A 288,358-nucleotide genomic window follows, 5' to 3' on the forward strand; every position below is an offset into this window, starting at 1 on the left:
ACACCTGTAATTTGACTTGTTCTCTTGCAGATGAGGTGCTGGGCAGAAGTGAGTGTAGAGTGGTGAAAAAAATATCTTTGTAAATGAAAAAGCAGTGCGAAGGCTCTTCTGTTGATAGGAAGGGTCACCAGATGAGAGAGGCAGAATGTGGTCCTGATCATTTTAGGCCCTGATGATTTACCACAGTATCTGCTCACCTCTCTGGGGCTTTGGACCAACTCCATTTTCAGTGAGAATAGTGTGGGCCTCCTATGCTCATAGTGTGCCTACTCATTATAGTTTCTGTGTAGGTTAGTGCCCTGTCCCAGCTGTAGTTTTCAAAATGTGGATCCCATGTAGGCAAAAATGGTCTGATTCTTACAACTGAATTCCTTCCCGCTCTTTTTTTTCCTGCTGAAGGATCTTGGGAATGTCTCTAGTTAGAACTCTTTGGAGGGTAAGAAATGAAAGCAGGGTAACCTGAATCAATTTTTTGGTAAAGAGCAAAATGGAGGTCCCTTATTCCGATAACTCAGTAGGATAGCTTTTGTTTTTTGTTTCTTTTCTTCCTCTCTCTCTCTTTGGACTACACAATAGAAACAAAATAAGAATAGTTATCCTTAAGTTCAAAGGTAACTCTTAGATAAGAAGGAAAGTCATTATGCCTGACCAGAAGAAGAGTGGAAACAGGAAATTTAGAGGATAGAAACAAATTTAAGCACCTTATAAATTTTGAGTGGACTGTAAACACAGAAGAGATGAATAAAAAGGCCTGCCAGGAGGCTGTGAAATGGTCTAGTTGGGAAATGACTAATGCATGAACACAAATCTTGGTGACAGGTGGGGCAGCTATCTGTGGACTCTCTAAAGGTTAAATGAACAATAATAGGATTTTGTTAATGCCCCAAAGTGAACTTGAACCATTAACTGCATGATGCAAATAGTCAAGTACTTTTAATTGAGCATGACTAAAAATAATGGGGTAGGTTTAAAATAATGACATTTAGAACAAGAGAACAATTAGGGAAAATTTGTCTAAAAAGCCAAAAAAAGTGATAGTTGCTTGGTGGTTTCATTGTTATCAGTAGAGATAATTATCCTAATATAAAAAACTGGGCACTTTGGCAAGTAAAACAGGTGCTAGGCCAACTCTTGGTCACTTGAAATTCCCTGGCAGCTATAAACCTTGGTATTCCCAAAAGACAGCTTTTGTGACAATGAGAGATGCTCATGAGTCTGTAAGTCAAGCCTAGGAATGATTGTACCAGGTCAATTGAATGTTTTATATATTCAATTCTCTGTCATCTGGGGGCTGATTATAGCACTTCTGGTAGGCATAGGAGAGTAAAGATTAAGCTAGCTAGATTCTCCTTGACTACTGTCGACATAGGTGACCTCCCTGAATTGTATCAGGTACATAAAGAGCTTCACCTCCAAGTAAGTGAGAGAAGCAAAGAACTTACTTTTGCTTGAGTGAATCTGTGGAACCTCAGAAGATTAACCATTCCTCTTAGACTTTGTGTATGTATATACATATTTTGAAGGGGTTTCTTAATAGCTTTTCAAAAATTTTATGGAATTTTTCATACATAGATGGAAGAGAAAGAATAGTGTTGATCAACTATGTATCCATCTCCCCCATTTTCAATACTGATCAGTACATGGCTCATCTTGTATCACGTACACCCATATCCACTTCCTTCCCTCCCCTCTCTGCTTGGAGCAACTAACACCCTGGGATTTCACCACAATTTTATGAGTATCTGATTTGTGAGAACAAAATTTCCCAAGACATGATCTATAAAAATCCTGTCCTGCATACATTAACACAGTAATTGTTCTAAGAAGTTTGCATGTTAGAACTCATTTAAGCCAGTATCTTCCAAACTTGTTTGAGTCTAGAACTCTTATTTCCAGCAGATCCTATTTACATCATATGGAAGAAATGTTAAGAGATAATATTTACATTTCCTAGACACTTGCTATGTGCCAAGTTTTCTGTAAAATATTTTTATATGCATTCCTCTATTTAATCTTTATAATAATTCTTTGAAATAAGATTTGTAGCTGAATATATTACCCCATTTTCAGTCAAAGAAATTAAAGCTCAGAAATATGAAATAACTTGACAGTGGTCACACAGTAAGGAAGAGACAGGGCTGAATTTACTCCTAATCCTGTGTGACCCCTGGAACCTAAGCTCTCAACCCCTGTGTTACATATACACTTGAAGAAGAAGTGACAGTTACGACTGATGATGGGAACATCCTCTAGCAGCATTGATATGTTCCTGTTCTTCTCTTGTAGTGACAAGGGAAACAAAGTATGGGAAAAATGTATTTGGTCAGAATCACTAGGCTGTTTAATATTTTCTATTTCCATTGTGCTTTGTACTTTTAGATTATTCACACATCTGTTGTCCTATAAAAACTTCCCAATACCTTGCAAATAGGGTAGTATTAGTGTTATTCCTCTTCAGCCAATGATGAACAGAGAAGGTCCATGTATTGGCCAATGTTGCAGATTCATTACAGAGTTGGAATTAGATCCTAGATATTATGTCCAGGAAATTTTATTTTGACTGCACCACAAATATTGCATTGACACTTGGAGTATGTATGACCCTGGCTCTTGGCTTGTTCTAGTTGGTTTAAACTGTGGAGGCAAAGGAATGGGGTATCTGGGGAGACTGCCTCAATCCAGAATTACTTGAGGGAGAAGAGTGAACTAGTGATAATGCTATTTTCAAAATACTCTACAGGCAAGGTCTGGTGCTTCCCTCAGTATCTAGATCATAGTTTTCTTGTTTTAGAGTAGGGAAGGAGGAATCTAAAGATTTAGTTTTCTTAGGAAAACCTATGACTATCAAAACCCTTTGTTCCTTTAGAGCGAGGAGAACTCCGCCAGTGCTCCTTGTGCTACCCTCACTCCTCTGACCCCAGCCTGTATTGGAAACTCTGGCCAATGTCTTGTCAGTGATGGGAGAGACTCTTTGGAACCATAGCGTTTCCTTCACAGAGGTGTCCACAGTATAGCTGGGAGAGCAGCTACTTTTCATCGATCTCACTTTCCTCATCAAGATCAAAGTATTGTCTTCTAGAGTATATGTTTTGTATATTCTTCCCTGAGTACAAAATTATGCAGAGAAATTTAAAAATTATGTGATTGTTTTCAAAAATATCATGGGAAATAGGACAGTTGTGTAATGGTTACACAAAATTAAGCACCAACATTATTTGAACTTTACTGAGATAAACTAAAACACCTCTGATTATCTGGACATTTATTCTGGCTAAGACATACCTACATGGAGATAGGGAATTTGGATGTGTGGCTGCTAATATTGAACATTATCACCTCGTTAAAGTAGGTCGAGCAAATGTTGGTCGAGAGGTTTTTCTCCCATGCTATAATTACCAAGGATGATTCAGTACATTTTAGTCCTGTATCTATCTAGACTATAAAATAACAAACAATTATTCACTGCAGGTAAGTAAAATATATGTCTCTGGACAGATTAAAAGGGGAGAGATACAGAGTAAAGAACCATGATCTCATTGTCCATTATATTCCCCTCTCATGATTAAGGAAGGTATAAATTTAAAATTTATTAAAATATGGAGACATCGTGATTTAACAACAACAAAAAAGCTTTGGTCCCTGGATTAGACAACCCACTTTAAAGAATCAATTCTTTGACAATATGGCCTTAGGAAAATCATTTCATTTGTTTGAGTCTTGGTTGCTTATTTGAAAATGAATATAATAATAAACTCTTAACTTGTTTTTCCTGGGATCAAATACTATGATATATAGACCTACAAATTCTGAAACTAATTACTAATAATAATAATGGTTAAAAAATGGAGAAATAAAGCCAGAAGAGAAAGGCAGCAGAAAATGACAACAGAGCCCCCTGTAAAAGGTGTATTATCTGGGGGTATGCAAGCAGGAGACCCATTCTTCTGAAACAGGAGCCCATTAGGCTGCCTCCAATTTCATCAGTGAGAGGAAGGTCAGCCAGTCCTAGAGCAATAAGCCAGAGACTAACAGAAGAGCCAATCACATAGTACCAACCTACAAGAAGTAGTAAGCATTGACTTTGGGACCTGTGATACAAAGATGATAAAAAGCTGCTTTTTTTTTTTTTTTTTTTCCTGTCCTGGCTGTCTTGTTCCTAATTCCAAGAATGCATAACAGTAGTCAGTGGTTAATGTGACGTGAGAGTATAAATCTTATTTATTTTCTGGTTGGTTTAATTAGGTTGCAATAATCCGAATGAAAACTCTCCATCCTGTGCTCTTAGGGAGTTCCCTGCTAACACCAAACTTTCAAATCAGTGCATGTTTAAAGCACCCAGTTGCCCTCAAAGTCAGCCAGCCATCCATGCTTCACTCCTCGAGCCGTTGAGACTCAGAGAGCCCCAGAGATTACTTTGAAGGCACAGGAAGCTAGTGATAGAGCTAGAAAAGCCTTCGTGAGTCAGGGTTTTTCCACCTGCTTTACCTATTGGAAGTTAAATGTGTGTTTTGTACAATATCCTGAGCATGGTGGTTACTTAGCAAAAATAATATTGTTAAAGAAAAGAGACCTTAAAACATTGCAAGCATGTGTACATGCTGGGGTATGCTGAGAGTAACTTTTCAAGGGATTTGTGGAGCTTTGGTAAAAGAAATGATAAAATCTTCAGGAACTGAATCCTAGATAAAAAGGTCGCGTATATCATCTTTCCAAATTAAAAAGGAGTGGAGTATCATTGGAAGTCCCAGGGAACACATGAGGTGTGCATCTTATCATCTGAGCCTGGAGAGGAATGGCTGCCTCAATTCCAGACATGTAGCTACCTCTGCCTAGTGATTTGACACAGGGAAGTGCTGGAATGAAAACTAATTTCTCATGCAGAGATAAATTTTAATCTGAATCCAATGGAGTATAATTCCATTACGCCTGAGTTATTTGGGGCTTTTGACTTTCAATGTGCTATCCAAATTGTGAGATGAGAAATACCATTAAAGCTACAAAATGTATCTGTCTACTCCATGGTAGAATTTGAGGAAACAACCTTTCTCTTCCTCCCTCCCTTTTTTCTTTCTTCCTTTCTTCTCTCTTTCCTTCCTTCCTTCCTTCCTTCCTTCCTTCCTTCCTTCCTTCCTTCCTTCCTTCCTCCTTTTCATTCATCTATTTGTATAACCCTGTGTATGTATATACATCTTTATATACAAATATGTACACCTGCATCCAATAAGCCTTTATCTCATACAAATTTTTTTGTAAGGACATTGTGGTGAGTAATAATTGCATTATTTCTGGATTTCTTTGAAATGGAAAAGTTGCATATTTCTTAAAATTGTGACAGTTGGTTTTATTTACAGAAAATTTAACAGTCATTTCTATTTTAAATGTGGCCCACACATTTGTTAGTGGGACACAATACAATAGGCTATTCTGGCTATAAATTCAATGGGGTTCAGAAATTACCCTTGGAGATTTATTTCTCTCTCCTGTTGGGGTTTCATCCTCAGGACCTACCTAAATTTACCTAGGCAGGCATTAAATGAGCTTGTTTGTAAAATATCAAACAACACACCATCTTTACCCCAGTATTCATTACTGAGATATATGTAAATAAATAGATAAACAAGATTCTGGCCTCAGAAAGTATGGCTCACGGACTATGGTGTCCATATTGTTCTGTTCTCTGTGAATAGACATGGAAATCTTTTGAATAGATGATAAAATCAATGGATTCATTGCATCTCAAAAATGTTGTCATCCTCTAAACAGAGCAGGTACAAATTTACTAGTACTTGTGATCTTGAGGGAAGGAGTCCTGGTAATAATAATGGCTGTAACAAGAAACAGGAAGCTATGTTCTGAGACCAAAGTAGCCTACACCTGTTCACCAGAGTTTCAGGAAGAGTATCAAGTTCTAATATATATTTTTTTGAAATTCTAAAAAGTATTTAGTGTGTTATTTGCATTTATTTTTAAGCTTGAGATAATACATGGCAAATGCCAACTGAAGTGTTGTTACTGAAGTTGAATCATCAGTATGTATCATATATTGTTACGTGCTCATTCTTCAATATCCAGAGATGACGAAAAAATAATGACCCAAGGGGGAAAGGACATTCTAAGGAATGGGAAGGCAATGGGTAACTTAAGCTTTTCATTCATTGTGACAGCAGTTGAGCTTCTTGATGCATTTATTATTGTAAAGATGTCCTTGAAACCACCAATTATTTCTTCCTTTAGATGGTTAGAAATCTAAATATTATCTGGAATATTCTAGAAGCATAATCTGTCAAGTCAACTTGTACAAAGCATTTGTAAGTGCTCCCTGTGAGAATATTCAGAAGATGTTTTAGTTTCTGTTTCATTATCTCTAACCCAGTTGTGTGTTGAATTGAAGAGCACTTTTGGCTCCTGCACTTAAAAAAAAAAATGGGTTACTTCTTCTCATCTCTGTCATTTTATCTTTATCCACACATTTAAAATAATTTCTCTCTTTTCTTTTTAAGCCACAGCTGTGTTAGTCAAGTGTATTTTTTTCAATAAAGAAAATATACTGCACTGACACTCTGAATCATTTTGGTTTTATTGGTATTGTTTATTTTAAATCTAAAGATTCAGTAGCACAGTAGCTAATAATTGAGAGGCTTTGACAGAACTGAAATAAAGTTACCTCACCTTAAAGGGACCAGCTGAATTGGACAGTTCAGTAACTTTCTATGTGCCCATTATGGTGATTTGTGTGAATTTTTCTAAAACTACAAAATTGAAGTAAAAATGCTCACTGGTTAGGAATTTTTCTAAACATTTGGTAGCACTGGCAGTTATTTAAGCAACTTAGATTATCTCCAAGAGTTGTATCAGTGATTTCCTCACCCAGAAGTTATCTAAGGAACTTAGATTTTTTCTGGGAATTATATCAGTGATTTCCTCTTCTAGCAGTTATCTAAGCAACTTAGACGATCTCTGGGGATTATATCAGTGATTTCCTCACCTAAACAAAAGTAAATCCCCCAAGATCATCCTCTTAAAATTGGAACAATGAATAAATATTCTGTTGTAACTTTTCTGCCTTCGTCTTGGGAAGCAGCATTGTCTAGTTTAGAAAAGCTGGTTCTCCCACTGACAAGAAGTAGAGAGGTGATTGCATATTGCAAGAGGGGTCCCTGAAGTTTGGAAAGACATACTATCCAATAAACTCAATACTATAGCAAACATCTCAGTCCTATGTTATGGCTATTTAAGAAAGAAACAAAAAACATGGGAAAGAATATTGAAGAAAAGGAAAAAAGAGCAGGTGCATGAGAGAGAGAGAGAGAAAGGGTATAGAGTCTAGGGGACAGAAAGAGATGTGTACACAAATAAGAGGGATTAACACAGACAGACATTAATCAGCTCTTATGTAGTGACAGCCCCATTTTAAAATCTTCGAAAGTATTGCTGCTAAGTTTTATTAAAACAAAACCTATGCTATGTCCTAGTAATGACACACCTGAACAAACCCAAACAAAGCAAAAAAACCCCAAACACCCCCCATCCCCTCAGTAGTTTAACATAATGCACATTTCTTTCATGGCACAACTCAGGGCCAATGGGCAGAGGGACCCTGCTCCACACAGTCCTTCAGAGTCAGGCTCCTTCCATTTGGTGGCATCTCCATCTTCAAGGGCTGTCTCCAACATCCCTACAAAAGGAGGAAGTGAGAGTGGAAACTCAAGTGGTGAGATGTTATATGGGTCATGCCAGGAAGTGTTATATATCACTTCCCTCCACTTTCCATTGACCAAAATGGAGTTGTGTGGACTCAGTGGTTTCTGAGAGACCTAACCTATTCAGTACCAACAGCCAGTGAAGTGAATTAGCAGTTGCCATTTCTAGGAATGTTTGAATTCTCATCAATGTTTATGTCTTTTTAAAAAAATATCTTGGGACGCCTGGGTGGCTCAGTTGGTTAAGCGGCTGCCTTCAGCTCAGGTCATGATCCCAGGGTCCTCGGATTGAGTCCCACAACGGGTTCCTTGCTCGGCGGGGAGCCTGCTTCTCCCTCTGCTTCTGCCTGCCTCTCTGCCTGCCTCTCTGTCTGCCTGTGCTCGCTCGCTCTCTCTCCTTCTGTCTCTGACAAATAAATAAATAAAATTTAAAAAAAAAATCTCTTGTTAGACCGTAAGAAACTCTTAATCTCAGGAAACAAACTGAGGGTTGCTGGAGGGGAGGGGAGTGGGAAGGATGGGGAGGCTGGGTGATGGACATTGGGAAGGGTATGTGCAATGGTGACTGCTGTGTATTGTGTAAGACTGATGAATCACAGACCCGTACCCCTGAAGCAAATATTACATTATATGTTAATTTAAAAAAATCTCTTGTTCGTTAAAGTAGAAAAGTACATAATCTCTTGCATTTATACTGTGTTCCAAAGTAGTTCGTGTCATTTAAGCCTACCCCTACTCTTCACTACAAGCCCTGCCCCCTGACCCCACAATCTAGGAGACAGGGCATTTTCCTCTCCCAACCTGACTTTGAGCTTCATTCCTAAAAGTCCTTATCAGATAGGGAACTATAGTGCACTCCCTTCTCTGAAAGGAGGAAATGGTCTCAATCCCAGGACAAGATGGTCATTAGTCACAGACCCTGAAGCAAAGGTCCCCTGTTGTGTATAAACACGTGTGTGTGTGGCGGTGGAGGGAGGGGAGTTTTGTGGGGGCATTTGCGTAGTTTGGAAAATATCACCAACACAGTTTCTGACACACTGTTCTAACACTGCCTGGTTTAAACATGATGGATTTTGAAAGAGCTTCCAGGGTGTATCTGATGTATATTCTTCAACTCCAAGGTGTCAATCCAACACACACACACACAGACACTACATATAAAACAGTCTGAAGCCTTGCCACAGACTAAGGAGGTGGCTAAACATTTCCACATAATGGAAAGTCAAGCCAAGATGAAAATTTGTTAGGAGACTGAATTAGGTTCCTATTGCTGATGTAATTAGTTACCACAAACCTAGTGCCTTAAAACAGCACAAAGTTATTATTTCATAATTCCAGAGGTTGACAGTCTGAAATCGGTCTCATCAGGCTAAAATCAGGATGTCACCTAGGCTGCATTACTTTCTAGAAGCTGTAAGGGAAAATCTGTTTTCTTGCCTTTTCCAACTTCCAGTGCTGACCACAGTCCTTGGCTCTTGGACCTTGTCTTCCATCTTCAAAGCTAGCAATAGATGGTTGAATATTTCTCAGGATGCCCTCTCTCCAGTTCTGACCTTCTTGTCTCCCTCTTCCCTATTTAATCTCCATGTTATTATATTGGGGTCATAGGGATCATTTGGGATAATTACCTTAAGGTCCGCTGATTCACAAGCTTAATTCCATCTGTAATATTAATTCTCCCTTGCTATATAATGTGTCATATGCACAGGTTCCAAGACATGGACATCTTTAGGGGCCATGATTCTGCCTATCACAGATACCAGGAGATGGGGAGAGAGAACTGGCAGGGGATAGCATTTTTAAGTTAAGTATTAGATAATGAAGTTATTTAGTTCATTCACACATTTATTTATTTAGGAAATACATATTGTGAGCCTGTTGTATATTTGAGGTTGAGTCAGGCTCCAAGGATAAATGTCTGGAAAATAAAACAAACAAACAACCCGGTTTCTTTTTCTTATGGACCTTAGACTCTACTGGGGGAACAGTGAGCAAGTCTGCAGCAACACAGTCCAGAATCTCTGGCTTCAGGGGCACAAACGAGCAGCCTCAAACCCAGGAGTGTGGAGAGTGCACAGTGAGAGCAGCTGGGCGGGGGATGGGAGTCTGGGGTGGAAGACTTGAGATGTATCAGGGAGAGAAAAGATTAGTGATTTGCTGCTCCATATATGTGAATAATTAAAAATAACATTCAGAATTGTGTAAGATAAGGATAGAATCTGGGGGATGGGAGAATTAGGAGCTGGAGCTGGAACATGAGGAGGCCAGACTAGGGGCTTTGTAAGTGATTTTGAGGCATTGGCCCTTATATTGTTTGTGTTGGGATACTAGAGGCTCAGAGGGGCAGAGTTGTCTTGTATAAAAGTGTAGAGCCACATGAGGAGACGGGTGATGGTACTGGAAAAGGAAGAGAGGGGTATGTGTGGAACATATTTAAAAACATAGGAGAGAGGGTGGCTCAGTGGGTTGGGCCTCTGCCTCTGCCTCAGGGTCCTGGGATCCAGTTCCTTGTCGGGATCTCTGCTCAGCGGGGAGCCTGCTTCCTTTTCCTCCTCTCTCTCTCTCTCTGCCTCTCTGCCTACTTGTGATCTCTGTCTGTCAAATAAATAAAATCTTAAAAACAAAACAAACAAAAAAAAACATAGGAGAGGACCAGGGACTGGCTGGAAATGCTGACTAAAGATGGCTTTAAACTCAATGACACTGAGATGTTGTCCTTGGTGACAAAGCAAAAAGAAGGCGAATTTGAAGTGGGGTTGATATGAGTGAAATGTGGGGGATTCTGAAAGATAATCAGAAACATATAGCTCTCCACAGAGGGAGTTTTGATAGAGTTTGGCAAATATCAAATGAAAATATTAGTTTAAAAATTTAGAACTGTCTGTAGTCAATAAAATTGCCACCTTCTTATTTTTTTATTATAAAATGTCGGTAATATGGATTTCACATAATTTGAAGATCAAGTGGAAGGTGAAATCGAATAACAAGCTTCCCTTATAAAAAAGATCCGAGCATTTTCTCTTTTTCTTTCTTTGTCCAATCTAGAGATTCAGTGATGGGGAAATTACTTCATCTCACTAGGAGAAGTGACAGGGGATGGCTTATGAAAATCTATTTACAGTAGTACATCTTCAGCCCCATAACAGTGAAGCAGCAGCACACCTCTGGAGGATTGTACACTTTAGTAATCCATTATGTCACAGGTTCCTCTTGGTGTGAAATTCTTCTGATTAAGAAGAGCTGACAGAGGCAGGAGAATGAAGTGATTCTTTTCTCCTCCCCTCTAAACAAGTCATCCTCAATATTTCTTCAAGGTCAAGTTCAACTGAAAATAGGACACGGTGATAGCTCCTTAGATTTATACTAATAACTGGGTGTTCTCAGCAGAAGCCTTTTGGCAGGAGAGCAAAGTTAACTTATCAAAATGCTTAAGAAAGCAAAATTGCCTGCCAGGTAGGAGATCCAAAAGTTTCAGGGCCCGTCATGGCTAGATTTCTCTTTCTTTCCCACTAACAAGAATGAGACTGATGCACGAAGAGTAATGCTTTGGAAAGTATGATCTCAGAGGCAGAGCACAATTGTTCTTCCTAGGATTCTCTAATTTTATTTTAGGTGTTACTTTCCAAATGGCTTTAGAATATATTAGCAAAATTATGAGAGAGGTCAGTGCTCTTCAGCTGGTGACAGTTGCTGAGCGACACCTTACGGCATATATTCAAAAGCCCAAGGGGCTTCTCCATCAACTTCCCTTCAATCATCCCAGTCCCCTGTTCTGATCTGTTAGTCAAAGCCTGGAAGATCTGGAAAATTTATCTGGATTGCCTTAGTTTCCCAAGCATGTTCATGCATTCACCTTCACTCATAAGTGTCAGGCAGGGATTCACATTTTCACAACTGGTACTGATTCTCAAACCATAGAGTGTGGTTGGTTAAAAGGATAGGTTTGGTCATCAGCTCTGGGTTCAAGACTCAGCTCCAAACGTTCCCAGCTGTGTGATCTTGGGAAAAGTTACTTAACTTCTGTGAACCTCAATTTCTTGACCAGGAAAATGAGAGTAAGAGTAGTATTTACTTGGTGACTTGTTTCTGGAGATTAAATGAGATGGGACGTGGAAAGCATTTTACCCAGTGCCTGGCACAGGGTGAGATTGAAAGAGAGAGACAGTTACTTTAATTTAATCATGAGCTCCAAAGAGAGCAAGATGAAAAGAGATTCTCAAGTTTTAGAAAGAAATATTTGCAGATTTTGGGGGACTTTTATAGCCTCTGATTGTTTTAGAGTTTGAAACCAAGTGTCTGTCTGTAATAAGTATAGCACCAAACCCTATTAATACATGACTAGAAAATGTATATCTAAAAAGAAATAAATGAAAAGAGGGGCTATGGATAAAAAGAATGATGTGTGAGAAAGAACTTTTTTGGTAGATGTTCGGATGTTCAAAGACAGCACAGAGAAAAGCCTTTTTGGTTTTGAAGTGCTGAACTAATTAGATCTGAAGATTAGATGTAGAGAAAAGGTGGAAATCATAAAAGAGAGCATCATTCCAAGGCACTCAGATGAAAGAACCACATGTAAGAGGGCTCAAAAGTTCATCATTAGTCCTCAAAAAGTGAGTAGCAAAGAGAATAAAGAAATTTGCAGATTAGTTTACAGGGAATGTTCTTTCTTCTCTCTCGCTATATTAATCTCTCCCTGTTTTCTGGCCCTGGGTCAGGTTTTACCTCATGTGAAAACCATCACACAGAAGACACCAAAGCTCTTCTTGCCTTCTCTTTTCTCTGAAGGTCCTTGGCCCTTGGACATTGTTGTTGAATTTGAAACTCGATTCTATCTTAACATTTGTCTCAAATTTTTTTGATTTGGGTGATTAGGGTGCCCATATCTGCTTCTATGCTACCCCTCATGTAAGTTTCATTTAATTTTCACATCTCCATGTGTAATGGAGTGCATATATACATTCCACTTTCCACAGATGTAATTCAGGCTCAGGGAGTTTAAGTGGTCTGGGAAGGTCATGCCCTTATGCCTTCTCTGTCATCAGTTATCGACTGGATGCTCATCTCCTGCTACTCTCTTCAGCCCCAAAACTGATCCTACCTTTAGCCTCCTCTCTTCACTGGTCTGTGACTTGCTGATTTCTCTTATATTCAGATTGTTCTCTGAATGCTCCTTCCACATCCCTGCTTTTTCTCTAACGTAGCTTTTCTGTGATCACAGAGTTCCTCCTGTGGCACTCTCAATAAATACTCCAGTTCTCTCTCACATCCTACCTCAAGGCCAGAAAATGGTGTAGATGTATCCCTGACTGCTGCTTCCAAGCCATATCTCTTCTTTCTTTCCTCAGAAGAAACTAACAATGCCCCCACCCCAAACCAAAAACCCAGTTCCTTTGAAATTAAGGGCATTCAATATTCTATCTCTTTTCTTATCCTTGCTGCTGACCACTGGTCTCCCTGTCTCTCATCTTTTCCCATGGAACCTTCAATTCCTCATTTTTATCTTATCCCGTCAACAATTATAATAACATGAGATCCATATAAATGAACCAGTCACACCCTGAGCTATCAGTTCTTTAGTGTCCACACACCCAGTGATCATTTCTTCCATCCCACCTCCCAATCTTTGGCATCAACACTCTTAAAATCCTCACTTTCAGCTGCAGAATAATTCTTTGCTTCATGTTGGGAGAAAGTTAGTTAATGATGATCCAGCCATGAAAAAGCTTTGTAGCTAGAGGTCTGGGACAATGTTATAGTGATTTGTGTGAACTCAACACTTAAAAACAGAAATAGAAACATCTTGGTGGATGCCAGAATGGTTTCCATTACTATTCACACCCTTCATGCCCCCTCACTATTTAAATCCCGGCCCATCTGAGAAATCAAATGTAAGCATCAGGAAAAGATTAAGAACCAGAACTGATAGTGAGGTCCTTTCACCTAGTGGAGTGGGGTCCTAGGTCAGAGATTAAATTCCACTGTAGAAGATTATAGGAAGTTGCATTTCCTCTACAACAATGCTGTGAGATGAGATTTGTACCCACATTATTCACTTTTCTACTCTTTAAAATGACAGCTTCATATTTTCTTCCCCTCGAACTTTCCATTTCTCATCTCTTTCTGTACGTTCTTCACAGAGGAAATGTAAACCAAAAGAGAAACTTCCTTATATTTTAAGCCAGGTCTACACTTACATATTTCTGTGCACATATTCTTAGTTGTTCCTTCAATTTTACAATGTGTGAAATGCCTCTGTGTCTATTTTCTTCTCAATGATACGTCATTGGAGTTGTACTCACTCTTCTTGAGCATCATCACCTTCTCCCTCTCTACTGGAAATTCCCCACCAGCAAGAAATTTGGTACTTATATGTCCTTCTTCCCAGAATCCATCCCTCTTGGAGCTACTGCCTCGTTTCTCTGCTTTTTGTTACAGTCAAAGATTTTGAAAGGCTTGTCTCCCTTGATTGCTGTCACTTCCTTACTTCCCAGTCACTGGTCAACTCCAGTGCCATCTGGTTTCTTCCCCCCAATCCACTCAAGGAGTTGTTTTCATATCTTCCAGTGACTTTGCTTTTGCCAAATCTTGCAATAAACATGTTTATGTCTTCATTCCATTCAAGATTTTTAACTGCATTACACCCAAAAATAAATTCTCTTTCTTCCCTTGGCTTTGTCTTTGGTCACCTTGCTCTTTTCACTTTCCACACATCTCCTGGACCATCCCTTTACATTTTCCTTTTCTGGCAATTCCTCCTTTGCCCAGTTATTTAATATTTTTTAAAAAGGAGTATGTTAATCATCAACATAAAACTTGTTGGTGGATTTCTACCGTATTTAGAAGAATAATATCCACATTCCTTATGGTATCTGCTTCCTCAACATTCCTGAATTTCTGATACCACTTTTCTTCTGCTCACTGTACTCCAGCAATGCTGGTGTCTTTTCTGGCATTTTCCTCCCCCACAGCCTTTGCCTCTGCTGTACTCTTTCCTTGCAACTCTCTTCCCTAATATTTTGTGAGACTGGTTCCCTCAGGGGCCAGGTCAATTGCCATCTTTATAAAGAGGACTTTCCCAGTTCCTAAATTCCTCTCTCACACCACTCAATTTCCATTATGATGATGATGATGATCCTCACTTATTACATGTCCTCACTTATTGTGTCTCTCTCTCTTTCTCTCTTTGAGTCTAAGCTTGATGAAGGGAGGGACCTTGTTTACCTTTTCACTGCTACATCCCAAGTGTCTGGCACAGTATCTGACACATAGTAAGTACTCATTAAATGTTTACTGAGCAAATGAATGAAGAAGTAGGTGGTATCAGAGTTGACATTAAAACTAGTTTTAAGGATTTCAACCTCCATGCTTGCTTTGAAATACAAAACTATAATAATTTTAATAATGTAATTCTTGGATCAGAGACTCTTTCTGATCTGCAGGAGAAGTTGTTAGCGTTTTTTGGAGTAGGGATAGTAAAAAATAATTAGATTAGAGGTCTCAAACTTGGTGTTTTTGCTTTCCAGTCCTACCGCTTTCCTATTAATTTGTGGTGGATGCATCAGTGTCTGTGTGAGAGCTACAGAGTTGGGGATTAATGAGCAGCTCTTATCTGTGCAAATGGATGCAGTAGAAGTTTGAGAAATCATTTTACCAAATGATTCAAGCTAGTATCTTGAAACACTACAAAATCAAAAGCCTAGGGATGTCTTGTACATTTAACTTATTTGTTTTTTTTTTTTTTTTCCATACCACAGAACAGTGTCAGTGTCTTGGGAGGGTGTCCCACAAGGATACTCCATCCTTCCCTCTCTCTGTGTACTTCCCAGTCCTCATGGCTTCCTTACAGTTCTTTCTTTTATCTCTGTTCCCACCTTCCCATTTCTTCTTACCTCCCATAGCCTTCCTTCCCACAAGACCAAATACCCTTTCAATCTGGTCTGGGGTCTGCAGACTCAGGTCTTACTGGTTTTCAGCTCCAGCTGGCCCCATGCTGGGGAAAGGAAGCACTAGGCTACTGGAGAATGACTGGGTATGGATGACTAGCTCAACTTTCATTTTTGACCCACTCACAACACCAGCTTGGATTATCTACTCCTTCAATCCTTAAACTGTCTGGAGTTCCATGGCAAAAATCAGTGTGCCTCTTCTTAGTGGTCTTCCTTACAGTCTTGGTTTCCCATCTTACTGTGTCTCCTAAATCAGCTATCAAATTTCCATCTGTTTTTAAGCTTCCAAAATTTTGTTGACATTCTTATCTGTTATTGTTATCTGTCTGGTCCTACTTGCCCTTATGGATATATGCCTTCTTTTTATCTTAAATGTCTTCTTAATTTGATTTTAGGCTTTTAGGTTTCATGAAGAATAATTTATATGTCAGTATAAACCAGTATAAACCACATGTTTTGCTTATTCTGAAGTATGATCTTTCATTGTATCTGATTCTTTCTTTCTTTCTTTCTTTCTTTCTTTCTTTCTTTTCTTTTGGAGAGAGTGCATGTGTGTGCCTCATGTACAAGGATCATGACCTGTGCTGAAATCAAGAGTTGGATGCTTAACTAACTGAGTCACCCAGGCCATCCCTGATCTTTTTTGAGTTCATGTTTCACTATAAAGCAGAATACATTGACTCAATAAGTCAGCCTTTTATGATTGATGTAGCCTATTGGGGTCAAATGTCTAGTAATTTAAATATAACTCCTTATCAGTGAGATTTGAAAAATCTCTTTGGGATCATTTGGTTTCTTTTGGTTAAATGCTCAGTGTTGAGTGTTTCTTTCTCCTTCCTGGCAATGTGGCCTCAGAATATATGATGAGAGAGGGGACTATGGACTCATACAGCATCCTTGGATCTTCTTGAATCCTTGCTAGTTGCAGCTGGTCTGGTTTGGCTCTTGGACTAGTGACTGGTGTGGTGCAAGTTGTCCCATCTGATACCAATTGCTGAAGGCTGTGGTCCTGGCCATTTGCTATAAATAGTGAATTCTCTAGTTATTTGGACCTAGTTGGTTCCATCAGAACATCAGTTTCCATCAGACTACTACTCGTTCTTTCAATGGCTCCTTCCTCCATTCTCAAGATAATCAAGAGCTTCACTGTCTCCACGTGCCCTGTGCAGGCTGTGGGGAACAAGGAATATATTTCTCTAGTCATTTCCCTGAGGTGCTCTGTTGTGCTATAGTGCCTTATTCTGGCTTTGAGTCAATCATCCCTGCAAACTCTTCCCAAGGTTTCAAAGTAGAGCAGAAAAAACTCCTTTGCTTTCAGTTTTCCCTGAGCCTATATAAAATGCTTTCCCCAATTGGGATACTGGTACAAAGAAGGGAAATTGAGATACATATTTCTATAACCTTCTTCAACTTTTGCTTCTCTTCACACTTCAATTAGCCTAGAAAGAGCAGGATTTCCCTGCTTCTCACTTTCTGACAGGGTGTTTTCCCTTTGTCATAATTCTTTCTTGGGAACACTAAGCTTCATGGCTTTGCCTTAAGGATGAAAAAGTATTGACTTGAAATCATGTGAAAATAACTTCTGCCAGATTTGGCTTTATTATAGGTGGTACAGAACAGGTTGTAGCTGTGGATCACTGAGGTTAAAAAAAGAAAACCCAAATACGTGTATAACAAATGTTCTCCCTTTTATAAATGTTTAACTAGAATCAAAACATACCTTGAATTATTTTAAGAAGGAGATATTAAATAAGTGAAAACCATTACAGAATACTAGAGAGGAAAAGAATGGAGACAGCCAAAGAAAAGGTCCTAAATCATGGAAAGGAAATAAAAATTGTATGTTCTATTTGAGTAATTTCTATTGTCTTAACAATAGGCAAGTCACTCAATTTCTTTGGGCCTGATAATTCTATTTCTTTTTTTTTTTTTTTTTTTTTTTTGAGAGATGTCATGGAAAATTTAATTTTTTATTTTTTATAAACATATATTTTTATCCCCAGGGGTACAGGTCTGTGAATCACCAGGTTTACACACTTCACAGCACTCACCAAATCACATACCCTCCCCAATGTCCATAATCCCTCCCCCTTCTCCCAAACCCCCTCCCCCCGGCAACCCTCAGTTTGTTTTGTGAGATTAAGAGTCACTTATGGTTTGTCTCCCTCCCAATCCCATCTTGTTTCATTTATTCTTCTTCTACCCACTTAAGCCTCCATGTTGCATCACCACTTCCTCATATCAGGGAGATCATATGATAGTTGTCTTTCTCTGCTTGACTTATTTCGCTAAGCATGACATGCTCTAGTTCCATCCATGTTGTTGCAAATGGCAAGATTTCATTTCTTTTGATGGCTGCATAGTATTCCATTGTGTATATATACCACATCTTCTTGATCCATTCATCTGTTGATGGACATCTAGGTTCTTTCCATAGTTTGGCTATTGTGGACATTGCTGCTATAAACATTTGGGTGCATGTGTCCCTTTGGATCACTACATTTGTATCTTTAGAGTAAATAACCAATAGTGCAATTGCTGGGTCATAGGGCAGTTCTATTTTCAACATTTTGAGGAACCTCCATGCTGTTTTCCAGAGTGGCTGCACCAGCTTGCATTCCCACCAACAGTGTAGGAGGGTTCCCCTTTCTCCACATCCTCGCCAGCATCTGTCATTTCCTGACTTGTTGATTTTAGCCATTCTGACTGGTGTGAGGTGATATCTCATTGTGGTTTTGATTTGTATTTCCCTGATGCCGAGTGATATGGAGCACTTTTTCATGTGTCTGTTGGCCATCTGGATGTCTTCTTTGCAGAAATGTCTGTTCATGTCCTCTGCCCATTTCTTGATTGGATTATTTGTTCTTTGGATGTTGAGTTTGCTAAGTTCTTTATAGATTCGGGACACTAGTCCTTTATCTGATATGTCGTTTGCAAATATCTTCTCCCATTCTGTCAGTTGTCTTTTGATTTTGTTAACTGTTTCCTTTGCTGTGCAAAAGCTTTTGATCTTGATGAAATCCCAGTAGTTCATTTTTTCCCTTGCTTCCCTTGCCTTTTGCGTTGTTCCTAGGAAGATGTTGCTGCGGCAGAGGTCGAAGAGGTTGCTGCCCGTGTTCTCCTCAAGGATTTTGATGGATTCCTTTCGTACATTGAGGTCCTTCATCCATTTTGAGTCTATTTTTGTGTGTGGTGTAAGGAAATGGTCCAATTTCATTTTTCTGCATGTGGCTGTCCAATTTTCCCAGCACCATTTATTGAAAAGGCTGTCTTTTTTCCATTGGACATTCTTTCCTGCTTTGTCGAAGATTAGATGACCATAGATTTGAGGGTCTATTTCTGGGCTCTCTATTCTGTTCCATTGATCTATGTGTCTGTTTTTGTGCCAGTACCATGCTGTCTTGATGATGACAGCTTTGTAATAGAGCTTGAAGTCCGGAATTGTGATGCCACCAACGTTGGCTTTCTTTTTCAATATCCCTTTGGCTATTCGAGGTCTTTTCTGGTTCCATATAAATTTTAGAATTATTTGTTCCATTTCTTTGAAAAAGATGGATGGTACTTTGATAGGAATTGCATTAAATGTGTAGATTGCTTTAGGTAGCATAGACATTTTCACAATATTTATTCTTCCAATCCAGGAGCATGGAACATTTTTCCATTTCTTTGTGTCTTCCTCAATTTCTTTCATGAGTACTTTATAGTTTTCTGAGTATAGATTCTGTGTCTCTTTGGTTAGGTTTATTCCTAGGTATCTTATGGTTTTGGATGCAATTGTAAATGGGATTGACTCCTTAATATCTCTTTCTTCTGTCTTGCTGTTGGTGTAGAGAAATGCAACTGATTTCTGTGCATTGATTTTATATCCTGACACTTTACTGAATTCCTGTATAAGTTCTAGCAGTTTTGGAGTGGAGTCTTTTGGGTTTTCCACATATAGTATCATATCATCTGCGAAGAGTGATAATTTGACTTCTTCTTTGCCGATTTGGATGCCTTTAATTTCCTTTTGTTGTCTGATTGCTGAGGCTAGGACCTCTAGTACGATGTTGAATAGCAGTGGTGATAATGGACATCCCTGCCGTGTTCCTGACCTTAGCGGAAAAGCTTTCAGTTTTTCTCCATTGAGAATGATATTTGCGGTGGGTTTTTCATATATGGCTTTGATGATATTGAGGTATGTGCCCTCTATCCCTACACTTTGAAGAGTTTTGATCAGGAAGGGATGCTGTACTTTGTCAAATGCTTTTTCAGCATCTATTGAGAGTATCATATGGTTCTTGTTCTTTCTTTTATTGATGTGTTGTATCACATTGACTGATTTGCGGATGTTGAACCAACCTTGCAGCCCTGGAATAAATCCCACTTGGTCGTGGTGAATAATCTTTTTAATGTACTGTTGGATCCTATTGGCTAGAAACACATCAACAATAATACAATAATAGTAGGGGACTTTAACACTCCCCTCACTGAAATGGACAGGTCATCCAAGCAAAAGATCAGCAAGGAAATAAAGGCCTTAAACGACACACTGGACCAGATGGACATCACAGATATATTCAGAATATTTCATCCCAAAGCAACAGAATACACATTCTTCTCTAGTGCACATGGAACATTCTCCAGAATAGATCACATCCTCGGTCCTAAATCAGGACTCAACCGGTATCAAAAGATTGGGATCATTCCCTGCATATTTTCAGACCACAATGCTCTAAAGCTAGAACTCAACCACAAAAGGAAGTTTGGAAAGAACCCAAATACATGGAGACTAAACAGTATCCTACTAAAGAATGAATGGGTCAACCGGGAAATTAAAGAAGAATTGAAAAAAATCATGGAAACAAATGATAATGAAAATACAACGGTTCAAAATCTGTGGGACACAACAAAGGTAGTCCTGAGAGGAAAATATATAGCGGTACAAGCCTTTCTCAAGAAACAAGAAAGGTCTCAGGTACACAACCTAACCCTACACCTAAAGGAGCTGGAGAAAGAACAAGAAAGAAACCCTAAGCCCAGCAGGAGAAGAGAAATCATAAAGATCAGAGCAGAAATCAATGAAATAGAAACCAAAAAACCAATAGAACAAATCAACGAAACTAGGAGCTGGTTCTTTGAAAGAATTAATAAAATTGATAAACCCCTGTCCCGACTTATCAAAAAGAAAAGAGAAAGGACCCAAATAAATAAAATCATGAATGAAAGAGGAGAGATCACAACTAACACCAAAGAAATACAAACTATTATAAGAACATACTATGAGCAACTCTACGGCAATAAATTTGATAATCTGGAAGAAATGGATGCATTCCTAGAAACATATAAACTACCACAACTGAACCAGGAAGAAATAGAAAGCCTGAACAGACCCATAACCAGTAAGGAGATTGAAACAGTCATTAAAAATCTCCAAACAAACAAAAGCCCAGGGCCAGACGGCTTCCCGGGGGAATTCTACCAAACATTTAAAGAAGAACTAATTCCTATTCTCCTGAAACTGTTCCAAAAAATAGAAATGGAAGGAAAACTTCCAAACTCATTTTATGAGGCCAGCATCACCTTGATCCCAAAACCAGACAAGGATCCCACCAAAAAAGAGAGCTATAGACCGATATCCTTGATGAACACAGATGCGAAACTACTCAACAAAATACTAGCCGATAATTCTATTTCTAAAAAGCAAAAGTCTACCCAGATAGCCTCCAGAGTGTTTTTCAATACTGGTGCTCTGCCTTATATGATTTTAGATATTACAGTTTAATGGTATGCTGGTTATTTATTACTGCATAGCAACCAGTCCAAAACTTAGTGGTTTAAAAAAACAATAATTTTTTTTCCCCCTCAGGAATCTGCCATCTGGGCTTGCATCCATGGAGAAAGTTAATTTTTGGCTCCAGCTGCATTATCTGGGCTGGCTCAATAGGTGTAATGAAAAGATGAAGTTGAAAGAAAGGAAAATTCTGAGTGACCTTTTGGGATTATTACTTAAATCATTACCCATCACATGAGTTGCTAAAATATTTTATTTCCTGATAATTAATGGACAATAAAATCAGTCAGTCTGTAGTATAATCAATGAGATACTTCAACTCCCATATCTCCACAACACAGTGATATTTGGATTTTGGCTTATGACTTCAACGTACTGAAGAAAAATTACTCTATAATTAGTGGAGCATTGATATTAAATGAAGGTCATTATCTCCTAACTCTGAAAATATGAGTTAACAAATACAAGGAGTCATAAAGTTCGATATACCTGGTTTTTTCAAGGTTGATCCTGTGATGAACAGAAGAGGAAAAACAGAAGGCAAATTGATTGAGTGAATACAAGTTCAAAGATCAACAAGAATGAATTTTCAAAGTAATGGAAATTTTTATAAACCCTATAGTAATAACAGCAATGGCTTATTCAACAGTTATATGATAAACTCTGTATTAAAACTTTTGCATTAATTATGCCAAATAAACTTATGAATATCAGTAAGAATATAGGGAATACATTGTTGATGAATAAGTAAAAAAACAAATAGTAGATATTAATCTCTTAATATATATTTGTTGAAATAATGCATTTGCATTTTAAGAGACTAGGAAACCAAAGCAGGGGAGGTTAAATATCTCTCCCAAGGTTACACTCAAGTAGGTGAACGGCTGATGCAAGATTTGAAATGAATCCAGATAGAGGTATGTCCACTTTGTGAGTGTTTGTGTTATCCAAAAAAAAAGCCACTTGCTTTTTTTTTTTTTTTCCCTTTATGCCACTTTGCTTTTATGAAAGACCTAAAATAATACCTGTTTTCACTATCTGAAAGAAATCTTTAACAGGACTTTTGTTTCTTCAAAAAAGTGCAGAAAGTGAAAATGGTATTCAGCATTGGTTTTGCATTAAAAGCCTTTGTAGAGGCAGTGTGTACCCCAAGTGGTGGGAATGGCACCACAAAGCTCCTTTCCCAGGAACCACACTCAGCATCTCAGCATCAAGGCACCATAGCTTTGGACTGTGTCTGGGAACGTCTTTGCGTTATCTCCATTTATTTTGTGCAGCCTTTAGCAAGGTGTGTCCTAAAGCATCAAAGAAACCCAAGAGATGTTATTTTTGGGGTCTGAGAATGCTAAAAGAATTTTCCATACATATTAATGGTGATCGCTTCTTTATTTTACACCATTTTGGCTTCAGAAAGCTTTCAAAGGAATGTTCTACTTCCAGATAGCAGGGGAAACCTGTATTTCAAATTCTTAACTTCATATACCTAATCATATGCCTCAGAAGGACATAATGCAGTGGTGTAAGAAGGGTAAATATTGGAAATATGGAAATGAGAAATGCTGAAAAAAGAAACTTCCATCAGACAAATTTTCAGTGTTATTCAGCAGCATACAATAAAGGAAACACAATTTCTTGCGAATGTTATTTATAAACCTCCTTTGTACCCCTGGGGATAAAAATATATGTTTATAAAAAATAAAAAATTAAAAAAAAAAAACAAAAAAACCCAAACCTCCTTCTGACGTAGGTAGGCCCAGGTAGCCAAGAGGTTCCTTATGGGTCCATGCTTGAGTAAGAGCAGGTGAATCTGGAGGACATGGCATAGAGATAAATCATTGCTCTCTGAAAAAAGAAGCAAAGTGTTGAAAAGGCCTGAGAGAAGACCACAATTTGGGAGGGGGCTCCTTGGGGAATGGCTGAGGAAAAAACTCCAGGTGAACAGCACAAATATTGCTCAGAGCATCACAGAGTCCTGTGCTATGGTGGTTTGAGTGTAAAAAAAATCTTCATACCCTTTTCTAAATCTCCCCTTGATCCTACTACTCAATAATGTTTTAGATGTGAGCAGATTTTGTTTCTTCTGAGGAATGGAAAGATGTGCCGATCCTACTTGGGGCTTGGTCTGAGAGAGAACAAAGGACACATGCAGGGGCGGCTGACACCCAGGTAGTACTCGGTTCTACGTTGAGTGGCAGATGATGGCCAACTAGATTTTATCATAACCTGAGGGAAATATCCCTCAGGCCACATAATTTCCTTACCTCTGTATCCAAACTTACCAAAGAAAACTTGTTTTCTGGAGGTATCCCTTGCCAAGGGGCAAGGTGGTGAGGGTTGAGAGTAGGATTGGTGTCAGTAGCTACAGAAGGGTTATTCTAACTAGAGCCTGACTGTAGAAAATTTCCCAGATTCTCCTTATGAAAAGATTTGCAAACTCTGTGTCTTCTGGTAAGCCTCTGTTTCTCTTTCCTTATAACTTTGCCTGGAACTGTAGAAAAAAATCTATGTCTCAATCTTCTTTGGTACCTGAAAGTTCTGTTAGGTTCCAGGGAGAAAAGAGCAAATGAGACAAATAGGATCTCTCTCCACAGAATATATGGTCTAGTCTAGAATCATTGTCTATGAAGTCCTTGTCATACCCCACTTCCAATCGGGTAGAACTGAACATTTTTTCCTTAGTACTCTTCCATAGTTTTGTGCAGACTTCAACCAAATAATATATTATTCCTTTTAGCACATTAGATTCCTCCTGTTAACATGTATGCTACTTAGGGCAGAGTCTTCATATCTTTGGTGCTTCATCATCTTCACCTATGATGAAGTAGGTTCTCAATTAATGACTGGTGGGTGTAATGGCTGGATAAAAGATTAAACAAACATTTTGGTATGGTAGCTCCATGGACCAAGGGAAGAAGGAGCAGTTCTGGAAGTTGGCCTACTGATGGTTGTAGGGTTTCTACACACCCTACAGCCCGCCATGTCCAGGAGAAGCTGCAGCACGGTTGTGATGGGAATGTTTGAAAGTGAGATATTGTGTCTTTAGGTTTTGAAGCCCATAATGAGGTAGGTACATCACCTGGTTAAACTTCACTGAGAAAGAAAATTCCAGGGAGCAGAAAGGAGAAAGAAATCAAAGAATACTAAGTTCTAGGTATATAATTATTAAAAACCCATTTTTATGTGTGAAGTAAAAGAAATTCAGAGAGATTAGGCAACTAGCCATCTATCCCATGACTTGCAAAGTATAGAGTTAGGATATGCCCCAAGGTCTGGGAGAATCAGAAGGCCAATACCTTCTAGAAAGCTGACACCATTATGGACTAAGTCTGTAATGAGAAGCTTTTCACATATGGGATAGGAGATGACTTCTTTCAGTATCTCATAACAAATACTTCAGAACCTACATTTTATGTTTTAGATGCAGCAGGCATGATATGTAATGACTATTCCCATTAACAAGATAGCAAGGGGGAACATATAGTACTGCTTTAAAGAGAACTGGTTGGATGTACTGTGATATTGTAAACATATAATAGAAACAGAAGGGGGGACTTTTCTAGTGCTCATTTTCTTCTATATAGAAATTATGAAAGTATTTGTTCAAATCAGGAATTAACACTCCAAATGTGGAATGTGGGTGGGGATGTCCAATAAATGTTGGCTGCCTCAATAAATGAATGACTCACTCCTGATAGAGCTGTGGGCACTGCAACTGCTCTGAGCTGAATCTCTGAAGGACGTTACATAGGCTCTGAGTCAGGGAAGCTGGCAGGGAATAGTTTCTCTCCTGTGGCTGGAGTTGGCTTCTCCAGAAATTAGGACCTCACCACAGCATGGCCACCTGGGGCTTTCCCTGTCCCATTTCCTAACAGTAAATCACAGAGGAGTGGGTTCCCAGAATCTAATTATTGTAAGAGGGTCACTGAAGAGCCTTGAGAATAGTGCTCTGCTCATATGATAAGGTGCCATGCCTGTGCCAATAGTGTGGTGTGGCTACTGAGGCAGCTAATGTAACCTTAGGCTGCATGCATGAGGTAATAATATATGGTCCCTTTTACCATATATTAATAAATGGTCTCTCACACTGCAGCTGAATTCTGTGTCCAGTTACAGATGAACAAGGACATGTTCAAATAGGGAAGCCACCATGTGGCAAATCATGTCATAAGAGCAGTACTTGAAGGGCTGGGTATTTCATCTTATTTTTCTGGAAGGTGAGAGTCCGTAGGGGAACAAAGAAGATCTCTCCAAATATTTGAGGATCTGTTATATGAAAGATTGGCTGGATTTATTCTGATTGGGCCAAAAGGTGGACACAGATAACTGATCAGTATAAAGAGAAGCTTTCTAATAATTATCAAAAGATAGAAGGTATTGGCTTACAAGGGAGCCATTTTAAGAAGTGTGTGAACAAAGGCTAGATGTTTGTAGAAAGGATTGTTAAGTTTGGGTAGGAAGTCAAACAATAGAGAGTGTAGAGAGGCTAGTGCAGAGTGCAGGTTGAAGAAAAATGTCTCTGTTTTTGGCATAGTTCAGTCAGTAAGAGTTAAGGTAGAATAGGATGATGTCCATTTGCCAAATGTGCAAAGGCCATACCCATAGGGACCTAAAATGGAAGGTGCCCTAGATAAAATTAATGTAATGCACTCCTTTTGTAGATGAGGCTAGACCTCATGATCACATGTTGTCTTGACCACATGAGGCAGAGCTAAAGGAAGGTCTCTGTGTTTTCATCTAGCCATGGCCTTCAAAGTTTTACCAGTAGACCTGAGGGCTTAGAAGCAGAGTGGAATGTGTGACAGGCTCCTGGCTTCAGAGCTGCTCTACTCATCTGCTCTAGGAATGTGTGTTTGCACTGATCTTGGAAGAGAGGATTCCACAACTAAAAATTCAGAAACCTTGGTTGTTGCCAAATAGTGTCTTCTTTCTCCCCCAGTTCTCATAGTAGAGATAATAAAATCACTCTCTGCCTTTAGAAACACCATCAGTTGCTTTTTTAAGCAACTGTCACCATGAGAACTGCCCGAGAGTGAACAAGTGGGACATATTTTGGGCTTACTGGCTCAGATCTATTATTTTCCTCCCAATTTCCATCACCACTGTGTGTCACTGCTGTATTTTTCCTGAGCCACAGCTTATTTCAGTAAGTGTTCCTCTAATTGCTTCCAATCTTTCCTCTCACTACTGATCCTTCCAATTGGTCCTAATCTTTTTTGGGGATTGAAAATGGCCAATCCTCCCATTTCAGTGGTATGTAAAAACTATTTTCATCTCTCAATTTCATACTGCATGTCATTTCAAATAGCACTGGCCTATTTATTTTATTTTATTTTTTATAAATACTACACATGTAGTCTCATTTTGCTTTCTCATACCTGTGTTGATTTATCTCTCTCTCTCTCTCTCTCTTTAATGTTTCTCCAAACCCACCTCCAAACCCAAGTTTCTGGTGAATTTCCCTGTGTGTTTCTCCACTAAAGTCATCTGAGCTCTTTAATGCTTGTATCTTTAACATCTTTATGTCTCTATTTCTTGACTTTCTTCCCTCATGAGATTCAGGAACACTGACTACTTTATTATCAGTTGCAGATTCGGTTTATCAGTTGTTCTGAATCAATAATGAAGATGTAAAACAATGCTTGACTCTAGGGGCTGCAGATGATACCTCCCTTCAGCAAGATTCATTTCTGTTCATTTGTTGATGCTGTCAGGCTTCCAACCATGGGAATGTGCTGAGCCCAAGCAATTTGCAAGTAAGATTTGGGGAATGTTATCTAAAATGTTTTCTGCAAGTCTGACTATAGGGGCACATTGCTTATACATTCATTTTCTCTTTCATCCTGATTTTAATCATTTTTATCAATGCGTGGTCCCCACAGCTTACCATTTTATTATTAATTAGTTAATATTGAAGTGTAGTTACCACACAGTGTTACATTACCTTCAGTTGCACAGCATAATGGTTTGACAAGTCTATGTGTACGCTATGCTCACAAGTGTAGCTCCAATCAGTCACCATACATGCTATTACAATACCATTGACTGTATTCCCCATGCTGTGTCTTTTATCCTCATGACTTATGCAATCCATAACTGGAAGCCTGTGCCGCTCACTCTCCCTTATCCCTTTAGACCATCCCCCTGACCCCTCACGGCTCTTTTTTGAGGTAGCTTAGATATTTATTAATTTTCTCTTTACTACTAGATTTATATTTCACCAAGCTTTAATAGCTACTTTACCAAATAGCAATTACCAAGATCTTTTTTGACAATAAGTCAATTTTCCCCTGGGCTACCAGCTCTCCAAGGAGGAATTCCACTGGTCCTGAATAGAGATTACAGTGAGCCCAGTTTAGCCTAACTAAGCACTCACTGTGGGTGATGTATGGGCTGTTTAGTGTATAAGGAATGATGTATGGACCTAGAGGTTATACACTGAGAATAGAAGCCTGGAAGAACAACTAACTCAGTTTTTATGTAAGGTAGGTAGGTAGTAGTCGGCTAATAGCTTGAGTAGTGTTTTCTGTATTCAGATAATTACCTTGTGGTCCACTGTGGCATATAATCAAGCAGACCTGGTTATTTGAGACAGATAACTTGTGTTGAAAATATAATTGACTTAAAAAAAAAGGAATTCCAGACTTTGGTAAACAAAGGAGGGGAGTGAACTGTGACTCTCCGTAAGTTTTCTTTTTCTTCCAGTTAGAACTGTAACACATCATCCCTCAAATATTAAAAAAAAAAAAGGAACTCCCACTTTTGCTGACCCCTGCTAAGGTGCTAATGAGTAAAGGGATAACCAAGCTGTTATTGTATGTTATTGTAGATCACTACTGAGCTACAATATCACTTTCTCCAGAGACTTTTGCATGGGGAACTCCTAAAGTGGTAAGTTTTCAAGATCAAAGGTCAAAGGTGTGACATTACAATGGTACCTGGTCCTGAAATTGATAATTTTGGAGATGGTTTTCTTGGTTGCCTGCCCTATGACTTATCTCATACAATTTGCTTCCAACAACTCAGTAAGGCAGACTCCTTGGAGGAGAAAGTTTTCACCTGAAAGCTCTATCTGATAATATTTTCCTTTTTAGTGATCTGTTTCATGGGAAGTTTGACAATGACAATGCTGATGTGTGTGATGTCATGCTTGTCTTTTCTTACAGTTTAGTTGCTCTTCTTATTTCTTGGACTAACAGGGATTTGAGATGCAGTAATTGTATTTCTAATTACAGTGGATTTCTTCATTTGGGGTTGGGAATGGAATAATTAAAGCTTAAAAATGTAGAAATTTGCCCATTTTATTTGAGGGAAGGGTGATAATGTTTAAGACAACGTGTTAGCTCTTTCTCCAAGCTGGAAGTAGATAGGAAAAAGTGACTTGTAAGTTAATGTGGTCAGGCCTTGGATAGGATTGCCTTTGAATTGCATGGACTTTCCGGCTTTAGCTTTTTCTGATGGTATTCGGATATGCATGAGAGTATTTTGGTTTGTTTTTCCCTGTAATGGGAATTTAAAATAGTCCTAAGTTGGGTGTGTTGGCTGCATACAGTTTCATTTGCATACCACACCGTGGAGGAGAGAAACCTGGACAATATTTTTGGCATTTTAATAATATGCCTCCAAAGAAGGAAAGAGCCATATAATTCATTTTCTTTGACAAAACTTTAATTAGAAAACCAGACTCCTCTGATTATAAAAATTACACAAGCTGATAAATCTTGGTAAGTTATATAGAGAATAATTTTATGAACATTTTTATACCTAATAAAAAAGTTAAAATAATTAACAGCATTCATCTGATTAATTTTGTTTTCACATGGTTTTCTAATATAAAAAAGCATATAGTCATCAACCTTTATATAAATCCATACATGTTTATAATAGTTTTTCATAATGAGAAGGGACAATATTCATATTTCAATAATGATCTTAGTAATCAGTGATGAATCAAAACTGCCAAAAGCTGAAGCATGACAAAATTTATGATCAAAGTTGCTTAGGGAACTTTTTAGTCTTCTGGACTCAAATTCTAGACACAAGAATTTGCATGATTGTAGTATTGCCCCACCTGAAAAAAAATCCCATATGATCGGTGTTATTTCATCTGTTTCCAGAACAATGACTTTTTCTCTTCTTTCAATAGTTTTGTACCAGAGTAGTGCTAACCAGGTGCTGGTGTATTGTGCTGCCTACAGGAAATGGGATGTGATCAACAGGAAACTGTAAATCCTTTTTTCTCCCCCAGACTCGTAAGAACAGAAACACACTGACAATACAGTTTTACCTGAATGTGAAGTTCCTGTGAGGGCTAACCTGTGTCCTGCAATACTACATCATTTAAAAATACCTTACTTCTTAAAACTTCTGTCCTGGAGCAAGACAGCATCACACTGACTTCTGATTGCCTTTTGGCAAGATAAAAGAGTAGTTCTCATGTCCAAACAATAACGAGGAGTCTGGGTAGCGTGAAGTAGTCGCATGTGATATCTACATTTCTTTATTGCCTTCTAATTTTTTCAATATTGCATGGCAATGTTGATCCAATTTCACACCATCATCAAACCATGCATCAGTGAAATGTGCTTCTGGGTCTCTTCAATAGTGTCCAAATATAAGACCTGTAAACTGTTAACAAATGACTTAGTTTCATTTGGAGAATGGCAAAGAAAACGTTGTGAAATAAATCTTCTAGGAAAGATGGCACTGTGTTGAGCACACAGATATTAAACACACTAATAGTTGTCATTAAGTATTCTTTTACAAGCTGGTACTTTAACACATCCCAAAGTTAATTTAATTACACTAGTTTTGCAGCAAACTGTAATTAGAAACAATTTGGTATCGATCCCTTGAGGACAGAAGATGATACCTTTAAGAATGTCATTTGTTGTACCACATCTTGTACTCAAATCCAAGCATGGAGATTTTTGAAACATTTTAGGTCATCTAGCTCGTGAGCTAACGAGAGGCAGAACAGACTGTCTATGGACATTTAAACTTGAGTGTTGTCCATGCACTCTCTCTTTGCTTCCCTAGAAAGTGTTTTGCTGGAAGTTATCCTAAGTGAGAGCCCTGAATGAATGCCCCAGAAATTATAGGAAAGGAAAGATCCTCAGATAGAAATAGACTCAATTTTGTAGTAGGCAAATTTTAGATTGAGAGGCAGACATAAGAAGAAAACCTGATTTTAGTTTCTAATATTCATAACCTTCTTTTGTAAATAATTTCATCCTAGAGGACAAAGTGATGTGTCTGAAATCAAATTGGGTATATTCAGCTTACCTCAACTTCAAGTTCAAGTAGATAAGAATATAAGTAGCAAGTTCAGCTGAGAACAAGGCAGAGATGAAAGCAGTAATGAAAATAAAAGAGCTATCACTTCTCACATGCAACGAGCATTTACAAAACTCAAAGAAAACTTTGCAGATGCTGAAACCTATGTGGTATAATTAATAAAGGATTTTCTGGCCCAAATACTGAAATAGTGCTTCACCAACATAAATTACATTATTTTGGGAAACCCTAATAAGGATAAACTAAGTCACAAACAAAAAGCAATAAGAAATGTGGACAAGTAACAAGCCATCTGAGTCAGAATTTCTGTGGTTGGGATGGCACAATAAATCTGCTTATGTTAAAGAAACTAAAACAAGTTCTATACTAACAAAAATTCAAAAGGTGAGAGATTTCTACCAGAAAGGAAAGCAAAACAGCAAATATCACAATTGTACAGAAAATGCTTCCTGTAATCCTTCCTGAACTGATCAGTGTAAACTACAAAATTTCTTCTGAATTCTTTCAGCTATTAGAGGACTAGTTAATGTTCTTACAGAAATTGTGACTTAATGATGAGCATCTGTTTTCAAGACTAATCAATGAATCATTAATATGAGCTTGGAAACAGCAGGTAGAATACCAACAAATTATTCATTTTGGGAGAAGAATGAAATGTTCTTTTCCAGGCATCAGATGCTATATTTTACTTGTGTTCATGTCAGGCTGGCTTTGGGTGCTTGTGTAATCCTAAAGTTCCTACTGAAAATAGCTTGGGGCAATGTCTTTGAGTTTCTCTTTTTTTTCTTTCTTTCTTTTCTTTTTTTTTTTTTTTTAAATAAATCACCTTTTTTCTTTTTAAGATTTTATTTATTTATTTGACAGAGAGATCACAAGTAGGCAGAGAGGCAGGCAGAGAGAGAGAGAGGAGGAAGCAGGCTCCCTGCTGAGCAGAGAGCCCGATGCGGGACTTGATCCCAGGACCCTGAGATCATGACCTGAGCCGAAGGCAGTGGCTTAACCCACTGAGCCACCCAGGCGCCCCAATGTCTTTAAGTTTCTTAATCAGGAAGAAATAGCACAGCAATTGTCCGCACTCAACTTTGTGGTTGCCAGGATGGTCTTTCATGTTTTCAGCTGTATCCTTCCTGCCTTCCTTCTTTCTTCCCTCCCTTCCTTCTGCTGTACCCCTCTTCCTTCCCTTCCTTCTCTTCTTTTCCTTCTCCTTTCTCCCTCCTTCCCTCCCTCCCTCCTCTCTCTCTTTCTTTCTATTGACAAGTAAGGACAAGCTATGGCAGTCTTTGCTGAGTCAAAGGAAATCATGGTTTTCAAACTATTTAAACTACAGGTAAATAATTTAAAAAAAAAATCAAAAGCTAGATGTTAATATTACCTGGTAAGACATTCACAGGCAAGGAACTTTCAAATTTGTAAGTTTACCCTGAATTACTCACTGGACATGAGATACATCCAATGGCTTCAACTTTACAATTGAAATCCATGAAGCTTTCAAGATTCTCCTGGAACTGGCCCACCCTTTGATCTTATTTCTTCCATTGCTTCCCCAGCATTTACTGAATGCCTAATATGTGCCAGGCACTATTCTAGACTATGGGGTTTTAGTAGTTTATAGATCAACCATAAAAAAATCTCTGTCTTACAGAGTTTTCAATCTACCGAGGGCAGACAGACAATAAATACCATTGTAAGGAAGGGCGGAGGGTATGGGGCTTTCTGTACGGTTATAGAAGTATTCCTAATGATCTAACAATTGAGAAGAAATATCATGAAAAGAAGTGAAGAAGACTAATGGCTATTGGTGGGGGGGGACAGGAAGAAGAACTTTCAGGGTGATAAGAGTAGCAAGTGCCAGAGGACAAAGGGGACTGTGGCAGGAGAGGAGATAATAGAGAAGGAGACAGGGGGACAGATTTGCTAGGGTTTCCCTTTATCACATGTCTTCCACCAGAGGTAATGACTGTAGAGAGCTGGATCCTTCACTTGAACAGATCCAATGCATTCTTCAAGGACTATATGAAGTTGCATTTCCTTCCTACAGCGTTCCCCCGATACCCAGATTTTCTGAACTCTTAAGTATGAACCATGAAAATTATCATCAACAATTTTCTGTATTTTATCACCTATGATTTTTTCCTCTGTTAGCTTCTTCAAATAGATCCCAAGGAACTAAATGGTAGAAACCACATATTACATTTTCTCCACCCCACACAGTGCATAACACTGAGTTCTTGGTAATTAAATTAAATAAATAGATAAAATTATGTTACTTAAGAAAAAACAAAGAAATCCACTACTCAAAAATAAATTCAAGGACTTTTGAGAATGTTGCCATGAACACAAAAACAAAAACAATACGTTAGAACACAGTGTATAATACACGTTATCATCTGATTTGTCTGTTGATTTATGTCATTGTTCATCCTAATTTAGAGATTATCTCTGTATATTTGTAGACTCCTTCTTCCTGTCCTGCAAAAAATGGGGACTCTATCTATGTAGGCTTCTTTTTTATTTTCTTACGATAGTACTACTACCCACACCCTTCATGTCTGCCTTCATTCATGAGATTTCTCTCTGAATTTATGTCTCCATTTTCCCAGCATATTATTACCTAGTAGGGTCAGGACTATCAGTGAAGTGACAGATTATAAATATATCAGAGACATAAACTGTAGGGTAAACCACGAGGCCACTCATTTATTGGAACCATTTGTTTGAGGTTACCTAGCGAAGAAGTGGTCATGGATGGACCATAGTGATAAAACACTTTCATAAAAATGATTTCTCCTGGGGTAAGATATTTATAATGTTTAGACTAGAAATAATCTTTACACATTGTTTATTGGCTCTCTGCAGAAGACAGTACAGTCCAACTAAAGAATAAATGTTGATGGGCTCCATGCTAAATGGAACAAACAAGATGCCACTTAATGCCTCTCCAATTGTTATTTTAATGAAAGATGTCCATGTCAGGCCATTGGGTGAGATCTCACAATTCCTACAGTGCTATACTTCACACTGGACAAACCCTTGGGACCCTAATGTGAAGAAGGAGCAAGTTTGTATTCTTCCATCCATAGATGACTCTTTTTCTTTTCCAAATTAGTCATGATTTTTCCTTCCTTTAAGCCAACCTTTTGAATATGCCTTAGTCACTACCATGCTAAATAAAAGTGAGTGGAGGAGGCAACTGGCAGGAAATGACGGCTTATTAGCATTCTTTACTGACGTTCTTTCATAAAACGATTTTTCCTCCCTCCCACCCCATGATTGGTCTCAATCCTAGCCTGAATGGCTTATTTATCAGTATTTCTTCCCTTGGGTCAAATGATGAGTTTTGGCACTTGTTTATACTTGTAGTCACTAACTTGTTTTAGAGTATTAGTATCAAGCAAAATGATTTCCGCCCTTAACGTTTTATCTTCTGCATTATTAATAACACTAATCAATTGATCACCTGCCCTTCCTTCCTACCTTACCATTTTGTTCAAAACACACCTAGTACTCATTAGGACCCATTTCTAGCAAACAAAAAAATTAATACAGTAGCTGTTATTTATTAGAACAAAAAATATTAATTAAAAACTTAGAACAGTTTTTAGATTAGGTTAAAAGCTGGCAAATAATAACGCTAGTCTTGCCAGTGTTTCATAACATAATTGTTTCAGTTAAAGCACATAATTACTTCTGTCTTTTTATACAGCTCCTCTGAATTATTTGAACATTGCTGTGTTTCAAATATAATACTTGGCCCATTACTTGGCACATTTTAAGTGCTTAATAAATGTTGGAATGATGGATTAGGGAAGGAATGATATGGCTGGTTTCTTATGCCATTTTGCCTTCCCAGTTCCTAGGTAAGTGCTCCTATTTTTAGTTGAAAAATTTCTCCCAATCGAAATTATTCTCTACATTGTCAACCTTTAGTTGGGGCTTCTTATTTGAAAAAAACTGGGTGCTCTAAGTATTTAGATATAACACATAAAGAAAAACAATTGGAATATTTGGTAAGAGATCTGTGACCCCTAGAGGCATTTTGTGTGTGACTCTAATATAAGTTTTAGTAGTCCCGTATTCTTTATAGAAGACCAAGGTGGCCTTTTGGGGGATCTGGTGGTGTGGTGAATTATATTTTATCAAATTATGGGTTCATCAACCATTGCTTTTGCCAGACTCTGCTTTGCTTTTGTTCTTGTTTTGTTTTGTTTTGTTGTAAACAGTGTCTTCAGTCTGACTGACATACATCACAGTGTGATAGCTGGAATACGGAGAACAGAGATGGCTGACAACTATTTTCAACACATACTACTTTTTTTTTTTTTTGGTTGATAACTTTCCCTTTTCTTTATGCAGTTTTTAAGAAATAAAAATTTGCCAGTTATACTAGAATGCTATATTGCAACTTTCAAAAGGCTAAAAAAAATAAAATAACCCATCCTTCTAAGCCATGTTGGTAAAGTTTTTCCCTTTATATTTCCCTCTTTTCAGTCTTTTTCAACTTAGTTTCCATATATTTACTTTGACTTCTCTGAATTTCTACTAAAACCGAAGGGTATTGTTTTAACTAAAACCTAGGCTCTGAATACATTGCCCATGTAGATGAGTTATTTTTCCTGAACTATTCTACTCTTCTGTGAGGACATAAATCACTTGATTATCTAGAAAACAGTAATATTATTTAGGAAATAAGAACTTGTTTCTATACAGGCCTATGAATTCTGCTTCTTTTAGAATTTTAATGACTATTCATCAGCATACTGCTAACACATATGAACTTCTCTAACAGGCTATTTTCCAAAGTTTGCTCCATGGAACACAATCTTTTTTTTTTTTTTTTTTTTTTTTTTTAAGATTCCATTTATTTATTTGACTGAGGGAGAGAGATCACAAGTAGGCAGAGAGGCAGGCAGAGAGAGAGAGAGGAGGAAGCAGGCTCCCCACTGAGCAGAGAGCCCGATGTGGCGCTCGATACTAGGACCCTAGGATCACGACCTGAGCCGAAGGCAGAGGATTAACCCACTGAGCCACCCAGGTGCCCTGGAGCACAAGTTTTTAACGGTGTTCCATGAGCATAAAGTCACATGGTCAAATATGTTTGGGAAATCTCCTGTTGTCTCTACCCCACCGGGAAATTGGTTGCACACATCTAGGGTAGTTGAAAAGTAGGCTTCACGTTTGCCAGCATTGAAGTCATTTGGGCTTTGGCTAACCCGTTTTGAAAAGATGGAACAAAAACCTCCGAACAGTCTGGACTTTGACTGTACTTGGTATTTTCTCCTTAGAGTTAATATTTGCCACCATCCTTCTGTTTTATTTGATATTGTGATAGTCCCACATGCAGGGGCAGATCCATATTTTGCAAGGCCTGAAGTGTATACAATTTTGGAGTCCTTTGTAAGAAAAAGAATAGAAAATTATCCTACTTTCCCAAACTTTTTATAAACCTGTGACTATGTGAATTCACTGCTGGGAACTGTCCCAGGGCCTTGGAAAGACTTGTGCAAGCAAAGGGCCCTGAAATGTAAGCTTCATTAGTTATGTGCAAAATCTGCATCATCCCACATGGAAAACAATATTATATTTCATAATACTGTTTCAGCCTTATTCCACCCAGTCCTTCTGACAACCTGACACACATCCTACATTTTCAGATTTGACAGTTTTAACAAATAAAAATATGGGATGACCACTTATATTTGAATTTCAGATAAATCATAAATTTTTAAGTATAAATATAGCTCAAATGTTGCATGGGACATACTTATTATACTAAAAAATTGTTCATTGTTTATCTGAAATTCAAACTTAAATGATATCCTGTATTATTCCTGGCAACCTACACCTTCTAATCCAAACACTCTATATTAGGACTTTCTGAAAATGATACAGTCTTTCATACTCTATGACTTAGTTCAATGTTTCTTAAAGTTTCTTCATGAGAAGGCCCTCATGGAGCAACTGTTACAAACATAGATTCCTAAACCCGATTCCTAAAGAGTTTAAAGATCTTCCCAGGTGAGTCTCATCAACAGTCAAACTTGGCAAACATGGCCTTAATTCAGGCACTTTAATTTCCTCAGCCTGGGATGTTCTTGCCCACTCTAATCATCCAGACTTCCAGCCCTGCTGATAAAATGCTGTCCCTCATCGTTACCCTCTTCCCTGGGCAGACTTAATCCAGCTACTCTCAGAATGCCTACTGTTGTTTATAGACTTCTACTGTGGCACTTTTCAAAGTGAAACCATAGTTTCCCACACCAGTAGCATCAGCATTACCTGGGAACTTGTAAGAAACAAAAATTCAGGCCTCATTCCAAACCTACCACATCAGAAAACACAATTGGTGTGTGTGTGTGTGTGTGTGTGTGTGTGTGTGTGTGTGTGTGTGTGTGTGTGATTAAAAAAAAAATAACATATAATTTATAATTTGCCCCAGGGGTACAGGTCTATCAATCATGAGGCTTACACATTTCACTGCACTCACCATAGCACATACCCTCTCCAATGTCCATAAGCCAGAAATGTGGAGAACCAAATCAACCATTCTGTAGACTGATTTCCTGGGGCACCTGGGTGGCTCAGTGGGTTAAGCCTCTGCCTTTGGCTCAGGTCATGATTTTAGGGTCCTGGGATTGAGCCCCACATTGGGTTCTCTGCTCAGTGGGGAGCCTGCATCCCCCTCTCTCTGCCTGCCTCTCTGCCTACTTGTGATCTCTGTCTGTCAAATGAATAAATAAAATCTTAAAAAAAAAGAATGCTTAAAAGACTGATTTCCTGATATTTTGTGGTAACAACAGCTAATTCTGTATATAAAAACCACAAGGTTATGATTATTAAAATAGGAATTAGAGTGTTAGAATGAATAGATCATGCAAAGAATGGATGACTGGCTACTGCAATATTTTCTCAAACCCACTAAATATAGGATACCATTTGTTGGTGCTTGGGAAACTCGAATGTTTCTTGGGTGTCCAGATTTGTGTGCTACAGAATTAATTGCATTCATTTAAAAAAAATTAAAAACTGAATTCGTTTTTTCCTTTTTTGTCTTCAGTGCTACAATCCTATTTTATGTCATTATTACCTTTATCCGTGGTGACTATATCATCCTCTTAATACTTCCTTTGGTCCAGGTTTCTCATCTCCAATCTATCCTATACTTACATCATTGCAGACTAATATTTCTAAATCCTGACTATAATAATAAGAATAATCCAAAAGTCTATCAAATCAAATATGAATTCTCCAGGATGACATTTGTGGATTCCTCTACTAAACTTTCTGCGTGTACAAATTAAGATCCTGTACTGGAAATGTGCACTCAAGTTAAATTGAGCTCATTGATCCAGGAACACAGTCTGTGCTTTTGTTTTTTAATGGCTTTGTTTAGGCTGTTCACACCACATGGATGCTCAGGCCAAAATCTAACCCCACCTTAAGTGCCATTTTTTTTTTTTTAAGATGTTATTTATTTATTTGACAGGGAGAGAGACAGCGAGAGAGGGAACACAAGCAGGGGGAGTGAGAGAGGGAGAAGCAGGCCCTCTGCCAAGCAGGGAGCCCAATGTGGGACTCAATCCCAGGATCTGGGATCATGACCTGAGCTGAAGGCAGATGCTTAATGACTGAGCCACCCAGGTGCCCTGGTGCTGTCTTAAAAAGAATGTATTTCCACCAGGTTCGGCTCTACTAAAAATCATCTAAGTATTTTCTGTGGGACTCTGTAAAAGTTCTTGCTTTTATCCTAGTTATGACTGTCATACATGCCATTGTCTTGGGACTTTTTTATCTTCACTCAATTTAAGAGCTCTATCAGCATTTATTTTATTAAATTTGTTGACTTGGTGGTCTAAGCCACTGCCTTTTAAATTTAGCTATACACTGAAATCACTTGTATAGAAATACTGAAACCTGAGTCCCACTTGAAGAGATACTGCTTCAATTTAGCAAGTGGTCTAGGCATTGAAATTTAAAAAACAAAACAAAAAACAAAAAAACAAAAAAACTCTGGGTCACTCTGATATGCAGCAAATTTGAGGACCAATGACTCTGCTAATCCTGGAATTACCCAAAATGTCTTTTGGAATGTGTGTGTGCCAGTCTCCAATGGCTACTCGGTTGGTAGATTTATGTCCATCTCAATTCTGTGAGCAAATGAGTTGTTCAGTCAGCTCCAAAATGTGGCTTCCCCAGAACAACACCAACCTTATCTTGTCATACCTTTTCTTGCCTTTGTCTTGGGACTTTTTAACTCTAAGCAATATTATTAGGAAATGCTTATTTCAGGTTTAAAAGTTAAAATATATTCCTCTAAACTTTCTTATAATCTCACTTGCTAATTTGGGGGGGAGTATCAATCATTATTATAATTAAGACAATTAATTTTAATTATTTAAATTAAGATAATTTTTATAATTATCAAAAAGAAAAGGCTAGTATATAAATTGATCAGTTTAAAATATGTACACATATTTCACTTTACTTTTTCCGCCTGATTTAGGATGAAAATATGATATTTTGGACATAGTACTTCTTTATCAATTATTTTTCTTAAATATCTTAAATATCTTAAAATTTCTTAAAATAATCTATAAAATCTTAAAATAATCTATAAAACAACCTTAAAATAATCTATAAAAATCTATAATCTACAAACAGGGATAACAATACCCATCTTATTAAGCAATTTGAATTATGAGTAAAACTAATAATTCTGACAGAGATGGTTAGTTTGAGTGTGTTAGTTTGAGTTGTTTTTCTGGAAGGTTTGGATTCCAACTGATCCATGTCCCTCTCACTCTTGCACATTGAAGGACTCCTGATGTTTCTGAGGTGACCGGGTGGCCAGGGCATCTATGACAGAGTATGGATAGTGTTCTACCATCAGGAGAATCAAACTCATGCCCTATACTGGCTCTTGCAAGCTCTATATTCTGAGCAACAAAGATGAGAAATGTGCATATTCATGCTGAATTTTTGGATCCTTGACTTCAATAGGTAAAATATAGAAAAGGGGACTGTGGTATTCATCCTGTGTAAACCTTTCATTGTTTTCAAACCCGAGAATATATCTCGGGACAAGTTTCTCTTCATAAGCCCACTTCCAAATGCAATTCTGGTTTCTTGCTTTCTAATAGCCAGCCACTAGATAGAGTAACCACTCTCCTCTGGGTTTCAGTGATCTCATCTACAGTAGTCTTCACCCAGACAACCTGCTTTGTGGTCTGTGTGTCCTTGTGTATTCCATATTTGCCCAGATAGACTCTCTGTCTCTATCTATTAGAATCTTGTCCAAGATTCAGTGTGGATTTTTGCATGATGCCTTCCTTGAACATCCCAGGCAGAAATTTCTTCAACAGATTATAGATGCCTCAAAGGCAAGGGTATGGACACTGGTATTTTCCTCTGAGCCTAGCACAGAGACTGAGATAGGTGCTCCTAAGTAGTTGCTGAATATGTCAATACAATCCCAGGCAACCTAGAGCCTACTGTGGATAGGCTCCAGAAACCTATGCACAGTAAAGCTTGATCCTGAAACACAAACCACCTTCTGGTTCTATTTCTTAAAGGGTTAGCAGCCAACAAACTTTTGGACACTTACCTACGTTAACATTTTTCTGGCCTCTTTCAATGTGTTTATTATTAAAAAAAAAAAAAAAAAGCAAAATAACTAAGCAAACTAACAAAAACCAATAAAACCAAGAACTTTGAGTTCAGTTGTTTATTCTCCTTTGCAAAAGTTTTGTATTTGGAGGTGCCTGGGTGGCTTAGTCAGTTAAGTGTCCAACTCTTCATTTCAGGTCAGGTCATTATCTCAGGACTGTGAGATTGAACCTCATGTCAAGCTCAGCTATCAGTGGAGAGTCTCCTTGAAGGTTCTCTCTCCCTCTGCCCTTCCCCCCATTCATGCATGCACTGTCTTGCTCTCTCTAAAAAATAAAATCCTTAAAAAAAAGTTTTGCATTTTTTGTTTTGTTTTTCTTACTGACTTTTTTTTCTTTTTAAAGTCATCCCTGCCCTTTGGTATTTTTTCCATGTCAAATCACATTCCTTTTTAATTCACTGTCAAGATGTACATAGTTCTAGGTTCTAGCATTTCAGCTTATTGGAAGGGATATTAGCCTCAATAGAACTTATTATTATTATTATTTGTATATGGGACCTTCTTCCTGTGTAACTGGTTATAAAAAAGAACTCCAGAAAATAAGATAAAACAAAACAACAAAAACATCCAAATATAGGTCTCACTGATTGAGATTATGAAATAACTAATTTTTCATTAGGTCACAAGCAGACGAGTCAGAGGCAGGAGGATTCTTTCATTTATTTCATTGAATAGCTATTTATGAGTGTCTGCTCAGCACAAGGACCTATACTATATACTGCTTGCCATGTGAGTTGCCACTATTAAAAGCAGTAGGGAATTACAGCTTGCTGTTCATGTAAATGAGTAATACTTTCCTCAAATTTAAGTGCTGTAAAGATCTTCACCCTTTTAGCTTAATTTTGCCAGGCATTATTTCACCGCTTCCTAGCCATGCTCATTCTTACCTGAAGGAAAAATATGTGTTAGTTACTCTAAAAAATTATTTTAAAAGTGAGGAAGAGTGAACATATTTGAGCAAAGGAATAAAACAAAATAAATTAATGACTCTAAACAAATTTAGATAGGACAATGGCTATCGAGTAAACGCAAACATTTCTATACGAAATTCTGGACACTTTTCTTTTAAAAAACATAATAAACTATAATAAAATATATTAGAGTTCTTTATTTAGTCATGCAAATAATGTCAATAAAGAAGTCTTAAATGACAGGTTTCTAAAGTAGATTGTGGATTATTAAATTGTTTCAGTATAATTTTGGTATCAGGTGTACTTAAATCTTGTGACTTCTGGTCATCTATGTATTTCCTGTAATCATGCCACATTATTTATCAGAATAGATAGTGAACTTGGGTATTCAATGATTTGACATTCTTGGTTTTAATGGCTTAGAGTGGTGCTGACAGCTCATGAATAATTTTGCTTGGACTTGAAACTGTATCACGTGCATATGGGGTGAGGGATGTGCTTTGTGAGTGAGCCTATGGGCTGCTCGAGAGTCACCAACCTATTCTTTATTGTCTTCATCCCTGTAGTTCTCATAGGATGAAAAAAAATTTGTTGGTTCAAGCACCTTTACAATTTATGTTCTTACAGTTATACAATGTAATGCAGTGAGAAGTTAAGCAGAAATTTTTTTGAACTGATTATAAATTGCCTTATCCCTAAAGGGATACCTACATATTTCAGTTACACAATAATTTGTATGTTATAAATATTTGTGAACTTAGAGTTTAAAAACACTATGCCTCAGAAATGCCAAGGTATTTTGTTTGCTTCAGAATGTCTTATCTGAAATAGTTGATATATATTATCATGGTATTTCTAAAATGCATGTATTCATGGATTTTAAAGGATAAAATTAATAATTTTTAGAACTTGTTATTCAATGAAGGACTGAGGAAATATAGGTTGTTATGTTACATTGTGATATCATAAGATATTAGGATTAAGAAGCTTAATTGTAGTTTAGAAGAATCTTTCCCTAAGGAATAGAAAGCCCAAAGATCCCACTGACATTAGGTCAAGAAGTCATGTATTATGATATTCCATGGGGCATTTAATATTAATAGGAAACTACAGGGCATCTATGAATAACTTAGCCTACAGCATTTGGGATTGCAATCTAGAAAGAACCAGCAGTCAACTGACCTTAGGAACTAAAGAGTAACCACCAGTGTCACCTATCACTATTTTAATACGCTGTTCCTTATTATGACTAATGGACATAGATTTTTGTTGTGGTTATTAAAATAAAAGGTCAACGTAGCCAGAAATACTGTAAGTTATAGTAAATATAACTGAAATGACATTTTTGCAAACAGCTAAGATTTTATTGTTAGTTTTCTTAAGGTTTTTACCTTTAGGCTTTAGATCATAAATTTCTTTAACAATGTAATCCTGAGGAATTTAACTAAAATTATTATATCTTAATGTATCCAAAGTATGAAAAGAATAATGAAATTAATAAGGAAGTATCTGCAATGTAATTTTCCTTGAATAGGTTATGAGATTAATTATAAAATGTATGTTTACATGGGAAAATCTATGGGAAATAATTTGTTAGGTCTTTATTTTTATTATAGTTAGAAAAGCCTAGTTTATAATTTCTTTTTACTTACAGAGAAGAGAGACAGATTTTGATAATGCGCCAAATTCAGGTAATTTGGAAATTTCTGAAGGACTCATATAAGAACATTTGCTTCTTAGTAAGATCTGAAAGAGCACTCAGGCAGTTCTCTCCTTTGAAGGTATCTGGGGATGAAAATATTACTTAGGTAAATTTTTTTCTTGATATTGACATTTTTGTTCAAAATTCTTTTTCAAGTGTTCCTCAATAAGTAGCTTTAATGTTAGAGCACAAGGTACCAAATCACAGAGCAGAGATTTACATGGTGTATTAGTGTATTTGCACTATTTTATGAGTAAGAAATGAGGCTCTTTTCATGAACGAGTTGAGGTAAGAAACTATATGTCATAGAATATTAGAAGAAATAATCTTTTTATGGAGAAAGACAGCTGAAAGTGGTGGTTTGCTATGAGATTTGTATTGATAAGACTCTGGGTCTCATAATATCATACTTTTCATCATTCCTCTTTGTTATAGAAATTAATATTCAGCTTAGCCAGGAGAATAAGTGGGCTTTTGTTTTAGGAAAGAAAAGGAAATAAAGTGCTCAGCTTCTACTTTCATTTCCAACTTGTCTATGCATGGGTGAAGATTCTTTCCTCCCAGCAGTTTTCTTCTCACTGATTCTAACGTTTCCAAAAGGTGACCTGTATTTTAGGATCCTAATTTAGGCAAAAGTAATAGTAATGGTATCCAGTGGAAAAGAAGACCTACATAAAACTCCAAATACCAGTAACTTTGTCTCTTTCTCTTTCTATTTGCTTAGGGTAAATGAACAAACAAACAAATTGAATTTTCCTTCCATGGATAAGAAGTGCACTTGAATTTTTACTGAGTTACTCACAGATTATTGGACTGCATACCTCCCTAGGTAGACCACTGCCTCAAAGTCAGTGTCAGGGTATTCTCTTTCTGAACCAAGTTCCATGTTTTGGAATGTCTGTAAAGAAACAACCAAACAATAGCCCTGAGAGATTTCACATTAGGAACATTGTAATAACCAAAATGCACAAGTAGGATTGCACATGGGGATATTCCCTTTGCATTTAGATGGACTAAACTTGGAAAGTAAAAGAGCATCAGGGAGAAGTGATAAGTAATACTGCTTTGTGGCTTTAATATATTGCTATTTAATTAAAGGCTGCATACCAGTTTGTCTTTAAATACCCTTATGAGGTAGCTTGGAGAGATCTCTGCCCTTTTCAAACTGTGAGATTTCCTATTTAAGAGCAAGAAAGTCTGTTGCTGGAAAAAACCACATAGTCAACATGAAAGTATAATAAAAGTTATTGATTAAACTCTGCTAAAACTCTGGGATAATTGAATTGATGAGGTTAAGGTCTAATTTATCAGTACCTAGCTCTTGTATGCTTGAGGAGAAAAGATACGAGAATTTCCTGATTCCGCCTCAAAATAGATGTTGCACACTGTGTCAGGGCATGAGGGAATAGGGCAGTTTGGTCTTTTTCTAGCTCTCTCACTGTGGTTACCAAGTGACCAGTTAATCAACCAAATAGAATGATAGAAGGTATTTCAGTTTCTAGGTGGAGATCCTACTGACTATCTTAGGTTAGATCACTTAAATGCTCCCCACAACATAGCGTATGCTGTCTCTGCCCAAATCTAAGTGAATAGATCTATATAAGACTGGAAAGCTACACACTCATAGTAAACACCACTTGTCTTTATCCATGGCAGTCTCTCCTTCTTACTCCTAGAGTTCTTATTTCTCCTCTGGTTTGACAAATCCCTGTGGGTAATGTGGTGGTCTAATAACTATGGAAGCAAAAGGAAAGGAAACCATACCATTCTTCCGTCTGGCCATGCCATTAGCCATGGGCAAAACCAGAACACAATTACAAATAATTTCTAAAAACCCCAGATTGGATAAGTACAAACATATGACATGGAGCAGGAACCCACATACCTGGTAGATGTTTTCACTCCTCTGTTTCTAAAGTTTCTTTCTGATTTTTAAGACTTCCTAATTAGCACGACCTATGAACGTTTTCTTAAGGAAAATTTCAACTGGGAAAAATAGTAGGGACTGACTTACTATAATTTATAAAAGTGCAAAATTATGATGATTTTTTAATAAATATTTTATTATATTAAAAAATATCTACCTTATAGAGGTTCTTGGTTTACGATATAAGCCCGTTTAATTTTCATAACATCTTTAGAGGTGCAGAAGAGATATGCTTATCCACAGACTAGTCATCCATTCTATTCTAGTATATGATTTTTGACTGTATATATTTCTTTCTTTGAATAGTTTTCTATTTTATAAGAAAAGCAAGTGACTTTTCTGTCAGTAACAGAGATGTCCTCATTAAATACAGAGAAAACACCAAAAAATTACCTGTGATGTCTCAAAGATGCACACAACAAAAGAATGCTAGCAGCCATCTCTGGGAATGAATAATGCTTTTCTGGGTGCTTATTTGAAGCTTCTTCTGAAGGAGTCTCCCTAGTATCCTACTTTCACCCACAAAATTATCTATGGCTCTGGTTTATGCATGGAAATTCAGGGGCACTTTCCTTGCAAAGATCAGGTTATGAATTTGACATCTGAGAAGACAATATTCAATGAAATATATTTGCATATGATCAATTTTCCTAGCAGTTTAAATATCTGTAGTTTGAGGCACCATGCAATTCTCTGTCCTGTATCCTAAACTCTAAATATGTGGAATTATCCCACCTAGTCTATCACACCTACTTAGAGACAGCTTTATTTCTCAGCATGTGGGCTCGTCTCTCAGGATTCTTTCAAACTTATTTCAAATGTCATCTGAGCTAACTACACAAAGCTTTAAACACAGAATACCACCACTTCCCCTTCTAACTAAAACATGAGGGTGGGTCAACCCTTGGCCATTTACTTTAGAAATCAAAGAAATTTACTGCTATTAAACCTACAGATAGTTCTTCCCATGGTTGACCTGATGCACAGAGGCTTTGTTGTTTCATTGGTGATTTTGCAGCTTTCACTTGGATAAATATATTTGCAGTCATGATTTTGGAGACAACACAGTAAGAAAAAAATTAGCTCATTTCCGCTATACAATGTATTGGCAGATCATTGCTTCAAAGTGTTGGTGTAAATGCCTGCACCGCAGTGATGATGCTGAATTTTATTTTCAGTTCGAGATGGGGAGATTCCAAGGGCATACCAATTCAGCTATAGACAGGTTTTGAGTCAATGTCATAAAAGTAGTCATGAAATTATTTTGTAACACACAAAAAGCAAGACATATTTTTTGTTCGTTTTGCTTTTAACGGGAATAAGAGTGCTTCTAACTCTCTTTTGGGAAAGAATGACAATTTTCAGGTTCACATTTGAAAGGATTATCAGTACCATTGGCAAACACCAACAGAACAGGGAGATCTCTCTAGGAAAAGGTTGAGCAAATCATTAAGTTCTCTAATTCACAGGAGACAAGATCCAAATTCCAGTCTCAAGGTATTATATTCTATTGTTCACTGTGAGACCGCAAACACAAGACATTAAACTATGGGTGATTAACACAGAATCTGCTGTCATTTACCTGGAAGCCAGATTTAGCTTCTAGGATTTTCCAGAGGACATTCTAGAAGAGGTTGCTGCCATTGACACTCAGGGAAGGCAATTTTTAAATTGTTCCCCTTGGGATGGAACTTTCTGTGGACATTAGGCCTTTGGGACCAAAACCTACAAGGCATTTATGAATAGCTGATATGAGAATTTTAATAAAAGTTGCAATAACCATGAAAATAGTGTTTTTAAAAAAATCTATGTACTATTAATAACAGTGCATGCAGAGTGCCAGGCATTCATAACTATTTGGTTATAAAAATATGTGACTGTAATTATGGTATTTACAGTCAACTTATAAAAATATGTGTAAATCTGAATGGCAATAGTTAATCCGTAGCTCTAACCACAAGCCTGAAAGGATTAGAGGATTATTATGGGAAAGTGCATGGATAATTACAAAATGGACAAAGCTCTCACCGTCTCAAATTCAACATTCAAGAATGGCTATTCTAGCATCATAGGAGCTTCATTTGTCAAAATTCTTCTAACCTCACAAGGTAAAACCAAAATTCTGTGGAAATAAGTAGGGATCAAATAGGAAAGGAACATTTACATGACACAACCTTTGTGAAGAATAATTCTTTCATAGAATAGTCATGCACAACTGTCAGAGAGGTTCACTATCCCTGGAAGAATTGATGGGATGACATTTAAGCACAACTTTCATTAAAAAAAAAAAAGAGGCATGGTCTGGATTAACCAAATCTTTCCATAATTTAGGTGAATACCTTTTGGGAGCTTATTAACCATCATGGAGAGTGGAGTTCTTATGACACTTTCTACTTCAAATTTGTATTCCGAAGGAAGGAAACAAATCCACATTGCACTTTAAATTCAGAAAAGGTGTTTTTTTTTTTTTTTTTTTTTTTTTTAACAAACTTCTAAAATCTCTCTCTTTAAGGGAAAAACACATTTAAGCAAAATACAATATTCTACATAGATGAGATACTTCCCACAGGTTCTTTTCTTCTAGGAGATGATCAGTCATCTTCCAGCAGTAGGTAGGTTCTCAGTTTGAATACCATCAGTATTTCACAAAAGGACAAAATGGTGGCAGTGAACTTGAAAAAGTAGGGTGAGTTGCCCATAAGCTACCCAAAAAGGCAGAGGTTGGACATTACCTGTAAAACATGATCTCATACGTCAAGATGTATCTTGGCATTTAGTAATTGGAGTTTTGGAGATATCTGCTGCACAGTGAGGTTGGGAGGTTAGATGATGCTTAGTTAGATTCCTTTCAGGCTTAAATTACTTCCTAGGACTGAGCCGGGGCATTTTGGATGGTAAATTAACTCTTTCAGAACAAGAAATTCCATTTCAATGAATTATTGCTACAATTTACTAAAGAGTACCATGGTGTCCTGGAAAAGATAACATCCCTTCCAAAATTCCATCCCTCTAGTCACTCATATAATGGGAAATTCACATTTATTTTTACTCACTTTGATCCTTGAAGTCAGAACCTAACAAAGAACCATTTTCCCTCATCTAAAAAGAGACGGTCTAGATGGAGGTACGGTATTGGAACTGCCATGGTGGTTTGGCAATCTATGCCACCATCTTCGCATGTATTTGACAGCTGGCATTCTTGATTCTTTCCTTATATCAGCCTGCCACTCTTCTTTGCATGTGGAATTGTCTAAAGTAATAACGAAAAAAATGACCCAAATAGGCAAGCTTTTTAAAACTTGATAAATGAATGGAGAATGGCATACCTCAGAAAGAAATGGAGCAATAGTTAGTGGAATTTCTCAGCTGATTACTGCCATCTTTTGAAAGCGATATAAAACAAATCTTCACCAATGGTAAGTAAACTATGAGAGAAGAATCCTCCTCCCTCCCCGCAAAACCCAACTCTTCAGAAATTTCTACGTCAGATATGAGATCATGGTCTGCAGGTCTACCAGTGTCAAATACCATTTCATTCTAGCAGAGCACTTCAGGAGGCAAAAGGCTAGGGTTATCTAATATATGAACAATATGTTAATATTATATTAACAAATAATGAATAAACAATAACTATATCTTTATCACAATTGTATTCCATGCTTGATCAACTGATACTCAGTCTACATGAATACAACTAAGAAGACAAGAATCATTTCTAATGGAAACTCAGTAACCTCAAGGTAGGACAAAACAAACTTTATTTGATAAAATAAAATTTGGTTAAATGGTTTTCATTTTAGAGACTGTTCTTTCCCTTAATATCCTGGTGAGCTCCTTATTTGGAAAAGTATACTTGTCTTGTTGTTTTGTCACTTCATTAATCTATCAACGTCATTTTCAAAAACCTCAATCAGAATGGAATGGTTTGTATCTCTTTTCTGAACTTAACTGAGTCCAGGAGTTTTTGTTTGCTTGTTTGTTTTGTTTTTGTTTGTTTTGTTTTCTTTTTTTTTCTTTTCCCCAGATTTTAATATTTCAAATTCAATTAAAGTATACAACCAAAGTTGGCGGGTAACAGTAGCTCTCTTCCAGGTAAAAGAGCTTACTAAAAGACTTTAGAATCACTGGACATTTGTTCAGTCCTACCTAAAAATTAACTTATTTTACTGCTTGATGTGGGAAAAGGCATTTTCTAATAATTTTCTGTGACAGGAAACACAGCATTAATCCCAGTAAGCACCCAACAGACAAGTATATCTGCTGGGGAATGGTTTTAAATGTTAATTCAATGAAAACATTTACCTCAGTACTTTTTCTGAGAGAGAACTCAGCAGCAGTTACAATTCATATGCCACCTGTGGAGAGCCATGAACACCCTAGGCGGAAGGCCAACTGGGGAGCACTTTCCAGGTAACAAGAACAGCGATATTGCAAGAAGCTACAAAACAATATTGCAGTCGTTATAGTGACCACTACTACAGTGATCATGGCCTGGGTCAATGTGCCAAATATTAATGCAAGGAGCACACTAGACTTTACAGGGTTAGAATATTTTCCTTATGCTAAGAACCAGTGGATGGCACATGATGAGTGGTTATGATCCTTTTATTCCATTTCGTACTACAAACGTTTCCTAGTTAGAGCTCCTTTATCCTATGTTAATGATCTATATTCCATGGCAGTATATTTTCATCATCTAAAATGAGAGCACTATAAGTATGGTATATCCCAACTCTCTCTCTCTCTCTCACACACACACACACACACACACACTCAGACACACACGTGCACCCTTATACACAGATGTATGGACAATATGTATAAAATGCTCATTTGCAGTGGGTAAGCTCTCTGAAAGCAGCCAAATCAGCCTTTGCAAGTATAGAGAACCATTCAATGCCGATGAAAAGCCTTATCAATTGTTTAGCTCCAACAAGAAATTTTAACCCTTGTGCATATAGTAATTGGTTTAAATGACTTTCATATTTTTTGCTAAGTTATCCAAAGCAAGAATCTCAAAGACTGATGTGATATGTAGAATCTAATGGACTCACATCTTTATTTTGCCTCTCACACAGTTGGGTTATACTCTTGCTGCTGAAACACGAGTTGATTTTGAATTGCTACTGATGCATCTGTATTTGGCTAAGGCTAATTTGGCTTTCTAGAGAAAGCCCAGCCCATCAGCAAATGGACACCTTCTTCCACACAAACATCAATGTACACTAAAGACAAATCTAAATATATGTATATATGGCATATATACATATATATGTACACATAAAATGGATTGGGAAGTCCTTTGGTTTAGACGGGATTAAATATGTACTTCCCAAGTGCATAGGTTTCCTTTGACCAACCTGTTCAAAACAGAAATAAGAAAAGTGCCATGGCAATTTTGACATTTCCTGTCATTTTTCCTATGAAGAGGTTCCCTTTCCTTTTCTCTCTCTCTTTCTTAAGCATTTTATTTTTGAAAGCGTTTAGACCTTTTGGTCGTCTAATACTCCATTGATTCGTCCATTCCTTGGAAGAGCTCTAAGATCACATCCACAAACTTATCTTTAGTGGAGAACAAGGTTGCAAAGAACATTTCCCTCTTCTTTGATTCTCTCTTCCCCCCAAGAAGCGGACACCTTGATGTGTCATGACAATTCACTCTTGATCTGACTTTCCTTGTTACCCCTGGCCAGCCCAAGCAGCTGAGATCTGAGCTTTACTCTCCCTGCATCGTGGTGCAATACTGGAAAAGAAAAATAATCCATTTGTCTACCCCCTTCAGACTGTGGTGACATGATCAGGGTTCTCTTGAATCTCTATGCATTCAATTTCCTCTCTCTCCTTTCGTTTGGCGCGTTTCTTTTTCTTGTGGTGCTTTTTGGAAGGGGGGAAAAAGGTTAGGAACACAGGTAAGATAACAAAACAGTGCAGAAGTGTGCAACCCCCAGTGAGCAGCAAGCATTTGAACAGTGTGAAGGTCAGGTTCGAAGGCACAAACAGGAGGGGGACCAACCCAATAAGAAAAGAAGTAACATTTTGCAAAATGGCTGTCCCATGCTCTTGTAGGGAGCTTTTTATACATTGTGTTCGGGTGTGCTCAGTTGCTAATACAAATGTGTAAAGCAGTGGTGCACAGTGGTCAATGGCAAAATTTAAAGTGTAGATAAGGCACAAGATAGAAATGCAATCCATGTCGACGTTCCATAATGTCATTAAGCCCAGAACGCCCAGCTCAATTGAGGTGACACTGAGAATCAGCCAGAAGTTTCCCAGAGGGTGGATCACTAGGAAAAAAGTCAGGATTAACACCAGGAGAACACCAACGCCTGCAATCAGAACAGGCACCGTGACAGACAAGCCGTAATGATCCATGAACACGAAGGAGGGGTTGAACACAATGAATCGGATGCTCTTTGATAGGGACAGGGGCCTCAACTTTTCCAACACTTCTATGACTTCCTTCTGCTTATCTCTGCTAGTCCTGGCCACCAGATACAAGCGGGAAGCAATAATGTTGTTTTCATCCCCTGCCTTGGAGAAGATGATATCGTTCCGAAAATGCTGGAATTCTGGCTTTTTTAAAAATGAGCTTTGTAGGACACTGATAAAGTCACTCTTGTTATTGGCACTGATGTTACTAACTTTCAGGAACTGGTAATACTGCTCCACCCAGGACACGGCCGTGAACCCGCTACAGAGTCTCCGTATATCCTCTTGGACGCTGCTGTTCCAGTACTCCAGGGGCTCGTAGATGTAGAACCCTATCACTGGGCTGTAGTTGCTGAAGTATTTTTGCTGAACCATGGCGTAGGAAACACTTGGGGAGTCACTGGCTAGCAGATGGATGATGTTGGCTCTGTCACTGATCTGCAAGCACCCCATGAAGGAGAAGGAGGCATAGATGAGATAGAGGATGACGACGAATGGCTTCACGTAGATATTGGTAATCCATTCATTGTAATGCTCACGGAGGAAGTGTTGAATGAAATGGTGCTGGTAGGGGTTCGTCTCATGATGGGATGTCTGTTGATGCCCATCACTCATCACTGTCTGGAACCACACAGGTTTGCGGTCCAGGTATTCTGCAGAGGGGATCTTACAGCAAAAGATGCTGTGGTAGCGGTTTTGCTCGAGTTGGCCCGCGAAGACCAGACAGGAGCCAAAGAATGAGAAAATGTAGAAGTAGTTCAACAGAATGGAGACACACATGTTCTGACAGAAGACCTTCACAGCCTCTATGTTTGTGAATGGGCTGGCACCCATGCCAAAGGTAATGAAGTACAAGGAGCTGGTCATGGTGTAGGTGACCATCACATCGGAATAGGCATCTGCCACCCTGTCTTTGAAGGGCAAAGTCTCTCTTGTTCTCCGCCATCCAGACAGAAGCTCAAATACTCCTTTAGTTCCATGACCTAGTTTTTTTTAAAAAAGAAAGAGAATAATTGTTTTATTATCTATTATCTATGCTAAGCAGTGCTTTATACTCCAAGCTGCAAAATGCTACGATTCTCCTATCGGGGTCTCAAAATTTGAGTTACACCATGAGATATATTTTGTCCATGTGTCCACTTTAACAAGGTCCAAATTAATTGGTATTCTGGGTAAAACCAAACCCGTGTTGTCTGTCTTATTAATTCGACAAGTCATAAATACAATTGACATTATGTGATTTTTTTTTTCTTCCCCTGCACACATATTGTCTCCCTTAATGGGTCATACGTTGTGAATGGCAGGGGTTATTATTCACGCAGCCTCAAATGCCCTTCCACACCAACCGACTGCTTGATCAACTGAAGCATTGACCGATAGTCCCGAACCTCCATTTCAAGCTGACTTACATGCTGATGTAGGAAATCATAAGATGATTTTAAACACTTAAAAATCACTTTACATTGACTTTACGATGTTAATAATCCACTTGATGGCCAAATGGCCTAGAATCCTGTTCCTGTAGATTTGATTAATTAACATTAGATGCGAGTTGAAAAACTTTGCCAGGTCACGTAAAAGACAGGGCAAAACCTTCAGGGTGAGAGATCACAGCAAGCATTTCCTTTGGGCTCCTCACAGAGCTTTTATTCACACAGTATGGATGCTGACTAACATTTACTTCATTAAAGTGGATGGGGAATGGTTCTTTTTAATCAACTTCTGTGTACTCTTTAGTAAGGGTAAATAAGCAAAAGCTTCATTCAACAAATATTACTTGAGCACCTGCTATGTACCAGAAACAGTTAGATACTGAATGTTTCCCCCACCACAGGAACTTAACAGCTCTTAAGATACTACTGCTTGCTTCCTTATCAACAAAAGCAGAAAGCAGCTAGGAAAATAAAGGTATTAGGCCATACCTTTAATTTCCCTTTTTCACTTCTCTGATGTAGCTCTGTCAATTACTGTTTACAATGTATCAATTGGTAACTTTCTGACTGAGTGAAGATCTTCATACATCACTCTTGCCCTTGTAGGCAAAGCAATACTACACACAAACATTTTCTATGAATGGATGCAAGCTGTGTTTGGGCTCTTCTCCAAGAGATCCATTAGACACAATGTAGCTTAAAGGCACAAAATGACCTAGTTCAAGAAAACTTGGAAAATGGACTTTGTGCAGTACCTAGATATTGGAGGAATTCACTTAGCAATGCTTTAACAAACATATGATAATGGCTGGGGTCCTACTATAATCACTGATTTTGTGTTGATAGAGTTGCTAATTGGTCTCTATAATTTCCCCTCTTCTCTGTTACTTTTTTTTGGGGGGGGGGGCGGACTGCATCGGGCACAATTAAAAACTATTTCCCATCCTACCTTTTAAGTAGAGGTGGCTCATGTGACATATTTCTGGGAAGTGTAACTGATAGTCACTTAAAGATGCTTATTAGAAAACCAGAAGGAACTTTGCCCTAAATGGCATCACGGAGTCACCAATAAGAGCCTCAGTCTGCCATCTTCTCTAAGTCTCTTTAAAGAGAGCCAAATCTCCATTTGTCTAAGTCACTGTAAGTAAGGTTATTATATACAGCTGAACCTATTCCTAACCAACAAAGTTTTGTAGGTCAGTTATTATTACAGAAAACTTTTTTTAATGAGGATCTAAGAATTCTTGCTTTATAGTTAACTTGACTATAGTATTTACAGGCTTAAATATATTTAATGCTAATATTTTATTTCAAAGTTACATGGGTTCACCTATCTTGGGAATTCTTATTAATTATTAATTGTTACTGCATTGGAGTTCTTCTTATCCTAAATATAAAGCCTATTGAACTTCCAAAGTTCTCTTTTCTGAGTCCCCAGTCAGAAAAGATAAGTTTATCCTAACAAGTAGAAAAGGTTAGTCAAATTGCATTTATGTATATGGTAAGCGTTTGGGGTTTTGTGTGTGTGTGTGTGTGGTTTTTTGGAGGCAATGATCTATTATTCCTTGCATTTAATTACTAGCTCAGCATGTATCGGCACTGAGTTAAGTCTAACACTTTTTTTAAGTCTGATGATTCTTACACATCATTAATTCTTCATTTTTATCTTCTGCAGGACTCCTTGACCAAACAGAATACTTGTTCTTTCACACCCTTGGCAAAAACATACTATTAGGATATTAGCTGAAGTAATTAAAATAATTCTTTAATTAGAGCTCTTCTCTTCTGAAATGAGGACTCTTGCTATCTTTGTAGTCATAAGGAGCGAAAATGCTACATGGGGCTGCGGCTAAATTTGGCTTTCCTTTGCTAATGGTCACTCTTTTATGGAATAGTAGGTGCACTATGTAGGCCAGATTGTTGCTTTATATAGTATAAAGGTCTGTATGTGTGGGAAGATGATGCTAAACCGTATTAGGTTAAATAACCACTCTAAGTGTGATGAAGACTGAACACATAATTTCCAAACTTTGGAGAAGGCATATTTTATCCCATTTATAGATTTAGATATTTTACAGGCCATTCCTGCTGATACTCACTCATTTGATTCTCCCCATAATCTAGCTGTTTCCTAGCAGTTCAGATCTATCATCTGCACCCTGAATCCAGGGTGGTCTTTCCTCTTTCCGTGAACCTGCTCATGATCAGTCTTATCTTCTTAGTTTTATTCATGCTATTTTTCTCTGCCTTACAATACCTTCTCATTGCTGGTCACAAGGAAATTCTGTCCATCCGTCTGGTAAGATATCAGTTCAATTCTCTAATTTGCCGGAAAACCATCTCTGACAATTCCAGACATATTGATTTTTTTCTGTTCCTTAAGGTCTTACTGCACTAATTAGTTACTCATTTTGGCATGCAACCATGTGCTGTTTTGCTCTGGAACAAATGGTTTTCTTAGGATATGTTCTATTTCTTTGGTTAGAGTGCAAATTCTTCAAGGTCAGGGAATACATTTTATGTTACTCTTATACTCTGCAGAACATCTGGCAAAGGCTAGATGTCCAGAAGATGCCCACTAACTTCTTGAATTCATTTAATTCTTGATTCTAGATGGGTTGAAAAAAATGTATCTTTTAACTACTCTTCCTAAAATGTATTGTGCATCTTTATGTTTCCAGTAGAGCTATATACTTTTAATTCAATTCAATCCAATATGTATTTTGATTTGTTACAAAGACCTATACTAGTGAACATATAAAACATAAAGATAAGAAAGAAACACAATATTTTCCAACATCTGTCAGGCCAGAAGGCCATTTTTACTTGGGTAATTCTGGGACAGAGATTAAAGCTTCTAATACATATGAATTTTAGAAGCAGTCCCATAGGGTGTTCATAAGGGTTCCTTTCTTCTACTAACTAGATGCTAGTAGCACACTTCACAGTTGTGACTACGAAATATGTCTCCAGACATTGCCTAATGCTGACTGGGGGTAAATTGCCCCCAGTTGAGAATTACTGGTAGTCAAAAGAAAAAAGCGTGCACACACACACATACACACACACATACAAATTTTAATTACCTTTTTCAGATTATAAAAACAGGACACATTTCCATTAAAAATTTGGGAAAGATGGAAAAAATAATGGTGAAAAATTGTTTCATAGTCCTACAACACAGATAATTGCTGTTAATAATTTCATGTATTTCTTCCCGTTTTGTATGTATGTATTAAACTTATCCATCCATCCATCCATCCATTCATCCAGATTTGTAACTATTTAACTATTTCATGAAACAGAGCAGGAGAAATTAGAATTTGGAATTTCTCTTGCTGCTGTTCAGTTGGCTCCTAACCACCATGGAGAACCTACTTTCAAACCTCTGTGGTATTTTCTTTCTTGGTTTCTTCCTTTTTACTTTGGCTTCCACTCTGAAGCTGATACCATTTTTTAAAAATATCTGCCCACTTGAAAAAAGCCCTAATGTTCTACCATACCTTTTTGGAAGAGTATATGCACTCTTTTTCCACCATTACCGAGAGTCCTATTCCAATTCAGAAAAGGTACCTGAAATCAAGACATTGGTATTCACCCAAAAGAAAGTGATCCACCATCTCAGATGATGATGATAGAACACGTATGAGTGTGATTTGCCCTACTGAACAACGACCTGAACCAATTCCAATATATTTTCTCCTGATACCTTAGTCCTGATTGTTCTTTGCTTCTGTCTCATTCCTACCAAAATTCTTAATCCTTACCTAAGGCATCAGTTTGTCTTATGAACCACTCTGTTTAAGCTGCTGACTGGTGAGAGACATATATGTCAGTAGTTAGCTGACATTAAAGAATCATAGTGTTCTTTCCAAGTAAGAGATGAATGGTACAAACTGTGAAAAGACACCTGTTTCTTTCCTAAGGATTAGGGAAAGCACTACAAGTTTCTGATAGGCAGGAAATGATGCAGTCTAGACTGATGGGATAACCTGAATTAAGACACCAATTTAGCTATAAATTAAGAGGAGGTAGTTGTGGCTTTCATATTTATCATTGATTTCTTTTTCTCTGAGTAGAGATTAGCTTGTTTGGTTTAGTAGGTTAAGGCATTGTTGGAAATATGCATTTAATTTTCTAGAAGATGGCTGCCAAACTTTGATCATGGTTTCCTTCCATTGTATTAATATATATTTGCAAACTATATTAGAATGCCACAGTAAGTGGCTCAACTGGGACATTACTGGATAAACTTTCTCTTGGCAAATTTCACGAAGGAATAGGGAGAGCACTCTTAGGAGTAAAAATGTTTTGGACATAGTTGGAACTGGGAGAGAAATCCAAGGTGGGAAATGAATTGAATTAGAAGATTAGTGTGTGTATGTGTGTGTACTGAATGTTCCAAAAGGCTTCAGGGATATTGTTGCAGACCTCTTTCCAAATGAAAGCAAATGGAAGCATTGTTTAATAACAAACAAAACTTATGTGACATCTGGCTAATATACTCTATTTAACAATAATTTAACAAGTTCTGCTATTTACAATGGATAAATATGAAAAAAATGAAGATTATATGGATTCTTCTTTTGGTCATGGCATTGCAGTTCAGCCCGAGGGAAAATCATGAATAGTTAAAATTTAAAAACATGTACTTTTGTTATCAAACAAAACTGACTTCAGTCCTAAATGAGCCAAATAATATTCAGAGTTGGTTACAATTCCATTTGAGCCTGAAACAATCCCTTTACAACAACTAAAGAGGACTTCTAAAGTAAGATAGATCTCTGACAACAGATTCCCTCCCACACTTAACAACATTTCTTTAAAGTTGTGCATCCCAGTGTGAACTTCACACTCTGGTTGCAACTATGGAGCTGTAGGAAAATTCTGGCGACATGGCTAGACCTGGAGTGACTTCCTTCAAAGCAATGCTGTTCATCTTGAATTGAATATAAATTTTACAGTTGCCATTTTAAGCCCAGAATCAATCTCTCCCAAACCCAGAATTCCAAAGAAAATAGTTATAACAAGGATTAAATCCAATCAAACCTAATTGCAACTGATTCAATTAGTACTCCCTACTGGGCTTCTCTTGATATATTGCTCTAATAAGCACCATCTGTGGGCTTCTAATTCTTTCTAATCAGCTGAATTAGAATTCTCTTCATTTGCTTTGAGAAGATGTACTAATGGTCCTCCCTTTATACTTGAATATGTCAAGCTTTCTGCAGGTCATGAGAGCTTGACATCTCCCCTTTCAGTGGCGTAAAAAAAAAAGGTAAAAAATAATGTTCCTTCTTGTGACCTGCTCCAGAGAAATCTTTTTCCTTTCTCTGAGCATTTATTTTTGCTTTGATTAGCTATGCTTTCAGTAATTGTGTTTTTGGAAATCGTCCTTGAGCTCAGGTGGAAGAAAGTATTTTTTCTATTGAGTTCTTAGGTTACATGGTTTTTCCATACCAATCAAATGAATGAAGAATGAAAAAAAAATAATAAAATCCAACCAACTGAACCAGTAAATCAGCTAATACCACCACCACTACCAGAAACAACAAAATCCAGATATTGAATCAACATTTTGAGTTACCATTCACGTGTTCAGCATTATATGGGATCCTTATCCATTGTTCCTTCTGTTTAGTTGGCTATTCCTACTTCTATTTTAAAAGATACTACTCAAATATGATCTCATCTCTAATACCTTCCACTTGCTCTCTTCATCCCTAACTCAGCTGTTTAGAAGCTTCTCTGCGTTCCAGCACATATGGTAGCACTTGCTACTACACCCACCTAAAATTACCCATTGGTGTGCCTGTTTTTTATGTAAGTCTGAAAGGTCCTCAATGTCTAGGGTAGGCACTGTCATTTCCATTTTTGTATTTCAATTATTTGACACATATCGGTGCTCAGTAAATGTTTGTGCAATTGAATTGGTCATGATCTGTGTCTAGTCTTAAAGGTATTTTTAAATGTTCTTGTAATGATTATTACTAACAGCTTTATGGGATCTTCTATCCTATAAAGAGTAAAATTAGTGAAAAATTAGGATTTTTGCAACACTGAAATCTGGACAATGCTTTAAAAATGTCTGGTTCAATCACTGGGAAAAATGTTTGAAATGGAAGTAATCTTACTTAGCAAACTTAAATTATGCATAGTTTTAGTTTCCTAATAAATATTGTTCAAAAGAAATCTTCAAAGTTGTAGCATGAATGCCTCAAAGGCAAAGTTTTATGGGAGCATCCTTGAGTGTTTTGCTAACCACCCCCCCTTTTTTTTTTTTTACCAGTGAAGATGAAATAAAAACATCATATGGGCTGGAATTTTTCTCTGAGAATAATGGCCTAAAGCCAGTGGAAACTCAATTAACCAGAAAGCTCAGGAATTGGATCATTTGAATAGTCATTAAATTAATCAACCAGAACTTCCTTTTTGATTCAACTTTTATTGGTTGATTAACTTTACTGGAGATCTTTCTAAAATTGCATTAGACTTGTATTTCCTTTCTGTGTCCTGTCCGGAAGGAAGAAAGGAAGAAAGAAAGGGAGAAAGAAAAGGCAAAATGTGTAACAATTAAAAGGATGTACTCCAGAGTAACACATTTTGGTTTCAGTTCTGGCTCTATAACTTTGTGATGTGTGATTTGGCAAGAATTAATTATTTGAACCACTATATGCCTCACTTTCTTAGTCCAGAAAACAGGAATAAAAATGGGACCTATTTTAAGGGGTATAGTGTAGGTTAAATGAGATAATAATTACAATGAGCCTACAGCAGTGCCTGGCATACAGGGCACACTCAGTGAATGAGCTATTACTATTTATTGAATGATATTCTTCAGAGTCATTATTACATTATGCACAGATAATCAGGAGTCAATATGCCATACTGGTTAGGTGTTGCATTCTGAGGGTTTATACTTCCTCGTCACCATCAATTAAGTGTATGACCTTGAGCAAAGGAACTCTATGGCTGGATTTAGCAAACTGTAAAACAGAGAATAACAGTATTTGCTTCAAGGGATTGCTATGTTAAAGGAAAAACAGATACATGGATCCCTTAATACAAATATCTGGCACACAATGAGTGCTCCCACAAATGTTAGCTATTCTCGAATAGTATTACATAGTTGTAGAAGTGTGGGAGTTTGGATGAATGTTTACCAGGCCCAGGGAAAAGTGTTCTCTCTGATTATTATTTTGAAATTTGTCTTTTTTTTTTTTTTTGGTCCTTGGAAGTTAATTATGGAAAAATGCTGATTAATAAAGATTTTAGTTAACTGGATTCAGCTAATTGTGACTTTCCTTATGTGAGTGTGCTTGTTCAGAATAAGCTAATAGAGTTGCTCTCTTTTAGCAGGAAGGAAGTTGAAAGGAAGCTTTCCAGGCACTGTTTGTTTCTGTGACTCACAGAAGAAACCATAGTCCCTTCCAGGAGAACAAGGGAACTGCTAGGCAGACGACTAAGTTTCATCAGTCCAGAGGGACAAGGAGACCATTTCCAGAAGGTCCTTGAAGTACAGAACTGGTGTTATTTGAATGTATCCCTGATGAATACAGCCTTCAGTTGAGAAGACCTGCTTCTCACCATATTTTCCAGGACTTTATTCACATTTAGTGGTCCACAGCTTAGCTCGGCTTTATCATAGCATACATTTATAAACAAGAGCTATATATTTTCTGATACCTATCATAACATTTTCTTGTTCGGTGTTAATTCACAAAGGCATGGGAGAGAGGATAGTCGGTAGTAGGGGTAGTAACCTGGCACAGTGGGCCCTGAGTATAGGCTCCTGTGTTCATGCCCAGGCTCAACATCAACTGTATTCCTCCCTAACTGGATCCCTTCATGGATACTGCCCATGTTGTTTTCCTCACATGCAGAACAGCGAATGCAAGCACCTTCCTGGCAGTATTGCTGAGAATAATAAATGAGATAGACCACATAAAATGTTTGCCATCGTCCCTGGCACATATTAAACACTTGGTAAATGTTAGCCATTACTTTTTATGTATGAGTGCACATTCATTTGGGGCTTAGGCTATGTGTTTGTAGTATACTACAGTACCTGGCTCTGTTTCATTCTTGAGATTATCAATAGAAATGACAATGAATCATGACATGCCAGGCCACTAAACTCAGCGTCAGTGATAGGAAATTGTAGGAAACTCTTACTGACTTCTTGTGATAAATCGTATTCCTTTCCATCATCATAATCCCTACGGACTTTGTCCTGCCCATTTTCATTAGGCAAAGATTCATCAAGAAACAAAAAAACCAAATGAAATCCCTCCCTGTTTGCTATGATATGAAACAGCTAACTGGACTCTAGGGAAGAATGATTTTTGGTCCTGTGACCAATAGAAAGTTCAGGGAAGTTTCTGGCATTTGGAGATACATGAAAACTTAAGAGCTATTTTAGCAATTATAAAAATTAAGAAAAACAGGTCCACATTATTTTTTTTTTTCCCAGAATACTTTCACTTCTAATTAACTGACAACAATTCAGGGCCCAGAGATATTAAATAAAGAGTAACCTGGCACAGTGGGCCCTGAGTATAGGCTCCTGTGTTCATGCCCAGGCTCAACATCAACTGTATTCCTCCCTAACTGGATCCCTTCATGGATACTGCCCATGTTGTTTTCCTCACATGCAGAACAGCGAATGCAAGCAGGTTGTAAAATTTATTCTCTCTTTTACACATTCTGAAATTCCTCAAGCGGTAGTTCTATTAACACTGGTATGGGAATCTTTAATAAAAGAACACATGTCTCAAAGAAATTGACCAACTAGTCAGGAGATATTAATGAAGGACCTACCTATCACATGCTACATGAGATCACACTCAGCTTTCCCCCTGATGTGTATACTCTTTCTACAAGCCCAACAAGTGAATGTCCTGCCCAGATACTTTCTGACATTTGGAAAGTTCTTCCATGTTTAGAGTTGAAATTAGTCACCCTGAAATTTCCAAAATCTGCTCCTAATTGTCTTCTTTGGAATATGTGCCAGTTATTCTGCCACATATCCGTACTTCAAATATTGAAAACAATAGCATGATACCTTCAGTCTTCTCCAGGCCAATCTCCTCATTACTTTGACTGTTTCTCTGATGACATCTGCACAGGATTCAATCTGAGGTACTCTACAGCAGTAAAAGCTCCTTGACATCAATGATCATGACTTCATTGTTGTTTGTTTGTCCCTTGGTACCTAGCAGTGTCATAGATGCAGTGAGTACCAAGAGAATATTTTTTGAGTTTTATGTTGTTAAAAATTTTTCTAGCTAAACTTGCAAAGCTCAAAGGCAGGTTGAGGCATTATAGGGACTGACAGATGAAAAGTCCAGTGATTATTTCTTAATTACAGTTGGGGAACACAGCAGATGGGTGGAATTTACATGTTGTTAATTGTGACACTCATTCCATCTTCTGCACTGCAGTGGTTGAGGACATTCTAGTAAGTTGATGGTGGGGGTGATTTTTGTGACAGATGTGGTCAAGTCAGGACTGCACAAAGCCTGTTTTCACCAACTATGAAGGTACTCAAAAGTAAGATCTATTTTTGTCTTATGAGGCAGCATATCCTCAGAATGCTTCTTGGGAAGGTTTACAAAGACTGTGAATAAACTAATGCATGTAAAAACAAAAGAGAAACAAAAAAGACATAGATCCCATACTGGCTTTCCATGCAACATGGCAGGCCTGATTTGTCAGTGGAGTTGCCTGACACTTTAGATTTATACTAGGAGAAGAAAGCTAAACTATATGAAAATCTACAACTGGAAATTATTTCAGTATTTAACTTGAGGAGTTAGTCTTCCATGCAAACAGAAATACTTCTGGGAAGATTCATCTTGCAAACTTAGTGGTTCTTCATTCTTTTGCTGAATGAGTTTGTCATGTTGTTTCCTAAAACAGATGTGTGTTGACAAAGTAGGCAGGGTACAGAGGAAAGGTCACTAATGAACAGATGTGCACAAAGGGGATCCTGAAGAATATCACTGTATATGGATCTCATGCGCTGCTCTAGAGGCATGCATATTAATTTTTCACTCTCATTTAATAATGAAGAAATGGAGTCTCAGAAGAATCCATGACACATAGATTTATAGAATTCTTTTGGTGGTCAGGACCAGAATCCAAAATCTTTAGTCTCTCATCTTAATGTGAGTAGACTGTGATCTTGAGAGTAGTGAGTGTATCCTGCTTTGATTATTATATAATCATTTCCTAAGGCAATACCTGGCACTTAGTAAATAGTTATTATAAAACTGAGAGTGAATGGGTACCTCTGAGCTTCCAAGATTTGTGGTGTTCTAGTATGTTGTGGAGGGAATTACTTACTTCTCATTTTTCCAAGAAGAGTTGGCTTCCATCCATTCTCATGTGGATAGTACTAGAGAGTCTACTTGTATTAATGAGTGAGTAAGAGTCAGGATATGCCCTCAGCTTTCTCATTTCCTACTTCTCATTTTCCATGAATAGGCGGCTTTCATCTACTGTCATTCAGATAGTGGTGATGAATATACTTCCATTTCTTTTTCTTCCTCTTTAAACACTCTTCCAAGTACTAGGAATAGCTGATTTGGTGGTTGGAGCCTGAGAGCAATGTATCATAAGTTGGCTGCTATTCCTCTAAAACAAGAAATAAGCTGAACCCCCTTTATCCTGCACTATTTATATTAATGACGAGTAAGGAGGGTCAGCGCTTGCCCTCAGATTTCTCATTCCATGCAGAAACATTTTTGGCTCTTTTGTTCTAAAAGGGAAACATGTTATTCATCTCTTATTGTTGGTCTCCAGAGTGATCTCTTCTGACGGCAACTGGATTTGTGAGGAAAATCAGTCTTCCATGCAATTGGCTGCTAAGGAAATCTTAAGCCTGATGCCTTGAAGACCTAACTCTTCCTATAGTTAAGGAGAGGGAAAACCTGGATTTAGGATTTTTTAGGTAGAGCTCCCCACATTAGTCTCTGGTACCATATAAGGTCTCCATTCCAGCTTTACGAGGAACTTTGGGAAATACTGTCCCTCCATGAATAAGGATGCAAATATATATGGCTTTTATTTAGCTCCTTGGGTATATATTCTCCACTGCACAGAACCCAGCAAGGAGGAGGACTGATTGATTGAGATGACTGATTTCCACACATTACCTATGAAATGATCAGTGAAAGAATATATAGTTATAGAGTAGGCATATCATAAATACTCATATCAAAGCTACAGTTTTTGTTCTTTCTTTTTTTTTTCTTTGAAGATTTTAATTTATTTATTTGTCAGAGAGAGAGAGCACAAGCAGGGGGAGGGGCAGACAGAGAGAGAAGTAGACTCCCGGTGAGCAAGGAGCCCAATGTGGGACTCGATGCCAGGACCCAGGGATCATGACTCAAGCCAAAGGCAGCTGCTTAACCAATTGAGCTGCCTAGGCATTCCTACAGTTTTCTTTTTTATTTGTTATTATTTGAAACTTCCAAAACAGCTTTTGGTGTTTCTAAATTGCATTTTAAACCATCATAACCCTGTATCTAAAATTTTAGGTAATTTACAGAATCTTTTTTGGCTAATATTAATTTTAAAAATAATTCTTAAATTAAAATTAATTTTTAAATATCTGTAAAGAGTGCCATTCCCATAATTTGACCTGCCCCTGTGCTTTCCAATTATTTCCCCTATGCAGTAATTAGGCAAAACTGTGAAATATATAATGTTGTCTAAGGAATTTTCCTCATTGAATAAAAATGGAAGCATGGGATTAGCAAAAGAACTTCTAACAGTAGTACTGGAGATTCAAGGTCAGTTTAATGTGCACATGCTACCACTCACATTTCTTTTCAAGGATTATTTTAAAAAGGAGAAACACAAAGACCAGAGGGAAGCAGCAACAAATTCATCAGCTCACTTATATAAAACTGAATGAGAGTATACCAGAGGCTTCTACCTTTCAACCCAAAGTAGATGTCCTTCCAGTTAAAAGCAAAATCACTTCAGGAAGACATCCATCCTTTCAAGAAGAGGGAGGGCATGTTACTGCAGGAAAATAAAGAGGGGATAAGAACAAGGGAAGGAGGGAAGGAAAGAAGAGAAGGAGGGAAAAGAGAAACAAGTTTGCTTTTTAGGTTAGGTCCCTACTGCTCTTGGGGCCATTGAATGTCAGATTTTCCCATTTCTCCAAAGAGGTCACTCTTCTTCCTGGAGAAAAATCCAATAAAATGTTTGCATGAATAAATAGAAGGATTTACTCTTAGACGTTTTATTTTTCAGGGAGAAGAATAGAAGTATCCATAAGTGGAAGAGTATTTGCTTCTACAAGAGATAAGAGAATAAATATTAAAGCAAAATGTTAGCTACGGTCTAGGAGGGCCTCTCCCCTTTATAGCCGATTATATGATACTATATATGATACAAATCCTGGGATTCTCAGAAGAATTTCTACCATGTAATGCATATAGTTAAATACTTTTTGTTGTTCTTCCATTGTTCTTATGAATTTACATATTTTGCCAACTTCTGAAGCAATATCAGACATCACTTGGCTTCTAAGCACTGAGCTCTCACTGTACTTTACGTGTACCATTATAGATGCTTAGGAAATATTTTCGACAAATATAATGAATTATTTTTCCTGACTGCCATCAAATGGGTTGGTATTTATGAAATGGTTGTGGAAACAGCAATAATTCATCATGCTCCTAAAATGTAACATAGGCATAATAGTGTACAGCTACTAAAGATTTCTTTTTTTTTTTTAAGATTTTATTTATTTATTTGACAGATAGAGATCACAGGTAGGCAGAGAGAGAGAGAGGAGGAAGCAGGTTCCCTGCTGAGCAGAGAGCCCGAAGTGGGGCTTGATCCTAGGACCCTGGGACCATGACCTGAGCTGAAGGCAGAGGCTTTAACCCACTGAGCCACCCAGGAGCCCCACTACTAAAGATTTCTGACTTCAAATTCATTTTACTGGGTTTAGAGAATGAGTCTGGGGATCTGGGGTGGTCTGAGGGGAGAGGAAGAGGAGAGGGAGAATCTCATGAAGACTCCATACTCAGCACAGAGCCTGATGCAGAGCTCAATATTCAAGACCTGAGATCATGACCTGAGCTGAAATCAAGAGTCAGATGCTTAACTGACTGAATCACCCAGGTGCCCCTACAATCCTTTTTATATATTATTGGATCTGACTTGTTAATATCTTGTTGAGAATTTTTGTGTTTCTATTTATAGGAGATACTGCTCTGTAGTTTCTGTTCCTTGTGACGTATTTATCTGGTTTTGGAGTCAGGCTAATACAGGCCTCATTGAATGATTTGGGAAATGTGCCCTTCTCTTCCCTTTCAATTTCTTAAATGCAAAAGTTGTTCCTACCTCTTGTATCTTGCCAGGTTAACTTCCTTCATTTTGTTTATAAATTATAGCATATCTAAATTTCCTCATCAGTCAGTATGTAGGAAAGTACCTATGTGATTTGAGCCAATTTATTCTAATCACCAAACAGTATTTATAATGTTCCCACATGATTTTAAACCAATTTAGTTTTCCCATGAGAGAAATCAGGTGGGAGAGAGAGATGGTGTGCATTGCAGATGCGTAGCATCAAGCACAGGGAGGGAAGAGAAGCATAGAGGATACTTACCGTGTGAGAGCAGAGAGCTAGGTTCCTAGATGAGAATAAAATGTCAGTATTATTATTAACATTATATTGTTTCCTACCTTTTAGACTCTATGGAAGGAATCTTCATGTTTCATCTTTGAAATTTGTGCTTTTATTCCTCCTTTCCAACAGAGGTGCTCCCCCTTCCTTTCCTTGTTTTTTTTTTTTTTTTTCCTTCCTTTCTTCCTATCTTCCTGTCTTTTTTTAGAACTAAATTTCTAAACTCATGTAAACTCAGTGGAGATAACTCACTGCTGCCTTACAAATAATACAAGCAGGTCAGTACACTTAGAATAAGTGTTATTTTCTTAGCTCAGCTCATATTTCTGACTTAACTATTGTGAAAACACTGAGGAATTAGAGATTTTTAACAACAAAAATAAGAACAACAAAACCAGTAACAACACAACAACAAGTCTGATTCTTGAGGAATTAACATCTTCTGACTCTCATGATGGCAGGCTTTATGGAAATGCTTATTTTTAAATGCTGGAAAATTATTATCCTTTAATTCCTGAATATCTGCTGTGCATCAAGGTTTTCTTTTTTTAAAAGATTTTATTTATTTGAGAGAGAGAGAGAGAGCACAAGTAGGGGGAGGGGCAGAGGGAAAGGGAGAACCAGACTCCCCACTGAGCCGGGAGCCTGACACAGGACTTGATCCCAGGACCCCTAGATCATGGCCTGAGTTGAACGCGGACACTTAACTGACTGAGCCATCCAGGCATCCTTCAATGTTTCTTTTTAACAAATCAAGTTTAACAAGTATTTAGTGATAGGAAATGCTGGGGTCCAGGAATGAACAGAAAGTGTGGTTTTATTAAAACACGGGGACAGGACCTGTGGGCAGAAAGAGCTGCACTGGGGTCATGAGGAGTGGTCCATTACGTAGTTCAAGTTGGGAAGGAGGTGAGGGATAATGTAAGTCTCTAAGGAATTTGGAAACAAGTTTTCCAGGACCTTGAGGGGTTAGCTGTTGTTAGGAAAATGTCATTTACTACTGTCTGGTAAAACCTTAATCATGAGACCCTTCAGATATATATCAGTGGACCATATGCTTGGAGGATGATTGCTAACATATATCTTAGTGGGTAGAGATAAAGGAAGTTTCCAAAGGGATTTTTTACAGGATCCAGGAGGTTGGGCTAATGTCACGTTAAGGTTGCCTTTTGCCTCTAGCAAAGTAATAATGTGGAGACAGCTAAACTCCTTGAGGAAGGTCACTCTGCCTGTCTCAGGTACTTGTCAATGGGCTGTAAGTTATAAGGAAGTTTAATTTTTCTTCTATATTTCTTTTGCCTTTGTTCTTCACATAATTTAGTAACTAGTATGTTCTGGATTTTGGGTGATTAGAAAAGAAAGTAGGTTCAGATACATTTTTATTTTAAGGGTTTGCAGTCTCATTGAGAGAAGGCATATATTTAAGAAATACTTGCACAAGAATTCAAGTTGCTAAGGAAACAGGCGTTTGTTATTTACCTGTTGTGTTCAAGGTACTGCATACCATTTGGAAGTGAAACTACAGGAGCTCAGGGAAACAAATACATGGGAAAACTGAAATTAAATAAATGATTTTAGAACTCAGAAAATTATGAGAATATTGACTGACAAAGAAATGGGAGACATTCTTGATTTCAGCCTGAATATTAATTAGCAATCGTTTTCCCTTCCATTTTAAACAAAGCAGCCAATTTAAAAAAATGTCAACTACTTTGATTTCCTTTCAATCACATATAAATAAATCCAAATTCTAATCTTACTTTGTCTCTTTTGATGGGGTAACTGTCAAATATGTCTTAACTTAGGCCAATTTCATATGCTCATAAGTAACGCACACTTTTGAAATCTTAAAAAACTGGATATTTTCCTTTGTTCCAAGTACAAAAGAAACATATATTCACATAGTGCTTTCTGTTTAAAATTACAAAAATGAATTGCTTTTCTTGGAGCTCTGTAAGAAGAGTTTTTCTGACATTTTAATGACCCATGAGAAGGGTTGGTCATATCTTCAATTCACAAATACCCACAGAACTGAAGCAAAACATCTCAATAACCCAAAACCAATTTCTATGCATTGAGAAAAACAAACAAACAAACAAACAAACAAAAAACCCAAACAAACATACATCTGCTTTTTGAGTTTTGCATCTTAATCTCCCTCCCTCTATTTCCATACCATTGGTGGAGGGATACAGTTCAGAAGAGAAGAAGTAGATAAAATGAGACTATTGAGTATTCTTAACTTGAGCACAGATGATCACAATACATACAAAGTTTTTCAGCTGGAAATTTAACAGGTTTTCTTAAAAACATTCAAAAGGGAAAAATAAAATTACTCATGATGTGTCTTGGTTTGGCCCAGAAGCACCTATAAGGAAAGAGGGCTTTCTTATTCATTCATTCTTTCAATCAATACATGTTTATGGAGTGTGTCCTATGTACTAAGCACTATTATAGGCATTAAGGATACAGCGGTGATCAAGGCAGAGGAAATCCCTGGCCTTGTGGAACTTATATTCTGGGGAAGAGGACAAATAGTAAATAAGATAAATAACATGACATATAATATATTATGTATTGGTGAATTAGGAAAAGCTTATGCAGAAAAGAGGGATTACAGGTATCTGGGGTGGGAGATTTTAGATAGGGTGGCTAAGAACGACCTTCCCATAAAGATGACTTTTGGAAGATGTCCAGAAAGAAGTGAAGAAGCTGGATGTGTTGTCTTCAGGAGAAGAGTAGTCTTGGTAGAGGAAACCTTGAGTGCAAAGGCACAGAGGCAGGAACCTGCCCGAATTGTTCAAGGAGCAGCCCGAGGCCAGTGTAGCTGCAGTGGACTGAGAGAAGGGAGGGCTGAAGATCCTTAAGCTCAGAGATATCATGATGAGGGACAGACAGAGCCTTGTAGATCGCAGTGTGAGTGTTGGCTTTTTATGTGGAGCAAGCTGTGGGAGGGTGGAGGGCATTGATAAGATCACCTTGGTTGCTGTGATGAGAATAGAAGGCGAAGGTGCAAGTGAGAAAGGGTCAGTACCAGCTGGGAGGGTTTTGCAATGATCCAGGTGATAAAGATGTATCATCTAAAGCTGTGACTCTGATCACTTAGCACAGGGGTTGGCAAGCTACAGCCTGTGGGCCCAAATCAGTTTGCTGCCTGTTTTGGAAATATATGTTATTGGAACACAGTCACATTCATTTATTTACATCTTGCCTATGGAGTGTTGTGCAGTGGAGTGGCTGCAACAGAGACCAAATGGCCAGCAAAGTCAAAAATAGTTAGTATTTGGCCTTTTACAGAAAGCTGGCCTACCTCTGACTTAAAATCTCCTGGGAAGAGGATTATGGCAATGGAGCTGCCTTTTGGATATGCAAAAGAGCATTGGTGAGAACCATTGTTTCTCTTCATTACAATTTTTTTAAAGATTTTTAAAAATTTATTTATTAAAGAGAGAGAGAATGCACAAGCAGGGGGAAGGGGCAGAGGGAGAGGGCAAAGCGACTCCCCACTAAATAGGAAGCCCAATGCGAGGTTGGGGTCTCGATCTTATGACCCGTGAGATCATGACCTGAGCTGAATGCAGACGGTTAACTGACTGAGCCACCCAGGTGGCCTTTGGCTGCACCTTTGACAGCAATGAAGAAGGAGTCATGGAGTCTGTTTGGAGATAAAGAATGGGTTGGAAAATCCAAGGCTTTGTAGATCATGTGAAGGAGTTCTGATTTTATTGTAAGTTCACTGATGGATGTTGGGGCAAAAGAAGTCATGTTAGTTTTACGTTTTACACAGAATTCTGGCCCCATGAGGAATATGAATTGAAGGGGCCAAGAATTCAAGTCTAGCAACCACATAGGAGCTGGCTTGCAAGTGACTCAGGAGAGAGATAATCATATGGATCACATGAAGTGGGTGTCTATAGTTAAATTCAACAGATATTTATTATATTTTTACTATGAAAAATACTATTTTTGGTTCTATGCTGAGGGAGCAAAGATCAATGGTAGACTGTCTCTGCCTTCAATCAACCTATAGCTCTGAAGAGTAGGAAGTGTATACAAATATTTGTTATATGTATTTGACTATGGTAAATTCTTAAGTTCTGTGTGGTGACACCAAAGAGTATTACTGGAGCCTGAGGGAAGGCAAATTTCTACTAGCTTGAATCTGAGATATGGAGGCATATCCCCAGTGCTAAGCACAATATCTCAGTACCTCACACACGACAGAGACTTGGGGCATATTGAAAGAATGACCTAAATCTCGTCTCTAGAATCTTGTCGTGTTCATTTTCTCCAAACACACTAATTTCAGTGACTGGATGTGCCAGTCTCAGCTCCTTCTGCATTGCTCTGCTGCTACCTGTCAGCCTCCTCCTTGCCACAGACCTTCCTTATGCCACGATCAGACAGTCTGCCAAACAACGGTGTTTCTCCCTGTGCTAGCAGCTTGCTTGCTTTTATTCGGACCATTGCCAGTTGTTGTGTTTGGCCTCACAGTGTGAAAGGAAGCCAAGAATAAGAGGCAAATATACTAAATTAAGTTAAAATGCTTTATAGAAGTCTAGGACCTGACAAGCTTATCCTACATTATGACCAAGACCTATTTGATTCAGCTGGGAGCCATGGGAGCATTGTGGGGTCCTACCCTTCCAAGAGGGCCTTGCACATCCTAGGTGTTTAATGAAGGTTAATAAAAAATAAAAAGGAATAAAAAATACAAAGGAAGCTGCGATGAAGTTTCAGTTAAGCTAGTTCACAGCAGTCATTCCACAGAATGAGGAATATTCCAGGGTCTATTTCTGCTGCTAGGTCTGCCAAGGCCCATGCTTTCCCTCGCCCTCCAAGCTGGAATCATTTCCACTGGTGGGATCAGTCTCACCCAGGATGAGCCAACTCAGAGAATATATTATAAACTTTAATCTCACCAAAACATGCGTCCTGAATTAGGGCTGGGCTGATGGTTCTCTGAGGGAGAGGATCAAGTACTGATTAAAGCCATGTACTTGGAGACCAGATTCTCTCTCTTTACACTGCCATATTTGGGATGTTTGACTTTGGGCACATTTTTTAACTTCTGGGACGTCTGAATGGCTCAGTGGGTTAAGCCTCTGCCTTTGGCTCAGGTCATGCTCTCAGGGTCTTGGGATTGAGCTCCTCATTTGGCTCTCTGCTCAGCAGGGAGCCTGCTTCCCCCTCTCTCTCTGCCTGCCTCTCTGCCTACTTGTGATTTCTCTCTCTGTCACATAGATAAATAAATAAAATCTTAAAAATTTTTTTTTTAATTTTTATTTTCAGCATAACAGTATTCCTTGTTTTTGCACCACAGCCAGTGCCCCATGCAATATGTGCCCTCTCTAATACCCACCACCTGGATCCCCCAACCTCCCACTCCCCGCTGCTTAAAAAAAAAAAAAAAAAAAAAAGAATGCAATAATATTCTATTGGCTTTCTTACCACAAATGTAGTTAGGCTTTCATTTGACTTTGGCTCCCTAATACACTCATAAGTAATACTTAATACTGCCTTTGATATTTTTTTCCTAAGGCTAATTGGCCTACTGGTCAATAAGCTCATGCCTAGGCACATCTACCTGTCTTTATGCAATGCTTTCCTAGTGGAAAGTTAAGAAAAGCTGTTAGAGGCAGGTAGTTCAATAACTGCTGAGCTCCTGGCCAGTGCTAACTACAAACTCTGTCAAGTGAGTTTCCTTACAGAAGAGAGTAAAGTTTAATATACAATCTCTCCTCCTGGTTCCACTAATTCCTATGTTTTATATTAGAGAATAAATAATTAGACTTTACTAATGTCTAGATGCATGACTATCAAATTATTTTACACATTTATATCTCAGTTTTCTCAATTTTAGTATGAAAATTATGATTTTTGAAGTGTTCTTTTTAAAAAAGTATTCTTGCATAAATCAAATACTATATAAATATTAGGTACTTTTATTACTACCATTATAATAAAAACTTACTCATCAAAAAAAAGAAATTTTTTTTTTTACTTCCCTGAAACCTAATTTCTTCATTTATAGAAGGAAAATAATGAAATATTCCATTGAGTATAAAGCCCTTTCTGTAAATCTTAGTATGAGATCAGCACTAGGTAAGTGACAGCTGTGGTGAAATCCCTGGGCTGATGTGTCTCATTTTGCAAATTTTGAAGACAGGGAGATTGGCGGTTTCTCATAGTAGGCTCACCCTAGTCATTTCATTACCTTTGTAATAGTATGACCTTTACTTTTGTGGGTTTCACTTAAGGAATTATGGTGAGTTTCACTGTATTATTATCTATTAAGCTATAATATCATTCATGCAGAAACCTGATACTAATCATACATCAGTCTCAGAGACAGAAACTTCCCATTCTGAAGTGTTTTCTCCCATCTTTGTTTTCCAAAGCAGGACCGTGTTGCACAGCACACATCATTGTAATGCCCACATTTTGTTCTTTCCATGTAGAACACCCTTTGGAACAAGCATGCCTCCAAATCTTGGATGCAATTACAGGTCTTAAGCGGCCAAATGGAACCGGTGGGAAGGAATTTTGGAGATGACTGTACTTTGGAATTGAGAAAACTTTTCACAGAAGACTGTTTGCTTCCCCATGGAGACGCTAACATCCCTAAGATCCTGCCAGCCAAATGGCCTTGGTCTTAATTTACATTACTTCATGTTCCCAGGAGTACAGCCACAGGCAAGAATCCGTTTTGTTAATGATTGTTAACAACTGATGTTGTTATTGAACTGAGACTACTGGTTTTGGCAAGGTGGAAAAGACTCATTTTTTACTATTTCTCCTGATAAGTCTTAGTATAATAACCTTGGGCGTAATAAAACAAACATAAAAAGACTTTGAAAGGTGGAATGAAAAGGGCATACTAACTAGGGACCTTAGACTCAACAACATGGGATGAGTTCCCTACACTTTCTCTTTTTACCTCCCATACATCCCAGGCCAGGTGCTGGGGAAGCCATTGATTTGGAGTTCCCAAAGGACATAGACAAAGTTTAAAAAAAAAAAAAAAATCCCCCCCAACAGTCTGTTCTCTCTAGCTAAAGGGCCAGAAAATTTGTGGTGGTCCTGCAGGATGGCAATATTTTTGATAATACCCACTCTGTCACAGCCAAACATCATGGAAAAAGACATATCCCTTGTGGTGCTATTAGAGACTGAGTGGAGAGCCTGCATTTCCAAATCCCCCTGGGAAGAGCATTTTGAAGCCAGGGTGGTGGCAGCAGAGACTTGCGGGGAAACCTGACCTCCTTGACTCCTACCCCGCACTGCTCTCCTCCTGCCAATTTGCAGAGAGTGGGGTGGATTTTGGAGAAGAAGGAGCTGGAGAAAGGATTTCTTTACCTATATATGGGCAGATCCCTAGTAACCCAACAGGAAACTGATTAGATTTAACAGAGCAAAAGTTCTGAGATAGAAATACGGTATAGAATACAGGTCTCTGAGCAGTTCACAGAAAAAGCAGACTGGATTAGCACTGCCCTGGTTGTGAAAAGTTGTCATTGGAACTACACCCCACAAAAATAGGCCAGGACCATCACGATGAGCCTAAAAAGGAACTCCACTAAAAAAAAAAAAAAAAAAAAAAATGATTAGGATCCAGAGCATTATCACATGGTGCCTCCAATGTCCACTTAATGTTATTGGAGTGAGCTCTGGCCACTCTGATGGTCATCAATCAATTCTCAACATTGTCCCCACTCTTCAGCTTATGCTCATTTGATATGATCCATGAGTTGCAATTTTGTCTTCCTTTCCCTGCCTAGAGCTCAGCCTGATTTTAACTTTTAACCTTAGCTTCTGGGACATTGACATTTCCAGGAGAGGTAGCTGATTTTGTTGCTCATGTTCCCAGCAATAAATAGACTCTTGTGAATGAATCAATTGAATAAAATACAATATTGCCCTGTTTTTTGGAGAGGAGTAGCTTTTAGACATAATACCCCAAATTACCGTTGAGCTCGATCAGCTTCCCTGATGCCACTCTTTGCCATAGTTTTGGCCAATATTCTCCTAAAGAAATGCCATGTTTTCTATCATAAATGAGAATTTAAATCAGCAAATATTTTATTCATATCTAATTATGCCATGATTCTATAAATTCAGCCACTTAGGACTGACAACTTTCCTACTAACTTCAGTTTATAAAATATCCATTTTAATAAACTTTTTTCCTGAGAACAAATGTAAAACTGTAGGTGGCTAATGATCCATTTGAGGAGATTACAATATGTGCATGATAAAATAATAACAATCATGTAAATAGAAAAGGCATAATGGTTCCTTTATTTTAAAAGCCTCCCTCTTTGAGGAAAGCTACATGAACTGAATGCCAAACTACCTAACAGGGTACCTGGAATACAGAGGGTATTGATATATATTTACTGAAACTAACACCATAAGTTATGTTTTGAGGAATTTGTTCACACTAATGGACAGTCCAAATGCTGCTTTAGTCATGCTGCTCAAAGAAAATCTAGAAGTGAGCTATAATCCTGAGATAGAAATCATCATTATAGTTTAAGGCAGTGATCTTGTGAAGAAGCAATTTAAATATCAGAGAGAATACATATCAGGCAGCTTCAGACCACAGATTTTGCAAAGCTCTCCCAGGTCTGTAATCTGGGGGAAATGTTTACTTAAATATTGTGTTCATATCTTCTGAAGCGGATTAGTAAAAAGTACTGCTTACCTAATGGGGAGATTGAAAGGGTATGTTCACATGACACTATTATAAATCACTAAGAATTCATTATGAATTTCCTTAGTGTACGTACATTAAAGACAAACATATGCTCAAAATATGAATATGAAATAAAATTTTAAAGACCTTAAGATTTTCTAGTGCTAAAATGCAGTATTCTTTAGTTTGGAGGTCAGGGCTTTAAAACTAAGAAAACAGTTATGACAAGCCAAATGACAAATATTTTTGTTATCCTCGATTGTCTAATAATGATTTATTAGCTTATAGTTCAAACTCAATTACTATGCCATTCTTGCTTTTCATTATTTCATCTCTAGGACTCTTCGAAGCGAGTCGGTGATATCATTCCTCCTTTTTACAGATGAATAAACAAGTACTAACAATTGACTGATTGGGCCAAGAGGTTAACAATGGAGATGTAGATGTGTAATTGGACTCTATAACTCTTATCCCTGCTGGGTTCTCAAGTCTGCTGCCTTGTAGCACTGCAAGCCTAGCCTGGGTCACACCAGAACACAAAACAGAAACTGTTCTTTGGAATATTAGGGATGCACTGTCTCTCCACATGGGAGACAAGGCTACTGCAGTGGGACGATCTGGTTCAGCATCCTCCTCAACTGGGAGGAATGGCCCTACCTTTTTCCAGTCACATGGGATGGAAGTATTCATTTTACTTTTTTGACCTTCGATTTTCACATCTCGAGTTGTGCATTATATGGTTTGTAAGATATCGTCTCGTATTAAATTCTCTAAAATTGCACCAGAAGGCAATGGCTCCCTTTGTTGTGAGGGTCTCTTCCTTTCAATGGGGATACCTATTGAGAACTTGACAGTATAGCTAGCAGAGTAGCTGAGATGTCACAGTGAGGTTTTGTGCACTGCACAGGCCAGGATGTACACACACAGGCATGCATACACAGACACACACATACACACACACACACACACACACACACACACACATTCTAAATTTGGCTAGGTAGTTGGAATTTGGCTGGGAGACAGAGATAAGCGTTCTGTTTATTCAAAGAAGTTTGTTTTGCCTTTTATGTTAATCAGGTTTTTATTCATTTGTCAACCATCTCTTTATCTTTCCATGTCTTTAGTTTCATATTAGGTCCTGGAAGCTGAATAAAACAAAAGAAACTGAACAATACCTGGTTTTCTGATCCCAAACATTTGTGACATCTTCCTATTCAGGGTGGGCTGTTCCATGATCATCTCAGAAAACACCACCACCACCACCATCACCAAATAAACAAACAAAAGCAGAGGCTGGGGACTCATTCCTGGCATTTGGATTAGGAACAACTGGAGCTATCAGTTCTAAGCTCATTCTGCCATGTAGGATCACCTACAGTCACCGTGTTGGTTTGCAAACTGGCCCTCATACGTGGAAGTCAAGTAGACATCAAAGAAAGAGGCAGCCTAGATTGGCAGGTGGCAGCTTTAATAAGCTAGGGAACTTAGTACATATGAAGCTTATCTTGGATGGCCACAAGACTAACAGATCTCTTCACTTGCCCCGGCAGAATCTTAAAAAGTTTATATAGAGGGTTTAGCTGAGTTCAGTCACATATACAGTTTAGATGATCTCAACTATACTTTGTTTTCTCAGGGTTATGTCTTTGAAATGATACATATAGAAACATACATTCCAAGGACACAGCAGGGGGTTTTGCTTTCAGCTCAAGTAGCCATCATGTTTCTTAAACGAGTTCCTCCAGAAGGTCTCTCTGCTCGAGGTTAGACAGTCAACTTTTCCCAACCTAGGACAGATCTTCAGACTCAGACTAGCATTTGCACCATCAGCCCTGTAATTCTCAGGTCCTTGGATTTGGACTGAGGTATACCACAAGGACTTTCCTGGTCCTCCAACCATCAGATAGGAGAATGTGAACATAGACTCTGTATCATGGGGGTCATTTCTGTAATAAATCTCATGTATATCCTTTTGATTCTGTATCTGTGGAGAACTCTACTACACATAGCATAATCTCTGGCTCTGATCTGGCCAGGGAAAGGCCAGATTCACATTTTAAACTTTTGTCTCCACTGTTTTGGGGGCACTCTGAAATAAGTTGCTATTACGATGTAAGTAAATACTTTTGTAATTAGCTGCTTTTAGGAGTGAGTTAATAACTAATTGAAATTCATGAAATCTGACCAGAAGCAGTGAGCCCTGAGTGGAGGATAATTAAGATATTGGCACTCCTGCCATTGTTCTTAACTGATTGTGTAAACACTTCCGTTTTCTCTCGACATTCATGGCTGCCGACTTCGACAGTATGTCATCTTGTTTATTAACTAGTATTTTGGTGTTTAGCTTTTGTCATTTGTTCACTTTATGATATCGTGGACCAGCAGAAGAGATACTGTTCACCACCTGTCTTACCTGTCCTAGATGTCTGCTGCCATCTGGAGTTACTCAGAGCCCCCTCCACAAGATGATGAATTGAGCAATTCAGACCTGTATTTGCCAGTCCTCTGTAATGTGGACAGCCACAGCGTAGGGGCAGGACATACTGCTTGTGAACATTTATATTCCTAAAAGCAGAGCTTTATTTCTTATTTGTCAGACAGTTTATTTTCTTTCCTAGTTCCCCCTAAATAATCTAAATCAAGCCTCTTTACTTGATAAAACCCTTTAGAAAAAGCTTTCCAGTCTAAGTCAATTTTCTCTTCTTCCATGTTTCATGTAAATAATAGAGAATGTGTTTGAAAAATACATTCTTTCAGTTGTATTAGAAATTCTTCCAGTTCACTAAGACAAGATATCTCTTGTGAGCTGCCAACTCACGTGACTCTATACCATTCCTTTTTTCTGGTATGGGTTATTCATAGTCTTCTCTCCCAACCCTTAGTGTCTTTCCCCTAAATACCCCTTATCCTAAGAGACATGTAGCTCTCTCTTGGTCAGAGATAATCATAGGCTTCATGATGTTAAGAGGGCTTGAAGAAAAATAAGACCTTTATAGAGATTTTGGATGGAAGGTCATGTCCTAAATGTTTTGATTTAAAAATATCCACTTCCCACTTATGCATAAGTGTGCATTCACAGTGCAGTATGCCAGAGACCAAAACTGACAAATTACATCTTTTTATGAAGCTTCTGTTCTAATGGGAAAGATAGATCTTTAACAGAAATAAGGAGCTGAATACACAAATAAAATCAACTAGTGATTTGTATTTGTGCTGGTTGGTCACTTGCTCACTGTTCACTGTTCTTGGGTCCATTCCCAGACCTTTCCCTAGAAAATACATTTCTGAGGGTCCCTTGTCCTCTGGCCTTCAGCTGGTTTTGGCCAAATGTAGGGTCTCACAAGAAAGTAGAGGGCAAGAGGCAAGGAAAATCCAGGGCATATATCCTCACTTTCCTCTGTTTCAGGCAGTTCATCATATGATGGCTGTGTGTGTTCTATATAAGCCTCTTGAGCTCTCTATGTGAGCCACTTTATGAATTTACCCTTTGCCCGTTTTCCTCCTTTCAGGGGCAGCTCTTGGGCTCTGTGATACCATTTGTTATTTTCTTCTTCTAGCTCTGAGGGTCTAGCAGCCTCTTCTTCCTAATCTTTGTGCTGCCTCTTTCAACAACTTTGTTCCTACTTCCTTATATTATAATTCTTCTTTTGGACCACTTAGCGTGGGCTCCGTTTCCCATGTTGGACCTTGCCTGACCCAGTGTTATGAAATGTAACTGATAAGAGAACTGAGAGGGAAGGGGATACTGTTTTTGGTAAAGTGGCCAGAAAAGGCCTTTTAGGGAAGGTGGGTTTGGGGCAGGAACTTGGATGAGATGAGAATATAAGCCATTAGGGGAGAATGTTCTGGGCTGAGGGTACAGCAGTTGTATGAGACTCCAGAAAGGAGCATGCTTGGTTGTTGGAGTAACAGCAAAAAGATCAATGTTATTAGAGCATAGTATGGGACAGAGAGAACTATAGGAAAATAAGTCAGAGAATTATCAGGGAACCAGATCATATAGGGCTGAGGAAGTTCTGATAGAGGTGATCAGAATAACTGGAGAGAATAGCTTGAGCTGATGACTCTGGGAAGAATGTATGTAGGGAGATCAATAAGAAGGCTACAGCAGTAGTGTGTCCAGTAGAATATAGTGGTACTTCAGACTGAGATGAGAAAGGCAGAGATGGTGAGACGTGGCAGATACAGAGTATATTTGAGGGTAAAGCCAACAAAATTTGAGGATAGCTTGGATGTGAAGTTGTGAAAGCAGCGTCAAGGTTTTGAGCCTTATTGACCACATGCATGGTGAGGACAGAGAGTTGGGAAAGATTTACTAAGTCTGGAGGGGGTCATCTGGGTGGACAGGAATTGAGAGTTTGATTTTGGATATGTTAAATATGAGATGTCTAATAGACATCTAAGTCCAGTGACAGGTAGGCATTTGGATTTGTGCATTGAGTTTAGGAGAAAAGACTGGGATAGAAATTAATTAGAGGAATAATTAATATATAAATGGTCAAAGCGTTGGATGAGATCTGGGGAATAAATATAGAGAAATATCAAAGAGATCCTAGGACTGAACCTTGAGGCAGTTCAGTATTTAGAAATCTGGCAAGAAATAATTCAATTTCTGAACAACTCATGCAAACAACCTAAGTGTCCATTGATGGATGAAAGGATAAAGTAAATGTGGTATGTACATAGATATGGATATGGATATAGATATATATAATGGAATATTATAAAAGAAGAAAAAAGAAGAAAATCCTCCATTTGTTTTTTTTTTTTAAGAACATAAAATTATTTAATTCACTCACCAAAGGACATGCTATTTGGTTACTTAAATCCATGATGAATTTAGAGTTGTAAAAAAAGCACTAAAATACCCACAAGCTTAAACTATAATATGAGCAAACATTATTAGTAAATTCTCGGAATACAAAAGGAGATCATTAAGTTATGATGGCAGATATAAATTAATTATAAAGACATAGTAAGAAAAAAGGTTTGCATGCATTTAATAACTCACAAACAAAAAATACATACAGACAAAAAAAAATCGTTACAAAGAAGAGAATTAACAAAAACCACATTGTACTTAGAGGAAAATCCTCCTTTTTTAACAACATGGTGGACCTTGAGGCCATTATGCTAAGTCAGAGACAGAAGAATAGTATTTGATCTCACCTTTATGTAAAACAAACAAACAAACAAAACTATCCTTATAGAAACAGAGGCACTAGTGAAAGAATAGAAAATAGGAGGAAGGGGAGAAGTGGTTTTCTCCTTCCTTGTGGTTTCGCTTGGCTGTTTTCCCAGTAGTAGAGGTGATAATACAATAATGGCTCCAGAAATGACAGATATCAGATGGGTTTCATGGCTTCAGCCCTGATCAAGGTAACAATTCTGGTAGATCCAGAATCGACCATGATAGCACCTCCAAAGTGTAAGCTTGTGGCTACAACCCAGAAATAATAGCAGCCTCTAGTCTCTGGATATCACGCCTTCCTATTTTTTGCCCTTCCAAGCCCTTCCTTTTGTTTTTGATCTTCTAATTTTTCCAGGATCTTTGTACCTAATTCCCTGTATTAAATTCCCCATTGGAGATATTTAGGTAGATTGTATTGGAGGTGATAGGATTGGGAAACATCTCTAATGCAATTTCATTTATTTTCTATTTAGAAATTGTTACTGTTTAGAAATTGTTACATATATTTAGTGACTAACCGAGAATTTCCAGGCATGGCCTTTGGTCATTTTTAAACTCTGATATTTTATCATCAGTTGCTATAATTTGGGATGTCTCTGTTCAGTGAATTTTCCAAAGAGAGGCAAATAGTTTTGCCTAGCAGTGAACTAAACCTCAGACTCAGCAAGCAAAACAATGGCTTCTCCAGTAAGTGATAATTAACTCAGCTCTTGTCTGTTTCAAGGAGTTTCCTTTCTTCCAGTTGGCACAAGCAGACTTTTATTATTAGTGGAGGGTCCTGGTGGTATATGTTCCATGAACTTCATTTGGTGATGCTCCCCACTGGGACACTGTTTCTTATGACTTTCCCCACCAAAAAATATCTTACTCCTTCTTCTAATGAGGACAAGTATTGCACACTATTTAGCTTCTTTTCAATCTGGGTGACCTGTAGTCCCAGTTCTCATTTCCAAAACCTGAAGTGATACGCTGTTCTTTTTTTTATCCCCCCCATTCTAGTAAAACAGAAGAATTGAGAGAAAAGATTTTGCACTTTCATGGTGAACTGGTGCTTGATAAGATGAAATCATGACTCATTGTGGGGAAAATGTCTTAAATTCTGGACAAGACAGTGAGGATAAAAATAGAGGATATTCTTCTGGAAATCACTTTTACCATCAGTAGTGGGCCCAGAGTTCAAAACCAAAGAGAGCCCAAATTCCTTCCTTCTATACTACTTCCCAGTTTTACACTCCAATTACTTCAGATCACTTCAGAGAAAGAGTATGTAGGCAGAGATTCAACCTTGAGCATGCTTGAGGAGGCTGATGCTACAGAGGTTGTTAACATGTACCTTCTAATGCCCCTTCCCCAGACATTTTTCTGCAGAATGATTTTTCTATAGATTGAGCTCAGAAACTTGCATTTTAAACAATATCAGGTAATTCTATTGGAGGCTATCACCAGATTTCAAACTATTCTGTATCTAGAGTACTCATCTGTGATTATTTCAGAATATCCTATATTTACAAGTGTTAACACGATACTTCTCTCTTGTGCTTGTCCATTGTCCCAGCTATGCTGTATCAAAAATATGGGTAACAATGGAGAAATTTTGTTAAGTTTTTAAATATATTTTAATGTCTGAATATTTAGTATTATTCATTAGTAGATAGAAAATATATGTGTGGGTGAAAGATGTTTTTATTTTTCTCCACCAGTATGTTCTGTGTTTATTTCAGAGGGCATTTAAGTATTATTTTAGTGGCATTGTTTCAGTTAATATTATGTGTATTTTACTAGGGCCAGGGATGTGAAGATACTTGGTTAAACATTATTCTGATTCTGTCTGTGAGAGTGTTTCTGGATGAGATTAACATTTTTGTAAGTAAAGTGAGGAAGGCAGATTGCCTCCCCAATGTGGCCAGACTTCATCCAATCCACTGGAAATCTGAATAGAACAAAACACAGGTAAGGGATAATTCACTCTTTCTGCCTGAATGTTTGCAAGCGGGAACATCAGTCTTTTGTACTTGGACAAGAACTTACACCATTAGCTCTCCTAGTTTTCAGGTGTTTGGATTTGAACTGGGACTCTACCACGAGCTCTGCTGGGTTTCCAGCTTATATATATGGTGAGACCTCTCAGCATCCATTATGATATGAAACAATTCCATAATGTTTCCTTACAGCTGACTCTTGAACAGAATGAATTTGAACTACATGGGTTCACTTATATGTGGATTTTTTTTTTCAATAAATACAGTACTATAAATGTATTTTCTCTTCCTTATGGCTTTCTTAATTTTTTCCCCTCTAGCTTACTTAATTATAAGAGAAGAGCTTATAATAAAATAACATACAAAATATATGTTAATAGACTTTATTTTATTGGTAAGGCTTCCAGTCAACAATAGGCTAGCAGTAAAGTTTTGGGGGAGTCTTAAGTTAAACATGGGTTTTTGACTGCATGGGGGTCAGCACCTAAACTCTGCAATGTTCAGGGGTCTATGGTATCTAAATACTGGTTCTGTTTCCTTGGTGAACCCTGACTAATACAGTCATGTAAATCAATAAAGGAAAGGAAGAAGATAAAAAAGGAATGAATACAGCACAAACCAGTCTAAAGAGAAGGAAAACCATATATTTTTTATTATAAGGTTCTTTATTCTTTCCTTTCTCATCAAATTTGTCAAAATTCCCCAAAGCTACTTCTTGAATCTTTATTAAAATTCATTTCAGATTTGGGGCAATAAAATATGTCTACCTAAGGTAGTGATTAAGCGTCCATATTAAAAGGTCTATAATGGTAATTCCATGGAAAAGGAACTTAATTAAATGTCACAGACTTTTTACTACTTCTCTGCTTAAAAAGTAAAACCATGAAGAGGGTTGCCTCAGGCTCTTCAAAATGCCTGTCAATATATTTTAAAAGCTGATGTTAAATCTTTAACCTCTTATTTATTTAAGAAAATGACATATTTAGTCCCTTATCATCATTTTAAAAATTACTAGGTGTGTTGATTTGTGTATTAGGCATATACTGTAGTATTTATCATTCCTGAAGTATAGTCAGAATTCAAGTATATGCCAAAATAGAGAAAAATTCCTTATGGAGATCACTTAGAGATGATGACAATGCCCATTCATGATCTGTTCTCATTGAGAGACTTAAACAGCTTTCATAGTGACATAATAGTTACAGCATTCCTAAACTAAATTTGTGGAAACTTTCCAGAAGGTTCTGAGTTGGTAGAATAGACTCATAGAAGATACTGGGGAGATTCTTTTTGCATACATGAAAACAAAAGTAAAAAAAAAAAATACTGAAAGCTAAAAAGTATACATAGGAAGTTGGGCTACTTATAATGCATTCTATCTGTAATGAATCTGATAATAAAATTATAGTGCTTGGCCTTTATAATTATGGTTGACCCTTGAACAAAATGGACTTGAAGTGTGTGGGTCCACTCACATGTGGACTTTTTGGGATAAAAACAATATAGTACTCTAAATGTGTTTTCTCTTCCTTATGGTTTTCTTACTAACATTTTCTTTCCTCTAATTTAATTTTTATGTATACAGTGGTTGATATATATAACATACAAAATATACATTAATTGACTATGTTATTGGTAAGGCTTCTAGTCAAGAGTAAGTTATCAATAGTTAAGTTTTAGGGGAGTCAAAAGTTATACGTGCATTTTCAACTATGTAGGGGGTCAGCACCTCTAACCTCCATGTTGTTCAAGGGTCAGAAGTACTATATTTGAAACAAAGATTGGGACTTTTCCCATTGTCTCAGAATTGCCCCCTATTGGGACCAAGCAGCACAAAATACCCTGAAAGCCCCCTTAACTTGCACAATACTAGCAACACAGTCTGAAAGATAACCATTAAGTTTCTAAGTTCAAGAAAGAAAACTGGGGAATTTTCAGGGGCTGGGTGTTGGCTGGTGATTATCTAAAGGATTCCTTTACACAGAGCTTCTGGAAGGTTTCTAGCTGCAAATCCTGAAGCCCATTCTAGTGCTGTCATCTAGTGCATGGTGAGAGGTTTCTTGGAGAGTGTGATGTGTGTGACTGTCCTGCAGTTGTAAGTGCAAACAAAGAGCCTACCAATTCCAAACAAAGTCTACCAATTCCAGAAAATGTTAGAAAGCTGCTGGAGTAGCTGACACCAGCAAATGACAAGGGGCTGAGTGTAGTGTGGCTTCAGAGGAAAAGGTAGCAGCAACTTTCTGTGGGCCCTTGTAGCTCTCTGCGTGGTTGGAGACCTTAGCAATTCCTCTAATTCCACTGACGACACAGGATGGGGCGAGATACAGGCAATCCACGTTTAAACTGGCCAAGGGAGGCTAGAGTCCCCCTAGTAACCTACATGCTATGGGACTGAGGGTCAACCTCTTTGAGGTGATGCTCAGCAAGCCACCTCCTTCATCTATGTGGAGACTCACGCAATGGTGCGTGTCTTCAGTAGCTAGTGGGACCATTTTGAGCCAGAGTAAGAAGTCTTCCTTCCTTCCTTCCTACATGTAATCAGTTGGTTAAGAAGATCTGCCCCTCTTAATTCTTCTCTGTTCTTAATTTTGGAAAAGCTAAACTAGAAGAGGGAGCAGAAGCAGGTATTTCTGCACCAAATCTTCCCATCCACCCCCCATAAGTACCACCACTACCACACACACACACACATACACACACACACACCCCTTAAGGACCTTCCCACAATTGTTGATGACAGCTAATCAGAAAGGAAATTAGAGACTTACAGTCAAACAAGCTGAGTTTTAATACTTAAAATTGACCCCAAATCATGAATTTGGCCCAAAATGCTATCTCAAGTTGAAGGCAGTAATTGGTGAAAAATATAATCATTTTGTATTTACATTCTCTAGGGTTGGCATTCCTCAACATATCATTTGAAAGCATTAACTGATTTTAAAAAATTGAGTTTAAATAAAATCCAGTTGTTTGTCTTACAAAGACTCCTTTGAACTGGTACTACAGTATAAAGTAACATGTGGTGAACATCTTTGCATTTAAAACATTAAATATATTTTTCAGAATTTAGTTTTTTCTATTTTTTTTTTCTGCAATACTACTTTTGGGTAAAACAGATACTATGTTTTCAAAGAATTAGAATAAAAGAATTTGTCATTCCTTCCAAAATGTCTCTTCCACAAAGAAGTTAACTCGATTGTTCAAGGTCATGGTTTAAGTCTGGTTTAGATTTGAATATATCACCAGTTGTCCTACATAGTACAAATAAGAAATGCCAGGCTGATGAAAACGCCTGTTCATCAGTGAAACAGACAAAGATTCTAATGAACACAGCTGATGCATGTGATCAAGTAGGCAGATGTGTAGAAACACATATTTCTATAAATTGCAGTGTGCTGGACTTGGAATGTTTTCTTGTTAGATTTCCTTCTTTAAGGCTACCATACCCTTTCAGATCATCAATCAGTACTGAAGAAAACACGTGATTTTCTACCTGTACTCTTTTGTAAATTTCTCAAATTTAAATAAATTGAGACATTTGCTGGAAAAAAGAGTTTCAGAGGCTTGCAAGTGTCAAATGAATATATAGTATATATGCTTTATTTATTTATTTATTTATTTATTTATAACTAGGCTCCATGCCCAACTTAAAGCTTGAACTCATAACCCCGAAATCAAGAGTTGGATGCTTTACCAACTTAGCCAGCAGGGCCCCCATTATGTATGTGTGTATATAGTATATATTATATATACTATATAATGTAGTTATTGGAAGTTTGAAAGATTTATCTCCATGAATCTCATCCTACTTTTTTTTTTAAGATTTTATTTATTTATTTAAGAGAGAGCGCAAGGGAGAGCATGAATGAAGGGACAGAGGAAGAGGAAGAAGCAGAGTTCCTGTGGAGGAGGGAGCTTGATGCAGGACCCTTAAGACTGTGACCTGAGCTAAAGGCAGGTGTTAAACCGGTTGAGTTACCCAAGCATCCTTCATCCTACTTTCTTTGCAGGCAGACATGTCTAAAAATTTATTTCTGATAGTGCTGAAGCCACTCCCATTGTGGGGGAGGGAAAAAAGTACATCTAAGTAACAAGACATAATGGAGTTGGAACCATTAATTGTGTACACAAAATAGAAAAATTAAAATGCTCCTTGAGCAGAATTTTATCTCGAGGAGTAGGTTTTAACTTGAGGCACTGCTGAGGTAACAACAAATGGTGAGTGGGGATGGATGGGGCGGTGGAGAGGATCTGGACCAGAGGGAGACAGGGAAAACTGTGTGGAGGCAAAAACGTCACAGTTCATTTTTGGGGCCTAGTCTCAAGCTAGAGTTAGCTTTTCTAACACAAAGTCTAAGAACTCCTTTTGATAATAGTTGTAGATGGCATCCACAGACATTTGATCTAAGAAAGTTCACATTTGTAACAGAAAGCCACTCTTTCAAAATATCAGTTTGCACAAATCAATGAATCACTAAGAAGGAAAAAAAAAGTAGCTAACAGTAGAAAGACCGTTGAAAAACATCAACATAGTAATAAAGACACAATGCTTTTGAATTTTAAAGATTCAACCAGAAATTGAGAGTTCTTTACAACTGTGTATTAGTTCTAAACCAGAAAGAATCCAGATCAGCCTGGGGAAATAACACTGTGTGGGATGTAGGAGTGAGTAAGACACAAGAACCAGGGCAACTAAATGTCAGAGAAGTTAAATCAGAACTGGGACAGAGATTGACCTACACTAATTTTGCTAAGATATTACAGATAATTAAATGAAAAGGGATTTTTATTTAATGTTGGAATATTTATACCACTTTGGCACTTGGCTAGTTATAAATATATTGCAAATACTGTGTAGGTCATTCCCTCCTAAAAGGTTTAATTCTTTTCAGTGGAAATATTTCTTTTATGCAATTTTACATGGAAAAAAATTAGTTCAACTATTATAGAAGAGATTTTTAGTTTTCTTCCAGTGCATCTCTCCTTTTTCTATAATAACAGAACCCCAGTTTGTCATCCTGGCACATAGTTACGCAGATTAAGTAGGAGTTTTTCATCCACTCTTACAACGGGGTGTGATTATAGCTCTATGTTCTGGACAATGGGATGTAAAAGGAAATGGTGTGTTTAACTTCTGAGTCTGGATATAAGAAGTTGGACCCTTTTATTTATTTATTTCCACCTGCTGGCTAGAAGACAGATGAGGTGTGTGCCACTTAGTTTAGGGCAAACCCCTAGTACTGGCAAAGCACCAAGGAAGAAGGGGTCTGGGACTTTGAATGTGAAGCTGGTATATTAAATAATTAAATCTGTGTTGCTTACAACACAACTATTTACTTGTGAGAGAAATTAGTTTTAATCATATTTAAGCCTCATTATTTTCGGTCTCTTTTAATAAGAGCTGCACCCAAACTCATATCTTAGTGAAGTACGTATCTGTTCATTTGTTCATTCAACAGATTGATATTTTACGTATAAAATATGTATATCCTAAATCATTCACTGTTCTGATGATGGATTTGACAGTGAACAAAATATGCCAGGCCCTTGCTTGAAACAGAGTGAAGAGCTTCAGGTAATAAATAAATAAAATAAGATATAGATATAAGGTAATATCTCATAATTATAAATGCCTTAAACAAAATGACACATAGAAATCTAGTAGGGAGATATTACGTACCCAGAGGAGGGGCTACTTTTAATGATTTGATTATGGACAACCTCGGTGAGGTGACAATTACCCTAAAATCAGAATGGTAAGAAATAGTTAAATATCTAAATATATAGAAGAGGAGTGTTCCAACGGAGGTAGTCAACATGTGTCAAAGACCTAAACTAAGAGGGAGCTTAGAGTTGAAAAGGGCTTCAGCAAACAGTAAACAAAAGGAAGTGTTGAAGCATCCAAGGTCAGAGAGACACACAGATGTCTGATCAAATGTGATTTTTGTAACCAAGGTCAAAAGTTTGCATTTTGGGGCACCTGGGTGGCTCAGTGGGTTAAGCCACTGCCTTCGGCTCAGGTCATGATCTCAGGGTCCTGGGATCGAGTCCCGCATCGGGCTCTCTGCTCAGCAGGGAGCCTGCTTCCTCCTCTCTCTCTCTCTGCCTGCCTCTCTGCCTACTTGTGATCTCTCTCTGTCAAATAAATAAATAAAAAATCTTAAAAAAAAAAAAGTTTGCATTTTGATGTCATCACGGCATGTAGCAATCGAAGGCTTTAAACAGGGCCATGATATGCTGATTTTCAATCCACTTGAAAAGATGCTGTAACTATTATAGAAGCGGGGAATAGGTGTGACAAAAACATGGTTTATTTTCCTCTTGGCCAGACAGTTAGGTGGGGCCATATGACTGACTTCTAGCCATGGGATATGAGTAGAAATGATGCAGGCCACTTTAAGGCCTGAACCCTGACACTTCTGAGAATTTCCATGAGATTCTGTGGATCTCTCATGCTTCAACTAATGGTTGGATGCCACACCATGAGGATTTATGGTGCAGCCACTACTTGAGAGAAGCTGGTCCTTGAATGACCGTATGGAGCAGAGTCTCACTAGTCAAAGTAATCTTTTATTTATGGTAAGCCACTGACACTTGGGTCTTGTTTGCTGAAGCATTTAACCTACCTTGACTGATAAAGACAGCTAGTGTGTGGTCTGAACAACAAACAGCAGTGGCTTGGACCAAAGGTACCACTGGGGGTTGTGTGAAGCCATCAGTTTTGGGATGTAATTAGAAAGTGGAGTGAACAGGAGTGAACATGGAGGAGATGGAAATAACAAGGATGTAAACAATATAAGAAATGGCTCTTTAAGATTTTTATCTGGGTCATTGTGTGGCTTGCAATTTCATTAACTGTGAGGGTTGGGGGGGGATAGGGAAGGGGAAGGTGTATGCAGGGTGGGGGAAATCAAGGAATCTATTCTGGCTAAGATACTTTTTTAGATGCCTAACTATACATTGAAATGGCAAATGTTAGATGGGTGAATCTATATCCCAGAGGAGAGGGAAGGGCTGAAGATCAATTTTGGAATCGTCCAATGGATGATGTAGACTCAGCCAACATTTGCATTCACAATACTTGTCCGCACAATAGGTTGTTTCTCATAACCATGCCCATTCCTTACCGATGTCTTCTGTTGGGGTTCACAACACTCATAAAGACCTTCTCTCCCACAATCATGATAGAGAGGAAGGTTAAGAAGATGTGAGCCTGAACAGGCAAGTTAACACAGGGTGAGGAATTAGACCTGGGTAGACACATAGATTTTACTAAAGTTCTGTTCCTAAGAGAATGATAGTTCCCACCCAAATGTCAAAGAAAAGAACAGGATTGGGACTGGGAACCTCTGAAGCACAGTTATATAGATTCTGCTGATTGTTGTTGAGATTACATTAAGAGGAAAGAAAAAAAGATGAGCACCGAGGTATAATTCCATTTACCACACTGTCGCTTAAGGTCACTGATGAGGACTAAAATAGTCTTTGCAAAAGTTCAATGAAGAAGAATAGTTTTAAAGAAAAGGCTGGCTAAGATTGAAAAGAAAAGATTATCATTGTTGCTACTTTAAATTTTAAACAAGCTCGTCTGAAAAGCAAATTATTTGTAGTTCCACTGTTCCAAGATAACTATTGTTAACTATTATGCTTTTCTATAAGTTAGTTAGTGAATTTTATTTCTTTTTGGAATTTTATTTCTTTTTGGAATTTTATTTCTTTTTAATTTGATAAGAGAAAGTTATTCCTCTGTTTTAATTTATATTCCTTTAAATTCTAGTACATTATACTTTTTACCCGGTTATATTTCTCTTATGTCAATTTGTCACATCCTTGGGCTTTGTTTTCAAGTGTCAGTCTTAGTCTGTGTTAGAGGCTACTGTTTTCCTACCTGAATATCAATTTTCTCTTTCTTCAAACCCCTAGCTTTTATCTGTGCAAAACGCTACTTGAAATAAGACATTGCCTGGCCTCTCTTGTAGCTAGGTGGGAGCACTTGACTAAATCTAAACAATAGTATGATGGTGGAAATATAGCATAATAGCTTCTGGGAAATTTCCTTCAAAGGCACTGATATGGACCCCTTACTCACTTCTTCCATCTTGATGCTTAAAACGTGGATATGATGGCTGAATCTCTATCTTGGACCATGAGAAGAAGGGCAACTTCTGTACCTGGCTCTCTGGAAGAAAAATGGGTTCCAGATGACAGGACAGTAACCATGCCAGCCCTGTTCTGTCCACATCAAGACTTTTACCTGAGAGAATAGATTTCTATTTTTAAGTTGCTATTTGACAGACTTCTTTAACTCAGATCTAAGCTTAATCTCAATACAGATAGTGGATCCAACCTTCATTTTCAAAAGACTGCTAGTTTGAGAAACTCCTTCAATGCAAGATAGTTGCAAGACAGAAATGCAAACTAGAAACTCTTTCAAAGCAAGAAATTATGAAATAAACTTATTTAAACATAAATTCTAGATTTAATATCTTGACTTAATTCCTCTCTTCTGACCCCTTTTTTCCCCAATTCTTTTCCATGCTACTCCTGCCCATTCTTCCCTTCTTCACCACCATTTTCCCATTCTGGGTATGTGTACCTACTTTCCTTCTCCAGTGCCTTTTCCAGCCTAACTGGTTCTTCTGCAAGAATTAGGAAGAGGCAATCCTCAAGGTGGCTAAAATTCGACTGGTTCGTGACTGTGGGAGCTAGAAAAAGGTATCCCTCTCTCTGGCTGGATCCAGCCCCACACAGAGCATATGGTTTGGCAGGCATAACCCTGGGCTGGATTTCAATCCTTCCTTACTCCCTTGGCTGGGTGCCCTCGTGCAATGAACTATATGCCCATGTTTGCAAGTCAGCCAGTGCTTTGCTAGCAGGCTCAGCTTATCTACAGCAGGATTCTGATGCAAAGAAATATTCAAGCATCCCCTAAATTGAGGGCACATTGGACGTATTGTCAAATGTCATTCATGTTACTGGTTTTCCAGCCTAAAAAGGGATTCTTCTGGCTTTTATTCTTGATTATGGTCAAGAGTCGTATGGAGATTCATTTTTCACCTGCATATGTTTTCACTGGTGCTGACATCATTTCTGGTAGCTCCTATTATTTCTGATTTCCTGTCTAGTTATTTGTTTGGTTTCCTGAACCCTCAGTACATATTTAGTTCTTATTATCTCGATTATCTCAAGCTTCCTCTTGTGTTGAGGTCTTAGTGACTGGGGTTGGTCAGAGATATAGAGGGGAACAGATACCAATAAAATTAATCAAATTGATTAATTACTGGCTAGTTCATCAGCTGTTAATGAATATTTTCATCATAGAAATGACATTTCAAAACATTCTCTAAATTAGCATTTTAGAAGGGAAATTGAAGTATTTGATAAAGAGATTTCTCTAGATACTTTAGGCTGTATTCAGTCTTATTTTCTTTACAGGCCTTCTTTTCCCTAATTTCTGTGACTTAGTTCAGTATACACAATATTTTATTAGAAGTTCTAGTTGTTTTACTACTCTTTCTACCAACATAACCTAAGATCTCTTGTCCTTTCCCACATTATAGCATTTATTTATTTATTTATTTTGAGTATATATTTATTTATTTATTTGAGAGAGAGAGAGACAGTGCATGCGTGTGAGTGGGGGTGGGGGGCAGTTGGGGGGAAGGGGCAGAGGGAGAGGGAGAGAATCTCAAACAGATTCTCTGCTGACTATGGAGCCTCTTGCAGGACTTAATCCCAAGACATTGAGATCATGACCTAAGCCAAAATCAAGAGTTGGGCACTTAATTAACTGAGCCACCCAAGTGTCCCAAATTATTGTGATTATATAACAGTTATTATGTCTTGTTTTCTCTGGCTCATCACATATAAATTTAAGCTGGACGATAAACAGTGTAAAACAAAACTGAACTGGTTAGACCTCTTTGTCATTTCCAATCAGATGCAAATGTAGTAAAGAATGAAACTCATGCAATTATTATTTTCCCCACATTTCACAACCATAACGATGTGGTTTCTGTGCCCTTCATGTGACTATTTTTCTTGCCCAAATGCAAAGAGCATAGGCGATGTCAAGTTTAAGATTTATGTGTCATGATAAAAATAATGGTGACTCTAAAACCACTGTAAAACGTGCAAAATCCTTGTTAAGTTTTCCTTGTCTTAACTTTTATTCTGTAGATGGAAAAATGAGTGTGAGAATGTAAAAATGCTTGATTGGAAAAATAAAGAGGTTCCCTGGAATCAGCTCAGGGGATCAAGCTTACCACGGAACTCTTGGCATGTGTTCCTGTAACTGGTATTTTGAGAGAACAGGTTCAAGAACCCTGGTCATGCGCTTGTAAGGAATTTTCGCTAAGGCTTTATTCAAAGACAGCTGAGAGCAGATTGTAATACATTTTCAAGTAAAAACCACAAACACAATGCTTTGCCTCTAACTTTTTCTTTCTGTTACTCACTTAATCCAAACCTTTGCTCAAATGTTGCCTCCTGAGAGAAAACCCCTCTGCCCATTCCATGCAAAATCGTACTTGTCATCCATTTCTTTTCTCTCATGTTGACTTGTCTTTTTGTATAACACTTATAACCAGACCTTATATTAAGTATATGACTTTTTGTGACTAGTAGTGGTGGTCTCCTTCCCCAGTGTATAAGCTTCATGAGGGGAAAGAAAAAACAAAACAAAACAAAACAAAAAAAACTTTGGTTTATTCCTGTATCCCTAGCACCCAGAAAAATCTCAGAGACAAAGATGGAATTTAATGAGTACTTGTTAAATGAACTATGATATATTGTTTTTTTTTTCTTGCTTCGTATTTATTGATATCTTGTTTTTATGCTGAATATCAGCAGCCACATTTAGACAGAGTTATAAGTATGATTGACAGGGTATTTTTGTAGTATTCTTAGTTTTCTTAGCCTTAAGTTTCTTCTTTACTACAGGGCACCAAATCATGTGAACGAAGCCATCCCAGAGGACTTCAAGTCCCCTTTAGACCTGCCACAGTTCTAAAAGAAAGCCAGAAGCATGACATCCTTCACTTTTTACCAGTCTCATCTCTCTCAGCCCTTGGCCTGTGTCACGATCTGCAAAGTTGGGAATTCACTGGAATGTGTGACTTTCCTTGCTGGCTTGCTTTTAGTCATTCTTTCCTTTCCAATAAATTTGCACAGCTTTTCCTTCCTGTCAGATGCAGTACTGTGCTTGTTCAGCTCTCAGTCTCAGAGGCAATCAATCAAGGCTGGGTTCCCAACTTGCTCCCCATTTCCCATGCCTTCTTAAGTTCACTGTTCTTCCACTGAGCAAAGAGCAGGTCCTGGGGACTGATTATCAGAACTTCTCACACTAATGAGCAATTTGTTGTGCCGAGGCTCTGGCTATATATATGGGGGGCTAGTGGGAAGGTCATCCAGGAGTTGTACATGTGACTTCTGTTCATTTTCCTCCTTTGGTAAGCCCAACCGCTACAAAATATCACATTGCGTTCAAAGGAGCTGGGGCTCACTTCATTTAGGCCATGAAAGGACATGTGAAGGACATCTCCCCCACTAACATTGCCAACTGCAACTGTGTGAAATTCTTGATGGGCATTGGGCTGAAGATCACTACTGGAGTTGGGGAGGAAAGGTGAGTGCTCTAGGCTGACAGTGACCAATAAGCAGATGTCTCTCTTGATGCTTGGAAACTTCAGTTTTTAGAATGAAGCCTATCAGTTTGTCAAATACAAATATATAAAAGATATATGTATATACATACATATACATACAGATATTAAGAAATCTATATACATAGATATGAAATATATAAAGTATTTTCCTCAAAGAGCTTAATGGTATACAAATATATTGTTCTAAAGGGATATGCCTGCTTCCACATTATTTATTTGATGAAAATGAGATATAACCATTCTTTATTTCTTATCAATCGTATCTCTAATTTTCTAGAACTTAAATCTCATAGAATGAGAGAGTTAGACTAGGTCATCCACATGACACTTGATACATTTCTGTTCCAAATGTGATCCTTGGAGACACAGCATGAGCTTGACCTGGGATCTTGTGAGAAATGCAGAGACTCAGGTCCCACCCAAGATCCACTGAATTAGAACTTTCATTTGCACTTGCTCCTAGAAGATCCATATGCATGTTACAGGTCACAAGGCACTAATCTTCAGCTCTAATATTTTGAAGTTGTATGATTACATTTCAGTAATCTACTATAATGATCCAAATGCAAACAATAGCATGAAGTGAAAGAACATAGATGTGAATTTGTATTTCAATTCCATCACTAATAATCTTTAGGAGGATAACTTCAGTTTTCTAGTTTTTAACGTGGAGAAAATGGCATCTGCCTTCAGGATTGATGAGGGTTAAATGTTACACATGTAAAGTACGGCCCATACAATGTCTGGTACCAAAGTGTGATAACTGTTCTTGTTAGTTCATTAAAATCTATGCAATTAAGGGATTTTTTAAAAGTAGGTTCCATGTCTAGTACAGAGCCTGATGTAGGGTTTGAACTCATGACTCTGAGATTAAGACCTGAGCCGAGATAACGACTCGTGTTGTTTAACGGGCCTAAGCCACCCAGGAACCCCAAAATTCTTAAGGCTTTTAATCATTTGAAGTTTTTTTGTTTGTTTGTTTGGTTTTGTGTGTGTATGTGTGTGACAGCCAGTAGTACTGTCTAATGAATTCCCTCCAGATTGTCTGTTGATGAACACCCTAGGACTAGAGGGACCTTTACGTTCCAGAGGGGAGGCTACACCCAATTTAACTTTTTATGGGATCAGGCTTCCCAAGTTCTCCAGGTGTTGGAAGCCATCATTTCCTAAGACTACCTTGGCACCTACACTCAGCCCTTGCATCCTCAGCCCAACATGTTTATGTGCTCTCTATACTCCCCCTATACTTGCCCTATTAAAAATTTTAAACTATGAGGGCTAGGGGCTTTCCATGAAGCCGAGTAGTCTCTTTGTGGCGTTTCAGCAAGATGCTTACCAGCAGGGCACTCATTCACTGCTGGTCCCTTAGTCTCGAGTTCCAGCCTATCCCAAGTAATGCCATTCACATTTACCTGAGCCCTTTGCCTTATGTTATTTGGGTAAAGATTGCCCTATATACTTTTAACCTAAATGGTGTAAGATGTTATAATGTAGGGACTAGAACTAGATCTCATAGAAAAAGCAAGAGAAAGAACATTCTACTGGGAGCTAAGACTTGGGTCTAATTCCATGTATACGATTAGCTGGCTCATCTCTCCAGTACATTTTATGAACGTAGGTCTTGGATTTTCCATTAAAAAATGGAAATACTGGATTAAATTATGACTCCCCCTTAAAAGTCAATGATTTCTTTTGTCTTTTTTTATCTTGTATGCATTGAGATGAAAAAACCAAAGGTTTTTGTGAAAATTTATGGATTTATCATCATTTTTCATTTAATAAAATCTTAAACCATTTAGGTTAAAACATCTTTAATCTCTTGTCTTGTATCATCTGCCATTCTTCACATAAACAATTTGTGACTCATGTGAGGTTCAGGGGAATTCCTTTATTCAGTGGCTCTGTTCTTCTAGGATATTGCCTTTCCCAAGCACATAGATACTTGAAGATTTCTAGGTAACTTATTTTGAAGAATCGTTCCTAAGGCAGTAAAAAGTCTATCCAAATAATTTTGAAGAAGCATTCCTTATCCAAGATGAACAAAAGATTCATTCCAAGATGAACAAGGAATTGTTTCTGCAACTGGCACAGACAGTTATTTCCATAATAAGAAATTGAGTGAGAGAAAAAAAAAAAAAAACAAATAAATCTAAAAAAATTCTTTAATCAGTGGATCTGAAGGCAGAGGCCTATACCTGGGGAAAAATTTCCAAAAAAAGGTCTTTCTAAACTGAGGGGAAAAGTCCAAAGTAACAAGATTTTCTTTAGTCTTCATTGATTTGGATTAAATTACAGCAATGGATAACAGACCCACCATTTAATGCATACCTCCCTTTTAAGAATTCATCCTAAACAATGTCCCTGTGGAGACCAAGAAAAGCAAGGCTGTACCCACCTCGAGTCTAGCCCTGACGTAGGTACAGCCATCTTGACAAAGTAAAAGCTGGCACCTTGCACCCCCTCTCCACCTGTTCCCCTCCCCTCGGTAGTATGTGTGACATTCCTCAGCCACCCCTGGCAGCCCTAAAAGAAAAACAAATAGTTAACTGGCAGAGATCACAATCCTGCAAGACAGGAGTCTCCTCTGGTTTACAAATGTCCTAGAGATTTACAACAAAGAAGCTATCTTAAAAATAATGTCGCCCTCCCCACCATAAAACTAAAGGAGGCTGAGACAGAAAGAAATGTTAATAAAGTTAAATTTCTTCTAAACCTAAATCTCACTAACAAGGATACTTGATAGGAGAAATGTGAAACTTTATCTCTAAACCTCCAAGATAGTGTCAGCAGTCATTCCCAAGTACATGACCCACTGATATACTTCTAAAGGGTCTCACGAGATTTTTATTACTGGTAATAAATAACCTTTCTCCCAACAATAGCTAGCCCCTCAAGGTCCTGGAGACCTTGCTTCCAAAATTTCTTAAGAGACTTACATCATCCATAACCCCCTTTGTCCTCACCCACCACCAAGTCCACTTCTACTCTGCCTTTAAAAACTCTGACGGTTTGGGGTCCAAGTCCCTACTCCGCCGTGTCCGGTATACTTCGGCCCAAGGTTAAGCTTGTCAAATAAACCCTCGTCTGATTACATCATTGTTGGCTCCTTGGTGGTCTCTCAGACGTGAAAACTTGGGCATAACATTGGTGTTGGCTCCTTGGTGGTTTCCCAGACATGAAAACTTGGGCATAACAGTCCCCTCACTGTATACTCCTAAGCATGAAGAATCTGTCCCTTCTGTCTTTGATAATACACTCCGCTTTGTATATTACTATAGGCTGTTGTACTTATAAAGTTATATATCACATTATAATATCTCTCCTATCGCCTAACAATCCCTATTTACAGTTCTGCCTACTCTACTTCATTGTGTGTTTCTTGAGGATGGGGACCTCATCCTAATCATTTTTGTCCTCCTGGGGCTAAGGCAATTCTTGGTGTAGTTGATACTCATAAATGTGTTTTAATGTTGAATGACTGAATTAATATGCATTAATTAATATGAGAAACCCATTACAACGGTATTTGAGAGAAGTACTATAAATAATTACGTGCTTTTTACTTTAGAGTGGATTTTCTAAACAAAAATAAGATGTGATCTGAATTTAGCCACATCTGGGGTAGAAAATCTGTTTTAAAATAATAAGGCTCTAAATGGAGCTCCACATTATGAATTGGTACCTAACACCTTATTTTAATATATAGATATTTTAATGTAGATTCCTATTGAATGCTTTGTAAGCACCTTGATATCCAACATCTTTATAAGCAATATTAAATGAAAAAAATTGGCAAAGCAAGTAAAGTAATCCATATATAAAAGACAATTTACATATAAAAATGAAAATGCTCATTTGAACTAAGGATTTGAACTCAGGAAGAAGATTTAGCAGAATTAAAAAAAAAAAAAATCCTTTTAAAAAAAGACATTCAAATAGGTCTCCGAATACCAAGAACCTACCTGCACCCAGGTGGCAAGTTATTATTTTTAATCCTTACATTTGTGTTTAATAAAACCATAATAGGGGAGAGTATCTGATAAGCCCAAAGGGACGTTACTGTAAGAATTCTTTGTAATTCTCGCTCCCTGAACCTTGCAAGCATGTTGAATTTCTGTCTATTTTGAAGAAAATGTAACTTTTGCTCTTTTTGTCTTGCAGTAGGTAAAGAGTTTGTAAACTCTGACAAATCACCACTGTGCTTTAGTTTATGACACCCTGGTGCTCTCTATGTCCATAGATGTGAAATTGTGAATTTCCAGAGAGGAACTTCAAGCTGCTTTGAGGTTTGAATCATTGCCTGGGAAGTGGGGTCTTCCACCTCGGTGCTGTTTCTTATGTGATTTATGGCCTTTCAGAGTGTACAACTGGATGTAAGTCACCGGGATAATCCTGCTCACTTCCAGATATTTGTTTGCAGTTGACTGTGGTCCCTTTCTGGTTTCTTTCCTGTTTCATTTCACACTGATAGGAGCACCCCAGCCTGGTGAGTTGGGGGTCACGCCCAAGGAAAGAAATGCCTCCTGCTTTTTGTTTCATAGCATTTCTACAGCTCCTTAGATTCCTATGACAAAAATGCATAGTTTCAGGTAAGAAACTTGTTTTGACTAGTCCCTCAACCTCCATGCCCTGTAGTTGAAACTGAGTCAGCATCCTTACATCAGCTGTCAGAAAATAGTGTGTCTTTTTTTTTAGTTGAAGTATGGTTGACAGATAATGTTATACTAGTTTCAAGTGCCCTGCATAATGATTCAGTAATTCTATACATTATGAAATGCTCATCTCGATGAGTGTAGTCAACATCTGTCACCATACAAAGTTATTACAATATTATTGACTATATTCCCTATGCTATACATTCCATCCTGTTATTTATTTATTTAATTATTTAATTCATTTATTTATTTATTTTTATTTGACAGAGAGAGAGATCACAAGTTGGCGGAGAGGCGGGCGGGGGCGGGGGGTTGGGGGAAGCAGACTCCCTGTTGAGCAGAGAGCCTAATGCATGGCTCCATCCCAGGACCCTGAGATCATGATTTCAGCCAATGGCAGAGGCTTTAACCCACGGAGCCACCCAGACGCCCCGATTTATTTTATAACTGGAAGTTTATACCTCTCAATTTCCTTCATTGATTTTGTCTATTTCCCCATTTACCTCCGCTGGCAACCACCGATTTGTTCTCTGCATTTATGCATCTGTTTCTGTTTTTTCTTTTTTTATGATTTTTCTAAAGCGGACGGGAATGCAGGAAAGGAGGAAAACGGAGTGAGTGGGAGGAGAAGCGGTACATTGGAGTCAGCACAAAAACCCACTCTTTTAAAGGGTAAAAGAAGGGTAGATGTTTTATAGACATATAACAATGTTTTACACCTTCACATTCAACTATATTAAACAAATCCAAAGATCCCTTCCAAGCATATCCAGCTAACTGGATGAAAGTCTTGCTTTGTACTGAGATGTCTTAAATCTGAGAAAAGCTATCATAAGGATATAGATCCTTATTTTTTTATTGTCCCTTTCTTTATTTATTTTTACAAGATTTTATTTATTTATTTGACAGAGAGAGAGATCACAGGTAGGCAGAGACAGGCGGAGTGGGGGAGGGGCAGACTCCCTGCCGAGCAGAGAGTCCGATGGGGGGCTTGATCCCAGGATCCTGAGATCATGACCTGAACCAAAAGCAGAGGCTTAATCCACTGAGCCACCCAGACACCCCAGGATGTAGATTTTTAAAAAAAGAATTTCCGCATAGTACGTTCTTTTAGTCTCCACAACATCAATCTTTATAGCAGAACCTTGGCTATTAATGTCTACCCAATAATCATATTTCTATGTATTCCCAGGCACATATTCCCAGGGATCCATGGCACACAGTAAAGAAAATATTTTTAGGAAATTTCTTCACAGAAAACCCAAAGTGAAACATTCATGAGAGCTATGTATGTTTAGAAGGTACATAGAGTCCAATCAAAATTTATACTTCAAGTGATAAGTCTGCACCATATCCAAATTAGTGTGAGTTAGCAACTTCATATTGCACAGACAAGACCCTGGAACTACTTCTGCTTCCATATATAGGCATACCCCAGAGATACTATGAGTTTGGTTCCAGACCACTGCAATAAAACAAATATCCAAATAAAGTAAATATCACAATAAAGTGAGTCAAATTAATTTTTCAGTTTCCCAGTATACATAAAAGTTACATTTACACTATATTATTAAGTGTGCAGCAGTATTATATCTAAAAAATTATGTGCCTTAATTTAAAACTGCTGCTAAAAAATGCTAACCATCATCTGAGATTTCAGAGTCATAATCGTTTGTTGGTGGAGAGTCTTGCCTCAGTGTGTGACCCTGATGTCTGCTGACTGACCAAGTTGGTGGTTGCTGAAGGTGACAATTTCCCAAAGTAGCATAACATGAAATTTGTCACATCAGTTGACTCTTTCTTTCATGAATGATTTCTCTGTAGCATGTGATGCTGTTTGATAACATTTTGACCCACAGTGGAACTTCTTTCAAAATTGAAGTCTGTCCTTCAAAACTTGCTGCTGCTTTCTCAACTAATTTTATATAATATTCTAAATATTTTGTTGTCATTCCAACTATCTTCATAACATCCTCACCAGGAGTAGTTTCCATTTCAAGAAATCACTTTCTGTGCTCATCCATAAGAAGCAACTCCTCGTCTGTTTGAATTTGATCATGAGATTATCGCAATGCAGTCCCCTCTTCAGGCTCTACTTCTAATTCTAGTTTTCTTGCTGTTTCCACCCCATCTGCTGTTACTTCTTTCACTGGCTTCTTGAACCTCTCAAAGTAATCTATGAGGGTTAGAACGAATTTTTTCCAAACTCCTATGAATATTGATATTTTGACCTCTTCCCAGGAATCATGAAACTTTTATAATGTCATCAAGAATGGTGAATCCTTTCCAGAAGGTTTTCAATTTTCTTTGCCCATATGCATCAGAGAAATTCCCATTGGTGTCAACTGAGCCTTATGAAATGTATTTTTTAAAAGATTTATTATTTGAGAGAGAGAGAGAGAGAAAAAGGTGTGTGTGCAAGCAGGGGGAAGGGCAGAGGGAGAGAGCATCTCAAGCAGACTCTCCCCACTGATCCTGCTGAACACAGAGCCCAATGCAGGGCTTGATCTCACGACTCTGAGATCATGACCTGAACCAAAATCAAGAGTCAGACACTTAACTGACTGAGGCACCCAGGCTCCCTGAAATGTATTTCTTAAATAATAGGACTTGAAAGTTAAGACGATTCCTGGATTCATGGGTCATAGAATGGATGTTGTGTTAGCAGGCATGAAAACAACATGAATCTTGTCGTACATCTTCATCAGAGCTCTTGTGTACTGCATTGTCAATGAGCAGTAGTATTGGAAAAATTCTTTTTTTTTTTTCTGAGCAGTAGTTCTCAACAGGCTTAAAATATTCGGTAAACCATGTTGTAAAAAGACATGCTGTCTGACAGACTTTGTTGTTCTCTTTAGAGAACAAAGGCAGAGTAGATTGAGCATAATTCTCTAAGACCCTAAGGTTTTTGGAATGGTAAATAAGCACTGGCTTCAACCTCACAGAAGTGAAGAGACTTAGGGTCTTGTTCTTGATTAGGCTTTGGTTTAAGGGAATGTCGTTGGTGGTTTGATCTTCTATCCAGATGGCCGAAACTTCCTCCATATCAGCAATAAGGCTGGTCCAGTTTCTTATTATTCGTGTGTTCACTGGAGTAACTTCTAATTTCCTTTCAAGACTTCTCTTTGTGTTCATAACTTGGCTAACTGGCATATGAGGCTTAACGTTCGGCCTGTCTTGGCTTTTGACATGACTTCCTCACTAAGTTTAATCATTTCTAGCTTTTGCTTTAAAGTGAGAGGCGTGCAACTTTTCCTTTCACTTGAATACTTAGAGGCCACAGTAGGGTTGATATCTGACCTAATTTCAATATTGTTGTGTCTCAGAGAATAGTAAAGCCTGAACAGTCAGAACACATAGAAAACACTTGATGATTAATTTTACCATCTTGTGTGGGCATAGTTCATGGCTCCCCAAAATAATTATAATAGTAACATGAAAGATCACTGATTACAGTTGACTATACCAAATATCAAATAATGAAGAAATTCCAAAGATTGTGAGAAATAACAGAATGTGACACACAGACACAAGATGAACAAATAGCCAATAGACTTGCTCAACACGGAGTTGCCATAAACCTTCCATTTGTAAAAAAAATATAATATCTACAAAGTGCAACAAAATGAGGTATGCCTGTATAAACACTGGTATTATAAAGAAGTTAGTGTACTCATGAAATGTAAAATGTTCTGACTTTTCTTTTAGCTACTTGTGGGGGAGTGTGGGGTGTGGAGGCTCCAATTCCATTTTTTGCCATAAAACATCCCCCACAGAATTGTATCTGAATATGAATTTCTCTATTACTTTTTATCCCAGTTATTTAAAAATGGTTAAACATTCAGAGACCGAGAGCAGCAATTACTTGTTTAACTCAGGACATGCTGCTCTGGTTTTGCATCATTCAGAGAATTCAGGCAAAAGCAGACGTAATTTGACTTTTTTCCCCCCACTTCCAAATACTTCCCCCACTTTTTTCCCCCACTTCCAAATACTTCCCCCACTTCCAAATGACACCAGGCTCTTCTTTTTTCTCTTTAATGGAGCATGTCACTGAAGATAACTAGCTAATATTATTTATTAAATGTGTATCATGTGTGAGCAGTCCTCTTAAAACTCTGAATTCCAGAAGGAGAGGAACCCTGCCTTTTATCTATTTTTGAGCCCATCACAGAGCTGGACACAACTGCTCAATAATGTAATAACAAGGGTGTTATTACGCTACTCCTATTCAGCAAGAAAAGACTGTTTAGAGAACATTTTTTCTTACCATGAACTACCTTAAAACGGGTATATATGAAATATGTATAGCATTAGGATGCCTTTCGTAGTTTGGAAGTTAATCCTCAGTTGGAGGAGGCTGGGTGGGATTCCTGGGAGGGCTCCATGTCCTTCTCTATATCTAGGCAGATTATAGACTGTAACCTCCAAGCCACCACCTTTGTCATCCACAACCTGTCAGGTCCCTTGGTGGGAACCCTTCAAGTGGGTCTCCTTTGACTTCAGATGTATCTACACCTCAATTTCCCAAGACCTCCATCTCTTTGCCGAAATCTAGAAAAATACCTTTAAGAAGATGTGTGAGTTACATAGAGATTCCATAATGGGGTGTAGATTAAAGCTGAGATAACACTGTGGTGTGAATTGATTTTAGTAAAAATTTAATTGGGTCTGTCAATCTGTAAATACCAGGTTACCAGGTTCTTCACAGTGTGGCTATCCAGAAGGGACTTGGATCTAGTAATTCCTATTACAGAGGAATGTGCACGGGGCCCAGAAACAAGATGCAGGGGGTAGGGGAGGAGAAGAGAGACAGTTTAGAATATCTGATGATTTTCCCCTGGAGAGCCCTCGTTTCTGTTAGATTGAACAGGGCAGACAGCTGGTGTGCATTACAGGATTTTTGTCAGGCTACTGGAAATGGCAGCATCCTTACTTCCCATGATTTATGAATAGTATTTTGGTTTATTTGACATTTACTTTATTTAAGACAGCATCTCTCCCAGAAGGGTCATCAATCAACTCCTGAGGTCCCTGAGTGTGAAATCTGATAGTGTCCTGCTTACCACTCCCAGTCCACCACCACCAAGGGGCTGGAACCACATGTAAGAGGGCTGCCAGCCACTCACTCCAGTCAGCTCCCCCTGTTCCCAGACAGTCAGCAGCTTTTCGGTCTTAGCTTACTGTGCCTACAGATTTCACCAGAGTCCGGCAAAAGTTATATATACGCACTTGGTGCTTTCTCTTTGATGAGCTTTTCCATTTTGGAAAGAGAAATATTTCTAGATGGACCAAACATGGCAATGAAGATGTGCAGGTAAAGCCAAGTGTTTCAAATGGTTGCTGAAAGGCCCAGAATTAAATGTGTGAATGAAGGAACACACCGTAGTGGTAATTTTAGATGGAGGAGAAAATGTAATTGTAGAATCATTACTGTTTGACTGAAAAGCAATGAAATGCCTCCTTTACTTGCTATTAAAATGTTATTTGCTTTTAAACATATTCTCCAAATAGGATATGAAGAAACAGTAAGTTCTTATTTTCACTTACCCTGTATACTCTTTGAATAAATTCCTCTCTTGGCCTGAAGCTAATAAAAGGGACCCAGAGCATAGTAATGACATAACAGTAGCAGGGCCAACAATAATTGTCATCCGCAGGCCCAGGGAATTTTCCTAGGTAGTGCATCACGAGTGCTCCCAAGTTTCCTGTGGGGGTGATAAAAAACGGCCAGTATCATAGTGATTTTTATGGGTGGGGAAATGGAGGTCCAAAGGTCGAGTGACCCAGGGAATAGGGGGCTTCCCAGGTACACACTGGACACTCCAGATGTCCATGAAATGCCACAAAATCCAAGGTAGGCCTCAATTTCCATGCAGCAAAGGAACCGTTCCCATCTAGCTCTCGACACAGAATCCCTTCAAGAATTCTCTTTTCACCTATCATCCACAGAAGCTGGCAGGCGTGGTAATTAAGAATGTTGACTCTGGAGCCAGGCTGACTGGGTGCGAAGGTCTGTTCTGCTCCTTGCTAACATCTAGCAATGAGGTCTCCCACAAGTGACCTAACCTTTTCTTAAACTCCATTTCCTTATCTGAAGAGGGATTAGAATCCAAGCTACTTCAGGGATTGCTGAAAGCACTCGGTGTTGATCTGTATAAGGCATTTAGAACACTCTTGGGCCCGTGCCAAGCCTTATGTAAGTGTTTGTTAAGAGAATCAAATCACTCATCACTTTCTGCTTTCCCTCGCATTTTATTCTCCAACAAAAGCAAATTGTTTTGTTCTTGTTTACCTGCATGCCTTTGTTCCTGATGTTGCCTTTCCGGAAGGCGTCTCCCTCTTAGATAAGACCGCCTCCTTCCGTGGCTCCCATAGCTGACTGCTCCCCGCGCCCTACAGGTTTTCCTATTAGTCCATCACTTGTATTGTGTCCCAGTTCAGGTAGAATGAAGCCAGGTGGCCGCTGGCACACATTGGTCCTTGAATTCCATTACACCTCTCACCCAGTTCCTTCCTTTCTTTCTGGCCAATTATCTTAGCTACCTTTTTGGATGCCTCTTTCTCCCTACCCTAAGGGCTCTGCTCTAAATTCCTTTCTTTTCTCTCTAAATGTACTTTGCTTTTAGATGCTCTCTTCACTGCCCTGACTGCAAAGCCATTTTAACGACCAATTCTAAATCTATTTACAGATCTTTCTTTCTTTCTTTTTTGAAAGATTTTATTTATTTATTAGTTAGAGAGAAAGAGCGCAAGCAGGGGAGGAGCCTGCAGAGGGAGAAGCTGCTTCCCGGCTGAGCAGGAAGCCTGATGTGGGACTTGATTAGGATCAGGACCTGAGCCAAAGGCAGACGCTGAACTGACTGGGCCACCCAGGCATCCCCAGATCATTCTTTGGAGTTTCTGACCCCTATGATCAAATGGTTACCACATTCTCTTTCCTCACAAGTTCCAAAGGCACCAAAACCTCAACATACTCAGAATTGCACTCCATTTTTCTCCCCCTAAAAATGTCACTTATGCAGGTATTTCTCTGAAGTGCACCATGCTCATAATTACCCTCATTCCTCGTATTCTGTCACTTGCCATCCAAAGTCTGGTCCTCTCAGCCAATCTCAGCAAGGTCCTAGGAAATCTATTATATAGGTTGATAGAATCATGTAATAAGGGCCCCTCTCACTTCTCTGAAGGAGTGTTTTCTTTTTAGCACAAATGAATTTCAATATTGGGGTTTTGAGGGCCGGGAGAGGCATTTCTCTTAAAGTATATAGTTCAGTTGACTCCAGTAAGGCCCAGGCTAGAAGGTTTGTTTCAGGATTCCTTTGTTTATTATTAATTATAAGTCAGAGACCAGAATTTGATCCTTTTCTTTCATCTCTCTGCTTTTGAGAATTCCTTGCTACCTCTGTGGTCTTAGGGGCTCTGTTCTATTCCATTCCTTTCCATTTGAGCTTGACCCTCAAATCTCCCCATTTCCCTTCAGCTCTCTTCAGCTCCTAAATGTCTCTTGGACACCTCCACTGAAGAAGGGGTACCCTGGATGGCTGCGAATGCAGAGATGAAATGTGTAGTGAGCCGTTACCTACAGCTCACTAATCCTAAAATGCTTGTTGACCGAATACAGGTATTGATAACATTACACACTCACTGAAATAGTGCATATCTTTATAGAGAACCACCAACTCATGCCCTCTCAAATAAATGAACATTTCTACCCATACTAGATTCATTTGATTATTATCCTAAACAACTAGAATGTTGTCTTTAAGAATTCTTTGTAGACTAGCATAGTCATCTGTCCACAACTTAAAACATTCATACGTACATTATGTACATGGGCATCCATGCCACCCAATTCCTTGGAAAACCATTACACTGAACTACTATTACATAGACAAACCTTCTGGATAGTAAGTCAATAATAAAGAAAAATTAATATGGTGCTTGATTTCCAGAGCATTTTACAGATCTAAATCTAGTAACTTGATTTAGTATGCATGACTTCATTTGCTAAAGCACATACAAACAGTTGAACTTGACCATGTGACTTTCTGTCCACTTTTAAATGTCCTTTCTTCTAAAATATCGTCCTTCAACTCCTTCTAAGGCTGCCTCTTCTTCATAAAGCATTTGGGACTGAATTGAAATGAAGTGGCAGCTTTTCACTCTATCACCCCCTCCACAGCCCAGATTTATGTACTGACTTGCTTCCTCCCTTACCCACGGTGATTTTGTTATCTTTGTCTTTTGGTTGTGGGTATAATTTGTATTCCAATGTAAAACCTATGTCCATCTTAAATTAAAATCCTCATACTTCTGATTCTTTTAAAAGATTCAAATTTTGGAATTGCACGGTGTTATTTAACTCAGGCTTTAACTACTTCACTCCACTTACGACTAAAACTAAATATGGTTGTGTTCATGTGGCAGAGTAGATTCTTGAGAAGGATCTCATCTAACTGCTTATTTGATATTATCTGCAGTGAGTATTTCACTTCTAGTAAACGGTTTTGTGTGACAGAGTCACAGAGGTAGAAATCACATCTTTTTAAGGAGGCTCTTGTCAGTGAATTAAAGCCATTTTCCTTTATGTCTTTCTCACAACCTTACTGCATGAGACTGTTCTTAGGCTAAATACACAAATTAAACTATGAAATTAACTGTGAAGTATATCATCGAGTATATCATCCTTCTGTTTTGCACTTATATTAAATTGCATTTAGTGATGTGTTCTTATAGCAAGTCTGCATTAGGAAAAGAATTAATATGTCGGATTCTTTTTAAAGGAGAATATGCTGTGGGGCACTTCTTATTGTTCAGATGTCCGCATGAACTCAAGTGGAGTAATACCAGCTGGCACACTCTGTGCTTTCTGCCACCTCTCATTTGCGTCACCCCCGAGGCTGTCTTAATATTCTCTTCCTTAAGTACAAAACCACATCAAGGGAGGCCCCAAACACTGTGAAAACATTTTGAGAAAAATTCATCAGAACCAATGCACTCTCATGTCTTAGCTTGGCTGTTACTGCTTTAAATAAGTTGACTCATATCTGATTTGCATTTAACCGTACCTTTGACCATTCATTCAACAAATATATAGATTGCTGATTAGGTGTCAGACACTGTTTTAGGTGTAAGGATATAGTGACAGAAAAAGAAGTGTTCTCACTCTTATTGATACTACATTCCAGGGAGGGAGATAGACAATAAGTAAATTTTTTCAAAGTATATAATGTTAGGTCATGATAAATCTGATAGAGTAAAACAAAGCTAATGAAGCAGATAAGGAGGGTAGAAAGTGCCAGTGGCAGTGTGGTTCAGAGGAAAGATTTATCAGCTTATATATTTGGGTGACAAAGTGATATTTAAGGAGAGAAGTGGGGGACATTGAGATATGTGAATATGCAGGGGAAGGAAATTTCAGGGAGAGAAAAAAGTACATGAAAAGACCCTGAGGTAAAAGCATACTTGGCACATTAGAGGAAACCCAGTTTTTTTGTTTTTGAAGATTTATTATGAGAGAGAGAGAGAGAGAGAATGCAAGTGGGAGGAGTGGTAGAGGGAGAGAATCTCCAGCAGACTCCAAGCTAAGCATGGAGCCCATGCAAGTCTTGATCTCACAACGCTGAGACCATGATTTGAGTGGAAACCAAAAGTTGGTGCTTAACAGATTGAGCCACCCAGCCTCCCAATAGCCAGGCGTTTTGATGGAGCTCGTATAGGGTGGGAGTCATAGGAGAAAAGGTCAGAGATAAAATGGATCATGTAGACCATACTGAGTATTTGAGGTATCCTTGTAGTGAGAGGCAAGGCCCTGGGACATTTGATGGTGAGAGGTGACTTGACCTGATTTACATTTAGCAGCAGGAGGCTACTACAGTGATCAGGTGAAAGAAGATGATGCCTTAGACTAAGATAATGGTGGTGATGGTGGTGAGAATAAAGATTGCAGATGAATATTTGTATATGCCCAAAGGAAAGGGAGGGAAAGCAAGGGAAGGTGATGAAAGAGAGTTGTCAAGGGTTTGTGGGGGGAAGATCAGGGACTACCTGCTGAGGTTGCTGGGAGGGTAGGAATTAGGTCAGAATTGAACATGGAGCTCACGAAACTCAACACAACTGTGCCTGTGATTTCTTCATTTCTGCATGGTCTTTGTTTGAATGAGATCTCCTGAAATCCCCAGTCTTGCTCTGAAACTGATCTTCTACCCCTGGTTTGATACAACATTCTGTGTTTTCTTTTCTTTCCTTCTTTCCTTCTTTCTTTCTTTCTTTCTTTCTTTCTTTCTTTCTTTCTTTCTTTCTTTCTTTCTTTTGTAAGGTTTTATTTATTTATTTGACAGACAGAGAGACAGCGTGAGCAGGGGAACAGCAGGCAGAGGGTGTTGGGGAGGAGAAGATAACTCTCTGCTGAGCAGGGAGCCTGATTCAGGACTCGATCCCATGACCCTGGAATCATGACCTGAGCTGAAGGCAGATGCTTAATGACTGAGCCACCCAGGCATCCAAGCATTCTATGTTTTTCTTATTATTATTTGGAATTTTAAAATCTGCCTCCCTGTAACAGACCCAATTTGAGGTGAGTTAAACATTTGTTCCTGGGAGCTAGGAATGCTGTGAAGGACACTGACATAACAACAAGCTCTGTCATTATGCATATCTAAACTATAATTATATCATAATCGTTTCATTTTCTATAAAAGGTCTCTCACTCAGTATAGAAATGTGTTTTTTTTTAAGATTTTTAAAAATTTATTTATTTGACAGACAGATCACAGAGAGAGATCTCTGCTGAGCAGAGAGCCTGATGCGGGGCTCGATCCCAGGACCCTGGGATCCTGACCTGAGCAGAAGGCAGAGGCTTAACCCACTGAGCCACCCAGGTGCCCCTAGAAATGGTTTTGACCATCACTCTTTTGTGATCTTTTTGTGATCTTTTTGTCCTGGATCTCATAAAGAAAATCATGAGCCGAACTATACAGAAATATATAGAAACATTTCAATTGGATCTTTAAGGTCATTATATAATCTTACTGAACAGTGTGACAACTTTGGTATGTATATGGACTTTAAATTGTCCATATCATGTTTCTTATAATCTGCTCCTTACAGTGGATCAAGAAAGAAGTGTTAGGTGGCTGTTCACCAATGCTTGGGTGTGTGTTGTCTATGCATTTTTCCCCTAGTGGATGGCTTTCAAAATAAAATCTGAGAAAGAGAGAGAAGAACGGTGTGGGTGGGAGGAGGGAGAGACAGAGAGAGAGAGAAGAAAGGTAGAGACAGAGACAGAGAGAAGCAATTTAACGAATGGCTTTTTTCATCTCCAAAGGGAGTTACCCAGTCACTCAGCTGAATATTTTTCAAACCTTATACCATAAAGCATTAGCCTTTCTAGGTCACTGTACTGCATCTGAGCCTAAAATTAAAACCATAAATACTTAAAGCCTTAACTCTTACACTCTTTGAAAGCTGGTAAAAACAGGCATTCCCTTTGCCACTTTAGTGTGCTTATTTATGTGAGAAGCAGCATTTTGGAAAATAAGGCTTAAAAGCAGAATCACACAGAGAATAAGGGAAGAAAAAAACCAATGTGCATTTTCTATTTTCTTTTCCTTCTGTTTATTCCCTCCTGCTTAGTATCAGGATTCATATCATTTTCTACCCAGTTTCAAGAGGGAGAAACTGTCCATCCCAAGCTAATAGCCAAATCAATATTAAAGTATGGAAGGTGGTTTTAAGTCTAATATCTCCCAGAGCACCTGTTCCATTGTTGATGAACAACACATAACCAGGAACTATGGATTCTCTGATGCTGCATCTGACTTACACACCTTTCGTGATCTGGTCTGCCTCCTGAGCCATAATATCAATTGTTTGGGAACAAACTTTCCCTGACTTCCCATGTGCCTGGCTGCTGGCAACCTAACGCCATACTCCCCCTTCTAACCTCTCCCATGTCAGGCGGGAGGCATATCCTTAGGAACTACATTTTCTAGACTCGTGTGTACTTTCGAGACACCTGGAAGGTGAAAGAAAAGCAGAAGGCATTCTTATATTCTTCCAGTGAAAGTCAAACCACCTGTGCTCTGGCAAATGCGAGATGTGCAGGGTGGAAGCCACCATGGCAAGTCCTGACTTCCTCAAAGCTTCCTGTGTGCTGTTTCTTCTGAAGCTCCTGATTCCTTAAAGTAAGTCTCTTCTAACTTGAAAGGCCCATTTTCCCTGCTCCTGTTTGATCTCTGCAGATTGGGGGAGGAGATGGACTGGGAGAGAGAGGTCACTATAGGAACCCATGCAGCCTAGGTTCCTCTATGGAGAAGCATAGCCATAAAGTAGCAAGACAGATGCCACTTAGAAGCATACCACATACTCCAGAGCTGGGAGCTGAACTGAGTGGGAGATAACTCAAACCTATCCCCAGCTATTTGACTTTGAATAAATTACTTGACCTCAGTTTGTTCACTGTGAAATATAGTTAAAACCAGTACCTATCTCAGAGGGTTTTTATATGGATTAGTGAGGTAATATTTGTAAGATTTGCAGGAAAAAGAGTGGCACATGGTTAGTGCTATATGATTATTACAGAAGAAAATGTTAATTTAAAAAATACATACATCGAGGAGTGTCTGGATGGCTCAATTAGTTAAGCATCTAACTCTTTTTTTTTTTTTTTTTTTTTTTTTTGTTTTTGGTTTTTTTTAGCATCTAACTCTTGATTTCAGCTCAGGTTATGATCTCAGAGTGGTGAGACAGTGCTCTGCCTTGGGCTCCAGGCTGGGCGAGGAGCCTGCCTAAGATTCTCTCTCTCCCCCTCACCGTTTGCTCCTCCCTCTCCCTTGTGAGCTCTCTCTCTACAAATAAAAAAATAAAGAATATATACATTGAGATTTCCTTAAAAGTGGTCTCCTTGGGAAGATAGACTTTAACCCCAATGCTCAAAACATTCCTCGAATATGGACATTTTGAAACTTGTATCGACAAGCTATCCAGCAGTCACATAAAAAAACTGTGATTTTTGACGGTGGTTTGTTCTTCTGCCTGGGGCGGGAGGCTCCCAAGTTCCTGTATTTCTCCCTAACCATCCATCCCAGCTTTGGGTGAAAAATTGTATTATGCAACTTGGCCACTTGCCTTGTTCATGTGCTTTATCTCTGAATGATTTAGGGCTGTTTATACAACCAAACACACTCTCAAAAGATGAAGCATGGCTTCCCTCAAAAATGTTCAAAACAGCAGAGCATCCAAAGGGATTCCAACTGAGCAGTTGCAAATATGTCCTGGACAATGGCTCTGTGACTGGCATAAGCTTAGAGCCTCTCAGAATAACTCTTGAAAAGGAGAGAGCTCTTGGGTTGATAGATTTAAAGAAAAAATAATTTTCCTACCTGTGAATATGTGGCAGTTGTCCTTCATAAATTCTCAAGGATTGCAGTGAGAATGGAGAATAACATACAACACAACTAAAAAAAAATTACCAAACAGCTTCAAGGACAGAAAATGTAAGCAGAAAGGTCAAAATGATCTTTCTCTGTTTCTCTTGTCACAGCTGGCGGAGGGGGCCAACGTTACTCTAGCCATCAGGCAGAGGGCTACATCTGAAAGTTCCAGTTGGGGAAAATAGGGTTTCAAAGAGCAAGCAGGGATCCTTATTTTCCAGCAAACCAGTGTTTGCCCTTCAATGCTTTTTCCCGCCTACATTACTCAGTTTTGCAAAGTGAGACATACTTTTTGTTACTGGCAGATGCCACCCAGGGGAGAAAAAGGAAAAAAAAAAAAATCTGTCTTGTTTTTTCTCTCAGGTGTAAAAAATTTCCCTCTGGTTTGTTAGTGTCTCAGTAATCAGTTGAAAAATTCAGCAAGAATATGTCAGATAACCTAAAAAATGTTTTTCCAGGGACTTATTTTAACATAGAATGAAAGTATTCTGTGACAATCCTGAAGCCTGGAACAGCAGTTTGCAACTTGCTTATGAATTAATCTTTTTTATGCACTTTCATGAGGGAACTGATCCACCTAATTAATCCATTTCCATCCAGCTGAATTTAGATATCAGTAATTTATCAAGATGAGTCCTTAGGGCATGCCTGATTTCCTAATCCTATCCATTTAGGGCAAAATCTCAGATTAAGGATTGTAAAGACTTCATATATTTTAGTATTTAAAAATACTTAGAGATGCAAACCTGAGATTTACAGATACAAACACATACAATGCTCTGCATGCTTAATGCAAAATTTATAAAGTCCTACAGTTTTTTTGTTTTGTTTTGTTTTGTTTTGTTTTTTAATTCTTTGATGATTGTTCACAAATGTCTTTCTCTTTGGGATTTTTCTGGAATTTTCTTGAGTATACCCTCATTCATTCCTTCACTCAACCAACACTGTGTGAATGCCTACTGTGATTTTACCTTGTGTCAGGCCCTGGGAAATATGCAGTTCTTTTTTTTTTTTTTTTTTTTTTTAAGATTTTATTTATTTGACAGACAGAGATCACAAGTAGGCAGAGAGGCAAGCAGAGAGAGGAGGAAGCAGGCTCCCCGCTGAGCAGGGAGCCCAATGTGGGCTCGATCCCAGGATCCTGGGATCATGACCTGAACCGAAGGCAGAGGCTTTAACCCACTGAGCCACCCAGGAGCCCCAAATATGCAGTTCTTGATCTGGAGGAAATAGCAATCCAGAGGTGAAAGGTAGGTGGGGCTGTTAAGTGTATGAATTATCAAATAGCTGTCAATTATAATGTGTAAATTTACGTAAGTTTCTCAAGCTCATGCAACGTGGAAAATGGCAGTTCATCAGGGGTCTGAAGACTATAGGCTTTTAGCTCCAGTCTGCTGCTGGGTTTTGTAAATGAAGTTTCGCTAGGACATTGCTAAGCTCATTCGTTTATCTAGATCTATAGGTTACTTTCAGTTAGAAAGACATAGCTAAGTACTTGCTAAAGAGAGGATGGCAAAACCTAACATTTGTACAATCTGACTCTTTGGAAATGAGGTTTGGTTTCTCCTGGTTTAGATTATTAGAGCTGCAGATCAGGTGTTTGAGAACAGCTCCCGCTGGCTACAAAGCCCCTTCCACCTTATTTCGTCAAACTTTTAGAATCATAAATATCTTAAAGATTTCTCTAGTAAGTTTCTTTTTTTTTTTTAATAAATAGCAAATATTTTCTGTGCATCTCTTTAAAAAGGTTTGTAAAAAATTTTTTTGAGAAGGGAGTATAAATCTCCACTTCTAGAAAAAAGAATCAGTCTTCAGAAACAGTTTCTACTTTTGCACATATCCGTTCAGAGAGCGAATGGCAGAGCTGGGGAGCAAGAGATAAAATAAGAGAGTAGGACTACATTGTCTCAAAAGAGCTTTCCAGCTCCAACATCCCATAGCTCTATGTTTCTATAATAATAACTGCACAGGCCAAAATTAAACATAGCGCTGCAGCTGGAAAAAACACACAGCACAGTGGTTTGTGGAAATCAGTTAAGAACAGAGACGAGCCTAACGGTAACTGCACCATCACAAATCCAAATCTTCCACATCTTATTTTGCAAAAATAAGGCTAACCCTTAATCAATAACACATGATTCAGAGAACATTCAGAAAACATCAATGAAAATAAGTTGGCAGCATTCTCAATTCATCTTTGACATACATTAGATTCTAGTAGGAGGCTATGATGTGAAAAAGTGCCCTTGAAGAATAAAAAGACAACAAAAATTAACGAAAATCAGCCTCATGGCAATAATTATTTCTTCAAATTACTGAGTCTGAATGCTCCATGAAGACACATAGGTAAAGCTGTAATGTGAGCCTTTTGACCTGAGAATTGGCTGAACAAATCTGTATTTATAAGTTTTCTGGAACACCTACATTTAACTAACAGGTACAATTCCAAGAGGAAACAAGAGGGAGAGGGAAGTAAAGGGAACCAGCCCTCAAGTTCTTTTGGTTGCTATAATTACATTTGTGCTTGCTAATGAAACTTGGGAACATCTCTTTTGTCCATCATCCATTCAACAAACATTCATTGGAGACCCACTGTTTGCCAAACACTGAACTAGGTGCAGACAGTAAGGGAAACTTGCCCCTTGCTTCATGGTGTCTATGGTTTTGTGGGCCAAGAGAGGCATTGAACAATTATAATGCAATACGATGTACTAATGGGTGTAGAGGAATATGAACAAGAATGTGTCCGGTCCATATTACGTGGCCTAAGCTAAGATATTAGAGTCCATCTGGCGGGTCACCTCAGACCTCAGCTCTTCTCTGGTCCTTCCCCTCCCAATATTCCTTATTTATAGCTGCTCAAAATCCAAAGAAGGAAATTGACCTAGCAGCCATCTCAGAATGTGGATGAATGCAGGGTCATGTATCTAGCAGGAATCATCGGTACAGGTAAATGCTAAACAGATAATAAAAACAAAATGACAAAACTAAAAGTGACACAATCCATTTACTTTTGCAAGGCAATGATATAAAATGGGCAAAAGACAAAGCAGAATGTGTCTTTCATGGAAGGTAAGCAGCAAGATTTTGCTATAATTGTTAGGTACAAGACTGCTTAGCTGGAGTGTGCTAAACCATTGTAAACGTCTCTAAGTAAAATGAGTGCTCTAAGAGTTCACCTTGTTTATTCTGAGAATCCATCCGTCCCAAGACATGATAGGGTTCAGCCATCCAATTTGAGAAGTATAATTTTCTTTGAAAATGTTACTGGCATGTATAACATATTTTTTTTTAAAGAAAAAAAAATAAAACTAACCCTTGTGTACACCTCACCCACCCTAAAAAATACATTACAAATGAGTTTTCCTAATTTTTCCTTTATTCTATCTCTCTACTTTAATGTATGTAATAAAAAGTCTGAAATTTATTAATATATTTAACTTTCCACCAAACAATTTAAGAACATTTTATATTGATAACACCATTGCACATATATACTAATTTTGTCCTGTTCCTTAGCTCTATCTTGATACCTTTATACACCTTCCCCTCTCCTGGTCTCTTCCCAAAGAAAGTAGTAATTTTCTTTAAAATATTACTAACATACGATACATTTACTATTGGCGTTACTGTTTTATATAAAATTGACCCAAAATTTTATATTTTCTTTTTTCACATTTCTTTGTGCATCTTGCATCTTCTTTTTGGGATCATTTACTTTTTTCTTGAATTGCAAAATTAGCTATTCCTTTACTGTTAACTCACTTTTTAACTAAATTCAGTTGTTTTTTTTCCTTTTGTTTTCATTTGTTTGTTTTTGGTCTGAGAAGTCAGCATTTTACAGTTATTCTTAAAAGATACTTTCTGTTGGACATAGAATTCCATGTGAACAGTTACATTTTCTTAGTTATTAAAGATAATTATGTCCCACTTTTCATAGTTGTTGAATTGTCAGTTTAAATTTTGTTCCATTGTGTGTTCTTTTCTCTCTGCTTTTTTTGCTTTTGAAATCTTCTTTGAAAACAAAATAAAACAAACAAACAAACCAAAATCTTCTCTTTGTCTTTAATATAATTTTTAAAAACATTTTATTTATATGAAAGAGAGAGAGCACGAGCAGGGGGAGTGGCAGAGGGAGACAGAGAAGAAGACTACCTGCTGAGCAGGGAGCCTGATGGAGGACTTGATCCCAGGACCCTAAGATCATGACCCAGTCACTCAGGAGCACTGTCTTCAAAGTTTTATAATTTTAATATGTATTTTGGTTTGGATATCTTTTTATTTGTACTGTTTATGTTCTTTAAGTTCTTTCTTTTTATAAATTCCAGAATGTTCTTATTTCTTTGGCTATGAATTTTCTGCTATTCTTTCTATTCTTTTGTGGGGGGACTATGATTAGATGTCTGTTAAATCTTTTCATTCTATTCTGTACGCTCCTTAACCTTTCCTTTATAATTTTTGTCTCTTTGTCTAAGTGCAGTATTCTATAGTTTCTTCAAATCTTTTTTCTAGTTTATCTTCTTTCTAGGTCTCACCCATGGAGTTTTTAATTACTACATATATTTTTAATTTCTAGAAACTTTATTTGGTTCTTTTGCAAATCTTTTGCAAATCTGCCTTATCAATTTTTAAAAATTTCAGGTGTGAGGGCACCTGGGTGGCTCAGTTGGTTAAGCCTCCAACTCTTGATTTCAGCTCAGGTCATGATGTCAGTGTCTTGGGATCAAGCCCTGCATTGAGTTCCACACTCAGCTTGGAGTCTGCTTCTCGTCCTCCCTCTGCTCCTAACCTTGCTTACACTTTCTCTCTCTGTCTGTCTATATCTCTAAAATAAATAAATAAATAAAATCTTAGGGAAAAAGAAATAAAACCCTTTTTCATTCTTTAATTCTCTCTTTTATTTGTTTAAAACATGTGGACCATACTTGGCTTATGTACTGCCCTGGGTTCAAAGATCTGTAATCACGAAGGTCTGATTCTGTAGTTTGTTCTTTCTGTTAACTCTGGCTTATCATTGTTTGAGAGCAGATACTCTATTTGAAGCTTTATTTTCTGGAATTATTTAAAGATGGCAGTTAAAGCATATTTTTCAAAAGAGTAGCCATGTTTGCTTTTAAGTATGGAATTCCAGATAGGAATTCTCAATTTCTTTTTCATTTGACCCAGGACCAAAAACAAAAGAGACATGTTCTCCCCACTCTTTCCCTCTACAAAATCAGTTTTTCTCAGTTCAACCAAAAAAGGTGTCACCCTTCAGGGGTTCTGCATATGTGTGAGATCCCAGTTCTGTTTCTCACTTCACTCAGGTGCCAGGGTTTTCCTCTTGTCTTGTCAGACATGACCCAATGAAACCCAAGCCTGAAGCTATAGGGTCACTGGCTCCCCTCAGGGCAAACACTGGCTTTAGGGCACAGTTAACATTTCTGGATTTGTGCTTCCTTGCCATTGAAACCTCTGATTCTTTTCATTACTTTACTGTCAGGTCAGCTTCACTATAAAAAATATTCTTACAAAATGTTTTATTTAATATTTTTAAGTGTTGGTGCTAGACAAATTTTTTCCTGAGCATCTAAACTGCCATATTTCTGGGTAAAAAAGAAAAAAAAAGTTGATTCTGCAGATCTGATGCCAGTTTTTCTAGAGCTTGGATGGAAAAATCTGTTTTAGGGGCCCTAAGAGTGACTTGACATCCTCAGAAGGCAAATCACAAGTCTGTCACCAGAGCAAGGAATGTGAGAATGATTAATACAGCACTGCTTAGAGGTTTGGTTTTTTTTGTTTGTTTTTTTGTTTTGTTTTGTTTTGTTTTTTGTTTTCCAACATTATAAAGACAGAAGACAATACTCATTGGAGAAAATACATATTGGGTTGGAAGACCGGTGGGAAGAGGTTAACAAAGTGTCCTGAAATCAGAAAGGGGTTAAGCCTGGAAAAGAGCAAAGGAGAAAAGAAAGATCTCAGCATATCATCTTTCAATTGCAAGCTGTCTGGAACTCAACAGGATCAGCCTGGGCTTCCGAAGCCTGCAGCTTCTCTCTAAAAAATGACCATGCATGTGTCTATTAGAGATAGATTCTCAGGGTTCTCTGCCCTGTGTCTCTGAAATACAGATTTGGACCAGAGACCTTATGCCCAAGGAACTTGCTGTTGTTCATTCTTCTACTCATCCATAAATATTTTAAAAGGATGTATTTTTGAGTAACTCCTCTCTGTCAGGGTGTGCTAAGCTTGGGGATAAAGTGTGGAACAGGTGTGTTCCCACTGTCCCTGGTATTTGGAAACTCAAGGTCTATTTGGGAGAGAGAAGTTTCAAACAAATGTGTTTTATTACAATTCTGATAAGTACTAGAAAAGAAATAAACCTCCAAACCCAAGGGTGCAGATACCAGACTCTTGCTAGCCATTTTCAATTACCATGAATAACAGTCTCCTCTACTTACAAGCTTGGGGTAATTGTCTGTTAGCTGTGATTTCCCCACATTCTGCTCATACTTTTGAAAATGGGTTCTTTACCAAAACTCCCTCAAAAAACACCAATTTGGAAAATTGTCACTTTCCTCTTTCCTGTCTTTTTCTTTTCATGAATATGGAATGAACTGTTCTTCTTGGCAACTCCTGGAGGGTTTAAAGCAAGGAGGATGCATGATCCAAATGATATCTTAAATATCACCCTGCCTCTCGTGTGAAGAACAGAAGAAGCTGGGAGAGAACTAAAGGCAGAGCAGCAGTCAGAGGACATTGCTAGGATCCAAGTGAGCAGCAATTACAGTCCCACTAGTATGAAGCTGTGGGGAGATAGGGAGAAGTGTCAGTTTCAGATACATCGTGAAGGTAGGAATGTCAGGGCTTATAGAGAGACTGGATGAGGACAGTGAAGATAGTGGATTCAAAACTTACTCCTAAATTTTTGGCTAAGGCCGAAGGGTGAGTGGTGTAGCTATGACATGAGAAGAGAGGCAGGTTTGCAAGGAAGGAAAAAAAAAAGATTTTCATATTAGGGAAGTAAGTGTTGTGATGTTTAGTAGGCATCTAAATGGAATGTCCATTATGAAGTGATAGCTTGAGGGTTGATGAAGGAATGGGTGGTTGAGGAACAGAGCTGTGAATGTGGGAATGTCAGTGTTTAGGTGATATTGAAAGCTGTACGTATAGATGAGGCCACCTAGGAAGTGAGCAGATAGAAAAAGTTTGGATTTTTGAAGTCAGAAAAATGAAGAAAAACCATAAAAAGAGAATGAGAAGTAGTATCTTGGTTAGGAAAACATCCTAAGAGACTGAACCCTAAAAGCCAAACAAAGAAGGGAATAGTCAAGGTGTCAACTGTGTGGATTTGAAAAGATGGAGGTCATTGGTGACCTTGTCAATGTTTGTGGAGTGATGGAAACAGAGGTCTATCTGGAATGAGTTCAAAAGAGAAATCTGCAAGGAGTTTTGCTATGAATGGAAGTAGAAAAATTAGAAGTGAGTACTGCAGGGGAAGAGGGGTCCAGGCGAGTTTATTTTTTAAATGGGAGATACTGTAGCATGATTCCCTTTGCCCACATTTGTATTTAACTCCTCTTGTCCTTTGAAACTAAAGGACCTTTTCTGAAACTAAGTGGAGGCAGGCTACAGAGAAACCACAAAGTCTAGTAATAACAGCTCATTATTGCAAGGCTCCTATGTGAGAAGTCTTTATCATCTCTAGACCCAAAGAGGCATCAGGAGGAATGCTTTCTGGATTCTAGGAAGGGTTTGATATCACACTAGATGACTATGACTTTGCATGTTTATCATTCCTAGAGCCAGAGCCCACAGGATTAGAGGCTGTATGAATAGCGCTGGGTATGATCTAGGGGATTTAGCCAATATTCGTGAATATGTCATCATAGGATCATAGACAAAAATGTATCATTGCAGCTGTGTGTGTACCAGACTTCTATCTTCTAAGGAGCTTCCTGTGTTATCCTAACCCTCTTCTGGAACTTTTTTTTACATGAGCTGCTTTTGGAGTAAGGAGATAGAGGGCAGAATTAACTGGGGAAGTCAGTGAAAGCTAGACGGATATTCATTTGTAGGGCCAAGAGCTAGCCCCTTTTCAGGGGGAAAAAAAAAAAAAAAAAAAGACAAGATCCAAAAAGTTATAAAGAGAGCAGAGAAAAAGAAAGAGAAGAAGATCAGTGTGGATGGGTTTGAGGTACCATCTTGCAGAGTTCCGAGATTTGGGGAGATTAAGATGGAAGGTTTATGCCAGTGTCTTATTCTGGTCAGAATGCTGTCACAAAGTACCACTGACAGCGGAGAGTTATTTCCCTCAGTTCTGGAGGCTGGAGGTTCGAGATCAGGGTGGCAGCATGGCTGGGGTCTGTTGGGCACCCTCCTCTGGGCTGTAGGAGCTGACCTCTACTTGTGTCCTCACATAGCAGAGAGCAGCCAGCCATCTTGTGACTCTTACAAGGACACTAATGCCTTTCTTGAGGGCTCTGTCCTCTTGACCTCCTCTACTCCTAAGTACCTCCCCAAAACCCTACCTCCTAATACCATCATCTTGGATGGAAGGGTTTCAACATATGAATTGTGGAGAAACACACATTCAGTCAGAGTTCTCCAGTGTGGAACACTGAAAGGAAAGTAGAACAAATAAAATTCTTAACTTTTTCTATGTAATTTCTTTTTGGCACTTCAGTGAGAAACTTCAGTAGATATTTAATTTGTTCTTCAGGACTTTTTAGATGCCAGAATAATGGTTCTATTAACTATGAAGCTGTACAGATTTCTTTGTTCTAAATTTTTGTTAATGCAATTGTCTGTTTCCTCTGTAAGGCCCTGATCTCTCCCTAATTTTTTTAGCCTGGACACTTCACTGTGACTTACATGTGACATATATTAAGACAAAGCTGTCTTCTGGGGCCTGTGGCTTTCATGATCAAACTGTGCCCTACGTGGAGAGGAGCCCCACTTGGTTTCATGTTCTGCTGCTGTCATCTTAAAATTCTTAATTTTTTAATAAGGGGGCCCAGATTTTTATTTGGCACTGAGCTCTGCCAATAATGTAGCCGACACTTCACTCGGTAACTACCAAGGAGTAACTGAGGATAACCCTTTCTCCAAACAAGCAAGCTAGATATGGATTTTTTTTTTTTCATCTCTTTTAGTTCTAAAATGATCCTTCCATTTTTCTAAGTAGCTCTTTCTTCACATCCTAGAAGAATTGTTAACCAGTTATCAATCTGCTGGGAATAAAAGGAGAATTGAAAGGAATTAAGGAGAGAAAGCTGGACAATGATCTGGACAAAATGATAACTGACTAATTTGTGTGTGGATATATTACAATAATCTTTAAAAAGTTGCCCAAGCCAGAAAAGAAAAAAAAAGTCAGGGCAGAGATGTTATATACGAAGATAATATACCAATGATTAAAGTTACCGAAACGTTCTAGGTGAGAAGATACACAGCCTGCCTAAGAAAACTGCTTCGAATAGGGACAAGGCAACATTCATTCCCTGATTATGCTTTAACAGAAGATTTTTAATCTTGTTTGCCAAGTATTGCAGGGGATCTGTCTGGGAGGTGGGATGTGTGGGTTAGAACAAAAATTGGAAAGAAATGGACAGATACACATCTTCCAGAGTAAGGGACAATGGAATGGGTGGTGCTAGTGGTAGAAGCAATTGAGTTTATTGACAAAGTATTGACATTCCATGCCAACTGGAACGTAAGCTTTGGTGATGGAGTTCCCCCAAGAAGGAATAAGTTGTCTTCTGGGCTGTGCTCCTGAATCATTTACTTCTTCATCTTTGCCACAGCTCTCATGGCTTTGTACTCCAATTACTGTATAATTATTTGTTGTCAGTCTGTCAACACCAAAAAATATGAGCTCCTCCAGGGCAGATTTTAATTTTTATTCTTATATTCTAAAAGACAGCCTGGCATGAAGTAGATAGTGAACATTTGCTAAATACACACACACACACACACACACACACACACGTGCATGCACACATGCACCAAATTAGTCTTGAAAATCAAACAGGGTAGATTCAAGTACACTGAAAATCCTAAACTACTTTAGAGACACACTGTAATGATTGTGGTGGTGAGGACGAGCAGGATCATGATGGGAGAGATGATGAGGATGAGGACCATGACAAAGTCAATGACAGCATGCACCCTCCAGAACAAAAGAGTGGCCCCTTAATTTCTGGATAATGAATGCCATGCTAGGAGTCTGTGACAGGTTTGGCAATTGTACGCAGAAAAATTATGACTATATGACTATGTGCATGTGTTTGTTAGTTTTTCTTCTGATGATGACAGCCTCATCTTTCATCAGTATTCCCAATGGTTTGGATTTTTAAAAAAGTTCAGAATTCTGCTTTGTGGGAGAAAGCATGAACTACCTGCATGCTAGTGTAGTGACTGATCTCTGAGTTTGGATGAGATTTGAATCAAGAAGTGACCCTGTGCCCTTCAGTATCTTATTTAGCATGTAAGTAAAACCACCCCTACACTACACGTTGCCAAAAAAAAAAAAAAAAAAAAAAAAAATCATTAGGTTAAATGATCTGAGGTATCCTTACAGGAAAGATTCTAGTATGAACACAGAATGGTATTATATTAAATGATATTAGAAAAATTGGAATCAGAGCATAAAGCATAAAACACATTAAATGTATTAATGGAGAAGCAGAATGAGGTCAAGTATATCTTGTCCAAAGTGCTTTGCATGTAAAAATATTCCATTAAGAAAAAAGAATATTTAGATGATGTATTGATGTAACTAAAGACTACGAAATAATTTCCCAGGAAAACACCAACTGCCTAAAGGATAACATTACAAAAAACACTTTCTGATCTAAACTGGAACCTTCCTTCAGTTTTGAGTGCTGTCTGCCAAAGTGGACACCAGGAACAGGAGCTAAACAACATGGTAACTTCTAAATGTCTAATTTTCTCCCTAACATTTCCTGTAGAAAATTTTACATCCTAGTTCAGTATTTAAAAATAGTTCTACTTTTGGGGCACCTGAGTGGCTCAGCGGGTTAAAGCCTCTGCCTTCGGCTCAGGTCATGATTCCAGGGCCCTGGGATTGAACCCCACATCGGGCTCTCTGCTCAGCAGGATCCTGCTTCCCCCCCTCTCTTGCTGCCTGCCTCTCTGCCTCCTTGTGATCTTTGTCTGTCAAATAAGGAAATAAAATATTAAAAAAAAATAGTTCTACTTTTTTAGACCCCTACATGTTTCCTATTATGACACAATCCTTTCCACTTTGCTACCGAAGGATAGCTGGTCTTTAGAAGTTTCCTAATGAGGGATGCGTGTGTGGCTCAGTTGGCTAAGCATCTGACCTCAGCTCAGGTTATGATCCTGGGATTCTGGAATCAAGCCCCATGTCAGGATCCCTGTTCAGCAGGGAGGTTCCTCTTCTCTCTTCCCCTTAACCCTGCTCATGTTTTCCCTCACTTGCTCACTCACTCTCTCTCAAATAAATAAACAAAATCTTAAACAACAACAGCCAAGAAGGTTACTAATGAATTACAATTGCCCTCAGCTCAAAATAATCCACATGCCAAAGTGGCACATTTTAGGGTGACATAGTCTGCTCCCTTTCAATATCTTTCATTATCCTGGTTCTTTTAGTGGTAATGATTCACACTTTTCACTCATATGACAAACATGCATTAAATGCCTATCTTTGTGCTTGGTTTTGAAATAAAAGATGACTAAGATACAAATCCTATTCTCTGGGGACCTCTGTCCAGTGAAAGGGATGACCATGAAAAGCAGGAGGTACACTCAAGTGAGGCAGTCACCGCCAGAAGTATGTATTAAGTATTGTAGTAGTAGTATTGGTGGTGTAGTAATGTACTCAATACATTACTAGTATTTTGTAGTGAGGCAGACATCCAAATATGGCAAAAGCAGTATTTCTGGTCCTATTTGACTTTCCAGAACCTTGTCATTCCTATAGGGTTAGAACCATCTCCCTCCCTCATACAAATTTTATCTAAATTAAGTCTGTTATTTATGAATAATTTATTTAAGAATTATACTTTTTTAAAGGGTGGTCTTTAATTACAATATAATGGATTTTTATAACATATTTGTTTCATTATATATCGATTCTTGACATTTGAGAATACATCTAGCTCTTCTCTTTTTTTACTTCCACTTCCATTTATGTTATTTCTAGATGGATAGTGCAGCATTGGGATATGTTCCCTTTATCAAGAAAGATATTATTATATATGAGCAGAGAAAAAGCTTGTCAATCTGTGTTATAACATTCAAGAACAAGATTTTGAAGTGATCTGCAACCTATTGTCTGCTTTAGGTTGATCATTAAAGAAAATGTCAATTATTTCTTTAAAAGAATCAACAATCCAAGAAACCAGTTATATTTTGGTACAACCCTTTTGGAAAAAAAATAATATATAGATCCTTTTATACAATAACCCCACTCTGATACATAATTTACCAGAATCAGAGATATGTATATGAAGATTTCTTTGTAGCATTATCTATAATGACATTCTTTAGAAGTAACTTGAATAAACATTAGGAATTAATTCAGTAAATCACAAGCATTTAAGATCATAATATGTGGCCATAAAATCAGTATGAAGAGTTTATAGAAACATGTAAATATCTATGTAACAATAGCTAATATTAAGTGACCATTTATTCTGTGTCAGCTCCTATTTTAAGTACTTTATAAACATGATTCCATTAGATCCTCAAACATCCTCATGAGGTAGGTAATATTCTCTACATTACACAGATGAGGCACAAAGATATAAATATCATATCCAGGATCAAAGAGCTAGGCAGTGACTGGGCAAGGATTTGAAGCCAGAGAATGTGGTTCATAAATATTATGCCATATACTTTTTGGTTTCAGTTGCACACACACAGATAAGGACTAGAAGATAATAAAAATATTTGTAAATGATTGTCTTTGGGTAGTGAGACTATTAAGGTTTTTTACTGTTTTTCTAGATTGCCTATAATATATTAAATGATTTTAAACAGAAAAAAAATAAAGTGAAATTCAAAAAATTTGATGGTTAAGAGTAAAAAATAAGCACAGTGTCACTCAAAAAACAAACAAACAAACAAACAAAAAAAAAACCCAAAAACCCTGACATTGACTGCATAAGATATAAATTCTTAAATCCCATTTTGAGACTTATTACTTAAGCTACATCTGTTATTGCAGGTAAAACTTCCATTATTTGTAAGACCATGCAGAAATACTATTGCTAAATTTGTCTGTTCTATTCCTGTTATGAATTTTCAGACCAAGTAACATATGGTGCATCTGTTACGAAGTTTAACCTGAATTAGTTACTCTGCGCTTCTACCCCCCCCTCCAACCCAAGAAATACCGTAAATGTCTTTCTACCTTTCAAATTTAAGACTAGATTCATATATTTTAATGCTAGGCAAAGCAAGGAGTCTGTGGTGAGCCAAATCCATGTTATTTTTCAAAAGTGTATTACGTAGAAATCTTATTATTTAGGACAGTCCTCTCTCAAACTACTAGTAGAATATCTGATGTCTTTCTATAACAAGAAATTTGAAATTGTTTCTAATCACTGTTATTTAAAAGTTGAAGATGTTCACAGGGTGCCTGGGTAGCTTTGTCGATTAAGTGTCTGACTAATGATTTTAGCTCAGGTCATGATCTGAGGGTTGGGAGATGGAGCTCCTCACTGGGCTCTAAGCTGGGTATGGAGACTGCTTCAGATTTTCTCTCTCTCTCTCTCTCTCACCTTCTGTCCCTCCCTAATCCCCAGCATGTGTGTGTGTGTGTGTGTGTGTGTGTGTGTGTTCTCTCTAAAAAAAAGGAAGTTGAAGATATCTTCTATCACCATGGATTTTATTTTAATTTAAATCAACAGCTATTTTGCTAATGGTCTAATTTAGGGAGACTACATGTGTATTAGTTGGATAGACTGGATTATTTTATGGTAAGAAATTAATTTCAAAATCCTATAGATTTAGATTTCCACTTCTTGCCAAGATAGAGTCACAAAGACAAGACTTACAATCCCCTACCTCACCAGAAGCTATCAAAACAACTGGATAGATGACAAGAAACAACGGTTTTCAAGTCACTGGACATCAGGCATGTAAAGACAATAATCCCTGAGAGATGGGAAACATATGAGATGAGTCCCATTCTTGCTTCTAGCTTACTGCCTTGAGAGACTCTCCCGGCCATGGTTCAGAGAGGGGGAAGGTGGGCAGAGTCCAGTGGATACCCTGAATTGAGATGGAGCTGAGAGTAAAAGAACTCCAAGGTTTGTGGAACAGAACACTAGAGAGGATACAGCTGCATGACAAGGAATGCTGCTGATCTCCTAAAGGCCCCCTTCTAGAATTCAGTGCCGGACTGATCAACACATGTGTATAAAGAAGCTCCTCTACATTAAGGAAAGAATCAAAGGACAGCACGTGGTGCTCACAGAAAGACTAGATTAGTGCCTGTTACAATCAACCAGACTGGAAAACCTCTTCTTCAGGAGGCATTGGGTAGAGGACACAGAAAGAGTCTTGCCTCAGTAGGGGGAGGTGATTCTAGATGAACACTGCTCCAGTTTTACCTAACAAAACGTTCATGCAAGGATCAGAGTTTCCAGGGAAGTATTCCATTTCCATGCTGGAGAGTGTTGTGAAGCTTCAAAAATAGCAAATGAGAGGGGCTCTTTTTTGGAATTGAACTACCTTCTGGAGTGTGATAGTATAATATCGGTAACTGTCACTATATAACTGTCTGTTTCTAAAAGAGTCCCTGTCTGTCATTTGTTGAAAAATACCTAGCCTTCATTACGGTTCCTCTACTCATTATCCCTCTCACAGTTTTGTGAATTTTGATGGGAATCTAATGAGAAAACATTCTTATTTTTATTTATTTATTTTTAAAAGATTTTATTTATTTATTTGATGGAGAGAGACACAGCAAGACAGGGAACACAAGCAGGGGGTGTGGGAGAGGGAGAGGGAGAAGCAGGCTCCCCCCCCACCCAAACAGGGAGCCCGATGTGGAGCTTGATCCCAGGACCCTGGGATCATGACTAGAGTCAAAGCAGACACTCAAGGACTGAGCCACCCAGGCACACCAAGGAAATATTTTTAAATAAAAAATGTCCCTTGGTGTAATTTCCCTTCAGTCTGAGTGCTTCAATAAGCAACTCTGAATGCCCTGAACATGTGATGAATTAAGTTGCTTTTTAATTGAAACACACTCAAATATATGTGAAGATAGATAATTAGTCACGAAAACCACTTACTAAGGTTAGATATCACTTGTAGGTGTGTAGGCTTAGAACTGCAAGTTAAAGCTCTGTTGTTCTTGAAGACTTAAAAACAGCTTTGTACCTTTAGAGGTAACTACTGGAGAAAGAAGTATTTCCATATTACTTCCTTAAAAAGATCTTAGACTCTACATATTTCATATTTATTATGTAATTACATAATCTGCATGCTTCTCTCCCTATTCTGTTCCTATAACAGAAATTCTGTCTTAAAAACAGTGAAAATATGAAATATTTTAGTTCTGTCTGTGGTTGCTTGGTATTATCAACGCTGTTAACTCTTGCTTGCTATTTACCTAACATATGACCCTAAGGAGTACAAATTGTTATTTATTGCCAGCTACAGGTTCTGGTGTGATGACCCCCATCTACCTCCTCTCACTTTCCCGTTCTCTGCCATGCTACACAACCATTTTTCCCACCGGTGCACTATTTTTGACACACTGGCCTTGCTTTTCTTTAAGCAAATCACATTTCTTCCGGTTCCAAAGACTTTGCAACTGCTCTTCTCTTAGAATGCTTTTCTCCTAGGCCTGCATGGCTTGCTACCTCCCTTAATTGTTCGATACTCCCTTTGGTTTATTGACTTTCACCAAGGTTCTTAAAAGATACTGACAATGAAATCTCCTCCATCTTCTTACTACTCCCCCTTTTAAAGTCACTTTAAGCCTCTCTACTCCCTTTTCCCTCTCCAATCTGGTTAAATTTCCTAGGCTTTCATAAAAAGCTAGGAAGAGATAATCACCAAAAGCTTTGTTTCTCTTAGAATTGAGCTAGCTTGAGTCAATTTCTATGCCTGTAATCAAAAGAAACCGAATATAGCGAGTTCAGTTCTTTCAGGAGCTTTCTCTGTTTTTAGATTGATACCTCTCTATTTTTTTAAGGCAATGTCACTTTGTTCTGTTTACAAATATACTGAATATCTGCCAGAATTATTATTTTGTTATTGCTCTTGGTGAATTTCCATGTCTATTTTGCTTGCTTGTTCTTTCAGATAAAATTTGTATTTTGCTAATGTTGCCAAAAATTGTAAGTAAAATAGCAATTGTAGTAATAAATGTTTTTTGAAAAAAATACATAATTTATTATGTAGTTACATAATTACAACTCAAAATATTACAGACAGTGAATCCCTTGCTTTAACAGAAGTTTAATAATTTTACTTAAGTACTAAAGAAACTCAAAGGAAAGGAACTAACATTTACTAGGAGCCTGCTATCTGTAAACCACTGTGTGGCTGCCAGGAATAACACTTATTTAAAAAGTGAAATCTATTATTTCATGAAGTTTTGGTGTACGGGAACTCAATATTGTGATAAGAAATTCCATCCTGAAGTAAGTGCATTTTGGAGAATTAAAAATGAAGGAAATGTAAAAATGTGAATGTATATCATGTAACTCAGAAAAAATGATATGTTGCTTCTTGCTTTTTTAAGAATTGGATTTAATTTAATTTTTTTTCTAGTGATCCAAAATTCCTTGTTTATGCACCACACCCAGTACTCCATGCAATATGTGCCCTCCTTAATATACACCACCAGGCTCACCAACCCCCTTCAAACCCTCAGTTTGTCTCTCAGAGTCCATAGTCTCTCAGCACCTTGAACTTAGTAAAGAGAAATGTCTGGCTTTGTGTGCACAGTGAAAGCCAAAAGATTCATCTGATCATATTTATAACTACACTGTCCACCACCCTGTTGCCTAGTGAACCAGAAGTTTCCCTGAATCTTCCACTTTTCATACAGCTGCTTTAGTGCTATCTGGAAATGGTCTCAAACAGGATATTATTGATATGTGGGAGAAGGCAGGAATGTGAACAGAAAAAGAGGTCTTGTAAACCTGAAGGAAGAAAAGACTCTTCTCTAAATACAAGCTAGACTCTAAGAACTAATCTGGGAAGATATTATAAAGAAAATCCCTGAGAGAGAGAAGAAAGAGAAAGTGACTGATGACACAGGTCATATGAAAGGACCTAACAGATTCATTCCTAATGAAGGGCTGCACATACTTGACTGATCTCACTAGATCTTGTTCTTAATCTCCTGCGGTTTGATTTGTTTGTTAGATTCCCTCCACTGATTATCTTGCACAGTTCCTCTTAGTAAAAAGACAAATACAAAGTCTGGTGTGTGGTATAAACTTTCTAATACTCCATAGCTATTTATCTCTCACGGTGTGAATTCCACTCGATACTGCTAAGACTCCTTGTTTTATGAAACTTAACTGGATCTTGAGGAAAACAAAACCAAGACAGGACTACCCATTAAATTTAGACAAAACAAAAGACACTAGCCTTCTGATCACCTATTTAGCCCCAAACTTCAGACTCTCAGGAGTACAGAGGCAACCTGTTTCGTTTTCCCGTACTTGCGTTTTCCTTTTGAATACCCCTATTAGTGACCTGCTTATGGTGACAGAAACAAAAGCAGCACATGAAATCTGACAAGTATGAATGTACTTGATGGGATCCATTTTGCAGTCACTGGTGCAGATAATGTCTCTGAGCATGTAATACTATCAGGCATTACTCCAGAAAATCTGAAAAATGTATCTTTTATATTATCATTGGTTCCACCTTAAAAAGATTAGAAAAAATTTACACAATTTACTACCTATCAGAGATATCTTTCTATGTAAAGTGGGCAAATTCTATTTAAACTCAATAATTTATAAACCTAAATGTTAAATTTACACATTAAACAGTTTGGATTAAATTTTGCTAGGATCCAACTTTTAAAAAGTAAGGTAAGAAAAGAAATAAAATTGCATAGCTATTGGAAAAAAAAAAAAAAGGTTTTTTTTTCCCCTGGAGCTTGAAGAATCATCCGGTGGGTATTTTTCATTTTACTTCAAGCTAGGATACATTAAAATTCAGGGAATTTAAAATTCTCAGAAATGGGACAGCCACCTAAGTCACCAGGACGGCTGCCAATCTTAAGACTCCCGTGTGAGGTTTCCTCCTGATTGATCTAATGTGATCCCCTCCACATCCCTGGCCTAGTCACTCTGGCCAAGAGACCTCCACTGGGAGCCGGCCAAAACCAGTACCTGATTGAATTAAAACGCAACCGGGGACCGTTTCCTAGGGAAGTTGGCTGCGAGGACCACATGTGTTGGAATGTCGCATAGACCATGATGGATTTCAGTCTTTGCTGTTTCTTGTCAGTGTCTTCTACAGACTACTTAAAGCTATGAAATTGGGTAATTTCCCCTTGCCAAACTTTTCTAGTATTTCTATGGGTTTTTCTAGTATTTCCATGGGTTAATATGGCAAAACAGTATGCAGTTTTCAGGACAGACAATGGCATGGCATGGCACAGTTTCCTAGTCCATTCACCAGGCACCCATCTGTAGCCTAGGATGCGATGGGGAAGTGGAGGGATGCTGGCACCCCTCCAGGGCCTTTTATGGCAGAGATGCCTTCCCAGGGAAGGCAGGATGGTGATCAATAGCGATTTTTGTTGAGGGACGCCTCCAGTCGCTTTTTAACACACCTAAAACCTCTGACATACCCTGTGTGGGACGCCACCCAGGAGTGAGGGGATTTGGTAATGGACCTTCATTAATTTTCTGGAAGCATGGCCTCAGTAGGCTTCTTCAGTTTCCAAGGACTCTACCTTGGGGTGACTTTTAACCCACTGGAAATAATTTGGATTGCAAAACTTAGGAAAGGACTGAACTCCTGTAACACTGCATGGCCTCAGTGGGATCTATCAGTTAGATCTCCTCTGCAGGAAATAGGGCAATTGAACCTAGGGTGCCTGCATTGCTCACACCTAGGCCTTCCTTGCTCTGCACCAGGACCCCAAATAAGGGGTTTTTTGTGGTATGTGTTTGCCCAAACATACTGGATGATAATTACGATAGTAGGACTTCAGATAAGCCCAGGTTGCTGGGCCATCCCTAGCAAAGGGGACTCTGGTTTAATTTCTCTCTGTTTCTCCTAATAGATGTGGGGGCTTCTCCCTCACTCACTTCCCATGTTAATGGCTATAACTGGAGCCAACTGGGGTTAGTCTAACTCGAGACAGAGACCATAAGGAATATTCCCAAGCAGCTGCCGAAACTCTCTTTGTTTCGGGGAAGTTTCCCTGTGTTCTCTGGCCCGACTTGGACTGCTTAACCCCTTCCCCCTTGCTGATGGGAATGCATGGCATCTGCTCCTCTGTTGGGGCTGATGAGCTCTAAAACCGGGAATCCTTTCTCTGCCTCCTGGTAGCACTTTGTTTCCTCTGTTTCTCCCTTATTGTGTTTCTGCACCAAAGTGCGTGCAGCCTGCATGACTAGCCTCTAGATCATGCACCATGGCTCCTTTCTTCACAGTCAAGGAGCAAGAAGAGCACCCCCTGGACCTAACACCTCCCCACTCCAGATCTTCCCACCCGTGTCTCAGGTAAACATTCAACGTGGAGTGGACCCAGGTGGAACATAAATCAGTATTGGAATGAAGATAAGTTTGTTGGTTTAATTAAGATAAGACCTGTCTTTTAAGTTAACAGTAGTAAATGTGAAAATTCGAAGTTTACTGAAGGCCAAATAAGCTTGTGTTATTTACTAAAATTTGTTAGCAAAGAAATGACTAAACTGATGGTTAATTGTCTGTCTCAAAGTTCTAATGGGTAATTGCTGAAGTAGCTTTCAAAGTCTTTGGTAACCTGAAGGTTTAAAGTTTTGGTTGGATGACAAATGGAATTAAATTGTGGATATTTAAGTCTTAACCAAACAGGGTAAAATGCTAAGTCGTTAATTACTGGATGTAGGTTTGTTCTTTTGACTTCTAACTGCAAAGAAACTAAGAGTATTTAAATCTGTTGGTAAACATGTTTTATGCTTAACTGATTCATAAATTGCCACTTGAAGAATTATGTTGTAACAGTTCACAATTGGTTAATAACTAAAGGTGTTTCTAAGAATACAAAGTTCTGCTTAGTGTAACTAAGACTGATGGAAATAAGGGGAACTCTGTATGTAGGAAAGTAGGAGATATGTAAGAAAGATTTAAGGAATGGGAATACATTTTCTTGAGGGTAAGGGAAGGTAATTTTGTCCTAAATGAGATGGTTGTTTAGAAGGAAATGTCTTGGGACAAAACCTGAATGTAAAGGAAAGTTGTAGAAGGTTTGTGAAGGGAAAACTTCAGAAAAGGAATTTTAGCTATGGTCAAGATGGACTAAATGAATGGGTTTTTAAGGTACATTGGTATAAGACTGAAATTGTCTCTGTTCAAAAGGACAAGGTTTTTCTTAGATTAATTGATCTACTGTTAAGAAAATGTAAATGGTTTTCTCTTTGCCAGCCCAGAAAACCCAGTTTCTATGTTCTGTTTTATCAGGTGTTTAACATCCCTAATCATATTTAGGCATGTGTTTTAAAACTTTATAAGATTTTAGCAAATGTTGACAAGATTTAAGTTGTAAATCTCTTTAACTCAGGCTTTTCCTTGGTGTGCGAAGTTGCTCATGAAGTACTACTGAACCAATGATAAATCTTGGGTTACATTTGGGAAAATGCTGTAACTATTCTAGAGATTCTACACATTTCCTAAAGTTTTAATGTTTTGAGAGATCATCGCTTGATATTGTAATAATGGAAATGTTATGTGTCACAGAAGTAACCTGATTTCCTTGCAGCTAAATTATAAACTCCCGTGTCTCTTCAGCTCTAACCATATCCATTCTGAGTTCTGTCATTTATAATTGTTTTAATCCTCTCGTAAAATGAGTTTTATCTTTAAGGAGATTCTTATAAAGGACTTTCAGGACAAATACAGATATTTGATATACTTGAAAATCCTAAAATTGAAATGGGTAAGAATTTCCAAAACTAACTAAAGGTGCATTCACCAGAATTAGTAACATGGGAGTAAATGAACTAAAAGATTATAATGTTGTGTCTCTTAATGTTTTGTCTTACTTTAAACATTGCTGGTTCCCTCTAATGTTTGCTCTTCCAGACTAGGGATACTCGCTCCTAGTTATCTGTAACTTACAGAGATGTAAAAGTATTGATTTGTAAACAAATCAAAGCATTCAACTTTTCTATCTGAACCCTCTGAAACCAAAAGGTCTTAGTTAAGTATCCTTTCTTCCATGGCAATCAGTCATTTGCCTAAGTTCAATAAGAATCTGTTCTCCTTGTAACAGGACACCATTGGAAACTTGTTATTTTACCAAGGCTTTTCAAATATGTTATATTTGAAAAGACTCAGATATGACCAGACAGCTTTAAGGAACTAAGGTTGACTTTATGAAACCTGGAGCCATAAAGCCCCTTGGGACTGTTGGCCCGATACCTTGCTTACAGAGTTCCCAGCAGCCTCGCCAGGTGAGTAAAGAATGTCACTCCTTGGTAGGTGCAGTCTCGGGAAGAGGAATTCGCCCAGATCGACAGGTATTGCAGGCATGCCTCATGGCAAGTACATGGCTTGGCTTCTGGCCTGGAGAGGCTACTAAAAGTTCAACCTAGAGATTCCTTATAAAAAGTTCCAGCAAAGCAGATTCTAAAAGATCTATTGATCACACTCACTGTTCTTGCTGAGCTTATGTAAATAATTAGGCCAAGTTTGTTAAAACTGGACTTGTTTCTCAAGTGAATTAGTCCTGATTTGGCTATCTCTGGAAATGAGGGTTATTTTAGAGAGAAAAATTATGTTTTAGTAACATACCTTTATGTATATTAAATTCTAGATTTTCTTGTCTTTAAATGTTTGTTTACCTAAGCTAAACAATTTGAAGTAAACTTCAGAGAAGTTGCACAATAGCTTCTTTAGTAGATCTTATTATTTTGTGGGGATATTAGCAGAACCCCATGGCACATGATTAAACAACTGGAAAAATAGGATTGATTCCCCAACAATTGTATAACTTAAATAACACCTTGTGTGTGGCTGGAATAATGAAATTGCCTAAAAGCCAGCCTATCGCACTCCATAGGATTAACTATGGACTTGTGGAGATAATGGATGACCCCACTTTCATTATGAGTGGATTGGATGATGCATGGGGAACTCCCCTTATCTCTTGACAAGTTTTCTCACTTGCCAGTGATCCTCTGTGTTCAGGATATTGTTAAGGCTGGACCACTCAAAGGGCTTCTTATTGGTTTCATCCTTTAGTCATATTTATCCTAGAGGCCACCTCTGTTGAGGTGCAATTGCAAACAGATGTTTTAGCTAAGCATAGAACAGCCCTCATAAAAGAGCCTCAAAGCTCACTATGGGACAGTCCCTGACTATAATGACTTCACATCAGGTCCAGATTTGTCTTAGAAGCCAAAGGCCACCAATGGATGATGGAGGCCGACTTATTAAATATTGGGCCATACTTACAGATACGCCAGAAATAATACTTAAAACTTGTCAAACTTTAAACCTAGTTACCCATATGCCTGAACCTGACCACTGTACTTCTTTCTCTGTAGAGCAAAAATGTTCAGAAGGTTATTGATCTTGCTTACTCTATCTGGCCATATTTAAGATGCCCCTGTTAAAAATACAAATGACAGTTGGTTTACTAATGACAGTAGTTTTCATAGAAAGAATAAGAAAAGCTAGGTATGCCATAGTGCTCACTAGCACTTTGCAATTGCCAAAGCCTAAAAGTAAACATTAACACTGACTCCAAATATGCCTTCCTGGTACTACATGCCCATGGAGCTATTTGGAAGGAAAGGGGATTGCTGTCAAGCCATAACTCCCCAATCAAATATGGGCCTAAGTTACAAAACTCTTTTTATCGCTATACTAAGGATGGTGTATATCAAATCTGGAATACATATTCGTGGTTCATACCCACACTGATTGGAAGGTTCAGTCAAAAGGCAGTTTTATGCTGGGAACAAAAGAGTCATACGAGTGATACTTGGGCAAATAACACACGATATCTAGGATGGCTATCACTAGAAATGTGTTCCCAAGTAATAGTACTGCAGGCTACTGACTGGTTTGCTATTGACTGGGCAAGGCGACCTGGTATCAGATGGCCAGCTCCAAACGGAACCCACTGGATATGTGGAACCAACCTGTGGCCCTGGCTTCCTCCAGGATGGATAGGTTGCTATACTTCAGGATTTGCCTGGATTCATGGGCTCATTACTAAAACCATCACCACTCCAGCTAATCTCCCCACTTTAAAACAAAGATGGACACGATCTGTTTTTAAATGGTATGATACTTAGCATCCATTTTTATTCCATCTGCGGGACTAGAGGATGTCATGTGGCATGTAGAAGCCCTTAATAAATATACTACAAAGGCACTCAATGATTCACTAAATAGCATCTCCCTACTTCATACTGAAGTCTCACAGATATGCAAGGCAGTCAGAAAATAAGATGGCCTTAAATGTCCTGACAGCAGCCCAGGGTGGCACATGAACAATTATCAAACAGAATGTTGTGTGTACATCCCAGACTATCACAAAAATGTCACAGGATCGGGGCGCCTGGGTGGCTCAGTGGGTTAAGCCGCTGCCTTCGGCTCGGGTCATGGTCTCAGGGTCTTGGGATCGAGTCCCGCATCAGGCTCTCTGCTCAGCAGGGTGCCTGCTTCCCTCTCTCTCTCTCTGCCTGCCTCTCCCATCTACTTGTGATTTCTCTCTGTCAAATAAATAAATAAAACCTTTAAAAAAAATGTCACAGGATTAATAAAGGAAATGAATGCCCAGATTAAGGCTCTACAAGATCCTTCTCTCTCTCTCAGTGATTGGTTAAGTTCCTGGCTTGGAGGAGGGCTATGGCCAAATCTCCTTTTCGGGCTTCTCATTCTTATCTCCTTATTAACCTTAATATGTTGCTTTGTTCAATGTTTCTCTACTTGGTGCCAAGACTCTATTGCTTCAATGATTTCACTACAACAGATGATCCTTGTCACGCGCAAGGACGCCTCTTCACTGTCAGTGCTGGATTCAGCTGCCTCCACCTTTCGTAACTCCCTTATATGTTCCTACCCTGATCAATATTGACCCAAGCAGGTAGGGACAGCTCTACGCCCCTATTCAGCAGGAAGAAGTTACAGAAGATGAGACCTTCCACCTTCAACCACCTTAAAGATTTAAGGGTCAAAATTGTTTGGGGGGAATGATGAGGGAGCAGGAGGCTGGCTGACGACAGAGCAAAAGCTGGCGCATTGCACCCCCTCTCCACCTGCTCCCCTCCATAATATGTGTAGCATTCCTCAGGCACCCCTGACTGCCATAAAACAATAAATAGTTAACTTGCAGAGATCACAATCCTGCAGAACAGGAATCTCCCTTGCTCTACAGATGTCCTAGAGATCTACAAACAGGGAGGTTACCTTATCAATAGCACAAATTTCCAGAGGCAAATAACTCTCAGTTCCTAAAGCCCTAATGTCTCCCTCCCCACCATAAACTGGAGGAGGCTGAGGTAGAAGGGAATGTAAATGATAGCAGGATCATAATACCCCACCAAGAATCTCCCAACTATCTTGATGTTAATGCCTGACCTAAAGACGACATTGATCAAGCCATAAGGGCAAGGCCTTCCCCTGGCACCTTGTAGGCCCTCCTTAACATGTGAAAACTCTGTTGAAACCTCCCATCCCTTCCCCTCACCTTACCCCAACCGCAAGGTATATAACATGCCTACCCTCACAACCCGGGGCAGCAGCAGCTCTTCCTGCCCACAGGTCCTGTCCCCGTGCTTTAATAAACCACCATTCTGCACCAAAGACGTCTCAAGAATTCTTTCTTGGTCATTGGCTCCAGACCTCAGCCCACCGAACCTCACCTAGGTTCTAGAACTTCATCAATAAGGTATGAGAGAATTGTTCCCATAACAAAGAAACCATATGCCTATGGCTATGTCCATTGAGGATGACTTAGTTTTATTCTAGCTTCAGTAAGCCTCTGGGTAAGGGAGGTGGGGAGGTAAAGAAGGAGGTGGATATTTCTAATGAAACATAGTAGATTGGATGCATGCATTTATATTTGCTCCCTCCTGGAGCCCCATTAAATGACATAGGTTTTTTAAAAAAGGTATATATACTATAAAAATTGGAACAGACTCAATAATGAATAAAATGTTAACAAATGGGGAAAAGGAAAGCAGGTGGCAGAATGGTAATTAACTAAGCATGGGGAGGATAAAACCTGTGTGCCTGAACAGAAGGATGCCAATAAAGATTTAAATTGCGGAAACCTTAGAAAGATTCAGGAATTGCAGGCAAGTTAGTACCTCAGAAGGTAGGAATGGGTTGCACTAAAAAGAGGAGGTCTGGTTGAAACCTTTATAAAGAACAGTGAGACCTTTAGGTAGGATGAGGTTTCTTTCTGATGAAATTATTAGAGGACTGTAACTTGCAAGACACTAGGTACTCTCATTCTAAAACAGAAAGTTTTAGAGAAAGCTCAGTATGGAAGAGATTCCCAATATTGCTTTTTTGCTATGCTTGTGCTAACAGATACATTCCCAGTAGGCAGGAAACTAGATTGAGTTTTCTCTAAACCAGTGGTTCTTAAACTGTAGCCTGAGGATCAGCAAAACCAGTTATCACCTGGAAACTTTACAAAAGCAAATTCTCAAGCTCCAGCTACAGAGTTAAAAAAAACAAAACAAAACAACAACTGAGGGCGGGGCCTCACAATTTGTGTTTTAACAAGCCTTCCTGATGATTCTGAGGCACTCAGTTTGAATCTCAAGCTCAGATTTGGGAACCGCTGCTCTGGAGTTTGCTGGTGCCAACCGGGATCAATCCACCAGGAAGCCTGTCAGTTAGCTACACCCAAGCATGCAGAGCACACAGAGCTTTCAACATGCTTTTTAAGTACCTGACATAGAAGGTCACAAGATACCTGAGGAGGGCCATGGAGAGGGAATGCAGAAAATTAAACAGGGAAACAACAACAACAAATCAACCCAGAGATGTGTGATATTAAAAAGAGCAGAAGAAACTTCAAAAATTATAAATGATGTCTTTCGAAAATTAAGAAGAAAGAAGACTGAAATCATAAAACCAGATGGGATGATAAAGAAAAAGGAACAAGAGGAAAATAAGCTCTTTGGAATTGAAAGCATGATTGCTGAAATTGATGAAGTTCTTGAACCTAAGTGAGATTCTATGGGCTGAGGTCCGGAGCCGATGACCAAGAAAGAATTCTTGAGACATCTTTGGTGCAAAATGGTGGTTTATTAAAGCATGGGGACAGGACCCGTGGGCAGAAAGAGCTGCTGCCCCGGGTTATGAGGGATGGCAGGTTCTGTACCCTGCGGTTGGGGAAAAGTGGGGGGAAGGGAGGTTTTAATGGTGCTTTCATATGCTAAAGAGGGCCTACGAGATGCCGGGATTCCAGAGGCCTTGCAGCTTGATCAGTGTTGTCTTTTGGCCAGCCATTAACATTTCTGCTATCAAGCGCCTTTGTTAGTGAGATTCGGGTTTAGAAGAAATTGAACCTTATTTAGGGCTGAGGAACTGAGTTATTTGCCTCTGGAAATTTGTGCTATTGGTAAAGTAACTTCTTTGTTTGTAGATCTCTAGGACTCTTGTAAACCCAGGGAGACTTGGTCTTGCAGGATTGTGATCTCTGCAAGTTCACTATTTGTTTATGGTTTATGGCAGTCAGGGCTGCCTGAGGAATGTCACACACATTATTACCAAGGGGAAGGGAACGGGTGGAGACGGGGTGCAAGGTGCCAGCTTTTGCTTTGTCCTCAGCCAGCCTCCTGTTCCCTCATCAAAATTACCCCTCCCGCAAAAAAAAAAAAAAATTCTTTGGAGGAGTTACATGTGGATTTCATCCAGATTGAAATAATCCACTTGTACCCAGCACAATTAAAAAAAAGCTGCACCAATCTCTACTTGAAATTTCAAAACAGTAGGGCTTGTTGCCAGAAGTGGAAAAAGTTACATATAAAGCCCAAGAGATCAGAATGGCATTTGGTAACAGCAGTGGCCACATTGGAACCGAGCAGACAATGGGGAAATGCCTCCAAATCTCAGAAAGAACTTCCTAATGCTCCGCCAAACCATTAACGTTAAAGTTTGGAATAAAGATATTTTCAGATATATAAGATCTCAAAAATTTACCTCCTAAGCTCTCTTACTCAGAATATACTCCACATGAAGAAGACACAAGATTTGGGAAATGGGGCTATCATCACAGGGCATGAAGCAATTTGATCCTGAGGATCAAATCTATGGGAAACGCCATCAGTACAGCAAACTCCGAGGGTAATCAGTTGCCTGGTTCAGGAGAATAGGCGTCTCCAGAAGCAACATCTCTAAGAGGGGAAAAAGGGACCCAACCAATTACTTAAAGTATTTTGACATGTGGGAATTAATAGTAAATTTGGAAAGAATTAGCAATATTAACAAAGCAAACCAAAGCAATTACTAATTTGAGGGAAAGATGAATAGAAAAGAAATGTAATCGTTGCTCAGTTCTGAAAAATATTTATAGTCATTGTAATATAAGCACTGACCTTTCATTACTTTACTAAAAATGACTATATAGCCATAATGACAGGATGTAGATAGGGAAGCATTTATGGCTGAGGTGATGTAACTAGGCTACATTCTCACATTCTATAATAAGAAGTCAATAGATAAAGTACAATTGTTAAATCAATCATGAAACAGCAGAATAGTCCTGAAGAGGCCTGCACTCCATTTAAATGTAGAACTGAAACTAACCAAATGGGAACATAAGGGTAATATTATGAAAAAAGTTATGCAATAACAAAGGTCATATAACAAAGGTCCTGAGCTGGGAGAGAGAGAGCTATAAAAGAAACAAAATATGCTAATTTGAAAGTGTTCCATTACAGGAAAGAAACAAGGGTGGCCTGAAAAAGGGAAACAAATATTTAACAAACTTCAGTTTCTACTGTTTTGCATAATCTTTTTCTCTGATCCACAGAAATTCTAGAAATGCATGTCTCTTTTAGCTTGTTGAACTTCAAATAAAGTTGAGCAAATTTTCAGGTCCACAAATTCTTTTGCTTTTTAAAAAACATAAAGTAAATAAAATGTAATCACTAGTAATAAAATACAGTATAGTCTCATTTTATTTTTTAATATATCACCTATGTATAAACACCCATCCATCCATCCATCCATCCTTAAGTCTGCAAAAGTTTATAAGCACTCTCTAGATCAAGATTTACCAATTTTAATGATGACTGTTCTGAGTGGTGGGACTTGGATTTTTTCTTTTTTTTACTCTTTTCTTTGTGCTTTTTGCATTGACTGAATTTTTGAAGAAATAATGATATCAGTATTAAGACATCTTAAATTTTGAAACTGAAGGGATCTCTTTTAATGAATTTTAGTGCTTAAAAGGAGAATGAGGTCATTCATTTTTATTATGCTTCTGTATTATAATCTCTCATGTTTTTAGCACCCTTATAATTAAACCATTTGTTTCATGTTGCTCCTTTCCTCATTTGCTATTTTTTTCTCCGGGTAAAACATCATTATATTATGCTTTTTATCCTTCTGAGTCATACAACTATGCTTAACTTAAACCATTATTTATAATCCTCCGTATCTTTCACATTTGAAATAGACATAAACAAGACGGTCACATTTTTCTCACGGATTTTTTTTGGTGGGGGAGCTTGAAGAAAAATGCTGTGAAAGATGAAATTGTAGCTTATATCTGAGGTTTTCTGTTTGCTTTGAAACATTCAAAGACGTATCCAAATATCAAGGAAAGGATGCTCTTTGCCTACCTTTACTTGTTGGCATCTAAGATAAGCACTGCCTCCACCAAGAATAACATTGACAACAACATAACAAAAGTTGTGGTTGGTGATGTAATCAAAGCACTATTCAAACTATATAACAATGGAAGGTGGGGTGGGGGGGTGGGGGAGGGTAGGGTGAGGGGAGGGACAGCTGGTCAGAGCAGAAGCTGCCAGAGTTGGAAGGTGTCTATGGCAGCATGTTTTAACCCTGCAATTGCTGGATTGTGGGGAGATCGAAGAGGGTCCACAGTGGCACTGGCAACTGGAGATGATGGTGGGCATTCAGGAGGCTGTGGGCATCCAGGAGGCTTAGGGCAGCAGCTATATATCTGTCAGTGTGCAAATGTTTTAATTTAGTAGTTCAACCACTATTAGTGGTTAGCTACAGGTAGTACCCTAGCCAAGAATGAAGACTAACCTTGATTCAATTCTTATGATTATACAGTGTTTACACCTAAACTCACTCCTCAAGAACAAAAGCAAAAGTTAAAGCCTGGCTTTAAAGATCTCTAGTACATCACCGCTTGAAATCTCGCCATTATTGATCAGTAACTTTGGGTTAAACAGTGCTATCATTCTTTTTAAATGATAATATAATTTACTAGTAACCTCAACACTATTGTGAGCTATTAACACTGAGGTGGAGTTCTCTCAAATGGTTAAGAACAGGACGTCAAGAGAAGGGCAGTTTTGGAAGACACAGGGAACAATATAAGTAATGGGATTTTTTAATGGGTGAGGTGGTAACACAAAAAGAAAAGACAAAAAGAAGTAGAGGAGAATGCCAATCATAAGAAACAAATTAGGAGAAATGCCAGAGACAACCATTTTCTACTTGTTAATTTTTCCCAGTCTCCATTCTGGAGAGAAAACAAGAAAAAAATTGACTCCTATATTTCATCTCATTTTAGCAGCAGGCAAATGGCTAACCTTTCAATACATACTCTGTTCTGGAGCCGGACTCCACTTTCTCCTCCATGTTTCATACCATATTTTGTTCTACTGTGGAGCCAAATACATTCATTGTAATAAAAACGTAGATTTTGAGAACCAAAAGAGTTCTAGGGGTTAAAAGATAAAACTATGTTTTGGTGATTAGTACCAAAGAAGCAGAGATCCTGATTCCAAAAATCCAGGATTTCTTAACCTTATCACTATTCACATTTTGGTTGGACATTTCTTTGTTGTAAGGGCCATCGTGTGCAATGTAGTGTTTATTAGCATCATGGTTTCTACCCATCAGATATCAGTAGCCTTCCTCCTGACCTAATAAAAAATACCTCAAAACATAGCTGAATTCCCTTGGAGGGGCAAAATTGCTCCTAGTTGGGAACAGTGCAATAATCAAAGAATCACTTGACTTTAGATGACATAGTGTTTTTATTTCTAGAATATTTTCCTAATTGTGTTTAATGTAGGCTAATATTGCCATTGACTATTATTTGCTGACCACAAATTATTGGAGAGCAGGGAAGCTGGCCAATAAATGTAAAACTATCATCCAGAAATTAGTCTGGGATTTAGAACATTTCATACTAAACCTCATTTTTATAATCAAGCTGTGACAACACCATTCACTCGTTTCTTTTCCTTCAACAAGGATTTGTTTTGCTCAGCACCATTCTAGATACTGGGGATAAAAAAGAAAGTTGTTCCCCAATGGAACTCACATTTCTATGCCTGGGTATAACTATGACAGCAAAATTCTAAAATGCTAAATATGTACTAGCTGATATATGACTCTTAAGTCCCACTGTACCCACAACAGTTCTAAAATAACTTTTAAGCATGTAGGTATTTTAGGGCATGCTACAAAGGACACGAATGGTGGTTGAAATCTAAAAATCCAATATTCACATTGAAATACATGAGGTTTCCAGAGTGCTTCTAAGCTCTCTCTCTCACTCCATTATTTTGGTGCCTTCCACTGCTCCTTTCAAGAATTTAATCCCCAGCTCTTCTCCCTCAGCTCAACTGGTACATTCTGAATTGTCCTTCAACACAATTGTCCCTCATTGTCTCATTTATTCTGGGAAGCCTTCATCACTTCCAAGGCTGGGTTAGTCTTCCCCACTGAAGTTCCTTTAAAATTCTCTCTTTATTCCATTACAGCCTTTATACTCTGTTGCAGTTATTTGCTTCTTGAAGTTATAGGATGTACCTTCCTATATGGAGTGTCATAGTCTGTCACATATTGGGTTATTGATGGATAGCCCAATTGGGTTATTGATGGATAATTATTGAGTAAACAAATTCATGACTAATGCACTTGCAAAATGCCTCGTTATACATTCTAATGTTTATGACCCATCCTGGCTGAGGTAGGTATTGATCCTAGAAGATATCCCTTTTTAGTTTTAAATTATTTGTATTCCCAACCTTCTTGGTTTCCATTGATTCTTCAATTTCTGACTGTCTAGTTACTAATCTTGCCTTGTCTTTGGTATATCCTTTTTACTTTGTGAGGTTGACCTTAAAAACTCTACCCCACCACTAGTCATTACTCTCCATATATCCCTTCCTCCAAGCAACCATGCATCACTGTTTTACCTATCTACACCTTTTCCTAACTGTGCTTTTACATTCATTCATCAGTTAAACTAGTAATATTTCTTAAGTACCTATTGTGAATTTGGCACTGTGCTCCTGCTCTTAGAAAGTACATAGTGGGCCATATGCTTCCTCAACTTTACACAGACATCCTGGGTCTTTTGTACACAAAGTGGATGCCAGAGGGGATGGGTCATATTTTTGAGATTGATCCTCAAACAATCCCTCTACTCTCCTATTCTCTGATCTCATGCCTGCCTCCTTCCCCCTTCAGCCATCAAATCAGTTCTCAGATGCCTTGTCTGTTCTGTCCTTGCAGGTTGGTAATATCATTTGGGGGCTTTTATAGGCCACGTCATTCCCCAATTTCTTATGTTCTTTACTTGAATAAAGTATTTCTTGAGACTACTAACCCATTTGATACACCTCACTCAGCTTGTTGCTGCAGCCCCCAAAGTCTTGAAAAGCCCTTATTAGGTATGGTTCATTAGGGAATGAATGCTTTCCTTGCTATCTATCAAGAGTGGGGTTAAAAACACCATTCTACCTTCCCCGTGAAAAAGGGTGACTTCCTCAGGGACTTCTCAGCTCCCTGCTCCCAGATAGGAGGTGAATTCTATCTGGCTGAAAGTTTGCTACAATCTCACTGCATCAATACCTCCAGAGATATTTACATTATAAAATGTAGATGGTTATCTATCTTTTAATAGTTCAAGTAATACATCCCACTTAAAAATGTGAAAAGTATGAATTGTCATTCATAAAAGAAGAAATTTGTATTGCCAGTAAGGAGATTTAAGAAAGTTCAGCCTCTGACCTAGCAATTCTCCTTCTGGGTATTTATTCAAAAAAAATAAGAACATGGGGGCGCCTGGGTGGCTCCGTGGGTTAAAGCCTCTGCCTTCGGCTCAGGTCATGATCCCAGGGTTCTGGGATCGAGCACCGTATCGGGCTCTCTGCTTCACAGGGAACCTGCTTCCTCCTCTCTCTCTGCTTGCCTCTCTGCCTACTTGTGATCTATGTCTGTCAAATAAATAAATAAAATCTTAAAAAAAAAAGAAAAGAAAAGAAGAACTCAAACTTGAAAAAGACATATGCACCTCCATGTTCACTGCAACATTACTACAATAGTCAAAATATGGAAATAACCTATATGTCCATCAACAAATGAACAGATGAACAGATCAAGAAATATGGCATATATACACAATGGAATATTATTCAGCCATAAAAAAGAATGAAATGTTGTCATTTGCAACAACATTAATGAATCTTGAAGGCATTATGCTAAGTAAATAAGTCAAATGGAGAAAGATAAATACTGTATGATCTGTTATATGTGGGTTCTAAAAACAAAACAAAACCTCCAAGTTCACAGATACAAAGAACAGATTGTAGGTTTCCAGAGGAACAGAGTTGGGGGTGGAATTGGATAAAATAGATGAAGGTGGTCAAAAGGTACAAACTTCCATTTACAAAATAAGGAAGTCATGGGATGTAATGTACAGCATGGTGACTACAGTTAATAATACCATAATGAATATTTGAAAATTGCTAAGAGAGTAAATCTTAAAAATTCACATCACAGATAACAAAAATTCTAGAAGCTTGTGTGGTGATTGATGCTAATTAGACTCACTGCAGTAGATCATTATACAATATGTACAAATATCAAATCATTATGTTGTACACCTGACATATAACGTATGTCAATTATACATTAATCTAAAAAAGAAGAAAAGCCTCAGCCTCAGTGATGAAGATATACAAATTAAAATAAAAATGTAATAGCATTTCTTGCTTATCAAGTTATCATCATAAAGATGAAATTATCTAGAATTGATAAAGGTTTGAGGAAATAGACACTGTCATGCCCTGATGTGAAGATAAATTAGCATAATCTTGTTGAAAAGTAATTTGACAATGTTATTAAAAGTGCATACATAGGGGCACCTGGGTGGCTCAGTGGGTAAAAGCCTCTGCCTTCAGCTCGGGTCATGGTCTCAGGGTCCTGGGATCGAGCCTAATGTCATGTCGGGCTCGCTGCTCAGTGGGGAGCCTGTTTCCCACACCCCCGCCTCTCTGCCTATTTGCGATCTGTCAAATAAATAAATAAAATCTTTAAAAAAAAAAAAAAGTGCACATATATCTTTTGGCCTGGCAATTTTACACTTAGGAATTTATCATAAGGAAATAACTATAGAAGTGAATAAAATTTCATGTCCAATGATGGTCACAGCAGCATTTTAATAATTGAAGTCATAGTGATAATGATGATAATTACAGTAATAGCATTCATTGAGTGCCTACTATGTGCTGGACACTGTTCTCAACTCTATGAAGAAGGTATTATTATTAGTTCCATTTTACAAATGAAGATACTAAATTATAAAGAAGTTAAGTAGCTGTCCAAGGCCCCACAGTAACTAAATAGTGGAATCCAGATCCCACTCAGGCAACCCATCTCTAGACTCGAGGTTCGTAATCACTAAGACTATGGATGTAGTGATGTAGATTAGGATATATTACCATACACCCATATAATGGAATGTTATACAGTCTTTTAAATAATTTAAAATATTTGGTTACATTGAAAAATATTCCCAGTATATTGATGAGTGAGTAAAACAAGCTAGAAAAACAAATTTTACAGTCTGATATCAGTTTTGTTAAGATATATGTATATCTACTGTAGTAGGTAGACTTCTAAGATGACTTCCAAAAATTCCCACCTTCTGCTATTCACACTCTTTTGTACTAGGTTGCCTTTGAGAGTAAGCTAGATTTAGTGACTTGCTTTTAATAAACAGAATAGAACAAAAGTGATGGACTTCCACTTCTTTAATTAGGTTACAAAAGGCTATGACTTCCATTTTGCTTGTAGACTCTTTTGTGGGCTTCCATGACGCACTCTCTTACTCTGAAGAATTCTGTGAGACAAGGAATTGAGAACTGTCTTTGTCCAGCAGCTACTGAGGAACTGAGACTCTCAATCCAACAGTCTTAAAGAACTGAATCTATTGATAATGACTGAGTGAGTTTAGAAGGAAAGTTCATTGCAACCTTATAAAAGAACCTAAAACAGAGGGTTCAGCTAAGCCAAATCCTGGTGTCTGACTTCATAATCTATAGATAATAATTGTTGTTCTTTTAAGCTGGTAAGTCTTGGGGTGATTTATTAGGAAGCAGATAGTCTTGGGGTGATTTATTATGCAACAGATAACTAAAACACACAGACACACAGACTTTTATAGCATATCTTTGAACAATATGATTATGATAATGAGAATGACATCTTCTCAATTTTGCTTCATTTCATACTTTGAAGTTTTTTCTATAAATAGCATATGTATGTAATCAGGGGAAAAAACCCTTATACTGAAGGAGAAGAAAAGCTAAAGATAATTCAACAAAATATGTATCTTTTGTCTGACAATTTTAGAACTCCCATGCTCCTTCAAGTAACATGATGGAACCTATAAGGATAAAATTGCTTTCGTGCTATACATCCAGAACAACTATATCATGTGAACTGGGGAACTTCCAAAACAGCCCTTTCTTTTAAATAATTAATTAATCAATGGAACTAGAAATAGGGGTGCCTGGGTGGCTCAGTCACCTTTGGCTCAGATCATGATCTTGGAGTCCTGGGATAGAGCCCCATGTTGGGCTCCCTGCTCAGCAGGGAGCCTGTTTCTTCCTCTCCCTCTGCCTCCTGCCCCCTCTGCTTGTGCTCTCTTTCTCTGTCAAATAAATACATATGTACATACATACATACATACATAAAATACCTAGAAAAAGAACTAGAAATAGGAAAATTAGGAAATGATTAAATTTGGCCTCATTGCTTCTCCCCACCCCCTTCCTCTTCTTCTTCTTCCTTCTCTTCCTCTCCTCTTCACTTTCTGCTTCCCCTACTCCCCCCTCCTTCTGTGTGTGTGTGTGTGTGTTTTGTAGCTTCTTTACTAATTCACTCAGATTTAGTATTTTTTTTTAAAGATTTTATTTATTATTTGACAGAGATCACAAGTAGGCAGAGAGGCAGGCAGAGAGAGAGGAGGAAGCAGGCTCCCTGCTGAACAAAGAGCCTGAGGCAGGGCTTGATCCCAGGACCCTGGGATCATGACCTGAGTTGAAAGCAGAGTCTTTAGCCCACTGAGCCACCCAGGTGCCCCGAGATTTAGTATTTTTATGCTTCTTTTCATTTCTGCTAATATCAGCCTACCATTACTAGTATTACTGCTAATCACAGTTCTTCCTCTACTATACTTCCCTTTCTCTACAGAGCACCACTAAACGGCCAAGAGGCAGTAGGACTTGATGGTCAAGAGAATTCTGCTTGAGTGAAAGCTTGCTTTACAAACACTTAGTGTATTCTGGGAAAGTAAGTTAAGCTCTCTCTATTGCAATTCCATCATATAAAAATGAGGATGACAATAATGCCTACTTCATCATTTGTGTATTAAATTAGTCAATTCATTTAGAACAGTTGCACATAGTCTAAGTAAATGTTATCATTTATTGTATTTACTAATTGCTATTCATGACTGATAGATTTCTAATCATGATAATAATAACTACCAGTTATTTTATCCTTCCTATTTTCCAGGTATTGTGTTAAACACATAACATGTGTTTTCTCATTTATCCCACCCAATAACCCTGTGAGATAGATATTATTATTCCAATGATGGCTAAGTTAATTAGGGCCAAATAAAGTTAGGTAACTCATTCAGCAATAGGACAATGGAATAATAAAGTCAGGATTCAATACTCAATTTTTCCATGTTTCTTCAAGTGTGAGATGTGTACTACTGGTGAAATGATTTTAGGACATACACAAGCTCATCTGTTTTTATTATTTCTGTTATTGTGTCAGTATTCCAACACTTAGAAGCAACCAGAATATTCTATTTATTTTTACATTCTCATCAGAATATTAACACTGATCTTACTAATGTAAAAAAATAAACTCTTATATAGATGGTAGTCAAAAATATTATCACCCAGTAAAAGAAGCCTTCTACCAAAAATGACTATATGGGTCTATTTCTTTCTTTCTTTCTTTTTTTTTAAAGATTTTATTTATTTATTTGAGAGAGAGAGAGAGAGCATAAGTGGAAGGAGACCCAGAGAGAAAGAGAGAGAGAGGGACAAGCCGACTCTGTACTGAGTGGGAAGCCCAACACAGGGGTCAATCCCAGAACCCTAAGATCATGACCTGAGCCAGTTGCAGATGCTTAACTGACTGAGCCACCCAGATGCTCCATATATGGATCTACTTCTATGAGGTTCTGGAAAAGGCAAAACAAATAAATGGTATGATATAATTTGACCAGTGGTTATTTTTGAGGGGCTAGTGTGGGGTAAGGGTTACTGGGAGGGTTATGAGGGAATTTGCAACAGAGATAATGTGTTCTAAACGTTGGTGGAGATTTAGGTTATACAGATGTATTATTTTCTCTCAAAGTTAATGACTGATATAATTAATATTTGTGAATTTATTATATATAAATTTTATCTCAAAAGAAACAATAAACTGTAAACAACATTGAACTCCAGTATGTAAATGACATGAATACTGAAGTGTTTGGGGATAAAGTATAAAATGCATCAAAAATAAGATTATTGATCAATGGATAGAGGATAGGTAGATGAATAGTATGTGATAAGGAAGTGTGATAAAGGTCAATCGTAAAATCTAGGTGGCAAGTATGATTTTTTCACTTTTTATGTATATTTTCAAATGTTTATAATAAAAAGGTAATAAAAATAAGCTCTTAATGACAAAATTTGCAAGGTTTTTATTGCTTAGTAAGCACATTATGTGAGATATTTAAGAACTTTGTTGCCGAATCTGTGTGTTTGTGTGTGTGTATGTATATCCTTAGGTAAAGCATTACACAAGTCTAAATTCTTCTAAGTTCATATTCCCTACAAGTTTATAAATCAACCACCCATTACCATTTATACAATTCTCATGGCTGTATTTTTGATGTCCAAAGAATAAATGGACTTTTACTTATTAAATCTGCTTTCTCCTAGAAAGTAATACTATTTTTAAAGACAATAGTCTTGTTTCTACCGAGTTTTAAAATACACTATCTTTATCATTTTTCAACATGACACATCAATACACCTGACTCTTCTAGGACTAGACCAATAAGAATATCTATTTATATTCGATATAATCTATGCACAAAATCCAAAATGTTTCCACACAATATCTTTATAGATCATATATGTGTTAAACCACGAAAGGGAAATAATTCTATTTTTATGTATAAGAATATTAAGACATAAAGATGATTTCTATGGGTACTTACATAGAATAAGGATAAACCCATGGTTTTCAGACTATAAAGCTACATCTTTTATATTCCTATTATCATACCAATATTCATATTGGTATCATCTGTGATGTAATGTCATCTAGTATGGAATATCATACCAATATCCCTATATTGGTATGCTACAATTTTTACTTATCACGAAAAAATCCACTGCATGTTGTTGTTGGATAGTTACATTCAAAACTTCATATTCTTTTCTTCTTTCTCTGTGTTCTCAATCTTTTTTTTTTTCATTTTTAATATTCATTTCTCCATAACTGCTCATCTTACTTAAAAATTCCCTCTATTTTTCAATGAGTTTTTAAAGAAACGAGATTTGATTATATGAAGAATGACTTAAAATCATGTTTTAAATACTCTTGTCTAATATCAATGACAATTACTGAATTATTTTGGTAATTTAATGCAATGTCCTCACATTTTTTTCTTAAAATAAGTTTCTCAAAATAAATTACTAAACTTCATATGGAATTCTGTTTACAACTATAAAGTTTCTAAATAATTGTTCTAAGTAAAAATGATGAAAATTAAAATATTAGGTCATTATTTATTTTAATTCCATGTTTCAACAGTAAGCACTATCTGTGTATTCCTCACTGTGAAAGTCAATAGATAGGCACACACAGTTCTTTCCTCCTCCCCAATTTTGTTATTATATATTTTTTTTACATTTTTAGGTTTATGATAGTTTCATTCTATTCTATGTCTGCAATTCTTTGATTGACAACTTTTATTCTATATTTAATGTTGTTTTATCATGGTTTCTCCTGAGTTTTTATTTGATTCCTTTCCTTTGACATTTTATAAAGGAGCTTCTTTTTTCAAGAAGGGGACATGTGTATTTTATTCCCCGAGCTGTTACACACAGGAGATCATCCTTCTTTATTTTTAATGCCTGAAGGACAATTGGGGGTAATTATGAGTATTTTATTTCTGTCCCATATTTCTCTATTTTTCCTCAATCACAGCTTATCATTATGTTGATGCCTTTGTCTCCATTTCAATCATCCTCTCTCTAATTACTTTTCTATTTTTGTTTTTTTATATCATTTTGTATGATTTATTCAAGTCTGTGCTCTATGTGCTCTATGCTTCTAAATATGTCTTCATTCTTTTTTATTTTATATTTTGTTGCTTTCAAAGTAGTTCATCCCTCTAATAATGGCTTGATTTATTTCTTTCGATTTCTCCCCCTGAGTTCTGCCAGTTTATTTTTCCTCTTTTTGCTGTCTCTTCAGTTTTTCTGTTTTCTTTTGTGTCTATTTTCCACATGTTTGTAATCCTTAGAGAAGTTATGCTGTTTGTATCTTCTATGAAGCATGCTTTGAGGTTTCTCTATTTTCTGGGATAAACTGCTTTTCAGGTAGAATTTCATTATTTTCATTTTGCTTACACTCTTTTCTCTTTCATTTTGTGTGATGGTGTCTCTCTAGTTATGGAGAGGCAATTCCATCTGGAGCAGGTATTGCTGAATGCTGAAGGGATGGCCGTGGAAGTAAGGTGGGTTTACCTTCAAGTTTCAGTTTCAGTTGGCCATCTTAGAATCTCTTTCACTAAATCTCTGTGTCTCCATCCTTGTTGCACATCTCCCATTTATCTTTGGCATTCAAGAGGTCAATATGGCATGTAGAGACCCTCCTGAAATGATGGGTTCCCTAGAATAAGAAATAGTCTATACTGTCACCCTATCTACCCTTACCCAGCTTTACCTTCATTAATGAAGACAACCTTTTCCTTTGTTCCATTTTCCCTAACATCTCACAGTATTGGACTGGGTTCTAATGGATCATTCCTCTGACCTTCTCAGGGTTACTTTAGCTTCTACATCTCAAGGATGGTGTGAACTCTTTTCAGAATTGAGACATTTAACTCTTAGGAAATATGCAACCTGCCATAAACCAAGGAAATGGACTCATGTTGACTTTTTTCATCATCTCTCATATGGTCCAATATAGCAGATATTTCTTACAATTTGTAATTGGGGTTGCGACTGTTGTTGCTTTCAGTGGTTTGTAAGAGAGGGAGCTATTAAAAATGTCTGTGGAAGCATTTCTAATTGGAAGAAATGCCTGCCTGTGAAGGTGACATCAGGTTCCACCCCTCCTTGAACTTTATCCAACACATCCACAACTTGATCTCTCCCCCTCAGAAAACCTGCAAGGTGCTGAGTGGTTTTTGTTTTTTGTTTTTTAATTTTTAAAATTTAAATTCAATTAAGTAACATATAATGTATTATTGGTTTCAGAGGCAGAGGTCAGTGGTTCATCAGTCTTATATAGTACCCAGTGTTCATTATATCACATGCCCTCCTTAATGTCTTACCACCCTGTTACCCTATCTCCCCATGCCCATCCTCTCTAGCAACCTTCAGTTTGTTTCCTATGTTTGTCTCCCTCTTTGATTTCATCTTGTTTTATTTTTTTCCTCTCTTCCCTTATGAGCCTTTGTTTTGTTTCTTAAATTCCACATGAGTGAGATCATATGATAATTGTCTCTCTGATTGACGTATTCCACTAAGCATGGTGCTTTATCTCTGCCAAATATCTTAGATTATATCCTAAAGCAGTCCTTATTTTTTCATATGTATAAAAATCAGAACTTAATGTCCATGAAGAAAGGGATGACATCAGTCTGGATTACCTCTTTTTTCCCCATAATAAGTGCTCAATAAAAATTCTGAATGTAATCATGAATTAATTCATGCATGTAGTATAAGTTAAATTCCAAACAAGATTATATTATCTTTGAGGGCACCCAAGGTTTATCAAGATACATAAGTAATTTTTTTTAAAAAGACTATAAAATACTACATATTATGTATATAGCAAAGCAGAGAGTAAATGAGCCTTTATAATGAGTTGAAAATTAAATAATTAATTTAATTTAATTACAAATATATACTCAACATCACTCGGCATCATGGAAATACAAATTAAAATCATAATGAGATACCACCTCACATTGGACAGAATGGGTGAAATTAACAACTCAAGAAACAACAGATTTTGGTGAGGATGTGAAGAAAGGGGAATCCTCTTACATTGTTGATGGGAATGCAAACTGGTACAGCCACTCTGGAAAACAGTATGAAGCTTCCTCAAAAAGTTAAAAATAGAACTACCCTATGACCCAGCAATTGCACTACTAGGCATTTATCCAAATGATACAAATATAGTGACTCAAAAGGGCACATGTACCCCAATGTTTATAGCAACAATGTCCACAATAACCAAAATATGGAAAGAGCCCAGATGTCCACTAACAGAAGAATGGATAAAGGAGATATGGAATACACACACATACTGGAATATTATTAACTCAGCCATCAAAAAGAATGAACTCTTGCCATTTGCAGTGACATAGATAGAACTAGAAGGTATTATGTTATGTGAAACAAGTCAGAGAAAGACAATACCATATGATTTTACTCATAAGTAGGATTTAAGAAACAAAACAGATAAACATAGGGAAAGGGAAGAAAAAAAAATAAAATGAAAGCAGAGAAGGATGCAAACCATTAGAGGCTCTTAACTATAGGCAGGGTTGCTGGAGGGGAGGTGGGTGAGGTAATTGAGTAACTGGGTGATAGGGATTAAGCAGGGCACTTGAAATGATGAGCATGGGGTGTTATATGTAACTAATGAGTCACTAAATTCTACCTTTGAAACTAATAATACAGTATATGTTAATTAAATTGAATTTAAATAAAAAATTAAAATGAATAAATGAAAATTTAAAAAATAAAATTAAATTAAAAAAAAGAAATGAAGTGTAGTTTAATTAAATAAATATAACAAATAAGTTAAATTAAATATAGATACATTTGAAAAATTACTAGTATGGATTTCATATTTCTGAAAGTTAACGTAAAATAAAAAAGTCGACATCAAAATGCTGAATAATTGACAAGAGAACAAGAAAACTATGTTCCATGTGAAATAGAGGAAGGGAAGAAAGTTGTTCAGGTATGAAAATTTGTGTTTTTTTTTTTTTAAATTTGCTTTTATTTGGTTCTACAGTAGAAAAAAGAGTTTTCAGTATTTAAAAGAATATGATTAAAGTAAGTTTTAATGATGCCTTGTAATGTCAATGTTGGATTTATGCATGATTCATAAATGCTTCCGAATTTCCAAAGTGAAAGGTTTAGGTTTCAGTGGCTTAAATATTTAGTTTTCCTTAGTTCACACATAAAAGCAGGACATTAAAGCAGTTTTAAAACAATACATATTTTTTCTATCTAGGGAGGCACATTTAGTATATCCAGATTCAAAGGGCAAGTAACTGAGATTTCCAAGTTTAGTTTTTGATGGTGCAACCATATGACAAAACTCAGTCTTTATGATACGATTGTGGTAAATGTCTAAAGATATACCAACATATTAAGGAAAAACAAAGAAGATAGTAAATTACCAAGAAACTAAGCAACTATGCCAATAGTTTAAAGACTTATGAAGTTCAATTAAAAAAAAATCTTGGAAATATTATTGTAATCTAGGCTAATTTGTCATTTTTAATCTTAGAATTTAGGAAAACAAGAGAATTCCAGTTTTGCCTTTACAAAATATTATGAATCACAAATATTAAACATTTGGCAGTAAACCAAATGACAGTTTAACCCAATTCCTATGTAAATTCATTAGAGCCCCACACATGTAAGATTTAAACAAAAAGAATGACCTATTTCTTTTCCCTTGTATTCTGATATATTTAAACAGAAATGATAGGATTATTTCTAGATATGAATAGTGCTATCTAGATATCTATTCTAGAAGTGAAGAGTGCTATAAATTGTCAATAGTTTTATTTATTTATGCTATAGAAATACATAGATAATATAGAAATATATTTGTATTAGTAATGTTTCCAAATAAATACACTTAGATATTGATAATTACTATCTATTTCATAACTAATGATGACTACAAAAATATTCAAAGATTCCTTACTTTGCTATATATTAAATTAAATCTTAAATACATTGATTTAAGAGCAATCACACTAAAAATGATTCTTCTAGATAGGAAATTCTCTATTACATATAAAGGTTCAGTGCATTACAATAAATACTTGAAGAAAGTATACATAAGGGTATGGTTTCAGAAGATATTTGCCAATGATTAAGCATCAGAAAGAAAAATAAATATTAATAAATTACAAATATAATTTAGTGAGGAATTTAATGTACAGGCAATTTATCAAAATTGTAACTATGATCTAAAATAAAATAGATGTGCAATAGAATTTAAGTTGGGGAAATTTGAAAGGTAGGGAAACAATTACATAATTTATAAATCAGGATTTTCTGTAAGCTTGTAACTTAAGGCAAATTTTCATATTTTCTCTTACGTTCAATTTTCCCTATGACGTTAATAAGAGTAGAGGGTTAACTCAATTTTTTGCAATGAAATGTGTAATATGGAAATTAAAAAAAAATTGTGACCATTTCAGACTTTTTCATTTATTTATGAGAACTGATTTTTTTTTTTTAACCAACAGAGCCACACAGACACTGCTGCTTATTGTTTTAAGGATTTTGTTGAACTGATTTTTATTCATAAAACATAATATATCTTTTCATGTGACTCTTTGGAATTATTCTCAGAAACTTATAGACTCCTGCTTTCTTTATGTATAGCTCCCATTTTTACTGCTTTTTCATAGTGACAAAGTTTAAAAAAATTATTATGCTGATAGGATTGGCTATAAGAACTGAATCTATAATGCTATATATATAAATAATGCTATATGTAAGAGGTATAAAGATACCTTAAATAAAAATTGCACAAGGCCACACAGCACAAAACAAAGAACATGTTAAAAACCTATAAATGGCTAAAAGACAGACATCAAGACACATGAAATTTATGAAGTAACTAGCTAGAATAGTCTAATATTTTGGATAGTAATAAAATGATTTTCAATAACAAAAGAAATGCATAGTTAACAAGGGACTGTATGAAACTGCTTATGTAGTCAAAATATTTTTAGCATTATAAAGTTAGAAATATGTAAAAATAGAGGAAGAATAACTTATGATATAATTATTCCCATTCAACTTTCTTGTCTTAGAAGAAATCCTTTATTTAATGAAGAGTGAAAAAAATTAGTTTTAATTAAATAAAATTCATGCTGATTCAATTACTATTTATATCATATATTCATATTCAAATAACTTTTTATTGCTGTGCTCTATTTTTCACTGTTCATTTTAAGCATAGAAAGCCTAACATTTCAAAGATTTTTATTCAAATACATTGGTATTTTTAGCAATATCCATGGAGTCGACATACTGAAAATAGCCTGTGGTGATGTTATTTTACATTGAGGTGAATTTTTCTTTTTCAAATTTCATTTTCTTTTTTTAGTTGTTTTGTTTTTCAGTATCTAAATTATTTCTGATCAGAGGCCAAATCAGCCATGCCTCATGGTAAATTTCAATCTATACCGAACTGGGTAATTATATACACATATGTGTCTATAATATATTAATACCATATAATATTATCTTACTATTATATGTATATTTCCTTTTATCAGATGAGAAATATATCTGAGTTTTGAGAAAATCTGGAACAGTGTTAGTTTTATTTATAAAACTTCAGTTAGTCTATTAGTTAGCTACCCACAAAGACATGGAGAGGAAATAGGCTTAGCAGTGGAGAGCTTAGGTGAATCAGAGCTCCCATGTTTGTGCTCTAGCACCATCATATATTATTGGCTAAGACCTTGGGCCAATTATTAAAATTCTGTCTCATTGTTCTGATCTATGGAAAAAGATCCTTTAATGGATTATTTTAAACATTAAATAAATTAATACCTGTAAATCATTATCATTGGGACATTCTAAGTGCCAAATACATTTTAATTATTATTCAAATGACTTTGTTCATTTTCCTGGCTTCCTGACCACAGAATTTGGCTTGTAGAAGTGTTTTACATAGGTAATGCATTTTTAAACATTCCATTCCAATGCTTTTTGGCTGTGTATTTATCTTCTAATGACAAATCCTCACTATTCTCTATTGTCCTATGTCTATTGCACGTACAAGTGTAAAAAGCCTTTATATGAGGCATTTGAGTTCAGAGCCTTTTGATAAGGATTTATGTGTGCTACTTTTAGCAGTCTTCATTTGCTTTGTAAGAATTTCCTTATATCCTACTATTTTCAAACCATTGGATCTCTTCTGCCTAATAGAGCTATATTAGCCTTTCTCTCAATCCCGTCTAATCAAACTAGAACCCAGAATACTACAAAGAATGGTATTTTGGAACTGTAAGCTCTAAATCACCATGAGCATTAGCTCTGTTTTCTTTCATAATGAATGTCGAGTTGCACAGCAGGATGACCAATATAGTTTAGTAATATAGTTGCTTCTAGATTCCTATTAAAGTTCTTGCGGTGAGAAACACTTTTCTTTCAGAAGGAAATGCCAATGTTTCAAAGGAAAAGTAATAATTGGTCTGTAGTGAAAGTAAGTTTGAAAATGTTTATATTTAAATATTATCTATTAAATTGGAAACTGAAGACAATGAGCAAATCACTATCTAAGAAATTATGTGAAAGGCAAATTTGAGTTAGAAGGCAGTTAATATTAGATATACAATATATATATAAAATATTCATAAGATTATGGTTTAAAAACAGAGCTCAGAAGAATATCTAAGAATTAGAAGTGATACTGTGGTTGGTTCAGATTCCTCATATTATAATATCGTTATTTGGATTAACCCATTAGTTGAAAATAAGAATATAATGTATAAGAAAAAAGCTCATCATCTGAAAAATCAAGAAATAGCTGCAAATATAATGGAGAACTTTATGGCCACATTTTGGGGACAAGACTGAATATAGAGTAATAAGTAGAATTTCATAGAAATTCCGTTTCTTCCTTGAGGGTTTTATTTATTTTATAATACTGCACCCTTGCACTTCAGGTCAGTAACCTGAAGGAATGGGAGGAGACAGAGATTCTATTCCATGGGTTCCACAAAGTGAGATGTTTTACTGAGACACCTTCTCCACTTTGAACTGGGACCTCAAAGGCCACAGATTCAGAACAACAATACACTAGAACAAACCGTCACCTCTCACTTCAAATCACAGAGCATTTTAGAGAAGACTGTATCTGTGCTGAGTGTAGCAGGAGAAGAAAAATAAAGAAGAAAAAATGTCTTAAAAATGTGTTTATATATGGGTTTTTGTGTATAATTACAAACTGAGACATCATAGTCTGTGTGGAAGGGAAACTCAAGCTATGAATTACATTTGAGATGGTTTCCAATTAGTAGTGTCCCCAGGTGCTAGACAGATACAAACCCAAACAGAAAGTCCCTTTGGAAGAAAAAATACAATCACAGTAATCTGAAAATACCCATGAAGTTTTTTCATTCCTACTACATTTCATTTCTACTACACACTCATAAATAACTAGGCACACAAACACAAAAAAACAAGGTGATTGATTTAAGACCTGTGCAAATAACAAACAGCAGAAGAGTGATAGAGACTTTGGATAATAGAACGATTCTAAAAAGCTTAGGTTATACTTTCTATATTAAAAATTATATGACCTTGAAAGTATGTTCAGATAATAGTAAACAGATCTAGACATAGGAGGCTCAAGGAAGAATAAAATTAAACTTATAGACATCTTAAGAAATCCAATAATAAGCATTTAAAAATGTAATGGGAGGGCACCTGGGTGGTTCAGTGGGTTAAGCCGCTGCCTTCGGCTCAGGTCATGATCTCAGGGTCCTGGGATCGAGTCCCACATCGGGTTCTCTGCTCAGCAAGGAGCCTGCTTCCTCCTCTCTCTCTGCCTACCTCTCTGCCTACTTGTGATCTCTCTCTGTCAAATAAATAAATAAAATCTTAAAAAAAAAAATGTAATGGGAATCTTAGCAACAGTTTAGGTACAGTGTTTTAGTCCACTCAGGACACTATAATAAATGTCTCATGAACTGGTTGGTTTATAAGCCAAAACATTTGTTTCTTACAGTTCTGGAGGTGGGAAAGTCCAAGATCATGGTACTAGGAGATTTGGTGTCTGGAGAGAACAGTTCCTGGTTCATATATGGGCCCTTTTCATTATGATCCTCACAAAGTAGAGGGAAGAAGCAAGTTCTCTGAGGTGTCTGTGATTGAGTGCACTAATACCAATCATAAGGGCTCTGCCTTCTACTCCTGGTAACAATGGTAATGCTGACCATTACTTTGGGGGTTAAGATTTCAGCATATGAATTTGTAGGGAACACAAACATTCAGACCAAGCAAAAGAGAAAAGTAGTAAAGTATTCTATCAAACAGAAGACATTATTCAGAATGTAGCACAAAGAAATGAAGGGAAAATATAAAAAGTATTATGAGATATGTGAATTATAACATATGCTTGATTGGAGTTCAAGAGGAAGAAAAAGAATAACATAAAAATATTTCAGTAGATAAATCTTGGTAGGGTTTTTTTTTTTTTTAATTTATAAAAGTCAATAACCCATGAAATCATGAGGTTCAGTGAATTGAAGAAAGCCACATATTGATATATCCTACTGAAACTGTAGAAAACCAAAAACAAAAAATATCTTAAAAGCAGTCAGGAAAAACAATAGAATAAAAGTGATGGAGAATCATCATCTTCAATGTAGTAAAATAATTCTATACCCAGCAAAAATAACTTTCAAATATGAGGGAAAAAGACATGTTCATAAATACAAAAACCTGAAAGAATTTTTCACTAACAGAACATCTTTAATCATAGCAAACAATTCCTGTTAGAAAGAAGAAAGGGATTTCAGATAAAACATTTAAGATTCAGAAAGAAAGAACAATCAAAAAGTAAGTATGTGGGTAATAGTAAAAGACCATGAACTATATAAAGAAGAAATAATAATGTTCAGGGAGGTTACATAATAACATCGGAATTAAAAAGCTTCATAGAAATAACATGTAAGTCAGGAGTGGTCTCAATGGAGCTTATGCGATCTCCTTTTTTACAGAAGAAAGACAAACGAAGGTTTTGATAGATTTTAGATTTTGGATAAGTATAAATACTGTGATTTCTAGAAGAATCACAAAATTGGAAGCATACATTTCACTTTTAAAATTGCAAACAGAAAAAAAAATAAAATATACTAATTGAATCCAAAAGAAGGTTTAAAAGACAGTAAGACATATATATATATATATATATATATATATATATATATATATATGCAACATATGAGACAAATAAAAAGCGCAAAATAAAAGGATAGATTTAAATCTGAAGACATCTGAAATTGTATTAAAGGGCCTGAAGAGACTAAGTTCTTCAGCTAAAAGACAAAAATCATTAGGCTGGAAGAACCTCCACATCTAATGATCTACAATTTACAAGACATATATGGAAATCTGAAATAACAGAAATGTTGATCCTAAAATAGTAGAAAAACATAGTAAGTATGAGCAAAAGATTCTGATGAGCTATATTAATATCAGAAAATAGATTTTAAATCAGAAACCATTTCTAAAGATGAAAAATCATTTTATATTGATAAAATATTTAGTTTACCGAGAAAATGTAATATATATATATATATTATATATATATACCCATTATATATATATACCCATATATATATCACATTACAACATGGGTGAAACTGTAAAGAAAAGCTAGGAGCTCATTACCTTAAAAGTCAGCAGTCAGGATAGTGGTTATAACAAGGAGGGTAGGTGTGATAGAAAAAGAAATTCAAGAGGCTTTCAGGCATGCTGGTGATGTTCTATTTCTTAATCTGAGCAGTAGTCACACCAGTGTTAATGTATAACTATTAGTAAAAAGTATATATACAGGTTTTATACAGTTTCAGCATGTATGGAAATTCTTGATTTATTAAGTGAAAAAGCAGACTGCATAATAATATATATATTATATATACATAGAATTATCATAATATATAATATATAGAGAGTCCTATTTTGTTGTAAAGATCTATATATTTACCTATCTATAGATACAGAGATAAAGTCAAAAGATAAAGCTGAAATTTTTATCAGTTATCTCTAGATGGTAGTTTTATACTTTTTTTCTCTTTCAGTGTTTTCCTATAATATACATTGTTTTTGCAATAAGGAAAAAATGAATTAAAAAAAACTTCCCTACCAGTTAGGAATATAAAATAGGGTTTCAAAGAGAGAAGAGAGGTTGGTAGAAGGATATGTGTCAAACTTGAAAACGGAAAATGAATAGCTTTGTGGAAAGTGAGACATAGATACTCAATGAGGAGGAAATACTTGGAAAGCAGCAATGCTTAAAAGGACTTCAGGGTGAATATGGACAGCAAATTAGTTGGAAGCTTGCAGTGTAATGTGCCAGGAAAGAGCGCCAGTGCTATTTTCAGTTGGAAAAGCACAAGCACCATGGCACAAAACAAGGACAGGAAGCCTCTTTTTATATATATTTGGAAAATCTGACTGTAAGGCACCAATTCTATATCAAACTACTTTTAGCTTAAACTAGGTACAAGGAAGAAAATAGCCACTGTGACCTAAAAATGATTATGATGAAATGGAATTCTCCAATGAAATAATTTCCCATTCTTGCTTCACAGAGGGCATAGCCTCTATTAATGTCAGCCCCAAGTTTTACCAAGGGTGATGGTAAAAACACGTATGTTTGAAAATTCTTCTTTGGGGTCTTTCTCAAAGGATATATATCAAAATAGCCATGTAGGATACAAAAATAAATCTGCTTAGGAGGCTTGTATGCCTTAAGACTTCAACTTGTTGGAGAAAGTAAAGAATTATAATAATATACAGGAATTATAAAAGTAAGAGGAATGAATCCTGACACAAGACGGGCCTCAAATTAGAAATATAGTGCACGACGTCCAAAAGACATTGTCAGTTTAGGACATCCACAATGGCTGGCCAAATATAGCAGCAGATGTCCACTGATAATCAAGTTTAGGGAGGCGATGCAGACTGCTCCTAGGTCTGCTGATGGCCAAGAGTTGGTTGGTGGAGAATAGGATCCAGTGCTCTTGAAGAAAGCTGGTTGGCTTCGGATCCGGCAAGATAGTGGGTGGCTGTACAGTGTCTAGCCAGAGACTGAAAGGCTTGGAAGGATGTAAAAATTCCTCAGGTGGTATAAATAAAAGGACCTTAATTGAGAAGCTTACTTACAATCATATGGGCAGAGCCAAAAACAAGGGAGGTTGAGGTATCTAGAGACAATCAAGACCAGGAAAGTCTTAAGAGTTACCACTTTTAGGTCTAAAGGAATAAAGGGAGGAATAGTATAACCAATATCCAGTAACAGTGGTAGATACAGAGTACCTGCTGGCAGAAGGTAAAGTTGTCAGATAAATAGTGCCAAAGTGGAGAGGGAAGGAGAGACCTTGACCTTCCTCTTTCTACCCTACTATCTCCTGGTCATGCCTCTTAATTCAAAGCCAGAGGACAAGGGAGCCTTGGTGCAGCAGTCCATAGGAGTCAGCCTTCTAGAGCAAAGATCAGAAAAGGGAAGGATAGAGAAGAAAATGTGTTGGTGATGATGGAGGGTGGGGGGCAAACAGAGAGTAACCAGAACAAATGCTATGTGAGGAAACAAGGGCAATGGCCAGTTATGTACAGTGCAGTTATGGGCCAGTATGGCAGAGCTAGGCTTCATTTGGTCAGTCTGAAAATAATTTTAAATTACTTCCTACTTTGTGCTAGACCAACTGCTAGAAAAACAGTAAGTTGATTTTTTCTAAAGAAGGCTTTGCAGCTGAGTATAGAATTGAAGATAGGCATATAAACAAGGGTATAGAGAAGGTAAAAAAGGAAACCAGTCATTCTTGGGATTAAAGTAAGTAAAAAATACCATAGAGCAAGAGACATTTAAGCTTTGAGGATCAGAACAAGAGAGATATACAAGGAATTTCTGGAAAAAGGGATAATATGAGTTTGGTTTGAGCAGTTTGGTTTTGGTCACAGCTTCCAATGCCAAGGAGATTGGAATTAGAAGCTCATAGAGACTAAATACATGAGTTTCCTTTGACAGACATCTCTTCCTTGGCCATAATGCTACAGAAACACGGCAGTGCTGAGCTGATTAAGTAGGTGATATATTGGTAATGGTGTTTGGGTAGGATGGGTGAATATAGGAATTCTCACATAATGTGCTACTGCTTTCAGGTTTTCATCTTTCAGGATAGGATTAGAAAGAATTAGCAGACTGGGCAAAGGGATGAACAGACTGGAATAAATAACACAACACAAAATAAAAATATCATAGGATGATCAAAGGGTTCAAAGGGGGAACAGAAGGGATGAACCTCAAACACTTGGAAAACATAAAAAGATGGTGACTCTCTGAGGACTAAACTCATATGATCAAAAAATAATCCACTGATTATTTCTAGTCCCAACTGAAACACTATTTACTTAATTCATCTACTAACATATTCAGTGATATTGAATCATCATATCGATAAAGCTTATCAACCAAAAGAGATAGCCAATATAGAATGATAAGGTCTAACAATGTGAGTTTCTGTACTGTGTACACAAAACTTTCCAGGGAAGAATGACACCAAATCTGGAAGGCATGGGTGGGCAATTGGGCAAAAAATCCGTAAGGTACCATTACGTTTTAATTATGTTCATCACAAAGCCTTCTGAGTAAGACTGGTCTTTTTTTATATATCTTGAGAAAAGAAAGCCTTGTTAGGGGAAATATGTAGAGCATTTTTTGGGAAAGGTTACCAGAACAGAGGTTTTGGCTAATATTATCTCTTGTCAACTTAGTTAATGGGATTCTTTCACTGAGAGACTAGTTTTCCCACTGTGCCTTTGCAATACAATTTCTTAACCTGTAAGGCAGACATTCTAACCCTGGAATACAGTAAAATTGCAAATAAGTCTACCCTTTGGAGTCTCTTGGCAGTCTCATTCAGTTTCCTCTGGCAACTATACAACCTCATCCCTTTGGATTTTCTGAATCTTAAAAATAGGTTAACTTGTCTACAGGAGAGAAAGTTAAAGTCTTAAGTAGAAATCACACTTCTAGAAATACTTCAATAAGATGACTACAGGAAATGTATGGATATAACAGTTGATCAAAGCAAAGCCACCCAGGCTGCAAAATAAATTTAGTTCATCTCAAATTTAGTTTTTGCCTTCCATTATGTTATGAAGGAGGCACTATGGAACGGTAGAGAACTGGCAGTTTTCAAACATTTGCTTCTTTGTTTTTTAATCCACGGAAATTTCTCCCCAAACAGAATCTTTATGGCAACCCATCATGTAAAAATATCAGGGTGAAGTGCATGGTCAGAAGCAGGAAGGAATATCTAGGAATTCTGCTAGCTCAGTTCTTCCCAAGACCCATCATCCTCACACATCCCAAGGAGTCCCAAGTGCTCAGTTTGAGAATAGTCAACAGAGTCAAGGAATCTGGGAGAAAAAATTGGCTCTGATCTTTGATTCATAACAGATTTGAGAACCGTTCAGGTGTTTCATTTCCTTATTTAAGAGAAACAGCTGCCCAGATATCTCTGGGAAAATAAAGAAGCCATCGTCATAATAAAAAAGAAAGCCATGGGAATACTTTTAAGTTTCATAAAACACCAAACAAATGATACGACATTTAGACTAAACTCTAATATTTGGAAATCCCAAATCCCCTCATTATATAAACATTTTCAATGGCTTTGTTTAAAAGTCATTATTGCCAAAATTTTAAAAGAACTCATACGATTTCATACAAAGATTTATATCCATTTCTAAAAAGTTGACTTTGCTGTGAGCTAGTGGATTACAACTTATTCATTCAAAAAATAATTACTGAGCACTTATTGCTTCTGAAACATTGTGCTAATACAGTAAAGTATATAAAGTTGCCCTGACCCTTGACCAAGACACAGGAAAGGGAGGGCAAGGTAACAGATTTATAGAGTGAATCTATTCACTTACTGTTAAGTATTATAATGAGTCCTCCTTATCATCATCACAGTTTCACCCAAAAATCTCTAAGTCAGGTGCCTTGTAGTGGCCTCTCTGTATATGTGTGATCTCGATTGGTTTTCGTTCAGCGAAATGAGCTAAACAACTCACCTGCTTCCTTTTTCTTTCTTTCTTTCTTTTTATTTTCTTACTAAAAAGTAGCTTAACCTGTGAAAATTAGTAATGGTAAACCTTGCTAATAGGGAGTCAAGAGGTTTTGGCAAGGAGAGCTCTCATATCTTTCTACTCTTAGTCAACTGTAGACCCAACAGGAAGAAGTGGACTTGACCTTGCACTTTGGATACTACTTTACTCTGCTCGCTAAAGAAAGAAATGTTCTCATCTGCCCCTCCCCCATAAGCCAGTGAAAAGTCACCATGCTTCCAGTTCCTAGTTTATGCCAATGGAATTTCAGTTTATAACAGCCTCTCCAATTTACACTTTTCTCCTTAAAAAGTGTACCTTTCCTTTGTTTCCAGGACTTGCCTACAGTTTTGCCGTAGGTTGTTCGCCCATGATTGTAATTATCTTTTTTTCCTAAATAAACCTATCTTTTGCTGGTAATAAATGGCGGTTTTTGTTTTTAACATTGACAAACCTATTCTAACACCCACTTCTTTCTGATAAAATCATCTCCTTTTCTTCATTATTTGGTGTTAGCATTGACTATTATGCTTATAGCCCATATTTTTTATTATGTCACTCAAATAATACTAGGAAATATTCTTAACTAATACTTTTCTGATTTATATTATGAAGTACAATATTTAATTAGGATATTCCATTCTCTGTAAACAATTACTGGAAATACCACTTGCCAGGGCACAGTCTTATTCCATTCAGATGAGGCCAATGTGTGGAAGCAGTAGGGAAGATACTTGCATATACTTTATTTTAAATTTAAACTCAGGATTATAATTTCTCTAAGGGTACACAGTGGGATTTGTAAACTGAAGCTTGAATAATAGTTTTGCCTGGATCTGGATAAAGGCATTTTTCTATCATTACAAAAGAAATCAAGCAGTAAGGCACATACATTTGATGCATACATAAGCCACATTGTTCCAGGAAGGCAGGTGGGAATCAGTACACAGGAATTCTGCAATTCTTAGAGGGCAAGGGCTTACCACTAGGATCCTCAAATCAACAGAATAATTTTCTCATCTTTCTCTGCTAATTGTCCTTTTTTGTTAGGTGACTGGGTATGAAAATACTAGCTTGAAAAGCACTGAATGTAGAAAGTAAGTGTCCAGTTTTTAAATGATTTTTTTTTTTCCTGGATGGAACTTATTTTTCCTCAGAAAAGTGATGGCATAAGCCTGAATGTATTTTCACCATTCAAGTTTCCTGCTTATTTATTTATTTTAATTTTTTTAAGTTTGTAGTTTAAATTGCAGCATTTACCTTGGTGCAGCACTGCAGAAAATCTCAAATATGGTTGCCAGCTATAGCTTTCAGGCATTAGGGATATTTTTTCCTTGGAACGTTCTGACATGACACTCAAGACAACTTCAGTTAATGGAGATAACTCAGGTTGCTTGTGATGGAGATGTATTTGAGGAAGGCTTAGGTGCCCATGCTGGAGAAGTGATAGTACCTGACATAGTAATAGTTCTATTGAATGCTGAATAAATTGATGCTTTTCACACTTCCCTATCTGCTTTAATACTCCAGACTGATTCACTATCTGATTCAAGAGGGAAAAAAGCAAGAGCAGAGCAAGAGGCATATTTACAAATCGTTTCATTTTAAGTTTAAAGCAGCATCAGCTATCCTCAAGATAAACAGTACCACCAAAATGAGTCCATATGCTTCTCACCCTGAGTAAATTGTGTTATGTAACAGTACTCTTCCTTATTCCAAAACTCTAACTACCACTGGAGGAATCTTGTTTGTATGAAAAAGTGCAATAGATGGAGGTGGATTCCAAAGAAAGTGCAGAATCTTAAAGAGTCAGGATATAATTACTACTAATGTTGGACAGTGTGTACAATAAAAGTACACATTATTCAGTGCTACCTGAAATGTTTGGCATAAAATTCAACTTCTTACTTGTTATGCCAAAATCTCTTTCCTTCCCACCTCCTTTAAAAGGTCTATGAAAATCAATTATGAACACCTGTCTTAACCCATTAGTAACCTCTGTCCCAGGAAGTCCATTTTAAAAGCTACAGAAGAAGAAGAGATATTAATATAAGAAATCAGAACTAAAGAATAACAGAAAAAATAGGGACATTAAAAAAGCCAAGCTAAAAACAATCAAAAGTTCAGAATTTTTTTGCTGTATGAATTCTAACAGTCACAAAACCATCAATAAGTCAATGTTTGCAAAATGCTTACTATGGACACTGGAAAAGATGTTAAGTAGACCCATACTAGCTTCCAATGAACCCCAAATCCAGAAAATAAGATGACATTTGCTCTAAGTGTCAAATGACAGATTCATTAATTAAAGAATAAAGGTAGAAGAGATGTTAAAGACCAATCAGTATAACTTCTTCATCTTCTGAAAGAGAAAACATGGGAGGCTCAGGGAGAGGTCACCTGACAGACAAGAGGCAGGAACTGAACTGGACTCCAAGTCTTCTGACTCCAAGCCATAAGCATGGGAATATTTTTATATCATTGGCCAACCTTTGCCCCAACGGAAATAATAGTTAATTCCAGAAGCAGGGTGGCTGCAATTAATGTGGCTAAGAAATAGTTCCAATGAAACTTTCTTGATGTCATAATAATAGGTCCTGTCTCTTCCAGGAAAGAGTTACTTTGGGAAGGTAATACCTTAATACCCCATGTAAAGTAGGTCTTTTGGTAAAACCAACTTACTGAGAAATATTTCTAATACCATAACATAATCATTGAAAAAGTTTAGCCAGTCAAGTCTTATAGGGCCCATTGTGTGCTAAATATGCTGGTTCTTATCTAGGGAAATAGCAGTGCCCAGGAAATAACACCTTAAATCCCTGGCAAAACCTTCCCCTTTGTAAGTTCCAATACCACCTCCTGCAGAACCAACCCAGAGGAGCAGCTACATATGCTTCTGATGAGTTCTCCCAGTTGGCTCCTCATCAAAAAGTCCCCACTTACCACTATAATCTACTTAAGACATTAGTTCAACAAATTTTCTAGAGTGTTTTTCTAAGATTTTTCACTGTGACATATATTAGGAAAGCATCTTACATTGTGATCTATTATACACACACATATATATTAAACTGATACAAAATATGATGCAATGACACTTTACTATGTGCAACAGCTTCTGATATTTCCCATTCCTTTCTATTCTCTTTTCTTCCACTTAAGTGAAATACAAATATGGATCATGATACACTAAATTGATTTAGTGACTCTAATAGATCATAACCCATTTGAGAAACACGGAGAGACCATTCATTCCTTAATTCCACATATGTTTATTGAATGCCTACCCTAGACCAAGTATTGTTTTAAGCGCTAGGAAAAAACAGCAAATGGAGCAATGAAAATTTACATTCTTTTAGGGCTTACATTCCATTACCCGGAGACAGATAATGAACAAGACCAAAGTTATATTATATTGTATATTAGATAATGATGAGCTCTAAGGGGAAAATTGAAATAGAGAGGGAGACTGGAAGCACTGGTTAGGTGCTTGTGGTTTGGGACACAGTGGCCAGGAGAGTCCCCATGAAGAAGGTGACATTTGCATAAAAACCTGCAGGAAGTAAGGAAACAAGTCTGCAGGCATCTGAAGAAGAGCTTTCCAGGTGGAGAGAGAGAGACAGGTTGAATCTGAGGTCAGAGGGGTAACAGATGCTAGCTTTGTTTGGTCTTTGGAGATCACTGAATGTTTCTATCCATTAAATTTGTCTTAGATGGGAAGCTGTTGGGGATTTTGAGCAGGTAAGTGATATGATCTGACTTACAAGGTAACAGAGTGACTCTGTTAGGTGGGACCATTGGTACTGCTGTCAAGTCATATACTTCCCCTCACAGAGGAATCACAAAGGCCCACAATTCCCTGGTCTCTGCTGGGGACTTTCATTCCTATATAGTGATGTATACCCCCTGATCTGACCATTTTGTCATCCCTCCCATTTTCCTCCTGCCTTCTGGAACTTAGTCTATCATCACCAAGATTCCCTACCTCCAAAATCTTTTCCCCAAATATAATCTTTGGCTTCTTGCTCTAATCAAAGCTGGCCATCTGCTGATTACACTGCTTTCCTGGCCCTCTCCAGTGCAGACCACTTTGTTCTCCCACTCCTCTTCTGCAACTGGACTTGAAAGTTTTATAGGTGCTATCTATACCCCACAAGGAGTCAAAGATATTGTTTGTCTTCCTTAAAAGCACCTACTCCTTTGAATGTAGGCCATGTACTATGCAAATCAGTCATTTTAAAAAAATATTCATTAACAGAACTCAGGATCGATTTCCCCCATTTCCTAAGATTTAACATGGAACTCTCAGTGTGTCAGGGGCCATCACAACTCTTGTCATAGTTCTTCATGACTTTAAATTCCACAGGGTAAATCCATTCTATACTCAGGTCTCATGGTCTTAGGAACTCATAATGTTTTAAATTCTACATTTGTTTCCCAGCTCAAAACGATCAAATCATAATCATTTTCATAAGTAATAATTTCTTCTCAAAACCTTTACACCACATATCTCTAGAATCCATTTCTTTCCTTTCCAGCTCACTCACATTAAAACTGGGTCACAGATTGCATTTTCCGAAGACAGCCAGAACCATAGCTCCCATTCCACCTGTTCTTCAGCGATGTGACTCTGCTTCTCTCTCAACCCTGCCACTCTTTCAAGAGGTGGAGTCCCAATACCCTGTTCTTGAATCTAGGCTAGGCTTTGTGCGTGGCACATAGTAGAATATGGCCGATATGATGCTATGCAACCACCAGCCCTGTAGTTTTTGCTTTGGTCTCTTACAACACTTTTTCTTGGAGCCCTGAGTCTTCACATAAGAATCCTGACTACCTTAAAAATACCACACTGGGGGGCGTCTGGGTGGCTCAGTGGGTTAAGCCTCTGCCTTTGGCTCAGGTCATGATCTCAGGGTCCTGGGATCAAGCCCCACATCGGGCTCTCTGCTCAGCGGGAGCCTGCTCCCCCCTCTCTTTCTGTCTGCCTCTTTGCCTACTTGTGATCTCTCTCTCTCTGAAATAAATTAAAAATCTTAAAAAAAAAGATACAAAAAATACCACACTGGACAGGACACATTTAGATGCTATGTTCAAATTTCCCAGCTGAGATTCTCCTTCAGAAATCTCAGGGTTGGTACCAGCCATGTGGGCAAAGAAAGAATCTTAGAAGTGGCTGTTTTAGTCCCACCTGTCCCAGACTTTGGACTTCAAGTTACCCTCAGCTGAGGCTCTAGACCTTGTGTAGATAGAATAAACTGACCTCACTGTGCCCTTTCCAAAGTCCTAACCTACAGAAACTGTGAACGTAATAAAATAATGCTAAATAAATAATAATAAAATAAATAAAACAAAATAATAAAAAGTTGTTTTACACTACTAAGTCTTGTGGTATTTGTCATACAGCAATAGATAACCAGAATAGACTTCAACCTAAAACAGTTTCCTGATTTCATAAAAAGTCATAAGATTTTGACCCTATCAGTTTTTCATTATGATGACAATGAGAAGAAATCCTCATTACCTTTATTGTTTGGCTTTGTTTATGTGGGACAGAGAGTTGATACCCATTAAATAATCCATTTACTCTCCTACATTTTCTATATTTCCTTAAGCTGGCTTATGGCCATGTGCATAGTTCTGGCCAATAGAATTTGATGAGAAGTAACTGTATAGCTTTGAGTGCAAGGTAGTTATAAGTAGGTGTGTTTTCTCTAGCTGTTCACTTTTCTGTGTACATAGCTGGGACCATAAACTATGAGAAGACAAGATGTTGCACCACAAAGGCATCCTAAATCCCTGAATCTTTGCTGTAAGAGTGTTTCTGAGGAAAGCTTCCTGATTCACATTAAACTACTGTGTAAGCAAGAAATGAATCTTTGTTGTGTTAATCCAACTAGATTTATAGCATTATTTGTTACTGCGGCATGGTTTAGCTGACCCTAACAAGTAAAATCTTCATAATCTGTCAATATAGTCACTTTTTTTGCATACACTATAAGCCCTCCTCCTCCCCGACCCCCGGGAGTTTTTTTCTCCAACTAAATTCCTGTCAATGACTACTCAACTCTTCCTCCAAGTGGCTAGGGGTGGGGGTGGGGGGGTGCAGTGGTGGGGGCACTGACTCAGCAACCGTGCTGAATTGATTTCTTTTTAAAATTCATGACCATAAACTTCAAGTAGGTCCTTGTGCTTCTTAGCTGTTCACCTAACTTCAATTTGTTCTCCAATTTCCAAAGCGACTCTTTTAAACTCTCTTCGCTTTCCTCAAATCAACACCTCCTTCCCCAAATTTATGCTCAGCTGATGACTTGCTTTATATTTTACTGACAAAGTTGAAGCCACAGAAGGGAATTTCCACATGCTCCCACCCCCACATGTACCAATCTATCTGGATCTGTCCATATATTTTGCCTTCTCTTTTCTTAACTGTAGATGAGTTGTCTATGCTCTTATATAAAGTCAATGACTCTGGCTGTGCGTTGAATCCAGTCCCATCTCTCCTACTCAATGACAGTGTTTCTGCAATTTCTTCCTATCTCTGCTTTACTATGAAACTTTTTGTGCTGTGCATCCCAATTAGCATACAATCATTATTTCTCTGTAATGCAAAATTCCTTGGAAAAATTACCATTACTCACTGTCTTTGCTTCTTATCCTCCAAACTCTATTGAACCTCTTTAAATTACCCTCAGCACTCCTCCAAAGCAACTCTTGTCAAAGTCACCAATGACCTTCAAATTGCTAAATCAAACAACCAATTCTCAGTTCTCATTGGACACAGCTGCTTCGCAGCTTTTGGAACAGCTGATCTCCAGCTGTTTGGGAAATGCCTTCTTTACTTGGCTGCTGAGACACTATTATCTTTTGATTCCCCTACTATCTCACTGCTTCATCCTTCTTAATGTCATTTCTGGATCATCTTCATCTTTCCAATCTCTAAGCTTTGGAATGCTGTAGGGCTCAGATCTCTGACTTCTATTTTTTATCTAAATTTATCTTTCTAGTTGATCTTATCAGATCCCATGACTTTCATTATCAGCTATGCCATGATAAATCCAAAATTTATATTTCTAGCTCCACCTTACAGATTTTAATTCTTAGCCTGATCTACATATTGTCTTATATAGCTAACCCCCCATTTTCCCACTTGGATGCTTAATAGGTATATCTAACTTACCAGATAGAAAGTAAATTGATATTTTCCTCTCTAACTTATTCCTATCATGATCTCCCTATGATAATGAAGGGCAACTGCTTTCTATTAGATATTTAGTCCTCAAAGTTTGGGATCATCTTTGACTCTTCTTTATCTTATGTACTATATCCAGTCCTGCAGCACATCCTGTCAATTTTATTTTCAAATACATATCCTGAGTCCAATCCCTTTTTACCATTGTCTCTGCTCCATGGTATTTCACGTCACCACCATTATAGCCCACGAATTTTTGCAATAACCTCTTACATAGTCTTCCTATAACCATTCTTGCTCCATTGTAGTCTCATTTCCATGTTGTAGCCAAAGATGTGTTTTAAAAAGTAAGGCAGGGGCACCTAGGAGGCTCAGTCAGTTAAGTGTCTGCCTTTGGCTCAAGCCATGATCCCAGAGTCCTGGGATTAAGCCCCATGTAGGGCACCCTGCTCAGTAGGTAATAGTAGAAGTAGTAGAAGAAGGAAACTGCTTCTCCCTTTCCTACTCCCCCTGCTTGTGTTCCCTCTCTCTCTCTCTCTCCGCCAAATAAATAAACAAAATAAAAAAACCCAAAAACACATAAAACATAAGGCAGATCACACTCTCCTGTTGCAAATGCTTCAGATAGCTTTCCGTCTAAAGTATTAAGTTCTTTGAGGTACCTGTGTAGTTCAGTCAGTTGAGCATTGGATTCTTGATTTTGGCTCATGTCATGATCTCAGGGTCATGGGATTGAGCCCCTTTAGGCTCCATGTTCAGTGTGGAGCCTGCCTGAGATTCTCTCCCTCTCCCTCTGTACTTTCACTTTCTCTTTCTCTCTCAAATAAATAAAATCTTTAAAAAAGTATTAAGTTCTCAGTGGCCTCCATGACCAATCACTACCATCTCTCTAACTCCATCTCATAATACTCAGACAGTTGTCCACTGTGCTCCAGCCACACTCCTTTCATCGTGCTTCCTCAACTTCACCAAGAGGTCCTTCTAAAAGCCTTTGCACATTCTCTTTGTCAGAGATACTCTTTTCTCAGGTTGCCACATGGCTACTTCTTCACTTCCTTTAGCCCTCTACTTCAATTTCCTTTTTATCCCCCCAGAAAGTCTTTTCTCTTACCGCTTATATTCTTTATCCCTTATCCTGCTTTATTTTTTTTTTTACTTTATATCGCTTATCTTATTTGTTTATTGTCAGATGCCTCCCCTTTGCAGGCCTACAATGTAAGATCCATGGAGGCAACCACTTGCTCAGTTCAGTTCAATACCTTTTACTCTCGAATCCAAAATACATGGAACATATATATTCTCAATAAATATTTGATTGACTTAATAAATAAATGAATATGGAGCTCAATTTTAGATGATGAACAAAAGTCTCCTATCTGGAAATGCTGGGCTCACCTGAACAAAATAAGTCACGTGGATGTGTCCCTTATCTTTTTTTTTTTTTAAGATATTATTTATTTATTTGACAGACAAAGATCTCAAGTAGGTGGAGAGGCAGGCAGAGAGAGAGGAGGAAGCAGGCTTCCCACTGAGCAGAGAGCCCCATGCAGGGCTCGATCTCAGGACCCTGAGATCATGACCTGAGCCGAAGGCAGAGGTTTAACCCACTGAGCCATCCAGGTGCCCTGGATGTGTCCCTTATCTTTACTCACTATCTTGACTACTTATTTTCCAAGCTCTATTGAACTCCTTCAAATTATTCTCAGCACTGACCCAAAGCAGCTCTTGTCAAAATCACCATGGCTAAAGTAAGACTCCAGGCATATAAAATAAACTCAAGATAGACTGTAAATTAATAGCAAATCAAGGCTATCACTGACTTTGGCAACTATCCCCAGAAGATCAGCAAAATACAGCAGAAAACAGGCTGGTGCCCATATGTAATATTAGCCCATATTTCTCCTCCAAGAAAAGGAAACACATTCACATAAAGCAAATGAAGTGGGGGGGGGGGAAGGCTGACAATGAGTTATAAATTAAATTAGTGGCACTGTTACTGGTTTATGTTTATATAGAGAAAAGATAAGTTGGAGCAAAATGGGATCATTTTAGGTGTTTTAAAAAAAAATAGGAGAAGTCTGGATTTCCTTCTCAGATCTTTTCCAGAGATAGCACATATGCCTATGATCATCTTCTTTTCCAATCTGTAATCTTATTGGATTCCAATTGGAATGTTTCCATCTTAATCTGGAACATACAATTTGAAAGACATGTATTTACTTATGGGGACACCAGGACAAAATATAAAAGTTAGTACAGGTTTTAAAAATGCCAGGTATAAAGATACAGTATATGTGCCTCTTAAACAGCTCCACGGATATTAAGTAGATGAATGGTCAGAAAAAAGAACAAGCAGATACAGTCTAGAAGGAAGATAGCTGGTCAGAAATAACATGGCTGAAGAACAAAACACCATCAGTGACATACCTAGCTTCAGGGATAGGTTATCATGAAAGATAACTGATTTTCAGTCTTGGAGCACAACCTCAGATAAATCCTTGTGGGAAGATAGGAATAGAAATAAGTTTACCAGAAGAGTTGGACTTCTTTCCCTTACATCCAACTAACTTTAGATTATGCAGTGTTAGCACCATGTAAACTGTAATCAGTCAAGTGACTACTTTCAACCAATGCCATATGTACTACTAGAAGATATATATCTGCCAAACTCAGCTTATTGATGCTCAAAATCACGTTCCACCTCATCACCTTCATAGACTTGTGCTCTGCATGCTCTATGCATGAGCATAGACTTGTGCTCTTCATAGACTTGTGATTTTTCTATTCTAAAGACCCTCTCCCTGTCTCTGTCTCTCTCTCACACACACATGAACATACACACACACTAAAAGCCAACAAAAGAGAATGGAGATTAGAGGTTGAAGGATAACACATACCTTAAATGACTTTATAAAGAAATGATCAAATTCTAACTTCAATTGAAAATAAGATAACTAATACTATAGGATCTTCAAAATTTAAGATTGAAAAGTCCAAATCCTTCATTTAATGTATAAAGTACTGGGACAAAGGGACTATATATTGCAGCCCAATAAAACATACAAAGTTAGGGGGAAAGCTGGGATGAAAATTCAGATTTCCTAGCCCTGTGGGATAATCCTTTCATTTCACTAGTTCTCGATCTTCATATCTTTGTTATTACAGGTCGTTTTACAAACAAAAGAAAGCACAACAAACTACCCCTTGATGGGCCAGATATCTTAGATAAGTATATATTGATAAATTTATTATTGTTACATTTTCAGAACATACCAGAAAAGTTCATTTCAGAATATTTTAAGGACTGAATTCTAAGAATACTGAAGAGTAACCATTCACCAGGCTTCCTAGAGACTATACCTACACTTTCTAAGGTTGATTTATGATCTTAAAATCACTGAGACAGAAGAAAAGTGAGAAACATGTGTGTTTCAGAATCTGGGCCTTTTCTTCAGTGTTAGTGCTTTCAGTATTATTATTTATTTAATGGATAAAAACACCACTTTGATTTTGTAGCATCTACATTATAATTCAGCCTCACTAGAGACAATTTTTCTCCTTATTTGTATGGAATATGCAATGCTATATATTATAGAACTTTCTTGATAAATATTTCCATTACCCAATTAGATTGCCACAGTTTTAGAAAAAGCCCTAGTAGGGTCTAAGGTATCTAATTTGTCATTTTAAACAAGCCATGTTTCATTTGTGAACCACAGTGAATGATTCTTAGAAATTTTATGTTGATATTTCAAGTCAAGAGGCTAAGCTCAAAAAACATAACAAGTATAAATGGTTCAAATCTAGACACATCCTCACCACTTGTGCAAACAAATTTTAATATAGTTATTTGGGAAAAAGAAAAATACTTGTTGTTAAGAAGATGAAGATGCATTTAAAGGTGATATGCAAAATCCAGGCAGACTTTCAATTTCTTGAAGCCAAGGGCTGTTTCCTATTTATCACTAAATCCGGTGCACTTAAATCTTGATGACATTTACTATATGCTATATAAGCCTTAGATATATTCTACTACATTCAAAAAATAATTCTTTGAAAGTGATAAAATTATGATCCTTATTTTACGCAAGAGGAATCTGAGGTTTACTAAGATGAACTAACTTACTAGGGCCACAAAGAACTTGGGTTTCCAGGTAAAGAATTTGGACACCAGCAACCTACACTATAAATCTATTTTGCAGTGTTCTCAAAGATGTTTGTTAAGGTGAAAACAAAAAGGGCCTGGATCACTTAGAAGACTTTCTGACCACATACATGTGTCTTTTTAATTTAATAATAAAACTGTAATTTATAGCTGATTTTAGCATGGGGAGTGAAAAGCAATTGCTTTACAACTGAAAACTCTCCTGCTCATGTCAGTTTACCACCTACAGACCATGATTACAGCTCATCCTCCAAATCACTGCATGTAGGGAATTATATCATATCTGACAGAACTCTTTTGTAGAACCACAGATATCACCTTATCATAGCTTTTCTGATACATTCCATCAGTCTTGTTGCTAAGCCATCATTCACATTTCTTCACAGACTTGATCTTCTCTTTTGCAAGAACACACACACACACACACTCATAGAACATTTTCTAGACATTTATGTATGTCTGGAGAAAACTTATAAGAAGGGATAATCTTGGCTGGGGATGCTCATTAATTATTCTCACCAGAGATGAAAAGAAATTAGAGGATGTATCTTTAGTGTAGTAGGAAGGTTTAGTTTATATGGAGGTGGGGAAATGTAATATATTTTCTATAAAAACTTTGAAGTGAATTAATAAATCAAGGTTACTGAAAAAGTTTTTTTTTTCAATTAGAATAAATCAGTGGTTCTTCGAATTTTCATCCTATGCTATTCACTCTTCACTATCATCAACTTGAAGATGTTCATGAATATGAACCACAAAATTTGTTCAAAGTAAGTTTTGGATCTCCATAATCCCTGGCTTATAATATTTGAAGAAGCAGAGTAGAAAATTCCAATATTGTATTATTTAAAAATAACCAACAGCATTAATTTTTGCAATATAAATGGGAAGATGACTTGGTCAGCCTAGATTTTCCAAAAGGCCCAATCAGGTGAAACAGATGTTACCCCAGGTAAAATCTTACATAATCACACAAACATATCAGTGAAAAGTTAAAACAGATTTCTGCCTGAGAATTCAAGAAATGTACTACCTTGCCCCACATCGGTAAGAATCCAATTACCACAAGGATGGATAGTTACCCATGGCGAAGAATGGGATTCCCAGCAGGGTGGAGTTGTACTTTCCATCAGTGATGAAGAAGATCCCTGCTGCCGTGATGATGGAGATGCACACTGTGAGCACCCCCAGGAGGCCAAGGAAGGGCTTGCTGCGCAAACAGTCCTTCATGGAGCTGGAGAGGGTGGCTGTGGTCAGGATCAGCACAAGGCTCACCAGGACCTTGCTCCTGGCCAGGATGCTGGTCTTATGAAAGTCTCTCCAGAGGCTAAAGGATGCTAAAGAGTAGAGCTGGAGGTCCTGGTGCTCTTCCTGGAGCTTCCTCATGAGCTTACAGAACTCATTCTCCCACTTCTCCCCTATGAGGTCTTGAGTGGCAGAGCCATAGGTCTGGAGGTAGTAGGTGATTTGGATGGCTCTGGCTGACTTGACCCGCTGGTCCTTGCTGTTTGGCACTTCCACTACCCCGCCTAGTTGGTGTCCAATAAAACTGCTCCTCCCATCCTTGAAAACAGAAAAAGGGGAGACTAAAGTTACCAGAGGGATGCGCATTTCAAACAACAGATTCTTATTCTAAATGAAATAACACAACAAAGGCAGAAGGAGGCTCTTGCAATTGTGAATGGATGTGGGTGGAGTGGCATGTGAGGATTTTATATTCAACCTTTTGGAGTGCCATGGGATACCATGCAAGATGATCAAGATTAGAAAGATGCAAAGAGTATCATGAAGCTATAGAAGACTCACCACATGCATAGGAAAATGTACATAAATATTATTTTGATCTATCCTATGCATATTCCCATTCCCATCATTTCCTTCTATAACTCCTATATGCAGGATCAAGTTTGATGACTCAGTTTCAGCCAAAAGTAAAACATGGCATGAGTTAACAATATTTCAAAAATTAAAATAATAATTCATTTAATAAATACACATTAAACTTTTCATGGTTAACACACACACCTACACCAAGACATGCAAGCACACACAAACATCACAAATATTCATACTCTGGGGATACAACCATATATTGCAGAATAAATAGAAGATACTATTTTTTTTTACAATTAATATAATAGGGTTGAGAGGTTTTCTAAATATTATGTGAACATCTGTTCATTCATTACATAATTCCCTCCAAAATTGTGCCTCAGACATTGGTTGATCTTTTCCCCATAGAACACAGTGGACAAATCCCCCAAACAAAACTGATGAGATTTCAGATGGGGTGGCCAAAAGTCATTTTGGTTTCAGAATTTCACACAATGTAGAGCAGACAAAGTCATATGAGTAGGATATTTATAAGAGAAGCAATCACTTCTCTCTAAGGTACATTCAAGGTGGACACTGAGTTGCTTAATTCAGAGCAGTAATTCTCAGCCATTGGTGCCTCCTCAGAAAGAAATCCCTGACAGACATCACCAAATTTTCAACAATTTGGGTATTTTCTTTTTGCCACAACTGTCATTTACTTCCATGGCAATGCTTGTCCGACATGATACTGAGCCTGATAGCAGGCTACAAGACAGAGCATAGCATTGAAAATGGGCCACAGGTACTGCACAAAATGCAGGCACAAAGGTAAATTTATGCTATAAGGAGAATTTGCATTTGCTACATCAAGCAAGACTTTTATCTCATGAGGATAGAAAAGTGTAGAGTCAGAACCGGGAACCGTTCTTTCTGGAAAGGTAGTATGGAAGGGCAACAAACCCAACAGTCTGATAACTGTGGTGATTTTCACAGAGCTGTGAGGCACTGCATACTCAACGAAACAGGTGTGACAGTTCTCCTGAAGGAGAACACTTAGGTCTGAGGTACTTGTTCCCATACGTATTTTTAACATACACCAAAGTAACTGTAATACTTGAAAGTGTGTTGTAAACACAAACAGTCTGAAAAATTTATAGAAATTACCAGTGGTGTAAGAAGGATAATTAAGAATTGTGAGGAAGAAATTTTACAGTCATCTCACATACCCATTTCCCTTCCACATGTTCAATAAAAGCAATTTTTCTATTTAATACAACCTGACCAATTCCAGTTGAATGATATATATTTTTTAAAGATTGTATTTATTTATTTGACAGAGATCACAAGTAGGCAGAGAGGAAGGCAGAGAGAGAGGAAGGGAAGCAGACTCCCTGCCAAGCATAGAGCCTGACGTGGGGCTCAATCCCAGGACCCAGGGATCATGACCTGAGCCGAAGGCAGAGGCTTTAACCCACTGAGCCACCCAGGTGCCCCAACAATATATTTTTAAATAAGAATTTAATTTGAGTTTTATTCCCCTTTGCTTGGTAAATCTCCCACTTCCAAGGCATCTTTGTAAATTTTCCATCTTCTTTTCCATATCTATCTATCATTTACCTATCTATCTATCTAACATTCCAGCTAGAGGTTCCCAATGCTCTCTTTTGAAACCTGTAGGTTTCTTTGATGACCTGCAAGTGAAAAGATAGGAAAACTTCAAAGAAGGAGTGGGAATCCTATCCCAGCAGTGACAGACTGGAATATGGTTTCCACTTTAAATAATCTCCATTCTTGTTCCTCAATCAGTCTTGTTTATTTTTGTTTTAAGCTTGGTATAATTTTTAGCTCCACCCCTGTTTCTACTTCTTGAAATCCCGTCTGTGATGTTGACTTGTGCTTTTGATTATTTGAAAGAGAAAGTATTTTAAAAGCTATATTTATTCACTTAAGAATGTGCAGTTCCATCTGTCTTTACTCATTCCTGTCATCAAAAAGATTTCCCAGGGATCTTTAGCAACAGAACAAAGATTTATGCATCCCTCAGGCCTCATTTGGAGATTATAGTGGATCAAAGAGGGCACTGATAATGTGTCTGGACCAAAGTCAAAACTCTACAGAAGGCAATATATAGATTTTTAAATAACGGATCTTTATTGAGTTTGGCTAACTGCTCACCCTCCTTTTGAAGTTGTCTAATTTCCATTTGTCACAAAGATTACTCCATAAAAGATATGCTTTCAACCCATTATATTTAAATGGATGTTACAAATAGAATGAATTTTTCCTCTCTTAATCTATTCTATTTCTTGTACCAGAACAAAATAAACAAGGTCTTTAGAAGTCCTTGAACAGTTACCTCTGCTGAAAGGTCCACATTTTGTACAGTCATTGGCCCAATCATCCTACTCAGTATAGTCTGAGAAATATTTGTAAGGTAAAGTTCTACTATTTTGTAAGGGGTGGTAGAGGAGTTTCCCAACTTTACCGATTCATGAGTGTTTCTATATAGGAGAAACAAAAAATGAATGGAACATGTGTTTTAATTATCCTCTGGGCAGAACTTCCTTGGACCTGTCAGTAATCAGGAAGTCATGTGACCTGGGTTGCAGCATGCACCTCACACTAACAATTTAAGAAAACTTTGGCTGTTCAGTTCCCATTGCAGGTTTCCATTTTATCATCTCTAAAATGAACAGATATGAATATATGAGTAAATGTTTATATAATATTGAAGATATATTTCAGCTCTATTAATCTATAAAAATACCACCTATAAAGCTATGCTGGTGAGAGCTGAATGCCAGAAATGATATCGTTATTATAGAGCCATGAATTGATTACTTTTATGGCATGAAACAATCTCACCAATTGCCAGGAGGACGTTTTTGTTTAACAGATGAGCAAACATAGAGGCTCAGAGAAGGGAAACCTGTTAGTCAAAGTGATGAGACAGGGTTGCAACGCAATTCTAATTCCAAATCCAGAACTTTCTAGAATCCTATAGGAGTGATTTCAGGGAAGCTGCTTTAGGTCCTAGTCCCCATTAACTGCACTTTATGATTAAAACTTGTTTCATGTGTAGATTTCTTATTTCCCAATATTTTACTCTCCATTAAACCAAACGCCTACCATTTCTATTGATTCAACTTCCTCCTGTTCCAATAAAACCTCCTACACAAATGCCAAAGTTCCTTTAAGTGGAGAAATCCCATTTATGTCATCATGAAGATAAACCTTAAAAATATGACAAAATGGTAACACATCACTTCCAGTGCTTTCCTGTTTCAGTGTTTCATTGAACTGAACCGGCATCATCAACAGGGGATGAATTGAAGCTCCTAACTCATATCCTTGTGCCCACTTCTGCTTTTCTTCAGTTTATTTCTCCACCTTAAAGCCAGAACTCACTGGCATAACTCTAAATGAGACTACACCATTTATACTCTTAAAAGCTGTTGGCTTCCACTTGCATTAGGAATAAAAGAAGAATTCCTTACCATGTCTGCAAGGCACTGCATGTCCCACTGCTGGCTGAGACTCCGATCTTGTCTCCCACCCCTCTTCTCCCCATGAATTCTGTTCCAGCCTTCCCACCTTTCTTCCCACTGCTTGAACACACCAAGCTAATTTTCACCACATGGCCTTTGCAACTAATGCTTTCCTCCATGATTCTAAGGCGAGGGCTGCTTCCTCCTGGATGCCTTATCTACCAGAAGACCATTTGAACCACATGATGATCTAAACTATACCTCCTTCCCACACATCACTTTATCACATACTGCTATGTTGTCTTTTTCCTCCAAAAGATTCCTATCTGAAGCGATCTTATTTAATCAATCAATTTCTCCTCCACTGGACTGTGTGCTCCTTGAGAGTAAGCACCTTTCCTATCTTGCTCACTGGTAATTTCCCTGTGCCTAGAACACAGCCAGCTATAAAAGGAACGTTCCCTATCGGTTAACTAAGTTCACCTGAGATGTATGTAACTAATCTTACATTATTTTTTAAGAGACCATTTTGCTAAGAATAGAAGTGAGAGATAGCTCGAAGTATCTGAGGACAATAGGGCCTCAGATGAAGAGAGGTATATACAGAAACTAGAGGCTGGTGCAGAAACACACAAATACAAGTTTTACCCTTTTTTTCCCCTCAATCCCTTTACTGTAGTGTAACATTTCCCTAAAATGTGTTTCCTCTTCCATTTTCACTGCATACCAAACATGTGGAGGGGCTAGTCAACTGACAGAGGGACTTAGTACTTGGAAAAGGGTTTGTAGGCACTGTGGCCTCGGGGCAAAGGACAGCTCAAGGTTCAATGAACTGACAGAAAGGAGGAAGTCTGAGGCTAGAGAGGAAAGCAGGGCCTTTTCAGGAAGAATCAGCAAAGCCTTATTAAGGAGCTGGAATTAATTGTTCTGTAGTAAGAAACTACTGTGCTTAAGCAGGGAATGAATGGCGTGCTTTCCTTTTTGGAGTGCTCTCTCACTGCACTGTGGCAGATGACTTAGCAAGTCAGGGTGACTTGAAAGGAAAGAGCTCCATTAAGAAGTCCCTGCAGCATTTCAGGTTCTTGATGCAGCATGAAAAAAATGTCAGCTGAGCCCGTCTGAGGTAGGTGAATTGTTCCAAGGTGAATCAATGCATTTACAGGTTATGAGGCTACCTCATAGCCAGGAAGCATCACATCATACTCTCTCTCCAGAAGCAGTAATGCTAGGGGGAAAAGAAAAAAAGAAAAAAAGATCTTGGGTTCTTTAGGTCTTATTTCATTTACGGTTACTACTTTGTAGCTCTTGAAAACTACCGCCCAATCTAAACTCTACAGTAGAAAAGGAAATTAAAATCCCGAGACAAGATCAAAGAATAAATTCTTCAAACGCTAGGAGAGGAAAGAGACATTAATGTCATAAACCATTGTGCAGAGAAAAAAAAAAAATTCAATGAGGCTTTGAAATTATAGGGGAGTAAGTGTCCTATCTGCTCCGTGTATGTGCTAGGTTGCCGTTAAAATACTTTCTGTGATTGCAAGATAATTTAGCTGCAGAGCTTCTGTCCAAGACAATCGCATTTCAGATTGCATTGATTTTCAATGAGGTCGACTCGGCAAGGATATTGGAAACTTTTAGATCGTCAGTCTTTTACTGCTGAAAAGAAAATCTACCTATCTATGTATAGTAGACAGGGACATTTCTGAAGGAATGCTAAAGTTTGTTGTTTTGTTTGCTTGATGTTTAAAAGACTTTCCCTCCTATTTATTTCTTAACTTACATCCCTTTGTTTTATTCTCAAAATCAAATATTGTAGAATAAACTATGATTAAATGAAATCATCAGCTATCTTGAATTTCCTCATCAGAGCTTCATGTTTAGTAGAAACAAGCAAATAATGAGAAAGCAGTTCCTATATGGTATTTAGTTAAAGAAAAAAGAATGAAGGCTTTGGGGTGTCTGGGTGGCTCAGGTCATGATCTCAGGATCTTGGGATGGAGTCCCACATCAAGCTCTCCGCTTAATGGGGAATCTGCTTCTTCCTCTCACTCTCACTCTGTGTTCTTCCTCTCTCTCAAATAAATAAATAAATAAATATTTTTAAAATGAAGACTTAAAAGCACTAAACTGCCCTAATAAAGAATAAGTTGAATTTCTTATAAGGACACATTACTCAACTAGGAGATCATAGTAGTGCATTTTAATTTTTTTTCAAATAGGAAAAGTTAAAAAAAAGAAGCTTTATGTTGTTGAAATGAAATGCAGACTTTAGCCAGTCAGAATATAACAGAATATTAAAAATGCATTCTAGCATATCACTTTCTAACACATGTGACAGACTTAGTTTTAAGAATTTTCTTTGCATCATCCTAGGTAACTCTTCCTGTCATTCTACGAGAAAGTGCTATGTTGTAGTAGTCTTAAGTCACCAAGGAGGACACAGGTACCTCGGGGCAGGGGAAGATAATGTCAGGTTATACAACTACTAAGTGGCATAGTCAATCACTTATTCCTCTTTTTGACTCGAACATGTATGTTTTTACTACAACTGCACATGTGTTTAAATAATTTATGAATATATTTGAATGAAGGGAAGTATAAGATAGCAATAATGTACACAGACCCAAGAGTTCAGCTGTCTCAATAAGAGTCCCAGTGTCAACATGGGCAAGGTGTGGAGCTGTCTGGACGTCAGTCTTATCACAGGTTAAAATAAAAATCACATGGCATTGTGAGGATCAAGTGTGCAAATGCGAACGAAACATTTAGATTAGTGTTCAGAAAGTGTTGGGTATTATTCTTATTAGCATGTCATAAATTAAATACTTGAATAACACTGTCTATTCACTTAGACACCTAATATTCTTCTACATTTCCCATCAAATCTCTGTAATAAGAGAACACAGGGGACAGAATCCAGGCATCTGGCTCCAAGTTCCAGTTCTGCTACGATTGTAGCAAGGTGACGGGGCATGCTGCTTGATTTCTCTGGATACCAACGCCACCTCAAAAATAAAAGTCTTGGCGTATATTATTTCTAAAGGTTTCATTAGCTCTGTATTTAATGATTCATCTGTGGTAAAGTCATTAGACACTGCAAAGTAGACTAGAGAAATCTACCCTAAGGGAAAAAGCAATAAGAAGGAAAAAGAAACATAAGATGGCCCATGTCCATTTCCATAGAAACAAGAAGCTTTTTAGCTCCTTTAAAATCTGGACCCCAGTAGCTTTTTTCTCTCTCTTTGAATAACTTCCAGAGAGAATTCTTCTCAAGTGGAAAAAGATCAAGAGTTTGCCCAATTTTACCTAGATGTAAATCATCTCTCAGTGTCCAAATGAATTAATTTCTTATACAGTAAAATTCATTTTCTTTTCAAATATTTATTTCATGAGTATTCTGTCCTCTGTATTGGTTTACTTATCACATAATTGAATAAATACATTTAATTTCTCCTTTATCGATGCCAAATCTTTTTTTTAAACATTTTTTAAAACATTTTTTAGAAGATTTTTTAAATTTATTTGACAGATCACAAGTAGGCAGAGAGGCAGGCAGAGAGAGAGATTGGGGAGGAAGCAGGCTCCCTGCTGAGCAGAGAGCCCGATGCGGGGCTCGATCCCAGGACCCTGAGATTATGACCTGAGCTGAAGGCAAAGGCTTTACCCCACCGAGCCACCCAGGCGCCCCTCAATGCCAAATCTTTACACAAATATCTTTTAAAAGTGTGGAAGTAGAGTTAACATCTACTTTCATGTGAGGTGCATAACAATGAACTTTCTGTTTTTCTGTAATTCATCTTAGTGACCTATTCCAAAAATTTCAATTGCAAGCAATATCACTATTTTAAAAGAGTCTTTCATAAAAGGATCAATGGAACCACTCACAGTGAAGCATTCTATATCAAAGAACATTTAGCTTTAATGTTATTCTCCATAAAGGAAGCTGGCCATCATTGGTATGGGAACATCTGTGGAATGTACAAAGGCCTTAAGTGCAGTGCCCCCTCCAGGAGAGGCGTCAAAAGACCTGCCATAACAGCTTTTCCTTTGGGCAAGAAACTCTCCAAAAATCACTCTAGCTTTCAGTCACATGCTATATCAAGAGCGTGGCACCTGAGCCATTAATACCTCTGAGTGGAAAAATAGATCAGACTAACAAGTTACAGAGACAAAAAGTAGAGTTCAAACTTTTGATTGAGAAATCAAAGGGAAAGAGGAAGGATCAAAAGCATACGTATTGTAGGGAACTACATGGGGCCGTCCTGTGGAAAAGTCTGGGCATGCTTGAGGATGCAACATACAGACGGAAACAGTCAAGAAAGACAGAGTCATTCATTCCGCTGGAGATGTATTCAGTGAACTCATGCTTTGTGTCAGCCAGCTTTTGAGGTTAGAATGGTGAACAGCTATAGTTCCTATATTCAGAAAGCCTATGCTTTGGGATGAAGTGGAAGATAGGGGGAAATATGTAAGCAGAAAGGCCTTTAAAAATATATATGTAAGTATTAAGGGAGCAATAAGAAATAATCAGCTAGCCTAGCAATAACTAAGAAGACCTTCCTAAAAGAAGGGTATCATAGCTGAGACCTGAAGCATGAGTAACAATTATCCAGGTAAAGACGGGGTATTAGTTGGTTGTCTTGGGGAAGAATGATCTTCTAGGCAGAGGGAACAGCATTGCAAAGGTCTAGAAAGGAGAATATTCATGTAGTGTTCCCGAGACTTTGAGAATGACTGGAATATACAGTGCATAGGAGTGATGCCGAGATGAGTACCAATAGTGAATATGAATATGGAGATTTGCTTATTCAAAAGCTCTCTTTGACTGCAATGTGAAAAATGAACTTTAGGTGTGCTTTGAGATGGAGATAGACACTAGAGAGGGGGCACTGGATGGTTTTCTTACGTTCCTCATAGCTTTATTTAAGCCAAGACCAACCTGCTTATAAAAGCATCATTTTAAAAAATTATTTTTTATTTTTTTAGATTTTCTAGAATGCACACTATTCTGGAAAATAAATTTTCCTCACACCCAGGCCTTTTTCCAAAGAACATCTCTTCTGGAGCTCTAGAGATTCTTGGAGAAAAGCTTCCTTCCTAAAGGTACAGCAGTTGCCAAAAGTGATTTAGTTACTCTAATGATTCCCATAAATCTAATAAATCCAAACAATATGTGGGTTGAGTGTCTGGAAAGGCAAATTGTTAGTGTGTGTGTAGAAAACAAGATAAGGACAAATAAACAGAAGAAAAATATCTCTTCCTTGGAAGCATTTGTACTTTTGTTATAGAAACAAAACCTATAAGGTAGTGAGAAAATAAAGCAGCACAGAGTATTAAACTCTGAAGACATTGCTGAAGAATGCAGATAACTGCTGAGGGCTGCAAAATTAAAAACATACAGCATGATCTCAACCATGTAAAAATAAATATGCATGTATAAATATTCAAAGGAAATCATCAAAATTTAACATTAGCTCTGATTTGGTATAAAATTATAGGTCACATCTGCTTTCTTGGTTAGTTGGGCTATTTTGTATTATTTTTTTTCAAAGCACTATTGACTCATCAACAAAAATAATAAAAATAAATATGTTAAGGGAATGGCATGAAGGGAAGTTAGGAATGGGAATGATAAATTAGGTTTGACTGATAATCAAATTTCACTTTAACAAGCAGTGGAAGAGGAGGGAGGGCCAAGAATCAAGACTCCCTTGTTTCTGGGCTCAAGTCCTAAGCAATCTGCCTAGTGGCTTCTAAGTCAACTTGAATTATGATGGTTCATTCTTCTCCATGAAGGACTGTGATTTTGTCCATTAAAATATAATGAACAACAGCATTCTACTTAAAGTTACAGGTAAATAACAGCAGATTCTTGGCTACGATGATAAGGTAAAGTGTTAACACTTAACTCACAAGTTAATCTGAATTTGCACTGGCTAACTGGCATTGTCTTTTCTTTCTTTCTTTCTTTCTTTTTTTTTTAAGATTTTATTTATTTATTTGACAGAGAGAGAGAGATCACAAGTAGGCAGAGAAGCACGGGGAAGCAGGCTCCCCACCAAGCAAAGAGCCTGATGTGGGGCTTGATACCAGGACCCTGAGATCATGACCTGAGCCGAAGGCAGAGGCTTAACCCACTGAGCCACCCAGACGCCCCTGGCATTGTCTTCTCAAAGAAAAGACTGTGAGAACCTTGGTGGCTTAATATTACTTTGTCTTCCATTGAACTTGAGTTCCAAACCCTCATGGTGTCTTTTTTTTTTTTTTTAAAGATTTTATTTATTTATCAGAGAGAGGGTAGGCAGAGAGTGAGCACAGGCAGACAGAGTGGCAGCAGAGGCAGAGGGAGAAGCAGGCTCCCTGCTGAGCAAGGAGCCCAATGTGGGACTCGATCCCAGGACGCTGGGATCATGACCTGAGCCGAAGGCAGCTGCTTAACCAACTGAGCCACCCAGGCGTCCCGCCTCATGGTGTCTTTTTAATTTTTTTCTTTGTATTGTTCCTTCCCATGAATTTTTTTTAACCTGAAAACAGAAGCCAAATTAATTGACCAATCAAACAAACGTGTTTTGAGTATTTGCTATACATAAAACAGCACTCTAAGCTTTCTTTCTTTCTTGAATTATCCAAGATAATTGTAATCATAGAGGTCTAGGTTATGAGGTTGGTTACAACTTCCAGGAAATATGCCATTAATTTCTGCAGTGAGGAGATAGCATTGCCATTTATGAGCTCCATTTTTCTAATTTCTTCTACTTTCTATTTTTCTTTGTTTTCCAAGATTGAATATAAGTTTCATGCAATGGGATGCCTGGGTGGCTCAGTTGGTTAAGCAGCTGCTTTCAGCTCAGGTCGTGATCCCAGAGTTCTGGGATCCAGTCCTGAATCCAGCTCCTTCCTCAGCAGGGAGCCTGCTTCTCTCTCTGCCTGTCTCTCCCCCTGCTTCTGCTCTCTTTCTCTGACAAATACATAAATAAATATCTTTAAAATTAAAAAAAAAAAATTCATTCAAAGGGGCCTCTACTTATAATTAGTTAATTAGCATTGCTATCCATTTTATTGCTCCATTTGGCCTTCCAAGTTCAGTGAAGATAGAAAATGAAAAGTGGTATATTTCTGAAGCTAGAGGAAATGAATTTGGGGTACATATTTCAAGGAAAGGTAGAGGAACTGACATATTGGGAAAGAAAGTGAAACTGAGAGTGTAACTTTTATTTACAGCTGTGTCTTAATTTTTTTGATAAAATAAAAGTGACACGTCTGAGTGTCTGCTGAAGTGATCAGATGTTAATATCTCATCATCTTAAATGAACATTGTCCTTGCTCCATCTCCCTTCTCCCCTACCTCTGCTGCCTTTTTTCCCTGCCCTTTTCTCCTCTCTCTCCTTCCCTCTGACCCTTTCAGTTTTCCTCCTCTTCTCTTTCCCATCGTTGTCCTTCCTTTATTTGAAAGACAACTACCTCAAAGCCACAGTGAGGGATAACTATTGAACTATGTCAGTAAAATACTAGATAAAGAATACAATGCTTTCTTAAGTCCATTTTATCTTCACTAAATTACCTTTCCTGTTTAATCCCCCAAAGGACAGACATGCTTTCAAAGTATCATGTGTGATATACATTCTAATGAGGTCCATGAAATTTTTCTTCATGACTACCAAGATATCCAGCCTCAAAGATATTAAAATAATTGAAAGGCTTTTGATAAAGCTCAGAAAGTAAGTACTCTCCTATCTTGCAGCTCCACGTGGGTTAAATATTACTTCTCTCGGCATGAGAGATGAGGGTGTAATGGCTCACCTTTGCAAGTGTGTTAACATTTTCTGGGTTGATGTGACATATTTTTCTCAAGTGCATGGGCTAATCTCTGTATTAAGCTCTATATTCTTGGATATCTAGCAAAGGAGCATTTGGATGCATTTGGGAGGTAAATTTTTAAAAGGCTAATAACACTTTTAAGATACCAGAGTAAAAAATTAATTCAAAAGCTAAGTGAGTGTTTTTTCCTTGATAATTTCACTGCAAAAGATTATTCAAAAATCTTTAAAGATTTAGAAAATTATTTTCTGCTTGTATTTCTTGAGAGGAGAAGAATCACTTTTCTGGTTTTCTTTGTTTAAATAAAATTATTTAAATAAAAATTTTAAATAAAAATATGTACATACAAATACTTGCCTGATGTAGGAAAGAAGTAACCCACTCAAGTTAAGCAAGAAAATATGTTGGAAGCATATTAAGTTATGCATAATGACTGTATTCTAGTTTTAGTAAGAAAGGTAAAATTTCATGTTATTTTATTACCTAACTCAGAAAAATTCAGGGAACATTCAAATAAGTGTTTTTATTTTATACTCCTGTAAGATTTTTCAAAGCTAATATCCACTATTTGATCCCATTTCCCCATTTTTTGGTTTGGGATGTATGGTAATCTTAATAAATTAGGTGGTAGTAAGTTATAGTGAGTAAAAGCATATATGATGGATTCTCCCAAACTGTTTTGGCAATTGATTTACTTTTTTGCAAAAGGGATTTTTATACAATAGGGGAAAATACGCAGGCGGACAGTCTCATAATACTGAAAGTCATCATCACTGTAAATTTACTATTCAAAATTAGGCCATTTTGAGGCGGGCCGACCTACATTCTAGCCTTTGGAAGTTTAATCGCCTCCACTCGATAAACATGATTGCGGCTTCTTCCAGGCACACGTAAATATCCCTCAGCTGTGGCAGTTCTAATATCACCTAGCTCTGTTTCATGAAGTTTGGAGACAATGCTTCTAATCAAAATCGCACTCCTTTTTTAGGTTGGTTTCAATTTACTTCTCAGTTTTCAAAAATAGTGCCAAGCTTCAATAGCCCAATTTCTCATAATTTGACAATCAATGTATTTTTCTTCCACAAATCACTACCTTGCTTTCTAAAGCACAAAACTTGAGCATAGAGAATTCTCTTGAACCTGTTCCTACAAAGGGTTAGGAAATGAACTGAGATCTCTTGCCCATTCTTTAGACAAGACATTCTAGATGTATCACAGGCCACATGACTGGCAAGAGCAGTTTGTCTTTAAGGTTTGGAGAACTTGGGACTAAAATGGTCCTTCTGTAACCAAAAGCATCTGGTGAAGGAGCCTCTCTTAGCTTCCCTACTTTATCACCTCTCTTTAAATTTCATATGTAAAAGGACACCACACAAAAGCCAGGTGTGATGATTCTACACCGACATGGTTTCCATTTTGTGTTTGCCCACTGTCTTTTCACCCATGGGATTGTTCAGAGAAATACAATTTCATCAAAATAATTAACAGCAGACTTTGATTTTAATATGTTTGCTTCAGTATATTTCATGCTTGCTATAACTACATGTTCTCTCTCCAATATTCTGTACCATCTCACAGGCATCACTGATGTTGATTCAAGAATGCTAAGAACACTGTGTCTATCACAGTGTTAATAGAAAGCCAATGTATTTCCTCTCCCTCATTGATAGCAGATATTTTCATTCAAATGACTTGATTATATTAAAGTGAAAAGAAGGAGAAAAGATACAGAATGAGAAATGCAAATATAACAAGGACACACAAAGACATGGTTTCCAACTTAACACACCCAACAAAGAACCAGTTTTTTAGAGCACCTGCTACAAATGAAACTCTATTACAGGCACAAAAATGTGGAAGTCTGTTCATTGTCCTAAAGACATTCACCATCACTCTACTTTACTGCAACACAGGTTCATTTCCCTATAATTTTGCAAGTAGTCAGAGAATTCTAGGGGACTATGTCACACATTCCTTATGAATAAGGTGAGAGTCTCTCTTTTTTACAAAGCTTATGTAAAGAAAACAGTCTAGCATCTTTCATTTACATAGAGGTGCTTTGTGGAAGCACAATTAACTTGGTAAGTGGGTGTCTGCTTTGACTGAGAGATCAGGGCTATTTGAAGCCACTGCAATCAGTTACATAAGCAGGTATTTAGGGGAGAGTTTTCAAATGCATATTGCTATGTCAAGGCACTGTTTTTAAAAAAAAAAAAAAAAACAAAACAAAAAACAAAACAAAACAAAAAACAATAAGAACACACACAGCAAAAACAACACTCCCTTAGAATTGGGCTGGCAGCTGTCTGGACCACACTGGAGCTATTTACAAGGAAATACTGAGCAAGTTTCTAAAGGAATGGAATGGCACTCAGCACTGAACTTCTCTGTTTGGAATAATACTGGATTCTTCTTGGTATGGAAGTGCAATGAGGTCCACCACTCCCTCCAATAGCAGGGTTTTTTCCCCCCCTCCAATAGCAGTTTAAGCAATGATGTTTACTATTTGTTATCCAGAACAAAAAAGAAGATAAGCCCAAGGGAGACCACAGAAGGGTCTTGTCTACCATCTGAAGGAATCAGGAAGGGTTGCTATTGACAATCTTTAAAACAAGAAGGTACCCGATGAGATAGATGTTAGAAGTTCCCTCTGATAACAGTAAGAAGAATGGTCTGAAATGCCTGTGTGCACATGTTTGCGTGTTGGGATTTTACAACAGTGTTAATGGCTGTGGTGATGAATGATGAAGAGGTTCTAATATACTTTCAGGTAAGAGATAAAGAATCCCTAAAAGGGCAACAGACAGAAGAAAAAGAGTTAATAAAGGGATATTTAAGAAGTACAGTGGATAGGACTGGGTGACTGCCTACATATGAAAAATGAAGGGAAGGAGGGAGCAGTGAATGAGGACGCCCCACTGTGGCTTAGGAGCCTGGTGTACCACAGTGGCACTCACCAACCCAAAGACTCCTTGTGTGGGATTGGGGGAGCTGGAATTGAGCTCAATATTTTGAGCTTTAAGTACCTGAAAAACATCAAGTTGGAGATATTTACAAAGGAATACATTGCTTAAGACCAAGGCTAGAGAGGAATACTTCAGAGTTATACACATTAAGAATTTGATCTAAGGCCACACTTGTCCAGAGAATGAATAATGTTGGAAGACAAGAAGCTTGGGCAGAATCCATAAGAATGAGGAAAATAGTGTCAGTAGAATTCATTAAAAGGTGAACAATGCAGAAAAAAAACCAGCCTTTTTTTTTTTTTTTAAATAGAGACTACATATGTTGATGAAACATTTCATCAACTCTGATGGGAAAATATATTAAAGAAAGGAGGAATTATAACGGATGGCAACCCATTTGCTGACATTTGTTTAATTATCTCAGAATAAATTTTTGTAGGATATGGGCTTACAGTACACTCAAATGTTCCAATTCATTGAAATGAAAGTGGTTCAGATCCAAAGAATCGTCTTCAGTTGGAATATTTTTTCAGTGCTTTAATGGGAAATTCCCGCCAGTCAAGTGAAGTTGTATCCTGTTCAACCTTTTGAGATGAAGGATTTGCCTTTTTTTTTTTTTAAGATTTATTTATTTATTTGACAGACAGAGGTGACAAGTAGGCAGAGAGGCAGGCAGAGAGAAAGGAGGAAGCAGGCTCTCTGCTGAGCAGAGAGCCCGATGTGGGGCTCGATCCCAGAACCCCGGGATCATGACCTGAGCTAAAGGCAGAGGCTTTAACCCACTGAGCTGCCCAGGTGCCCCAAGGATTTGCCTTTTAATGAGAAATTTGCATTTCATTATAAGTATGTACCCTCTGTCTTTTATTTGGTTATTCTCTACAGAAGCAGGTTCTTCTTTGGACCATGTGCAAGGCATATAATAATGACAGGTTCCAGAAAATTTATTTCAGACATTTAAAATAAAAAAAGGCATAGTTAAAAGAAGCGAGTACTAAAACACACACACACACACACACACACACACACAGGTTCCAGAAAATTTATTTCAGACATTTAAAATAAAAAAAGGCATAGTTAAAAGAAGCGAGTACTAAAACACACACACACACACACACACACAGGTTCCAGAAAATTTATTTCAGACATTTAAAATAAAAAAAGGCATAGTTAAAAGAAGCGAGTACTAAAACACACACACACACACACACACACACACACACATACTCTCTCTCCTTTGCTCCTTTGGTGGGTGAGATATTAAAAGAATACTTAGAGGTGACCTCACAAATTTCCTGTTTCATGGCCAGGTATCTGTGAAGACAGAACTAGTCATGAAGAGTTGTGTTAGATTAGATCATTGAATATGCCAAAAATTATTTGTAAAAGGGAACTTGATCATCAAGGCCACCTGAGTTAGCAGTGTATTTTAAGCAAGAAAATAGCCGCATGCATTGGTATATGGGGTGTGTGTGCTTGGGGCGGTGGGGAGAGTTCCAAATTCTAACCTAATATGGATAGACAAAAGTTAAATTAAATAATAAAGAAATAGCAAAATGATCTCCTATCTATGAAGCAATAGCACATTGCATTAAGAATAATTTTAGCAGCTAAACACATTTGCTGCTTATGATAAAATAATCACATGGTCAGGTTTTCCAGTTGGATCAATATGATCATTAATGTCACAATATCTCCGAGGGAACATCAGAATTGTCTGAGACATGTCAAATTATGTGCAAAAGAGTTTCTTATATTTGGTAAACAAAAGTTAGAACCAACATCAAAAATTTCAAGAAACTTAAACTGGAAGAAAGCTCTTTCCTCTGAAGTCTTACAGTATTTTCTGGATTCCTCAAATACCATTTTTTTAAAAGATTTTATTTATTTATTTGACAGAGAGAAATCACAAGTAGATGGAGAGGCAGGCAGAGAGAGGGAGAGAGGGAAGCAGGCTCCCTGCTGAGCAGAGAGCCCGATGCGGGACTTGATCCCAGGACCCTGAGATCATGACCCGAGCCGAAGGCAGTGGCTTAACTCACTGAGCCACCCAGGCGCCCCTAAAAATACCATTTTTAATCACTATATGTTAGTTTCATTATTTTTGTTTCTCCATTCTTTATTGGAAATTCCTTGAAGGCAAAATAGAGAGTTCAATATTTTTATTTTGTTTTGTTTTGTAATTGCCTATGATAAAATATCTTCTTAAAAATCTTCCATCAAACAAAGAGTGGTATGTACCTTATTAACTTAATTTTTTCCTTTCTGAACTGTTTGTCTTTTCTGAATAGGAAGGGAGAGGGTTATGAGTACATAAAGAAACCAAATGGCATAATATACATATGGAATTCCAGAGTTTGAAATGGGCTTCTAGGCAAGATAGTTAATCATCTCTCAGAGGTTATCTAGCTAAACCTCCCACCAGTATCATGGGAAATCTAATTTGTTGGAAACTGTGGATCTAGAATGTTTTAATTAGGAGAACATTTTACATTTACAGTTGTCTCCCTTATCCACAGAGGGCACATACCAAGACCCACAGTGGATGCCTGAAATTATGGATAGCACTGAACTCTATTTATACTATGTTTTTTTCCTACGCTTAAATACATCTATGATAAAACTTAATCCGTAAATTAGGTACAGTAAGAGAACAACAAAAAAAACTAATAATAAAATAGAACAATTAAGACAATATACCATAATAAAAGTTATGTGAATGTATTCTGTTCCTCAAAATATATTTTTTTAATATTATTTATTTATTTATTTGACAGAGAGAAAGAGAGAGAGAGAGATCACAAGTAGGCAGAGAGGCAGGCGGGGTGGGGGGAGAGCAGGCTCCCTGCTGAGCAGAGAGCCCAATGGAGGACTCGATCCCAGGACCCTGAGATCATGACCTGAGCTGAAGGCAGAGGCTTAACCCACTGAGCCACCCAGGCACCCTCAAAATATCTTACTGTACCCTACTCACCCTTCTTCTCATGATGATGTGACAGGAAAACATAACCTAGTGATGAGATGAAGTGAGAATTGCATTGTGATGTAATATTAGGCTGTTATTCATCTTTTTTTAAAAAAATTATTTGTTTTAGAGAAAGAGTGTGCACGCATGAGAATACAGAATGCAGTGAGTGGGGGGTTGCAGAAAGAGGAGAGAATCTCAAGAAGACTCCCTACTGAGCATGGAGCCCCACGCAGGGCTGGATCTCATGACCCTGAGATCTAACCTGAGCTGAAATCAAAGAGTCAACTCAACTGACTGAGCCAACCAGGTGCTCCTGCTTCTGATGATTTGTCAGAAGGAGGATCATCTGCTTTCAGACTGCTTGACTAGGGGGACCTGAAACTGTAAGACATCGAAACTTCAGAAAATGAAACCAGGGATGTGATGTGGGGGGTGGGGAGAGACCACTGTATGTTTGTGGACACGGCAGGAAGCTGGGAGTGACCCAGAGACTCTGGAAAAAATGTGATGCTTTGTACTGTTTCCATCCTTTCTGTTAATATTTGGAGTCCCGTGCTCTCTTCTATTTGTGACTGTAAAGAAAACTAAGTGACTTTATAACTAAGAAGTCCTGTACCAAAATCTCTCCTCTTCCATCACTGCTCAGCCATGTGACTGTTGGCTTCTATCCAACCTGAACAACAAACATCTCAAGGAGCATTGTCCTGGCTGTACCTCCTGAGCAGGTGATATAGAACTTCACTTTTTTTCATCTGCAGATTTAGTGTGAAGTTAGTTTGCTCACATTACAAACAACACTGCAGGCCCTGTGCATGGAGACTTTCTCAATGCCCAGGCAGCAATGGTAGTCATGAATAAATAGTATCCTTTCTGGAAACTCTTCCTCCAGATGTGTGGAGACTTGTAATGCTAGATCATAATGGTAGAGAAGAGCAAGACATTAAATTAGCAGGTAGATGAATGGGATCCTGGTAAATGAGGTACCCTTGGAGGAACTGTGGGCCTCCTCGGCGGGGGCACTACATTTTGTAGAAAATTCTGAGATACTAGATGTTGGAGAAAAGGAAATCACTTAAGCATACTGTACACTTCTGACTAAAATTAGTTTCTTTTGTGTGGCAGATACAATAGTCATTGTCATTTTACTAAGAAACACAAATAAAACAAAAGAAAAACCCCACAGGTGCATATGACCTAAAATGCCAAGTGTATGGTACGTAGGTTTTAACCTCAGTGTTGGTACCTTTGGAAAAAGAGAGATGTGGAAGGACGTCATTATTAGGCGACCGCCTGTGGTTGTGAATGCAGAACCTGGGATATGGGCCTCATCAAAAGGGAGTAGAATTAAGGTCTGGACATAAGGATCAGCAGTTGGCTGCACTGTGTTCTTTTAAGCTCCTTGAAAAAAATGAAGATGACCCAGTGATGTTTTGGCTAATATCTTACATAACAAAGCTGAGGGTGGGAAAGCATTACATTTTTAATGTATTTTTATGGTTTCAGAGAATTTTAGTATCGTTCATATTTGAATGGAGGTTCACAGCATTAAAACTACTTGAAATTTGTAACAGGGAGGGTATTGGAGTAGGAGAAAAGGGTCTTTGGGTGGACTGTTCTTCACTCCTTTGCTGTTTCTTTCACTCCTGAAGGTTGGCACACAGTGCACTTGTCCTGATCTGTCAGCAGATCCATCACTAAAGCCCTCATTACTGTTGCCACCAACTCTTATCAGAATAAACTCCCTTTGCAGTCAATGAAAATTCTACTTTTCACTGATTCATCTCACTCCCTAAACAATGACTAGAAGACAAAATGTTGTGAAGAACTGAGTAATAATAAGATGTAGTTAAAGGTATCTGGGCAGTGAGCTACCTTATCAGAGACAGCAAAGTACCTTCTTTTCCAGAAGAATTGTTACACACTCTCTACATTCACCCTCCCCTCCAAAACTGGAAAAACATATTTCTCAGAGTCAAACACTTCTTCCTGATGCTATACTACTCTTATACTCTACAATGTGTACCAAATGCAAAATATACTGCCTTTTCTTCTTCAAATAATCATTTTTTTCTTATTATCTGTGTGGTGAATAAATAATCCCTTCATTTTGCAGAGAAATGTGTTGAAATACCACGATTTTTTCCTCATACATATAATATACCATTGAAACACTTACTTGGAAGAGGGCAACATATGAGTCTACATGAACAGCTCAAACTCTACCACTTATAACAACAAAGTATGGGGTTGGGTTACTCTGAGTTGGGAAATCAATCCTTCAGAAGATTCTAGTATTTCATTTAATTACAGTGGTTTTCAAAGTGTGTTCTCTGAACCAGCAATGTCAACATCACCTGAAAACTTGGGAGGACTGCAAATTCTGTGAATCAAAAACTTAGGGAGTAGGGCCCAGCAATGTGTGTTTTTAATAATAAACCTTTAGATGAGTCCGATGTACACTTAAGCTTGAGAAGCACGGCCCTAGAAGAACTTCTTTCTCCTGAGTTTGCAGTGTCAACTTGATGGCAGTGAGTCAAATTTGTCCCGGAAACATGGCAGGAAGTTGATTTTTTTTTCTTTTTTTTTGATTCCCAAGAAATTAAACATGTGCATGTTAGTAGAGAGATGGCTAAAAGAAGGGGATCAAGGTAGATTAAAATGTAAGGCGAAAGAGGTTGTGCTAACAAGACAGACAAAGGCGCATAGGCACCCAGGAGAAAACATCAAAGCACAAAGATGAGGAAGTAGGAAAGCACTTAAACATGTCACACTGAAGAAATGTAGAGACACACATACTCGATAAGCCAAGGGTCTTTTATCATCAAGGAAGTATACATAAATTTGTGTCTTTTTTTTCTTTTCTTCTTTTTTTAAAGAAAAAAATCTCATTCTGATCAAGCTTGGGCTTAGTCAGACGCGCACTAGGAACTTCAGAAAGTAGACTTCAAGAGTTTCAAAGAAAAAGTTGACAGAAGCTATGACATCTTACTCCATTACAGAAAAAGAAATCTCAAATGTTGGAGAAGTCTTAAAAATATCATGCAGATTATGTTAATAGAAATAATTGCACTGAGGAAGGAAAAGGGGAGAATCCTACAGGAAGTGAGGTGGCAAGGAATATTCTCCAATGAGCCTACCTTTTACAAAGAGATGTCAAAAAATGTAAATGAGGAGACAGTTTAAAAGAACACCATAGATCTCTGAGAATAATGTTCAGAAGGCTAAATTTAAAATAAGGTGCCAATGCTGAGTGTAAGAAAAAAGTTATTTTTGTTTGCTGTGAATATTTGACTTATCTTGTTTTCTTTGTTTGGACCAAGAAGATCAGAGGAGAAACAGGCTCCCTGCATTGGGCTAGTAATGTAACTCTTGGTGGCTGACCAAAAAGAAAAAAAAAAATGGAGAATAAAGCCGCTGCTAAATTTCTGTCTTCTCTATGAGAATGAAGGGGTGGAAGGATATAGGGAAAAAAAGAAATGGGACTGAGTAAGGAATAGATGATAAAACATATTATTGAATGATGCTTCTAATTGTCTGCTGACCTGTGTGAATTACCACTGTTCCAAGAACATGAGAACATGAGAAGAAGACCCAGAGCTGTCAACAGTGATGTTGATGCAGCCACAGTGAATACAGAGGAATCATTAGCTTGGCAATGGGCAAATGGAATTTTGGTTGAAAAAAGAAAATGTGAATTTCTCACACACCTCTATAAAGATTGATGTTGATTTGAGGCCTGATATTTGGTTAAGCCGTTAAGATAAGACATAAGGGATAACATGATGCTGATTTGAGGCACCCCCCTTTTTTTAACAGAGTCACAGATAGATGTATCAGAGAATGGCAGAGGACCTGGTGTTCTTCACTCCTTCAAGGCAGCCTCTGAAAAAGCCCTTATGGGCAGTGTCAGAATTCTCACTTATTCTTTCAAAATGTAAATTGCTCAAACTACTTTGGAAGAATTTTTGGCATTATTAAGTAAAGTTGACTACATCTACAGACTCCATGACTCTGGTATTCCTCTCCTAGCTAAGGAACCTGTAAAAATTTTGCACACACGCACCAGGAGACATGTATGCAGGTATAATACTATAATGGCCCAAAAGAGCAAACAAACCAAATGTTTATGAATATTAGAATAAAGAGTGACATGAATGCTTAATCTGGCAATGAAAAGGAACTAATCAACACTAAACACATCAGCATGGATAAATCACACAAATAAAACTTTGAGTGAGATTAGCAAGGAATATATCACATTGAAATCCTCTTATATAATGCTCAAAACAGGTGAAATAATTTTATTATTCAAGAATGTATACTTAATGGTGATGCAACATGGGGGCTTAAGGGGGTAGGAGAAGAAGAAATGAAACAAGATGGGATTGGGGGGGAAACAAACCATAAGTGACTCTTAATCTCACAAAACAAACTGAGGGTTGCTGGGGGGAGGGGGGTTGGGAGAAGGGGGTGTGGGTGGGATTATGGACATTGGGGAGGGTATGTACTTTGGTGAGTGCTGTGAAGTGTGTAAACCGGGCGATTCACAGACCTGTACCCCTGGGGATAAAAATATATTATATGTTTATAAAAAATAAAAAATTTTTAAAATTAAAAAAAAAAAGAATGTATACTTAAGTGTAAAAACTGTAAACCAAAACAAGGGAAAGATGTTATCAGAGAAGTTATGCTCTTAGTGGTTATTACTATTCAAGGTAAGGGAACATGGTTGGAAATAGCTGCTACAGGAATCCTGAGCTGCTGGAGGTGATTTATGTTTTAACCCTGGTGCTGTTTCATGGTGTTTGCTTTATAATTGTGCTTTAAACTATACATATCTCCTATATATTCTTCTGTATGTATGATATATTATCCAGTTAAAATGCTAGAGAAAATGTCTCTCATGGTATTACTGCACAAAAAGATGAAGAAAACATTTTGGAGGATGATAGTTAATAATTCCATGAATTTGTATTACTGAGCAAGATGCTGATTTAATTACTGTATCAGATGAGGCTCGAGAGAATTTTTCAGAGGCATATTGAAAGGTTCTGTCTTCAACCTTGTTCATTGTTTTATCAGGGACTCAAATGGAGATATAAAATATGCATATCAGATCTGAAGCTTGCATTGAAAATAGGATGGGTACAGACCTCGTCATTATTTCTTGGACTTTTGTGTACATACGAATCACCCGGGAATCTTGTGGAAATGTAGATCCTGGTTCAGGCAATTCCTTCCCTCCAAATTGGGAGTAAGTCTTTTTTGTCTCATGGGAGTCGGGAATGAAAGGAAAAATATCAAATGTGCCCTACTTTGTAGCTCTCATCAAGAGCAAGTTAGGGACACCTGGTGGCTCAGTCATTAGGCATCTGCCTTCAGCTCAGGTCAGGATTCCAGAGTCCTGGGATTGAGCCCCACATCAGGCTCCCTGTTCATCAGGAGCCCTGCTTGTTCCTCTCCCACACACCCTGCTTGTGTTCCCTCACTTGCTGTATCTCTCTCTGTCAAATAAATAAATAAAACCTTAAAAGAAAAAAGAGCAAGTTTTAATGATCAGGTATAAATGTGAGGGTCAACAGGATGGTTCTAAATTATGAACAATAACTGTTTTATGAATAACTTTATATCTTGGAAAAGAATGGGTTTACAATAAGGAAGAAAAAATAAGGTGTGTTTATTGTTTGTACTCTATGCCAGATGAGTTGGCAGGTGCTTTCTTTTCTTTTTTTTTTTTTTAATAATTTATTTATTTATTTGACAGAGAGAGATCACAAGTAGGCAGAGAGGCAGGCAGAGAGAGAAAGGAGGAAACAGGCTCCCCGCTGAGCAGAGAGCCCGATGCGGGACTCGATCCCAGGACCCTGGGATCATGACCCGAGCCAAAGGCAGTGGCTTAACCCACTGAGCCACCCAGGCGCCCGGGCAGGTGCTTTCTTATTTTTTAATTCCTTCCACCACTCCATGAAACAGATGGAATTCTTATTCACATTTTATAGAGAGAAGTCAAATGGCCTCGCCAAAGTTACACATCTCCTAAGAGATAGAGTCAAGATTCAAATCCAATCTTCTACCTTCAGAGACAGTGCCCCTTTTGACCCACCATCCTCCTTCACTGCTGCTCCAAGAAAGAAGCAAAATCTCATTTTGGTGAAGTATGGATGAGAGGTATCACTATTTTTAAATATCCTGAAAATTGCATCTTTAATATATATAAAAATCCATGGTGATGATCATGGCAGGTATCCATTCTGAATATCATTTTTTAATGAAAATTCAAATATCAACTCATTACAAGTAAATAACTATTTTTGCTGGATAACAGTGAAATGAGCTTTGTTTTATAAACTAGTTTCTAGGGAACTTAGCAGTTACAAGTTCAATTTTGTGAGTAAAGGCATATCTCAGAGATAGTGAGCTTTTGCTTCTAGATCACTGCCATAAAGAGAATATCACAATACAGTGAGTCAAATGAACTTTTTGGTTTCCCAGCCCAATAAAAGTTATGTTAGCACTATACTGTGGTCTATTAAGTGGGCATTACTGTTATGTCTAAAAAACAATGGACATACTTTAATTAAAAATATTTTATTGCTGAAAAATGTTATCATCTGACCTTTCAATAAGCCACAATCACTGTTCGCAGATCACCATAACACATATAATAATAATAGGAAAGTTTGAAATATTGTGAGAATTAACAAATTGTGACTCAAAGACATCAAGCAAGCAAATGTTGTTGGAAAAAATGGTGACAACAGACTTGCTCAATAAGGGTGGCCAGAAACCTTCAATTTATTAAAAAATGCAGTATCTATAACATGCAATAAAGCAAGGCATAATAAAATGAGTTATGCCAGTAAACTGAGAGGAAATGTGTCTCTTCCAGGGGGTGATTTAGTCAGAATATCCGTTTTCAGAATAGAGAATCAGCCCTGTTACTATCACCTCTGGTTTCCCAAAGTGCTCACCCTCCCACACTTCGTAATATAGGACATCAGCTCTTTAGTTCCCTATCAAAGCATGCAACTTCAAACATTATGAAATCCAACTCTTACCAAATGTTTAGCTAAATAAAGTAACACTTGGTGGAGACTACATAAGGGATACACTGCCCACTGACTGTCGGATTTGTTAAAATCTCTCCTTGCTACCAGTTAAAACACAACAGGCCTACATGCCTGGCCCTCCATGGGTTAGCAGTCCACAGAACTTCCACCATTAAAATGTTTTCATGTTATGTTCTCATTTTTCAACATAAGTTGCTGATAGCCACAGCTGTATACACTTTTTCTCTGTGCTTGCCAAAAATGTCCAGTCTATCAATCCTTTAAGAGTCAGTAATAGAGAAGATTGGTAAAATCATATCTTTCTTGTTGTGAAGGTCAAGCCTTTTTTAGTTGTATCTTTTGGGATCCAGATAACTGATCTGGATTTGAAGTTTAAGCTTTATCAGCCATTCGATCACAACCACAAGCATATCTTTATTTTCTTCTTTTATTCTGTTCCTTTGATCTTTTTGAAAGCCATTTGAAATTATTTATGATTTCTTTTTTTTTAACAAGTAAAAATTCTCAGAGGGTTTAGAGAGGTGGGGAAAAAAGCAATCCACTCTAAAAATGCCTTTGCTGATTGGTATAGTTTAGGACATGTACAGAAATATTGATGGATTGATTAGAATCTTGGTGGGCAAGGTCATAACTGTAGGAACCAAACAAACTGGTCTCTTTTGAAGTTCACATACCAAATGGTGGGGATATTAACAAGAGGCCACTGATGTGTTGTTAGGTATAAGCACTTTCTTCTCTTCTTGTGGATTAACTCCAAGAAAAGACAAAGAACAGCTATCACTCCTACTACCACCACTCATGCCAACCAGTTTTAAACTCAAATCCAGGCCCATAAACAGGAGTTTCCCAAATGGGAGTAAGTATGGGTCTGCATATAGCTTCCTGTTGGGCAGAATGCAGAAAGACAACCACCATGAACCAGGAGCCAGAAGGTTTGTTTTGGGTTTTTTTTGGTTGGGTTTTTTTTTTTTTTTTTTTTTTTTTTTTTTTTTTTTTTGAGTTCACTCTTTTTAGCTTTGTGTCCTTGGAGAAATCACTTACTTCCAGGAATCTTAGTTATTTGATATTGAAATGAGGACGAATAATGCCAATGCAATTCAATACAATAGAAATATCAGCTTCAAACTAAGTCTGGGCTAGTTGGCCACAGCTGGATGTAAAACAAGTCCTTCAATGGGGCTGAAAGGTGTGATGGAAATATTAGTTTAGCACTCTGGACTGAGAAATGGAAATTGATTAGCATGAACACGGCTGCCCTTTCCAACCAAATCACTGACCTAATCTTGTTTTTCTGATGCTGTTTGCTGGACTGCTCTTTCAGGCAACTCCCCCCAGGCCACTGCATTGCAGTTTCTTCCTTCCTGTTTTTCTACCCTGCAGTTCTATTTTGCAGTTTCTAGATCTTCCCTTCATCCAAACACTAGGCAGACATCTGACACTGTAGACACTTAATAAATATGACATCAATCAATAAAGTAATTAATCAGAAACAGCTGCCAGTTAGATCCAGCGCCACAAACAGTTGCTTGTATTTTCTCATTTGCTGAATTTTTATCCAAGGAATAGTGGCCAGGAAGGAATACTGCCAAATTGTTGTCTGCTCTGATTTCTGACAAATGTCAGTGGCGTTTGGTCTAGTTTCTTAGCTAATGTATCAAATATACTTGTTGAGTTTCTACTACTGTGTACTGAACTGAGGGATGGTATTAGTGAATAAGTTGAAAAGATGAGGGAAACGGATACTATGGTTGGGACAAATTAGAGAAACACCAGTACATTTATCAAAAAAGTCTGAAGGTGTAAGCAAATCCACGTATTAAAGGTATTCACTGCTAGGGAAGCATGCACATATCTTTAATACAGATAAATAGGCACAGACACCTTTCGACTTTAAAGGTATTTTTCATTTCAATAAATTTCCATATCAATCCCAAGCCTTCTCAGAGTGGTTTATAATTTTCTGATCCAAGCTGTTCTTTTCAGCATCTATAACAATATTAGTCACGTCCAGATGCCAATCTCAGGCCTACACCTCACAGAATCACTAGGGGAATATTATTCATTCCCTCTGATAGTATTGAATAATTCTTTTTATGCTGAGAGGCAGCATTTTCTGATGTACAAAATCAGAAGACTAGAACTGAGAATGTCAAGATTTTATTTCCTCACCATGTTCATCTTAGTTTTAAGACGTTTACCTCAAACCCACTTGCACTTTCTGTACATTTCTTCATTATTAGTTTAAGTCATTAGAGTGATATCTCATATCACAGGTTTGCCATAAAACGTGCTTTATCCTGTATGCCATGGATACGATCTCAAATCCAAAGTGTTCCCCCTCCTTAAATTCAAATAAATGCCCGTGTTTGCTTTTCTCACTATGTAAAATGTCTCAAAGAAATGCCACCAAAAATAGGTGCCAAGCTCATAACAATATTCAAAAATGAAAAACGTGCTTCCAGATGCCAAGTATTTATAAAAGTGAGGCTGTCTGCCTCCCTGAGGGGATATAGCTTCTCAGATGCACTATAACATTTATATTGAATACTTCGGGATAGAAAGGAGAGATGCTATTTAACCCCAGGGGGGACAGAGCACAGATTTTGGGCTTAGCCCTTTATCCCAAATCTAAAGTAAAATTTAGTCTTCAATGTAGGAGAATTAGAACACAAAACTCATGGGTTTGAAGGAAAGAAGAGGGGAAGGAACGAAAAGGGTAAGCTCATTATTCCTGATTGAGCCTGATTGCAAGACCCAGTATTAGTCCTATTTTATGAGGCCTTCCTGAAGGGGAGTTTAATGCTGCTGTTTTATGTATTTTCATTAATATTTTAATTTTTGTGCTTGCATCCTGAGGCATTTTCATGAAGGCAGCAATTTTAGATATGGAAGAAGAATATAACAGTTTTTTCTCCTTGCTGCCATAATATTTTAACATGCCCTAAAGATATCCTCATCTCTTTGGGAGCTAGGCTCTTTTCCTCTGTTCTTACAGTGTGGGGATCCTTTCTAAACTGAATCCAAGTTTGTAATAAAAATCTGTAAACATTCGTCTAGTTTTCTTTGTAGATTTGAGTCTTCCTATTCTAAGTGCCATTCTAGATGTTATATTCTTTTTTTGTTTTTTTGTTTTTAGATGTTCCATTCTGAAGAGTGAATGAAAACACAGATGTATAACCTAAATTTGAGGTGAGGGTATTTGATACTCAGCAGAAGAAAAATGTTATTAATTATTTTGAAAAAAAAAAAAAAAAGAAAGACTTAAAAATTGCTAAACTAAGGGTTGGCAAACTAAAGCCCACCAACCAAATCTGGTCCTTGCTGGTTTTTGTAAATAAAGTTTTATTGGTACACAGTAGTATGCATTTGTGTATGAATTGTCTGGAGTTTCACAGAAAAGTTTACTGACACCTTGGCTAGAACATATCTGTATGTTCCAATTTTATTTCCTATTATGTTATATTGCGTTTAGAATTTTTTTATTGAAATGAGTAACTTACGAATTTTGAAAATGAACTTGGGAATTTTCAGGTTTAAATTTCCAAATATTTTTGGCATGCATTCCAAATGACAAAGTCCTCAAAATACTGTCAAACAACATTTTATTAACTAAAATGCTGTCAAGTTTCAATGTAATAGCACCATAATATTTAGAGGCTGCAATTCTAGGCAGAATTTGGAAACAGGATTCATATGTTGATATTTCTCCATCAAAACTTAAAAAGAGTATATGATTCCATAATTGCAGAATATGCCCCATTCCTTCTTTAAAAAAAGAAACAATAACTGCTACCTACTTCTCCTGACCTTTTTCTACAGCCTTTCCATCTCCGTCACAATAGTTTATTAATGCTGTCACCTCTGCCTATCAGTCCTCTATCAGTCATGGGAGGAGAGGAATATCCTAAAGATTCCCCACCTCTGGTTCCAGTCAGCCCTGCATCCAAACCATCCAGAGAAGAAAGCTGCATGTCATCTTTCTAAAAATACATTTTTGGGGTAATAAATTTTACTAACAACCTTTAGAATTTGAAAGTTTTCTTGAAGCCTAATAATTTACTGTAGTTTTATTCTGTTCTCTCTTCTAACTCAGAAGAGATAGAGCATTCTCTTGATCTCACTTAAAAATATTTGTAATTGTTATAATATTTCTAAAATTGCAGGTTTTGATATTCCCACAATGGCTTAACCCACATAGGATGGTTCATTTTCATTCTTTTTGTTCTTGAGATGATAAGACATCTTAGGTGCCCCCACTTTAGAGACCCCTATAATTGAATTGTGTTTATTATTATTTTTTTTAATGTATTCATTCCCTTTGGAGCATAAGCATTAACATTTACTCGTTGCTTATTTTAGTAAAGTTACTGAAAAGTATTTCTCATTTCAATCTTTCCAGGGACCTCAGGATAGTTCCTGAGAGAGAAAACGTCATTTATCCCAATATCACACAGCTAGTAAGTGACAAGGCTAGAATGACATCTTAGATCTCCTGATGCCAGAGATGGAGTTTGTGCCTCCTGAATTCTGCAGCTTGGAAGGCAGGGGTTGAGTATAACATGCCTTTGTTTTTCCAGAGTTCAGCACAGATTTTGGCATATGGGATAACCTCACTAAAATGTATGTTGAATAAATGAGTGGCCAAACAAAATTGAACAAGCTGTTCAAAGCCTATGTAGAAACATTAGCTATATCTTCAGCAGTTGTCATGTCTTGGTTTAGCTGTGACTGAGCCAGTTTGACTACTTCAGAATTTGCTTGAACACCATTCAGACATTTAAGAAAAATAGAAAATTGGAGAGAAAATACTCACAATATACAGATTAAATAATATTGAGGAACAAGTCAATGTAAGTTACTTGGGAGAACACATCAGAGCATCACTCTACAACCTGCCATCTCTAAACTAACTTACTTTAGTGTATGTGCTTACTTTAGCTAATTTCTAAATTTCTTCCCTCAGGATTGTTGGGTCAATAGTCCCCAGATATTCACCCACATTTAAATTTATGTGTCTTACTCATTCCTATTGAAGCTGCGCCTTCATAGAAACAAGAGAATTCCAGATGCATTGGCTCTGTTGGGAAACCCTAATCCTTTAGAGTTTTGAGTGAACTCTCTCAGTCTCTCTTGAATGAAATACAGGCAGATGAAAAGTTTTAGTCATATTCCCAGTATCTTGATTTCATGTTAAATTAAGAAAATATACATTAAATGATAAGATGGGTTGATTATTTTCTATTTCTATTTTCTTTTAATATTAGTTATAAACTAGTATTTTAACTGGGTTAATGATACACTCTTTAGGGATCCTTTTTTTAAGAGTCTCCAGGAATTTCCCCTTTCCTTCAGCTGTGTACTTCTGAACTTACTGATATTTATATGGGGATAGCTGTCTCAATTGTTCTTTTATTTATCTTGTTTAAAAGATTACCTGCTTATTTGAGAGAGAGAGAGTGGGCACAAGTGGTGGGGAGGAGCAGAGGGAGCGGAAGAAGCAGGCTGTCCGATGAACACGCAGCCAGAAGCCAGGGTTTGATCCCAGGAGCCTGAGATCATGACCTGAGCCAAAGGCAGACGCTTAATTGACTGAGCCACCCAACGCCCCTGTTCTAACTTTTAAAAGGTCCTTTCATTTATTGAAATAATATATATTTTATCTGATTTATGATACAAGTTATCAATTCTTGAACCCAATAAAATGCACATAAAATGAGATTTCCCAAAAGACATTGTCGAAAAATAATAGAATGGAGGCTTGTTTGAATTAAGTGCTCCTGTTTAGGGTACATTAAAGCAAGCTGTGTTATTAGGAAGTTAGAGTAGCTCAAGTTACATTTCTAACTTCTGGAGAAAACATCATGAAGGGAAAAAAATAGCATGGATGTTCATAAAAGCTCCCTTGGTACCACTGCCATAAGCCAAATATGCCTGGGATGCTTTGGATTCATTCAGAGCTTGATTATTGGGTTGTCTGGTCCATGTTCCAATCACCAAAATGGCTTTTTCCCCTTTGTTCCCATGAGATGAGGAAAGACTTTAATAAGTGAACCCAAATTGAGATTTTTTTTGATAGAACTCACCCTTCCTTTCTGTCTTCCTTGTTCTAATGACTACAACGTCTTTTTCAAAACAAACAAACAAACAAACAAACAAACAAAACATATCTGTTAAAAAGCACATCTGGCCAATTTCCAGTGGAAAATTCAATTTTTGTCTGTCTATGTACCCTGAGAAAATTCCCTTAGATAAAGAACTAAATGATCTTTAGAAATTTGTGTTGCCTTGATAACTGCAATGGTTGCGTGCAGACTTCTTTGATTGTCTTTTACCTTTGTCTGTATTTACTCTCAGTGAAACTAATACAAAACTACTGAGCCTGATCCATGGAAAAATTTGGAGTTTGGTAGCTTTGATTGCTTATATCATATGCAGTCAACCACTCAAGCAGCATAGATTAAAGCATAAAAATTGCTGCAATCACGGGGTATTATAGATTCTCATTAGAGTCCCACAATCAAGAAACTCGGATGAGAAGAGCACACAGACGTAGTAGCACACATATGTACCCTATCATATATGAAGAAAAACCATGTCTCGTTAAGATGTAAAATGGGTTTTCTTCTAAGAATGTTACCTCTTTCAGGGCATAGAAATAAAAATACTAAGATTACTAGTTACCTGAAAAACGTGTTAGTATGGAACACTGACTATTCTAGAAGCTGTGCATTCTGGAGATTTAGTGCAGCTTTGAAACTATTACGATAATCCAAGATGAGCCTGGGACAGGTATTAGGACAACTTGGACTAAAATAGATCATGCAATAAATAGCCAAGTGTGAGAACAGACCCACTAATGAGAAATATTTAACAACAAGCATTTACTCAAATGTCATCTATTTTCTACAAACTGGAACACAGCAAGTGGTCCCCCAGTTCCATGATTACCTTTTGATTTCCGGGGGAAATACGTTTTAGAAGGGTCAAAATACTGCACTTGAAAAATGAACTACAGGCCTGAGTGAAACTGGAATGACTACATAAAATGTAGAAAGGCTGATTTTTCTTAACTGAGTTTCATAAAATTCTCTTAGGGCAACCTGTCTTCTCTGTGTTAGCAAAATGGGGAAAAATCAGGTGAGCAAACAGCATATTCTTTACAGTTCTCCTAAAGCTGCGGAAGGTGGCTTCTGCGATTTAGCAGGCCTTTTCCCTCTTTTGTGCCAGGAACTAGGTTTTGTAATATTACCTTGAGGATTTAGCATCTCGGCTTGGCTGTTTCTGACTCTCCAAAATGAGGAAGATGAATTATTTAACATCCAGGAAGCACCAGCTGTGTTCTCTCCTAAAACTGAGCTTTCCCCACCAATGGGATTTACAATTGAAATAGGTTTCTAATCTAAATAGGACTACAGTTTTGACAAGTGAACAAGACTAGGGAGTTTTTCCTAAGTGGAGGAAAGACATTAGTGAGCATTTCTTAGTGGTTTTCCCTGGGTACTTAGAAATCTTCCAGACGTTATAGCCTCAAGTCTTGCAGAGTGGACAAAGTACTCCTGATACGGAGGCACAACTCTGAGGCCACTTCAGAAGAGGATTTATAACATGCAATAGGAGACAATCTAGGTTAAGTACAAAGACAATTTTCCTGAGGCTGGTATTGCAGAAGGAGAAGAGAATCTGAGAGAGCTCTTTCCCTCAGTGTTCAGAGAACCAGAGCAGTGGCTCTTGATGGGGAACAATTTCGCATCCCAGGGACATTTGGCAATGCCTGGACACATTTGTTTTTGGTTGTCAAAACCGGGGAGAGGAGCAGGATACTGCTGTGTCTCGTAGGGAGGGGCCAGTGACACTGTTAAACATTGTATAATGTGCAGGGCAGTCCCTCCCAACAAAGAATTATCAGCCCCAAAGTGTCAACAGTGCCAAGGTTAAGAAACCCTGACCTAGAGAACTTATGCAGTTTTGGAGTTCTCTTAAATGTTAGCATACTATAATTAACTGTTAAAGAGGGCTTTCTGTGACTCTAATTAGCCTACCTGGGCCAGTTCTAGGAAATAAGATAATTCTCCCTGTTCATTTACTGAGAACAAAAATGCTGGTTTACCACCCAAATGGGTGCACTCTAAAGATGGGCTCTTCTTCCACCCCAGGTGCTCTCCCTGTACTCCTCCGGCTGATTCCAACCTTTGTTCTTGGAACTAGCTCAAGTCCCACTTCATCCCAAAAGGCCGAGGGAAAGACAAAGGTGATCCATTGTTCCTCTGGACTCCTTTCTATAGCAAGTGATGTCTGCATACCCCGTTGGACACTGACCGGCTCATCTACTTACCGTACGTATGTGACAAGGCAACTGCATTGTGAACTTATTCAGTCAAGTCAACTAAATTGTAAATTCCTTACTGGCAGGGATACTGCTTCCGAAACACAGAATCTATTACCAGCTTGCACATAGTGAGAACTCTGTAATCCTTTATTCATTATGTGATGATGAATATTCAGTATCTTCATATATTCTGAGTACCCTCAGAGTGGTAGTTATTAAATAAAATTAGAAGGGCTTTGGTTGCTGGTTTTCCCCAGTCTAAATTGGTGCGGGAAGAGATCATATAAAAATTACATCAAGGGCACATATTGTATAGAGCACTGCGTGTTATACGCAAACAATGAATCGTGGAACACTACATCAAAAACTAATGATGTACTGTATGGTGACTAACATAACACAATAAAAAATAAAAAAAAAATAATAATACTAAAAAAATTACATCAAATGTTTCTATTTACAATGCTTCCTAGTCTACAAAGCTAGGATGTGGACTTTGATATCTGGTCTTTGTAAGAACAAGGTATCAGGGGGCGCCTGGGTGGCTCAGTGGGTTAAGCCGCTGCCTTTGGCTCGGGTCATGATCTCAGGGTCCTGGGATCGAGTCCCGCATCGGGCTCTCTGCTCAGCGGGGAGCCTGCTTCCCTCTCTCTCTCTCTCTCTGCCTGCCTCTCTGCCTAGTTGTGATCTCTGTCTGTCAAATAAATAAATAAAATCTTTAAAAAAAAAAAAAAGAACAAGGTATCAGCATGACTTATTAGAAAAAGAAGAATTATTTAGGGTCATTCTATGTTGTTAATAGAAAAAGGAATAATGGAATATCATAATAAAGAGAAATAGTTTTATAATGGAGAAGTGTCATGATATTAGTCAGGTTTATTAAGGCTTCAGAAGAGTATTCCAAGAAAAGTGGCAGAAATTCGATCAATTAAGTGAAATGCACATAAATTGAACTTAATAAAACTGCCTAAATTGCTTGGGAAAAAATGCTGTAGGGAATACACTTTTATTAGTTCTGGGTAAGGATGAATTTGATGATACAGTGAATCCTTTTCCACTTTCAATCTTGAGTTTCATGAAAACCATCAGGAATAACTTTAGAAATATTATGTGCAAGGAACCAACGACTGAAAGACCTCTGTGGTCAATGTGTGGTCAGTGGTGTAGTAGTAAGAATAGAGGCACTGCAGTAAGAATCCTGGCTGCACTCCAGTCTGAGTGAACTTCGACCACTACTCAGTCTCTGTGGGTTCACAACCCCATTGTGTGCTAGGACTGCTCCCAGGGACCTACAACTCACAAGCCATGTGCTAGCCCGGCCTCCAAAAAATTCAGAGATCAAAGAGACTTCTTCAATCTGTGGTCTTCCAATCTCCGAATTAAAGCAAACAATAGCAATAAAAACCAAGAGAACAGAAATAATTACGGAGATAAGTAAAGCAAAATAAAGGTGTTGCTATAGGAGAGTCGGATAAATATATCTAGATTTTCTATTTATGAAGATTGAATTCACTGGGTGATTATTTAATGCTGCACTTCACTTTGCTAATACAAAGAATCCTCATGAAAAAGGGAGAAGGCACAGTTCTATTTTATGTTTCTCAACAAGGAGACCTGGAATCCTACAATTTCTACATAAACATTAACTCTCAGAACCGCACATCAAACATCCTGCGATCAGTTGGAAGTGTGAGATATCTTTGCAGATTGTATTTACCGACTTTGTTATGGATAGATTTAGCGTGACCTTTTGCTAATGATATAAAAGTGACTACTTTATTTAATGGAGATAAAAATGCTGATTTAGCACCCATGTCTAAGAGACGTTGATCAAACCAGATATCACCCAAAACAAAAATAGGAATTGATTCCTTATTTTTTGTAATTATTAAAAATGCTCAGCATTTTCACTGTGATTGTTTCACATTTTCAATACCATTGCTTCATGATTTCTACAAGGTGTCTTGTACTTGTATATATGATTCGTTTTTGCTGGTTAAATAATCTCCCAACTGAATAAAAGTTACTATACCTCAGGGAGGAAAGACTTGAAGGTGGGATGATTTTTGGGGTCGTGGAAAGTTCCACTCTTCAACAATCTTCTGGCTAGGTCTTGTTTGTGCTTAATAACCCTCGTGCTTTTTCATCTTGATATTTCTTGGTCCATTCCCATAAAATTTTCCTGCTTTGTATTCATTTTTTAAGTCTATAACATTATTGGGATTTTATGCTGACTTCATAACCTTCAGAGTAACTGATCATAGCAAAATATTTCCTTCCTTATGGAGAGCAGTTTTCCATTGACCTCAATTTTAATGAATACATTTTGAAAAGAAAACATTTATTACCAATTGAAATAAGCATCTCTGAAAGACTTCTCCCACCAGTAAAGAGTAATTTTTGTATTGTTTTGTTTTTTGTACCTGAGGAGGCTGAATCTGATATAAAGCCAATGCTGGACTATTCAAAGCTCTGGATCATTTGACTCACCTTTAAGATTTAAGGTACCACACTGTACTGATTACCACCCATTTAGTTGTCTTCCTTCTTCACTAGACTAGGTTTCTAGAAAATAGGATCTGTAACTTATCTCTATAACACCCTGGCCTCGTGCAGTTTCTGAAGCAATGTAAGCATGGAATACATCTCTATTGAAAAGGCTATTTATTGAGATAAGGCAGATCAGAGAGAAGGAGGTTTGGAGCACAGAAGAGACTCGCATATCTTTATAAAGAATGGAACGTATGTGTTTAAGACTGAGGAGACACATCAATTTCCCAAACTTTAAAGTCTGCTGAAAACAAAAAGGCTGTGAGGTGGAGAATGTGGTCTACATATAAGAAATTATGCAGCTGGGGAGGAAAAGGCCAAGAGAATATAATGACCATTTCCAAGGTCACAGGTAGAAGATGGATTAAAAACAAACAAGAAAACCCAAAAACCAAAAAACAAAGAACAAAAGATCATAACAACCAGGGTTCTCCTTCTTCACTGAAGGAAGAACAAATAGAAATACCTGTTTTACATAATCTCACAAAACAAACTGAGGGTTGCTGTGGGGAGGGGGTTTAGGAGGGGGGGTGGGGTTATGGGCATTGGGGAGGATATGTGCTATGGTGGGTGCTGTGAAGTGTGTAAACCTGGTGATTCATAGACCTGTACCCCTGGGGATAAAAATACATTATATGTTTATTAAAAAAAAAAAGAAGAATATTTGTTTTAAAGAGACAAGGAATAATTTTCTTTGAGAAGGACATAGTGAATAGGTTACTGAAAATATTTATATACAACAAGGCTTTCTGAAATGTGCAGATTAGATAACCTTCCAAAATTTCTTTTAATGAAGCCTTATGAGTATATATGCACAAACTATGATGCTTATGTCTGAGTCCTTTAGAAATGCATGCTATAATTGCTGAATATTCTTTAGAACAGTAAATAAAAATCAATTCCCTATCTTGTATGTCTCTGCAAAATATGAGTATAGATTCAACTTTCTCAAAAGCTTTTGCTTTTTGCCAAAGATGAAGTATTTAATATAGAACAGGAGTGGGGTACCAAATGTTTAATTTCTTTTTTTGATATATAATTTCAACTTTTCAATGCCCAGTGGCACATCACATCATTCATACAGATTAGGAAAACATCCCTTTTTACCTCATTCTATCAAGTGATTTATAATTGCCACTTAAAAACAATAAGCAAGGGAGTATATGATTTGTGAATCTGCTAGGCTGCTAATGGAAAAGCTCTCTACTGACCCAAGAAGGGCACTTAAATTGTTATGGCTTCTATGTAGTTGGAACTACTTTAAATATTCATTGCACTTTAATGAACATACTTTTCCTTTAATTAGACATGGTGTTAATACTGTTTTAATCTGAATTGATTTGCCACACTGATCTGGGGAAGTCTGAATCTGTTTATGAATGAGTTCAAAGTCTCAAGCTTGCTAAAACTAGTAGTTAACGTTCCCAAAACTCTTGTGTCTAGAAAAGAAGTATAATATTTTCACAGGTGAAAAGATACAAGCTATGGCATTTAGCTGAAGGTTAAATAAATTTTGGGTAAGCTAAGGCTGGGAATATTTCGAAATTCTTTAATATCATGCTTTTAATACTCAAAATATAACAATTAAAAAATTATTAATTCACTTGATCTTTCATTCATTCAACACATATTTATTTCCTACTATGAACTTATCAAAAGGATGGGCTAACAATGGAGAGCATTAATGAATTATTTGCAAGGTAGCAAAAATGACAGCTTCACAATATGAAGGAATTTGGTTTATCTTGGTGAAAATCAAGGAGCTAATAAAAACTTAAAAAGAAGTGGAAGTCTATTTCCCATATAAGTCTATATAGGACTATAATAAGTCCTAGTATTATACCTTTTTGAACTCTCAAGATTTATTATCTTTGCCTCTATCACCATAATAATATTTATCATATAAATATAATAATATTTATCATGTGCCTACAGGTTTTCTTCATTAATCTCCTTACAAAAATGTATTAAGTAAGCATGCTTTTTTCAAGTGTCAAAGGATATATTTTCCCAATGTATTTAGCAATCCAGGATTTAGCAATATATTTAGCAATCCAGGATATCTCTGGAGCATCACAGATTGATTAAGACATCATATTTCTGGCCAGTCAATACCAGGTTAAGGAATTATAGGTGAGGATGAAGTTGTTAATTTGCCTAGAGAGCTCATGAAGGCAGTTTACCTGGTGGGCGTCTAGTACTGTGAGGGCTGGTATCAAGGCAAATGCTCTCTCCCTTGGGACCACAGACAGGGCCTGCAGCTAGTGTTCAGGACAAAGAGCACTTCCCCTTTAACCTCTCATCCTCTGCAAAGTGGCTCAGTAGGATGGTGAGATCTTTCTGATCTAAGGTCCTTCAGTGTTTCTCAATCTGGTTATCCACCACAATCATATAAAGACTTTGAAAACACCAATGCTCAGGCCCTTCCCCAGAGAATCTAATTCAACGGTCTGGGGAGGGGCTCCAGAGCCTGCTAAAATTGGAAAGTTCGTCAATTGTTTCTTTGGAGAATCACTGAGCTATAGCAAGTGAAAAGCAGTAAAAATTACTTTATAATAGGATAAGCCACAAACTACTCTTAGAAGCTTAATCTTGGATGTGGTCCTTAAGTAAATTACAGCATTTTGGAGTTGGTCTATAAATAAATCAGGTCCTTCTAATTTGTATACAAGGTTTTTCTCAGAGCACCTGCTCCCCTGGAACTTCTTGACCTATATTTGTATCTTGCATTCATAAGTGCCTATACTTACCAAAGAAACACTTAAATCACATAAGAAAATGCTCTTTTCCTACAGCTTCTGTTGACAAGCCAGAATATATTGTTTTCTTCCTTATGCCTATTAAAGATAGTGAAAATCAGTTCCAAAAAACACTGCCCCATAAACACTCTAAAGATAACAATAAATGAACAATTAAGTAAATTATGTCATAGTTACTTGCCAAACTTTTGAGCAATTTTCTCAAATTCTTATGAAAAAAATGAAAATAAACAGGACCAAAAAAGACATATACCATATATGACAACTACGTATTTTATAGTTAAGGACTAGAAATACATTGTTTATAGAATTGGTGAGTGGAACTGTGAAAGATTTTTCACTCTGTTTCCTAATCTTTCCTTGGTACTATTATACTGTTGGAATGGTTTAAAAAATAACTAACATTTATTAAGAAACTGCCAAGCACCAGAAATTTTGAGAATCTATAGAATGGATATTAATATTATTTTTTAACAGAAAAACTGAAGGACAAAGACATTAAGAAACATGTCTGAGTCATAGAGCTAGTAAAGGACAAAATTAGGTTCAAAGATTTGTCTGTTTCTTTTTTATTATCCTCTTCATCATTATTTTTTAAAATTGAAGGAGGGTACTCAATCAATAAGAGCTCTGCCTCTCATCTCAATCCATTAGGAAATATGACCCACCTCAATAAAAACATTAATTGTTTCAGGCTGTACGTTTCACATCGCGGTATACTTTCTGGATACTAAACTGAGGGACATGGGGATTAGAAGTGAGGATCTTATGAATTTAGTTATCAACTAACAAAACATCCTTCTATCAGGAAAAAGTCAAGTAGGAAAATATCAGTTTATAAACAACTTTTTGAGCTAAGTTAACTAAAAATATAAAGTTGGGCATTGTTTGACAAGAGACATACTGATAAGATGTGATTAGTTGATAAAACAAAATTCTGAAGTTTCTCAGCCTAGAAAGATTCAAGTCCTTAAAAATAATCCCCAAGGTAAAAAAATGGCTGGAAAGAACGAAATGATAATAAAAGGCAATTTGCTAATACCAGTTTTATGTGCCATTCCCTTCGAGAGATACGCTCTATCTATGAAAAGGGGTCATTAAACTAGTTCAGACCCTGAGCTTCTCAGCCCCCTGGGAGCTCTAGCAGGGTGTGTGTCTGTCTTGGGGGGCACTGACTTGTACCCCACCACTCATTGTCCTCATGCTCCATTACTCAGGCTCTGCCTCTTCCACCCAGGAATTGGCCCTACAGAGATCATCCCACAAAATGCACTGAGCAAAGAGACCTGGTTCCTGGGAAGAGAGAAATGAAAAACTAGAATTTTCTTGCATTTTTTTTTTAAAGCTAGAAATCTGAACCAGATATGATCACTGCCCTGAAAAGTCTTATACTCTTGAAGGAAAATAAGACAGATTCTAAATAACACATACACTCCTTCGTGCTGTTATACACATGTTTAATACCTTGCTTCATCTTTGTTTCTAATGCAATATCATGCGTGGAATGGGTAACCTATCCTATCTAGTGTTCAAATTTTGCATTGCTAATATTCCCATGCTACAGATTTTCACTAATCTATACCCACCATCTACATTCTTTAATTAAATTTTTTTCTTGTGTATAAATATTCTTAATCTTCTCATAGATAAAATATAAAACAAAAGACATTTCTGCTAAATGGAATCTTTTCCCAGTGTGGTCTTTGGGTAAGTTTTTTATTCATTACATTTTCATTTCACTAGCAAATAAACACTTGGAACTATTAAAATAATAAATGTAACTTGGGTTTCCTGTGGGCACAATGTAGAGATAAGGTCATAGAAGAACTTGTTTCACTTGCTTGTATCCTCACTCTGAAACAGAAGTCTGCCCCTGAAAACTTTTACCCATGCATCTCTGGGAGTCCTTCTGCTATCTTTACTACATCCCAAATAGACTTTTCCTCGTTTTCTCCATTTCCCTGGTTGATTGCCACTGCTGTGAGTCAGCACTGGTATTGGTCCCTGGGACTTTCTGAAGTCAATACGGTGGCTTTCAGAAGTGAGTCTGTGAATTTTCATACCACTGGGCTCCTAGATAAAATATTGGACACCCAGTTAAATCTGCGTATCTGATAAGTAAAGAGAGCAATATATAGGGGACATACTTATACTAAAAAAAATTATCCTTTGTTCATCCAACATTCAAATTGAACTTGGTGACTTGTATTTTTATTTGCTATACCTAGCAACCCTATCATGTACCCATGCCATGTTATGCTCTCTGCAGTCTCCCCTGAGCTAAAGTCACATGTGTGCTGTGTACATGTGGGGAAAATCTCTCTCTCTCTCCTTCTTCTGATGGTTTGTTTGTTTTTTTTTTGTTTTTTTGTTTTTTTTTTTTTTTTGGCTCTTTAGATCAAAGCTAGCTTGCTTGTGCCTCATATATCTCATATATCTCAGGACCCTTCACAGAAACAACTTTCAGTGTCTTTCTGTGGCCATCTATCTTGAGGGTTTAGACACAACCTATGAATGTCAGGCTCACTGGCATGGGCTTTTTTCCTTGTCCTTTTAGAATTTCCCCCAAGGGCTTGCCCTACAGATCTCCTTATTGGCTGGCTCCTCTCAGGCAAATCAATTTTTATAATGAAGGCTTCCAGCTCTATCAGCTTATAAGGTACGTACAATTTTATTTCAGCAAAGACTTACAACAAATCTGTAACCACTGTTAGACTGTGATTACGGGAAATGCCTTCAAAGTACCTCTAAAGTTCAGGGAAGTGTTCTCTACCTTTGGAAGCACTTAGAGAAACTCCAGGGAAAAAGTGGCTTTGGGACCTTAGTTTTTCAGAAATGTGGGTGAGTTTGACAGTGAAAGAAATTCCAAGCAAAAGGAACAGTATAAATGGAGGTAAGAAAAGAGGGAAGTTCAGGGTAGGCTTACTTTGGTTTGGTGACAGCATATGATATAGTATAACCTGAATCTGTAAAAAAAAAGTTGGGGACCTGACCAAGGAAAGTTCTCCATGGCCATGGTCAGGAGCTCGTAACTTCTTCTCCAAGCAATGGGAAGCACTTACAGGATTTGGTTAGAAGAAAATAAAATCAACAAACAGTAATCAAGTCCTGTTACACAGATTATGTTTCAAGTGTGAGAAATTACAGGAGAGAGATTAGATTATCAGACAAATAAAAAAGGTAATGGGTAATGAAGGCCCAAGAGGGGAGAGAAGAGAAAGACAAGGAAAAAATAATTGAAAAGAAGACCTTGGTATGAAACCTTTGGAATCCATTTAATCAGCAGAAGAAGGTTTTTGTTTGTTTATTTGTTTATTTATTTATTAATTCCAAGCACCCAGGCTCCTCCAGACTGATTAAGTCAGAATCTTTGGAGTATTTTGGAGGCCTCCCTCATGACTCCTGTGCTTAGGCAAGATTGAACACCATTACTGTAGAATAAGGGTTCTCGCACTTCAATAGGAATCAATCACCTACAGACCTTGTTGGGTACCCTCTTAAAGTTTCAGCAGATATGGAATGAGGTCTGAGGATTCACATTTCTATCAAGTTCCTAGCTGGTTTTTATGCTATTGGTCCAAGGACCACGTTAGGAGAACTCCTGCCATCAGAACCAGTAGTTAATTAGCTATTACTGTGTATGCATGTCTTGGATGGTTGCGGGTAGGGGAAAAAAGTTAATTATAGGTGATGGACATTCTGAGCCTGAGTAAATGGTGCAATAGAGATGCCATTCAAAGAGTCATAGATGTAGAAGAAAATAGAAGTTTGGCTTGAATGAGAATATTGTGAGAAAAGACAATGGAAAAGAGTGTTCTATGGGGGCCATTATAAGTACAGAGTAGTAGGAAGAGGGAGCCAGCAAGAAGTAGAGAACCATCAGAGATGGAAGAGGAGAACCAAATGCCTCTAGAGGAGAGAGTGGTCAAGGCTACTGTACTAAGAACAACAAGATACTTCCAAACCCACTGAACACAGAAACCGAGGTCCCACACTTTCTTTATCTTCACTTTACTATCCTTAGCAAAGAGAGGTCACATTCAGAATGATAACCCTGGAGGCAGCTTAAGGTCTTCAATGCAAAAAACAGAGGGATCTACGTCCCTCATACTGTACTTACTAAGGAAAAGAGGATACTACCATATGACACAAAGCTTTTTCAGCTTTGAGGGTTGAAACAAAAAGGGTTTTTCACTTACTTAATGGGGATAAGGACAAAGTATCAGCATGCAAGCAGTTAAGCCACCAGCAGTTGTTAAGAATTTACAATGAACCGGGTGCTGCATGCCATCCCTTTCCTGCTCACAGTATGGTTTGTAGACTAGTGGCATCGGCATCACTTGCTAGAAATGCAGACTGTCACCCATACCAGACCTACTGAAACAGAATCTGTTTTTTTAACAAGATCCCTAACCCAGGGATCTTGTTAACAATTAGAGCTCGAGAAGCACTGCTTTTAGGTATCATGAACTCATTTAACCTACTCAATGCTAACCTTCTCAATGCTAACCTACTCAATAGTAGGAACTATGAGAAGGGAGCTAAATTACAAAGAGGTGAAAAAATATTTGTACAGAGTCAGAGAGCTCATGGGGCAATGATCTAAACCAAGACAGTCTAGGTCCATAGACCTGGATCTAACTTGTGTTACACCAACCCTCAAGAAAGTCTCCAGTGGCCCTCAGCACCATCGTTGCTGGAAACTTCCATCCATGGTGGCTCTTATCCAATGCTTCTAAGGTTCATGTCCTCCCTTTTGTGCTCTGTGTCTACCATCCAACTTAAGGAAGTTAACCTCCTCAGCTTAGATCTCAATTCACAGTCACTTCCTCAAGAAAACAATTTCCAATACCCTAAGAATTGGTATTCCACTCTTTCTTTCATCATTTATTTATTTATTTCATCATTTATTTTTCTTACTATGATAAAAATTTATGTGATTTTTTTTGTTTTTTTGTTTTTTTTATGAGGCTCAAGCTCCTGGAGGGCAAATGCACATGTGTTTTGTACCTCACAGGATCTCCAATCTGCCCAATACAGAGCCTGGTACATAGTTGACACAGTTGTTACCTGGATGAGTGTGTGCAGGAATGGCTTTTGAACCAAACGTGCATCTTGTCCATATTAGCATGACCTGCAGTGACACTCAAAACCGAACATTCTCTCCCTCCACGGAATTAAGAAAACTGGTGAGGCAAAAGCACAGACCTGAACAATCAAAGGGAAGTATAAACTTTGAGGCTGAACCCTAACCCTCCAGGCAAGTCTGCGTCTGCCATGAACCTTCAGGACCTCCTGAAGCCATGAGAACCCTTTGTACACATTTCTGCTTTCCAGAATCCAGAGCCTATACTCTGCCTTCAGGCTTTGAGACAGCAGAGGAAAGTCAGAGTGGCCCAGGTGAGGCTTCTCCATGTTGGGAGGGTAGATCTGGAGGGAAAACATTGGCTGTTCTAACACAAATCCTGTAACAAAACAGAATCCATTCATTCTGAGCGCTGCTCATCAGGTACCTTTCAGAGGTCCTGAATTCCCTTGAATGACGGAGAATAAGTCTTGATTTCAGTGAATGGCTCTACCATAATAATCCTATCTGAGAAAATTGGATTGCAAGGCCACTTTAAAATATACTCCACTGTAATTTTGTGTTTCATTTTCCCAAACACTCTTCCTCCTATGGATAGTTCCTATACCTTGTGTTCTCATATTATATTAACATAATTAGGCTAACTAGGCCTTAATGTTGCTACTCTTGTAAAATAACTGCAAAGGGGCTTGAGAAAAATGCTGCTGATGTTTTTTCTTAAAGAGATGGTTAGATTTAATTTCAACATTTTTGGAAAATATTGAACGACAGTAATCAGCTTTAAGCTTAACCAGGTGACAGTCCCGACGACAGATGACAGGGATGAGGGTTTCTCAGTGTGGAAAAGCTGCTTGCTAATTCTCCAGGCATTTCTTCAGTGTCTCTACCGCATGACTCAATCATATGGATACAGGCTCAACTACTCAATTTTCTTATGGGTGTTTTTGGTCTGAATTGACACGTGCTACTTCAAGCTCAGTCACGAATGAAGAATACTTAGGTCAACCTTGTGTCTTAGACCTGAATTTCTCAAACTCTTAAATGCTTACAAGTCATCTAGGGGCCTTGTGAAAATGCAGATCCCAGTCAGGTATGACCTGGGGAGTTTTCATTTCTAATAAGCTCCTAGGTGATACTACTGCCATGGGTCCATAAACAACACTTCGGGGAGCAAGGTCTTAGAAAACAAAATGACATTGATTTTGTGGTATACAATTCAACTTGGCACCCTGATAAGCCAGATGCATTGCCTAATTGTTGTTATGTGCCAAGGCTTTGATGAATGTAACCCTATCCACCAGCACTTGGGCAGAAATAATCCAGAGAAATGAGTCACTTCCAGGATTCCATCCTGGGGAGGGGGCCCCTGGGGTGATCTGTTTGACTCAGGGAAGAAACAGACCTGCTGTCCAGTCTAGAGCTGTCTTGGGCAAATATAGAATCTTGGAATTTCCAGGTTTCCTCTTTAAAAATATTTATACTGAGCACAGAGAAGTGTTTGGATGTGTCTAGAATAGGTTTGAGCATATGCTGATCACTCTAAAATTGAATTAAAAGCAATGTGGTCCAATAATTGTGTAATAGCTACCAGGTTAAAATGGAAAATACTCTCCAAACACAATATAAAAACAAAATAAATTAGCTTGTTTCAGTTAAATAATGTGTATCATAGAAAAGATTAGGAAAACAACTGTTAGAGCTAATTATTGTTTAAAGTGGCAGGAGAGGCAAGGGAGTGGTTCACTTTATTCCTCCTGTGTTTCCACCATGTTGGATGTGTCAAAGAGGAAAAGGTAACTTTTCCTTGCCCTTACCCCAAGCTCCTGGTAGTCTTGTACCACTGAGAGAAGTACCAGCAGAGAGATTTGATTAACTAATCCTGACATGATGGTTAAGAAATAGATGTTACAATAATTTCACTAGGAGACTATGATTAACATCATTCAATAGCATAGTTCACATCTAACCAAATACATCTACTTTATTCCATAGGAAAAAAATATTCTAGTGTATATTCCCAAATCCACTGTGATGATATTCATCTACTAAATGGTGGAATGTTACAGAAGAATATTAGGACTTGAGGCCCAGACTGGTGATGGGACTTGTCCATTGTCACACAAATCTTCAAAGAACTAGGTTTAGAACTTAGGTGCTCTGAACATTTCTCAATTTAGTCTGCATTGTTTTATCTCATGCTATCTAATCAATCTTTTTTCCTGATGCCAATTTAAGACAAAAACATCCAAGCTTGTCTGACACAAAATCCTCTGTCTGAGAACCTGGGGCCATATTATAGTCTTCCCACTTACAGTTGATCCTGAATCCTGACTAGGGTTTGTTCTGAGTTGATGTAAAATGATATTAAAGATGAAATCATGTGTCAGCGAGAAATTTGCTAAACAATTTGTAGCAGGTTCCATGATATGCAGAGGGTAGGAGTTTGTCCAGACTGGAAGTTTCATTCCCTTATGGTTGAATAAGAGAATTAAGGCTTCCTTTCACCAACTTGTGGACTGGTGATTGGCATTAGATTTGTCTTAGTACAAAGATCTGTTGTTACAAAGAATGGTACAGGGTATGATAGGACCTAATATAGCATTGGGATTAAGAATATGAACTTTGGTACAGACACACTTAGATTTAAATCCCAGCTCCAACCTATACTACCCTGGAGAGTCTTGTAGAAATCCTTCATCCTCATGATCTTTAGTTTCCTTACCTATCAAATGACAATAAAAATATTCCTCTGACTTATAAACTTGTAAAAATAGCATGGTGTGTCTAAAACACCAGTATCACATAGTACACAATGTGAACATTCAATAAGGTAATAATATTTTCCCTTATTAAAAGATAGAATCAGGAAAGTAAGCTTGAATCAAAATATCCCAAGGTAAGATCCTGACATGGATGTCTAAAAAGGTCTAGAGAATGACCTTTCTTGGAAGTTTCTAAAAATAATGTTGGTCCTCATTCATGTTCGCTTATGTTGTCCTTCCACTCAGACTGGAGCTAAGTAATCAAGGGTAACATCTTCCAAACCTGGAAAATGAAACACTGTCCCTCATGAAGAAACAAGAAAGTCTTTTTTTTTTTTGCTCCTATTCTTGAGTGCAGTGTATTGAAGCACGAATGCTTCAGTTAAACATCTGCTCATAGGTATGATATTAATGAAATTTAACAGGGAGGACAGGCTGCAGGGGAAGCAAATCTGCTTCATTTCCTCTTTGCCATTTGCTATGGACCGCATTTGTCTGTTTCTTCTTTACCTGTGCTTTTACTGTGGTAAAAATAAAGAAGGAGACATGGAAATTGTTACTTTCTTAGAATTAGCCAGATGGAAAAGTGAGGAGAAATAACACCCGCAAACACCTAGGCCACTTGAATAATGGAAACATTTCTTTGAGTCCAGAGCAATCCTTGCTTAAGGATTTTGATGCCTGATTCATTTTATTCAAGAGCCTGGTCCAGCAAAATGTAAAGTATTTGATTTAAAAATTCAGTCTGGCCGCATTGTATTAAGCTAAATAATGTGTAGCTTTCCTAAGTTGGGGGGCGGGGGGAGGCCTCCAAACCGAAATACCTTATAGAGATCTGGAGAATGTAGAGAATACCTTTAAAAATAAAAGCATGCCACAGAGGTTTGAAAAGTGGTGATAATTTTGTCATATCACAGTACAAATCTCCAAATTAATAGGCTAATCAATGATGTGAATACTATCTACAAAGAATCAGATTAGGTTGGAGTGGGGGACACAAAAAGCATGCTTAGAAGGAGTATAAGACTTGAACTTTGTACCTAACTGGGGATATAATAATGGATATGATGATATAATGATTTTAATAACAGGTACACTCATAGAGTTCGTCATAGCGTTCGTATTTCATAGGTGTGGAAATTGTAGATTTTGGCACGTTTTCTACATAGTCTTTGAAAATGTGTGTATGTTTCATATCTTCTGTAACATCTTTATTTGAGCCTTTCTTTGGAATTCGATGCCAGCCAACTTTCTATGTCCCTGCTTCTTGGATCACCTTGTCAAGATAATCATGTTTATCAGAAGTTCTAAACCCTTCTGTCCTCAGGACTACTTGGGTGTCTTCAAGATGTTTGGGAGATGCCCTTCCAATTGTCAGAGCTGTTTCTGGCCACTTTTTTCTGTCAAACAGTGTTTACACATCTACAGAGATCTCCAAGAACTGACCTACTGCTTCTTTCATGTCAAGAGATTGCCAATTATCCAACCAGTGTGCTATTTATTATCCAACCAGTGCTATTTATTTAGCCACAACTCCGGCTTCCCTGGCCCACTGATAGCATCTTCCATCATGAAAATTTTCCATATTGAGTTGGGAAGGGCAGTGACCCAAGTATGACAAAGGAAAGCAAAATGCATTAGAGAGCTATAAAATGTAGTATAAATTTCCCCTCAAATCGCATAAACCAGAAGTTCTCAAACTTTACCACACATCAAAATCACAGGGACAACCTTTTGAGAATCACTGCCACATGTGAATCAAAATCATTTCCAAATAACATGCAATCCAAACAAAAGACCCCCTCATTTTGCTCTGTGACAAGGAGTTCTTAACCTAGAAGTTCTTGGAGACATTTTGATAAGATTCTAGGTATTTGTGGCACTGTACAAATTATATATTATATTACATTGGCATGGGTGCAGTTACCACTGGATGCTTGAGAAAGCTCACTGCTCTCAACAGAAACTCCAGGGATTCATTTTCTCAAAGAGCTTCTATAAGTCCCACTGAGGCCATGCACAGAGAGTCAAGCCAGCACACTGGAGGAGGCACTGATATTAGAATGTAGCAGAATAAGGTCTATAGAGCCTATATGTATAGAGCCAATGTGTAATTCTCCTGTTCTTTTTATGGTACGTAGAACAATTTTACTACTACTACACTGACCTTTGTAATCAATTACTCCATTCTTCTATGGTTACCCACTGACTCTTACGGAGATGTAGATCTACCAACCAGTCAGCCAGAAAGTTTAGATGGAGCACCAGTTATAGGCCTAGTATGGTGTTGGTTCAATGAGGAACCCCAGAAATTGCAGAGTCCCTGCTCACAGATAATTCTGCGTGAAGATACTGACATATATTACTTTTAAGCCCCATGAGAATAAAACCTTGCTTTTCTTACCTCAAATCCTGTCTTGTGGGCCTAGAAGAGCCCCCTAGTAAATCAGAGGAGCACAACCAATCATTATGTGAGTGCATCTAAGACCTCGGGGGTTTATACCGTAAATATCATAATGATATTGCCAGGTAAACAAAATATTCACAGTGGCTGATTGGACAAAGCTCTTACACCTGGAGAATACTGCTGAATGAAGGAAATAAGGGACCCAACTAATAATGCATATGAATAATCAGTAAACTTGCCTCAATAGGTAAAACAAATTGATGCTTAAATATGAAACAGTTCCAAAACCTTTCTTAAACCAGATGTCTGGCATAGCTAGGAACTCAGGTAAAAGACTGTGGACTAGAAAGATCACCTCTCCACTGCATTCTTTTCCATAGCCAGTGATAATGTTGATGGCAAAAGATTCAGGTAACAAAAAAACATGCTGCCCACCCATATATTCATGCTTCCTTCAGTAAGTACGAAGCACGCAAGGCCTTACCTAGATTTCAAGCTGATGAATCATCTGTCTAGTTTCAGTAAACCCCAAGGGACTGCTCAGCTTTGTAAAGCTGAAACTGTGTCAGCTTCTGGATGCATTTAAACAGGACAACATGCTAAAAGGAGGCAGGTTATGAGGTTTCCTGAGGCATCCCTGGTTTCTAAGTGCATTAAGTTCTCCCTCATTGCACAAAAAAAAAAAAAAAAAGCTTTTTAACTAAACAAAACCTGGAGAAAGTTCTTTTTAAAATCATGTATGGATGCTGTTTTTATCAAATCCATAAACAGAAGTATTAATGATTTTCTATGTGAGGCCATTCACTTATCCAAACTGACAGCCTTCCTGTTTCATTATCTCCACGGAAGCACACACATAGTCTTATACACATCAGAAGCAAGAAAATTCCTCCTTCTTGGGAAACACCTGTCTTGGGAGTTCTTGGTTCTGAGCATGCACAGGGTCGAGCATACAAATGGTGCAGTGACTCTTTTAGAAGTCACATTTGTCCCTGAAACTTCAGTCACCTGGAGACTGCATGCCTCATTGCCTGCAGCAGCTCAATCCTGACAGTGTAGAATGAATTTAGAAATCTCATTTGAGGAACAAAATTTGACTTGAGAGTTTAAACAACACAATATATCTAATGCTGAAATAATTTTTTTTTTTTTGCAATTTTTGCTGACTGTAGAATCAATCTTTCTTTCTCCTTCTTGCTATTGGGCTGTGACAATAATTTCAGTTTGGTTTGGATTTTTTCATGGAAAAGGAAGATGACAGGACTCAGTAAACTAGTACATCAGTGAGCTGCATATCTCCATTTTTACACACAGAAAATTTCTGCTTCTTTTGCTATGCTAACAGACTTACACATAATTCCTGGAATCCCTACTACATTCATAACCACTGCTCTCAGACACACACTCACAAGGCACCAAAACACAAAATCTCTGCATGTCAAAATCAAGCTAGGCTGAAGATGTAGATAGGTGGATATGGCACCAGGTGGATGTGTAATCAGTAATAAGAAATACATCGAACCCCATAATGAAAAGAAATCCCCCAAATTGTTCAGGATTCCCCCTCCCCCTTCCATTCACTGATTTATTAACCCTGAACAAAGATGTAATTGCAGGGTCTCAGAAACAACTTTTTTCCTTTTTTTTTTTTTTTTCCATTTTTGGCATTTGTTTTGTTCGGCTTTGAATTTCTTAATATCTAGTCAAACCATTCATTGCCTGTTTTCTTCACTCAGTTGCCCATCTTCCCCTCCCCCAAGAAATGAAAGAAGCATTAGCTTCTGAGTCTTAAGGATGAGACCTCTGCATTTTCTTTGCTTGTTTAGGGCAAGAAATGAAGTGCTGCCTCTTTAATTGGCAGAAGCATGCAGGAGGAGCATACCTTTAATTTAGTGTTGGGATACCTCACTTGCACCCTGGCTGTTGTCTTATTGGAGACGGCAGCCTGCCTGAGATCCTCTAGCACTGAAATAATATCATCCAGCACGCATTTCTTATCCTGATTTTTCAACACACACAGATGGGAAAAAGTATAATTATAGCCCTTGTGGTTCACCTTCATTTCCAGCACGGCTCGGTGGGTCTGCAGGATCCCCTCAGCCTGGAGCAAAATATTGTCCCCGGGTGGGGAGAGGAGGATCACCCTGCCATACCTCCCAGGGGTGTGTAAGTCCGAATAGAGCTGGCTTTTGGACTGGTCCAGGGGGAAAAGGCTGCTGGCCAGGCTGCGCTCGATCTTGGCCAGGCTGTGGCTGGGAGCGACCAGGCGCTCCAGGTCGCCCTCGGGCTGGAAGCGGTTGAGCGCGCTGAGGCCGAAGGTGATGGTCAGGACTGCGGGCACGGTGAGGAAAAAGACCGGGTGCCGGCTCACGCACAAGCCCAGCCTGTGGCAGAACGACTGGAGCCCTCTGCGAAGCACCTGCCGCAGCATCCTCCACCAGATCCAGCTCGCAGGCGCTCCCGGCCGTCTTAAAAAGCACATGTGACATGTGTAAGCGCCGGGCTTCCCCTCACTCCCCCATCCCATCCCCTCCCGGCCAGCCCCCTTCCCCACACCGCCGCGTCCCCACCCCCGCCGCTTCACCCCCAGCCACTCCGCCTGGTCTTTCCCCGGCCCCACCTCCATGCGCTCTTACTACTCTTTCAAACACTGCAGCAAGTTGCAGCAAGGCGGGCAAATATCGACAGCGCGCGCGGGGGCCCGCGGCGGACACTGCGGGGGCACCGCGGGGCCCACCCTCCCCGGCCTCCCCGCGCCCTCGCCGCCTCCTGCGCCCCTCTCACCGCATGAGCAGCGTTCCCGCGGTCTAGCCCTTCATCTCGGTGCTGCAGTCCCCCGGCCTCCCTCGCTGGAGGTGGTTCCGTGCGGAGCGTCCCACAGATGTGGATTTCCTCTCCGTCCTGATGGGGTTCCGTGCCTAACTGGAACCATGTGCCTCGGTGTTGTAAGAAGCAGACATGTGCCCCATAAGGGGCGGGGGGGGGGGGCGGGGAGGAGAGAGACTAGAAGGGAGGGAGCTGTTCGGGGGGGGGGGCAGCTAAGCTTTCCTTTTTTTAAGATGCTGGCAGTTATTTTTAGAGTTTTGTTTTCCCTCTTCCCTCCTCGCTGGAGTGAATGGAAGAGGAAACGGGTGAAGGTGCTGCTGGCCCATTGGAGCACTGGCAATTAGAGCCGGGGGGCGGGGGGGGCGGCGTGGAGGGAGGGAGCTCGAGGGCTCCTGGAGGCAAGCGGCGTTTTTGCCCCTCCAGTTTCCTCCAGTGCCCTCGAATTCTGCTTTTTCGCTGAAGAAAAGGGAGCGGAGAGGATGATGCTGCATTTTTAACATACCACAAAGCATGCAAGGGATTTCCTTGCAACACCTTCCACGCTGTCATTCCACAGACTAGCAGGCTGCAGCCCAGGGCTGCGAGAGACCCGGTGGTGCGTTAGGAATTTGGGAACCTTTCCTAGCTGTGGTGATTGGAGGTGAGGCATTTGCCAATAGCAGTCGCCTATGGCTTGGGGTGTGTGTCTGTGTGTGTGTGTGTGTGTGTGTGTCTGTGTGTATCCTGCGCGTTGGTAGTGAAGATCCACAGGCAATGTGTGGTTTCCCATAAAATATTACATTCACTTTCTGTGCTTGTGAAGTTTAGACAAAAAGTTCTTAAAGCTGGTTTCAGTTCCCTTCCCCCATTCTCCCTTCCATAGGAAGTGGACCAAGAGGTTATCTAATTTTCTCTTGTGAGTGGAATTCCAGAAACAAACATTTTGGGACACCCATCACACAGTTTTTGCCTGAATAAAGAGGACTAGGAGGCTAGGGGGAAACACATTGGAGTTATTTGATGTGTTAAACAGTGAAGTCTACTTCACCACAGAGGAAAGAAAACTGCCACCATGTACAATTCATCCCTCAGGACCTACCACTGTGAAGGTGGGAAACTCTCATCAGCAGATCCCATGATCTTCAAAAGCTTTAATATTAATAAATGTGTGTGTGTATTTTATTTTTTACTGATGGGACCTTTCACAAGACCTTGTTCTGGAAAGGATATGAAGAAGTCTAGAAGACAAGTTCTAAATTTGGTTGTGAACTAGAGACCTGCCTTCCAAAGCTTCTGTTCTTTTTGCATTGACTTCATAGAGAAGATTGAGTTTCAAGAGATGATTCCTTCACACTTTCCTAATCATAGTGAAAGGATCTGTTCTTCATCACATACTTAGAGATGTGCCCATCTATGCATACAAACAAGCTGAAGTACTCATCCTCTTAATAGATGCCTTTTATTTTTGCTAGTGGAATAAATTTTTCACTTTGGACACCAGTGAGACTGCAGACAGCTCAAAAACAGGGGCAACGTTTAAGGGTAATAGTTCAAATGTAGTGTTATATATAAGATTAAGAAAAAATTCCAGTCTTTTAAACTGAAAGTGACCTTGGAGACCGTTGAGTTTGCATCTCCACTGTGGGCAAGAATGGCTTCTATAATACTCCTGATGGCTCTCCACCCAATCCATGCTGCTCTATATAATTTCTATTCTATTCTAGTCTACTCTGTTCTATTCTATTCCATTCTACTCTATTTATTTGATGCTTTTTTAAAAAAAAAGATTTTTTTTATTTGAGAGAGAGAGAGAACGTGAGTGGGTGGAGAGGCAGAAGAAGAGGGAGAAGCAGACTTCCCACCGGCCCACTTCCCAACATGGGGCTCAATCTCAGGACCCTGAGATCATGACCCGAGGTGAAGGCAGATGCTTAACTGACTGGCTCACCGAGCCAATATATATGCTTTTATATCAGTATGAACACATGGATATTTATACATATTTCTATTGTGTTTGGGTTATAATTCAATACCACTTCAATTACTTTACTGCTCAAATTGTTCCAACTCTGTTCATTGGCTTCTGTCTCCCTTTGACACATCCCATTATTATTATTGAGTCCTTTAAAAGAAAAAAAATGTATTCCATACATTCTTGCTCTGTAATATATTCTAGGCTTGTCTTGTATATTTCCTGCCCCAGTATCAGCCATTTCTCTAAGAAGCTCTGGTTTGTTTTATTAGACAATGGTATTAGAAGCAAAAATCTGATGCTAAATGTGCTACTTGCTGTTGTGGTACTATCACTTCTAAGCCTTCTCAACTGGTAACAAGAAAATACACGGTTGTACAGATCTTCCTTAACTTATGCTGGGATTATGTCTTAACAAACCTGCAATAAGTTGAAAATATTGAAAGTTCAAAATGTATTAATACCCCTACCTACCAAAATTATAGCTTAGTCTAGTCTGCCTTAACATGCTGAGAACACTTACATTGGCCCTACAGTTGGACAAAATCATTTAGCATAAAGCCTATTATCATTATTTTTTTAAGACATAGTGAGTGCACATGTGTATGGAGGATGGGGCACAGAATGAGGGGGTGAGAGAGAATCTTAAGCAGGCTCTATATGGAGCCTGACCACAGGGCTCGATCTCAGAATCCCGATCTCAGCTGACTGAGCTACCCAGGCACCCAAACATAAAGCTTATTTTATAATACAGTGTTGAATATCTCATGTAAATTGATTGACTATGGTACTGAAAGTGAACAACAGAATGTTTGTAAGTACACTGGATGTTTACCCTGCTGATTGCATGGCTGATTGGGAGCTGTGGCTCACAGCCATTGCCCAGCATCACCAGAGATTGTCTTACTGCATGTGGCTAGCAAAATTCAAAGTCTGGTGTCTACAGGATCATGAAGTTGAAAAATCATACATTGAGCCATTGTAAATTGGGGACTGTCTATATACTAATCTGTGCATGTGTGTATCTATGAATAGTTCTCTGTGGCTCTCTAGATCTACAATAAGCTAACAAGAGTTTGTACTTACGTCCTCTGACTCTAATATGTTGCCATGTGGATCGCTGAAGCCTCTTTCCCATGCTTGCCTGTAACCTCTCACTTCAATAGTGACAAACGGGGGTAGTAGGTGATTTTTAAATTGCTTATCTATAATGAAAACGTATTTTTATTGGAAAAAAAAATAAGGGATAAAAGAAAAACATGGTTCCTTAATTTTGATACTGTAAAAAGCTAATGTCAAATACTATCATGGCTTCGTTAGAAAGAAGAAGTATATGCTCAGAAGAAGAGAAATGTTAGTCATATTTCAGATTAACCTATAGGAAGTTAATTTGCACTAAAATATCACTGGATATCAATCACATGATAATTCTAGCAAACCTCATTTAAAATTAAGCTTACTATAAACCTGAAAGCAGTACCTTTAGAGGCCAATCAATAACAACACCAAAAAAATCTGTGCTGTTCAGTACATATGGGTAGTGTCTTTTCTGATATATGTTGATCAGTATCAGTTTTCAAGATTTGGAACCAAGTTGGACTCAATCCAGTTGGTCTTTTGTAGGATAGGACACCAGAAGAACATGAATTTGCACAGAATGGCCGAGTTCTAGGCCAGTTTCACAAGTTACTTCCTGGGTGTTTTGGGCAAGACTCCTGACTCTCTGATCCTGTTTCCTTATTTATGAACTTGGATTATGTTCTTTTTTTTTTTTTTTAAGATTTTATTTATTTATTTGACAGAGAGAGAAATCACAAGAAGGCAGAGGCAGGCAGAGAGAGAGGGGGAAGCAGACTCCCCTCTAAGCAGGGAGCCCGATGCGGGGCTCGATCCTAGGACCCTGAAATCATGACCTGAGCTGAAGGCGGAGGCTTAACTCACTGAGCCACCCAGGCGCCTCTTGGATTATGTTCTTTACCCACTTTTTAATTCATTCATATCCCCATTCACCAAAACACTGTAATTCTTGTTGTATAACTAATGCTGTAATGCTAGTGATTGCAACAAATAAACCTCTAAATGTTAGCAGTATAACACAATACAAGATTTTCTCTCGTTCAAGGGAAATAGTTCATTAAGGATCTTCCTGCTTAGTGAGAAAAGGTAGACCTTGGTTCCACAAGTCATTCATCCTCCTTTAACTCCTGGCTTCCAAGGATATTCCTGAGGTCATTTCGTAGCTAGTCACCAGCCTAGAGGAACCCACTGGGGAGGTGTTATTGGCTCAGTGTGGAATAGGATACATCACTTCCTCTTGCATCCTAAGATTAGAATTTCATTGCAACAGAGGCTGAATAATGCAGTTTCACATAGAACTCATTCTACCACAGCCATCTCAAGCAATGCTGGCTTTGGGGCTTCAAGAAAATGTTCTTTGAGCTTCTTCTGTGGTAGCTTTAAGGAGTTTGCGTTGCACCACCATCTTTGTCAGGCCTATTGTATCTAGGAAGGGCACATTTTTTTTTTAAGACTTTATTATTTATTTGACAGAAAGACAATGAGAAAGGGAACACAAGCAGGGGGAGTGGGAGAGGGAGAAGCAGGCCTCGCGCTGAGCAGGGAGTCCAATAAAGGGCTCCATCCCAGGAGAGTTGTAAAGGCAATTTTGGTCTTGATCATTTTGGATGTTCCTGGTTGCAACTGGTTTAAACAGTAAGGACATTTCTTATCTAACACAACACAGTGTTCAGAAGAATGGTAGTTATAGAGCTTGTGAATTTAGAGGTTCAGGGGTGTCATTAAGAACCTAAGTCTTCTTCCTCATTCTGCTTTGCCTATCCCCAGAGCATGAGCTTTGTGCTCATTCTTGCCCACGGACCACACAACAAGCAAAATGAAATCCTGGGGAAGAAGCAGCTGCCTCTTTCTGTGCATCTCTTCTAAGAGTGAAGAAGCTTTCCCCAGAAGACACCCCCAATGGATTTCCTCTTAAGTCTTATTCCTCATGCCCATGTCTAAACCAATCACTGGTGAGAGGAATGGTAGCACAGTAATTGGTTTAGACCAATCTGGACTCAGATTGTAGGGCTGGGAATGGAGCCAGCCTCCTCTCTGAGAACATTGTCATGTGGGAATTTATGTGGGGTTTACTTTGTTAGTTTGTTTTGTTTTAAACAAAAGTTTCTTTAGGAAGAAGCATAATGTGATGGCAGGGATGTTTGGATGTTGGGCAGCTGACATTAACCTTGGGTATTGAGTTTTTTTGCTTGGAGCAAATTAGTTTCTGGAGACCGGACTGAATGGAATGGAAAATAGACTCATTATCTGACAAAGGAATTGTTTTTCTGATCTGTAATCCACTTATATTAATAGTTTTATAATATGGCACAGAGGGAGTCCAATGATATTTGATAATTTAAAAATTACCTTATTTCCATATGGTACAAAAAATCCACTATCTCCCATCACCATTTCTGTATGGGTAGGAAATGATGGACGGGTAATGACTGAAGAGTTTATGCAAGCATCTTGATTTAATAAAAACAATAGGAAGTTTGATAGGATTTGCATTAATCGATAACCAAAAATTCATCATAGATAAGACTTTGCATCAAATTTGGCTTAGACGTTCAGTCTCCTTGTCATGTTGTTGCACCCTGTGCGTTTAAAACATAGAATAAACACCATTCTCATTCCAATTATAAAATACCTACACTGCGTATCCAAAAAAGGAACAAACAAGTGTAGGCATCCATTATTCTACCATTTATAAGTAAATCCTCAGTACCAAATTTTTGCCAGAATTCGTATTTTTCTATGGTGGAATTTAAAGTTAAGTTCTGGAAAAGATTTCAAACAATCAAGGTTCTCCTTTCCCTTAACTTTCAGTTAGGGTCTCCTCTGGTTTCACCTCTGCATCACTTTGGTTCAATCATTCCGTGTCAGTATGCCTTAGATCTACATCTGTAAACTCATGCAAAGTTGCAGAATTGGACTAAGTGATCATTACCTTGACCTTCTGCTATGATTCCATAATCCTCTGAAAGTTAAGTTCGTGGGGCTCACTTGCTAGGTTTGCTACATTTTAACAAGGGCAAACTCCCATTCCTTGCTGGAGTCCCTGCCTTGCTTTCCTGTTTACTCTTTGCACCCTATCAAACAGAGAGTCACTGAGGGTTGGAGTGGCCCAGCACACAGGAGAATGAGAGCTTTAGTTATGGTCTGGGAAAAGATAGAGAGGCTGGAAAAATACTTGGAATATTGTAGTCATGGGAGAGTGGTTAGACTGAAGATGAAAGACTGCCTGCCAAGATACAGCTCAGTCAGAGACTTATTGCATAATGCACAGAGATGACATGTTATTTTGTACGCATTCCATTTTCGATCATTTAAATAAAAATTTTCTAATTTGGGAATAAGTAAAACATACTTATTTTTTTTTAAAGATTTTATTTACTTATTTGTCAAAGAAAGAGAGAGAACACAGCAGGGGGAACTGGAGGCAGAGGAAGAAGGGGGTTCCCTGCTGAGCAAGGAACCTAACCCAGGATTCAATCCCAGGACCTTGGTATCATGACCTGAACTTAACCAACTGAGCCACCCAGGCATCCCTAAATCATACTGTTTTTTTTTTTAAATCATCTTTTAGTTTTTTTCTTAAATCCAAATGTAATACAGATCAATCAGTTGGCTCCACAAAAAACCCTACATGTTTTCCCCCAGTTTTGTTTCTTCCTTTTTGTCTTCCCTTCTTGCCTTCCTTCCAGTAGTAATCTCTCTCTCTTTTTTTTTTTTTTTTTTTTCTGAAATATTCCTAGCAAGGCCTCCTTGAAATTGCTCTGAAAACATATCTCTTTCTTCTGGTTGAGCTCAGTAGTATACATCTCTCATATTGTTTGTTATAACATTACACGTCTTCCAAAAAGTGCAGTGCTCATAATCAAATCAAGTGGGTGATTATCAACCTGGGACTTTAGTGGTATTACTGCACCCAGAAGGAGCTTCTAAAGGACAAGTTGCTCATTAATTTCAGATCTGACCATGAAAATGCATCCTATTTCCTGACAAGGCAGTTGTCTCATCAGATCCTGGAAAATAAAGAATTTTATGAAGCCAGTCATTGAGTGGAAGTGAGCATCTGATTCACTCTGGAAGAACTGCTCGAGTGGGAAAGCACTAGGGGTGTCGCCCTGTGTTACAACTCCACATTTATTGCTGCATCATCAAATACCAAGATTGATATTATAGACAGCAACAGAAGATAACACTCCCTAACTCTGGTAACAGCAGTCTTCGCCCCTTGTAGGGTCTGAGAGAAAGAGATATATGAGTCCCAAGAGGAGGACTTGGAGAGGAGGCAGAAGGGTCACATAAAGCATGGTCTATCCTGGCAGGGAAAAGAATTACACCACTGACATTGTTAAAATGACAATGAAGGGTGATCGTAAAAAAGCAGACCAGATTCTAATCAGTTTTAACATTTCTTTAAATTTTCTACAGTCAGTGCCATTACTGGCTATACAGGAAACAGAGTGCTCCTACTGCCTTGCCCTCCCCCACACTTGGTGCACCACTGGTCTCAGTGCTTGCAGCCATGATTTCTCAGTAACTTCATGTCCTGCATATCTAGTGCCGCATATTACTGAAGAGATTGGAATAAGTTTGCAGTCAATATGGAATCACAATACAAAAGATTGAGTTGTTCCGCTCCTAGATTATAATGCATGCCCCCTGTGATGACCCCCACACCCCCACACAGAATGGTATCAAAATGGAGGGGAGAGAAATGGAAGGGCCTGACCCCTGATGTAACAGGACCCGCATATGACTTAATTCCAAATAGAGTTCTCTCCCTGAGGAAAACAGGTTTCTTCAGAAAAAATGGAAGTGAAATGGCATTAGACAACAGACAAACTCAGACTACTTATAAGCGTGTTTGACATTCAGAAATTTGGTCTTCAGCCTGTCAAACAACGTGAGAAATTCCACTGTGAACTTTTGGAAATTTTCAGCCCTTTGGCCAGGAAAATCAGTATAAACAAAATGAGTTAATATTCAAATAGAAAAAAAAAAAAAAAAGCTTCCTATGACCATTCACATATATATGTAAACAACCCATCTTTACAATAATGAGGACTTAACTTCTGGAGATTTAATTATCTTGTTGACATAGGCAAAATCAATAGGCATTTATAGAAATCATGGTAAAACCTTTCTGTGGGCCTTGTCTTTGGTAAAGTGGCCCTTCTTTGCGAGCAGCTGTGAAGCTTAGGGAAGTCTTTATTCTGTTGTATTGGGATAATCTATGTCTGTCTCCTACACAGACCATAGTCTTCCTGAGGGCAATGCCTGTTACCCCCTGGTCTCGTACCTTCAGTTTCTAGCAGAAACCTCACATACAGTGAACACACAAGAGCATAATAGCTACTACTTACCTCATCCCAGAATGGCTCTCCCGATGGGAGTGATGTATTTAAAAAAATAAATAAAAACTAAGGAAGAATAGAAGTATAAAGGTCGCTGAGGATAAGACACAAGAAATTACTTTCGAGCCAGGGGTTTAGTCCTTGCGGTTGATGACATGGGTCTGTACTTCTGTTTGCCTTGTGTCCACTGTCCTTTGGTTGTTGTTGTTGTTGCTGTTCCTGAGTATCTCCTTGGCCCTTCTAGCTGCCCTGTCCCCAGCCTCAGCCTTCCTCGTATTTTCAGATTCTCTGCACCTTGGAGTTTACCTTTCTCACTCTTGCTGCTGTTTGTCTGAGTTTCTCTCGTTGATGAATTTCAAAGTCTAAACAAGTCCTATGATAGCTGGAGAGTAAATTCAAGGGCAGGAATAGTAAAAGGTGAGACTGAGAGATGAACAGGTACATGAATTAAAGAAGCCTGGAAACTGGGTTCCTTCAGCATGCTGACTAAACAGAGACTTCCTGAATAACCAAAATGTGCAGACCCCCTCCTATGCTGGGGTTGCTACTTTCATGGAGCTTATATAGTAGGGAGCCTTAAAGAGTTGGAGAATTTTCCTCAGAGGGATATGGAGTTACTGAAATGTTGCAAGAATAGATCGGGTTTTAGAGTACAGCTGGGCCACCAGATAGAGAATGAACTGGAAGGTTTAAGAATGAAGACTGGTTGATCTGCAGGAGGCTGAAACAGTTGTTTGAGCCATGACAAGAGCAGCCTGCACCGGGGTCCTATGGACAGGGATGGTGGAAAATGAGAGTATTCATGAGTTACTTATAAGTGAAAAGAGAAATGATGGTGATGGAGTCAATGCGGATGTGTATGCTAAAAACAGGTAGTGTATCCCCTGAAGGCGCTTTCAAAGATAAGCAAGAAAGCAACGACGACAACATTTCTGCTCTCTTTTGGGGTGATGGCAATACAGCATACAGATATCTGGACTCTGGACACAGACACATCCATGTTTAAGTCCCTCAAATCCCTACACTGTCATCTTCGAGGAATATTAGGTTGGCCAACTTATTTAACCACTGTACACTTTAGCCTTCTCACCTGTAACTGCGGGATAAGAAAAGCTCACACCTTGCAGACGATTTTGTGGATTAAGTGGGATACTGAATGTAAATATTCAAATACATTAGTAGAAGCAGGATACATATTATATGGGGTTATACAAGAATTATTAGATGTGTTTCTTGCTTTCAAAATAGCTAAAATGAAAGGAAGTACATAATTACTTGAAAGTAAAACACAGATAATTAAATTAATTTGCATATATTTAAAAGCTGAACTTAAGTCTATATACATATATTTAGATGTCATTCATATGATTATAGACACTACAAGGGATATAGTGTGGGGGGGAGATATTTATAATAGTAGGCAGAGAAACATCTTTGTTGAATGTTTACTGTAAGCTAAATACTGTGCTTGTTATTTTATATTCATTAATTCATTAATTACTAAGGAATCCTTGACATAAATGTCTCTTACTCACTATTACAGATACTAGAACTGAGGTTCAGAGGAATAAGCATTACTGGATAATGCTTTGATAGCAGGCCTGCTTACTTCAAAGCCCCTCTTCATTCTGATATTTAGGCTGCTCTGCATTTCTGTGTTCTTAGCCTATCTTGGATATTTCCTTGTTATAAAAATTTGTCTATCTATTGAGTTTTCTGACTTTGCCTATTCATGTACCCAGGGAAAATGTTCCACCTACCTATGTCAGATGTGCCCCAGGAGGGAAAAGGGGCTTTGTTTAAAGATTTCCTTTCTCTTAGTGGGAAGGGAAAGCTTTCTGTAACCCGCAGAATTCAAAGGTCTTCTCTTCAGGGAGTGACTGTAAAAGGAGGACATTAGAACAGGAGACTTAAAAGGAAAAACATGATATACAAAATATTGTTTTCAGGTCCTGTGAGATTTCATTCAATTTATATTTCATTCACCTAAGCTCTGGCCTGTTTGGTCAAAGGGAGCAAATTGAGGAATTAGTTCTCTCAATTTCTCAGTCATTTCTTGTTTCATGGAGTATCATGCTTTGCTGAAGAAAAGACAGCCTCCAGCATATATTTCTTTAAAAAAATAAACCACAAACACATATATACGTGTGCAAATTTCGTTATTTTTCCACTTCTATCAAAGTAAAATCCGGGGCACCTGGGTGGCTCATTTGGTTTAAGCCTCCAACTCTTGGTTTTGGCTCAGGTCAGGATCTCAGGTTCAAGGGATTGAGCCCCCACGTGGGGCTCCCTGCAGAGCTGGGAGTTTGCTTGTCTCCCTCTCCTTCTGTTCCCCCCTCCCCCACGCTCACTCTCTCTGTGAAGTAAATAAATAACGCTTAAAAAAAAAAATAAAATGAACCACATACCCACACACAATTCCATATTTTTACACTTTAATCAAAGTAAAATCAAATAGTGCATAGACCTTGTGATGAAAAGTGTGAATCTTTGTTCCACATCTTCCTGCTCTCAGGCACACTCCTTAGGGACAAACCCCAACATTTCTTCTTGAAGATTTCTCTGTATTTCTAAACCATATTTGTAGAGCTCTATTTCAGGATTAACCACATTAGACCAAAGTCTCTTTTTATTGCTTCTTTAATGGTCCTACAAAATTAAGTCAATTTGTTTTATAAAACTTTTAATTATAGTTACATCTTTATAATACAATAAATGTACTTATTAAAATATTAAAATGTAAATAATCAATGGCAAGAAAAAGTTACCATTTACATTTATCATAATATAATTTTTTTTTAAGATTTTATTTATTTATTTGACAGATCACAAGTAGATAGAGAGGCAGGCAGAGAGAGAGGAGGAAGCAGGCTTCCCATGGAGCAGAAAGCCCGATGTGGGGCTCGATCCCAGGACCCTGGGATCACGACCTGAGCTGAAGGCAGAGGCTTTGACCCACTGAGCCACCCAGGCGCCCCAGCATTTATCATAATATAATTTTAGTGCTAATTTACTTGAGCGTATTTAACCATCCCCCTATTTTTTTTTTTAAGATTATTTATTTATTTATTTGACAGAGATCACAAGTAGGCAGAAAGGCAAGCAGAGAGAGAGGAAGGAAAGCAGTCTCCCCGCTGAGGAGAGAGCCCGATGTGGGGCTCGATCCCAGGACTCTGAGATCATGACCTGAACTGAAAGCAGCTGCTTAACCCGCTGAGCCACCCAGGCACCCCTAACCATCCCCCTATTGATACATACTTGGCTTTACTATAAACTTCTCTCTTTGTAAAGGATACTGAGTAAACAAAACTGTTGTTAAATATGAGCACACTTTATTTCCTAGACATACCTTATTTCCTAGACAAAGTTTCTAGACAAAATTTCTAGTAATATAATTCCTGGCACAGCTTTTTAAAATGTGTTTTCTTTATTCATTTTCATTTTAGTTTGTGAAACATTTTGTTAAACTTCTTTCCAGAAAGTCTATACCAATTTATTTTTCTACCACAACATAAATCAACAAATTTTTCTATAGTGGGCCAGGTAGTAAATTTTTTTAGGCTTATGGGCCAAAAGGCAAAGTTGAGAATATTAGACAAGTATTTGTATAGCAAGAGACAAATACACATTTCTATACATTTTCAATTAACATAATTCAAAATAATGATAATATATATATAATTTTTATAACATGAAAATTACTAATGAAAAGAATGAATTTATTTTTTGGGTAATAATATTTTGCTCAATTGCATATGGTAGGCAGAATAATGAATGACCCATGAAGATGTCCACACCCTAATCCATATGTCCTTTAACTATGCTATATAGCAAAAGGGAAGTTGCAGATATAATTGAGGTCACAGAAGTTAATATGAGATAGCTGCTTGGTTTATCCAGGTGGGCCTATTCTAATTAAACAAGCTCTTAAATACAGAGAGAATGCTCTTAGGTTGAAGTGAGGGAGATGCAGGAAAAGGAGAAATAGAGATTGGAATCATGAGAGAGAGCAAATCTGTGGTTGATGGAAGGGCCACATGGAAAGCATGAGAAAAAACGCACGAAGTATCAAGGATCCCCATACTGGCTCCTGGCTGACAGTTCATAAAGGAAATGAAGGCCCCAGCTCCATAACCATAGGAACTGCGATTGTCCTACACGTTGAATAAGCTCAGAAGTGGAATCATTTCCAGAACTTCCAGAAAAGAACATAGCTTTGCTGACACCTTGAGTTTGGCCTTGTGAGATTTTCAGCTGTGAATCCAAGTGAGCTGTGCTCTAACTCAGACTTCTGACCCACAAGGCTGAAAGGTAACAAGCGAGTATTTTTTTAAGCCACTAGTTGGGGTCATTTGTTATAGCAGTGATGGAAGTTCATATTTTTGGGGTTTCAAATTTAGTGTTCTCGATCATCAAAATTAATTGCAAATGTCCATCTGTTAACGTTAATCTGTAATGAAATTTTGTGTCTTTTCCCACACAGAGGTACTGATACTGATAACCTTCCACAAAAATATTATTTTAATCGAATATATTCAATCTCTTGGAAGGAATTTGTGGATTCTATTTGGTTCTCATCTTGATAATTGCTTTTTAACATATTCTTACATTGCAGAGGAATCACGTCCATTTGAAGGTACAACAGAAGCTTCTTGGTTGCACCATTCAATGGATTATAAAATATGTACAATTCCTCTGCACATTCATTAAGGTAAGAAAAATGCTGCTGTAACTATAATTTTAGCTCAGAACTGTGGTTTAGCCCACTTTACAATTTGTGTAAAAGTGGAAATCCAGCTTATTGTTTTAACGTTTGACAACATTGGTCTTATAAAGTACTTTGATATTACTTGTGATTCAACCAACATTAGTATTATGGGAATGATTACACTGAAGTATACATTTCAAAGGTAAGCACTCTGCCTATTCCTTAAGGAACATTATCAAGTTCCTAGCAAATGTGAATTTCAAAGCTGCTCAATGTTTGGTAATAGAGGCTGAAAAAAAATTAAATGCTTGGTCCTAAGTTCAAAATTATCCAAATGACAATGGTTAAATCCACAAAAGTAAATGAAGTTCATTATTGATACAATTGGTTCAACAATAGAGCTTCAAATACTTTCTGCAGATGACCTGTGGATGAATGACACAATCAAACCCATAGGCTTTAAACACCTTAACCTCTTCATAAGCTTTGTGAATTCGTGGGGAGCTGGGGTAGGGTTTTCTGCTCCACACATATTTTTACCGCCATCAGTTGTAACACATCTTAGCTGATTCCACTTCAGGTTGTTGTGTATGAGTGTTTTCTCAACTTATTTGAAACTGTTTCCACCTGTATTTGCTCCACACAGATTATTCACAAAGGTCACTTTTCAGTCGCTCCAAATGCATCATTGACTTCACTAATAAGCAACAACCAACCAGTACTGTCAATGTCTTTTGACTAATGAAGAGCCAAGGAAAACCACTCAAGATAATTTGCCTTGTTTTTAATTGACTATTGATGTCGTTTCCAATGTTTTTAACTCTTTGAGCACCCAGTCTTGCCAAATAGTTGACAATCTTAACTACTTTGTCTGGCCACACTTCTTTAATTGATGTTAACATCAGTAAAAGCATTCTCTAATTTGGCTAATAAATGAGCTTCTTAGAAAATCAGTTGCAGCCTCATTTTTTTTTTTTAATTTTTGTGAAGAAATTCTATTGAATGAGACATTTTATTTAAATGGTTCTACTTTTTTCCGATTGTTGTTTTCCCATGAGTTGGGAGATGTAAGGGCGTCATATGGAAATACCAATGCTTATTTAACATTGTGATAAAGTCTTTGCTTAATTCAAAGATATTTTGCCATCAAATTTGATAATGAAATAACCCACACTCCACTGTACCTTAAGACTGAATTATTCAAAGTCCACTTTTTTCTTTCCTTTTTACATCACATACAAAAGTAACAAAATCAATGTCATGGTACAGTGATAGGCCTAACAGCAGAAATGTTGTAGAATTATAACTGATTTGTAGCGAACAAACCGCTGAGCAAAGCAGTGAGCATGCAGCTTATGCTTTGTGTCACAACTACTCAGTTCCACTGTTAGAGCACAAAAGCAGCCCCAGGCAATGTGTACATGAACAAGCCTGGCTATGTTCTAATAAAACTTTAACTGGGGACACTAGCATTTAAGTCTCATATAATTTTTACATGCCATAGATGACCCCTTTTTTAATTTTACTTCAACGACTTAAAAAGGAAACTCATTCTTAGTTCATAATCTATATAAAAACAGAGAGAAGTCAGAATTTGGCCTTTGGGCTGGAGTTTGCAGACTCCCATACTAGAAGAATGTTTTAATAAAAAGATCAAAATTTCTACATAAGCTGAAATCATGAAAATATTCACCATCTCTGTCTTTTTGTGATTTACTTCAGTGGGAAAGAGTAGGGAAGAATGGGGACTATGGAGGTGAAAGGAAAAGACATGCTCACTTCTTTCTCAGGGCAAGTCTACTTAAAAATAAACTAACCAAATTCTGTGTCTAGTATGAGTAGGGGGCACTAGAATAATATAAATGAAAAGTGACATTTGGATATTTTCCTCTTATGTTTTCTTACTTTAGTTGGGGGGGAAAAGCTTAAAATCAAGAATGTGAGAATGTCTGTGAAGAAAAACATCACACATCTAGAAATAAAGGGAACATTTCCACCATGACTCTCTGTGGTTCCTAGGCGTCCTTTGTTTTTTATCATTTGCACAAATGACAAAATTTGTCCTATCATTTTTTAAAGATTTATTTATTTATTTATTTATCTGAGAGAGAGAAAGAGAGAGAGCATGAGAGAAGGTCAGAGGGAGAAACTGACTCCCCAAGTAGCTGGGAGCCCGATGCGGGACTCATTCCAGGGACTCTGGGATCATGACCTGAGCTGAAGGCAGTTGCTTAACCAACTGAGCCACCCTGGTGCCCCTGTACTATCATTTTTGTTATTCATATTCTTTTCTAAAAGTGGAAACAAGAAAAATTTATTTCCATTAATATCTAAGTCTTTATTTTGATACCATTTACAAAATGACATCATAAAAACAAAAGAGCTATTTGTTCCAAAGTGGGACTTTACACAGAGATGGAGCAACTTAGCATTTAAAGCATTGGCATGGGAGACATGGTAGCCACTGCCAATTCCACTTCCGTCATTGACCTACCTCGACCTATGGCTCTCCCTGTTCCCCTCCAGGCCTGTCTTTATGTAGTAATGTAATATTTCATTTGTTAATGATGTTAAGCATAAGTAACATTTATGGGATCCTTACTAAGAGCCAGGACATTTGCATGTATTGTTTTAATTAACTCTCACAAAAGTTCTGGGTGGGGAGTATCTATTGTTATGCCTTTCCAGAAGAATTGAGGCTTTAAGAGGTAACATTACTTTTCTTAAGTTCCCATAGCCACTAGATGGCAGAGCCTGGATTCAAACTCAGGTCTATCTTGCCTCAAAGCCTGTGATAGTGATTCTAAAGAGAAAGCAGATAAGGCAAATAAAAAAGTCACAACTATCTAAAAAGAATTAGCTTGCCATTAGGTGATCTATCATTTCCTTCAGCTCTCAATTATTAATAAGTTTAGCACAGCACAAGTGTCAATTACAATGCCTATGTATTTTTTACTGTCAATGGAAACCGTTATTTGGTAGCCTCTTTTGAAGTTAAATCTCAGGTAAAATGTACAATAGAACATATTGATGTAACTTATTGGTTAAAATATAAATATTATAATATGCAACCCAGTTGGCTGCAATAAATTGAGTGTTTAATAATTGTTTCAGAATCAAAATGATCTTCTGAGTAGACATGTTGGGTTGCAAGACCATCAACAGAAAGCTCAGGATCTTAGATGCCTTGTCATTTCTTCTAAGAAATTTTACATGGTGGCCTTCAGTGTTTGAAACAGTACTTTGTATTTTTCAGAGGTCTCCATTGATAGCATTTCTGTGTCCCCTGGTTGGAAGGGTGGGCCTCTCTTTTCAATACTGATGGATTGCCTCATTTAGCATAGGTTAGCTCCTCAACAAAGATATTGATTTGACTGAAGAACTATTTTATGAAAACCCTATGTTCTAAAATGGGTGATTTATAGTTTACAATGCTTCCTTTCTTCATAAAAGCAATTGACCTTTGGCCCTCTGTTTAAGGACTATCATTAGATTGTGTTAAAGATGACCACAGACTGGATCAGACAGAATCAGTGCATAAAATGAACAGTCATTAGTCTGAATGACTGTGTAAATGTGAATATGAGTTGTTGAAGGTGACTTATTGTTTCAAAGCTGTGACAAAAAATTCAGTGAAGTCCGACATACCTGTAAGAATATCATTAAGTCTTTGAGGGACTAAAAGACTATAGTTTTACTGTAGTGAAACTGTAAATATTTCACTAAGTCAAGTCTTTCCTTCTAGTACATAGGCTTTGCCCAAATCTCTGGCTTAAGAAAACGTGGGTGGCTGTCACTCTGGTGCACGCTTGCCCATTCAGAGACAGAGGGATACCGATGCTGTAATGGGAGGAAATCAATAGTAGCAAGGCCAGATAAGGTGGAAATTCCCAGAAGACTCACATTAACTAAAAGGATAATGAAAACAAAACAACTTACAATGTACTTATTTTTGGATAGATGTGGTTTTATGAATATTCTAAATTTTATTTAATACTTTCCATAATACTGGACTCTGAAACTATAGAAAGTTATTGTCACTAATTAAGTGGTGGATTGGGTATATAAAGCCTATCAACCGTCTCCATTAAAAAAGAAGAATGACCACTAGCTATAACCAAGTAGAATTTACTGTTTTACTGGATTCTAATAATTTGTATTAGACACAAAATATTAACACATTTTAATGTATTTAATCAATCGTAGTAAAGACAGTTAAAATCATATTTAGATAAGACACGATTGGAGTTCAGTGAGAATGAACAGAGAGAATATTGGTATAATTTTGATACTCACTGTCATAGCCCCTATTGTTGAACTGTACTCTGAGATTTTGTAATTTCTTTTTGTTTTTAAAATTGAATTCCCTTCATCAGCACTGCAAATAGAGTAGATATTTCTCATTCAGCAGGTTGAGAAAAATCTTTTCATCATGATAGCACTCAATGCATTTATCAATTGCATTGGAAATTCTTATTCCCCATGTATAAATTGAAATTTTATGTCTCACATGTGTTCCATTTTATGTCTCCCATGTTGGTTATAGCTTGTTAATTGTTCACATTCTGCACTACCAAATGATTACTTTTGCTTTTCATTTTTATCTGTTTCTTTTTTTAAATATTATTCATCTGCCTTTTTTGATACAGAAATTGTTTTGGCTGAAGGGTCAATTTTAGATATCCCTTAATGTTTTATCACTATTTTTCTATAGTTTCTCTGAGCTATTTCATAAATTTTAGTACATTTACTACTTTGTGGTATATTGAACTTTGATTTAGTTAATAAGTATTCAGAACACTTCTTCTTATTATAAAAAATAATTATTTTCTGTTTAAAGTTGCAATAGGTAATTTAATGTTAGAAATTGCAAACTTATTTATGAATGACGTGCATTCAGAAATGCACATGTCTTCTAAAATGTTATTACCCATCTATTACCTTTCCTGCCATTATTTATAAATTAACAAGATTGTTTTTGGATGATCATCCGATATTTGATAGGAGGGTAAGTCATTCCCAGGGAAGCTTATTGTTCCTTCATAGAAAGTAGCTGCTATCTTCAAAGGTTACTTAACTTATATTGTCTTTAATCCTCATGGCAACCCCACCAAGCAAGTATTTTTTAGTGCCATTTTGTAGCAGCCTCAGAGTGGTGATCCTATAATGATTTTTTGTATTTGGATTTGAACTGAGATCTTCCTGATGTGAAAACCTGCTACTTTTCTACAGTAGGCTGCGAAGGAAACCGAAATCTCAGAAGGGGAAAAAAATAATGATTCTATAAGAAAATCAAGTTGCCAGGGGTGGCAGAATCCCTATCCCACATCATTCCTCAATGCATGGGGCCAGCGCTCAATTATGTAGAAGATAAATCAGAATGTAGAATGGGCATTTGTATCTAACTGGAATCCCGTAATGGTTTGAATTACTAGAAGAACTCATATGGAATATTCTTCACCTGTCCCACTTCAGTCTTGGCTTTGATAGCTTTACTCTTGACAGAAATGTCCACAACATGTGTTCAACCATCCTTTAAAAGAGCATTCTCCCATAGTATTTAAAAAGAGTTAATTTTCCACAGCTTAATTCACACCAAGTTTTCAGTTGCATACTTACTTGTTTATATAGTATCTAGGATAACCACTTTTCTATTAAAATTTTCTTAAACTCTACAATAAGCAATTTCTGATAGTGCCTGTATTAGGAAAGCTTACCATCTCCTTTTGGGTTGACGGTATCCAACAGCAGGATAAGTCTGGGTAAATGTACCATAATTTAGGACAATTGGTGAAGGAAAATGTGGACAGATGGCATTTATATATTTTAACACACTTCACTTACTTTAATCTTCTAAAATTTTGGTAGCTTTTAATCTCCTTTACCTAAAACAAAAGCATTATTATTTTTTTCATTATTCAACATCTGGTGATGGCACTAACAATGAAACTGTGCAAGACATGCTTCAGAGTATAGAGCAGTGGTACTCAAAATATGGACCTCAATTATTCAGCCTAGCATTACCTGGGAGATTGTGATATGTGCAAATTCTCAGGCTCCATACTAGACCTTCTGAATCAGAATCTCTGCATAGGGTCTGGGGCAGGGGTCTGGAATCTGTGTTTAATCAAGCATCCTGATGCAAGCTAGAGTTTGAAGAGCATTGTTGTGGAACACTGCTGCATGAGGTCCTCAGACTGGCTTGAGTGCAGAATCCTGGACCACACTGAAGCATCTTCAAGCAAAAATTCTATTTTGTAACCTCACTGTGTTATCAATTACACACTGAATAAAGACTTAAATCATATCTCATGAGTGGGATGCCTGTGAAGCTAAGTTGGGTAAGCAACTGACTTGGTTTTGGCTCAGGTCATGAGCTCAGGATCCTGAGGTCAAGCTCCTCATCAGGCTCAAGCTGAGCATGGAGTCTGCTTGTCCCTCTCCCTCTGCTCCTCCCCACTGCTCACTCTCTCATAAATAACAAATTTAAAAAATATATATATATATATATATATATCTTCCTAGACAACTAATTGCAATATATTCCACACATATCTCCTGTCCTAAAATCGCAGATGTTCACCTACTGCAAACAAAAATGACTCTCTGAATTTGATGATTTTAGGTCTAATCTTGCCATTCCATATATATATATATATATATATATATATATATATATATATATATATGGAAAATGAAATGTAGAGAGGAATTAAAATAATTCACTGATGGGTTCAGTCTATGGACTACCAGTCCTTTATCTTCTCTAGATGGTGTGGTGGAGCCCATGCCCGCTCTTCCAGTGTTGGTGTACAATATCTCCTTTGCAGGCCTTGCCGAGTGCTAGATTATCCACTTCTCTTAATCTTTTGGAGTAAAGCACTGACAGCTTCATCAACATGCAGTCAGGGAATTCATTACACCTCCATCGACTCATATTGAGACTATAATTAATTTATAAGATAATAAGCTGTGATGAAAGTAGCATTGATTAGGAGTCACAAGTCTGCTACTCAGCCCTGGTATAACTATGTATAAATTGTGGCTTTTGATAGTCCACTGACTACTCTGAGGTTTAGTTCATTGATATGAGAAATATGAAAAACAACGAATTAGTAAGTTTAAGTTGTCTTGAATTCTAATGCAATGATTCAGTAACCCCATCTGTTACTTGGGTGGTTGGAATGACATCATCAAACAGGTTGCTTTGATGGGCAGAAGGAGTCAGGCAAGGAAAGGTTCATCATGGTATATCACTGGAGATATACCATGCAGGTGATGCCCAGAGATAGCACCAGTCCTTGTCTGTAGCTTGTGCATATGCTCTAATAAGGACACCAAGGCATAATCCTTTCATGGACTCTTTTCTGTAAGCGTTAATGTTTATGTGCCTGTTACCACTTTCTTGTTTGAATTTCAGGAATATATGTACTATGGATTCACCATGATTTCTGGCTCTATTAGTGGGATTTTTGTCCCCCTTTTCCCTTCCTAAGATGTGTTGGGCACAGGCAGTGCTGGGACACTGGCAACAGCTATCCCCAGGCATAACAGACTTCCCTGGCATGCTTCATTTAATAAAAATAGTTCTGAAACTACCATAAAACCTTTCATCCTTGAGTCTTAAATTATTTCACAAACATTTATTCTTATAGAATTCCTGCAGGGCAGACATTACAGAATCACAGATTCATGAAGACTTGGAGATGAAGAGAACTTCAGAGATCATTCATTTAAATCGCTTCATTTTTCAGGTGAAAAAATTAAAATCCCAGAAGGTGAAGTGACTTATCCAAGCAGTTCTCTTCTTTAAAATGTAAAGGTAGGAATTAGGTGGATAACTTTAAGCCATAGAATGCATTTTAAATTATTGTATGAATTGGGGCGCCTGGGTGGCTCAGTGGGTTAAAGCCTCTGCCTTCAGCTCGGGTCATGATCCCAGGGTCCTGGGATCGAGCCCCACATTGGGCTCTCTGCTCTGCAGGGAGCCTGCTTCCTCCCCTCTCTCTCTCTCTCTCTCTCTCTCTGCCTGCCTCTCCGCCTACTTGTGATCTCTGTCACATAAGTAAATAAAAATCTTACAAAAAAAATTATTGTATGAATTAAACTTTAAATTTTATTTACTCTAGCTTTGGGAAGAAATTCGGTCCATCTTTTTAAAGGCAGCCCTAAGGGGTGGAGAAGTGGGTAGAGATGGGTTAATAAAATGATGTCTCTTCGTAATGAGTGATAATTTAAAGTAGTATAGAAGTGAGCAGAAGAAACAAAGTTATTTCTATAATTTAATTTGTTGGTGTAGAATGGGAAAAATTGTTAGAAATGAATCTCTGTTGAATCTGACAACCTCTCCTCCTATCTTTAATCCTAACCCAAACCCACCACTTAAAACCTTTTCACTGCCCCCTTTCCCACCTTCACATACTAATAATCATCTGCTACTTTAAAGAATAAAGGAATTTCAGGGTGTTTGGCTGACTCAGTTGGTCGAGCATACAACTCTTGATCTTGGGGTTCGAAGTTTAAGCCCCACATTGGGTGTAGAGATTACTTTAAAAAAAACCTTAAAAAGTAAAGGATGAGGGAATTTGGAAGAAAAGAAAGGAAATTTACCCAGAAAGAGACCTACTGACCCACAGGGAGGAGTCGTAGGAAGATCACCATGGAACCTTCTGTACCTGCTCAGAGAAGGGAAAATGACACAAAACTACTGAGACAATATTTATTGCATGGGTGCAAGGCATTTTCAAAGATTCAGAGCTGTCATTTGAGAGTTCACAGGCAACAGGAAGATATCTTATGTATACTTGACTGTACCACAAAGTTAATGAGACTAAATGCACAATAGTTGTGCAAACAAAATGGTATGGGAGCATACGAAAAACATTAGACTTTGAAATGGGTGGGTTTGGGAAGATTTGGGAAAGAATTCAAAGTGAGGCTAGAAAAACGTTGGTAAAAATGAGACTGATAGGGAGGGAACATTTCGGATAAAAACGAGTATATTTTAACAGAAGCATGATGTTATTTCTTTCCTAAAAGGCAAAGACAAAGAGAAGAGAGTCTCAGGGATGAATAGCAGTATTAGGGTAGAGCCGAAGGATTGATTTGTGGAAAGGAATGCAAACAAATGAAGATATGAATCATGACTATTCACAATGAGAAAGTTCCTCTGGAGGGAACTTATTTGGAGAATTTACTTCTGGAAGGATGGATAAAGTGAAGAATGGGGAAATAGGGTTACACTGCAGGAAAAATGGAGAAATATTGAGATCAGGTAGTATTTATTTGGAAATACTGAGACAGGAAGTCTGCAAAGGCTCTGCTTCATGTTGTGTAATACAATCAACTAAGAACAGCATTGACAGAACATTAGAAGACATATGGATCTGACTGGACCATAAAATGACTATACTTCTCTAAATTCTTGGGGCTAGCTTTTTAAAGCTCTCTTTTTCCAAGAGATATGATTAAATCTAGAACTATATATCTCAAAGGATAACACAGTAGAAGAGATCTGATTGATGGCCTAAGAAAATGAGAAAGAGTTAGGGTGATATGATAAATCTGAGTCAAAGATAGTAATAGTTTAATAAGATAAATGTGATATTTCTCCCTTGAAATCATAGCAGGTTAGAGGCACTAGTGACTTTAGGGATTGTTATTGAAATGCATAACAGCATGGATGAGTCTCAAAATAATTATATTGGGTGAAAGAAGCCAAACCTCCCCTCCCCTGCCACAAAAGAGTACATTTATGTAAAACTCTAGAAAACACAAACTAATCTATAGGGACAGAAAACAGATAATGCTTGAGGTTGCTTGGGGATAGGGGCAGTATAGGATAGATTACAAAGGGCATAATGAAACTTTTGGATGTTATGAACATGTTCACTCTCTTGATGTATAGTTTAATAAGAGTGTGCTTCATGTCATAACTTATCAAATTGTCCACTTTGTACATGTGCATTTTCTTGAATGGCAATTACCCCTCAATAAAGTACTTTAAAAAAAGAGATAACATGAATGACAGAAAATCTATTTGCACCCAGAATATATAGTAATTTGGCAAAACCTTCCTTGGATAGCACCTAAGAACATATGCCTATCTGACACAGGATATTTCTTCTTCCTATAGAAGAGGGGAAATTACTAGCGATTTTTAAAAACGGAAATATGACTTTTATATCTCTATAAAAATAGAGAATTTTTGCAATTCATTTGTAGAGCAGAAAGGCTCTGGACCTCTTTTTCAGGATGCCTGTTTTCTGATGCCAGCTATGGCTCTGACTTACTCAGTGATTTTGGAACTTAATCTCATTTTATGACATGCAAAATGGAAATTAAAATATATATGCCACACTTCACAGACTTAAAAAAAAAGATGAAATTATTTAGAAATATTTAGAATATTTTTGTTGGTACTAAGCAAGCTTGTGGGGATAAAAAATAAACGGGATGTGTTCCTTTCTCTCTAGATGCTTTTATTTTTCTTTCTCCCTATAGACAGACAGTCAGATACATAGGTAAGTAGATAGAGAGATAGAGATGCAAATCAAGTGTAAGATATTCTAAATTTTATAATTATGTTTTGAACAGACTACAGTAGAAATATAGTAGAGGAGGAAGGATCTAAATATCTAAGGGTCAAGCAAGTAACATCTCAGTTGTTTTTGAAGAAATAGTTCAACAGAGAAAGGAGCATAAAGGTTCCATGAAGAAATATATGCAAAAACTACAGATTTAAGGGGACATAGTACTTGGGAGATATCTTAAATTCATTGTTCTTAAATTCATTGTTCTTGATGGGGAGGTTAACTGTGGGAGGATTTTGAATGATGAATCTGAGGACAGTTTAGGGCAATATTGAGATGGGCCTTCCATGCTACCTGGGAGAATGTAGACCAAAAGGACTAGACAGGAAAAAACTAAGTGAATGTAATTTAAAAAATCATGAAAACAACAATTTATTGATTAAATATTTGACTTTTATAATGGATACTTTTGTAGTTACATAAAAAAAGAATTGATATGGGAATCTCACAAAAATAATCAAAATTTTATTTCCTATTAAAATGCTTTTGCCATGTAAGTCTACATTCATTTTTAACAGCTAGTTAAGTCATTATTATACTTCTTTCTTTTTTAATTTAAAAGTTGAATAGTAGTGACTTGCCATAAATCAAAGACTGTTTTCTTAGAAAAATATTGATTAAATTTAGTTTCTTCTTAGGAAATAAACCCTTGTAAAATTTAAATATGATTGAGAAATGCAAGCACAGTTTAAAAAAGGAATGGTATTAATGGCTTTTTAATAAAGAAAGTGGCTTATTAAAACAAAGCAAAGTAATTAATATTTTTCAATTGCATACAATTGGAAACTTGTAACTGAATGAATGATGACCCTGACTAAAGTCAGTATCTTTGGACTCAAAATTTTCAAAGATTACTTATGGAAACAATATTTATATTTATTTTCTTAGTTTCCTAAGTACAATATTGTTGTTTCCGTGTGGAGTTTGGTGTTGGAAAGGACTGAGTTTAGCACAGATCATGGGAGATTCTTGCTGGGTAACTTTCAGCAAATTATTGGACCTCTCTAATACTCAAATTCTCCATCGCCAAATGGGGATAATGATATTCAAATCATAGGTTTGCTGCAATGCTTAGATGAAACGGTGATTCTGAAATACATAGCATAGTGTTTGATATACAGTAAATCCTCAGTAAAAATAAGATGTTGTTTTTCTTGCTACCTGGACTTGTTGGGACTGGCAGATCAATATGGGACCAATTTTCCTGTTTGTACTGAATACATGTGTAGCTCTATGTTGAGTGGAATGAAAGACTAGATTGAAAATCAGGGAATCTAGCTGTTGCCACACTCTGACATTAGTGAACTATGAGTTTTTGAAGGTGTAATGGGATGTCTCCGATTCTTTTCATCAATAAGATTAGGGTGCTGGACCATCCACTAGATTTAAAAAGTGCATTTGATCAGGAAGGGATGCTGTACTTTGTCAAATGCTTTTTCAGCATCTATTGAGAGTATCATATGGTTCTTGTTCTTTCTTTTATTGATGTGTTGTATCACATGGACTGATTACCTAAAACAATCTACACATTTAATGCAATTCCTATCAAAGTACCATCCATCTTTTTCAAAGAAATGGAACAAATAATTCTAAAATTTATATGGAACCAGAAAAGACCTCGAATAGCCAAAGGAATATTGAAAAAGAAAGCCAACGTTGGTGGCATCACAATTCCGGACTTCAAGCTCTATTACAAAGCTGTCATCATCAAGACAGCATGGTACTGGCACAAAAACAGACACATAGATCAATGGAACATAATAGAGAGCCCAGAAATAGACCCTCAACTCTATGGTCAACTCATCTTCGACAAAGCAGGAAAGAATGTCCAATGGAAAAAAGACAGCCTCTTCAATAAATGGTGCTGGGAAAATTGGACAGCCACATGCAGAAAAATGAAATTGGACCATTTCCTTACACCACACACAAAAATAGACTCAAAATGGATGAAGGACCTCAATGTACGAAAGGAATCCATCAAAATCCTTGAGGAGAACACAGGCAGCAACCTCTTCGACCTCAGCCGCAGCAACATCTTCCTAGGAACAACGTCAAAGGCAAGGGAAGCAAGGGCAAAAATGAACTATTGGGATTTCATCAAGATCAAAAGCTTTTGTAAAAAGTGCATTTGAAGAATCTTGGAATATCAGGATTTCCTTCCCTTAAATTGAGAGAAAAGGAAGGTGACGAGATGTGACTCAACTATCTCCACTATTGCTTCAACATCTGAATTAACGGATTTTTGGTTTTGGATTATCTAGAAGGATTTTGCTTGAACAGAGCATCTCATAGCTATGAAAGTTTGCAAACCACTGGATTTCCCAATTTCTAAGTTTCCATTAGCTCTACAGTTTTATTAATGTGTTTAATCATTAAACAAAGTCTGAAACCTTCCCTGAATGCATTCGTACTAAAGATGGAAATAATTGTATTTTCTTGTTAGGATAGAGAAATTAAGATGACATAAGACAAATATAATGATTAATAGTTTTATGTCAATTTGATCCCTATAAGAATCTTATAAAAAAAGCATCATTATCCCTTTAAAAAACAGGACAAGGAAACCAACACCCAATAATTTATTTATTTATTTTTAATATCTTATTTATTTATTAGCACAAGCAGGCAGAGGAAAAAGCAGGCTTCCCACTGAGCAGCACCCCCCCCCCCCCGGGATCACAGGACCTGATCCCAGGAACTTGGAATAATGACCTGAGCTGAAGGCAGACACTTAACGGACTGAGCCACCCAGGTATCCCACTCAAGAAGTTTAAATCATACTATATATAGATAAATGATCAATTTGTAATTTAAACTCAAATATTACACTCATTCCTTTGCAACTGATAAGTTACTAATGAAAAAGTCAATAATACAGTAAGAAATAACTAAAGGTATCATTTAATCCACTTTTTAAAAGTCTGTCTTAGGTCTTTGAATTATTTAATTGAATAAGTTTTCTCTGAACACTTACTCTGTGTCTAATACCTTAGAGTGTAGGAAGATGAGTAGTATAGAGTTCCTGAATTCTAAAGGCTTATAAACTAGTCAGGAAGATAGGCCTTAATAGGAAGCAATTATAAGAGTGAACACAGGTATATGGCCTGTTTAGGTTTGCTGGGGGAAAGAAAAACCAAAAGGACCATAAATATATAAGTTAAGTGTAGTTCATCTGCAATTAGTAAATATTCATCTTTCTAGATATATGTGAATAGGGTGAGTCTGACCAAGTCCTGATACAGGGTGGGAGAGGGGCAGGTAACTCTTAACACCAATTTCAGAAGGAAAAGTAGTGGTGAGCAGAGAAAAGGCTATGTTAAAAATTTAAGTCCTAAAAAAAAAAAAAAAATTTAAGTCCTTGGTTAGTATTTTGCCCATAATCTGTCACACCAGAGCAGCCAGGTCTTAGGACATCTGTAATCATGACCTGTATTTCTTTTTAAGGCTGCCAACCGCAATCAATCACCCAAACTGGAATTCATAGACATCAGGAAAAGACCAGGAGCAAACAAGCACTGAGGATGTCTTTAAGTATCATTAAAGTCATGGTTTCATACCGTAATACAATTGCAGCAAGAAGTACTGATTTTTTTTTTTTTTTCTTTTTGACAGAGAGAGAGAGAGCACACGCAGGGGGAGCATCAGGCAGGGGAGAAGTAGGCTCCCTGCCGAGCAAGGAGCCCGATGTGGGGCTCAATCCCAGGACCCTGGAATCATGACCTGAGCCAGACGCAGCTGCTTAACTGACTGAGCCACGCAGGCATTTCAAGAAGTACTGAAATTTTGATGCAAGGTATGAAATAGCAAACAAAAGAGTTGCTTTTGCTTCAAAGGGGGAAAAAAAAACAAAACAAAACAAGTGAAAAAGGTGCAGACTAAAGAATAAGGCAAAGTAACTGGAATTTTAAGATGATGAAATTAATGTTTCCCCTGGCCAAATTACACTTAATGTTCGATGCTATTTATTGCTACCTGATGCTGGCACAGAGTGATCTTTTTAACACCTATCCTTTCTTGGTTTTGAGAAACTCTAAAACTGTCCTCATTCTATTTGAGTAGCTATGGGAAAAAGAAGATTCAAATGATGGAAATATGAATTGTCATCAGCTCTAAAGATTTTATTTATTTATTTGATAGAGATTATAAGTAGTCAGAGAGGCAGGCAGAGAGAGAGGGAGACGAGGAAGCAGGCTTCCTGCTGAGCTGAGAGCCCAATGCAGGGCTCATTCCCAGGACCCTGAGACCATGACCTGAGCTGAAGGCAGAGGCTTTAACCCACTGAGCCACCCAGGCAGCCCTGCCATCAGCTCTAAAATATAACAAAAGATTGGAAGTAAAATTAAGTATTATTCCAGAAAAAAAAAAAAAGAAATCCTTTAAGATGCTCAAGCATATTTTATCGTGTGTTCTTTTTGAAGACTTAAGTACCTAGATGCAGATTCCTTAAAATGAGAACAAGCTCTATACCTCTACAGCAATTTGCTTCATATTAAGTAGCATTTCAGCTATTTTTGTCTGGAATTGGTATGACAAAGAAGCTTATTTATCTTCTTTTCATTTGAGAAACTGCTTCCTTCCTGGCAGTAATAAGGTTGGCATGGCTGATGCAGACCAGATTCCAGATTTCTAATGCACACTTGGAGAAGACTTCTCAAACTGTAGGAACCCTAGCTATGTTCGTTGGTTGGCACCATTCCATTCCTTAATGGGGTATCTGCTTCCAGCATCAGGAGTCACTAGTGTGGCTGGCCTTATGGTAAGGGGTCTCCAACAGAAGCAGGTCTTCTAGACATCATGGAGTTTCTATTCTTCTGGAACTTGGCAGCATGACTGTTTCTAATTCCTGTGTCATGGAAGTAACCCAACCTTTTCTGTTCCATGTCCTGGGTACCAGGCACCAACTGCATAGGCTACACAACCATGATACCCATATGAGAATAAGGTTAGCTAAAAAGGAGAACCATGGCCATGGAGACGTAAAAAACAAATAGCAAGTACAGTCTTGACCAGTTATCCCATGACCCAAGAGCGAGCAAACCTCCTTTCAGTCAAGTTTTCCTCACTATAATTCAAGCGATGCATCTGTGGAGTCACAACAAAGGAAAAATAATTATGACAGGAGGTTTAGGACCGAGTCTCTGAGTCCCTGAATCTTTGAGCCACTTCTGCCACCACTTCTCTGGATGTCTGAGGCAAATCCCTGAAAGTCTCTGAACTTATTCTCCTTGATGGTCAAGTGCAGACCAGGGAACTTCAAGGTCCTAACATCTTCTAAAGTCCTAGGGTGTTATGGTTTTACTGATATAGAGCCTAAGAGATGTTTTAATAATCACAGAAATAATGAATACAAAAGAGTTTACTCCTCAGAAAAAGACATTTCATATGTAGGGGATATCAATATCTAGATAACTATAATAATACCTAGAGCACAAGTTAGTTTCTCTATATCAGGGTTTTACTGTTCACTGATAAATGATAAAATATAAGACTGTCATTTAAATACAAATGACAGTTTTGGTTTGTGATCTGTGTTAATTCCAATGGATTTTTTCAGTGCTGAAACAACACAGGTATTCTGAGCAATTATTGTCCAGTGATGACTTACAGTTAGGAGTTCATTTGGGAAATTGTCTAAAACTGCCCCAAAGTCCAGATCCTAAATTCCTGAGTTAAAGCTGACTAGTGGTTGGTGTACGGCACCATCATGTTTTTTTGTTTTGTTTTGTTTTGTTTTGTTTTCCTTGATCTAATGCATTGGATTGATAAGTGAAAGAAATTTATAGTTAAACATAATAGCATAACATCATAGGATTTCAAGTGTATAAAGTATCTCAAAGATACTTTATATTTCCCAAAATATGTTAAGATTCTATGGTACAGGGTGGAGCCTTCAATAAAACGATTGCCCCTGGAGTTGGGTCTGAAGCTGAGTTCTCAACCTTTCACCTGGTAAAGCTTGTGTTATATTTGTATATTTATACACCTCAAGTCTTATTAAGCTTGATGTATATTAGCCCACCACTTAAACTCTTTATATCACTACATCTTCTAGATGTATTTCTAACCCAAAGCTCAGGAAAAGAACAACTGAGATAATAAGTTCCCATGATAAATTAATACCCTAAAATAATTTGCTGGATTTAAATTTCATTATACTGCAATGAGTAAATAAAAATACATCAGAAGTGCTCAAAATAAAGACAAAGGGTTACATTTTCTTATGAGACAGATACCATTGGACTGGGTAACAAAAGTTAAATAGAGAAACCCAGAATAAAAGCAAATAGATAAGGCAAACAACATTACTTAAAGGTTATTTTCAAGAAGCACATCCCAAACAAAATGAGTTTGAAAATGCAGGATGGAAAAACATACCAAGAAAAAACTTATTTTAAAAACTACTGTGACAATATTAATCTAGAAAAAAATAGAACTCAATATGAAGATTTTTTTGGGATTAAAAGTCTTATTTTATTATGACACAAAGTATATTTTAAGAACTTTCAGCCATCAGGAGTCTTTATTTTTCTAGTCACTAAGTTTAAAATATGCAAGAGAACCGGAGGAAACACGTAAGGACTAGTATATAAAGATATAGCCAAAATGGGAGATGTTAACACTTCCTTTTAAAAATCACCAGATCAGGCAATGTAACCACAATGTGAGCAAACATGATTCAGGGGATGTAGTCATAAAAGGACTCCGTTTTGCATCTCATCAGGCTTTTGCAGGTCTTCAATGGGCCTATTTTCCCCCTCTTCCTGGCTCAGGTTAACTGGGCAGCCCCATGATTTTCCCTAAAGAAATAATTCCTGTTGGGGCGCCTGGGTGGCTCAGTGGGTTAAGCCTCTGCCTTGGGCTCAGGTCATAATCTCAGGGTCCTGGGATCGAGCCCCACGTTGGGCTCTCTGCTCAGCAGGGAGCCTGCTTCCCCATCATCCGCCTGCCTCTCTGCCTACTTGTGATCTCTGTCTCTCTCTCTGTCAAATAAATAAATAAAATCTTAAAAAATAATAATAGTAATTCCTGTAAATTTCATCAAACACAGTCTCAGTTCAGCCATTAAAGTGTTCAGTCCTATGTAATCGTTAAAAGCTCTAACCTTGATTTATGACATCTCTCCCTCTCCATGCCAAGAGCTATTGCAGGCAAATATCTAAGCAAAGGAAGCTTGTTGGTTTATTCCTTCTGGTATTTCTTCTACTCGTTCTCTTTTCCTGACTAATTGATGCCTCTAATTAGCTGGAATGAGTGGATGACAACTTTGAGAGGGGCCAAGCTTCCTTTTTATAGATGTCTGGTTCATGGAAATTGCAAGTCTTTCCTGTAAGACTTTGAAAGAGCACTTTCCTACCAAACTTCAAATGACTACTCTGTTCCCATTGAGGTCACTTTGGTCAGTATGTCGTCCTCAAGCTTCCCAGGCTTAACTCAGACCCCATTGTACTGCTTCGTCTTCAAACTGAAGGGTCCACAGGTTAAACTTTTGAGTAGCCACCTCCAACTCCCCTCCTAGTGATGGGGGGCTGAGGAGTAGCACACTCCCCCTTCTTCTTTTCTGTGGGAATCAGAGGGATTGTGACTTCAAGCGGAGTTTGATCTAGAGAAATTCTCCTCAACAATGTTTTTCCAAATTCAACTCTGACTCATTATATCCTAGCTATGTGTGAGGAACTTAAGAGTTTTCTAAAGTTTCATAAAAAATTTTGCTTGAAAATTCTGCATTGTGGTTCTGCCACCTAAACTGGGGATGATGTTTCTAGTGCTTGTGAGTCTCAGCCCAAACTTCCATTTCAATATCTTCTGAGATAAGCAGGGGTGAAAAGCATTGGAATAATAACTTATTCTCACTCTCCCTCTCAATTCTTAGAGGAACAGTTATAGATCATTTATTAGAAAATGAAATAAATATACTAAGCCTTTAATTTGAGATATCAGAAAACAATTTCAAGAAGAACATAGAGAGATGGAATGAACAATGATAAATTCAGCCTTCATAATACAGATAATTTTTTAAAGTATATGTGATTTTAAGTACCAAAAAGTAAATTTTAAAACAATTAATGAATACAATATTAAGATGTCTAGCAAATCTGGTTAACAAAAAAGAGTTTGCTAAAAATCAATGTTAGGAAAAAGAAACAGGATATAAGTACAGATGTGAAGGAATAAAAAATAAGAAAACACTATGTACACATTTATAACAACTTATCTGAAAATCTAGAGGAATTAATCATTTTTTAAGAAGATACAAGTGTCAAAAAAATGAAAAACAAGCAACATACCTTAAGAAACCACCAACAACAACAACAAAAAAAAGAAAAATTAAATAAAGCAGCACTGCTTTAAATGACATCTGTTTAGCTTGTGAGTTCAATCAAATCCTACCAGGCACTTAAAAGTTGTCTCTAATTCATGTTATTTAGGTTGTTTCAAAGGGGAGAAAAAGATTAAAGTTTTCTTACTTATCACATGGCTACTATAGCACTAGTGTAATAAGGCAAGACTATCACATAACCTTTCAGCCATCAGGAGCTCAGTATCACATATGAACACAAGTATAATTTTTTAAATCAACAAATTAAGTCCTTTACTGTGTTAAAAGAATAACATAACCAAGTATATATATCTCAGAACTGCAAATATGATTCATCATTAAGAAATTTTATTTAGTTTATAATAGAAATGATATTTCAAATAATTTGGGGTAGGGAAAAGAATTGTTATTTAGTAAATAGTACCTAGCAATTGGATAGCCATATGGGAAAGATTAATTTTATAATCTTACCGCTCATCATATGTAAAAGGAAACTCCATATAAATCAAACACCTGTATTTAGAAGTTCACAAAGTTGTTAGGAAAAAAAAAGAGAGAATATGTCTCTATTCCCTTGGGATAGCAAAAGTCCTCCTAATACGTTATAAGCTCAAAGACCCTGAAAGAAAAGATTAAGAAATGTAACTTAACAAACACTAATATATACAGTAGAATGCAAGATACTTTAAATGAAGTGACAAGACAAGCACCCATTGGAAGAAAACATTTGTTTAAAAAAAACAAAAGTTTATTTTTATTTTTTTATATTTGTTATTTATATCTTATATTATACTAATTAGGATATTTTTAATTGTTAACAATTTTTAAAAAGGCAAACAATCCAACTAGGATGAATAATTCATGAAATTCATACTAATAGCTAGGAAATATGAAAAGACATGCTCAACATCACAGGTCATCAGGGGAACACCTATCAAAACAACAGTGGTGTCCCATTTCCTGCTTCGATGATTGGGAGGGTGAGATAACAGTGAGGTTTTGCAAAGGAGAAAGTGGCACTCCCATGGGTGATTATGTGAATTGGTGCAGTTATCTGGAGAATCATTTGACTGGGTCTATGAAGTTAAAAAAAAAAAATGCATTTCCTTTGACTCGCAATTTTATGTCTAGATGTCTTTTCCACAGAATTACTTATCTGTGCACACAAAGATGGATGCTCAGGAAAATTTATTTCATCATTGTTGGTACGAGGAAAAAGAAGAGAAAATTGGATACAACCTATCATGTTCCATCATTGTAGAATGGTTATCGAGTTTATGCTATTGATTTATTTAATGAGGCAATATATGTAAAGCACTTAGAACAACATCTGGCACCTGATAAGCACCAGATATGTGTTAGCTTTATTATTCTCCCACCCTGGAATTATAAGTTCGTTGAAAGCAGCACATTTGTCTGTTTCACTCATTATTGCAACCCCTTGGCCAAAAACAATGCCTGTTATGTAGCAGGGTAGCAGGTCATCAATCAACATATCTAAAATGATTCCTAAATATATATAATGCTCTTTTTCTGTGATTGCCCTTCTATATCCATTTTTTGCCCTATTCTGATTTCTAGGAAACCGATGTGGGTTTCCTTTATCCTCTGGCATTCAGTTTGCCACGCCCATAGCGTCAAACCAACAGTATTAGAGAGTGGAAGGGCATTGCGGTATTTCTCCTCTGCTACTTCTCTGCCATACCAGTAATTGCATCCTTTAACTATAGCCAGACCTCATTGGTTAAGTCTGGACAAGCAACCCCCACTCCATCCTACCCACCCCCTCCACCCATGGCCATAGATCTCTCTAGGTTCCAATAACAAAGAAAATTCTCTTCCTGTTTCTTCAGGGTTCAAGGTGGTGACTCCTTTCTTTTGCTGTTAAAACCTGATGCTTTACCATACCTTGCTCGTTCCCTTGACCCTGCTCCCACACATTTCCTATTCAGTCCACAACCGATCTATAAGCTAAGCATTATCATGCAGCTATTGAAAAATGTGAGGGAGAATTGGGTGTACTGACATAAAAACAATTCCACAGTGGATACGTTAGATTTTTAAAAAATTGATACCCATATATGTATCATTTATCCACAGTCAACATTTGCCACGTTTTGGTTTAATGCTATTTTCGACATTTAGATATTTCAAATCCATGGTGCACTATAATAGAAGAAAGATTTGAATATATAACACATACTTAGACAATTCAGTGGTTTAAAAACAGCTTTAACTCTCTAAATATATAAATAACTGTAAATCCTAACAATTATGCCATGCCAACAATAAAGCTGGGACAGTAATGCAACCCCTTCCTTCGGTTCCACACCCCCCTGGCTATGTCACAGAGAACAAGGATTCCCTGGCAATACCTACCGGTCATTTGTAGCATCATTACCAAATGTAATGCATGATATAGCACAATAGCATTGTGGACTGTCATTCCTTGAAATATTATGGTACTTTGATTTATAAAGTGATGATCAAAGAGCAGACTGTTAAGTCTTAAAAACTTTGGATGTTTAAACATCTAGTGCCATATTTAAACGTTATTGGCTCAAAACCTCAGGAGTTTCCCTGGTGATATTTAAGGCTACACCCAAACCTGAAGGTCAAGAAGAGGCTGAGGAAAGAGTAAGACAGACCACCCCAGACTGGAAGGTGGTAGGTTCAGTAAGCAAGGGGACTTACATACAAGGCTTGTTTTGGGTGGAAGATGAGTACATCTCTACACTAGTCTCCCTGAATCTCAAAAGTTTATACGAAGGCCTTAACTGGGCTTAGAACATATTCAGTCTAGATGGTCTCAACAACACCTTACTTTCAAGGCTGTGTTCTTGAAACAGCCCCCACCTTGGGAATGGTAGGTAGAATGTATGTTTCAAAGACTGTGGTTATTGAGAAGACTCCAATTGCCCTGGTCAGTTTACAGGTTAACTAGTGGTCATATCCTCTCAATGGCTTTCCCAATAAATGTCTAGAACATGATATTGAAACATTAAAGTATGAATGACAGATACCTCTGGGTATAGAATTGAAATTGGTATGGGCACAGGGGAAATTAACCTTTTTCTTTTTTTTCCTTCTAAACTTCTGCATTATTGAAAAACAATTTTACAGTGAGCCTACATTAATTTTCTAATTATATAACCAAATTAAAATAAAATTTTATATAAAAGAATGATGTGATCTTCTAGAGTGGAATTCTGACAAAATTTTGATAATTGTATGCAAGAGTTAAAAGAACAGAGAACAGGGTACCTGGGTGGCTCAGTGAGTTAAGCCTCTGCCTTTGGCTCAGGTCATGATCTCTGGGTTCTGGGATCAACCCCGCACTGGGCTCTCGACTCAGCGGGGAGCCTGCTTCCCCCACCTGGCCTATCTCTCTGCCTACCTGTGATCTCTCTCTCTGTCAAATAAATAAATAAAATCTTAAAAAAAAAAAAAAGACCAGAGAACAAATTAACTATACACAGAACACTCTGGTATCAGCATTGAAAAGAACAAATAAAACAGGAGGAATTGACACAGAGAGGTCACCAAAGCTGGAATGGAAGTCCTGAAACAGTAGACAGGTCTGTAGCAATATGGTCAGGATAGTCCAAGCCCAGATTGTCCTGAGATCTATGAGGGGAAAAAAAAACGAACAAAACAATAAAACAGACTTAAGACAATAAAAAATATATCTGTTTTTGCTAAGAATAGACAAGAACAAGCTGAACAAGGGAAGGAACTGTTTAGGGAAGATGCACAGTTTTATTAACCTGACAGAAACACCACACACACTCAACTATTCCTTTCTTTTGTTTTCTTTAACAAAAAGATGTAAAGAAAGGGTGTCAGGGGGGATTGAAACTCAGTACAGGAGAGAAGATAGAAAGTAAACGCTTAGACCCTTAAATGGTATTGAGTTTTCAGACACAAAAAGATTATATTCTAGTGTAATAAAAGAATTAACAAATGTGTTCCAGAACATTCTGAATAGGAAGGGTTTAAGGAGGTGAACCAATGTTCCAATGTTTCAAAATTCTGAAGACTCACTCAAACTCAATTCCTGTGTGGGGTGGGTGTGAGTGGTGTGTGTGGTGTGTGTGTGTGAAGTGATCTTTTTCTCTTCTTTAATTCTATCAGTATCTTACCTGTGCAGAGACGCTTAGTTTGCTGGGCTGTCATAACAAATTTACCACAGAAATATATTCCGTTCTGGGCCTCAGTTTGAAATGGGATATTGGTAGTTGATGAAATGCAAAAGCAAGAACAGCAACCACAGGCTCTTTCTAGATTTCCAAATTCAGAAGTACAAGCTTAACTTTCTAAATTTTTAAAAATAAGTACCAATAGATCGATGTTGGCAGTATTTATGATCTTTCTAATATGAAATGATTGTGAAACAGTAATGTCTATTAAAGAATCAGTGCATCCATAAACTTATCTAAACTGATGAATGCAATTAGACGGACAAAATGAAATCAGTTGGTCAACTGTTAATTATAAACTTATCTTTTTTAATTAAGGTAATGTACATAAATAGTGCACTGCTTCGTAAGTATGTCTGGCAACTCTTATTGAAGCATGTTTTTAAAATCCCTTTCTGGTGGAGCACCCACGGTTTCTTCAAACATGAAAGGAAACAGAGCATAGTGATTATGAGGATGTACTTTGAAGTCACATAAACCAGAATTTTAATCTTAGCTCCTCTACTGACTAGAAGTGCGAGCTTGGGCCTAAGTTTCTTTATCTTCTTGAGGTGTTAGTGAGATCTATCCTATTGGGATGAAATGGACTCATGTACTTCAGAAAGTCCAATATAGAGCTGGTTACTTAGAAGAGCCTTATCAATGGTACTTATTATTAGTATTGTGCAGCCTTAACTAAACTTCTGTAAATACTAAATGGATACTGAAGAGACAGGAAGTATGAGTACTGTATAATTACCAGCATAAAAAGACAAATAATTGCAGTGCCTATAGTACATTTTTCTGACTCATAATGTCTTCTCAATAGACATCACTTTCCTTACACTGACTTCCTGTGTCCTCTGCTTTTCCTTCAAGTGTATGGATGACCAAGGGCTTTCTTTAGTAAAGTACTCTTTACTTAATCAAAATAAAATAAAACAACCACAATGAGAAATTTTACATACATTGTAAATAAAAATATACTTTGAGAATATACTTTGAGAAATCCTTTTTGGTTGAAGACCCTTGAAGCAAGCCGCTTCTGAGTGGAAAAATGACATATTCTGTAGCTGTCTCTCTCTCCTTCTCTCTGATTACTGCTGTTAAAAAGGATTCGAAAAGGAGCCATGACAGCTCTTGGAGTTTGTAATGTAATCATTTCTATACATTCTATAGAAATTCATTTCTTTTAAAAAAATTTTATTTAAACTCAGTCAATTAACATATAATGTATTATTAGTTTCAGAGGTTGAGTTTAGTGGCTCATCAGTTGCATACAACACCCAGTGCTCATTCCATCCCGTGCTCTCCTTAGTGCCCATCCCCCAGTCACCCCATCCCCCAACTCTCTCCCCTCCGCAGCCCTCAGTTTGTTTCCTCGAGTTAAGAGTCTCTTCTATATTCATTTTTTATTTGCTTTGCTGATCCTTACAGACGTCTTCTGGTAAACAGAATGTAAATCAAAAGACTATGGTGAGTTTGATTTTAGTTATTGCTTTTGTATTTGTCATCCTCAAGGATTTCCTTAGCATCTTTTCAAAGTCATGGTGACAGTTCTTATACTTTCCTATTTCTTGCAGATATTTTAACCTTTTTATGTTAGTTCATTAAGTATAGTAGTGTAAGGAAGACTTCATTCAAGAATAGTACAATAGGGGTATTACAATAGGCGAGGGACAGCAGTCTTAACTCTGAATGTAGCAAAAAACAGCGGGGGATTTTTAGCCAACAAACAGAGTGAAGGGGGTCCATGGACGGAAAAGTACTTAAAGGAGTCCTCAAGGGTAGGGGCATTCTTGCTAAACTGACCTAACATGATTCCTGCTACCAGCAGTTTAAGACCTTATCCATTAAAAACAGGAGATGAGGAGCTGGATCAGATAATAAGAGTGTGGAAGTCTCCTAGAGACTCTTAACTCTAGGAAAAAAACCGAGGAAGGGAAGGGGGTGGGGGGATGGGGCAACTGGGTAATGGGCATTAAGGAGAGCACACGATGTGATGAACACTGGGTGTTATGGAAGACTGATGAATCACTGACCTCTAACTTTGAAACCAATAATATGGTAAATGTTAATTAATTGAAATAAATTTTAAAAATGGAAAAAATAATCATACACACACACACACACACACACACACACACAAAGAGTGTGGGACTGTCTGAATCAACAGGATTCTTGCTAACGCTCATCAGGCCAAAGACAAGGTGAGGGATAAGGCTGAAGCCTAGTCAGAAACAAGGTTCGGCAAAACCTGACTGTGGTTTGGTCAAGGAGAATTGTGGTCAGTAAGACTGTCTTTGTCAGTAACACCTGAAGACTGCAGTTCTGTTCTGTGGACCATTGCTTCCTCTGGTTCTCGCATCTCTTCCTATGATTGTCTTGGAATGGGCGCTGTCCATAGGACCTGAGGCCCGGCATGAATGTACCTTCCCCCAGAGATGTGTGTTAACTTCCCCCAAATGCCCAGGGGTTTTGCCTGTCTGAAGCTACCAAAGTGGGTTGAGCGACTCCTGCAGCAGGAGCTAGAACCTACACAGTGGTCTGAAGGCTGATTCATATCAGATCCACATTTACGTTGAGGATGTAGCCCTTTTATGCTTCAGATTATTTTGAAAAGTAGTTCTGCTTAAATCCCTGTCACTGTGGATCCTCAGTTTTGATTTTTGTCCCCTTTGCTCTGGTTGGCCATCAACATCAAAATTCAAATGTGACAATACTTGCAAATAACCTCAGGGCAAAAGCAACTTCCTTACTCGGGGAACTTTCTGTATGATTTTACTTCACTTACACTGTGGACTCGTAATTCCTTATTACTGTATACCTTTCATGAAGATAATTTTTATGTTTTACTCTTACATAAGAATTTTCAGAAAACTTTTTTTTTTTAATTGGATAAAGATGAAGAAATCCATAAAAGCAAAGAGTGAGAATGGAGCTTATTTGGACAACAAATGTTTAGTAACAAGACAGAAATAAAGACAATGTTTGGGGAATTTTTTCTTTGCTTCCTTGAACTGTTGTATTGTTATTTTATTGAGTCCTTGTGTATGTATTAATTATTGATTACGTGCTTCAGAACTGTTAGTCTCTGAGTCACACTTTTATCATAAGACTGTCTCTATTCTTTGAAAACCCTGGACCAGGGAGATTGTTCTCATGAATTAAGTTGCACCAGCCTTGCCCATGTTTTTAGTTCCTAATCTTGATGTTTGATGGTAACTTTGACTTTGATATTTGTTTCCCCACCTGCCTTGATACCTGAAAGCTTGATGATTTCATTATCATTTAACTCTGCCTTCAACACTCTGGGCTTTTTTTTTTTTTTTTTTAAACCTTGGTTAATTAATCATTTAAGTCCAAACCACAGGAGCTGAATAATCCAATCCTCAGACTGAGTTCCCTGGAAGGAGTCTCTGAGACGTGAAGTTGCATGCAGAAGCTCTTTGGCGAATATGCTCTGGACATGTTTTTAAGGAAGTGAGGAAGACAGAACAGAGCAAAGACAGAAGCTGGTCTTGTATGGGGATATAACTGAAGCCTTCAAACCTATCAGCTCTCCAACTGGGATGCCTTTCAGCAGTTTCCCAAACCCAGGCACAAAGGCTTAGCTCTTGTATTCCCCCATCAGCCAGTCATATGCCCTATTTCCTGCAGCCAGTGGAGGGCAGTTCCTAGTGAGGACACAACTTGACCCATCAGGCTCTGACATGGGTATTTTGGTCCTGGTGACCTTGATACAATTTCCAGGCATCCCCTATAGCAATTCAAGGTCTAAGAGGAAATAAGATAATAGGACATGGAAAAATACATTAGAATCATGACACTGTTTTGCAGTTAACATTAAGAAGTCCCAGATATAACCCAGGAATGCATTATTATTATCAACTGGTATTGTTTAACTCCTTAATGAGCTTGTGTAATCCATGAAGTTGTTGTCCTTCCCCATCAATATATGCCCTTAATGGGGAGATAGCTGTTGCTTTATACTTGAGAATTATTTGAAATTTCATGATTTATTATAAAAACGTTGTGAATTTTGTTTTATTCTCTAAAAACATTTGTGATTATTTTAATATAAAATAATATTTTATAAAAATTATCAGTTTAATTACTTGATTTTTGTTCCTCAAATATCCTAAAATATTGCTTCTGGCTTATGCTAAGTCTTAAAGTACACGCCTGACACACCATTGTAGATCTTCAATCTGTTACTTTCTCAGTTCCAGAAGAAAAAATGAAACAAGAAGTAATAATAATATTGATAATGATAATAATAGTAGAAGTAGTAACAATAATAATAATAGTAACCAACATTCATACAATATGTCTGAGTTTTCAAAGTGAGAACGGCATAAGACAGGCAAAACAGGAATGGAATCCAGAATCCACACTGATTGTGTTAAAATCTTAGTTTAGCCACTGATAAGCTGTTAAAGGTTGGGTAAGTTGCTTAACCTTTCTGAGTTTCAGTTTTCTCATTGATAGATTGTGGATAATAATAGGCCAACTCACCAGCTGTTTTGAAAACTAAAGGAGTTGATGTTTACAGAACAGTTCAAATTATGTTCTCATAATGTGAACATCATTTAAAGGCTTGGGTGGGACACTATTTGCTTTATAAATAACATCATTTTAAACATGATTCCATACTGTTTAAAAGTAAACATTATTTAAAGTTAGCTAAATAAATTTTTCATTTGATCTTTAAAGCAAGGCTGCTAGTAAAATAGAAAAACTTAGTCATAATCATGGATGGAGATTTGGGGGATAGTAATTAAGGTCATTGCCCCCACTCATACAGCTAGTCAGTGGAATATTTAAGTAGAAACTCTGTTTCTTAAATCTGAATTCCTCTCAGTTCTTGGAAATCTTGTCCTTGGAATAGCCACTGCATACCTACTCTGATAAACCTCACGGAAAGAAGGGGCTCTACTTTTAAAAAATTATCCTAAAATTTGTATGGAATCAGAAGAGACCCCAAATCGCTAAGGAAATGTTGAAAAACAAAAATAAAACTGGGGGCATCATGTTACCTGATTTCAAGCTTTACTACAAAGCTGTGATCACCAAGACAGCATGGTACTGGCATAAAAACAGACACATAGACCAGTGGATATATAATATATAATACAAAATAATATTTTATAAAATTTTATAAAATAATATTTTATAAAATAATATTTTATTTTATAAAATCTGAGCTCTCAAGAGTAGAGAGCCCAGATATGGACCCTCAACTCTATGGTCAAATAATCTTCGACAAAACAGGAAAAAATATACAGTGGAAAAAAAACAGTCTTTTCAATAAATGGTGCTGGGAAAACTGGGCAGCTATATGTAGAAGAATGAAATTCGACCATTCTCTTACACCGTACACAAAGATAAACTCAAAATGGATAAAAGACTTCAATGTGAGATAGGAATCCATCAGAATCCTAGAGGAGAACATAGGCAGTAATCTCTTCAATATCAACCACAGCAACTTCTTTCAAGATCCGTCTCCAAAGGCAAAGGAAACAAAAGCAAAGATGAACTTTTGGGACTTCATCAAAATCAAAAGCTTTTGCACAGCAAAGGAAACAGTCAAGAAAACAAAGAGGCAACCCACGGAATGGGAGAAGATATTTGCAAATGACAGTACAGACAAAAGGTTGATATCCAGGATCTATAATGAACTCCTCAAACTCAACACACACAAAACAGACAATCATATCAGGCGCCTGGGTGGCTCAGTGGGTTAAGCCACTGCCTTTGGCTCGGGTCATGATCTCAGGGTCCTGGGATCGAGTCCCGCATCGGGCTCTCTGCTCAGCAGGGAGCCTGCTTCCTCCTCTCTCCTCTCTGCCTGCCTGTCTGCCTACTTGTGATTTCTGTCTGTCAAATTAAATAAATAAAATCTTAAAAAAAAAAACAATCATATCAAAAAATGGGCAGAAGATATGGACAGACACTTCTCCAATAAAGATATACAAATGACTATTAAACACATGAAAAAATGTTCATCATCACTAGCCATGAGGGAGATTCAAATTAAAACTACATTGAGATATCACCTTACACCAGTTAGAATGGCCAAAATTAGCAAGACAGGAAACAACATATGTTGGAGAGGATGTGGAGAAAGGGGAACTCTCTTACACTGTTGGTGGGAATGCAAGTTGGTGCAGCCTCTTTGGAGAACAGTGTGGAGATTCCTCAAGAAATTAAAAATAGAACTTCCCCATGACCCTGCCATTGCACTCCTGGGTATTTACCCCAAAGATACAGATGTAGTGAAAAGAAGGACCATCTGTACCCCAATGTTTATAGCAGCAATGGCTGTGGTCGCCAAACTGTGGAAAGAACCAAGATGCCCTTCAACGGACGAATGAATAAGGAAGATGTGGTCCATGTACACTATGGAGTATTATGCCTCCATCATAAAGGATGAATACCCAACTTTTGTATCAACATGGACGGGACTGGAAGAGATTATGCTGAATGAAATAAGTCAAGCAGAGAGAGTCAGTTATCATATGGTTTCACTTATTTGTGGAGCATAACAAAAAGCATGGAGGACATGGGGAGTTAGAGAGAAGGGGATTGGGGTAAATTGGAAGGGGAGGTGAATCATGAGAGACTATGGACTCTGAAAAACAATCTGAGGGGTTTGAAGTGGTGGGGGGGGTGGGAGGTCGGGGTACCAGGTGGTGGGTATTATAGAGGGCACGGATTGCATGGAGCACTGGGTGTGGTGAAAAAATAATGATACTGTTATGCTGAAAATAAATAAATGAAAAAAAATAAATTAAAAAAGTATGGCAACAATATATTTTATCATGTAATTGTCAAAGCAATACTCTAGACACTGAAAACATTTGGCTAAACAGAATAAATGTTTTGCTGAGTTTAATTAACTTCGTGGGAGTAGGAAGATGAGAGATTTAAAAAAGTATCCTTTTTTTCTCTACAAAAAGAAACATAGAAATCAAAATGTTTCTGTATAACCCCCCCCCCCCAAAACCCTTTGTGGCTGAAAATAATACACTTTTTTTTCCCTTTTTTTTTTTTTTTCTTTTTTAGAACTAGAGGGAATGTCAGGCATCCAATACCTTAGTTTGATAGAATATGAACTTGAAGCTCAGAAATGTAAATTAAGCTTACAGAATTATGGTACTAATCAGACAAATGGCTGGCATCAAGATATATGTATTCCCCCCACCCCGGGGTATACTATTCCTTTGTTATAAGAATATTAAGTATTTTATCTCCAGTTTTTCCCTTTAGGGAGACTCTTAAATCAGTTTCTATTTAAGACCAGAATTCTCCTACATCTGGAGATGAAGCAGATAAGGGCCTTAAAAAGGGGTCAGTGCACTTTGCTGTTTCATTTATAAAGCCAGATTAAAATATAAGTATAGCTGTTAAAAAAAACTTCTTTATTCCTAATTCACACAATGAGACAAAGTTGGATCATTTCCTGTGTCCTCCTTTTTCTTAGTTACATGGGCTGACCATAGTAATTATGTTTAAGGAAAGCAATTACTGAAAAGTTCCTTTAGACATGCAAATTTAATGGCCTATTTCTATAGTGCATGAAAGAAAATTCTTTGTGGAATTATAATGCTAGTGTATTTGAAGTTATCTTAAAAGGGTTTACAATCCGCCTTCTTCTTTTAAAAAAAAAATGTGGAACAGGGAATTCGGGCTAGTTGCTGCTGAAATAAACAATAATTTTCCTTTCTAAATATTACCACTGACATACTGCCTACTCCCATTCCCAACATAAATGTACACCGGCCAGATTTATTTGGTTGTATGCATTGATGTTTTGGTTCAGTGTCTGAAAACTGGAAACAGAATTTGTCTTAGGCGGTTTATAGAGACTCAGGGGATTAAAAAAGGAGAGAGGGATGGAGAAGAAGGATGGAGGGGATGTGCAGTCTATTCCCAGTTGGCCCCTTGGCTTGGCTTTAAACAGACAAGATAGAGACTGAGTGACAGAGACAGAGGCTGATGTTACTAAATTGGGATTTTGAGAGATTCTGGGCCTGGGCAGAGCTGCTACAGGACCCAAGAGACAAAGGAGGGCCTTGAATTGTGGAAACTGGCCTTGTTTCTGCATGAGCCATGGAAGCTGACATCAGAAATCTCCCGATGTAGTATTCATGGACATGGTATCCCCATGACTGGCAGGGAGTGCTGTCAGTCTACTCTGATTTGCTTGGTAGATGTGTATACAGATCAGATCTGTATACAGACACTTGAAGGTATCTACTGCTGATAGGTTTAACTCAATAAAAGTGAGGCACACTGTTGGTTATTCTTAGATATCAATTGGAGATGATTTGAGAGAGGGCTGGTGTCCCGCTGTTTCAGAGGTGAGATACTTGAGGCAAAGCCACATCACTTACAAGTATATATTTCAAGTGATTGAAAGAGATTGTGTAATTGCCTTCAGTTACACTTTTTTACAAGTCTCAAGAATCTCCGTGTCATCCATTATAGAATAAAAGTCTCACAGTCTTATAATTGGAAATGGATTTTTTCATATCTATATGTTCACGTATGGTATATGAGAAATGAATACTGTCACCTTCAAAACAATGCAGAGACATCTCTGCAGCATATCTGACAAACCATCATTTAGTTCCTCAGCTTTGTCAGCTCTAATTTCTTTTTTATTTTTAAAGACTTTATTTATTTGAGAAACAGAGCATGAGCAGGGCCAGAGGGATAGGGGAGAGCAGGCTCCCCTGCTGAGCAGGTAGTCAGACATGGGGACATGGAGCTTGATCCCAGGACCCTGGGGTCATGACCTGAGCTGAAGGCAGATGCTTGACTCCTGACCTACCCAGGCATCCTTAAATTCTTATTTATGGTAATTAATTCCTATCTAGGATGAACCCAAAGCAGTGCCTTGGTAACACTCACTCTTGGTATCTGCTTCTGCCTTTTACAGTGGTAGACAGACCTTTCTATATGACATCCCGAAGAGTATTTGGAGACAGCCTTTATGTCCCTCTGCATCTTGCATTTTAATTTCCCAATTAGACTATGTTTTTGGTTCTTCAACCATTCTACATCTAGGGTCTATATCTTTCACTATCATGATCAATCTTCTCTGTACATTGATTATTTGCCATTTCAATATGACATTCATAGTGAGATTCAAGACTTAAAGGTGGGTTAACCTTAAGTTGTTCCCACCTGTGATAAGGAAAATGTACATCTCTGCTTTTTTAAATAATGACTTTAAATAAAATTATTAAATCACTGAATAAAGAGGAATTGCAATCATTTATATTTTATATTTTATCTATCATTTTATATTTTCAGTAGCTGCCTTCTGTGAAGGCATGTGAAGGTACTTAAATGTTGTAAAGTGCCTACTGAAAACTTGTAACACATTAGTAAAATCATCACAAAAATACTATAGGCTAGGTATTATCACGTCCATTTTACAGACAGGGAAACCTAAGGCTCAGAAAATTTCCATAACTTGGCCAAGGCACAAAGTTGTCAAATACAGAAGCTGAATCTCCATGTTTATATAAGTACATGGATTCAAACACAGGTTTCCTTGACTCTTTTTGGTACTTTTTTCAAGTTCTTGCTCCTCCAGCCTAGGTGATCATTTAGAAGAGGAAAAGCATCCAAAGCAGTCTCTTGTATAATTAAAACACACACACATCTTAATTTATAAAATAGAAGTAGGAGTGGATAGATAGGGCAGGACAAATAGTTTCGATGGCATAGAAAACAGCAGCAACAATTCTAAGATTATGAGTTTCAGGGCCACTAATGTAGTAATGGTAATGACGTCTCCCTAGAGAGAACTTATGGTTAATTCATGTACCCTGGGATTTTCATAGGAACCCATCTCCTCTCTCTTGGATGTGTGTAGTTCTTTTTTTTTTTTTTTTTTTGATAGGAACCGAATATGGGTATTTGGTTCAATTCCTGTTAGATTTTAACCTTTTTTAGGTGCCATTTGTCTGGACTGTTGATTTTGCCATCCAGTGAATTCGTTATTTATATCAGAGTTTTGAATAAGTAAGAACTCTGGGGTTTCATTCAGCCTCTGATGTAAATCTTGAAGAGGGACAAATGTAGGGCAGTGAGGTTTCACAGCTTTCTATACCCTGGTGTATGCACAGTGAAGATGAGAATTCAAATGATGAAAGGCTTCCTATGAAAGTATGGTCACTTGAGAAAATTCTCCCTGGAATTACTAACATCAGTGTTCCTTTCTTTCTTTATCTATAAAAAAAAAAATGCAGAGTAAAAAATCTACATATATTATCATAGCTATCATACATATTGTCACATCTAACAATATTCCAATGAGGCAGGTTATATTAATTTGTATTACTGATAAGTTTACTCAATTTTTATAACTATAAATAAATCCCTTAACATCACAGATTTAGTATCAGGTCCTGATAACAAGACTGGTCTCTAGTTTGGATGACTCTCTGTTAAGTACTATTCTCTCTAGATATGTACTTAAGTTTTCTGTGTTTTTCAATTTTTGGATTGACTTGTTTTTCTCCTCAGTCTTTCATTTAACCTTGTCCTCAGTATGGAAAGCCAGCAGTGACGACCGTCAGAATCACCAACACCTTCTAAAAACAGCACTCCAGCTGCCAACAAGGAGCCCTGAAGATCCTTAAAATTGCTATAAAAGGGGTTCTCTATGTACACTCTTAAAAATGCCATGGCTTTATGTCAATGTATACATGATGTTTCCCTATACATAATTGGTTTTAAAGTTGAATTCAAGAAAGTTCACCATAGCAAGATGTTTTCTTAGGCAATATGTAGGCAGTCTCAAGGGTTTTAAAAAGTAAAAAAAGCTTTCCTCTTTGCATCTTTGGGAAATGGTTTCACTGTGTTTCTTACTAGAGGCATGGAATAGCTTAGCAATTCTCTTAAGAAGTCAAGATTTAGAAGATAAAAATCCATATCATCATATTTGATCATCCTCGTAAAATTTCATGATTTTTTTTTTTCCTGAAGGCTTACACTGTTGCTAGGTGCTGGGTAAGCTGCTTCAAATGCAGTGATGTGATAACAAAGAATAATAAGACAAGGACCTATCCTCAGAGAGAGGAGATCCATAATCAGCACCATGTTATATTAGACAGAATTACATATGAAAATAACAAGAAACATATTCTGGATAATGAGCTAAATACATGTTTGATGACATAAGTCTATGTATAAACTAGAACCCAACATTTTAAAATGTAGTAGTTTTTTTTTAAATGTAGTATTTTTTGACATAATCATTGATTGAATCACTGAACTCACTTGGGATGGCTATTATCAACAGACAGTCTTTTTTTGTTATTATTGTTCTTTTCTTTTTTAAAAAATTAACACAATGTATTATTTGTTTCAGGGGTATAGGTCTTACACAATTTGCCGCACTCACCATAACACATACCCTCCCCAATATCCATCACCCAGCACCCCCCCAACCCTTCCACTCCCCATCCCCTCCAGCAACCCTCAGTTTGTTTCCTGAGATTAAAAGTCTTTTACACTTTGTCTCCCTCCGTGGTCTCATCTTGTTTCATTTTCCCCTCCCTTTCCTCCTGTGAGCCCCTGTCCTGCCTCTCAAATTCCTCATATCAGTGAGATCATACGATAAATGTCTTTCTCTGATTGACTTATTTCGCTTAGCATAATACCTTCTGGTTTCATCCATGTTGTTGCAAATGGCAAGATTTGGGGGTTTTTAATGGCTGCATAGTATTCTATTGTGTTTATATACCACCTCTTCTTTATCCATTCATCTGTTGATGGACATCTAGGCTCTTTTCATAGTTTGGCTATTGTGGACATTGCAGCTATAAAGATTCGGTGCATGTGCCCCTTCAGATCGCTACATTTGTATCTTTAGGGTAAATACCCAGTAGTGAGATTGCTGGGTCATAGGGTAGCTCTATTTTCAACATTTTGAGGAACCTCCACACTGTTTTCCAGAGTGGCTGCACCAGCTTGCATTCCCACCAACAGTGTAGGAGGGTTCCCCTCTTTCTGCATCCTCGCCAACACCTGTCGTTTCCTGACTGGTTAATTTTAGCCATTCCGACTGGTGCGAGTTTGTATCTCACTATGGTTTTGATTTGTATTTCTCTGATTCAACAGCCACTTTTGAAATAAGTTCTAATTTAACCACTAAAATACCAACTTATCCTATAGCCAATCCTTCGGCCATGTTTTATCCCATGTGAATGTACTTATATCCAAAGAATAGAAACTAACTTTAAAAGGAAAATTTTATTCGATTTTTAAAAAAAGATTTTATTCATTTTTATTCATTTATTTGAGAGAGAGAGAGATAGCAAGAGAGAGCACAAATGGGGGTAAGGAGAAGTAGGCTCCTCCCTGAGCAGGAAGCCTGACATGGGACTCGATCTCAGGACCCCAAGATCATGACCTGAGCTGAAGGCAGACTGTTAACTGACAACTAAACCACCCAGGCACCCAAGATTTTATTGGATCTTTGTTAGCTGTTTATATAAAAAAACTTCTGTATATACAGGGTCTCCTTAAAAATATGAGAATCAAGAAAGTGAACAGAGCAGGTTGGTTTTAAGCTTTTTTGTACTTAGACAAAGAAACAACGCATTTGTGAAGAATTGTGACAAAGATTTGTAAGCTTGAGGTAGGAAATTAGTGAGGAGGTAACGAATTTTGTTTCTGTCATCTTCTGGTACTTAAATTGCTTATGGTAAGGACGTCCCACTTCCTCCTAGTACAGAGAGGCTACCTTGCATGTGGGAGTTACTTTGTGCTCTCAGGAGGACGGACTAAGGAGGGTTAGAGTGACCTTTTTGCACTGACTGCTTCTCAAGTAACTTAATTCAAAGTAATCAATATACCAAAGTGTCATATTTTGAGGTGACATATTCTGCTCCCCTTCAGTAAGATAAAGAAAAAGAAAATGAGCTTGCTTCTCTCTATTCCTTTTGTACTCCCTCTGGCTAACTCTCTCCCTTTCACTCTCTCTCTCTCTCAAATAACTGAATAAAATCTTTTCAAAAATCGAACAAAATTTTCCTTTTAAAGTCAGCTTCTGTTGGCTATGTCTTCAATAAGATAAAGAAAAAACTCACTTTTTACACTGATTTAAAAACAGTGAGGCACCTGAGTGGCTTAGTCAGTTAAGCATCTGATTCTTGATTTTGGCTCAGGTCATGATCTCAGGGTCCTAGCATCAAGCCCTGCATGGGTTTTACACTCAGCAGATGCCTGCTTGAGATTCAGCTTCTCCCTCTGCTCTCCCTTGCATAAATAAATAAATAAATAAATAAATAAATAAATGGAATTTGTCAGATATGTATTCTTTAATGACCTACCCTACTTTTCCTGTTCTTATATTTTCTCTTTTTTGTAAGTCTTTGTTATTCAAAATGTTTTTCCAATAGCTCACATGATGCAAAGTGGTAATTATTAAAAACAATAAAATCACTCCCAATTTTACCTTTTATTCATTCACTCAAGAACTATTTACTGATATCCGTAATGTTCATGGCATCAACTCAGGCAGAAGGCAATAATAAAAAATAAAGTCTTGACTTCACGTATATCAAAAGCTGGAGTTGACATATACTGAATGCTCCAAAATCACAATATTGTCAGTTATAATGAGAAATATATAGTTGATCTTTGTCCCCTTTCCAGAACAGAGCTCCTAAAACCCTTAAGTAATGGGCAGGTTAAAGGTGTGATGTCTTTTGTTATGATAATGTGACTTTCTGAATGCCCCTAGATCTCCTGAGGGTTAGGACTGGTCACTTGTCACTGGAGGAACCAATCCTGTGATTAGAGGGTTCAAACTTTCAGTCCCACTCTCTGACCTCCAAAGAGGGGTAGAAATTGGAAGTTAAACTGGTCAGTCCTTGCTGGCCTCTGTAGCCTGGGAACATTCTGGTCCTTCATTCCTCAAGTCTAGTGGTCTGCAAATCTCAAAGGAAGTAAAATTAATTCTGTTACAGATCAAGGACCTCAGGTCAGCAAAGAGAGTGTCTTAACTTGAAGCAGGTTAACCCTTAAGACTGGCTGGAGTATTATTACTCTTGAGAGTGATGTGTCTGGAGAACTCATTGATGCTAAGTACCTTTTCCCATATAGGGTCCTATCCATCTTTTCTATCTGGCTCTTCCTGACTTATATCCTTTTGTAGTAAACTCATGGTCTAGTAAGTAAAATGTTTCTCTGGGTTCTGTGAGCTTGTCTAGGAAACTGATTAAACCCAAGAGGAAAGTTGTGGGAACCTCTAATTTATAATATGTCAGTCAGAAGTACTGGAACAAACTGGGCTTGCAAATGACATCCAGAGTTGGAGTCCAATTCAGGAAGAAGTCTTTGAAACCTCTAATTTATAACTGAAGGGTCAGAAGCACAGGTAACAGCTTGGGCTGATAATGTGTATGAAGGAAACCTGGTCTTGTAAGACTGAGCCCACACCTTGTGGGATCTGACAGCTGTCTCCAGGTAGATAGTGTTAGAATGGAGTTGAATTCTAGGACTCCCTGCTGGTATCTGAGAATTGCTTGGTGTTCTGTCTGAAGTGCCAAGCTCACCCACTCCCCTCCCAACACACAAGTTGAAATCGGATTCAGGAACCCCCGGAAATCTATTCACTACATAACTTGTATTTACTAAAGTCTATTTCATCCTTTCACTCTTTGGTCTGAGAGAATAATTCAGTATATCCATGTATCAAAGAATTTGGGAGTAGGGAAAAACTAAATGTTCTGAGGGCCTCAAATGTGCTCCATGTTTCCTAGAGAGAGTTTCATGCATTGTAAATATTCACTGAAGAAAGACTCTGGGGGATCTTTGTCTATTATAATCAGCTCAGAGAGGCTAAGTGACTCATGTTATTCAGTGTCACAGCACATTATCTGCAGACTCAGATTCTACTGTTGTATTCCAGTACACTATAACCCTTTCCCTGAAGAGGTTTGCCCTCTGAGTGACAGCTGGAATTTATGTACTGTGGAGAAATATTCCTACATAGGGCAGGAGTTGAGTGCATAGACCGGAGGGTTGACAATCTGGGTTGAAATACCTCCTCTGCTGACTGATCTCTTTGCCTCCCTTTTTCTCCCTTTAAAATAGAGGGTAAATAATCGTATCTATCATAAAGGGCTGATGTGGGTTGTATAAGTTAACAGAAACTTAGCACACAGTAATCGCTGTTTATCTGTTGATTTTAAAAAGACTGTGTGATTTTTAAAAACACAGAGACGTATGGACTATGACAGTAGAGGGTAGTGATCTTGATTTCCTAATACAGGATATTTCCAGAATATAGGCACTGGATGGGAATCAGTTTTTCTTCCAATTGGAGAATGACGCTACAGGTCCTCCAAATGGGCATCAAGGCTGTTGTACAACTCAGAATTGTACCACGAACATAGAAGTTACTTATCTCCAAAATGGGCATGGCTGAGGATAGAACAAACCATCCTAGAACACTGCAGACTTAGGAAAGAATGGATTGAAATGAGTAACCTAGTAAAAAAACAAAAATAAAAAAAAACACTGCCACCAGCAAAAAAGAGTTACTTATTACTTGCCCTGATGAAAAGATACAACAGCCTCTGTCTTTAGGAGCTTACTTTTAGCAGGAAAGATAGATAAAAAAATAACATGTGACGGGGCATGGCAGAGGTGAGCCCAGCATGCCGTGAAAAGCCCTGAACCTGAACTTGATGCCCAATTCCATGCTTCAAGAGTCAGTGGCAGAGTAGGGCCACTTGGTTTGGTTCATCACTTACAAGCTGTGTCATCCTCCGCATGTTACTTAATTCCTCTTTATCTTATTGTGGAAATAGCCCCTAGGCATAGGTGTTTTTGCCCAAATGGCATTTGTTTCTTCGTTATGGAATCAAGTGTCCCTTCACTTCTGATTCTTTCCTGGTTAGGATTCAGTTCTCCAAGACCAGTCATCTGTGGGTTTACTTCTTGCAAAATGCTATGAAATCAGCTCCATCTGAGGTTGAAGGTAAGCAATCCAAGTAGAAGGATGAGGTGGGTGAGGCCATAGCACACATCATGTTGGATGCCAATAACCACAAGGCTTGGACCCCTCATTGTTCCAGGGATGTGGCTGGTGCTGGCACAGTCAAGATTACCGAAGCAGCAGAGGGTGCACCTGGCCCACCATATTATACTGCTGATACCCCAAAGTTGGTTAGACCCCAACCTCTGTAACATCAGGGAAAGGGCTAGTGTGTCCAGACCTATGAATGTTGTCCAAATAGGGCTGGAGGAGTGTGAACTTCTGCAAAGGAGCAGAGACTGCTCTCTCTCTCTCTCTATATATATATATATTTAATATATATATATATATTTTAGATTTTATTTGTTTATTTGAGAGAGAAGAGAGAGTGAGAGAGGGCTGAGGGGTGAGGGCCAGAGGGAGAAGGAGATTCCCTGCTGAGCAAGGAGCCCAATGTGGGCTCAGTCCCGGGACTCCAAGATCATGACTTGAGCCAAAGGCAGTCACTTAAGCAACTGAGCCACCCAGGCGCCCCCAACTCCATACTCTTTAATCCTAGTTGCATCTGTTCATTTTATCCATTTGATACTTGCATCTCTATATTTCTGTAAAGACCATTTTCCTTCCTTGAGTCCCCACTTGGCAGAGCCCTTGTAGCATTCCACCTACAGCATACAAACCTGATCAAAGATCCTGGGGAGACAGGGTAACACAAATTTTAAACTGTGTCTAAATTAAATTTTTTATACCAATTATCCACTTTCAGACCAGCTTCAATCACTTTGGTCAACCTTCTTAATCCTACTTCAGTTCCATTTTTTTTTTTTTTAATTTGTTTTGTTTCTTGGCATTATAACTCAGCACTAGTGCTTTAACACTGGACTTTCCAATCAGTTATATTTCATTATGCATTTGAGAATAGACAAATTTTGGTTAAAGCTGAACTTTAGTCAAAATGGTCACACAGCTTAAAACTATAACCTTAAGGTTTTATTGTTTCCCATATACATCACATTTTGCATTGCTTTTCACAAAGTATTTGCATATATGTACATATTTAGGGGCAACTCCCACAATTACTGGTTAAACAATAAATTGAAATGTTAATAATTCTTTTTTCTGTGTTCAATATTTGGTTTTGTGTAACTGTTTTACCTGCCCGTTAAAAGAAACAACCAAAAATGTTCATTTACATTCAGATGCTGTTTGCTATTTTCTTTCCAGTTAAACATGCAAATTGTCATCATTGGCAAATTGGGTATACACAATTAGATGGAAATCACCTCTTTATTCAATTTTTCTAAAGCGTGAATGTCTTTTCCACTTTCCAAATACATTTCCCTTTCTCTGTCTTTCGGGTTTGTGTGATTTTTAGTAATCAGTTCTTTTTAATTGCGTCAAAAAAAAAAAAATTCTCCAACACTTACATCAAGCTGTGTTTTGTATTCCCCACCCCCCCAAGGGTATTATTTGTGGAGCATCAATGATGTTTTATAAAATACAGAATAAAAGATGTCATAAGAGAACTATTATTTTAAGCTAAAATAACCTAGCAACAAGAGGCCAATACCACTGGTTTTAGTGGAAAAGAATTTCTTCTTTGGTGCTACTTGTAATATACTCAACAGTCGTTTGCTAAGGCTAAATGTTTGTATCTAAATATCCTCTGTGACCTTTTAAACTTTCTTTCTCTGGCTCTTGCTCTTATTTTATATGAGTCACATGTTTTGAAAGTCTCCCAAGTCTGGTTCCTCAGCTCTCTGCTCTTCTCTATTTATATCTGCCACTCCCTTAGCTTTTCTTTCACCACTATATATGGGTGATCTCTGACCCTGACCTAAATTTGAGCTTTACGTGTCTAAAAGTTGCTAGAATATATTTTTATTGGACATCTTGAACAATCTATGCTTGGTGTTTTATTTTTTATGATTGCATCCATTGGTAAAGAATGAGCCAAATCTCTATGATGACTGCTCAAAAATAATAGTATTCCTGTTCCTTTGAGTCCTTTGCAGCCAGGTCATGTACTTTATAATGTACTTTAAATGGCCATGCAAAGCCATTTAAAGTACATTATATAAACTCACTTTTAGAGAAGTAAATATTATCAATATATCATTCTTTTTATTATTTATTTTTTACTGAGCTTAAAATACATAAGATAAAGTTTATCATCTTAACCATTTTAAGTGTACAGTATAGTTGAATTAACTACATGTACATTATTGTCCAACAGATCTCTAGCATTTTTTCATTTTGTGAAACTGAAAGTCTAATCTGTTGAACAACTTGATTTTCCTACTTCCCCAGCACCTGGCAACCACTATTCTACTTTGTGTTTCTGAGGCTTTTACTATTTTAGAGACCTCATATAAGTAGAATTGTAAAGTATTTATCTTTTTGTGACTGGCTTATTTCACTTAGCATAATACTCTCATGGTTTATCTGTGTTAAAGCATGTAACAGGATTTCATTTTTTTTATGAGGCTGAAAAATTTCATTCTCTGTATGTATCACATTCTCTTTGTCCATTCATCTGCTGATGGACACTCAGGCTGCTTCCACCTCTTGGTTATTTTGAATAATGCTATACTAAACATGGGTCTGCAAATATATTGTAAGATACAATTTTTTTTTTAAAGATTTAATTTATTCATTTGACAGACAGAGATGACAAGTAGGCAGAGAGGCAGGCAAAGAGAGAGGGAGGAGGAAGCAGGCTCCCTGCTGAGCAGAGAGCTTGATGCAGGGCTCAATCCCAGGACCCTGAGATCATGACCTGAACTGAAGGCAGAGGCTTGATCCACTGAGCCACCCAGGTGCTCCAAGATATAATTTTTTAAATTTAAATTCAAATAACATATATGTATTATTAGCTTCAGAGGTCATGTCATCTGTGAACAGAAATAATTTTACTTCTTTCTTTCATATTTTGATCATTTTATTCACTTTTTTCTTGCCTAACTGCTCTAACTAGGATTTTCAGTACTATGCTGCTGAATGGCGGTGGTAAGGGTGGGCATCATTATCTTGTTACTGATCTTAGAGAAAAAAACAAAATTTTTCACTATTAGTTATAATGTTAGCTGGACTTTTTCATAGATGGCTTTTAGTATGATGTAATTTCCTTCTATTCTTAGTATGCTGAGAGTTTTATCATGAAAAAGTATTGAATTTTGTCAAGTCACTTTTCTGCATTAATTGAGATGACCATGTAGTTTTGTTTTGTTTTTTAATATAGTATTTTGCATTCACTGATTTTTGCATATTGAAACATTCTTGAATTCTAGTAGTAAATCCTATTTAGTCATGGTATATAATCTTAATTTGTTGTTGGATTTAGTTTACTAGTGTTTTAAGGATGATTTTTTCAGGGATATTGGTTTGTAGTTTTTTATAGTTGCTTTGTCTAATTATAGCATTGGGATATTTATGGCCTCAGAATGGGTTTGAAAATGTTTCCTCTTCTTTAAAACACTTTTTTATGATTCAGTCTTGGTAGGATATATGTTTCTAGAAATTTATCCATCTTTCCTAGGTTATCCAATTTGTTGGTGTATAATTATTCATAGTAGTCTTATATTGCCCTTTTTTATTTCTGTGGCAACAGTGGTAATATCTCCTCATTCATTCTGAATTTTATTATTTGAGTCTTTTCTCTTTTTTTTTTCTTAATCTATTTTAGGGTCCCACGTATTCATTTTAAGAAAGATAACTTTTTTCTTTTCTTTTTTTCACTGCAACAGTCATTAACCTAAACATAGAATAATATATCACATATTTACACTTGTGATTTTAAGAGTAGAACAGAAGTCACAAGATCCTAGGATGAGGTATTGTCTTTGTCTTCTTGGGCTGTAATAACAGAATACCATAGGCTTCATGGTTTAAACAACAGCAATTTATTTTCTCATTGTTCTAGAAGCCAGAACAAAGTCCCAGATCCAGGTAAAACAAGGTCAGTCTCAAGGGCAGTCATTTCTAGCTTGCAAAGGGCTGCCTTCTTGCTGTGTTCTCATAGGGCAGAAAGAGAAGAACACGTTCTTTATTGTCTCTTCTTATATTTACACTAATCTTTTCAGATCACAACCACACCCTTATGAACTCATTTAACCTGAATTACCTCCTTGTAGGCCCTCTCCTCAGGTAGTTACACTGGGGGTAAGGGCTTCAAGATGTGAATTTTGGAGGGCACAATTCCATCCAGAGCAGGTGAACAGAGAAAGAGAGGAAATATTTTCTTGTTTAGTGCAACATAAATTTGAAACATATTGTCACCAAAAAGAAGACACTGACAACAAACATTGAAGTAGATTTTTATTTCGTGATAAATTTTTCTAGTTTTTCAATTTCTGTCATTATTTCTTATATGGAATTATTGTGCACAGGGCAGAAATTCACCTAAATTATATAGGGGGAAAAAACAAGGAATCTTATGGAATAATAGTACGGGAGTACAGCCAGATTTTTTAAGTCCTCCATAGTCCTCAAGTCTTTCCTTAACTGTTTGGTGTAATGTAAATCTCATACTGAATAAAACTTATACTAAGTAATAACATAATGAAAAATATCTATTTTAGATATATGTATTGTGGAGGCCGAGAAAATTAAGGCCATCCCACCTCGAGTGTAGCATTAGCGTAAGTACAGCCATTTTAGCTTCAGCAGCCATCTCAAGCCCAAGGGCTGAACTTTCCCCTACTGCTTTAGTTCTAAGAAAGTACCCCACCCTGCAACAGCCAGGCAACAACTAATCAGCTTACTACAGAAAAGTCTGAAACTTCTCCTACCCCACCCAGCCTCTGGTACTGACCCATAAAAACCCCTGCCTTAACTAGCGTTGGGGTCCAAGTCCCTACTCACTGCGTCGGTATACTTGGACCCAAGCTTAAGTATGTCACGTCGGGGTCTAAGTCTCTACTCCCGCTCTGTCGGGTATACTTGGGCCCAAGCTTAAGCTTGTCAAATAAACCCACATTTGATTGTATTTTTGTTGGCTCCTTGGTGGTCTCTCAGATGCAAAAACTTGGGCATTACAGTATAACTCTATCATTTTATAGAGGTTTGCAAAAGTAAAATAAAACAATATATAACAGATGTACAATCATATTCCTAGAGGAAAAAAAATTCCTTTTAATGTGTATTCTTTTCTTAGATTGTTAAAGGTAGAATGAAGTGAAAAAAATGATGTCACATCTGTTACATGACTCTGTTTCCTTTCTAATGAAGTGATACAGTTTCCCTCTGCTAAGAAAATACTAACATTTAGTGATTTGTTTTCTTTGAATGTGAGGGATTTATATGCATATAATCCCATCTCTGTCACCTATCATAAATCTATATGCTGAATCTCCTCCTAATGACTTCACATAAATATTGAGCTCTTCCTTTATAAAATAGGCTTAAAAACAAAATCTATTATATAACCCAATTTCATGTATTTAAAACAAAAATTGATTTTGATTATTTATAATCACATTTTTAGTGTTCAAATTCAGTTATTTTATTCATACTCCAAAACATCCTTTAAGAAAAATACCAAAGGAAAATTTTTTAAAAATGTTATTTGAAAGTCACTGAAAACATTAAGAATTAGATCTGGTCAGAGAAGGCAGTGATTCATAATATGAATTAATGATATATTTGTGTTTGTTCCAATGTAATTTTTTTTTTTTAAAGATTTTATTTATTTATTTGACAGAGAGAAATCACAAGTAGATGGAGAGGCAGGCAGAGAGAGAGAGGGAAGCAGGCTCTCTGCTGAGCAGAGAGCCCGATGCGGGACTCGATCCCAGGACTCTGAGATCATGACCTGAGCCGAAGGCAGCGGCTTAACCCACTGAGCCACCCAGGCACCCCATCAATGTAATTTTAAATGGAAGGAAAATCATATGTAAATTATAGTAAATGTTGAAATGAAGAAGAGAAAATGAGTTTCTTCCCTGAATAAAAAATGATGGTTAGGGGCAATAATGAACAACACTTTATATACACATGTCATGTAGATAGATGTCCAATTCAAAGTAATAATATCAACCTTATATTGATTGGCCCTAAATTCAAGATGAAATTGCTAGTTAATGATATTCGATTTTCAAAGGTGACGCTAGCAACCACTTCAAATTATTGGGAAACTGATAAAATTCTTATGAATGTTTCAAAAGAGCTTGCTCCTATTTCCCCTCCTTTTAACTCCTTGTCTCTGAGTTCATATTATTGTCTCCAATGAATCTAACTTGTAATGGAGACACATTACAACTGGGGGCCATCCTATGACTGCTAGCAGAATTCAGTCTTAAAGTTGTGAAGTACATAAGATTTGATTTCTCCATAGGCTGGCCCCTCTTCCTTGCTTCCATTTTTGCTTATTCTTCATTCATACAACCAACTGAAAACCAGGAATGAGGACATCAAATCAGATCTGATCACTGCCCTCATGAAATACTAGTATGAGAAATGGGTGGCAACAGATACTAAGAAAATAATCCTACTAGTGTGTAAAATAGAAGTATGAGAAAAACTATGATTAAAAATAGCAGGATAATGGATTAGGAAACTCCTCTAATCTGAAGAGTCATACAGATGTCCCTGAGGAAAGGACATTTAATTTGACACCAGAAGGGTGATGTAAAGTTATCTAGGCAAAATGGCTATGAGGAACACATTGCAGACTAATAATGGAAAACAGGCCATAGTGAAAAGACTTGACATGAGAGTATCATAGCATTACAGGGCCTAGAAGAAGAAAATGAGGCCAAGGAGGAAGCAGAGGTAAAACACACACACACACACACACACACACACAAGTTTTTTCAGCCAATTAAGTAACTTTTCCTATTATATACACAGCAACAAAAAGTCTTTGTAAGAATTTGGCAGGGGTGGTGAGGATAATAAGATCTTC

The 288,358-nt window shown here is 37.6% G+C and overlaps 1 protein-coding gene across 3 annotated transcripts; it reads right to left on the bottom strand.

Moving 5' to 3' along the window:
• Window positions 1-48,652: 48,652 nt before the first annotated feature.
• Window positions 48,653-229,857, bottom strand: PTCHD4 (patched domain containing 4). 3 transcript variants are annotated; one of them, XM_059178201.1, is made up of 4 exons: window positions 229,230-229,857; window positions 228,328-228,913; window positions 177,516-177,996; window positions 48,653-52,329 (listed from the first exon to the last, which is right to left on the bottom strand). In XM_059178201.1, the coding sequence occupies exons 1-4, from the start codon at window positions 229,232-229,234 to the stop codon at window positions 50,696-50,698; spliced, it is 2,706 nt and encodes a 901-aa protein (XP_059034184.1). In that variant the 5' UTR covers window positions 229,235-229,857; the 3' UTR covers window positions 48,653-50,695. The 3 variants fall into 3 exon arrangements, with proteins under 3 accessions (XP_059034184.1, XP_059034185.1, XP_059034183.1); XM_059178202.1 differs by lacking the exon at window positions 229,230-229,857 and having other exon boundaries at window positions 228,502-228,927; XM_059178200.1 differs by lacking the exon at window positions 229,230-229,857 and having other exon boundaries at window positions 228,328-228,927.
• Window positions 229,858-288,358: the final 58,501 nt, after the last annotated feature.

The sequence above is a fragment of the Mustela lutreola genome, chromosome 6 (assembly GCF_030435805.1).
Source record: "Mustela lutreola isolate mMusLut2 chromosome 6, mMusLut2.pri, whole genome shotgun sequence".
Classification (NCBI taxonomy): Eukaryota; Metazoa; Chordata; class Mammalia; order Carnivora; family Mustelidae; genus Mustela; species Mustela lutreola.

Coding starts and splice junctions, on each gene's coding strand:
- PTCHD4 (XM_059178200.1), bottom strand. CDS start 228,927: ATGTGCTTTTTAAGACGGCCGGGAGCGCCTGCGAGCTGGATCTGGTGG. Junction 177,997..228,327: donor ATCCCAACACTAAATTAAAG/GTATGCTCCTCC, acceptor TCTGTTTTCAAG/GATGGGAGGAGCAGTTTTAT. Junction 52,330..177,515: donor AATCCCATTCTTCGCCATGG/GTAACTATCCAT, acceptor AAAAAAAACTAG/GTCATGGAACTAAAGGAGTA.